The sequence below is a fragment of the Girardinichthys multiradiatus genome, chromosome 18 (assembly GCF_021462225.1).
Source record: "Girardinichthys multiradiatus isolate DD_20200921_A chromosome 18, DD_fGirMul_XY1, whole genome shotgun sequence".
NCBI classification, from domain to species: Eukaryota; Metazoa; Chordata; class Actinopteri; order Cyprinodontiformes; family Goodeidae; genus Girardinichthys; species Girardinichthys multiradiatus.
In genome coordinates, this window is record NC_061810.1 from 4,412,865 (window position 1) to 4,701,222 (window position 288,358).

Below are 288,358 nucleotides of genomic sequence, written 5' to 3' on the forward strand. Positions count from 1 at the left end.
TGAGCATGTAGCAACAGTAGACAGTCACTTGAATTGACTTTGCAGCAATCCCTCATACTGAGCATGCATGTGGCGACAGTGGAGAGGAAAACTCCTTTTTAACAGGAAGAAACCTCCAGCAGAACCAGAACCAGGCTTATTGTGCGTGGCATTTTCTGCCTCGACCAACTGGGGGTTTTAGAGAACAGAGCAGAGACAAAAAAAGAACACAGAAGCACTGATCCAGGAGTACTTTCTATGGAAAACAAAAGTAAAAAGTTAAATGCAGAAATAGATTTTTTAGTAGCTTCATCTAGGAGAGAAAGACAGCAAAGCAGATGAACTCTGAGCCAGTTTTCAAGTCTGGAGTATGAAAGAGAGCACATACAGTTAGTCACAGTAGAAGCTCAGCCAGTAGCTACGTCTAGATAAAAAAGAAGAAAACTTTTAATAATTTGAATAATAAACTGAACTTGACTGCATTGTGAAATAACTAGGATCAAATTGGAATACATGTACTTAACTTGTGTTACTGGACTGAATTCCATACATATTTTTGTGTATTGATTCAATGTTTCGTTGTGAATCAGCACCATATAAAAGACATGAATTGAACTGAATTTAATAAATGGGAAATATCAGGTGATACCTCAGCAGACTGATAACGTCGGCTGAACTCCGTTAATCATACTTCATGTCAGCAAATCCTGAATAAACCATAAGGGTTTTTCTCTCTCCTAATGGGCTTTTGAAAGGAAGCAAAGCCCACCTAGAGAGAAGGATTAGTGTTGAGTGTCAAATGACCATCAAAAAACAAAGATGGAAAGACAATTACTGACTTTACAGGCAATAATTTTCTGTTGGCACTAGTGTTTGGAGTTTTATCTGAAACTAATAAACTGAGTTTTCATTTGTCTTCTGTGTGATTTTTTATTTCAACAACGAAAAGAAATGTTGACTTAGTCATTAAGGAATATGTTGGTACATTTAATTAAGAATGTTGTTTTTTTACTATTCATAAAGGTTTTTCTTTATTAAGTCTTTCATCAACTGCCATGGCTCATTCTTCCCTCAAACATCTCATTCTCAATCTATACTTGATGTGTCTTCTACTGAGATTCACTCGTAAAGGTAACAGGTCCAGTAGGAAAAACCATGACATCCCTCTCTCTACTGACACTCTACTGATACCCTCCACTTCGTCAGAGGAGATATCAAGGTGTTTAAAGACCAAAAGTGCGGCGCAGCGCTGGTGGTGTAGTTAAGCGCACAACCATCTGCAGAGGCTATAGTCCAAGTTCCAAAAGTGATATATAGTCAACCCAGCAAATTTTGGGTCTGATCACCTCCCAGTGGAACATGCCCAGAAAATCTCCAAAAGCAGGACGCTGGGTCCTTTTAGGACCAAAGATAGGATTCACGAGACACCCTGATCACATTCTTGAACCTCCTTTCAATTTTTAGAATCAGCAGTTCTACTCTGAGTTTCCACCCATATAACAGAGCTCTTCACCTTGGCTCTAAAACAGAACCCCGCCACCCTACTGTTTGTATCTAGAAGCTTTAGGTCATGATCCATATTACTAGAGATAAGGGTTGGAACAGTTAAACAGAGTTTTTATTACCACTGACTGTAGCAATGGCCTCATTACTGCGAAAGGGGACCCCATGGGTCTATCTATCCCTTGTTCCATCCTGCCATCACTTATCTTTATCCAGAGGCTGACCCAGAGGCAGCATTCCACCCTGGCTTTTTATTTAGAAAAACTGATTCTGATCTGAGCTGCTTCACTGGGCAGCGAACATCTTCAGTAAAAGGCCATGAACAAAAGAAACTAAAGTAATCACATCATCTGCAAAATCAGACACCTAAATCAGGTTTCAAAACCAACCTCCTCTTCATGACTAAACATTTACGTTCTGTGCATAACAACACCCAGAAGAAGACCAATGAGAAGAAGTCAGACCCAGACTGAAAAAAGCTCCTGTTAGTGGCAGGAGTGTGGACATAACTCTTGGGTGGTGATGCAGAGAGCAGACAGCCAGTAAAAGCGACTCAGACACCTCATATGCCCACAGCCCATGCTAAAATTGCCTTAAGGGACATGATCAGAATCCACCCTGCTGTTTCATATTTTTCCTTCGTCCTGGTCACACGCTACTACCCTCAATGAGAGTGCCAAGTGCCACCATGGAAGATGCTCAGCCCCACAATACCTCTGATCTGCATATCATGCTTGCAAAAAATCTATGCCGGATGAATTATGAAATCCTTTTAAAATGTGTTCTGATCTCTGATCAAGGGGCTGCATGATGGCGCAGTTGGTAGCACTGTTGTCCTGCAGCAATAAGATCCTTGGTTCAAATCCCGGCCTGGGGTCTACTTGCACGGAGTCTGCATCTTCTCTCTGTGCATGCGTGGCTTCTCTCTGGGTACTCCAGCTTCCTCCTACATTCCAAAAGCATGACTGTTAGGTTTATTGATTTCTCCAAACTGCCCTTAGGCATGAGTGTGCATAATTGTCTATCCTGTGTATTCCTTTCTGCCCCTATGACCCTGCAAGGACAATCAGGCATAGATGGTGGATAGATGGATGGATCTAATCAGTAGAATTTACCTCACAACACTGAAGTGAACATCCTACACTAATACAGGCAGTTGTGAAAACTGTATCACTTTTTCCCTTTAATCAGAAAGACGCTGATAAAAGTTTGTTAGAGGACAACGAAGGCCTGTGTGCTTTTCCCTTTACTGTTGTGCTGTTCTGGTTTGTTCCACACATGCTTCAAACATATACTGTCATATGCAGGAAAACTGGCTGCAATTAATCCACTGTCACTTTGTGCCATCGGCCTCCAGCAGGTTTGATGAACCCTTCGTAAGTACCATGAAGGAAACTCTCAGAGAAAAGTGCATCTAAGTACCGTGGGCTGTCACTAAAAGGCAACATTTGTGTTACAATGAAACTTTAGACAAGAAAAAGAAACGTTAAAAATGGGGTGAACAGCTAAAAACACACATGCTTGTATAAAACACTCGAGAAAAGGTAGTTGGCACAGTCCATTTGGTCACTGATGAAAGCATCTTCGTGGCAAAGTCTTCTGCTCCTCTGACAATGTTGTGTAAAATCCTGCACTCTTGTGGTCTCATGTGGCACTGCACTGAGGAACATGTTTGGCAAACACACAGGTCTTCGTCTTCAGCTTTCCTCACAGGCTTTCCATAGGTGTAGCTCCAGATTCAGTAAAGAGCGGGACTGTAGGAAACTTGAGAAGAGCCAGAATGATGTGTGTATGTTTTCATGCACACACACTGTAAGACCGGGGGACTGAAGAATGTGTTCACAGTGTGATTAAACTCACTAGCATGCAGACAAATCCACATGTCTAAACAGAGACCATGGGCATTCCATGTGAAGGAACATGTAAACAGAACTCAAGAGCCAGGCGGCCTCAGCAACGCTCCTGCCCTGCTCCCAGGGCCTTTAGTGGGACCTCTGTAGACAGGTCTGGATGTGTGGAGGCCAAGAAAGTGTCTCTGTAACACATGGCTGCACATACACCCCCATTCCTCCCAGTTACCATATTTCTCCAAAGTTACTTGTTGTCCATCAGAGACTGGACCTTGTGTACCAGCTCACGTGCCATCCGTAAGACAAGTTGCACGTCGTGACGTTCGGCCATTTCTGCAAGTCAATCACAATGTTGAGAAACAAGAAGACACATGTAACTGTAAGCATTCTGTCCTGCAGACTCAAGCAACAGTAGTTTTTACAATAATCCTACTGCAGGGACTTCCAAATGTATTTATATCAGTGGAACTTTTCCAAATTTTGTCATGTAACAACCACAAACTTTAATGTATTTGATGTGACAGACCAACATAAAGTAGTCAGTACATGGTGTAAAAAATTGCTAGCAGATAAAAATCAGATAAATGTGGTGTGCATTTGTATTCAGCCCTATTAAGTCTGATACCCCCCCAAAAAATCTAGTGCAATCAATTGCACTAAGAAGTCATCCTATTAGTGAAAACTCACAGAGCTCAGTTCAGACCATCATCTGTTCATGGAAAACCTACCTAGACATGGCCATCCACTTAAACTAACAGTCTGGCAAAGAACAACATTAATCAGAGAAGCAGCCAAGAGACACAAGGTACATCTATCTGAATTTATATACCAACCTCTCAAAGCGCTTTGCACAAGAGCCACATTCACCCAATCACACTCAATAAGGCGCATACATTCATACACCCATATGCAGAGCGGTGGGCAAGTTGGGGTTAGTTCCTTGCTCAGGGTCACATCAATATATGATCAAATCCACAACCTTGTGATTGAAGATGACTACTCTACTCACTGAGCTACAGTCAGTGGTGACTCTGGAGGAGCTGCAGAGATCCACTGTTCAGGTGAGAGGATCTGACAACAGGAAAACTATTAGTTTTGTACTTAATCTGTCTATTATGGAAGAACGGCCAGAAGAAACCAACTGTTGAACGAAAGCCATAGGTAGTCCCATTTGAAATTTGCCACAAGCAGATGAGACAGAACTATGTGTTTCAGGAAAATATATACATCGCCCTGAACACCCCATTTGGTAGTGGCAACATAATGCTGTGGGGATGCATTTCTTCAGCACGGAAACAGAACATGGTCAGAGTTTGTGAGAAGATGGATGGAGCTAAATAAAGGCGTATGCAAAAAGAACTACCAGCAGGACAAAAACCTTAAACATACAGACATAGCTTCCCTAAAATGGTTTAAATCAAAGTTTGTCGATGTGTAAGAATGATTCAGTCAAAGTACAGCCCCAATCCAATCTGTGGCAAGACTTGAAATCTGCTCTCCATCCAATCTGGCTGAGTTTATATGATTTTGCAAAGGAAATTTGGTAAAACTTCAGTCTTTAGATGTACAGACATGGTAGAGTCATGCCCCCAAAAAAACGTGTAATTTTTGGTTCTACAAGGTGTTAACTTGTGCAGTTAATCACTCTGCTTCCACTTTACAATTACACACTACTTTGTTTTAAAATACCTTTGAAGTTTGCAGTTGTAATACAGCAAAATGTGAAAAAATTCAAGATGCTGTAGCTTATGATGAGCAATTTTACATTGTGCAAGACACTTTCTGCTATACCATAATACATAAACATGAATAGGAATGATTGCAGCCATGATAGAAACATGACTAATATGTAAATTACACAACACATATATGCTGTACCATTAAAGAACTTGATGATGTCGGTGAAGTCCATATTGTTGTCTATGATGATCTCACGGTAAACTGTAACCAGCGCTAGGGCCAGGAAGAGGACAAAGTGCCGAGAGGAGATCCTGGGAGCCACCCAGATCACCTCCCATACTGCAAACACATCCTCATACAGGAGCTCTACACACACACACACACACACACACACACACACACACACACACACACACACACACACACACACAATACATATTCATCAGTTTTTTGAACATAATTCTAAGGTGATGCTGATGTGTTCGATTCATATGCATACAAATGAAAGCAGATGTTTGCATGCAATGTATAAACAGACATTTCTATACTGTCAAACATCAAATCAGTAGTGTCATAAAATGTATTACTCTGGAAAATTGGATGTTTACCTTCAATAAGATCACTATGTCTTTAGGCAATTTTGAAAAGCCCAGACGGTGATGCCTTGGCTCTCTAAGCTTTTCATAAATTAATTGACAACATTTGAGTTAAATGTTGTTATATACCCACATGTGAAGACACACATGTGGGTATATATTAAGGCACACCTTGTGTGACATCATAGGGACACAAGTCATTCAGGAATAGAATACAGTCAAACAGAGAAGGTGATGCAGATTCACCTCTTTTAAAATCTAGCAGGAACCAGCGGTAACAGAAGTAGAAGTGAGTGTAATCTCCGTTCTGCTGCATCAGCTCAAACAGCTCAGAGTCCAGAATCTGACAGCAGGGAGAACAACACAGTTTAGAGACTGATTCCTACTCTGTGAACAGACACACACCCACACTTATCATCACCTGGATCAGTGACCTCATGTTGGCAAAGTGTGTGTCCATGGCTCCGCCATTAGGGAAGTTCTGACTCATCCTCTTCATTAGCTGAGTGAAGCAGCTGTACGCCAGGCTCTCTGAAACAGACAGAAAAAAACCACTAATGGAGTCTGCACAGAGCTGGAGACAGAGTTAGGCTGCTGCCTTGTCGCTCTGGAAAACACATCAGTCCTGAGGTACGAATACAGATGAAAGTGCAGATGAAGAACCTGTTGTACCCGGGACAACACTTGTGGACCTAAAAAATAAAATGTTAAAATACGATAGGATGCATCTTATGATCAGTAACACAACTCATACAGTGGGTCACGTCACATCTGTTTGTGTGGTCTGTTTACGCTGAGAGCAACCATAGAGAATCTTCAGGGAGTGTCCTCTCACCATCATCCAGGATGACCACGAGCGGTGCGAGCAGGTCACACATGCCCTGAACGTAGCCCATCTCTAAATGCTCCCACACGTAGCTGCAGGCAAGACACAGACAAACAGAAGCTTGAAACTCTTCAACTCAGCAGGTTTAATGTGAGCTGAATGTGTTCAGGTAGCAAAAGCATTCATACTTCTTAAACATTTCTATATTTTGTCATATTAAGACCCCAAACTTCAATGTGTTTTATTTAGATTTTTGTGATAGACAAACACAATGTAAGATTTGATTGTGAAGAGGAGGAAAACATCTCACGGAGCTCTGTTCAACCCATGCATTGAAAATGGGAAGGTACGACAGCTGTCCACCTAAACAGACAGACTTATGCCTACAGCCAGCTGTAAATGTAGCAAAAGCTACTTCACCAAAGTACTGATTCAGATGGGCTTTGTGGAACACAAGTCCACAGCAGACTTCTCAGATTTTTATTTCAAATCAATTTTTTAGTTTTCTTCCACTTCCCAATCTGTGTGTATCAAACCTCAGGTAAAATACACTGATGTTTGTGGTTGTAATGGGCTAAAATGTGGATAAGTTCAAGAGGTTTGAATACGTTTTGATGCCAATGTACAGTTTACCACACATCTACAGATTGTGAGGTAAACTGCAGGGTGATTATCATCTAGAATGCAGTGTCATAGTTTAGGCTCATCCCAACACTGCAACAGCTCTGTCAGAGTCCATTTATAGTGCAAAACATTCAGTATTTGTTCAATTCTGTTCCTAAAGTCAAAGACAATCACAAAATGACAACAAATTGTAACGTTTTAGCTGTGAATGCAATTTATTTAATGCAAATATCTTAAGATTGTTTGCAGAATATTGTGCTTCCAGCTGGAATTTATGAAAATACCTTTCATCTCTGAGCAGTGCAGAATGCCCTTTATTCTACCTACAGAATTCCAGCAGTTTGAGGTGAAACTATTCCTGTGAGTCAGATACTCCACACAGCTTTCTCTACCTGCACATGATGTTGCGTAGTTTCTCCAGGTTGGCTGTGGTGAAGTAATAATAGTTCCGGTCACAACGCTGCACATCTTTGTCTATTCTGTGGAGGTTGAGAGCAACTGTGTCCAGAAGCTCGATCTGCATGAAGAAACAAGAAGGGTCACCATCGCTAGGAATCCATGTTTCTGCTCCACATTCGGAATCCTGTTGGAATCAGCTGCAGCTGACCTGCGACTGTTTCACCTTTAAAGACTAGAGATGCACCAGCCAACTGGCTGGTGACCAGAGTCAGCGGATTTTCAGCTTGACCGGTCCTGACCTGTGACTGTCTAGTTGGGAAGCGAAAAATCTCAAACCTTTTCTGATCAATAACAGCACCATGCCTAAACGACATCAGGTTCTTGTAAGAACAACACTCTACAGTGTGGGTGCTGAGCACTGAGTACAGCAAATCCTCTACCGCATGTGGTACTGGTGTTTTTGTTCCTAATTAATGACTGTTCAGGACAAGAATGCTAGGAAATGCTTTTTGAATGCTGTCCTTATGTTCTAATATTATACTTCTAAAAGAGTAATCTTGATTGGCTAGGATCAGTATGGGCTGGTCAGAAATCTACAAAAAACACAGACTAAAAAGCAGCCGGCCCTTTTAAAGAGAAGCAGAATAAAATTAAAGCAGAACTGGAATGTGAAACATAAGATATTAATTCTAGTTCGGTGTTTCTTACATTTGCTCAGTCTGATTAAACAAACAGAAATGTCTACAAAACCTACGCACTGTGTAAGAGGAGAGAGAGGCTGACATCCCATCAGAATCAGCTCCACTTGTCACCAGTTTGTCCAGCTGATTGCACAGCCTGTCCTCAATAAGAGAGTCCTGACGCCCCCTTACTGGAGTCCTGCCTTCCTCCCTGCCCCCAACTTCCTCCTCAGTGCTCTGACCGTCGTCTATGCTGGACAGGATCTGAGAGTGAGCAGAAGTAACTGAGTAGTTCCTGGAGGAAGGGAGACCTGAGTCAGGGGAGTCAAACTCTACCAGAGGACGCTCCTCTGGGGGCACAGCAGCAGGCGGGGCCAGAATGGTCATGATAGGAGTGCTGTCTTCTCCATTAGGGGTCTCCTGACTCTCTGCATCTGGCTCGTCCACAGACATAAAGACCTGAGAAAGGAAGGATTAGAAGAGAAGGAGAGAATGTCATTGTTTCATGATACTGATTAACTACACACCTAAAAATGAACACAGCCAGGGTCTACAGGAAATATGAATGCTATCTGTTGTCGTTGTACACCACTGTTAATATACTGAATTTTTACTATAATAAAAATTATACATTGAATTTTTAATCATAAGACATTGTTACACCAGGACATTTGGGCCTGAAAACCCTGATGTTTCTTGAATAACCCAAATTATCTTTAAATCTTAAATAAACAGTACATTGTAATGTGAAAGTATTTAGCCCCTTGTTTACTAAAACCAGCCGCCACAAAGACCCCCCCAGGCTGTTTCTCTGATGAACATTCAATAGAGTACAGAACAACAGCATACAGATGTTGCAAATGCACCTTTTCTATTAGATATGTGTATATTGTACATTGTAAATTTGTATATTCTGTAATGCAAAAATAGAACAAAAAAGCAAAGTGTACCGGAGTCAAATTTCTTGTTTGTATGCACGAACGTGGCAATAAAGCTGATTCTGATTTCAGATTTCTTCTGTTTATGCTTTTGTGACGCACTTGAATGTTTCAGATGACCAAACAACTTTAATGTCAGACAAAGAAAACCTGAGTAAAAACAACATGCACTTTTCAAATGATTTATTAAGAGAGATAAACTATTCAAGCAGACCTGGCCCTCTGAAAAAGTCCTTATATCCATGTTAAGAGTCAGAAAAGGCACAACAGCATCTGATCTCAGAGTGGCTCCACTGAGTCAGCCAGGGGAACGCATCTGAATAACAATGATGGTGTGTGCTTGTTTAAAGCAGTATCAATGTTGTGAACACAAGGAGATGATGACAGAAAGTGTTAAGGATTTTTAACAGTTGACCTGAGACTGCTTCACCTTTAAAGACTAGAGATGCATCAGCTTGACCGGTCCTGACCTGTGACTGGCAAGTTGGGAGGCTAAAAATATCAACCTTTTGTGATCAATAACCGCACCATGCCTAAACGACATCAGGTTCTGGTAAGAACAACACTCTTCAGTGAGGGTGCTGAGTACTGAGTACAGCAAATCTTCTCTACCACATGTGGTACTGGTGTTTTTGTTCCTAATTAATGACTGCTCAACATTGATGAAGTATCAATGTTGTGAACACACAATGTTGTGATGATGGCAGAAAGTGTTAAGGTTTTTTAGCAGTTGACCTGAGACTGCTAAAAAAATCCTGAGTATTAGTTTCTATGGAGTCAATATAACTGGAAAATATTGAGTTTTTATTCATTTGTTAGATATATTCAACTTTTTATTTTACTTTTGCTTCTAAATACGCAAAGACTTCTGGAGAAGTTGCTTTTCTTTTATATTTCTAAGAAAAATGCTTAATTGTATGCTCCTAGTCCACATTCTGACAAAATACAAGAATAAGAAAATTAAAACAAATATGGGAAAATTAAAAGTAATTATAGGACAAGTAAAATTTATGAATTTAGAGATTTGTTTTTTTCCGTTTTTGCTTGATTAAAATAAAACCTGATCTACATTTTCACCAAGGTAATTTCCACTGTCTTACGAATGTGCTAATTCTGGTAATCTTACATGTTATACCATGTTTCTAATTTCTTACTTGTTTTTAGGGTTAAACCTTTTCTACACATATAATCTCATTGATCTTAATGACCCACAAAGCTTTTGGGAAAATATCGTGTGGACTGAAAAAAAGTGAATCTTTTTTAGGGTCTGAATCCTGAAACATTAGGTGTGAAATTGTTTCAGAAAAAGAACATTATGCCTACTATCAAACATGGTAGTAGTGTTATAGCCTGGGGCTGCTTTGGATCTTAAGGACCGGGACAACTTGATGCAATTGATGGAACTCTTAATTTGGCTTTTTAGCAGAAAACTCTGATGGAAAATATCAGACCATCAGTTTGCTAAATTAAAGTCAAGCACACTTATGTCATGCAGCAGGACAATGAGATAAAACAAACTAGCAAGTCCACCTCTAAATGGAAAAAATAAAGAAATACATATTTTGCAGTGGTCCATCTTTAATAAGGCTCAAGCAGTGAAAGCGCTGCAAGGCCTTTGGTAATTGCAATGTCTATTATTCTTCTTCCCCCAAATGAGTTGGCTTTTTGGAGGCCTAAACATATATAAAAACTTATTGAATTTTGCACAGGTGTAAGTCCTGGTGTAAAATTACGTATTTTAAGGGTTTCACAACATTCTCAATAAAAATAGCCCAACAGTGCCACCTAAACTGAGCTATGGCCTATTGGTATTTCGTAAAGAAATACCATACACAGGTAGATCCACCAGCATGGGCGATTAAAGGTTATCAAAATCATGAGTTTTTGAGCATGTAGAAGGGGCTCCTACAAGAAAAGTCGCAGAGAAACAAAACCTTCTGTGACTGATCCTCCTCTGGCCTCGAACAATCCTCAATGGTCAAACATTGACATCATCGAAGACCCTCCCCCTGAGAGTAGGAAGTGTTATGTTTTACTTTGAAAGGTAGTGATGTTTGGCGGGAGGGCAGAGCCGTGGCGGCATGTCAAAGTCTAACATCACACCATGGCTATACGCTTGCCTCTAATTTCTACATTTTACATCTAATTGGCACCAAATTCAATATGATTGATCTTAGTCCAAAAGATATTCAGTGAAATAATTTGTGGTCGTGGCGTAATTCTTCCACAGTGCCCTTAGATGATAAAAAAAAATTCCCAAGCCATGCTTTGACTGAGGATTATGAAATTTAGTACACATATGTATCTTCTCAGGGCCTACAAAAATATCTCATGGTCCAAACCCCACAGGAAGTTGGCCATTTTGTCTCATTGACACATGTCGTATCTGAGCAAACTCCTCCTACTGCTTTTGACTTACAGACTTCAAAATGACTCAGCGCGCTCTCAAGGCATTGGGGATCAAAAGTTATCAAAAGCTTTTAACTGCATCAAAGCGTGTGGGTGTGGCAGGGTGGTGAAATTCAATTTTGTGCAGTTTGCATATAGTTGGCTGTAAATAACACATGCATGGTCCAATTTACTCCAACCTAGATATGACTTTATCTAGTGAGATAACATAATTTTAGATGACATTTTCAAAGCACGACAGGATGTCTTCATTAATCATTCACCACTAAATAGGAAGTGAGCGCAGCTTTAATCAGGAAGGTCAGATTTCAGCCAAAATTGGAATGCTTCTCGCTGGAGCAGAACTTGTCATTACCGAAGGTCATATGAAAGCTTGCTCACAGTACCACTTAGTGGCAACGTGCGGGCGGAATCAGGCAACGGGCTTGTCAGTGCCGTGGATGTGACGATACAAAACTCCTGCGATCGCGACACAGGCCAAGCACCGCTAAGCCGTGAGGGCCCCCAATGCTGATTGCAGCTTTAATTTAAATTAAAATGCTGTGGCACTACCTTTAACCTCTTAAGCCCATAGGGGTTTTAGAAGCAATTTCACCTGAAATAAATAAAGTATAACTCTCCAGTTATACAGTCTAAATGCAAACTTTTGGTACCTGTATTAATGTAAGACATAAAAGAATATTTTTTCAGTAGAACCACTATTTTAACTGTTACTATGGTTGATTTATTTGTGATTAAACAAAGAAAAAATCTTTGTTTGAGCCTTGCCAATCATTTTCACTAAACACCAGGAAAATGCTTAGGAAAACTTAGGAGAAGCCTCAGATTGTATTCAGCAACATCTTGACTATAACTGCAGCAAATGTGGACTAAATCAGTTGGAGAATATTTGTTTTACAAAAGGTTTAGTAGGTGATGTGCCAGGCGGAGCTGGGATTTTGGCCCAATTTAGCTCAATTTGGCAAAACTCTGCCAAATGCGTTTTTCCCCTCATGAAAGAGGATCTAGTCAAATAAAAGTGCTGATTTCCATTGTAGGACTCCTTCTGCATATGACATAACCTTTGGTCATGACATTTACCTTGTGTATCATGAAAATGTTGCTACTGTGCACAGCATATAATCAAACAAATGCGCAAAAAGAATTATCAAAGGAAAACTATAGAAATAATGATAAATAATAGATGGGCTGCAGCCCCCAGACACCCCCTTCAGACACACCTGTATAGACTGCTCCTTGTCTCTTTTTTATCCCTCTAAAGTGTTTTTACATGTTGTGGTTGTGTAAACCTAAGTCCAATTCCTTGTTTGTGACACAAACTTGGCCAATAAAGTTGATACTGGCTCTGATTCTGAATCAAACTCAGAACAAACAAGCCTTGAATCAGTTCCACACAAATGGCCATGGGGGGATGATTGTTGTTTCGTTGTTTCCAGATGTGCTACATATAACATATGTCCTACATAACAGTAATTACAAATGTAAAATAAGTAAAACATTGTTGAAATAGCATACATATAATGTAAATCTGCAGGAAATAAGAAGAACCACAATGCACTCATGAAATAGCCCCCTACTCCCTTCTAAATCTAACCTTCATCATCGTCATCCTCATCCTAGTTGATGCAGCTGCTGATGTAAATGTCGTCCAAATTGGTATTTGTCCTTTTCTGTGCCATTAGAAGTGATTGATTATCCAGAAATAACACAACACTTGGAGCTAAAGGAGCAGAGCGCAAGCTAGCAGCTAGTAGTCTGTACTTAGCACACCAGAATGCACTCAGATCACATGAGCTACGCACACAAATTACATCACCTGAGAAGGGGCTAGAAAGATGAGATATGCCTTGTTAGAGGCGAGTCTCTCTAGTTTGTAATGATATGAGACATGGGGGGTTGCTTCAAAAAGAAAGGGGCTTTCTGTACCGTTTTGTTCACAGAGTTAGCCATGTCTGAGGAACCTTTAAATGTCATTGTGTTTGTTTAAGTTGCTGTAAAACTTAAAGTCAGTCAATCATTTTCTACCGCTTATTCCATAGTGGGTCGCGGGGAAGCTGGTGCCTATCTCCAGCAGTCTATGGTCGAGAGGCGGGGTACACCCTGGACAGCTCTCCAGTCCATTGCAGGGCAACACACAAACAAGCATGCACACACTCATTCACACACCTAAGGGCAATTTAGAGAGAACAATTAACCTAACAGGCATGTCTTTGGACTGTGGGAGGAAGCTGGAGTACCCGGTGAGAACTCACGCATGCACAGGGAGAACATGTAAAATCCATGCAGAAAGACACCCAAAACTAAAAGTATTTGTGCACAACTCATTTAGATAATTGTTTTGTGAACATTAAAGCCACCTTTTGTGGAGGACTTAAGAAAAAAAAAAAAAAAAACTGCCGGCATTTGATATAGTTTTAGAGAAACACTCCAATGTGGCTGAAAGAAACCCTTCTGCAAAGACGAAATTCCTCTGCAGGTGAGGAATTTGTAGGCAAGTTTTAGAAGCAACTAATTGCTCTTTGACACAAACTTGGCCAACTAGGCTGGTTTAGGAAGAGAAAAGAGAGAGAACATAAAGTTAAAAGCTGAGGAAACTGAGAAAAAGCAGCCAGAAATCTGTGGGAGGAACGGTTGCCCTCTAATGAGGGTTTGATTTATGTGTGAAATTATTTAAAACACTAAATAACAGTGTTTTAAATAATTAAATTCCATATTAAACATGTCATTTAAATCCCATATTAAACAGGTTTCTAGGATTTCCTTCTTTCACCTCCGGAACATTGCCAAAACTAGAAATATCCTATCCAGGAGTGACGCTGAAAAACTAGTCCATGCATTTATTACTTCAGACTGGACTTGTAATTCTTTATTATCAGGATGTCCACAAAATGCAGTAAAAAGCCTTCAGCTGATTCAAATGCTGCAGCAAGAGTTCTGATGAAAATTAAAAAGAGAGATCATATTTCCCCTACTTTAGCTTCCCTTCATTGGCTCCCTGTTAAATCCAGAATATAATTTAAAATTCTCCTCCTCCCATATAAAGCCCTTAATGATTTAGCTCCATCATACATCAGAGATCTGATTGTTCCATATGTTCCTAACAAAGCACTTCGTTCTCAAACTGCAGGTTTACTGGTGGTTCCTAGAGTCTCTAGAAGTAGAATGGGATGCAAATCTTTTAGCTATCAGGCTCCTCTCCTGTGGAACCAGCTCCCAGTTTTAGTCCGTGAGGCAGACACCCTGTCTACTTTTAAGGCGAGGCTTAAAACTTTCCTTTTTGGTAAAGCTTATAGTAAGAGTGGCTTAGGTTATCCTGAGCTATCTCTGTAGTTATGCTTCTATAGGCTTAGGCTGCTGGAGGACATAATGACCACTTTCGCTATTTTCGCTACATTCTCACACTACTCTCCAATTTTGCATTATTTGCTGTTATTTCAGCTTTTAACTTTATGTTCTCTCTCTTTTCTCTCCCTAGAAGCTACACCTGGCCTGACTCTGTGTCTACCTGTGACACTTTCATGGAGGGGGGCATCGTCCAAGCTTCTGCTGGCAACAACTTAATGCTCACCTTCTACTGATGATACACTTGGCCCTGTCTTTCAGTGTTTAACCCTGTCTTTCTCCTACTGACTGAGCTTTTACTGTGACTAACTCTATGTGCTCTCTTTCATACTCTAACCTTGAAAACTGGCTCAGAGTTTATCTGTTCTTTCTTCCTAGATGAAACGACTAAAGGAGCTACAGCCATTAACATTTACTTTTCCTTCCCATAGAAAGTACTCTTGGATCAGTGCTTCTGTGTTCTTTTTCCTTCTCTGCTCTGTTCTCTCAAACCCCCAGTCGGTCGTGGCAGATGGCCGCTCAAACTGAACCTGGTTCTGCTGGAGGTTTCTTCCTGTTAAAAGGGAGTTTTTCCTCTCCATTGTCGCTACATGCATGCTCAGTATGAGGGATTGCTGCAAAGCCAACGCCAATGACTGTCTACTGTCTCTACATGCTCATCCGGGAGTGACTGTTACAAGTCTCTGACTCGATGCAATCTGCTGGGTTTCCTTAGATAGAAAAACTTTTTATCCAATTTGAATAAATAACTGAATCTGACTGCACTGTTCAATGATTAGTTATTAATTGGAATGGATGTGAGTGACTTGAAATCTATATGATTCGATTGAATTGACCATTTTAAAGTTACCCACCTTTCACACTATGCAACAGGAAACAACACTCCAATTATTTTTACCTCTGCCTTCCTCCCTCCCTGTTGGTTGGAGTAAGGGGCAGTCAGGTTTAGCCTAAACCGGCTCAGTTATGGTTGTGGTGCAAACACCCTCCATTTCTGCTACCTGTATGACCCCTTCTCTTTTCCAATGGTTGTAATCAGTCTGACAGAGAGAGGTATCCCAATCCTTGTGGTTTTTAGTATAACAATGGCCACCAGTGGGCTCTACATGGACACACTTTATCAGTGTATTATTTATCTTAGTACCCCTACACATAGCCCATTCTAAAATGGCCAAACTCTAACACTTAGTAGTTTAATCTAACCTCCCCAACAACCCTATACCATTCCAAACCCTTTGTGAAGTGCCTTGAGATGACATGTGTTGTGAATTGGTGCTACATAAATAAAACTGAATTGAATTAAATAAATTCACACTGTATGGTATAAGTGCAGTCCATTTAATAATATAAGTTTCATTCACACCCAGGGCCCCAGTAAAATGATTTTTATTAGCTGTAGACTCAAACAGAAGGTATAATGATAACAATCACTTCACTGTTGTAATAAAACTGCACCACTGAGTGGGTTTCAGATTGCACTGAGCCTTTTCACCTCATTGCTGAGTGTGGAGTCTCTGTGGGCAAGCCTCAGGACGTGGCTGTCTATGCTACTGCCCGAGGAGAGCTTGGCAAAGATGGCTGACTGCATCTCCTTCTCCCTCTGCTTGACAATGACCTCACAAGCCTTCCACTCCCTCATCACCTGTTGGTAGCGTTCATTGATCTTCGCATCAATCTCCATGAGGAAATAAAAAAGAAAAATCAGATTATGATTTCCAGAATAAGGCTGGAATTAAGAATGTGTGTTTGCATGCAATACCTGACTCATGTCCTTTTTGCTCATGCCAAACTTGTAGTGTCCCAGCAGGAAGGGCCAAACCTCTTTCCTGATCTCATGCTGTACTCCTCCATAATAAACCAGCCTGAGCAGCTCCAGCTCCTTGTAGTTCTATACACACACACACACACACACAGAAAGGATTATAGGGATATACATGAACGAGAAAAGAAAGATGACAGGAAAGAAGAAGCCTACACGGAAGATACAAGGCATCAATAATTGAGGGAAAGGAAGAGCGATTGGAAAGCGTACAGAAGAAGACACAGATGAGTGCCAAAGATAAAGGACGCAGATATGAATAGAGTGTAAATTAGTAATGATGACTGTGTTGGAGCTGATGAATGATTACCGTTACTGCCTTAATAGCTCTGATTATATCAAACTGCACACTGTAATGAGACTCCAGTTTACTGAATCTCATTAAACTTTCATTAAGTTGGAAAAGAGTGGAGAAGGTGGAGATGGCAAGAGCAGTGCATGATCCCCCACCTACGATTAACATGACTGCATCAAAGCAGCGTATATGAGGTTGGATGGATAAGGAGAAATATGTTTAACTAAAGGGTGAGTGAAGCTCAATTAGAAAGTTGGAGAATGTTAGATAGTTATATAACACATTTGGCAGCTAGAGTCTGATTCCAAAGCAGCAAAAAAGAAAAAAATAACACAGGCTCAGAATATGAATAAGTGTTTTCACAGCACCCACTGCTTAAATCAGTGGTGTGAAGGGAACACACAGATACCGCTGTTCACGTTCAGCTTTGAGTTGCTTATGAGTTTCATCTTTTCTTAACTTCATGCATTTTAAATAATTTCACACATAAATCAAACCCTCATTAGAGGGCAACCTTTCCTCCCACAGATCTTTGGCTGTTCTATGAACTGCTGAAGCTTCAACCATCAGTGTCTAACTAAAGATGAGTCTGGGTTATAGCATCATTCTTACTGTCAAATTAATAAACAATATGCTCTCTGTCCTACTTCCTAGTGCTGGTTGCTGTCGGATCTGAAGGTTAATCTATTCAATAGTTTGACCAGCAACAACCTCACTTATTATTGTAGGAGTGTCTCTCTATAGCCATGAATATGAACTACACAGATCAGCTTATTCTCACTGACCTAATGTTAACTTGGCAGAGGTTTCAGTGTTTCATCCACCATCATTTGACTGTGAGAGGTGCAGAGGTGTTTGAATGCAGCACTTAGGAGATAGATTTACATTCCTGGAATGATGCTGAAGTCCCTGCAGTAGTTTGCAGGTTTACTGTCTACACTTACCTTGCAGTCCTTCTGGTACTTGCTCCAAACTTCTTTGCTGAGTCCCCCAGATGCCTCACAAGGTCTGTCTGGGGGTACGATGTTGTGGTTCACCAGAGCTGACAGGTGGGTCCTCACAGTAGACAGGTGTCGACAGTATGCAAGCCCTGATGGACAAGTGGGACACATGCGTAAGTGAACCGAGCTCAGATGAGGAGGTAGTAAATTGAAAGTAAATACATTTTACTTTCAAACCGTCCAAAGTAATGTATGAAAAAAGCCCATAGGCTAAAGGTGAAAATGTGAAAAACCAAATAATAAAAAAGTTAATCATAAATAAATCATATTAAATAAAAATATAAATGTAGTTGGACAAAAAGGGCAAAAACAAAAAAATGATGTTTTTAAATTAGACGTACACCAAGAAATCAGTTGGTGACCAGAATTGGATGATTTTAAGCCTGATAGATTAAAAACCAGCGAGAAACTAAAAAATGCAAGCTTTTCCTGACAAGTGAATGCCCCACATTAACTGCTACCAGGTTGTGCTAAAGCAACAGTGTGGGAACTGTTACTGAGTGAAGAAGACTCAAATTTTCCAATTTCAGCATTAGATGTTTAAAATTAATTGAGAATAAGCAGAGATGTCAGAAATTATATAAAAGAAAGCTGTATTTTCTGTATGTTGAGACATGCATGTTGTGCAGTTAAGCCAGACTACAAGAGAACTGCAGACTTTCAGCAGATAACAGGAAAGCTAAATTGAGTAAGAAAAATTGCAACACACCTAAATCAACATTTAACCTTTCACCCTCTGTCTGTTGCTAGTAGGGATGCAGAAAACTTTGGCAATTCCATTCAATTCTATTTAAAAATACTTCATTAATCCCAAAGCGAAATTAAATGTTGTTGTAGCTCATATCCCGCAGGTTTCTTCAAAGAGCTGTTAAAGATGCTGATGGCTGTGGGCAGGAAGGATCTCCTGTAGCAGTCTTACACCAGATCTGAAGAGGCCTCTGACTGAAGACATTATGTTGTTGTACAACAGTCTCATGAAGAGGATGCTCAGGGTTCTCCATAATGTTCTTAATTTTATGAAGAATCCGTCTTTCCACAATGATCTCCAGAGGTTCCAGAGGAGTCCCCAGAACAGAGCCAGCCTTCTTTATCAGCTTGTTGAGCTTTTTTAAGTCCCTGGCTCTGATGCTGCTTCCCCAGGAGATGATAGTAGAAGAGATCACACTTTCCACAACAAACTTATAGAAGATCGGCAGCATCTTGCTGCAAACACCAAAGGACCTAAACCTCCTCAAGACATACTGTCCCTTCTTGTAGACAGCTTCACTGTTGCATCTCCACTCCAGTCTGTTGTGCAGGTGAACACCGAGGTATTTATACTCCTCCACCACCTCCACCTCTTCTTCCATGGTGGAAATAGTGTTTGACTTATTCCTGTTTCTCTGAAAAAATCTACAATACTCTCCTTTGTTTTAGTCACATTCAAGATGAGATTATTGTTTCTACACCATGCCACAAAGCGGTCCACCAGCTCCCTGTACTCAGCTTCTTGTCCATCTCTGATTCACCCAACAACTGCAGAATCATCCGAGTATTTCTGCAGATGATAGGAGTCTGTCTTGTAATGGACGTCTGAGGTGTACAGAGTGAAGAGGAATGGTGAGAGTACAGTCCCCTGTGGTGCTCCTGTGCTGCTGACTACCTGGTTAGACTCATAACCCTTCAGTCTCACAAACTGTGGTCTGTTTGTCAGGTAGTCTTTGACCCAGGAGACTGTTGAGGCCTCCACCTGAGTCTTCTGGAGTTTCTGACAAAGCAAATCAGGTTGGATTGTGTTAAATGCACTGGAGAAACCAAAGAACATGATCCTCACAGTGCTGCTGGCTTTGTCCAGATGACAGTGGGTTTGTTGAAGCAGGTGTATGATGGCATCTTCAACTCCAACTCCACAGCGATAAGCAAACTGAAGGAGTTCCTGATGGTTTACTGTTTGCTTACTCAGGTGGGCCAACAGGAGTCTCTCTAGAACCTTCATGGTGTGGGATGCCAGGACAACAGGTCTATAGTCATTGAGGACTGATGGATGAGTTTTCTTTGGTACCAGAACAAGCCAGGAGGTCTTCCATAACACTGGAACCTTCTTCTGGGCTAGGCTAAGGTTGAGGAGGTGCTGCAGAATCCCACAGAGCTGCTCTGCACAGGCCTTCAGAACTCTAGGGCTGACATGATCTGGACCTGCAGCCTTGTTCCGGTTCAGTCTTTCCAGTTGTCTCTTCACTTGACTTCTTGAGACACAGGTGGAAGTGGGAGGCAAAGGGAGTATCAGCATCTTCTGATTTGGTTGAAGGCAAACATGTAGAAGCAGAAGGGTCTAGGGTTGAGGTGGAAGATAAAACATTTGAGGCGTGACAGAAAAGCTGTGGGTCAAAGGAGGGTGGGATGTCTGTTTGGCTGTGGGCAGGAGAGGTGGATGCTGAGCATGTTTCTGAACTGACCCTATTGAAGAATGTGTTTAGTTCATTGGCTCTGTCCAGACATTCATTGGTCTGATTGTCCTTCTGCTTAAAACCTGTGATCTTCTTCATCCCTGACCACACATCTCTGATATTGTTTTGCTGGAGTTTGCCCTCCAGCTTCTTCTTGTACACCTCCTTGCTGTCTTTTATCTTGACTTTAAGTTGCTTCTGTAAACTCCTCAATAATTCTCTGTCTCCCTCTCTGAAGGCTCTTTTTTCTTGTTAATCAGGTCCTTCAGGTCACTGGTGATCCAGGGTTTGTTATTGGGGAAGCATCTCACGGTTCTGTTGGGGATGATGTTATCCACACAGAAGTTTATATAGTCGGTTACACACTCAGTCATGGCATTGATGTCCTCTCCATGTGGCTGGCACAATGCGTCCCAGTCTGTAGCCTCAAAGAGGAGGTCTTGCATTGGAGATTGTTGGAGTCGTCAACTTTGGTCACACAGTTGAACATGCGCAGCTCAACAGACATCGCAGCTCTGATGTCACCCGGGTTTATAAAACCACGGGAAATCAACTTTCGTTGGCATTTCCAGCGTGTCTCACGGGACGACGCAACAGAGGCGCATAACTTGAGAGAGAAAAGCTCGCAGGCGAACTTTTGCTTCATACGGCCATTCCCGGAAGAGCTTGAAAGCTGGAATCTGTCTGATACAAGAAGGTCAGAAGATTCATATACCGATCGAAGACCACGCCGACACCCGGCGCAGGTGAAAAACCCACAGAGGTTTTATTTCCAAGGAGGCGAGTTTTCCTCATTGTGATTCAGTCGACTAACGGTTCTTAATATTTTCCCCTCCTGGACGGATGAGAAGTTTACAGTTTTTCTTTTGAGGTGATCATGGACGTGTGATCCCCCTCCCCTAGTTTTTCTTCAGACCTGACATCCTCAACCGGTGTAGAGAAGAAATCAACGTCAATTTTTTTTTTTTTCATATTAAATTGGATAGGTACATTTAGAAGTCTGGGCAGGATGAGGAATAGTTAAGGTGATCTAGAATCACCAGTAGTTAATTCAAGGTATCAATATTGATTCAAGTGTTTTATGCCGAGCTGTTTTTGATTTCCTGTGCAAGTGATGCTGAATCGTGCGTGTTCATGTTTTGTCCGGCTGAGCCAGCAGTTAGAAGTTGGACTTTTAAAGTTTTCATTCAAAGCAACTGCGGTCTGGGCCTCACCTGACCAGTTCTTTGTTCCAGTTTTATTACTGGAGTTTTTCCACTGGATTCCCGCCTCAGAGTTTTATGACTCTTTGTTCAAGATTTGGGGCAATCAGCTGCTAGTGGCTAAGAGCACACCCTACCGTCTACTAGCAGATCGCTGCAATCGAGACATCAGCACGCCAGGAGGACTTCTCTTTCCATTTAACCCAAATTACACATTTTGTCCATAAAACTGCTGGTTTGATCTTCATAGACACTCAATGCGCATATACAGTATTTTTCTTTTATTGTTATTGTTAGGTAGTCATTTTTATCCCCTTTGTGTAGAATGGTGCTTGTTAGTTAGGTTAAGGTTTTTGGAACAGAATAATGGTATATCAGAATTATTTGGCTTCAATAAATCTCCATATATATAATTAAGAGAAGCGTTTGTGTTTATTTCGTACAAGGGTGATTTATCCGTCAAAACAAGATCGAAGTTCCCCATCTTCGGTGGAGCAGTTGAATAAACAGTGACATTTAGTGGTTTTGGTTAATAATTTATCAATTATTAGTGATGAATAACTAACTGTAATTATTAAGAACTTTGAGGACATCTCTGATTTCCATTTGTAAGTAATGATTTTTGGTTAAGAAATTATCTCCCTGAATTATGATTTTTTTAATTATAATTTTTGATAAATATTTATTAATCAATAATTATAATCCTTGCAAGATGTAGGAGTCCTTGACATTTGCACAAAACAAATCCAACATTTTGTTTTCTCTGGTAGAGCAGCTGACAAACTGTTGAAACATTGGAAGTGTAGAAGGGAGTGAAGCATGGTTAAAATCACCAGATATTGCCACAAATCCTTTGGGGTGTCGTGTCTGTAGCTTAGCAACAACTGAGTTGATGACAACACATGCAGCATCAGCAACAGCTAAAGGTGGAACATATACTGTTGCCAAAACAACACTGGTGAACTCACTTGTTAAATAATGTGGACGAAAACTTGGTACTAACAGTTCAATATCTGGACTGCAGAGATGACACTGCACAGTAACATGTCCTGGATGACACCATCTGTTGTTTACAAGTAGTGCTAGTCCACCACCTTTGCGTTTGCCGCTCCTCCTTAAATCTCTGTCTGCTCATATGGTCAGAAAGCTGGGCAGAGAGACCCTGGAGTCAGGGATATGATGCTGCAGCCATGTCTCAGTGAAACACATAATTCTGCATTCCCGATACCCTGGCTGGTCCTTTGTAGGGCTTGGAGTTCATCCAACTTGTTTCCCAACGATCTCACATTGCCCATCAGAGATGGTGTGAACTTCCTCCTTCTCTCTCTTGTCCTTGCTCCTGCTCTGTACCACGGCATCTCCTTTTCAACTCATCAGGGATTTGGGGTTGTAGTTGAAGTATTATTTGAGCTTTTGACATACAGGTCCTTCTCAAAATATTAGCATATTGTGATAAAGTTCATTATTTTCCATAATGTCATGATGAAAATTTAACATTCATATATTTTAGATTCATTGCACACTAACTGAAATATTTCAGGTCTTTTTTTGTCTTAATACGGATGATTTTGGCATACAGCTCATGAAAACCCAAAATTCCTATCTCACAAAAGTAGCATATTTCATCCGACCAATAAAAGAAAAGTGTTTTTAATACAAAAAACGTCAACCTTCAAATAATCATGTACAATTATGCACTCAATACTTGATCGGGAATCCTTTTGCAGAAATGACTGCTTCAATGCGGCGTGGCATGGAGGCAATCAGCCTGTGGCACTGCTGAGGTCTTATGGAGGCCCAGGATGCTTCAATAGCGGCCTTTAGCTCATCCAGAGTGTTGGGTCTTGAGTCTCTCAACGTTCTCTTCACAATATCCCACAGATTCTCTATGGGGTTCAGGTCAGGAGAGTTGGCAGGCCAATTGAGCACAGTGATACCATGGTCAGTAAACCATTTACCAGTGGTTTTGGCACTGTGAGCAGGTGCCAGGTTGTGCTGAAAAAGGAAATCTTCATCTCCATAAAGCTTTTCAGCAGATGGAAGCATGAAGTGCTCCAAATCCTCCTGATAGCTAGCTGCATTGACCCTGCCCTTGATAAAACACAGTGGACCAACACCAGCAGCTGACACGGCACCCCAGACCATCACTGACTGTGGGTACTTGACACTGGACTTCTGGCATTTTGGCATTTCCTTCTCCGCAGTCTTCCTCCATAGTCTGGCACCTTGATTTCCGAATGACATGCAGAACTTGCTTTCATCCGAAAAAAGTACTTTGGACCACTGAGCAACAGTCCAGTGCTGCTTCTCTGTAGCCCAGGTCAGGCGCTTCTGTCGCTGTTTCTGGTTCAAAAGTGGCTTGACCTGGGGAATGCGGCACCTGTAGCCCATTTCCTGCACACGCCTGTGCACGGTGGCTCTGGATGTTTCTACTCCAGACTCAGTCCACTGCTTCCGCAGGTCCCCCAAGGTCTGGAATCGGCCCTTCTCCACAATCTTCCTCAGGGTCCGGTCACCTCTTCTCGTTGTGCAGCGTTTTCTGCCACACTTTTTCCTTCCCACAGACTTCCCACTGAGGTGCCTTGATACAGCACTCTGGGAACAGCCTATTCGTCCTGAAATTTCTTTCTGTGTCTTACCCTCTTGCTTGAGGGTGTCAATAGTGGCCTTCTGGACAGCAGTCAGGTCGGCAGTCTTACCCATGATTGGGGTTTTGAGTGATGAACCAGGCTGGGAGTTTTAAAGGCCTCAGGAATCTTTTGCAGGTGTTTAGAGTTAATTCGTTGATTCAGATGATTAGGTTCATAGCTCGTTTAGAGACCCTTTTAATGATATGCTAATTTTGTGAGATAGGAATTTTGGGTTTTTATGAGCTGTATGCCAAAATCATCTGTATTAAGACAATAAAAGACCTGAAATATTTCAGTTAGTGTGCAATGAATCTAAAATATATAAATGTTAAATTTTCATCATGACATTATGGAAAATAATGAACTTTATCACAATATGCTAATATTTTGAGAAGGACCTGTATTAATCAGTTGCTCCCGGTTGTAAAAAAAAAACACATTAATGCATCATAACAAATGTCCAAAAGTAGAAACGTATCAGCAAAAATCCTTCCAGCTGCACAGCATCCGATACAGGAGAGGATAATCGTCCCAAAAAAAAAAATCCTTTTTATCCACCACAACAGGTAGTTGAGTTCTTAAAAAGAATGAATCAGAATGACAAGTAACAGAGCTACTCCAAACTGCTGCTACTGAGCGGCGCAACTCTAGAAGGTATTGGTACCAGTCGATGTTAGTCATCTTTGAACATATTAGTATCCATTCTATAAGTATAACTGGGCCAATATTATCCACTTGTGTTATTTCCATGTTGCTGTTTATGTTTTTGTTTCTGGGTGGAGAGGGGTATTTTTCTGGTGATGTGACAGTGATAGTGATGCAGTGCAGGATTGTAGTGTGTTTAACTACACAAAGAAGCAATGTCAGTGGTGTGGTCTTTTTTTTTCAATGTGCTGAATTGGTAGGGAAATACATAGAATGTAAATTATAAGAGTAAATGTCAGTAAAATGTCATAACAGCAATATTAATATTAGATATCGGCCCAAATTCTTATATCGATGCATCCCTAGTTGCTAGATTTGTTTATGTTGGCAGCTTTGTCAAAATTTCAGAGTTATGTTAAACATCTACATAAACTCTGTAATCCCTGTGTCATTGTTTTAAAATATTAATAAAATCCTCGTTTTCAGTGACTGCTCTCAAACATCAACTTGCCTCAGCAATATAGATAATGAATGATCACTCACTTTTAGAAAGGCTAGGAGTAAATACTGTGATATTTAGGATTTGAAATCAGCCACAAAACTCTGATTGGTGCATCTCTACTGAAAATATAAATATAAGTATATATAGGTTTTTGAAAACAAAAATGAAGTGTAATAATGAAAAGGGCCTTCACTCATGTTGACAATGTTATGTTAACAGGAGGAGTTCATTCTGTAAGTGTTTAAAACATTCACCTTATTCAGATGCATACTTCATTATGATCTCCAAGGTTATTACTGTGCCAAAGAGCAGCTGCTCCACTATAAGATTGATTTAATTGACTTTTAAAATCAATTGTGCAGCTGCCTGGAAGTCAGTTATGCAGTGATGCCTTTAGTAGGCTCAACACAGAACAGGTGGAAGATTAGGCCCATGCAAACAAACAGTGTTGTGTCAAAGCCAATTACAGACATTAAATTCGTTTTTGTACAAGGTAATAGTCTATTTTGTTCAATATAGACAACTGTATAACATAAAGAGCACAGTACTGGATTAAAGTAAGTCATTTATTATTTGCTCTATAACTAGAAAAAAAAGAAAACATAATAGAAACTAAGCAACATCAGATGATTTGCTGAAATATCTATTTTCAGAACAGATAAAAACAGCATGCCGAGCTTTATTATATGGCTTGTGAAATGAGAATAAAGTTGGTTTAGGAAGGTTATCATTATGAATGATTCAGTAGAGCACACGAAACACTGCTGTGGGAAGAACAGGGAGAACTTACATCCATAGAAGGCTCTGGAAACGATCTGCCGCTTCATGTTCTGACAGAGCATCTTCAGTGGAATACTGATGGACAGAAATCAGATCATTTTCACCACCGTTAAATCTCTCACTTTATTCAAACAGCTGTGTCCACTGCAGCAAGTTTTGAAGTTGTCCCGTCACCAAAACTATATTGCCCTCTATTCCTCAAATTTTCACACATGCAGAGCGGACATAAAGACACAGCTGAGTATCACCTGAGAAATTTGCTAAAATAACATTGACTCCATTACTTTAGGCTGCATCTCAGAATCACAGATTTGTAGCTGATTCTCAGTAGAATCTCATCTGTTTTTAACAAGTCACATCTGGAGCTCATCTGGCCAAATAATTAAATTCCATTTTTTTAGTGTTCCTCAGCAAAGTCAATCCTGCAGTTTTGTGCTTGAGAGAAAGTTCGGGATATCTGGATGACATCTGTAAAGATACCAGAGTTTGATTTCTCCTAAGCCAAACCTGGAGCATTCCAGAGGGATTGAGTCGTTGGGTCTGACTGATAATAGTACTGCTAGGGATGTACCCCTACAGTAAATCAGAAACTGCCATTCCGCAGAGATCAGTGTCTTGTATGTTGTAGATATGTTTCTACTCCAACACACCTAAATCAAACAGTTAAAAAAGTTAAACTATCTCCTGAGCCTGATTCCAGTTCTGCAACAGCCTGCCAATGACCCAATCATCTAATTCAGCCATACCTCCTCAGCATGCCATGAAGCCGGGTCATTACTCATTTAAGTCAGGTGTGTGGCGGCAGATAAAACACCTAAAACACTGACCACCACATGCTGGACAGTGCGTCCTGAGCACCAGGGTTGAGGACCACTTGTCTAAAGTAAGTGTTTTTATTATAGTAAAAAAATGGTGACAGGGTGTTTGCAATGGCATCATAAAAATTGCCCACCAGCCATCTTGGAAAATAAATTCTGTAAGTAACCATGGCAACACATACAGTAATATTTGTAGAAACCCACTATTAAATATAGCTGTTAAATAAAAATTTTAAATTTTAGAGATGGACTAGGTCCATGCCAGATGCAGGAAAGCAAACATAATCAGACATGCATTTTATACAATCATCATCAATTGCTTGTTATTGTCAAACACATAACAAGGTTATGTCTAGTTGGCCTACACAAAGGAAAACACACATTTTCCTTCTTTTTTTATTTAACCATTGGGAACTGCTACCAGCACCTAGGTTTTAATTTGAACGCCTACATTGTCTCTGGAAGCCGCACTGCAGGAAGCCTATATTCAACATGTACCCAGCCTGACAGTTGCTAGTCGGATTTACTTTGCAAACTTATGTGCATGTACTAACACAGTATTTTCAAAGAGCTTTAGTTTTGAAAATAGATGCCCAGCTTACATCTGTAAAAGTATTATGGGTAGACTTAGATCTTACTTAGAGTAATCTAAGTGTATGTAAACTTCTGAATATAAACAAAGTAAAGAAAAAAATATTTTAAAATAAATCTCTCTCATTTATTTTTAATTTAGCAAATAGAAATGGTTTGGTAATACTAACCAGAATTAGAAAGTGGGGATAATGAAGAAACATGTATTTTTATACACTGTATGTGAATATCGCATATGAATCCGTTTAAAATAATTTAATATGGAAGCATCTTGTTTTTTGTTTTTATATTTTAAATGTTTGTTTGTGCGTCTGGGACAATTTCTGAAATAGTTCCATTGTCAGTAATACTGCATTTCTTTAGGTATAGTGCTGATTTGTTTTTAACACTGGCTGTTCCTCTTTTACTATCTTGCCTTAAATATGAAAATAATATCATCATGATACATTATTTTGCCATACGTATTTGCTAATCTATCGTCACAAAAAAATCAAACTTGAGTCAAACGATAGGGATCAATATGAGCCCAGTCTACCTTTTGCAGCCATATCAGCTATAATAGGAATGTGTTCCACTTGGTGTCTGAGGGGGATCTTAGACCAGAAGGCCTGACTCATAGTCTCTGATATAATTCATGCCAACGTTGTTCTGTCAGGTTGGGGTCGGAACTCTAGTCAAGTTCTTCAACACCATGCGTGGTTCTACACAGGGGCTGTTATATTACCACTAACAGTTAATTGTGGAATATTCAGCAGCAGTGTGGACCCTTTGCGACAGGACTTCTGGCACAGGTGATATCCTTTCTTGTTGCCATGCTGGAATTCAGTGAGCTCCCACCCATTCTTTTACAAAAAAGAAAGGTTTCATACACCACTGGCAATGAAAATGGTTGAAACACCTGAATTTAATTATCTGGATGGGGACCCAATACTTTAATATACTACATAGTGTATGTTTTAATCTTGACTTACTGCAGCACATTGACAACATGGACAGAAAGGGTTGAAGCTTTAGTTTCAGTGCATACGTGTGAATATCCGACGGCTGATGCAGGCAGGTACAGCCGGCTGTGTAATTGAATGATGTGTTGCTACCGGCTGTGGAGCAGGACTGGCACAGCAACTCGTGAGTGGTTACTTCGGTCTGTTGCCACGACGACGGGCTGCCTCCCAAACCTTGCATCTCCATCATCTCCCCATGGTCTACAAAGGAGAGAATGAAAGGGAAAAGACAAGGAGACATTTCAGTGCTTCAAGACAAAATGTTTGCTTGCGTTTTCCTGCATCCGCATCACTCTGGCTCTATTGTCATGCCTTACATATTATGACCTTGGTCCCTCAGCTCAACCACAAATACATCTTTCAATGTATTTTGTATTATTATGACAGTAAGAGATGAGCAGATGGATTTAAGTGGTGTAGAGAGGAAACCAAAAGTGGAAGGATGGTAAGCAGGAACGATGCTGTGGGAGAGACAGGCAGAGGGAGATGCAGAGATTCCATGCTGGTACACAGCAGCTCACTCAGAGAGGAAGGAGAGGAGACAGCAGAGCTCCAGGAGAACAGAAGAGGAGAAGAAGTGAGGGAGCTGACAGTGGGGAGAAAGGGTCGGGACGAGGCTCACAGTCAGACCATGCCGGATGCATTAAGCCAGAAAAAAAGACAAGACAACAAAGGATTCTCAACAGCAAACCAAAACAAATGGCACAAATAAAAGGCACACAAAGAGGAAGGCAAAACAAAAATCAGGAAAACTTTAACATCAAATTAATGCTCTTCACCTTAATTCTTCAGGTTGGAGCTGATGACCTGTCATAAATATGAAGATGTGTTTTGGTTGTTCAATTACTCCCCCCTCCCCCCCAAAAACAACAAAAAAAGCAAACATAAAATTTTTGGACAGAGACCACGTCTGGCCTCCCTCCACTACTTTAAAGCTAGAAGTGATTTACAGCTGAGCTCAGTTTTGCAACCCTGCTCACACGAGGACTCCATGTCTCTACTACTCCGGAACCCCACAGGACCAAACTTAGAGGGGATGGAGGAGGTGGAGGTAGGGGTGGAAGGGTGGGGTGCCGGGGTTAGTGAAGAATTACAGTGAACAGCATCGCAGCAGACAACTGCACAAACAAAGGAGAAACAAGCAAGGAGGTCAGAGGATTTAAGAGACAAATCAAAAACAAACAGAAGGGATGGGGGAATAACACTATCATCACAAACCTAAACAATACAGACTCTTTCTATGCCAAACAAAATAATCACTCCAATAAAGCAATTAACAAAATGATTTAGGTGCACATTTCCCATGCAACTGCCAAGCATGTAGCCAGCGAGAAATGAAATAACTTAAAGAAGGAAGAGAAGTTACTCCAAAAAAGAAAAAAAAAGTACAATTATACTTAGCCACAAAGGTGCAATCCCAACAGTGCTGAGTCATGCTCCAAGAACTTTCTCATTAATCAACTAAATTGAGGATGCAATATCTAAGAATAAGAAACTACCCAAAGAGACTTTGACCAGGAGATCTCTGAACAGGCAATGAAAGCATCTGACTTGCAATCACAACGTTCGGTAGAGTCACTTAAAACACAGGTTTGTTCTTCTAAGAAAGCCTGTTTGAAGTGCGTTTCACAAATATGCCTAAAGATGGCTGCCATCTGGATTGAACCGTTGTTGCTGAACAGTAAATAATAGGGAGGAAGTGCAGAGATAGTGCAGTTCAGCAGCTGTTGTTCTTTTAACAGTATGTCTGACAACAATTACAACAAAGCTGCCATTGTCAAGATTACAAAATGAGGAGGTAAAATGGTAAAATGTAATCATTTGTTGAATGAACACTATAGCAGGTGTGTCACAGTTGGGTCATTGTGAACAGTGGCTCTCAGGTGTAAATGATGCAGATCACTTTGACATGTGCACTCTGTGTCTTACTTTGGCTACTTATTACAGGAAATTAGACATAGTTCATAAAACTGACGAAATTACAACAGACATAGAGTGAATCTTGCCATAGAATACTACTGAAAAGCGGAAAATAATGTTCTGTGACTGTACTGACAGGTATGGCAAAAAATAAGTATATTCCATGATTCACTAGCTTGCACAACCACAAACTCTAGCTATTAAACTGATCACTTCACGTTTCATATTAAAATAATCACAGATGTTTAATATGACTACAGGTCTTCAGGTCCTGTTGCTGCAAAACAAGCCCAAATCAACAACTCTCCACCAAAGTGCTTGACAACTGAAATTAGGTCTTATTAGGCTGATATGGTGGTTAGATTAAGCCAAATATGGTTGTGTGCAGACTACATGGTGTGAGAATGAACAGTTGCCAGTAATGTTTACAACAACACAGCTCCAGAGATTGTTGAAGATCTAAGTGATGGGGTCAGTGGAGGCTGGCAGAATAGGGTTTATACCATCAAGACCTGAAGCTTTCCTGGTCTTCTGACGCTGAACGAGTCTATTTACATCTTCCTCAGAGATCCTAATCCAGTAATTAATATTATTTTTAGACCATTTTTAGCTGATATCTGGTCATATGCTGAGAAGATGCTTTTTAGCTTCTTGTTGTAGTTAGTATTAGCTGCCATGATCTCCTTGGTCAGTTTGTTCCTGGCCTGCTTATGCAGAGCCCGGTCCACACTGCTGTAAGCCTGTTCCTTGTTCCTACACAGTTTCTTCAGACGTAAAGGGAACCATGGTCTATTGTTGTGGTATGTGCAAAAGGTTCTGGTCTGCACACACACGTCTTCACAAAAACGTATGTTGGAAGTGACAGTGTCAGCAAGCTTATTCAGGTCAGTGGCTGAAGCTTCAAAAACACTCCAATCTGTGCAGTCAAAGGAGGCCTGTAGTTCTTGCTTTGACTGCTCCATCAACGTCCTAACAGTTCTGACCACAGGTTTAGAAGTTTTTAATTTTTGCCTATGGGTTGGGATGAGATGAAGCAGACAGTGATCAGAAACTACCAAAGTGGCCCTGGTGACTTTGAGAGCTTTGAAACACTGGTCCACTGTGTTTTACACTTAATATGCTGTCTGTATTTTGGTAGTTTATTAGGAAGGTCTATGCTGTTAAAATCTCCAAGGGCAACAATGAGAGAACCTAAGTGTTTTTCCTTTATGTCTATTATGAGCTCAGCTGGCTGTTTTTCAGCATTTGATGTGCAGGCTTGTGGTGGAACACCGGCCAGAACGAGCAAGGCGAACACCCCCAGTGAATAAAAGATTTATAGTACATAAAAAATGACTCCAGGTCAGGGCTACATGTCTTCTGTAATATCGTGACATCAGTACACCAACCTGCATTTATGTACAAGCTTATTCCACCTCCCGTCTTTTTCTCCGAGATCTTCGTCCAGGGTTTTAAAGTTGAGAAGTAGTTGTTCACCAATTTTGTTAGCCAGGGAGCGGACATTAGTCAGGTGGATTGAGGGCACGGTCATGTGGAGTCCAGGTGGCAGAAGCCTTATGAGCACACCTGCCCATTTACCTCATCAGCATCTCTGGTAAATCCCAGAAAGAGCTGCTATGCTTCCAACCAAGATCTCAATGAAGTTGGGGTTGATGAAAAATTGAGAAAAATATGCCTGGCACAACTCAGTAAATCTTTTGGTTAAGTTTTACTTTTAAGCCTGAGCCTTACGTTTGTCAAGTTAAGATTGAAGTGAGAGTCCTAACAGATATGAACAAAATCCCAGCCTGTCAAGTCTTTCATTTATTTTGGAAGTTGGAATTCAAATCTTTAACAGTATTCTGAACTTAACTTTGTTTAACTTACAAGTGAGAAAACCCAGTGGGATCTGCCAGCTGTTCTGCTTATCAATCTGGCTACAACTATTAGCAATACAGGCTAATGACAAGCTGCATTCAGTACATTTAAAAACTGTACATTACTATGTGCATGACTGAATTAATGAGATACAAAGCATTCAAAATACCTGGTCATTACTGTGGGTAACTCCAACTTTTACAAGCAGCTACCATATTAGATTTTGAAGTCAAGGTTCCTGAGAAACGTCTCAATTTTCCAAGTTGAAAAATTAAACTACTGGGAAAGTTTTAGTTGTTTATTGAATGCATGCATTACTTGCATGTCAAGACATCAACAAATAGCAGGCTCTTAGACTAAGGCTTAGTAAACTTCAGGCAGTGGTTACAAAGATAAACACCCGATAAAATCAATAATGAACACAATAAAATTTTTCGCAATTTAAATATTTCTAATGGGGCCCCTGTCATAAAATACAAACTATATGTTGGTAACAACCCAAGTAACCACACACACAAGGGAATCGGATCAAATTTGTTCCATAAATGAAGTTACGGGTCAAAAAACTGGAATGTGGTAATAATTACAGCTGCATTTCTAAACCTCAGAATGTTCCAGTGAGCGCCGCCGGAGCCATAATAGAAAAGTGCAAAGTACATAATTTCACCATAAACCATCGTAAGATTTCTGACAGTGTAGTCAAAATGATTAAGAGTTGACCAAGATCCAGTGAGCTTCAGAAAGATCTGGAAATAGCAGGTATAGTTTTTCCTATGGAAACAATAGTAATGCACTCGATTGTAATGGTCCATATGCGCACTTACTGCACGAGACTTCAATGCTGAAGAAAAAACATGTTGAAGCTTTTTTAAAGTCTGCTGCAGAAGACTTGGACTGGGACAATATAGTCTGGTGAACCCAAAGCTGAACTCTTTGAATATCCTTAAACACTCCATGTTCGGGGGCAGAATGGTTCTGCATATCACTCCACAATCACCATGAAGAAAGTGAAATTTGGCAGTGGGAACATCAGGGTGTGGGTTGTCTTACAGCATATGGTACTGGCATATCATTGTGTAATTTAAGGAAGGATGAATGGATAAATGTACTGGGACTTTATAAGACTTCTTTGTAAGCAATGTGTGTGCCTAATTGTGCGACACACAAGAGACATCTTGAAGTTGTCTTTACCAAAACAGGGGCTTCAACAAAGTATTAAATGTTCAATATTTATTTCTTTGTATGTGTGGATTACTTGAGTTGTTACTGACATCTAGTGTAAATTTTATTTTCGTGGCCCCTATTAAACTGAGAAACAATATTGACATGTGCAACACATATTTCACCCACTCTGATGTGATTGATAAACAGTAATAATCTTGAAATCCTTTGAATTTCAGTTCTACTACCTCTATGATGGAAGATCTTCTCTTCCATGGTCAATGTTTTTACATTTAATTGTTAAATTAAAATTGGTATAGGCCAGTAAATCCTTGATCTATGCAACTCCAATCTGCTTGAGTGCCATGCACTCCAAAGTACTTCACAGATAGTCAGTAAAAATATAGGTTTTTCTGACTGAATTGTGAGGTGCATTCCCATACATTTAGAGTCCCCTAAGATATATAGTAAACAGCAGGCATTTACAAAATTACTAAAGTGGGAATTAAGAAAATAAACCAGATGAATAAAAAGCCACTTTAAGATAAGTAGGTAAAAAGTAGATATGTTGAGCCATAAGGGCTTGATTGGCAAAAAGAAATCTTGATTACATTTATGAAAAGTTCTTAAAGAGAAAATAGAATTAGCTAAATTGGTAGCAGCAGTTCAGAGCTGGAGATCAGATATCAGCCAAAAAATCTCTGAGTAAAAATGTTTGCTGATCTTGGTGTTGATTACGGCAAGCTATACTCTTTTATTCATCTGTAACTATCTTGCATTACATACTTTGTGATGACAATTTATTTTCAACCAAACAATAGGCTAGGATTGGAATCCCATTTTGAATTCCCCATGTCCCTGATAGCTTGGTCAGGTCTAGCCTTCTCCTGACTGTTGGGCTCAGCTTTAGGCAACACACAGACAGGCAGGCAAAGCTGGGGGAGGAGAGGTTTGGCAAGGGTAGGAGAGAGGGCAAGAGCGGACACAGATAGGTGGGCGGAGGCAGAGGGAGGGAAGAGAGTCTGAAGCTGGGGTGAGGTCTAAGGGGTGGGGATGGGGCTGTGGAATTTGGTGGGTGTGTTAAGGTGATAAAAACCTTTCAGGACATTAGGGTCTGTGAGGTTCCGCGAGCAGATCATTGAGATCATAGCATGAAGTCTATCTTCCTCTTCCTCATCGTCATCCAGCGACGGTGCGCGGCTGCCCGTGGTGTGGTGGTAGTTTATGGTGACTGCTTGCACCAGCGAAACAACAGAGAGTGTAGTTAGAAAAGGATTGCCCTACAAACCTCGGAAAGAAACCACCTCACTTTACAACAGCAAGCTATATACCTCAAACAGAGATAAGTGTCAACAAGAGAAAGAAATGTTTTACTTCATGAGCATGTTTGCCCAGGTAATATTTTAAAGAATTGATTAATGGATGGTTACTTACTGGAATCATATCGGTATCCTGGGTAGACAATTCGAAAGACATAATCAGCAGCTGTCTGCTCCTCACTGTTCCTGTCCTGTTCCATGAGCCGGGCCGCACTGCTCCTCTTCCTCAATTTAGGGAACACTTTTCCCTGCAAGACAGAAGCAATCTTATATGTCAGATATAAACAATGGGATTTTCCTCACTGGCAACAAGTTAGTTTGGAAGAGGCTGGAAAATCCACGTAATTAGCTTGACTCTCTTGTGGGTTCAAGACGTTTATTCTTCCATGGTCAAATCCCAGGCTAAGTTCACGTGAATGTTGCAAACATTTAGCAAATTAGGGGTGTGTTAATATTTGTTGTTACCTTGCCTTTCTGGGACCAGAGGGGAGGTTCCAATTGACCTCGTGGTAGTAGTCCAGTTTCCAGACAGGAGAGGAAAGCCAGGAGGTGACCACCGGGAGGAAATTGCAGGGGTGGCCGCTGGATCCCATCTTGACTGACGAGTACCAGTGTCCCTCCACAATCCGCTAGATTATGCAAAAAAGGTTTATACAAGAAAAAGAACGGGGTAGTTATCATTGAATGGGTTGTGTAGTGGAGATTTTTTCTATTTTTCCAGTTTTCATGTGACATACAAATAGTTATTTACAGTGTAATTTAAAAGCGTAACATTTAGTCTGCATAGAACACAACATGTAAGGAAAACAAGAAGAGGTGAATAAGCGCTCTCCAAGTTGGATAATGATCATGTTTTGAAGCAGCAACCTGACCTGGAATAGCCATTAACTGCAATTTCCACCAGATCAAGGCCAGAGATCAAAGTCTGTTTAGGCAATAGCTTATAAAACACAATTATCTAATGCTACACTCCAAAAATGACTGATGTAGACTGTGTGTGTACAGCTGGGCAGCTCCAAAGTACTCACGGCGTTGGTGACAGTGGATGCAAACAATCTGGCGCAGAGGAACAGTCAGTGCATAGTCCCAATAAATACTAAAAGTGAGAAAAATGTTTTTGGGTTCAGCTTGAGGCAGTACTTTTAGTTCAGATCAGTTTACACATGTCACTAAATGCTGTTCTGATTTTTGGTTAGGCCAAACCTTTTCTCCAGGTCACAGTCTCCCAGAGTGCCGTTGATGAGCTGGTTAGGTGTCCACTTTAGTGTGAGGTTATCCCCAGCTTGATGGAGTGACAAGTAGCCCCTTAACACCTCCATGTCCTTCTTCTGCCATTTTCAAATGAAGGTAAAGCAGTATATAGGTAACAGTTTATATGAAGAAAATTTTGGGGTGATTTTTAAACGTGTTTTTTAAACATAAAATTCTGTGAAAAAGCATTGCCACCATTACAGATTTTGCCGTTTTTCTTTTTCTGTCACCATTAAATGTTTCAAATCATAAAAAAAATATATATCAGAGCAACTGTCGTCAAATGGCTCAGGACTGATGTAAGTAACATGAACATCAGAGAAAAAAGAATGTTGAGGGAATTCAGAGAAAAGGATCAGCTTATGTGATGAATAACCAATAACCTATAAAGGGCAGAATAGAGGAACTGGTTGGTTGTTTCCTTGCAAAAACCTACAAGCAAAATTGAAGACAGAGAAGAACACTGCGCATGGTTCAGAGTACCTGAGCCACAGACAAGCTGGGGGTCCAGCAATACAAAGATGTTCGACCCATGAGCCTTAAGAGACTATGGATTCAAATTAGGTATCTAATACCAGCAGCTGTTAATACCCAGACAACTGAGAGAACTTGGTCAGTGGACTCAAAACGCCTGGTTGTTCAGAGTCCAAAGCTTCTGGAGATCCTGGGTAAATCTCTCTTTCACCTTAAAGTTTTCTCTCAACACTTTGGACTGCAAGATCCTGATTATCAAGATCTGGAACATCAGAGCACATGCACTCAGAGGAAGGGAACTGTTGACTTCAGTTTGCCTTTCGTCCAAGAAATCAACTTGTTGCCCCCTTGAAAAATCCATCCTGATTGATGGTTTGAAAGACTCTCCATCCCTTATAATCGTCACTTTAAGTCCTTCAGTCTCAGCATTAGAGAAAGTTAGATTAATTGATTATTTTTATTACTTGATTACCCTGTGTTGCTTAATGGCAGCATGGTACAAATAAATGGAATGCATTATTGTTGAGGATGACATGACAGGCTGGGATTAGGTTGTATCTGGGCGCTCACTTTAATCTTAACTTGAAAGCGAAGGGCTCAGAAAAAAAAAAAAAATTTAAACTGAAACTTTTTCCTGAGTTGTGTCTGCCTGCATCCAAGATGGCCTAGGTACTAGGTACTTTGTTCTCTTGTATGTCACATGCTTTTGTGTGTTTATTCTGCTCTCTGCCTTCATTTCGACATCCACCTCTCATTTCTACTTCTGCCTTTCTGCCTGCTCAGACGTTTTTCTACTAAGCTCCCTGCTTGCTTGCATTCTTTTACTCCTACCTTTTGATCTCTTAGCCTAAATTACGGATATATGGGACTACTACTACTACTACTTCTTACCAGCGACTCCCAAGGATTATTATTATTATTTTTTTTTTCTAAAGGATTTTGATGTTTTTACAATCGAACTTGAAAGAAGGACAAGTTGACGCCAGCAAATCAGCACAAAATGCCTCCCTTCACCACAGAGGACTTCGACAAACCTTTACAGAAATTGGCTGTTTTGGAGATGAAAATCCATCGACTAGATCACTTCTAGGAGGTGAATATAGGGTACAGCGATGATTCAACTCTGCCTGTTATCCCAAACAGTGACAGCCAGCTCAACAACTCAGCCGACAATCAGAACACTGAGAATAAACCTACCAGCAGACCCCCCAGGCATGTTTTAGGCACATACCCAAAAAATCAAGGTGGACGACTCACTGGAAGATCTCAGCAATTAAATAAATTAGAATGGCCAGAATTACAGAGAAATTGCCCCGTTTCCCCTGGGAAAAGGAGACTTCGACAGCGAGCTGCTGTCACAACAACTGATAGGAATGAGACAGCTGGAAATAATGGAATTCCTCTCCAAAACAGATTTGCTCCACTACAGAATGAAAACCAGGAAAACTATCCATCTTCTGAGAACAATAAAAGGTTTGAGAACACCCTTCATTCTAAACAGTCTTCCCCTAAATTGCCAGAGAAAAAGCTCCCCACCGGACCAAGAACCCTAATAGTGGGCAACACAGCTGTGGATGGGATTAAAAACTTCTGCAACAAGAAAAACACAGAAGTTATGATTGGTACCAGTAACGTGGTCTCTGATATCTCAGAATATTCTTGCAATCACAGAAAAGCGCCCATCTCTAGAAACCCTTATTATTCACTGTGGAGCCATGGATGACGTGGCTAAGAAAAAATCAGAAAGACTAAAGGAGGATTTCTCTCGTCTTCTGAATATTGTTGGAGGTCTCAATATCAAGGTGTTTCTCAGTGGACCCTTTGCACCGATTTTCTGTGGAAATGAGGTTTTTTCCAGACTTCTGATGATTAATAAGTGGTTTAAAAAAAACATGTGCCACCATACCTGTGAACTTCATCGACAACTTCAATATTTTTTGGGAAAAAAGACAACTCTTTAAGCAAGATGGTTTCTGTTTGAACAAGCCGGGAGCCAGACGTCTCACATCTAATCTCTTTTATTCAGTAAATAATCCGCCAGCAGCTTCGACCTTCAGCAGAGAACATGGAGTATCAACAACAATGATAATGCTGCCTCCAACAGCTCCAGCAGAAACAATCAGCCAGTTGGCTGAGAGAGAGAGGTCATCACAAAAGGTCTCCCCGTCGAAATCCACAGGAGAAGTGGACCCCCCATTATACCCCCATCCCCCCAAACCCAGACCCAGACCAACACCCCCGGTAAACCCCCCTCACCCCAGACCCCAACCCAGACCGCACAGAACTCTCCCATCTCCCCACTGAGCCCGCTTTTTGCTTTACTGGATTCTGATAACATGATAGGATATATCAAACCCCCCCTTCATCAGAAAGATTATTGAAAAAGCTCTGTTTCAGCAGTTAAACAACTTCCTAACAATGACCAACCGCTTCGATGTCTTCCAGTCAGGCTTCCGTGCTCACCACAGTACAGAGACTGCTCTTGTCAAGGTGTTCAATGACATCTGTATAAATACAGACTGTGGAAGAACCACAGTGCTGGTATTATTGGACCTTAGTGCAGCATTCGACACTGTTGATCCCTCCATTTTATTAGAGCGCCTGGAAAACTGGGTCGGCCTTTTGGTACAGCACTCAATTGGTTTAAATCCTACTTGAAGGACAGGGACTTTTTGTGTCAGTAGGTAACTTTACATCAGAGACCACAAAAATCACATATGGCGTTCCCCAAGGGTCCATCTTAGGGCCCCTCCTATTCAATATCTACATGCTCCCCCAACTCAGATTTTAATAAACAACAATGTAAGTTATAACTATGCAGATGACACACAGCTATACATGACAATGTCACCAGGTTACTATGAACCTATTCAACACTGGGTAAATGCTTAGAAGAAATCAATGCATGGATGGGCCAACATTTTCTTCAGCTGAATCACAACAAAATTGAAGTAATAATCTTTGGACCAAAGGAAGAGCGTTTAAAAGTTAGCACACAGCTTCAGTTAATACAGCTAGAAACCACCAGTCAGGCTCGAAACCTGGATGTAGTGATGGACTCAGACCTGAACCTTCAGAGACACATAAAGACAGTAACAAGGTCGGCCTTCTATCACCTAAAGAACATCTCCAGGATAGAAAATAGTAACCCTTTGCTTTGATGACTGCTTTGCTCTCTTGGCATTCTCTCTATGAGCTTCATGAGGTGGTCACCTAAAATGGTTCAAAAGAGCCTTGAAAGAAATTCCTAGAGATTCATTGTGAGACGGCCAGAGGTTAATATTTCAGGCATCACAGCAAAGAGTGGCTACTTTAAGGAATCTAAAATATAAAACATATTTAAAGTTTTTTTTTTACAATTTTGTGTTCACTACATAATTGCATATGTGTTCATTCACCGTTTTGATGCCTTCATACAATGGAAATAGTCATAAACATAAAGAAAACCATTAAATCAGAAAGGCATTCTAAAACTTTTGACCAGTAGTGTATATAAATATATTTCACTGACCTTTTATTGTATTTAAAATAAAAGATTTCTAAAAGATTTTTAAAAATGATGGGGGTATGGATTGCTCTTTATTCACAACGTATGCTGCATTTATCAAGTTGAACAGGCATAGCGAAGTCAGTTTTTTGAGTAAAAGTCACTCAAAGTTTGTGGTCCTTTTTACTGTGAAATTAAAATGAAAGAAAAAAACAGTTAATAAAAGATGACTACTTAGTGTTGTACCTAACATTTACCATTTTAAAAAGATTTTAATGTTTCAGTAAAAATCTCACCTTGGACAAATTAAAAAATATATAATAATCTACATCAATTGCATATAGCAGCAGAGTTAAATCTTATCATTCTTGGACTGTGGTCCAAGGCCACTAAATAGGCCAACAAATGGCCTTCGACACCCCTGATCTGGAGAGATTTTGCAAAGAACAACGCTCTCTCTGTGCTGATACATAATGAAAACAGTTAATAGAGTAATCAAATCAGTAATTTTGTTAGAAAAAACCTTATTTTTAACTGAATAAATATACTCATGTTAAAGGCTGGAGTATTCCAAATTAAAGACATATTTATTCATTTATTATCTTTTTTTTAATTCAGTATCATTATTTCAATAAATATACAAAAATAAAGACAAAAACCATACCCTAGGACCAATAACACCATCTACAAGTAGCATTATTTCATATAGCAGAATTCCTGAAATTAAATTAAATTTGTCCATTCCGTTTCTTAGCTATCTGGTTCCAAAACTGTCAGTTGGGTCATTCTCTCCAATCACTCTAGCAATTGATATCTGTAGAAAAATATAGTCTATATAATTAAGTATTCAATTATTCATCCAAGGTTTGGAAGACTTTTTCCATTTCATAGCAATCAATTTTCCCACTGTAAGGTCTGCCAAAAATGTTAAAAGGGGGACAGATAGCTCTGATAGATCATTTAAAATGTAAAACAGATGCAGGTACAGAGACATTCAAAAAATAAAAGTAGCTCAGTCCCACAAGCCAATTAGAACTCTAGGGAGGTCATCCCAGCCAGGTGCTTAATAAATTGATTTTAAGACTTTTTAAACATGCCAGTAAATGTGGCTGGCACTATATATAACACTTGGTCACACAGTGTCATACCGGTTGCACCAGGACGTTGTTTTTTCCGTAAAGGAGGTGTGTTCTAGAATTTTGATGAAGAGACTCCACATACTCTCTCGCAGATGCTGCAAACCTATCTTCAGACATGCTCCCACTGGACTGCCTCTTCCGGATCTAGAAAAGGATTTTCACCCTTTAGTTTACAATACAAACTCTCACAAGACCAAAGCTCCTGAGATATGATAAACGAGTCTCCAGACTCACCCCCAAAGCAGGTCGACGGCCAGATGAGACATCCAGGCTCCGGTGGGCCCCGTGGATACGGTGGCGCTGAACCAGCTCATTGGCTGAGGGGTCTGTCCAGAAATGATCTGAAGTTTTCAGCTTAGTGTACTCCAATGCACAGGGCCCCACTGAAAGTACATCATACAAACTGAAACCCTGCTTAACAGTAATCTATTCAGTTTTAACCTTTCTCTAGACTTAAAATACATTTTTTACAGAATGTGAAAAGACATGCATCATGTCAGTCATTCCTAATCTAATAGAAATATTTATATAGCTGTGAATGTTCATTTGCATGTCTCCAGGAGCAAATAATCTAATAAATGAAACTCAGATTTGAGAAATAAATGAGGTTGTGTTTGACAGAAAAATACATTTCCACTTTAGATACAGTTTAATGTTTTTGACCTTGCAAATGAAACTGGTTTGCGTAAGCTTGGCCAAAAGAGTGGGGCAAACAAACACAAAGAAAAATCCGAGCAAGCAAGCCCTGTCGTTTTTTGAAAAGGTGACTTGCGTAGAAAATTCTAAACTCAACTGTCACACTCTCACAATAAGAGAGCAACAGGACCAGTGCACATGCACATTATCATTATTATTGTTATTATTAAAACGTATTAAAGTAGTTGTTTTGTGTTGACAAGTTTGTTTGCTTTTGTTTACACTCACATAATAGGTAACATTAAATACAGACCTGTGACCCAGAACTAAACTGAGGACTATGGGAGATAGGGCTTTCTGTATTGCTGCCCTGCGCCCGTGGAAGCCCTCCCTGATACCCTGAGGACACCACAATGTGTTGACTGTTTTAAAAGGGTCTTTAGCTAAATTTCTGGTTCTCTCACCTAGATGTCTATAAAAATATTTTTTTGCCCTTTGGAGCCCTTTGAGATTGTGAGATAAGAAGGGCACTATAAAAAGGCTAAATTGCATTTTTAATTATTATTATCATTCTGCCACAGCTGTTCCACATCTCCACTGATTAGCTCCTTAGGTTCCTTTGTCATTTTCCACCCCTGCCTCAGTATATAAGCTCACTGGTTTCTATTGTTCTTTGCTGGATTCTTCCGTTACGCTGTCTCTCTGTTATACCGCCCGTTACTTTCTCTGTAATTTGCCTGTGTTTCAAGACCTTTTCCTCCTTTGATTCCCCAATAAGGTCTTCTTATGTTTTATTATTAAGCTACACAAACAACAAACATGAGAAAGGCTTTCAGGAAAACCATGATTTTTGCACATGACAATGCCTTATTATTATTATTAGGCAAGTTGTATTATTAAATACAACTTGCCTAATAATTATGCATACCGTGTATGTTGAACGTCTCTAATTATTGTCAAAAACTCAGTGAAGGTGAAATAGAGAAACACAGTACACTATGAGTTTCCCATTGCCATCCATCATCGGGCACCGCTGTCTTCCATTACTGTCAGTGAAGGCTGTGCTTTTGGTTTTACACAGTAAAACCAAAAACAGTACATACAGTACACAGCATTTACGGCATGACATGTTTTTGTACTTAGGTTCTCTTCCCTGGAGGTTTTAGAAAATATCTGGGATTTTTAAGTGTTAGTTACTCACCAAGCAGGGCTGCTAAGATGGGCCCGAAGACTGGGTCATGCATTAGAGCTTCCCTTTCATAGAAATTACTGTAGAGATAAAATGAAATGAACAGCGTTAGTGAATGTTGGTTTGGAAGCAGGAAGTACCTTAAAAGTACAAAAATGATCCCCTCAACTGCTTTTTTTTAGAGACTTTGCTGTTGTTTGCAAGTGAGCAAACTTAGAAATCCAACAGCATCAACAACATATATTCATCACTGTAGTGTTCCATACCACATAGTCTTGTGTAATAATATTTACAATTAATATAAAATTCAGAGAGAAAAAGGTTAAAAAAACATTTAACAAAAAAGTCTATTTACTTACCACGTTATTATGCTTGAGCCATTTGTTTGTCCTCCTGACCGCTACTTTTAAAAACCTCTTCACATCCAACTATGTCTATGTCTTCTAATTAGGCATCTACTGCTTAATTAGAACTTCCTCTTTAAAGTCAGGCAAATCTTTATTTCATCTTGCTTCATCCTACTGACTATAGCTTTACTGAGGCTGCTCTTTGTTGGGAGGTCACAACCTGTAACAGTCATCTTCCAGTTGCTCTTTATTTCAGAGGGAGCGACATAGAAGCTGGCATTTAGTGTGGGTGTCTCATGTCAGATTAGATTAACTATCCTGCTGTTGTGTGAACATGATGTCAGATTCACTGGAGTTTCCACTCACTGGAGCATCAGGAATGCAGTATCAGACCAAAGAATTGTGTTTACACATTATGTTCCTCCATTATATAAAATGTGATCACATTGTTATGCCTGAACCATGTCAAAGACTTGATCAGAAAACAACTTTGTGCAGACAGCTTGTTGAATACTCTGGTTGTTATCCAGACACAGAGCAGATGAAAAGGAGTAAACTCTAAGCAGCAGATAACATGCAGTGGACTGCTCATTTCAGCAGCAACAGATCAGGAGAAAACAGCTAAGTCACTGCATTGCAAGGTAAGGAGAAAAACACAATATAAAACGAACATAGAAATTACCTGGAGTTGTCCACAATGTGCTGGATTATCTTATCCAAAACTTTCTCAAAGAGAGCCGTACGGACCCAGATGTGTTTGATGGCCTGGGCAGAGAGGGGCTGAGGGGGACGGCTGGTGGTGGAGGAGCCTCGTCTTCTCAGAGGTTCATGGCCAACGCTCTGGGCTCTCCTGTAGGGCACAGAGCGCAGCTGTTAACCAGACTGGGAGGAGAGGGCATGGAAGACACAATGCTGGATGACATTCACATACCCATCTGAGTTCTACACTTTTATTCTTTGCAGAGTCACATGTGGACTGGTTACAGTGGTCAAAAGTTGTGAGGTAGAGTACACCATGGGCAGGTCACCAGTTCATCGCAGAGACATCCCAGGACAAACAATCATGCTCATTTAAAGACAATGTAGAGTAGCCAACATGTATGTTTTTAACTGTGTGAGACGCCAGGGTACCCAGAGAGAACTCATATAAAATCATGTAAACTCCACACCTAGAAGCTGAGATTTAAAATGCCAACCTTTTTAGTTTGAAGTCATAGTACCAACCACAGGATTCCCCATGCAGCTTCACAACTGTCAGTTGGAAACAGCAAAATGGTAAGCTGTTTTAATGCTGAATAAAAACCCAAATCTATCTTTATAGAACCATTAATATGTTTTTACAAAGTGTACTCTATGTAAGCTGATGGCTACAACAAATATTATTATCACTTAAAAATGAAAGAAGAATGCTCCTAAGAAAGCACCCAAAAAGCACCACTATGATGATCTTACAGTAATGGTCTATCACAGGGGTCTCCAAACCCTGGACTTTGGTCCAAATCCGGACCCAGGGAGCGTTTTGTTAGAAAAGCATTTTCTCATTTACAATGTAGATATAGACATTTTATTCCTGCCGGCTGCTGTCTGACTTTTGAACAGGCGCGACGGACAGCTATGTGGGTTGGCGACATTCTGGTCCACATTCCAAGCCAGCTGGTGGCTGGCTTGGAATGTGGACCACATCACCACATCATTGTATGCCAACCACCAGAAAACAACAAAGAAGAAGAAGCAGGGTTCCCATACCTTGGTTACCATCAAATTCAAGGACCATTCAATGAGTTTCCAGGACCAATTTCCTTTAAATTCAAGAACCACACACGACAGCTTTTACCTACTACTACCACTGATAATGTTACCAATAAACAATTTTAATACAAGGCAAATTCAATAAAAAAAACTGAATGGCATAGAAGTTGTTGGATCAGAATCCATGAAAGAAAGTGTATGTGTAGCTTACATTCACGTTGATAATATTCATGGCCTACATTGATATGAGAAATAAAACTGCAAGCCAGATTTAATACAGAATTTGACACGCTTATGAGAAACAAAGGGCAGAAAACTGCCCTTTCCACTCGGTCTCTCTCTACTCCGTATGGTACCAGATGTGTTTCCACTGAATCACTTACAGCTGGAGCTATGGCGCTGAAGCCCCATCTCCAGCTGTCAGTGTAGTGCGCTGTGTTGCTATTAACATTGTTGTTAATAGCTGTTAAGTTACTAGTTTGGGAGCTCACGCTTACTCACAGTTCATTAACTTGGTGTTGCACAGTTGAGTGAGTAAAAGACTTTGTCAAAAATATATGAACTATGAAAATCCCACATTTAAAGATGAATAGACAGAAGCATAGACTTTCCTTTTAACTAAGGCCAGTCTGCCTTATATGTTCTGAATCAGTTGGATAAAGAGTGGAAATCTAAAGAGAGACATTATGAAACCAAACATAGGAACTTCAACCAAAGCTATCAGCTTTGGTCTGACAGTAGGACATGCAGAATAAATAAACTGAGGGGGCAGTATGAGCGAGTTACACGGCTGATAACACATCTCTTACAGCGAGCATAGAGTGTTCACTGTGAGTACAGTGGATTTAAGGAAAACACAAAAAGCCTTTCACTGACTGGGAAATGATCAAAGAGTGCATGGAAGCTGCGGCAGAAACACTTCAAGATGGAAAAGAAGGACAACAACTTAAGGAAAAGGTCAAGCAAATTGCCCTGTTTGCCACAAGCACAACAAGAACAGCAGAACTGTTATGCCAAGATGTACATACCCAGCTGGACTGTGCCATTCAAAGTGCATTTAATATTGGTTCTTAAATTGGATTGCACTTTTCTGTTCAGATGATTTCATGGGAATATGATTATTGATCAGTAGTTAAAAAAACAAAAACTGTAGTCAATTTAACTTTATGTTCTCTCTCTTTTCTCTTCCTAGAAGCTACACCTGGCCTGACTCTGTGTCTACCTGTGACACCTTTCTGGAGAGGGGCATTGTCCAAGCTTCTGCTGGCAACAACTTAATGTTTACCTTCTAAAGATGATCCACGTGGCCCTGTCATTCAGTGTTTAACTCTTTCTCTCTCCTAGACATAGCAATTGACTGAGCTTTTACTGTAACTAATTATTTGTGCTCTCTTTCAGACTCTATCCTTGAAAACTGGCTCAGAGTTTATCTGTTCTTTCTTTCTAGATGAAACGACTAGAGGAGCTACATCCACTAACATTTACTTTCCCTTCCCATAGAAAGTACTGGATCAGTGCTTTTGTATTCTTTGTGTGTCTCTGCTCTGTTCTCTCAAACGCCCAGTCAGTTGTGGCAGATGGCCGCTCCCACTGAGCCTGGTTCTGCTGGAGGTTTCTTCCTGTTTTTCCTCTCCAGTGTCACCACATGCATGCTGAGTATGAGGGATTGCTGCAAAGTCAACGCCAGTGACTGTCCACTGTCTCTACATGCTCATCCAGGAGGAGTAACTGCTACAAATCTCTGACTCGATGCAATCTGCTGGGTTTCCTTAGATAGAACAACTTTTTATCCAATTTGAATAAATAACTGAATCTGACTGCACTGTTTAATAGTTATGATTAATTGGAATGTATGTACCTGACTTTTGTGAAGTGCCTTGAGACGACATATGTTGTGAATTGGCGCTATATAAATAAACTGAAATTGAATTAGTGTTAATTAAATGCTAAATAAAAATGAAAGAAAATATTTTTGACAGTTGACTTTAAAGTGTTTGGATGACCTTCTATTCTTTTAGTTGGGGACCCCTGGTCAATCACATAAAATCCACACAAAGTACAAAAGTTCAAGAAAGGCAAAGCATGTTCAGCTATCTATGTCAAGGCAGAAAAAGAAGAGGGACATTTTATCCATGACCATCAGGGGGCAGTGTGCACCAATATAGCAGTCCATTACCCATTTGAATTTATCAGAAGTCATCAATATTTAAACCATTCAATCACTCATCGATTATTCAGGATCTGTCCCATGTCAGACAAAATGTCTCATGTCAAGCAGATGTCAGCTGGCAGAAGACAGGTATGGATTTGTAGGCAGATAACCTATGTCATGTGGATAGATGAAGTCTTTGATTCCCAACTGAGTTTGATCTGCCCTGCTCCAACACATACCAACTTCAACAAGTTAATGAGTCTGTGCCGAGGGGGGCTCAGCTGCGGCAGTCACGATGTTAGAAACTCTGCGTGTGCGCAAAAGCGTGCGTGTGTGCACGTGCATGCGTGTGCCTGCTCGTATGCAAGTGGGGCTTCAGCTAAGTCACGATTTTTACAGTCCCCTCACACAAGAAGTGTGTGCAAGTGTGTGTGTGTACTGTACTTCAGAGGATGGTGTGGAGGAAGATGTAGGATAGACAAAATGTTAAAAATTTGGACTTTTGCAGCGTGTAAGGAATCTAAGGTGGACTTTATGTGTGGATGAACTGGAATGTGAGGGCCTCCTTGTTCATTCTTGAACATTAGGGTTAAGCTTGGTGGAAGAAGAAGAGTTCTGTTGTAAACTGTAATAGCATAACAAAGTCCAACCAAGAAACTACATTAAAGGCGATAAAACAACCAAAAACTTTCTTCCCACTCTCTGTGGCGAGTTACACTGCAGATGTGACTTCCACCAGAGGACTCACTGCATCTTAACATTTTCTAGATTATAACTCAAGAGCAATCAGATAGAATAAGATTTAAAAGCTGTTAAACAAAAGCATAACCACAATTATTGCTAAATGTTTCACTTTCAAAGTTTATTCCCCTAAGATGCATTTTTGTTTTGTTTTAGAAACAATCATAAAGTAGTAAAATATAGCCCAGATTACCCCAAAAAGGTACACAATTTTTAAAGACATTTTAAGTTCTGAAGAAATTAAAAGTATTCGCACGTTGTGCTGGTGGATCATAACCAGGGTTCAACTCCTGGCTGGGGGTCTTTCTGCATGGAGTTTGCATGTTCTCCCCGTACATGCGTGGGTTCTCACCGGGTACTCCGGCTACCTGCCACAGTCCAAAGACATGCCTGTTAGGTTAATTGGTCACTCTAAATTGCCCTTAGGTGTGTGAATGAGTGTGTGCTTGGATGGATTTAATGTCATAATCCCTCGAACATTCACATCATCATGATGTCAGTCTTTTTTTTTACATTTATTGTAATAAATTGTAAATTGTAACAAACGTTGTCATTTATATAATACAAATATCTTCTTTTTGCAGATGCTGATGCCTGTGGGCACAAAAGATCTCCTCTAAGGGTCTTTGTTAAAGTGGATCTGAAGAAGTCTCTGACTATAAACACTTTGTTGTTGAATGACAGTCACACGAAGATAATGCTCTTGGTTGTCCAATATGTTCGTCATTATATGAAGCATGTTTTTTTGAACAATCATCTCCAGAGGTTCCAGAACTGTCCCCAGAACAGAAATACCCTTTTTTCATCAGCTTGTTCAGCTTTTATAAGTCACTGGCTCTGGTGCTCCTACCCCAGCAGATGATGGCAGTGCACTCTCCACAATAGACTTATAAAAGATATGCAGCATGTTGTTGCAAACACAGAAGGGCCTAGCCTAGTTAAGAAGTACAGTCTGCTTTGTCCCTTTTTGTAGACTGCCTCACCTTTGTGTCTCCAGTCCAGTCTGTTGTCTTGGTGAACACAGAATTTATTCTCATCCACCACCTCCACTTTTTCTCCCATGATAAAAATAGAGTTCGACCTCATCCTGTTCCTCCAGATATAGTAAATCGCCCTCTTTCTTTTGTTCACATCAATATTTGTCCACATCAATGTTTTTTTCTCATTATGATGTAGGAAGATCTAACAAACGTCTATAGTTGTTAGAAACTGATTGGTGGGTTTCTTAGGTACAATGTCTTCCATAGCACTTGAAGCTTATTATTGGTCAAGCCAAGGCTGAAGGGGAGCTGCATGATCCCACGTAGCTGGTCTGCATAGGCTAGGAGACTTGTTCCAGTTCGGTCTCTCATGCTGCTTCATTACCTGACATCTACAAACAGAAAGCCAGGGAGGTAATGGGAGCATCAGCATTTGATTTGGTTGAAGACAATGGTTTACAAAATCAGATGTCAGATCCTGTGTGTAGAATCTGTACATGAAGACATCTTTATGACAGCAAAGTTCCTACCAGCTTACTCCAAAACAAAAGCAGAGGGGTAACTCACTACTGAGTATGTTTTTTTAAACCTTTGGTCCTGATTTGTAGTTTTGGGGGGTTGAAGTATTAAACTTTAACCAGCTGATGACAGTCTGACTTGACTAGTACTTTTTGTGGGCTCGAAACCATACTGCTGCTCACAAATGCTCACTTTTGACTTCAGTCTAGCTTACACTCCTCTTTCCCTTAACTTCATTGTATGATTCATCTACTTCATTCTTATGTAGTTATTAACAACTCTGTACATCTTCCTTGTTCTTGAAAATTTGTACCCGCCCACCTCTGCTCCATTCCTCAGGCATCTTCTCGCTCTCTAAGATCTCACTGAACAGCCTAGTCAAAAACTCTACGGCTGTCTCCCCTAAACACTTCCATACCTCCGCCGGTATATCATCAGGAACAACTGCCGTTTTACTCTACATCCTTTTCAGGGCTTACCTTACTTCATCCTTACTGATCTTTTCTACTCCCTGATCCATTTCTTCTGCTCTTTGTTCTCGCCCATGTTCCTCATTCATCAACTCTTTAAATTACCCCTTCCATCTTCCTAACACACCTGTCAAGACATTTCCATCTTGATCCTTAATCACCCTAACCTGCTGAACATCCTTCCCATCTCTGTCCTTCGGCCTCACCAACCTGTATAAATCCTTCTCTTCCTCCTTACTGTCCAACCTATCATATAAGTCACTATATGGCCTTTGTATGGCTTTAGCTCCCCCTACCTTTACTTTACGCTGAGTCTCCCTGGACTCCTGATGACTCTCTTCAGTCCTTACAGTGTTCCACTTTTTCTTAACTGATATCTTTCTCCGTACACAAATCTGTACTTCCTCATTCCACCACGAAGTCTCTTAATCAACTGTCCTCGCAGAAATACAAAGTACTTGTTATGATTTGGGGGGTGTTTGGTTTGTTGGTTTTGGGTTTTTTCTCATTTTTGTTCTCACAGTTGAGTTCTGGAATCCCTTTCTGTTTATTGTTTTAGAGGTGGTGCTGTACTTGTTTAGGTTTGTTTTCTTGTGGTTTCCAGTTCATAGTACTTTTTGGTTTATGTTCTGTTACAGTTGTGTTTGATTATGTTCTTGAATTTCTGTTTTGTTTCCACTCCCTGCCTCTGTCAGCCAGTAATCAGCTTCATTCAGTCCACCTGCACCATGCAATCAGTCTCCTTGCTTCACCTGTACTACGCTCCATAAATACACTGCTATTCTGTTCATTCCTCGTGGAAACATTACAGTTTCAGTTCCTCTGTTCATGCCAAGCCTGTCTTGCCTGTGATCATACCAAGCCTGTTCATGCCTGTTTCTACCACTCCCTGCTGAAGTGACTTTTATTTATTAAATCTTTTTTCAACTCACCACGCCACGCTGGTTCCTGCCTGTCTGCATTTTGGGTTCCACCATAACACCATGTTCCTGACAGTACTAACCTATCTCCCTGATAGCATTAGCTGTAGTTGTCCAGTCATCTAGAAGCACCTGGCCACCCAGAGCCTCTCTCAACTCCTCCCTGAAAGACACAAAACTTTCTTTTTTTTTTAGCTTCCACCACTTTATCCTCTGCTCAGCCTTTGTCCTCTTCATCTTCCTTACCATCAGTCATTCTGCACACCACCATCTTGTGTTGTCTGGCAACACTTTCACCTACCACTACCTTTCAGTCACTGAGTTCCTTCAGATTACATCGTCTACACAAAATGTAATCCACCTATGTGCTCCATTTGTGCTCCTTTGTGTACCATCGCTCTTGTAAGTTACCCTGTGTTCGCACTTCTTCTGGAAGAACGTATTCACTACAGCCATTTCCATCCTCTTTGCAAGGTTTACCACCATCTGTCCTTCTGCATTCCTATTCTGGGTACTAAACTTGCCCAACACTTCCTTATCACCTTTGTTACCTGCTCCAACATGTCCATTAAGATCTGCGTCAATCATCCCTCTCTCACCCCTGGGGGTATTCTGCATCACTTCCTCTAACTTGCTCCAGAGTTTCTTCTTTTTCTCTAACTCACATCCTACATGTGGGGCATAACCACTAACAACACTGAACATCACACCTTCAATTTCAAGCTTCAGACTCATCACACTATCTGAAACTCATTCTCCTTCTGATAGCCTCCTCCTTCACAATTACTCATTCCATCCACACCCTGGCAGAACTGCTTGAACCCTGATCCTAAGCTTCTAGCCTTGCTACCTTTCCATCTGGTCTCCTGACCAAGAATGTATGTCCACCTTCCTCCTCTACAGCCAACTCTTTAGTTTTTCCTGTCATAGTTCCAAGTCCCGACTCTCAGTCTTAGACTCTTGCCTTTCCTCTTCTTTCTTTTCCTATGGACACGTACCCTGTCGGTCACCAGCACCAATGGCGGTCGATGTTAACCAGGGCCTCAACCGATCCAGTAAGGAGATCACCAATCTCCTGAGACGGCTGACGGGTACCGTGGGGCCAAGTGTGCCGCGGCCCGGGCTGTGGCAGAGGCAAAAACCCAAGCCTGGGAGGAGTTCGGTGAGGCCATGGAGAAGGATTACCTGTTGGCCCCCAAGCAATTCACTACTGACTCAGAGTAGAGCCACTACTCCTCCACATTGAGAGGAGCCAGTTGAGGTGGCTCGGGCATCTATACCGGATGCTTCCTGGACGCCTTCTTCGGGAGGTGTTCCAGGCACGTCCCACCGGGGGGAGGCACAGGGGACGGCCCAGGACACGCTGGAGGGACTATGTCTCTCGGCTGGCCTGGGAACACCTTGGGCTCCCCCCAGAGGAGCTGGAGGAGGTGTCTGGGGAGAGTGACATTTGGGCGTCTCTGCTGAGTCTGCTGCCCCCGCAACCCGGTCCCGGATAAAGCGGAAGACGACGAGTACGAGTACTTTAATATTTTATTAAATAATATTTTGGTCTGTTAAGGGTTGTACTGTGAATACCAGCCCAATAAGGCAGTGGTATTAGGACAAAATTAAAAGGGATGAGCCAAAATCTGGCATTAGTAAACAGCAAAACTCTGTGCACACACAGAATGAATTCACACAATTTCTTAAAATACAAGAATTTATTAACAAAAATAAATCAACTCAAAGTCAAACATATTTTAATCAACAAACTCTTTTCTATTCTAAAACAACCCAACTAAACTAAAAAGCAGAATGAAAGAATAAGGAAGACTAATGGGCTATGTACAATATAAACAAGTTGATCAAAGATGACCATGATAGAAAACCATGACCAAAAGAGTGATGCACTATTACCAGGCAATATTTATGTTTAAGAACCAAGGATTATCTTGAAGAATCTGGAAATGAAGTTACCTTAGTCTTGGAACTAACTATGCATTAAACCATTCACAATAGAAGATCAGATAGAACATTATTTTAATAAAATAATATTTCAAAGAATGATTTGCTGAATAAAACCAACCTTCTGGATGACCAATTCTCAACAGTGTTTAATTAGCTGCCTTTATTTATCAAAATAATACTTAAGGAAATATTATTTTGAATAAGAACCAACTCTTTCTGAATAAATGGGTCTTAATGGTGTTTACTGAGTTATCAAGTTTAGTAAAATAATATGTATGGAATTATTATTTCCTAGATTGAAAACTAACAACCTTTTTGGCTAAATGATCTTCAGCTAACTCATAGTAGGCAAGCCTGTGTTGTTAGCAGTTAGCGGTTAGAGCTAACAAAAGAAACTTATAGCTTATCATCAGACTCAAACACATACCTTTAAAATACCACTAATAAAAGGGTTGAAATGCATAAGCATGGACGGCGCATTATGGCCGATCTTCTGTGTTTAAAATCACCCTTTAAATAAAGTTTGTCTTAACTTTAAAAACACAAATACAGAACACATAAACTGAGCACATGTGCTTCACAGTTAATCTGCTAGCACTAAGATAGCTGAGTTTTCCACACAAACAAAACCAAATGTCATAAAACAAAAAATGTTTAGATTATTTCATTCTAAGCTAAACTCTACGCCCAAAACACTACCTCTTAGGTGAACCGTGCTGAGGAAAAGTTGTCCGGGGCGACAAAGTTGAGGAAAGCATCCACAGTGAACAAAGGGTTAACTGGCAGCTAACCTCCGTAGCTGTGAAGGGGGGACGACTCGTTCTGCCGGGCCGCTGAATGCATGTTACTGCTGTAGCCACGGGGATGCAGTCCCGTTGTCGTTCCTTCAGACCGGGAAAAATTGCTACACTCTGCATTGTAGAGACAGGGTCTCTTCTGGGAACTCTCTGGTACACAGTTTGCTTCTGTAGACCTCAAAGAGAAAAGTCGAGCCACGCTTGTACCTTAATTATCCTATTCATGAATGAATACCGGATACAGAAACAGCAATTCATTCTTACTTAACTTAGTGCATATGATCACGTTATCGTATGACACCCTTGGATCCAGTTTGAAGAAGAATGTTTGTTTTCCAGCAAAGAGACATTAGCGTGCTGCGTCCCTCCATCCAGTTCCGCTAGGGACCTGCGTGGAAGAGGTCTGTTTGTTGCAAAGCGGGGTTTTTATTTAACAGTGATGTCATGGGAAGTCCGCTGTTACTCCTGTTCCTGGCTATGCTGGAAGTAGGTTAATGCGATTTATTTTGAAAGTTCCAGAAAAGTTCTTACTGGCCTTTAAAGTTGTAACCCATAGCTGGGATCTCAACAAAAGCAGTAGCTCAAGACAGCTTGGGAAAAGAAACGGTCTCTGTAGTGGCTGTTTTTTGCAAATAGCGCTCTCTACTGCCAACCTCAAGGTAAAAGTCTAAACAGTTTGTGTCCAGTATGTGAGGTGTCTACAGAAACGTTAGCTGTCTATTTCCTGACCTTAGACCTGTACAATTTCTGAATAGAGGGAATGTCAACCCTGATGACCCTTCTTTGCAGACCTAATTGTTCATTGAAGTCTGGACCTGCCAAACCACACAGTGATGGATGTACATAAAACAGGCTGAATAATGGCAGTGTAGAAGATGGTTGTATTCCTTCAGTTGCTGCTGTGCCTTTTTCCAAACAGTGTCTATGTGTGAGGGCCAGCTCTGGTCCCAAGAAAGGGTGGTTTCTAAGAACTGTAAGTGATCCAGAGAAAACACATTGTTGTTGAGGATGGTGAGGGGAACCTGTTGTGGGTCAGTGTGGGTCAGTCAGTCAGCCAATGGTGTCCTCTGGAGGTCCAAGGTCACCTCCACAGTGCAGGTTAAGCTCCAGGTGGTCCTGACCACACTAGTAGACCAGCCAATCCACGTCTTGGCTGTATGCAGAGTAGTCATTGTCCTGATTAGACCAATGACTGGAAGCTTGTGATCCACTGACAGGTGGAGGCCGACACTGTGAGCTGGGTGAGCATCTGGTGGAAGATACCTGGGTTGGTGGTGTTGAAGGCCAGGCTGATGTCCACAAACAGGATCCTGGCGTACGTCCCTGTGAAGGTGCATATCTTGGAGACCAGCAATCACAGTCAAATACTTGAAGCAGGAGGGAACCCGAAATGGCTCCAGATACGTGCTGAAGATCTGACTGAAGGTGGGGGCAAATTGGTCAGCACAGGCTTTCAGGCAGAGGGTGAAATACCATCAGGTCCTGGACATTTCCTGATCTTCTGCCGCTGAAAGACTCTATTTAGATCTTCCTCAGTGATCTTTAGTAAAGGCTGGACTATTGTAATTCGTTACTATCAGGATGTCCAGAAAATGCAGTTAAAAGCCTTCAGCTGATTCAAATGCAGCAGCAAGAGTTCTGATGAAAATTAAAAAGAGAGATCATATTTCTCCTACTTTAGCTTCCCTTCATTGGCTCCCTTTTAAATCCAGAATGGAATTTAAAATTCTCCTCCTCACATATAAAGCCCTTAATGATCTAGCTCCATCATACATCAGAGATCTGATTGTTCCATATGTTCCTAACAGAGCACTACGTTCTCAGACTGCAGGTTTACTGGTGGTTCCTAGAGTCTCTAGAAGTAGAATGGGAGGCAGAACCTTTAGTTATCAGGCTCCTCTCCTGTGGAACCAGCTCCCAATTTTAGTCCGTGACGCAAACACCCTGTCTACTTTTAAGGCTAGGCTTAAAACTTTCCTTTTTGACAAAGCTTATAGTTAGAGTGGCTTATGTTATCCTGAGCTATCTTCCTTATTTTTTACCTCCGTCTTCTTCCCTCCCTGTTGGGTGGAGTAAGGGGGAGTCAGGTTTAGCCTAAACCGGCTCAGTTATGATTGAGGTGCAAACACACCCTCCATGCCAAAACAAATTCCTTGTATGTCCAAAAACGTACTTGGCAATAAAGCTTTTCTGATTCTGATTCTGATTTCTACTACCTGTATGACCCCCTCTCTTTTCCAATGGTTATAATCAATCTGACAGAGAGAGGTATCCCAATCGTTGTGGTTTTTAGTATAACAATGACCATCAGTGGGCTCTAGATGGACAAACGGTTCATAGTTAGAGTGGCTTAGGTTATCCTTAGCTATCTCTGTAGTTATGCTGCTATAGGCTTAGGCTGCTGGAGGACATAATGACCACTTTCGCTATCTTCGCTACATTCTCACATTACTCTCTAATTCTGCATTATTTGTTGTTATTTCAGTTTTAAAATTTATGTTCTCCCTCTTTTCTCTTCCTAGAAGCTACAACTGGCCTGACTCTGTGTCTACCTGTGACACCTTTCTGGAGAGGGGAATCGTCCAAGCTGGCAACAACTTAAGGCTCACCTTCTAAAGATGATCCACATGGCCCTGTCTTTCAGTGTTTAACCCTTTCTCTCTCCTAGACATGGCAATTGACTGAGCTTTTACTGTGACTAACTCTATGTACTCTCTTTCAGACTCTAACCTTCAAAACTGGCACAGGGTTTATCTGTTCATTCTTTCTAGGCGAAACAACTAAAGGAGCTACATCCATTAACATTTACTTTTCCATCCCATAGAAAGGACTCCTGTGCTTCTTTGTTCTCTTTGTGTCTATCCTCTGTTCTCTCAAACCCCCAGTTGGCCGTGGCAGATGGCCGCTCACACTGAGCCTGGTTCTGCTGGAGGTTTCTTCCTGTTAAAAGGGAGTTTTTCCTCTCCACTGTCGCTACATGCATGCTCAGTATGAGGGATTGCTGCAAAGTCAACGCCAGGGACTGTCCACTGTCTACATGCTCATCCAGGAGGAGGTTTATTTTTAATCAATAAACATGTATGATGTAGTTTTGATGTTTTTATTGGGCTTGTGTTGTGTATAATTGGTAGATTGAATTGGAAATACAAATCTCATAAAACACTGATTAATATAGATCAGGGATGGGCAATGTGTCCCTGCTCCAACACACCTAAATCAAATGGTTAGCAGGACTATGGAGAACTTGACTGCATACTGAAGAGGTTATCTTGAGTCAGGTTTGTTGGACCAGGGTCTCATCTAAACTTTTCAGGACACCAGCCCTCAATGACTGGAATTGCCTATCCCTGACATAGATACTGTATATCTAGATCCTGAAGATAACATGGGTTTAGTATATTAGAACAATGTACATTAAATATTGAAAACTATTTACCCCTTTACAGATTTATTCTGCTTTCTGCCCCACCTAAGTGCTTCAGATAATTAAATGTGGGTTTTTTTTCAGGCAAAGATAACCTGAGTAAACATAAAAAGCTACTTTAGAATTATCATTTCATTCAATAAATAAAAGGTTATGAAAACCAAACTGACTGCGACATATCATGAAGGTTGCTTCAAAGAGCCGTTGTAGATGCTGATGGCTGTGGGCAGGAAGGATCTCCTGTAGCGCTCTGTCTTACAGCAGATCTGAAGAAGCCTCTGATTGAAGACACTCTAGTGTTGTAGGACAATCTCATGAAGAGGCTGCTCAGGATTCTCAATAACGTTCTTCATTTTATGAAGAATCCGTCTTTCCACAATGATCTCCAGAAGTTCCAGAGGAGACCCCAGAACAGAACCAGTCTTCTTTATCAGCTTGTTGAGCTTTTTTAAGTCCCTGGCTCTGATGCTGCTTCCCCAGCAGATGATGGCAGAAGAGATCACACTCTCCACAACAGACTTATAGAAGATATGCAGCATCTTGCTACAAACACCAAAGGACCTAAGCTTCCTCAAGAAGTACAGTCTGCTCTGTCCCTTCTTGTAGATGGCTTCACAGTTGCATCTCCACTCTAGTCTGTTGTCCAGGTGAACACCGAGGTATTTATACTCCTCCACCACCTCCACTCCCATGATAGAAATAGTTTTTGACTTATTCCTGTTTCTCTTAAAATCTACAATCATCTCCTTTGTTTTAGTCACGTTCAAAATGAGATGATTTTTTCCACACCATGCCACAAAGCGGTCCACCACCTTCCTGTACTCAGCTTCTTGTCCATCTCTGATCCACCCCACGACTGCAGAATCATCCGAGTATTTCTGCAGATGACAGGAGTCTGTGTTGTACTGCAAGTCTGAGGTGTACAGAGTGAAAAGGAATGGTGAGAGTACAGTCCCCTGTGGTGCTCCTGTGCTGCTGTCTACCTGGTTAGACTCACAACCCTTCAGTCTCACAAACTGTGGTCTGTTTGTCAGGTAGTCTTTGATCCAGGAGATTGTTGAGGCCTCCACCTGAGTCTTCTGGAGTTTCTGACAAAGAAAATCAGGTTGGATTGTATTAAATGCACTGGAGAAATCAAAGAACATGATCCTCACAATGCTACTGGCTTTGTCCAAATGACAGTAGGTTTGTTGAAGCAGGTGTATGATGGCATCTTCAACTCCAACTCCACAGCGATAAGCAAACTGAAGGGGGTCCTGATGGTTTACTGTTTGCTTACTCAGGTGGGCCAACAGGAGTCTCTCTAGGACCTTCATAATGTGAGATGTCAGGGCAACAGGTCTATAGTCATTGAGGACTGATGGGTGAGTTTTCTTTGGTACCGGAACAAGACAGGAGGTCTTCCACAACACCGGAACCTTCTTCTGGGCCAGGCTAAGGTTGAAGAGGTGCTGCAGAATCCCACAAAGCTGCTCTGCACAGGCCTTCAGGACTCTAGGGCTGACATGATCTGGACCTGCAGCCTTATTCCTATTCAGTCTCTCCAGTTGTCTCATCACCTGACTTCTTGAGACACACAGGTGGAAGGGGGAAGCAAAGGAAGTATCAGCATCTTCTGATATGGTTGAAGGCAAACATGTAGAAGCAGAAGGGTCTAGGGCTGAGGTGGAAGATAAAAAATGTGAGGTGTTACTGGACAGCTGTGGGTCCTGTGGGTCAAAGGAAGGTGGAATGTCTGTTTGGCTGTGAGTAGGAGAGGAGGATGCGAAGCTTGTTTCTGAACTGAACCTATTGAAGAATGTGTTCAGTTCAGCTCTGTCCAGACCTCCATCGGTCTGATCATCCTTCTGCTTGAAGCCTGTGATCTTCTTCATCCCTGTCCACACATCTCTGATATTGTTTTGCTGGAGCTTGCTCTCCAGCTTCTTCTTGTACACCTCCTTGCTGTCTCTTATTTTGACTTGAAGTTGCTTCTGTATACTCCTCAATAATTCTCTGTCTCCCTTATCCACACAGAAGTTTATATAGTCGGTTACACACTCAGTCAAGGCATTGATGTCCTCTCCATGTGGCTGGCACAGTGCGTCCCAGTCTGTAGCCTCAAAGCAACCTTGCAGAGCTTCTTCAGCGTCCTGTGACCATTTTCTCACAGTCCTCTTTATTACAGGTTGCCTCTGAACAAGGGGCTTATATTTCGAGCAGAGAAAAACAAGATTGTGATCTGATTTGCCTAGAGGAGGTCTTGCTGTAGAGATGTATGAGTCCTTGACATTTGCATAAAACAAATCCAATGTTTTGTTTTCTCTGGTAGAGCAGTTGACAAACTGTTGAAACGTTGGAAGTGTAGCAGAGAGTGAAGCATGGTTAAAATCACCAGAAATTGCCACAAAAGCATTGGGGTTTTGTGTCTGTAGCTTAGCAACAACTGAGCTGATGGCATCACATGCAGTGTCGGCAACAGCAGAAGGTGGAACGTAAACTGTTGCCAAAATAACACTGGTGAACTCTCTGGGTGAATAATATGGACGAAAACTTACTGCCAACAGTTCAATATCTGGACTGCAGAGATGACACTTCACAGTAACTTGTCCTGGATTACACCATCTGTTGTTCACAAGTACTGCCAGTCCACCTCCTTTACATTTGCCGCTCCTCCTTAAATCTCTTTCTGCTTGTATGGTTAAAAAGCCCGGCAGAGAGACGCTGGAGTCGAGGATATGATCCTGCAGCCATGTCTCAGTAAAACACATGATACTGCATGCCCGGTACTCTGGCTGGGTCCTTTGTAGGGCTTGGAGTTCATCCAACTTGTTTCCCAACGATTTCACATTGCCCATCAAAATCGACGGAAGAGATGGTTTGAACTTCCTCCTTCTCTCTCTTCTCTTAGCTCCTGCTCTGCATCCTCGGCGTCTCCTTTTCAACTCATCAGGGATTTGGGGTTGTAGCTGAAGTATTATTTGAGCTTTTGAGATATTAATCAGCTGCTCCCGGTTGTAAGAAACAACCTCGTTGCCATGGCAATGCATGATAACAAATGTCCAAAAATAGAAAGTATTAAGAAAAATCCTCCAAGCTGCACAGCATCCAACACTGGAGTGGACAGTCATCCAAAAAAAATCAACTGTATCCACCACAAGAGGAATAGTTCCCAAAAAAGAATAAATCGGAATCAAAAGTAACAGAGCTACTCCAACCTGCTGCCACCTTGAGTGGCGCATTTCTAGAAAAGGAAGTGGTGCTAAACTGAATTGAATTGGAGGGGGTCAGAGGGTAGAGGGATGTGGGTGAATGGTTGTGAATGGCTGTTGTTGAAACTTGTATAAGAAGCTGCAACAAGTGCTGTGGAAGACACTGTATCCCCCAGTCGGGGGTTCATCACACTTTGGGGGGATCCTGTAGTTAGTGATGTTGTTCAGGGTCCTCTAAACTGCTGCTGGGTCATAAACTAAGGATCTGTTTCTTAGCTGTAGCTTCTCTTAGCTGCCCTGATCTCCTTGGTAAGTGCTTTTTTCGCCTGCTTATACAGGACTTGGTCCCCACTGCTGTCAGCTTTTTCCTTGGCCCAACACAGCTTCCTCAGATGTCAAGGGAACCTTGGTTTATTGTTGTATGTGTGAAAGATCTTGGTCTACAAACACGTCCTTACAAAAACTTACAAATGATGTCATAGTTTCAGCAAGCTCATTTAGGTCAGTGGCTGAAGCTTCAAAAACACAGTCCAGTCAAAGCAGGCCTGTAACATCTGCTTTGACTGCCCAGCTTACAGCCTGATTATGATCCATTAAGACTGTGAATATAAGTGTATTTAATACTCTGGTATACAAATGAGGTCATGATTGCCTGAGTACCCGTGGCTGCAAAATAAGCCCAAATGATCACCTTTCCCCACCATGCTTTGCAGTCGGTATGGGGTTTTATGCATAGTGTATTATGGTCAGACATCTCTGTTTTTTCTAATTATGTTGATATAAATTTAAATTTTGAATTTGCTAAATTTGAGATGCAACTGTTGTCATGGCAGAATCATGGGCAGTTGCTTCTTTAAGGTCATTGCTGATGTCTTTCCCCCTTCACATTATGCACCTTTATGCTCCATAGCAGACTGACCAAACCTCTGATTTAAATAAACTAGCAATGTAGATGTTATTCAAGCCTTCTTTGCTGTACATGTGAACAGAGAATTGTAGAGAAATGAGAAAAGAGGCTGTCTAGCTGCAGGGTGTCCCCCGACAAAAATTTTATTTGAGCCTCTTCACCCAAACGGCTCATAGCAACAAGTCCCTGTCCCAGACACACATAAACAAAATCACCTGCTCTTCCATGATTACATTCCCTTATTTTCTTCTGTTGATCTTTGCTCTTTATCCCATCAAACCCTTTGTTTTTTTTGCTTTTTTTTTTACTCCTCTTGTGCTGCTAATGGAGCACACCATGTTACCAAGGAAACCAGGGCAAATGGGAAATAGGGCCCTGAGGTAGAATGACAGGGAGATGGGAGTCAATATGACTGAGTGTGTGTCTGCACGTATGTGTGTGTGTGTGTCTATGTCTGTGTGTGTGTTTTTCTTCATGTTTAGCTAACCTTGTGTGGAACAACCTCTGATGTAAGACCAACACTGTGTGGACATTTACCCGTGTGTGCGTGTGTTTCTGGAGGAAGGGTGTGATTTGTGCAAAGCAGAGCTGCAGACATTAACAGGCTTTCATGTTGTGTGCAGTCCGCCTGAGGAAACAAAGGTCAACGAGATGTGACAGCTGTGATAGGGCACCTGCCGTGACTTAACTCCACTGATTTACATCACACGCATCTCACACTAAAATCTTCATCCATATTCTTCTTGTACTTTACTGTTTGAAATATTTGCTGGAGGTCCACGGCTGCAGCCACAGAGATGTGGGGCTGTTTGTGAGCTTGACACCCAAAGTAGTCTGTCCTCTATCTCATTACAGCCCTGGAGAGTTGTGGGAGCCATGTGGCACAAGCTAATGGACAATTAATGGGGTCCTACACAGCTCAGCTGGTAGCTAAGTGCCAGCAGATCAAGCAGTTTATCATATTCTTTGTGAGCACACACACAGCAAGTTACAATTATAGACGCCTCTCATGGACATGATAACCCAGAAACAGTAACCAGGCTTATCTCAGTGTGTACACAAATTGTTCAGCTTAAAAAACAGTCTGCTCAGTTGTCAGGTGAGTGTAGGTTCCATGGGGAAAATCTCATGGTGCATAAGGTATACCCAGAAAATTATGAATAAAACTGGCAGAAAGATTAGAACATATAGTCATAAATCACGGTTATACAACGCCTTGCTAAACTTAATTTAGACAAATAGAAATCTCCAAAGTGTGGCATGCATTTGTGTTCAGAGTTACCATAGGCCTAGTGATTGCTTCTCTTATTATTGCTCCCTGACAGTTTAGGTTCTCCACAATGGCTTCAAATAACTGTAAAAATGCTATAGAACTGAGCAGTGTGTTGATATATAAATAAGGGACATGAGCATAATAATAAAAATACAAATGAACGCAACATCAAATAATCCAATCATGACGTGTGTTTACATGCATCTAGCTTTATTCAGATTAGAATCACTTTAACATGTGCAGAGTTGTCAAATTTCCCCAAAATAACCGGATTGTACTGGATTGGAATAAACCACCGATCTTATTTGAAATACAATGTCTTTCCGATTGAGATCAATCCAATCAGAATATTTCAAGTGGCGGGTTTACATGACGCATTTTATTCCAATCGTCCCTTTATTTAGAATGCTTATTTCCATGTAAACATGCCTACTGTCAGCTGTGAAGTAGATTTACTACATAACTACTGGCTGTTATGTCAGGTGTAGTCTACCTACCAACTGTAGCTCAGTGGGAAAAATAGTTGTCTTGCAATTGAAATGTTTTAGGTTTGAATTCAGCTTCCTCCACTACCACATATCCATAAGCCCCGGGCTAAGCCAATCTGTGCGAATGTGTGATTACAGCTTGGTGAAATACAGTCTGTTTACCATTTAAATAAAGCATGATGATGTGAAATCAAAAGTGGATCCTAAATATAGTTTTGTGATCAATCTGTCACCACTGGAACAGACACAAGCATGAAAGGGAAGGGGTTAGGGGAAAGGCATCTGTGCGACCAACCTGGTGAGATCAGCCTGCTGCTGGAGCTGCTCCTGTACTTTCCGACACACCTCACCAGCGGTGTCATACACTTTGCCAACCTTAGTGAAGAGGGCGGCTATCTTGTCACTGCGGAGAAAGCCGGCTGCACGTCTCTTTAGGAGGTGACTCAGACAGGCCTCAATGGCAGCTGCAGACATAGGACGTGTGTTATTTATAGCAACAAAAGGGAAAAGACACAAACATATAAAATTTTCAACAGAATGATGTCACTAGTATCAACTTGTCATTTATTGTTGCTAGTTAGGTAGCTAGTTAGGCATTTATCACAGGGTTCTTCTAATGCAGTCTTCCCATATTTAAATGAGGCATTATATATACATGTAGGGAAAGCCCATACTTTTTGTATATTTGTGTAAAATTTAGCCACACCAAATAACGAAAATGGTTTGTGTAATGTAGACTGCAAGAAAAGATTATGTATTTTGAAAGCTAGTTGTTATGTTGGCGAAGGAGAAGAAAAAGAGAAAATGTCACATTTTGTGCTGATGGCATTACAAAAAATTGTCAAGGGATGTCACAAAAGGTAGAATTTATTCACTCTAGTGAGGTACGCCTCGTATTTAAAAAAAATAATGTAATTATTCTAACGCAGCTTTTTAAAAACACAGAGTATAAACCTTATGCGTGTAGAACATTCCATTAAAACCAGAACCAGTCTGAAAGCTTGAAACTTGTGAGGCTAAAAGATCTGAAAAAGCAACACAGCATGCCTTGATCTAAATAAAGATCAGGAACAGAGTCAAAGACACTGAAAGTCTGAAAAAGTTATAAAGGCATTTAAAGGACGTTCAGACTCAAGTGAACCACAGTGAGAATCATTATCACCTAATACATTAACATAGAACCTTCCCATGATTGGCAGGCCTAATTTCCTGAAATACCAAGTTGATGTTTCAAATCACAAAAGGACCCAGAAAATCTAGAGCTCGGCAGACCTCACTTGCCTCGGTGAAGTAAAGTCAACAATAAGCAAGAGACTAGGCAAAAATTGCAGCCATGAAAGAGGTTAGAAGCGAAAGCCACTACTCTCATTGGTCACTGTAAGAGCAGTGGCTCGTGATCTTACATCCTGAGTTATTTACAGTAGGTTGTACACTGGATGAATGGATGGATGGATTCTTCCTGTCTTTGCTCTGGGTTTGACACAAACATTTCACACCAAAACACAACCATCTCTTGGACAGAGAACCTGTCTTTGTTCTGAACAGTATGATGGCTGGACATTCCCATGCTTGTATCCTTTCATATGATTGTTTGAACAGTTTAATGTGGCACGTTCAGGCATCTGAAAACTGTACCCAAAGATGAACAAAACGTGTTGTGGTCCACATTCATTTTTCTGATATCTTGGCTGATAAGATTTTTCTATGATTTCTTGCAAGGAAGCAGTGTGTTGGAGGTTTTGCCTTTAAACACATCCATAGGTGTGCCTCTAATTCAGGAAAACAAAGCCAATTAACCTAACAGAACCTTACAAAGCTATGGCATCACAACTTGGCCTTTCCCAATTAGGGAATTATAATTATCTTAATGTATGGAAATCTCTGACAAGAAAAAGATACACTGAGAAAGTTTTCTCCTTCATTATTCTGACATTTAGCAAATACACATAATTTTGGTAATCCTAAATGACCTGAAAGAGGATGTCTTTAGTCTGAATTATTTTCAGATAGTGAAAGAAAATGTTGTGAAATAGGCCTGTTTGTGAAGAAAAGTATGCCTAATATAATAACATAATATATAATAAACATAATATATAATATAGAAATACAAAAAAACTTTACTTTTTCTTCCTAATTGTCCTTCCACCAGGTGGTCCAGAACCCCCCACCCCATTTCTAATCACACAAAATGGTTTGTCTACAACGTTTTACTTTGAGGTCACTGCTTTCCAGTTTTCCAGTAAAATATACAGTAGGAGAATGTGCAGCTTCAAGCTGTCCCTTTGCTCTGGGTCATCCAGCTGCTCCATCACTTTGACGTGGAGAAACGGTACCGTGTCTTTCACCTAAGGAACACACCTCAAACCAAAGGAAAAGCCTGCATTAGGTTCTCCCTCTGGCTCCACTGTCACATAGAGACTATAGACACTTCTTTCATCTCTGTGTTCTCTGCTCTAAAGGCGCAAACAAACTCAGCAGTTTTTGTCAGGGACTTGTGTATTTTTACTTAAGGAAGTTATAATTAGAACAGGTCCAAAAGGTAACATTTTGAGGCTAGTAAACATGAATGGCTGCGCTGTTTCATAACTTGCTCTAGATTGATGTTACTATCACGCCCATCCTCACCGCTGCACATAAGATCCTAGCTGGAGGTGTCACACAAGCAGTGCCCTCAGCAGTAGCCACGCAGTATAAGCAGTAGCCTGAAATATGAATATAAATTTGAGATGCATGTATCAGATAAATGTAATTAAATAAATAATGTAAGAACTATGATTATTGATTAATTAATATTTATCAAAAAGTATGGTTAAAAATCATAATTCCGAAAATTTGTTTTTTTACCAAAAATCATTGCTTATGAATATAAATCAGAGATGCACTCTGGTGTTGTGATTATGGGCTCAAAGCTCTTAATAATTACACTTAGTTAATTATCATTATTAAGTGATAATTATTAACCAAAAACACGCTAAATGTCCCTGTTTAATCAGTTGCTCCACCGGTGAGGGGAACGTTGACCTTATTTTGACAGATAAATCACTCTTGCACAAAATAAACACAAGGTCTTCTCTTTATATATATGTGAACATTTATTGAAACCATATAGCAATACAATTACTATTCTAGTCCAAAAACCTCATGCACTATTCTACAAAAAGAGTAAAATGACTATGTAAACTAATAATAAAAGAAACATGCAAATTGAGTCTCTAAGAAGATCAAACCAGCAGTTTTATGGACAAAATGTGCAATGTTGGTTTACGTCGAAAGTGAAGCCCTCCTGGTGTGCTGATATCTCGATTGGGTTGATCAGCTTGTAGACGGTGGGCTGTGCCCTTTGCCACAAACGGCTGATTGCCCCAAATCTCGAACAAAGAGTCATAAAACTCTGAGGCGGGAACTCAGTGGAAAAACTCCAGTAATAAAACTGGGACAAAGGAGTGGTCAGACGAGGCCCAGACCACAGCTGCAGTCTGCTTCAAATGAAAAACTTCTAAAAAGTCCCACTTTAACTCTTGGCTGATTTGGGATCAGCTGGACAAAACATACACGTAGCCGCAAGTCACGGTTTACAGCACTCACACAGCAAATCAAAGCAGCTCAGCATAAAACACTTCAATCAATATTGCATGCAACAAGTTAATACCTTAGATTAACTACTGGTGATTCTAACTCACCTATATACAGGTCCTTCTCAAAAAATTAGCATATTGTGATAAAGTTAATTATTTTCTATAATGTAATGATGAAAATTTAACATTCATATATTTTAGATTCATTGCACACTAACTGAAATATTTCAGGTCTTTTATTGTCTTAATACGGATGATTTTGGCATACAGCTCATGAAAACCCAAAATTCCTATCTCACAAAATTAGCATATTTCATCCGACCAATAAAAAAAAAGTGTTTTTAATACAAAAAACGTCAACCTTCAAATAATCATGTACAGTTATGCACTCAATACTTGGTCGGGAATCTTTTTGCAGAAATGACTGCTTCAATGCGGCGTGGCATGGAGGCAATCAGCCTGTGGCACTGCTGAGGTCTTATGGAGGCCCAGGATGCTTCGATAGCGGCCTTTAGCTCATCCAGAGTGTTGGGTCTTGAGTCTCTCAACGTTCTCTTCACAATATCGCACAGATTCTCTATGGGGTTCAGGTCAGGAGAGTTGGCAGGCCAATTGAGCACAGTGATACCATGGTCAGTAAACCATTTACCAGTGGTTTTGGCACTGTGAGCAGGTGCCAGGTCGTGCTGAAAAATGAAATCTTCATCTCCATAAAGCTTTTCAGCAGATGGAAGCATGAAGTGCTCCAAAATCTCCTGATAGCTAGCTGCATTGACCCTGCCCTTGATAAAACACAGTGGACCAACACCAGCAGCTGACACGGCACCCCAGACCATCACTGACTGTGGGTACTTGATACTGGACTTCTAGCATTTTGGCATTTCCTTCTCCCCAGTCTTCCTCCAGACTCTGGCACCTTGATTTCCGAATGACATGCAGAATTTGCTTTCATCCGAAAAAAGTACTTTGGACCACTGAGCAACAGTCCAGTGCTGCTTCTCTGTAGCCCAGGTCTGGGGAATGCGGCACCTGTAGCCCATTTCCTGCACACGCCTGTGCACGGTGGCTCTGGATGTTTCTACTCCAGACTCAGTCCACTGCTTCCGCAGGTCCCCCATGGTCTGGAATCGGCCCTTCTCCACAATCTTCCTCAGGGTCCGGTCACCTCTTCTCGTTGTGCAGCGTTTTCTGCCACACTTTTTCCTTCCCACAGACTTCCTACTGAGGTGCCTTGATACAGCACTCTGGGAACAGCCTATTCGTTCAGAAATTTCTTTCTGTGTCTTACCCTCTTGCTTGAGGGTGTCAATAGTGGCCTTCTGGACAGCAGTCAGGTCGGCAGTCTTACCCATGATTGGGGTTTTGAGTGATGAACCAGGCTGGGAGTTTTAAAGGCCTCAGGAATCTTTTGCAGGTGTTTAGAGTTAACTCGTTGATTCAGATGATTAGGTTCATAGCTCGTTTAGAGACCCTTTTAATGATATGCTAATTTTGTGAGATAGGAATTTTGGGTTTTCATGAGCTGTATGCCAAAATCATCCGTATTAAGACAATAAAAGACCTGAAATATTTCAGTTAGTGTGCAATGAATCTAAAATATATGAATGTTAAATTTTCATCATTACATTATGGAAAATAATGAACTTTATCACAATATGCTAATATTTTGAGAAGGACCTGTATTTACAATCAAATTCAAATTATTACATATAATAAAAAACACAAATAATTTAATAATTATTAACGGGTAAGCTCAACGAACAACTTCCATCCTCGTCATCATCCAGTTTAATATGAATCACAGAATAACCAGAGAGAATGGTTTATTTTTAATGAGTTTGGCATGTGTGGGCTGTACAAGAAAACTGGGTGGAGGAATCACTCTCTGCAGTGTATTTAAGTGGAATTTGTTTTCCAAAGCTCCTGGACACTCCTGTTTTTTACATCAGTTTGACCCTTACTGTGACAGTCAACAAAGATGCTGGACCTGCAAATTAAGGAGGCTGGACATTTTTCTGTCTGGTTTCTCTGCCTTCTAAACTGTAATGTAACACAGCTAAATGAAATGCATAGCTTTGAAGAGAGGAGAAAGTCGATTTGTGTGCCGTCAAAGGGGTTTGCTTCATGTGCAAGTGCAAAAGCTTTCAGTTTGTGTCGTTTTAGACATAAGATGTGTGCTGATACTACTCAAATCAGCTTATTTCATGCTGACTTCACTTCTTTCACATTGCATCTGTTACATAACAGCTTCCTAAAACATGTTGGTAATAATGAGAAATTGTGCAATAACTCCTACTCAGTAATTGTGATTTTACAGATATATCACAGATATATCTGTAAAATCACAGCAGCCTGGATGATTAGGAAACTGAGGCCCCGTTACAACCAGGGGAGATCTGCTGTTGCACAGTTTAAGTCCAAGTATTGACTGATGTCACTGGCATTACAAGGCATTTCTGCAGATCAAGAAGACTTTAGAGTATTATGTGTGGCACAGAAAGAGCTCTGAGAATGACTGTGACTCATATGTAGAAAACGTTTAGTGGGTACCCATCCATTAGCTGTCTCCCTTGTTCGGTAATTGCTGCAGTAATGCTCAGGCATAATGAGTCTTTGGGGGGCTGAATGTGAAAGCAACTTTGTGTTTTATCAAGCAAACACAAAATGGTCTGGCTGCATGCTCATTTCAGCACAGGTTTTCAGATTCATTATAATGAACAAGCTTCAATAATGTTTTGAAATACTGATTAACTCAATATAATTAAAAGCTTTCAGCAACAACATGTTTTGATTGTTTCACAGAAGTGAAGTGTATTTGCATGGACACACATATCAGATTGAAGCTTTTCACCTGTCTGCTTGTTTTGCTTCTGGGAGGTTACCAGGCGATACCACAGTAAAATACAATACTCCATGGAAATCCTTTGTGTGATATTGAAATAAAGAGGGCTTTTTTGATGTAATTGCTCACTGTTATTACATCTTGCTCTATCGTGCTGCAAATATTGCTACATTCGTAAGGAAAATCTGATGGTTAAGCTACAGAGTATGAGCATATGGGATGCGACCATGAAAAACTGCGAAATCCTCTTTGCTAATGATAAAAAGCTTTCGATCAAATCAAAATAAATATTATCTCAAGGTACTTTACAAAAAAGTCAAACCAATCATACAGAGAGAATAAAAGTCAATTACATCCATCCCAAGTTATCCTAATTATCAAACAATGCAGTCAAGTTCAGTTTATTATTCAAATTGGTTAAAAGGTTTTCTATCTAAGGAAAACGAGCAGACCGCATTGAGTCATTGTTGGAGGCAATCTCAATGCAGAAAGATATTGAGATGAGTATCTACAACCAGTGCTTATCCTAGATCTCTACAGTATATGACAGATCTCTGTCCTCCAATATGTCAATGCCAGCCCACACAGAGCAGGCTTTATCACTGACTACCTGCAGAATTTCAGATTGCAGCGGATGGAATAGACTGCCTGAAATCCAGACCTCAACCCCATAGAGCAATTGTTTGATCAGCTTTTGATCAGCTGTTCATACCAGAGTGAACACCACAACCACATTGGCTGACTTGCGACAGATGTTGGTTGAGGAATGGAGTGCCATCCCACAGCAGTGTGTGATCAGTCTAGTGCCCGGCATCAGGGAGAGGGGCCAAGGCTGTTGTGGTGGTGTATGGTTATCCCATAAACTGCTAAGGCTGCTGTTTGTTAAATGAATGAATAACAGTCAATAACAGAACAAGCTCTTTGGAAATCACAGAGCAGATTTGTCCAATTTTTCAGGAGTGCAACCCACGTACTCACCTACAAATGCATTTTTTTTTACATGTGGAATTATTTTGAAGCAAAATAAAAAAGATTAATAGCTTTTGCACAGTACTGTACAACAAATAAATGCACGTATATCTATACACATATGCATAAACATATAGAAGAATATTTAACAATGTCAATACTGATGCCTTTTCTTCCTGACATTATGTTAAAATACACATATAAGCTCCAGACCAGCAGACTACAAAAAGGTTTGCTTTTCTAACGGTGATTAAATGTGCTGGTGATCAAATGTTCAATTCCAAACTGGTGTGCATGTCACATAAATAAGGCAACAGCACAAGAATGGAGCATTTATAATAGATGAACTTTGGTGCAAAGGAAATGAAATAAAATGAAAAATTTTAAAATGGAATATAAACAGACTTGTACTAGTTTAAGTTCTGAAGACAATCTTTATCCTCATCACTTCTGCTTCTATGTTCTGTTTTTCCATCTAAATGTGCCCCTTGTTTGCATGTGTGTGTGTGTGTGTGTGTAAAGTCTTACTTTAACTATCAGAAAGGAATCAGTGATTAGCACTGTAAAATGTAAGTTGAAGAGGAGGGTTAGATCAAACATTAGGTCACCAGAATGAAGCAGAATGTAAGCAGCTCTCCCAAGACAGAAGCTCCACCCACTCCTCTAATTCTTCTGCTCTCTTTTTTCTTCTCTCGGCTGTCTCACTAATTCATGTTTTGGGTGCTTGTAGCTCTGATGAATCATCAGATCCTATCTAATATGCACATAATTGGCTTCATTCTAAGAAAGAAGAAGAAAGCATGAACAACTAGATGCCTTAATGTTGACATAACTGGGACCAGCAGAGTGGAAGGGATGGCTTATTGCAGCATTGGTACATTTCCCAGCAAGAATTCCTGCAGATTTATTGAGTTCTTTGCAATCTCTTCCCTTTCTTGCGGAATAATGCTGAAATATATATATGTGTTATAAATATGTGTGCGGAGATATAGAATTAAACAAAAAAACTAGAATCAACCAAAAACATGCACTCTATTATTTCAGTAAATATATTACAGTAAAAAACAGACACAAAGCCATAAAAGTCCCATTTTGTGAATCATCCATAATTGTGTTTTGAAGCACTGGGGCTACACATCCATGAGCTAGTGGCAGTTTGTTCTGTAGCTCTCCAATGAGATCATTAACTGATCTAATAAAAACTAAGGTAATTGGGCAGCAAAGCTTGTCTCCCGTTCTGTTGATATGTCAAGAAAGCTCAATGTGGATTCCCGGTCTGTGTCTTCTGTTTGGACTACGTTTTCTGTGGATCTACTTTCCCAGATACCTAAACATTTGTGGAGGATATTACATTGCATTTTTGTCACATATATGTCCTAAACCATCATTAAACTCTTAAGAAGTCCTCTGATTAAATAAGGAAAACAAAATTAGAAGAAAAAGTTTTCTTCTAAAATCTATTTAAGAAGAAATGCATATTTTACAAATATGTAAAATGGTACTATATTGTATATCTGACAATAGCCTGATAATGTGAAGCCCAGCCTTAATGCATCTGTTTTGTTTGCCAACAAATGTGGCAAGAAATTAGCTGTCTGATAATCAGGATCACCTTTAACAAATTTTTGTTTGGTAATTTCAGTTGTTTATAATTTCAGTTATAGTATGTATAAAACTCTCTAATGTACATTTGAATTAAAATATTTACATAGACACATAACTTATTTTCCACTGTTTGAGAATAAATCATACTGAAGGTTTCCTGTTTCAGGTCAATAAGGATTACCAACATTATTTCTATTTGCTAAATGCCAAAATAATGAGTATGAGAATTTGATCCGAAAGATTTGTATTACGTTCTTCAAATTAGGAAGTGAACGCTGCTGCCTTGAATCGAGGAGGTGCTGGGTTCAGTCCCGGACTGGGATCGTTCTGCATGGAGTTTGTATGTTCTCTGTACTTTTAAAGAAAGTAAAAAAAATAATAATAAACACAAAACGTTTTCTGCCATTTGGCAAATCTAAAACTTTTTGGCAGTTTCAATTGACCTAAAACAGGAAACTTTGGATTTTATGTCAGACAGTGAAAGAAAGGTTTACAGTGTTTCATGTTGTATTATTATTGTATTGTAAATATATATACAGGGGTTGGACAATGTAACTGAAACACCTGTCATTTTAGTGTGGGAGGTTTCATGGCTAAATTGGACCAGCCTGGTAGCTAGTCTTCATTGATTGCACATTGCACCAGTAAGAGCAGAGTGTGAAGGTTCAAATAGCAGGGTAAGAGCACAGTTTTGCTCAAAATATTGAAATGCACACAACATTATGGGTGACATACCAGAGTTCAAAAGAGGACAAATTGTTGGTGCACGTTTTGCTGGTGTCCAACAGGATTAACTGTGGACGCAAGACGAAGCTGTCTGAAAGGGATGTTCGGGTGCTAACCCGGATTGTATCCAAAAAAAATAAAACCACCGCTGCCCAAATCACGGCAGAATTAAATGTGCACCTCAACTCTCCTGTTTCCACCAGAACTGTCCGTCGGGAGCTCCACAGGGTCAATATACACGGCCGGGCTGCTTTAGCCAAACCTTTGGTCACTCATGCCAATGCCAAACGTAGGTTTCAATGGTGCAAGGAGCGCAAATCTTGGGGTGTGGACAATGTGAAACATGTATTGTTCTCTGATGAGTCCACCTTTACTGTTTTCCCCACATCCGGGAGAGTTACAGTGTGGAGAAGCCCCAAAGAGCCATACCACCCAGACTGTCGCGTGCCCAGAGTGAAGCATGGGGGTGGATAAAGTATTTTTGAATTGAATTGAATTGAATTGAATTGGATCAGTGATGGTTTGGGCTGCCATATCATGGCATTCCCGTGGCCCGATACTTGTGCTAGATGGGTGCGTCACTGCCAAGGACTACCAAACCATTCTTGAGGACCATGTGTATCCAATGGTTCAAACATTGTATCCTGAAGGCGTTGTTGTGTATCAGGATGACAATGCACCAATACACACAGCAAGACTGGTGAAAGATTGGTTTGATGAACATGAAAGTGAAGTTGAACATCTCCCATGGCCTGTACAGTCACCAGATCTAAATATTATTGAGCCACTTTGGGGTGTTTTGGAGGAGCGAGTCAGGAAACGTTTTCCTCCACCAGTATCACGTAGTGACCTGGCCACTATCCTGCAAGAAGAATGGCTTAAAATCCCTCTGACCACTGTGCAGGACTTGTTTATGTCATTCCCAAGATGAATTGACGCTGTATTGGCCGCAAAAGGAGGCCCTACACCATACTAATAAATTATTGTGGTCTAAAACCAGGTGTTTCAGTTTCATTGTCCTGTATATATATTATGCTTATATGGTTAAAAAAGTGATAATATAAAAACAATCGTTTTCACTCATCGAATACCTACATTTTAAAGACCATTCAGAAATTCAAAAATCAATGACCATACTTATTCTATAACATGCATATATTATATGGTATTATTTAATCATTTACTATATTTAACAATGCAGCTATTATTTTCCAATCAAAACTTTCTTAAACAATTCCTAAATCATGTATCTGTTTGTTGAGTCTTGCCTCTGTAACATCTTTCTGGTTACAACAAAGCAGTAGCTCACTCATTATTCAAAGCCTTTATAGTTACTTTGGGCTGTTGCTCATAAACAGATTAGACAGGAATCTGTGTTTGTACAGTAAGAGGAAAAAATAATCTACTGTAATTCAACATCATAATATTATCCATGTGAATCAATGTTTGAGCTGTGATTGATGACTGTAATAATGTTGCAACCGTAGGCCTTGACAGCTGACAGGCAGGGGAATATCTGCGTCTCTACAGAATCTGTATTTGTTGAGTTGTGTCGGTATGTAAGTATTTACATGTACAACCATTTATTACTGTGCTGAAGGCAGCTATATCTGGTGGTGGATAATCTAATGGTGAATGTGTAGCTGCTGCTGTTTTATGCCCTCAAGGTGAAGAACTCCTCACATCCATCAACATGGCTAAAATACAACTCACAGCTTTATCTTTAGCTTGAGCTCTACAATTTTATTACAGACCACATATTCTAGTACACCAGTAAAATATGTAAATCTATAAAAATGAACATATGTGCCTTGGTCACAGGATGTATTCTTAAAAGAAGGGTCTGGAAGTAGTAATGGCTCAGTTTCCCCACTGAAGGGTAAAATCTCTTCAACTTGTGTAACTAGTTGATTTAGACTTAGAACAGCTGAACAACGACAGATTGTACTTTAATGAATATGGTTGTGCCAGCAGCACCTACGTACAACAATTGAAGTTAAACATGCCAAACTTAAAATGATAGAAATCGTTATGCCTTCCTTTTTTCAATTACCTTGGGCAGACAGTGATGTAGTTTGTCACAGGAATTGAGATTCCTGACTGTTGTCAGAAATTAACTAATCAGAGTCTGTGTTTGCTACGGAGTTCAGCTGGTTTAAATGTACCATGTGGTTGTTTAGGAAGGCGTGGTAAGGCGTATTCGTCACTTCCTGTTTTCACTGTTGTACTCGGTGGATTGTTTGGTGTGTGAAGGCTCTCTCCTTTGATCTGATTTCTCTCTATTGTGATATCTCTTACTTGTTCTAATACATAAGCAAGTTAAAACACATACTTTCTGTTGCTGCATTTAACGTTTGGGCACTCTTTGGACTTAACATGTGGGATTTGTGTCTTACACGATTTTTCAAGTAGTGGTAAGGGGTCGCTAGCTTAGCGTAGCTTTGACTCCACCATGGCTACCCGTTCTGCTGTTTCTCTCTCTGAGTCTCCTCCTCTTTCCTGCTCTCTGTGTCAGATGTTCAGTTACTCCTCTGCCTCCTTTAGTGATAATGGTACGTGTATGTAGCATTTTGTAGCTTTGGAGGCGAGGGTGTCGGAATTGGAGGCCCGGCTCCGCGCTGTTGAAAAACCAGCAGGTAGCCAAGGCCCCTTAGCCACCGAGGGTAGCTCCCCGTAGCAGTCCTTCAGCAGAGCCCGCACAGCCGGGGCCTCCGGTCTGCTGGGTGACAGTACGTAGAAAGCATAGTCCTAGATCCCAGCCCACAGGTCACCACCAACCAGTCTTCGTTTCTAACAGATTTTCTCTGCTCAGCGACACAACCACTGAGAAGCCAACTCTGGTAATTGGCAGCTCCATAGTCAGAAACGTGACACTAGAGACACTAGCCACCATAGTCAAATGTTTGCCAGGGGCCAGACCTGGCAATATCAAATCCTACCTGAAACTGCTGGCTAAGGATAAGCGTAAATACAATAAGATTGTTATTCATGCTGGTGGTAATGACACCTGGTTACGCCAATTGGGGGTCACCAAAGTTAGTGTTGCTTCGGTGTGTAAGTTTGCCAAAACAATGTTGAAATCCATAATTTTCTCTGGTCCCCTCCCCTATCTGACCAGTGACGACATGTTTAGCCGCATGCTGTCATTCAACCGCTGGCTGTCTAGGTGGTGTCCAGAAAACGATGTGGGCTACATTGATAATTGGCGAACATTTTGGGGAAAACCTGGTCTGATCTGGAGAGACGGCATCCATCCCACTTTGGATGGTGCAGCTCTTCTTTCTAGGAATCCGGCCGAATTTATTAGTTATCCAAAACTCTGACAACCCAGGGTTCAGAACAGGAAGCAGGGTCATAGTTTAACATTCCTCTCTGCAGCTTCTGTACTGCTACCCACCCATTACCCTATTAAGACAGTGTCTCGCCCTCGGCCAAAATTGAATAGATTAAAAAATGATCTAAAAGGAGGAAATCAGGAAAATCTCATAAGAATAAAAACACAACTCAGACCGAAAAGAAAAATAAAACAATTAAATGTGGCTTACTGAACATAGGATCTCTCTCTTCCAAGACTTTGCTAGTTAGTGACCTGATTTGTGACAATCAGATTGATTTATTTTGCCTCACAGAAACCTGGCTGCAGCAAGAGCATTATGTTACTATAAATGAGTCAACTCCTACTAATTATTTAAATTTTCACATTTCTCGAAATACTGGGCAAGGAGGAGTAGCAACCATCATTCAGTCCGATTTATTGATAAGTCCCAGACCAATCAATAGCTACAACTCTTTTGAATATTTAATCCTTAGTTTTCCTCATCCAAATTGCAAAGCACTAAAACCACTTGTTTGTTGTTTTGTACCATCCACCAGGCCCATACTCAATTTTTAGATCAGATTTCAGACCTTTTATCTGATTTAGTGTTAAATACAGATAAGGTTATTATAGTGGGGGATTTTAACATTCATTATGACACTGAAAGCCTTCAATGCTATCTTAGACTAAATTGGCTTTGCTCAAAACATTAACAAACCTACCGACCTTTGTCTTCATGCTCTGGACCTTCTACTTACATATGGCAAAGAGTGTAAAGACATAACAATATTTTCTCATAACCCTGTCTTGTCTGACCATTTTTTAATAACCTTTGAGTTTAATTTAACCAAGTACTCCACACGTGAAAGAAAATTTCATTATAGTAGATCATTATCAGACAATGCTGTAACAACCTTTAAATAATCTATTCCACTTTTAGTTTCCTCATTATCACAGAAAAGTACAGTGGAGGGCAATAATTTTGTTTCTTTCCATTCACAAATTGATTCTCTTATTCATTCTAGAATTGCACAGCTCAAGATGGCAGCAGGTTGGAGTAGCTGTGTTACTTTCATTCTGATTGTTTTGAAGAACTGAAATTCCTCTTGTGCAAGGGCAGCGCCTGTGAGTGGGCAGCAAAGCCTTGGTGACCCGTCCCCCCCTTGTCTTGTGTCATGATGTCTGTTTGGATGGGTTCTACTGGAATTCTAATTTCCCCTCGGGGATCAATAAAGTCTCTTTGAATTGAATTGAATTGTTCATAGTGTTACTTCATCATTGCGGGGTGCATTAGACAATGCAGCCCCCTTGAAAAAGAAGGTAATTATTCATAGGAGGCTGGCTCCCTGGTTTAATTCAGAGCTGCGTACTTTAAAGCACAATGTTAGAAAATTGGAGAGAAAATGGCGCTCTATACACCTAGAGGATTCCTGCTTAATCTGGAAAAATAGCCTACTGTTGTATAAGAAAGACACTTCGCCAAACCAGAACAGCTTATTTCTCATCATTAATAGAACAGAACAAGAATAATCCTAGGTTTCTGTTTAGTACAGTTGCTAAACTTATACAGAGTCATAGCTCTGTTGAACCATCCACTCCCTTAGCTCTCAGCAGTCATGACTTTATGGTACTCTTCTTAAATAAAATTTATTCTATTAAAAATAAAATCTTTGACATACTCCCAAAGATGATTACTTCATCCTCAGCAAGTGAGACAACATTGGAAGTAACTGTAGAACTTGATCTTTGTTTGGACTGTTTTGATCTTCTGAGTTATCAGAAATATTAGCTTCATCTAAACTTTCAACTTGTATGTTAGACCCAATCCCAACCAAATTATTTAAGGAAGTGTTCCTTCTGATTACCAGCCCCATTTTAGGTATGATTAACCTATCCTTAGTAAATGGATCTGTACCACAGGCTTTTAAGGTAGCTGTAATTAAACCTTTACTTAAGAAGCCTTCGCTTGATCGAGATGACTTAAAAAATTACATACCTATATCCAATCTTCCGTTCTTATCTAAAATTCTTGAGAAAATAGTTGCTAATCAAATGTGTGAGCATTTACACAGTAATGACCTGTTTGAAGAGTTTCAATCAGGCTTCAGAGCTCATCATAGCACTGAAACAGCTCTGCTGAAAGTCACTAATGATATTCTTATGGCCTCAGATAACGGACTTGTGTCTGTACTTGTCTTGTTAGATCTCAGTGCTGCATTTGATACAGTCAATCACAATATTCTCTTAGAAAGACTGGAATACGCTGTAGAGATCAGTGGAACAGCACTAGGCTGGTTTAAATCTTATCTGTCTGACAGATTCTAGTTTGTTCATGTAAATGATAAATCATTGTTGTAAATATGAATTTGAGAATATTATTTAATATTTAATATGAATATTTTAATATGAATATTTTAATATTTTATCAAATAATATTTTGGTGTGTTAAGGATTGTCCTGTGAATACCAGCCCCATTAAGGCGATGGTATTAGGACAGAATAGAAAGGTGTGAGACGAGCTCTGGCATTATTGAACAGCATAAACTCTGCACATATATGGAATGAATTCACACAATTTCTTAAAATACAAGAATTTATTAACAAAAATAAGTCAACTCAAAGTCAAACATATTTCAATCAACAAACTCTTTACTATGCTAAAACAATCCAACTAAACTACCAAGCAGAATTAAAGAATAATCAAGACTAATGGGCTATGTACAATATAAACAAGTTGATTAAAGATGGTTAAAACCATGACCAAAAGAGTGATGCAACATTACCATGCAATGTTTATGTTTGAGAAACAAGGATTATCTTGAAGAATCTGGAAGTGAAGTTAAGTTAGTCTTGGAACTAACTTAGGAAATAATCAGCAAACGTTTAGACAACCCTTCACAATGCAAGATCAGGTAAAATATTATTTTAATAAAATAATGTTTTAAATAATGATCTGCCGAATAAAACCAACCTCCTGGATGACTAATTCTCAACGGTGTCTAATTAACTGCGTTTATTTATTGAAATAATATTTGAAGAAATATTACTGAGTATTTTGGAAAAGAGCCAAATCTTTCTGGAGAAATGGGGCTTAATGGTGTTTACTTAGTTATCAACTCTAGTAAATGATGTTCAGGGACTATTATTCACTAGCTTGAAAACCAACAACCTTTCTGTTGACTAGCCTTAATGCTAGCACACACGTGTTCTTACCGTTAGCAGTTAAGCTAGCAAGAAGCGGATAGCTTAGCACCTGAATCTACACATACCTTTAAAATACCAGGGTTAATAAAAGGGTTAAAATGCATAAGCGCGGACGGCGCGTTATGAGCGATCTTCTGTTTAAAATCACCCTTTAAATAAAGCTTATCTTAACTTTACAACATACAAAGAAGACAGAACCGGCACGTGCCGTAGCTAGCATATTAGCGCTAAAGATAGCCAAGTTCCACAAAACAAAACTTCATAACATGAAAACGTTTAGATCATTTCATCCTAAACTTATCTGTTAATCTGCCCAAACCTAACCTCTGACCATGGTGAGTAAACGTTGTCCAAGGGCGATGAAGTTCGAATAAACGTCCACAGTCAACAAGCGGTTGGCTTTCAGCTAACCTCTGCATTCGCTCTGTGAACAATAGCGTTAGCTCCGGAGAACTGGGCGGCTGTTCGTTACCGTAACACGGTGGTGCAAGCCGTAGTCCGTCTTTCAGACTCGGCTTGTAGAAACAGCTTCTCTGCCGGGGATCTCTTTGACACAGTTTTGCTTCTGCGGAGCTTCGGAAAGAAAATGTAAGCAACTCTTACACCTTAATTTCCCCCCCCCTTGAATGAAAATACCGGATTCACAGACAGTATTTCATTCTACTTAACTTTGCATATGATCGGTGATCGTATGGCTTTGAATCCAGTTGAATTTATGTCTTTTTGCCAACAAAAGACATCAGCGCGCTTTCCTCTCCTATCCGGTCCCTCTGCAAGGCCGCGTGGAAGAGAACGATATATGGGAAGGGTGGGGGTCTTATACGGGCAGTGGCATCACTGGGACGTCCTCTGCTACCCCCCTTCCCCCTTCGGAGTTGTGCTTTATTTTGGGTAATGGCGCCACAGGAAGTCCGCAGTTATCCCCTTTCCTGGCTGTGCTGGAAGAAGGTTAATGCACTTTATTTTGAAAAGTTCCAGAAAAGTCTGTACCGGAGTTTTAATGTGGAAATCCATGGCTGTAGGTCCCAACAATCATCTTTAAACTCCAGGGTTACTTGTGGAGTACCACAAGGTTCAGTACTTGGGCCAACTCTCTTTACTATATCTATGCTTCCAGTGGGTAAAATTATCAGGCAGCATAGGATACATTTTCACTGTTACGCTGATGATACTCAGTTTTACTTATCCATAAATCCTGATGAGCCCAACCAGTTAGATAGACTACAAGCATGTCTTGAAGACATTTTTGGACCGGAGTCTTTAAAAAAGAAACTACTTAGTCAATCACTTAACCTGGATGGCATTAAATTGACCTCCGGTAATAAAGTAAAAAACCTTGGTGTTATTTTTGACCAGGACATGTCAATTAAATCCCATATTAAGCAGGTTTCTAGGATTTCCTTTTTTCGCCTCCGGAACATTGCCAAAATTAGAAATATCCTATCCAGGAGTGACGCTGAAAAACTAGTCCATGCATTTGTTACTTTAAGACTGGACTATTGTAATTCTTTACTATCAGGATGTCCATAAAAATGCAGTTTAAAGCCTTCAGCTGATTCAAAATGTGCAGCAAGAGTTCTGATGAAAATGAAAAAGAGAGATCATATTTCTCCTATTTTAGCTTCCCTTCATTGGCTCCCTGTTAAATCAAAATAGAATTTAAAATTCTCCTCCTCACATATAAAGCCTTTAATGATCTAGCTCCATCATACATCAGAGATCTGATTGTTCCATATAGTCCTAATAGAGCACTTCGTTCTCAGATTGCAGGTTTACTGGTGGTTCCTAGAGTCTCTGAAAGTAGAATGGGAGGCAGATCCTTTAGTTATCAGGCTCCTCTCCTGTGGAACCAGCTCCTGGTTTTAGCCCGTGAGACAGACACCCTGTCTACTTTTAAGGCTAGGCTTAAAACTTTCCTTTTTGATAAAGCTTATAGTTAGAGTGGCTTAGGTTATCCTGAGCTATCTCTGTAGTTATGCTGCTATAGGCTTAGGCTGCTGGAGGACACAATGACCACTTTCACCCTCTTTGCTACATTCTCACACTACTCTCCAATTTTGCATGATTTGCTGTTATTTCAGTTTTTAACTTTATGTTCTCTCTCTTTTCTCTCCCTAGAAGCTACACCTGGCCTGACTCTGTGTCTACCTGTGACACTTTACTGAAGAAGGGCATCGTCCAAGCTTCTGCTGGCAACAACTTAATGCTCACCTTCTAAAGATGATCCACATGGCCCTGTCTTTCAGTGTTTAACCCTTTCTCCCTCCTAGACATAGCAATTGACTGAGCTTTTACTGTAACTAATTATATGTGCTCTCTTTCAGACTAACCTTGAAAACTGGCTCAGAGTTTATCTGTTCTTTCTTTCTAGATGAAACCACTAAAGGAGCTACATCCATTAACATTTACTTTTCCTTCCTATTGAAAGTACTCTGGATCAGTGCTTCTGAGTTCTTTTTGTGTCTCTACTCTGTTCTCTCGAACCCCCAGTCGGTCGTGGCAGATGGCCGCTCACACTGAGCCCGGTTCTGCTGGAGGTTTCTTCCTGTTAAAAGGGAGTTTTCCTCTCCACTGTCGTTACATGCATGCTCAGTATGAGGGATTGCTGCAAAGTCAACGCCAGTGACTGTCCACTGTTGCTACATGCTCATCCAGGAGGAGAGACTGCTACAAATCTCTGACTCGATGCAATCTGCTGGGTTTCCTTAGATAGAAAAACTTTTTATCCAATTTGAATAAATAACTGAATCTGACTGTGCTGTTCAATGATTAGGATTAATTGGAATGTATGTACCTGACTGTTGTGAAGTGCCTTGAGAAAACGTGTTGGGAATTGGTTCTATATAAATAAACTGAATTGTCCCTTTTCGGCAGGTCAATAATTCTGTTTAGGGAATATTCAGATAAACTTTAGAACAGGCAACAAATGCTTGGAATAGATTCTTCCTGTGAGCTATTTTTATCCATAAGAAGCTTTATACCTGTCTGCCTTTATGAATCATAATGCTGATTCTGAGGCAGGTGCAGCAGGAAAGAGAAACAGAGACATTCTGAGGCAATGACCAAACACTGAACACTGTCCCGAGAGAGATGGAAGTTATTACAAAGCAAAATGTAACATGATGGTGCAGAAATATGCTAAAATAACAGCTGAGTCTGAATTCGTTAAAACAACCACTTCTTAATTCTACTACCTGCCTACCGTGCCCAAAGTAAATCAGTCGGATGATGTGGGGCAGCATCTTCCTCATTGGAATAACATGACTAATCAATATTAGTGACAATCCCAAGGCAGATATACATATCAATATGAGATTCTGTAACCATTGACAATCCTATATCTCTATTCTATCCTCCAAGAGGAAAATGCTCGCTGCACAGAGCCACGTACGTATGTACGGAGAGAGAGAGAGAGAGAGAGATAGATGTTTAGTGAAGTCAGGGAGAGCTGCTCTCAGGTCAAGATAAAATCTCAAACCTTTCCATAAGGTTAACACCACTGATGAATGAATTTATTTGAGAGCTTTTATGCACAGCACTGGTTGTAGAGAAGTTTGAATCACTGTTAGGTTAGAAATCAATATCCCAGCTTTGAAGATCTTACAGAAGTCTGTTTAGTTTATTGTCTGAAAATGATTTAAGCATAGCACAACTAAAACCATACTGAGATATTGCATTCCACCTAAAGTCAGAAGCTGGGAAAGGACAGCATTAATATGAGAAGCAGCGAAGACATCCATGTTAACTCTGGAGAAGCTACATATTTAAAACCTCTTCCATCTAGAGCAGGCCAAAGAGTCAGTTTATAGCAGCTATTAATTAAATGGACTGAGTTATAATAAGAGCTGCTCCAGGCTACTTTCATGAAAAAAACTCAAGATAAATTTCTTCGGTCATCCCTCTAACACTGCCAGTAGATCTGAAAGAAGATCTTTCTGCAAATGGAGATTATTTAAAATTAAGTTGGTGTGTCATTGATTTCCTGTATATGAAGCCAATAAATAAATGGAAATGCACATTAAGCTAAGAAAGCCTGGGTGGTTTCAAATATTTGATAGTTGCCATCTGAAGATAAATGACAGCAGAAAAGAACATAAATCATGTGTGTATATAGTAAAGGACTAGGACTGCTCTTTGGTTTCTGCTTCCCAAAGGTGTGGATGAGGCGATAAAACCTGACAACAGGATGATGGGTTTCTTAATAGGCTTGAGGAAATACAGTGTAAATTACCTCAGTCTCGACCGGTTTTTATTCTTGTACCCCATTCTGCTCTCCTGTGTGGGATGGGAGGGAGCTAAATTCTTCTGATGCCCTTCCATCCCACAGGAGGAGTGGTTGGATGAAGGGAGCGAGCAGAGATGGTCATGGGGTCAGGTGGGTTGGCATGGCGACCACTCTCTGCATCTGCTTTTTGTTGCCATTGGATATGGACTGCTACAGCAGTGTCTTTGTGCAGAGCTTTCTTCATAACAGAACAGATTTAGCCTCGCTGTTCAGCACCTCGCTGTGTTGCAACCTTGGCTCCGAAAGTAGGAGAATCATGAAAGCTTTCCAGAGAAAAAGATGTCGTTTCTGCTTTGACTAAGACTGCCATTGCTGAAATGGAGCTGAACGTTATAATGGATGTATGTTGGAACTGGTTGGTTCTGGACACGGCTTAGCAAAATGCAATTATGAGTAGGATGAGTCAGAGTGGAAATAAGGGTATTAGGAGCAGAGAGTATGAGAATAAACACGGAAGATGTGATTGAAGGGAAAGCAGAGGCCAGCAGTCCAGACTGCAGATGTGCTACACCTTCACCTGATGTGCTGATCTTTGGGATAACACAGAATTTAATCAGGTTAGTTTTGCTGCAAGACTTCATTATAACAGATCAGGACATACACAGGACGAGTAACAAAACTACAGTAAAATAAATGTTATTGTGTTTTGAGAGAATCGTTGTATCCTCTTATATTAATCAGTTTTTAATGAACATTCCCTGTTTTCACAGGCGATATAAACAGCTTATCATCCAGCCTTTAATATCTCTCTATTATGTGTTATATTCAAACATTATCACCTCATGATTCACACCTAGTCTTTATACCTCTTCCTCCACACTCTAATACAGTGTTCCTCTATTCATCTTGTAACATTCAACACCTCCTCTCTGTCTGTTCCTCCTCTTTCCTCTGTTTTTTTTATCACATTTATTAATTGTTTGTTAGGGTTTGAAAACTTTTGTATTGTTTATCGCTCATGTCTGCTCTAAGTGCTTTTCCCTCCTTACATGCCACAGAAAGGGAGATAGGTCAGAAGAGTGAGTTATGCTTTTATCAGTAACATCTAGGGACTGGTACGAGTCCTCTCTCTCTCTCTCTCTCTTTCTGCTTAAGATCAAGACACATGAACCCTAACCTTCCCCATACACACACACCCACACACACACACACACACACACACACCCTGAATGTTTGTTGAAACTGTGTGTGAACCAGCATGTATAAATAAAGAGAGAGGGGTGCTAATACTTCGTAGTCTGTACTGCAGAGCTACCCTTGCAAGTAAATTGACTGTATCGTTCTTGCCTCTGAGTTGACTAAATAATACCTAACATTGTTGCTTTTTCATTTCTGACAAAAATGCCAGAATGCAGGAAATTCGGGAATTAAATTACAGTTTAATAGCTTGAAGAACTGCCTGAAATCTTTACCAATGGAGGCTAAACTGCACATCGAGTCATATTATTGTTGAAACACAAATCATTCATAAAACACTTCCTTCATACAGCTGTAAATATCCGGCACATGTGAACTCTTAAGACTTAACGGCGTCACAGAATCAAAGGGGACGTGAGCCGGCGATCAGCTGGGTTGATATAGTGTTACACCCAAAATGAACATCAAACAGCTTTTATTTTAAAGGGTTAAACATACCAGTGGTGTATGAAGCTTTATTTGTCTTGTGCCTTTCTCAAGACTCACTGGTAGTAAAGTAATTATCAATGGCTGAACTCCAGAGATCTGTTTCATCTCTGCATACCTCACTGCAGCCCATAAAGTGTGTTAATGGCAGAAATGATGTGCGTCAACAAATCGTACTGCACTGCAATGACCCCAGATTGTTTCTAGCTTTAATTCTTCAGGTCGCTCAGATAATCAGTCATCGCGGCATCGCATGCCCAAGCCACAATATCAGTTAATCCTTATGAACACTTAAAATTAGAAATTTACATACACTATATACAAAGACACATTTTGTCATTTTTTATCAGACCATACTTTTCCTGATATAGGTCAGTTAAGAAAATTATTTCTATATGCTATACAGCTGTATAATTAGAGAGACATTTTGCTATTACTTTCTTCAAATTTAAAAGTTTACATACATTATTAAGATTATCAAGCCTTCAAACATTTTAGGAAAAGCCCAGATTATGATGTCATGGTTTGTTAAGCTTCTAATCTGCAACCCAAAAGCACACCTTTGGATGTATTTTATGGCAATTCCTCAAACAGAACTTCCTTGTGTGCCATAATGAAATAAATCAAAAGAAATCAGGAAAGATATCAAAAAGACAAACGTTTAGTTCGTGTAGCACCGGGGTGGCAGCGTCGTGTTGCGTGAGTGATTTGCCACAGGAGGGACTGGTGCACTTCACAAAATAAATGCCATCATGAGGAAAAAACAATATGTGGCAAGGAAAAAGTTGAATCAAAAAGCAAAGCTCTCAGTTTACTAGTCTGTTTGTGTATGTACGAGCCCTCACCTATGATTATGAGATATAAACAAATTACCAAAGAACAATATAAAGGAAAGCCGAAATACATTTTCTCTCTATAGAGTGCCTGGGCCTTAGAGATTAGCTGAGGAGCTTCACTATCCAGGGGGAGGCTCAACGTAGAGCTGCTGCTTCTCCACATTGAAAGGAGTCAGTTGAGGTGGTTCTAGATGTTATCAGGATGCCTCCTGGCAATCCTCCTCTATAGGAGACCCAGAAGAGACCAAGAACATTGTTGAAGGACTACAGTCATATTGAATAAATTAGAAAATGCATTTCGATAAGGTTCATCAGATTAAAAGAACCTTTTGTAAATACCAATGTTTATTAAACATACTTTTGATTGAGTCCACATGTCTTTATTAAATTTCCTTTATGGGTCTGATGTAAAATTCTAATCTTAAATGTTAACTGCCATAATTAACAGAAACAAAAGCTTGAAAACATCAGTCTGTGTGTGAATAATCTATATTATGTGTTTCACTTAGTGAAATGAGTTACTGAAACAGATAATCCTTTCAATAGCATTCCTATTTATTGAAGAAGACTGTGGTGGCCTAGTGGTTTGAGAGCACAGCATTTGCATCCTGGACAGGCCACAAGTACCCTGGTTCGAATCCTGCAGCCTGCCACTCTGGGTCCCTGAACAAGACCCTTGGCCCCTGAATGCTCCCCGGGTGCCGCACATCAGTCAGTCATTTTCTATACCGCTTCTTCCATAGTGAGTCGCGGGGAAGATGGTGCCTATCTCCAGCAGTCTATGGGTGGGAGGCAGGGTACATCCTGGACAGGTCGCCGGTCTATCTCAGGGTAACACACAAACAACCATGCACACACCTAAGGCCAATTTAGAGAGACCAATTAACCTAACAGGCATGTCTTTGGACTGTGGGAGGAAACCAGAGTACCCGGTGAGAACCCACGTATGCACAGGGAAACATGCACAAAGACCCCCGGCCGGGAGTCGAACCCAGGACCTTCTTGCTGCAAGGCAACAGTGTTACAGAATGTTGCTGGGAATAGGGATATCTGGATCTCCCTCCTGGACCTGTTACCCTCACAACCAAATGTCAGCTAAGTGGAAGCCAATGGACATCTTGCTCAAGGACAATTCAACATCTGGTGCTAGGAAGCTAAAAATAAAATTTGCAAACTAGTCTTGCAAGTATGTCTTGCAGCAACTGCTCTCTCTATACAGGGGTGGGACAACTCCTCTAAGAAGGGTCAAAGTAACAAAAATAAACAAGAAATGGTGTGAAATACTGAACATGGTAAATTTGAGTCCCGTAAATACCAACATGTGATTAATTTAAACTGTAACAATTAGAATCGGATGTCATTAAAATGAAAATATAGTAAATTTAAATGTTATAAATTTTAAGGTTATCAAATTAACGTTGCCTGTTTTCATTCACTGCCTTGATTTTAGTGCCTCCATTTTTACCACTTCAGTTTTATCATTCATCGCGTTCACAGTGTAATTTTTGTTACTTCCGGTAGATCAAAATATGGCAGCAGCCCCAGCGCAACAGAGAAGTTTTGTAGTCCGTGTCCCACAATTTCCCATAATTCATTGTGAATCGAATCGGATTGGTCGAGCTTGGGCAGCAATGGCAGAAGATGGTGGCAAAAATTGTGAATAAAAATCAAAATAATACGCTTTCTGTGACCCCAAATAAACTTTTACGATGTTTTTAGGCAAAAATTTAGGTTTGTTTAACTCAAATATCTTCTGGATTTATCAAGATTTCGCTTAATTTAAAAAAAGAGGTTCGGCGTTGCTCGGTGCCAGCTCGCCAGTGTTCCCTCTTCCAGAAAGGGCACCTGATTCTCGGCTCATCGTGTTAAAGAGAGACTGAAGTAGAGAGTCTGGAGACTCAACCTGGGAACCCTTCGCTTGTGACTCCCCGCGGCTCCACCCCGTGGCCAACAATATCACTCCCGTTCTATTGAAAATACAGGGGTTGGACAATGAAACTGAAACACCTGTCATTTTAGTGTGGGAGGTTTCATGGCTAAATTGGACCAGCCTGGTAGCCAGTCTTCATTGATTGCACATTGCACCAGTAAGAGCAGAGTGTGAAGGTTCAATTAGCAGGGTAAGAGCACAGTTTTGCTCAAAATATTGAAATGCACACAACATTATGGGTGACATACCAGAGTTCAAAAGAGGACAAATTGTTGGTGCACGTCTTGCTGGCGCATCTGTGACCAAGACAGCAAGTATTTGTGATGTATCAAGAGCCACGGTATCCAGGGTAATGTCAGCATACCACCAAGAAGGACGAACCACATCCAACAGGATTAACTGTGGACGCAAGAGGAAGCTGTCTGAAAGGGATGTTCAGGTGATAACCCGGATTGTATCCAAAAAAAATAAAACCACGGCTGCCCAAATCACGGCAGAATTAAATGTGCACCTCAACTCTCCTGTTTCCATCAGAACTGTCTGTCGGGAGCTCCACAGGGTCAATATACACGGCCGGGCTGCTATAGCCAAACCTTTGGTCACTCATGGCAATGCCAAACGTCGGTTTCAATAGTGCAAGGAGCGCAAATCTTGGGCTGTGGACAATGTAAAACATGTATTGTTCTCTGATGATTCCACCTTTACTGTTTTCCTCACATCCGGGAGAGTTACGGTGTGGAGAATCCCCAAAGAAGCGTACCACCCAGACTGTTGCATGCCCAGAGTGAAGCATGGGAGTGGATCAGTGATTGTTTGGGCTGCCATATCATGGCATTCCCTTGGCCAAATACTTGTGCTAGATGGGCCAAGGACTACCGAACCATTCTTGAGGACCATGTGCATCCAATGGTTCAAACATTGTATCCTGAAGGCGGTGCCGTGTATCAGGATGACAATGCACCAATACACACACCAAGACTGGTGAAAGATTGGTTTGATGAACATGAAAGTGAAGTTGAACATCTCCAATGGCCTGCACAGTCACCAGATCTAAATATTATTGAGCCAATTTGGGGTGTTTTGGAGGAGCGAGTCAGGAAACGTTTTCCTCCACCAGTATCACGTAGTGACCTGGCCACTATCCTGCAAGAAGAATGGCTTAAAATCCCTCTGACCACTGTGCAGGACTTGTATATGTCATTCCCAAGACAAATTGACGCTGTATTGGCCGCAAAAGGAGGCCCTACACCATACTAATAAATTATTGTGGTCTAAAACCAGGTGTTTCAGTTTCATTGTCCAACCATTGTAGGTACAACAAAGACTGGGAAACGTTTTATAGCTGGGTGAGGCCAGTGAAAGGTAATCTCTGATGGATTTTTGTGAAGTTTTCCACAAAGGTATTTTTCAATTTCACACAAAGGGGAGCACGATGTGAAGCGACACTGTAAAAGTGAGTTGCAGAAGAAATGCACAGCTGAAAAGCCGCCTGCTGATCTATGGACCCATTTTTACTCAGACCCAGAGATGAATGTCAGACAGACAACAGCAGCTGAGATTACCAGTGTTATAAAAGCTTGTAAAGGTTTTTTCAAACTTGTTCTAATTCATTGCTGTGCACTATCAGACAAAGCAGAGATTGATGAATGTATTGTGAGATCTTTGTTAAATTCATATTTATGTTGGTAATGTGCCCCATAATGTCCCTCATAAGCATCCTTGTTGTCCTGCATTTGGTGTTTTGATATCTGGTCACCCTAGTTGTGCACAGTTGGGAGAATACAATATAATAACATCAGTGTCTATTGGCTGTATTATTAAAACTACATGCAGGCACTATCTAAAAATTTGAATATTTTGTAAAAGTGCAATATTTTTTGAGAGTCGTTTCAAAAAGTGAAACGGTTATTTTACAGAGATTCATTCAACATATAGTAAAATATTTCAAGCTTTAATTTCTTGTCATTTTGATGATTATGGCTGACAGGTAAAGCAAACCCAAAATTCTGTGTCTAAGAAAATTAGAATATCACATTAGACCGATCAAAAAAGGATGTTGTAAGCACAAATGTCAGGCTCCAGAGAAATTTGTCCATTTCTATGCACTTAATACTTGGTTGGGCATGCATAAATTACTGCATCAATGCATCAAGGTATAGAGGCGATCAGCCAGTGGTTCTGCGTTGGTGTAATGGAAGCCTAGATTGCTTTCATAGCTGCCTCAAGGTCATCTGCCTTGTTGGGTCTGGTGTCTCTCATCTTCCTCTTGACAACATCCCATAGATTTTCTATTGGGTTCAGGTCAGGGGAGTTTGCTGGCCAATTAAGAACAGTAACACCATGGTCATTTAACCAACTTTTGGTACCTTTGGCAGTGTGGGCAGGTACAAAGTCCTGCTGGAAAATAAAATCAACATCTTCATAAAGCTTGTCAGCAGACGGAAGCATGAAGTGCTCTATAATTTCCTGGAATATGGCTGCAATGACTGTGGACTTTAGAAAATCCAGTGGACCAACTCCAGCAGAAGACATGGCACCACAAATCATCACTGACTGTGGAAACTTACACTGGACTTCAAGCAACGTGGATTATATGCCTCTCAACTCTTCCTCCAGACCCTGGGACCTTAATTTCCAAATTACATGCAAACTTTACTTTCATTTGAAAACAGGACTTTGGACCATTGAGCACTAGACTCGTTCCTTTTCTGCTTAGACCAAGTAAAACGTCTCTGATTTATCTCTGGTTCAGAAGTGACTTGACACGAGTAATTTGTAGCCCATGGCTCGTATTCGTCAGTGTGTGGTGGCTTTTGATGCACCGACGTCAGCCTCAGTCCACTCCTTGTGAAGCTCCCCTATATTTTTGAATGGATTTTGCTTGACATTCTTCTCAAGGCGGCGGTTCTCCCTGTTGCACCTTTTCCTATCACACTTCTTCCTTCCAATTTTCTGTTAGTATGCTTGGATACAGAACTCTGTGAACAACCAGCTTCTTCAGCAATGACCTTTTGTGGCTTCCCCTCCTTGTGAAGGGTGTCTATGACTGTCTTCCAGACATCTGTCAAGTCAGCAGTCTTCCTCGTGAATGTGTTGCCTTTGACCCAGAGTGAGCGACTGTTTAAAGGCTCAGGAAACCTTTGCAGGTGTTTTCAGTTAATTAGCTGATTAGGGTGTGACACCTTGAGTTTCCAATAATGAACTTTTTCACAGTATTCAAATTTTCTGAGACTCTGAATTTTGGTGTTTTTATACCTGTAAGCCTAATCTTCAAAATTACAAGAAACAGAAGCTTGGAATATATCATTCTATGCGTAATGATTCAGAATCAGAATCAGAATCAGAATCAGCTTTATTGCCAAGTTCGTGCATGCAAACAAGGAATTTGACTCCGGTACACTTTGCTCTTTTGTTCTGTTTTTGCATTACAGAATATACAAATTCACAATTTACAATGTACAATATACAATGTACAATGCAATATTCTGCATTACAGAATATACAATTTTACAATTTACAATGTACAATATACACATATCTAATAGAAAAGGTGCATTTGCAACATCTGTATGCTGTTGTTCTGTACTCTATTGAATGTTCATCAGAGAAACAGCCTGGGGGAAGAAACTGTCTTTGTGGCGGCTGGTTTTAGTAAACAGTGCTCTGTAGCGACGGCCTGAAGGTAAAACTCTAAACCGTTTATGTGCAGGGTGTGTGGGGTCTGCAGAGATTTTGGCAGCTCTTTTCTTGACCCTAGACCTGTATAAGTCCTGGATGGAGGGAAGGTCAGCTCTGATTATTCTCTCTGCAGTCCTGATTATTCGTTGCAGTCTGGACCTGTCCTGTTTTGTGGATGAGCCGAACCACACTGAGATGGATGAAGACAGGACAGACTGAATGATGGCAGTGTAGAAGATGACCAACAGCTCCTGTGGAAGGTTGAAGTTCTTGAGTTGCCTCAGAAAGTACAATCTCTGCTGGGCCTTCTTTCGAACAGTGTCTATGTGCAAAGACCATCTCAGGTCCTCAGAGATGGTGGTTCCTAAGAACCTGAAGTGGTCCACGGCCGATACAGTGTTGTTGAGGATGGTGAGTGGGGTGTATGGGGGATGTGTTCTCCGAAAGTCCACCACCATTTCCACAGTCTTGAGTGGGTTCAGTTCAAGGTAGTTCTGACCGCACCAGTGTACCAGCCGATCCACCTGCTGTCTGTATGCAGACTCATCACCGTCCTGGATCAGTGCAATGACAGTGATGTCGTCTGCAAACTTAAGGAGTTTCACGGACGAGTCCGATGAGGTGCAGTCATTTGTGTACAGAGAGAAGAGGAGTGGGGATAGAACACACCCCTGGGGGGCACCAGTACTTATTGATCTGGATCGGGAGAAGATGCTCCCCAGTCTCACCTGCTGCTGTCGGTCTGTCAGGAAGCTGTTGATCCACTGACAGGTGGAGGCTGGGACGTTGAGCTGGGTGAGCTTCTGGTGGAGGATGTCTGGTATGATGGTGTTGAAGGCCGAGCTGAAGTCTACAAACAGGATCCTGGCGTACGTCCCTGGGTGGTCGAGGTGTTGCAGGATGAAGTGTAGACCTAAGTTAACAGCATCATCTGCCGACCTGTTTGCTCGGTAAGCAAATTGCAGGGGGTCCAAAAGGGGGCCTGTGATGTCTTTCAGGTGCTTCAGCACCAGCCGCTCAAAGGATTTCATGACCACAGACGTCAGGGCTACAGGCCTGTAGTCATATAATCCTATGATGGTGGGTTTCTTGGGAACCGGGATGATGGTGGATTGTTTGAGGCAGGAGGGGACCTCACATTTCTCCAGTGACTTGTTGAAGATCCTTATGAAGATCGGAGCAAGTTGATGTGCGCAGGCTTTCAGACATGATGGGGAGACGTTATCAGGTCCTCCAGCTTTCTTTGTTTTCATGCGCTGAAAGAGCCTATTTACATCTTCCTCGGAGATCTTTAGTGCAGACAGAGGATCTGATGGTGGGGGGTTGGTTGCTTTATGGGAGGAATTTGTTCCTGAATGGGATGTAGAGGGGATGATTTGAGGTGTGAATGGCTTCTTGTCATATCTGCAGTAGAAGCCATTCAGACGGTTGGCCAGGAGACGACTCTGTTCAGGATGGGTACGGGGGCTCCTATAGGCAGTCAGGTTTCTCAGACCAGTCCATACAGCCGAAGCATCACCAGTAGAAAGGCTGTTCTCAAGCTTCTCACTATAGCTTCTCTTAGCTGCTTTGATCTCTTTTGTTAGTTTGTTCCTGGCCTACCTGTACCGCGCCCAATCTCCACTGCTGTGAGCTTCTTCCTTTTCCCTGCGCAGATTCCTGAGGTGTGGAGTAAACCATGGCTTATTGTTCCCAAAGGTGGAGAAGGTCTTGGTCGGCACACACGTGTCCTCACAGAAACTGATGTATGATGTCACCACATCAGTTAGTTGGTTTAAGTCAGTGGCTGAGGTTTCAAAAACAGTCCAGTCTGTGCATTCAAAGCAGGCCTGTAGCATCTGCTTTGATTCCTCAGTCCACTTCTTAACAGTGTGAACCTTGGGTTTGGAAGCTCTTAGTCTCTGTCTGTAGGTTGGGATGAGGTGGATTAGATAATGATCCGAAAAACCCAGAGCAGCCCTGGTAACAGCATGATATGAGTCCTTTAAAGCTGTGTAACAATGGTCTAGTGTGTTTTTGTCTCTGATGGGACACTTAATATGCTGTCTGTATTTGGGGAGTTCATTTGAGAGGTTTGCTCTGTTAAAATCTCCCAGTATTATGATGAAAGAGTCCGTGTATTTTTTCTCCAGGTCTGTAATCAGCTCAGCAAAATGTTTTTCCGCGGCAGAAGTGCAGTCATGCGGTGGAAAATATGAGCCGATTATTATAAACGAGGAAAACTCTCTCGGTGAATAAAACGGCTTACAAATTATGGAAAATGACTCCAGATCCGGGCTACATGTTTTTCCCAGCGCTTTTATGTCTCTGCACCAACTTTCATTTATATAAAAGCAGATTCCGCCACCTCGCTTCTTCCCCGATAGCTCCGCGCTGCGATCCGCTCTGAACAGCAGGAAGTCCGACAACAGCAGTCTCACTTTATGAGACGAGTGGCAAGAAATATTTCATGTTTACGCAATATTCAAATTTTTTTAGATGTACCTGGATACTATACATTACACATAAAAAGGAAGAAGCAACACTATCGCTTCTAGTACGCTATCGCTGTACTAGAAGGCCGAAGAGATAATCCTTTATTTAGCCAAGCCTTTTTATGTCACCTATACCAAACTTAAACCTGTAAGCACTTAAGCTGTGAATAGCGAGGTCAGACAGCTCTCCTGCTGGTCAGGAACACAAACTGGAGCTTCAATCACCTTCACTTCCTTAAGCAGTTACTGTGTTTGACTGCTAAAAGTTACATAACAGATTAAGGTGAACATGTTTAAAATATGCCTCTGAAGCCTCAATACTCCGTCAGCTGTCAAAAAAAGCTTCATTCAGTATGAGGAGCCAATGGTTTCCATATGTGCCACAACAGCAGAAAGCTCGAGACTTTTAGAGCGCTCCAGCTCCTAACTGCCATCATATTGCATTGTCACATTACACAGAATGGATGCTTTCCGTGTGAGAAGACAGATGTGCTCATTATGGTTGGAGAGGGGAACTAATCATGGTGAGTGTCAGAGAGAGCTGGAGCTGATTAAACGCTTGATCATATGGAGGCTGACATTCCGGTGTGCACAGCAGGGAATGCAGCATAAAGTAACTAGGAAAACCAAGCACATAAAAATCAGCTTTCTGATCAGGATGCTTCGTATTCAGCCATAACTTTTGCCACATTGCAGTGTTCATGATGTTAAAGATGTGATGCCAGAGGCTGTAAATGGAGCTCGATGTAGCGCTGCTATTCATGGAAGCAGCTTGGTGCAGTCAAATCAGAACAATTTTTACCTTAATATCAGCTTTACTGTATCTCATGAAGGACAAATAAATGTATTTATTTTATGAATACTTTATGAATACTTGAAAAACAGTTATAAATAAACAAACTCAGGACAAGTAAACACACAGCTTCTAAAGGATATTTATTCAGTTGTTTCATATTGTAGAAAAAAGAAAAATCTAAACATTTTACAACCCAGTCCTCCTCATATAAAACCTGAAACTGTTTTTATAAGGGGAATTAGTTTGATTGCCAGCTACAAATGGGCCCTGCACTTTGAATCTTGGGCTGATCGTAGAGATTTACAGAATTCAATGAGTTTAACCAGTTTTATATCTCACCATGTTGTTGGCCAGAAAAAGAATGACTTTTACTATAAATAGGGTAACTCGTTTACTTCATAGCTGCTACCCCCACCCCCAAAACACCAACCACCCCCCACCCCCACCTGAATACATTGTAGGATGACGTTTTAGCTAAGTTATAGATGCAAGTCTTTTAGAGCATGTTTCGACTTGCTAGAGACTAAACTGAGTGAAGAACAACAATAAACAATTTTTAATTCGTGCCACAGATTCTCTATTGGACTTGAGTCCAGCCTTTGACTGAGCCATTCTAACATGTTCATACTTTGATCTAAAACATTTCATTGTAGCTTTGGCAATATGTTTAAGGTCATTATAATACTGAAAGAATCTCCTCCGTAGTCTCAAGTCGTTTGCACCCACAAACAGGTTGTCTTCCTGTTTTTAGCTCCATCCAACTTTCAGTCAACTCTGACCAGCTTCCTTGTCCCTGCTGAGCATTCCCACAGCATAATGCTGCCACCACCCTGTGTCACAGAGGTGATGTGCACTGTTAGTTCTTTCCACACATAGATACAGCGAGTGGGCCAAAAAGTTCTGTTTTAATTTCATCTGACCAGAGTATGTTTGCTATGTCCTTTAGACAACATGTAGGTCATATAAAACTGCAAATACATACACTTTAATATCTAGATTCATATGCACAGATTCAGATTCAGTAACAAATTCAATCCACTTTAAAATACAGTGCCATCAAATTCAGTTTATGCTGCCAGTTTTTTGGTAAAACAAAATTCTTCCAAAAACTACACCTGAAAAAAAAAATGTTTAAACCATGTATTATATTCGTTCCACAACTATGCTGTACTTTATGTTGGACGATCTCATAAAATTGTAATGAATACAGGGCACTGTATGTTATGCAACTCGTTTGTATTGTCTTACATTTATTAGCAGATGTAACAGAAACAAAAACCACAAGAACAAATCCAACCCAGCAACTTGCGAGACATGAAATACTCTATAGTGATTGGTGAGTATAAATCTCATTATTTCAAACGTTTTTTTTCCTCAAATGGAGATCCTTTCGAAAACCTCCAGCCTTGTGAATTCCCGATTCTCATTTAATAGCATCAATAACATAAAGTTCTGAATGCTATTGATATACATGCATCCTCCTTAGCCTAACATGAAACACTGCTGTTTGATCATGCTATCTCTCTATAGGGATTCCTTTGTTTAAAATCCAAGTATGAAATGGAGTTATCATCCATCTGGAAATGTGTTTGCTGGGTTACTTATACATTAAACACACACAGTGAAAACTAGATGATTTTATTTTCTAGATATTTCAGCCCTTGAATCTTTTCTCATTTGTTGTTTTTACTCTAGTGCAAACCCATGTTTACGTAGGAGTGAGAAAGGTTGCCACTGGCTGCCAGAACTGGGAGAGATGGTAGAAGAAAGAAAAAGTAGGGATGAGGGGATTAAAACAAGAGAGAGAGAGAGGTCAAAGTACACACTGGCTCTCACAACCTCTTCCTGTCTTTGATGTCCGCAGGCCCTCTCCTGATACCCGCTGCAGTGCATCAGGCTCCTGATGCCGCAGCCAAACAATGCCAGACCTTTATGAACATACAAATGCACCTGCTCTTAGTAAAAACATGACATGTCCATTTCAAACAGCCAATCACAGATAAGTCAATAAAGATGATACATGTCAGTTACACAAGCATGACCATACAGTGCCTTAAACCTTTTAACATGTCACATTGTCACTTCGATGTAAAAATGATACATGGTTTTGACATTTTCTTTACGAACATAAAACAAAAACAGTGATCTGCATTTTTTATTATTTCCCTTACTTTGATAATCCTTTTCATTCATTCATCTTCTATATCGCTTCTTCCATAGTGGGTCACGGGGTGGCTGGTGCCTATCTCCAGCAGTCTATGTGCAAGAGGCAGGGTACACCCTGGATAGGTTGCCAATCCATCGCAGGGCAACACAGAAACATACAGGACAAACAACCATGCACACACTCATTCACACCTAAGGGCAATTTAGAGAGACCAATTAACCTAATAGGCATGTCTTTGGACTGTGGGAGGAAGCCGGAGTACACGGTGAGAACCCACGCGTGCACGGGGAGAGAATGCAAACTCCATGCAGAAAGACTCCAGGACGAGAGTCGAACCCAGGACCTTCTTGCTGCAAGGCAACAGTGCTACCAACTGCATCACCATGCAGCCCTTACCATAATCCATTGAACACAATTAGAGTCACACATCTGTCTATTTGATTAGACTGATTTGATAATACATCTCTGAGTATGAATTGGATCTGTTTACATTGTGAAATGCCTTGAGGGAACATTTGTTGTGAATGGATGCTTAATTATCTGAATTTATTAAGCCCCCCTTACTATGATGCTCCTAAATAAAACCCGGTGTAACCAATTACCTTATGAAATCACCTTATTAGTAAATAGAGTCCAGCTGTGTGTGTTTTAATATCAGTATAAATCCTGCTGTTGTGTAAAGGTCTCAGAGGTTTGTAAGAAAACATGACAAAGACCAAGAAACACAGCAGACAGGTCAGAGATAAAGTTGTAAAGATGAAAGCAGGTTTAGGTTGCTTTCTGTATCTGTCTCAGGTCCAGGAGGGCAGGTCTGTGACTCCTCAGACTCGCTGTTGCATATTTTTATGGAGAAGCCTTATATACAGAAGCATGTTCACACTTACACCCACAGGTGTTCGGATTCAGGTGTTGACACATACACAGAAGTTCTATATTGGGCCTCAGTTACCACTAAATACATCTTTGTACCGTGCATGTTATATATGCGTTTCTGCAGGTGTAGAAGCAGTCTTCTAGGGTGTTATCTTGTATTCTCTTCATCCTTTCTCTCTATTATTTTCTCTTTCTCTTCCTTTGTCCTTTTTTCCCCACCTTTCTCTCTTTCTTGCTTCTTTTCCTTTTCATTTCTGTCTTTGTGTCCATTGCAATTGAGATAATCCCAAAGCAGTTTCTAATAAAGCTTTTTATATATATATCAAGCAGAGCATCATAGCGTTGGCCGTAATGCTTTACTTGTGAAAGTAAATCTGTTCTTGGCACTCAGACAACAATTATGAGTGCTACTCTGCCGGACAGGACACATAAAAAAAGAAAGCAGGTTTAGGTTGTAAAACAATATTCCAGTCTTTGGAGAGGAAGAGAACAAAATCATTATTGAAGGAAAAAAACACAAGAAGACCCATTTGCAGTGTTCAACAAGCCAGGAAGGGGACTGAGTCCCTCAAACAGGATAGTATCATAAACTGTAACCATCCTAAAGAGATAATTCCGATTTTTTATGTGGGTTGTGTTGTCAAGTCAATATTTACAGGGGTTGGACAATGAAACTGAAACACCTGTCATTTTAGTGTGGGAGGTTTCATGGCTAAATTGGACCAGCCTGGTAGCCAGTCTTCATTCATTGCACATTGCACCAGTATGGAGTGTGAAGGTTCAATTAGCAGGGTAAGAGCACAGTTTTGCTCAAAATATTGAAATGCACACAACATTATGGGTAACATACCAGAGTTAAAAAGAGGACAAATTGTTGGTGCACGTCTTGCTGGCGCATCTGTGAACAAGACAGCAAGTCTTTGTGATGTATCAAGAGCCACGGTATCCAGGGTAATGTCAGCATACCACCAAGAAGGACGAACCACATCCAACAGGATTAACTGTGGACGCAAGAGGAAGCTGTCTGAAAGGGATGTTCCGGCTGCTAACCCGGATTATATCCAAAAAAAATAAAACCACGGCTGCCCAAATCACGGCAGAATTAAATGTGCACCTCAACTCTCCTGTTTCCATCAGAACTGTCTGTCGGGAGCTCCACAGGGTCAATATACAAGGCCGGGCTTCAATAGCCAAACCTTTGGTCACTCATGCCAATGCCAAACGTCGGTTTCAATGGTGCAAGGAGTGCAAATCTTGGGCTGTGGACAATGTGAAACATGTATTGTTCTCTGATGAGTCCACCTTTACTGTTTTCCCCACATCCGGGAGAGTTACGGTGTGGAGAAGCCCCAAAGAAGCGTACCACCCAGACTGTTGCATGCCCAGAGTGAAGCATGGGGGTGGATCAGTGATGGTTTGGGCTGCCATATCATGGCATTCCCTTGGCCCAATACTTGTGCTAGATGGGCGCGTCACTGCCAAGGACTACCGAACCATTCTTGAGGACCATGTGCATCCAATGGTTCAAACATTGTATCCTGAAGGCGGTGCCGTGTATCAGGATGACAATGCGCCAATACACACACCAAGGCTGGTGAAAGATTGGTTTGATGAACATGAAAGTGAAGTTGAACATCTCCAATGGCCTGCACAGTCACCAGATCTAAATATTATTGAGCCAATTTGGGGTGTTTTGGAGGAGCGAGTCAGGAAACGTTTTCCTCCACCAGTATCACGTAGTGACCTGGCCACTATCCTGCTACAAGAATGGCTTAAAATCCCTCTAACCACTGTGCAGGACTTGTATATGTCATTCCCAAGATGAATTGATGCTGTATTGGCCGCAAAAGGAGGTCCTACACCATACTAATAAACTATTGTGGTCTAAAACCAGCTGTTTCAGTTTCATTGTCCAACCCCTGTAGCTTCAATGGCTTACTGTCATTGTCTTCAATCTGATGAAACTAGAATATGAATTAGAACTAAACTAACTAAACTAGAACAGTATGAAGTGATCTTATAAAAACGCGTCACTATGAGAATCAATACAGTAGTGTTCACTTGAACTGCTATCATTTTTTGTTCGTTTTTTACACTGCATGTCTTTTGTAGCAGACAGTTATTGGGTTAGATAAGCCTAACACCTTCTGTTTAGCAGGACATGTTTTAATTGGTGAGGTTATTGGTATGGACCTTTAAGTGCCTGTGACATCGAATTTTCATGATAAATCCAAATACTTTTATGGAAACGGAACACTGATAAAATATTATAAAAAGTAAATTTATGCCACTGAAATGAACAGTTGTTGAGATATTTGGTATAAAAAGGCATTTCCAGACTACTCCTTTGCAATTCTGTTGAGCTCTTTTATGACCTCAGAGGGGAACCCCAGCATGTAAACTGACTGCTGCTACAATGGCCAGCTACACAGACAGTAGCAAAGAATTGGATATTTATTTCGATATATTTCGGTCAATATCACTGAGACGTAGCAGAGTCAGGACAAGAAAGTCAGCTTTCACCAGAGTGCAGAGCACAAGTGCTGCAACATGCGGACCATCTAATTCCACCAGAGTCTATTGTTGCTGGAAACCGGAGCACGGCCGGAGTCAATATGCATGAATTATACCACACCACCAGGAAACAGAACGAGCAAAACATCCATTTTCAAAATAATTCACTAAAGACAGACTAGATCGATCTCTCTATATTTATAAATACACACATATATTTATATCTACACAGGTGTATCTATTAGCAGTTGTTAACAGTAGATCAATTAGATCAGTTACCGGTTAACTAAGGTATTATAAACCAAGCAGTTAAAAGACTAAATGCACCAAACTAAGCAACAAATATAGCTTCTCTGCACTCAGTGTACTCAACCGTTGTAGAACAAAAACACATGAAAATATCTGGATGCATAAAACAAAAAATGAAGCAGTTTAACTGGTTTAACTTCCACAGAATGAGTTGTTTGGACTTGATACCACATTTATCACTGGCTTTTATTGCGCAATCTGCCTATGGTTCAGGGGACCGGACTGGAGCAGATTACAGTGTAAATTCAGGGTTACGGTAAATACAGCACGGAATGAAACAACCGGAGGCGAAGCAGCAGCAGCATGGAGCAGCAGCAGCAGACACAAGGGATGATTAAAGATCTGAAGACTACCTGGTGTCATTTTTTTTTTACTTTATATTAGAATCTTTAGAAAAACATTTGTTTAAATATATCATATGCTTGTGTAACTTATCTTATTTTAATAATAATAACAATAATAATACTTTTGGATTATTATTATTAATAATAAAATAATAATTTTGGATTTTTTATTATTAATTATTAACAATAATTGCCAATATTTAAATATACTTTTGTGACACAAAAGTGTTCTTACCTGCTGAGCCTCGATCCGTTTAGCAACAGCAACAACAACCTTTTCTTTGGCAACCATTTCCCATCAGATGCTCTAAACAGCATGGCTATAGACTCTTCTTCAACATTCTCCTTCATCTGTCAGATATCCTGACCTTTGACATCATTTCTCTTGTGAATTCAAAGTTTTCGTGTTCGAAGCAGTTTGCTGAGAAGTCCTCCGATCACAACTAGCTGTGCTTAGTGGGATCAGTCCCTCGTCAGTTTTCCATCTCTGATCCAGGCAGCTCTGATCCTCTTCACTTCAGGAAAATAGTGCAGACTAACAGCTGCTGTCGTAGTATTGCTGCCACCACCAGCAATGCACCGATTCACCAACGCTGTTTTAACGTAACTTGGCTTCTACCTGAACTGTTTATCATTGACGCTCACACAATGAATGACCAGAGACTTCCCCTTTGATGGCATTTTTGGGCGACTCTGGTCTTGCAAAAATTAACATCGAAATATACCTATTTTGTGTCACAATTGTCTTTTATTGAGTCTTTAATCCTAATGTCATGTCAATTTCTTTCTTTCAATTTCTGGATTTGTGGGAAAAGCGTGTCATAGGCACTTTAACCTGCCACAGTCTTTGTTGTAAATAACACACTTCTATGTAAATACTCATCCAATGCAAACATAATGTGTTTTAAAGGTTTATAAAGTAGTACATGCATTAACTGGTTTGCAAGTTTTGAGATTGGAGTGATTTTAAAGTGGTAGAAATCCCCTTTTGTCTTGCTACCACCCCAACTAGCTTAGAAAAATGACGGCTATCCAGTTAAGTCCTTGGAAAGTGAGATGACAGCCCTGGATTCGTGTGCCTCTTCCACCAGGAAGTAGTTGCTACCAAGCAGCTAAAGATGTTCCTGGAAGCAAATGGCTCTGTGTTAATTACCTACTTAGCCAATTTGAACACCTGATTCACATGTTGCCTAATCTACATATTGCGTGTCAGTAAGTAGGTGACAGCCGGCTACCAGTATCAAGGTATATATAAAACGGGTATTTTTACTCAGGCTTATCGTACGGTGAAAATCTCATCTTGACTTTGTTTTAAAGAATTATGGAGATTAATAATGACAAAATACTCATATCTCACCTATAATTTATTTCAAAAGTTTAAGTTCAGTTTTTAATTTTGCATTGCGCTTTTCTAAAGATTTTATATAACACCATATTTGGGCCAGTTATGGTTCTAGTGTGTTTTCTTTTTGTTTTGTTGCTTTTTGCAGTATTTCCTGTATGGTCATGTACAAACAATCCATTCATTTTCTATACCTGCTTAATCCTTATAGTTATTTTAGGAGAGGCAGGGTCCAGTACATCACAAGGGAACACAGACACACAGAAGAGACAACCATCCACATACCCTAAGGGCAATACCAAATACCCCTTAGTGATACCAGATTATCTAACATCCAAGCTTTTGCACTGTGGGAGGAGGCTGGGGTGCCCAGAGAACCCATGCACAGGGAAAACATGGCAAGTTTATGCAGAAAAGCTGCGACTAGGATTTAAACCGACCATCACAACAATCCTAACTACTGCACAATTATGAATGCAATGTAATGAATTAGGAGGATAAATATTCATGAAAATGCTAAAACTTTATGTAGGATTTAGTTCAAAAGTGTTGATTTCATGTTTTAAACTTTTTCTGAAAATTTTTTTGTTTGTACGTAATTCCGCTATCATTTGCAGATTGGTAATGTAAAAATAACTCATAATTAAATGGCACAAAACATTAAATTATTTTTAAATTCTTTGCTTCCATAAAGCATTAACACACAAACTGTGCTAAAATATGCATGTATTTGTGTTGTTAAGACTTGCAACAACAAGGTGAAGCTCTCATTAAGATGAGCTGCATGATCAGAGGACCTCCAATACTGATTTTATCTGGAAAAGAAAAACATAAATCAGCACTGTTCTTCGTATTTCCTACCCTCATACTGGATCTGAATCAATATTTAAACACCATGCATACAGTGCTGACCACAGAACAGAGGGAGTGGGGTTGGATTATAAGAGAAACTCTGTTCTTCTGACACTGAAAATCATGGGATATTACAAAACCGAATTTAAAACTTTTTGTTAGTCTCCTCATAATCTTTCTACAGCCTTTAAAAGTCTAAATCCTGCTGATTACTTCTCTGAAGTTTTCTTTCTGGTAACAAACCTTACAAATGAGACTGTGATGCATTAAATAAAAGATTCATAAAACCCAAGCAATCATGCAAAATTTGCAAAGAGCTTTTCATTATGTTTATATTAAATACAAGCCTTACAGTCACGATTCTTACAGTAGTAAAGTTTTTTCTTCCTTTTTAATCATTCAAGTGTTCCTCAATGCATCTTAAATGTTAGTCAGCTAGAGAGAAATTGTATACCATTCAACAGGATCAAATGCTCCCACGCATTGTACTTAATTAACTGCAAGGTGGAACAAAGTTTATACTTTGACTATAAAAAAATTGATGAAAATATTATCCAAACCCACCTTTCTCAAACTGTGGTCCCTCACCTACATTCCATAGCATCCATTCTCTACAACCTTGAGGTGCTGTGAATTCTGAAGCACCCCTGTAAGATCAAACCCAAACAGCACAAGTGAAGTTTCTTGAAATGAAGAAAATAACACAAACTTTAACTCCATGAGGACCGATACTGGATGTCAGAAAATCGAATTGGATTTAACCACATTTAGATTTTTAATTGGATCCTTGTATGTTTAAAGATCCTTTACCCATTACATTTCAAAGATTGTCACATATTAGCACATTGTTTTGGGTAAAAATTTCAAGAAAGAGAAAGAAATGCTTTTTGGTCATAAGAATTTAATTAACTATAAAGCTGTATGCTAAAGCTGCCTAATTGGTTCCTTTGGAAGTGAAACAGGAAGAGAGAAAAAAAAGTTTGTGTAGGCTTTGTGAAGAACTTTTACTGGAATGAACATCCTTAATCTTGAAACATGAAAGCAAGCTCTCATAATTTTAATTGCAACACATTCATGAGCTCTGTGAAAGCATAATTCAACAGTTTCAAAGTCAGTCTGTGTGCTGACGTGAACAAGAACTGTGTTCAGCAGCACATACAGGTGCCATCTGACACCTTCATCAGAAATGTACCAATATATATGAGACTGGTTCTAATGTGCACTGTCATAGATAAAGCCTCTCATTCTAAAAAACAAAGAGTTTGATGGCTTTGAATATCTGACTGATAATGCTGTACTGGCACATACTGTTTACCTGTGAAACAGTACAGTGACTCATAGCTTTGATGATCAGCAGAATATGCTGATTGTAAACTTTGCTTTGTGGAAGAAATGAGCTTCAGAACATTGTGCTTTTGACTAAAAAAAAACAGTCCTTACTGCAGAATCTTGGAGCAAAAGATTCAAACTGGGCATAAAGATGCTATGTTTAGTTTGTTTCCATAGATAGTAGACAGCCATCCATCTGACAGCAGGTCAGTCCAGCCTGAGGTCTGACACATGGCAGGTGTTTAAACTTGAAATAAATCAGAAATATAGGAACACAGACATTATCCCTGAGGCCACTGCAAGTCCCATCACAGCTGCATCCCTACGGTCACTGGTGCTGCAGCAAAAATGTCTCCTCGAATCAACATCAACATAACCACAAGCAGAAGCAACACATTACAGTCATACAGTGAATGCATGTGTGAAATTTCTTCCCTATATTTCTTTGAAATGTTAACAACTGTCTCTTGATGGGGAGGTGGTAAAGACACTGGGTTCTTTTCTTCAAAAAGAGTTTGGTGGCTGATTTCCAATCTTCACTTTCTGTAAAGTTTTGAGTTGCAGATACCGATTTCATCAGATTCAAAAACTTTATGAACAACTATAATTAAAATGTTTACATTAGAACCAAATTCCTAAGCACTTCCAGTAATCAGTAGCACTGCGGACAGATGATAAAACTGCTTCTTACCAATCAGGAAACTCCAGTAAAACCAACACCTCAAACCACAAGGAAATATATATTTTTAATTAATTTATCAATTAAATGTTTTTCAGTTAAAGGTGGCATTATGAAAACTGCATTTTATATGAACTAACAATAGGCTCTGTAGCATTTAGAAGAATGTATCCAAACCTGTCTTGGATACATTACGTCAGCTGAGAAGAACATACAGATAACAAATCAATTATGCTTCAGTTTCATACTTTATTAAATTAGATGATTTTGAACTTTGTTTTTAGGCTTGATATTAAATATTTTTGACTTCTTTTCTAAACACAATCACTCTGCTCTGATTAATACTGGAATAAACAGATGTTCTCTGAGTGTACACTTTACTATTCTGATAATAGTATATTTTCAATGGGTTGACTTAAGCCTTTAATTGTTTTCACTAGTTAGGAACAGTCCCCTTTCTTTCTTCTTGCTGCCTTCTTTTATCTCTTTCCTACATTTTTCCTTTCTATTTCTGTCTGTTCCTCTGTCTGCAGTGTATAGCACCCCAGATATCCATTGGCTGGCAGGTCATTACATGATCATGAGTTTGCTAATGAGCCCATTAGTTGCTTCAGGCCAACCATTTCTCTTTATCTCACCAATTTCCTTCTGCTTGACTCCTCCAAACTTTCCCATTTTTTCCAATTAGGTACTTTTTCAAACCCTATTACTAATTATCTCATTTTAATCTGACTGTATGCATTTTTGCAGTACTAAATGACATAAAGAAAGTAACAGAAGGGTCTTCTATGAGTATAGTTTTCCAGTAGTTTTGGGTATGCTTGTCATTTCGAGGCATCACGATGCATCCAGCACGAGACAATGCAGAATGTTGAGTTCAGCAGAACAAGAAAAGATGAGATCACCTTCATTTGATGGAAAATTAAGAATCCCCCTTTTTACACAAAAAGAATAAAGGTTTTACAGAGGGACAACTGTGTTTTAAAGAATGTGTAATCAGTACATAATAATTTTGTCTTGGCTTCCCATCATAAAGTTGTTATGCTTGTTTATTTGTAAGTTGGTCCTAATGCAAGAAAAGCACTAAAAATGTTTCCTTTGATGTTTTAAATAATAATAATAAAAAAATAATAAGAAATGTCAAATTTCAGTGCATGCCCTTGATGCGGCCGTCCAGGTTTCGGGTCCCAACCCAGGTGACATTTGCAGCATGTCTCCTCTGCCCACTTTGAAGAAAAATATTGTAATAATCAAGGCCACTAGTGCAGCAAAAAAAAAAAAAAGAAATCCTAAAAAAAAAAGGTTTTCGTGGTACCAGTGTATTGTCGAGAAAGTTAACCAAACAGGAATTGAACTTCTATTTGTTTTTGGCAAAAATGAAAAAGAGATTTTGGACAAGCAGCACAGAAATAGAAAGCATGGGGCTCAGCCAGATATTGTTGAGTATATGAGGACTGGCATACACACATTTTATGCATATTGGTCAGTTGAATGCTGCAAAGTCATATCCCATGCCCCTTTGATTCTTAGGTCCCAGCTGCATGTTCAGAAAAATCCCATCTTAAAATTCTTGCCGGACCTTGTATGATGGGAAAAACCAAATGATCTGGAAGAGAAGGGTTTGTGGTTGCTTTTGAGTGTTCTGATTCTGAGTTAATTCTGAGTACACTGGCATCAGCTGCATGTTGTCTCCTATTTCCATTTTAATACCTTAGCATGGATGTAGAAAAACGTTTATCAACGAACACTTGAAAAACTACCTTTTCTGCAATCTCTGCATTTATAATAAGAAAGTAACGTTCGTCTTTTCTTTTAAATTTAATTATTTTAATAAATGATTTATTCAATTATTAATTTCCCTTTTCCACATTTTTATTAATCTTTACCAAGTGGCTGGTAGAATAATACCCTTGCATCTAGTTCTATAATAATTGGTATTCCACAGTTCCATAATTGGTAACCAGTAATGCTTAATAAACAGCCAAGAAGTTACAACATGCATCCTTGCCTTCTGCTGTGAGGCTGATGAAGAGGATTTATTTGATCAGTTTGAATGTTGAGGAAAGGTTTTGGACTCCTACATACTGACACAGTTACACAACAGTTAAAACCAACACTGCACAGAAACTAACCCAAAAACCTCCTGCAGCCTATCTATAGCTTTTCCAAGAGGTATACCTGCTCCCACTGCATTTGACTTGGTCAGTCAAGCTGAGTGCCTCGACATTATGAATCCAAGTGCAGGGAAAGCAGGTACACCAAGAAGAAATTGCTGAATGAAGACAGACGCAAGCCCCAGCAAAAAACAAAAAACAAACCTCCTTTCCCCCAGACACCACCCACCTCTCCACTATTTCCACTTAGCACAGACTCCTCTCTCCTGGATTTCACTGACAACATGAAAAACCTTGTCTAGATCGGAATACAACGTACTCCACACATAAATCACATATTTTCTCCACACAACCCACATCATCAACCCCTCGAAGGCCTTTGTAACTGATGTTCCCCATTCTGATCACTTCATCTTATCTTTGATAACGTCTTTTCCATTGACACAATTAGCCAAACAGATGCTATAAGAATTTTTTTTTTAAGGATAGTACAACTGAAATATTTAACCAAGTTTACTCTTCCACTTCCATTTTGTCCTGTAACTCAGGATGAGCTGGTAGATAACGTCCATTCTAAAATTTCAGGCATCATTGATGACATTGCTCCCATAAAAGTTGTCTTTGGTTAGAAAAAATATTAAGGGAGAAATGTTCCACCAGTAAGAAGTAAAAAAAGGGAGTACTGAAAAGCCAAGTAGAGGTGCCGAAAGACTGGACTCCAGGTTCACTATGACATCTATAAATGGCTTGCAATTTCAATAAAAATAAATGTCAAAAGCTTGTCAGCAGAGGGAAGCATGAAGTGCTCTAGAATTTCCTGGTATATGGCTGCACTGACTGTGGACTTTAGAAAACCCAGTGGACCAACTCCAGCAGATTTTATGGCACCCCAAATCATCTCTGACTGTGAAAACTTCACACTGGAGTTCAAGCAACATGGATTGTGTGCTTCTCCACTCTTTCTCCAGACTCTGGGACCTTGAACTCCAAATGAAATGCAAACTTTACTTCCATCTGAAAAGAGAACTTTGGACCACTGAGTAACAATCCAGTCATATTTTTCCTTAGCATGATTTGTTTGTAGCACCATGTGTAGGATATGTCTGTGCACAATGGATCTTGATGTGCTGACCCCAGCCACAGTCCACTCCTTGTGAAGCTCCCCCAAATTCTTAAATGGATTTTACTTGACAATCCTCTCAAGGCTCCAGTTTTCTACCACACTTTTTCCATCCACTCACTTTTCTATAAATATGCTTGGATACAACACTCTGTGAACAACCAGCTTCTTTAGCAATGGCCGTTTGTGGGTTATCCTTTTTATGGAGGGTGTCAGTGACTGTGTTCTGGACTTCTGCCCAATCAGCAATCTTCACCATGGTTATGTCGCCTACTGACCCAGACTGAGAGACCATAGAGGATCAGGAAACCTTTCCAGGTGTTTGAGTTAATTAGCTGATTAGGGTGTGATGCTATGAGTGTCCGATATTTAATGTTTCACAAAATTCTAATTGTGAACTATGAGACACTGAATTGTGGGTTTTCATTAGGTGTAAGCCATAATAATAAAAATGAAAGGAAATCAAGGCTTGCGCTGTTTTACTATATGTGTTATGAATTCATATAATGTATGAATTTCACTTTCTGAAACAAGTGACAAAAAGATATTGGAATTTTATCAAGATTTTTGAGATGCAGGCTACCTATATACTTAAAACATATTTAAGTCTGAGTGCAGAGAAGCTCATTTAGTCTGAAAACTGCAACCAATATAATGAAGGTCAGCTTATGTTGTAATCTGATGTTGAAAATGTCAGACCTTCATTTCAGAGAGAGTGATGGAGTATCATGGTCAATGCTGCTTTGTAGCCTGTTTTCACAATTCATGTTCCCAAGCAGCTCAGTGTTTTCAGGGCTGTTTAGTGTAAATCTTTTGCACTTTTTCCCCCTAAAAGGTTTTTGTCTGCAAAGGTTTATCTGTACTGAAAACAAAAACAACAGCAACAAAAAATATTATGTATACCTCATAAAAGCTTATACATGAGAATATAGATCTTCTCAAATTGGCTCTACTATCATCCTAAAATATCATGACTCTTAACCATTGAAAGACTCTGCTTAATGTGCTATAGCATTTGGGACTGAGTAAAGATGAGGCCGAATGAGTCATTTCTACTCTGACATCATTGCTCATTATTATCAAATGACCTTTTACCTTTCATATTTCTGCAAAGCCTTCAGGCTCTAAAGGGTAATAATTCGCTCGCATTGAACTGATGCCACAGTAGAGCTGATTTGCGAGGTTCTGCTAAAGGACTAATGAGAACATGCTCTGATCACATGCACAGTGATGTAAATGAAGTATTAGACAGGCTTCCAGCATAAACGTACAATTTAAGCCCATGCCACAGCATCAGCATAAGATCTAAATCTTGACATTGACTAGGCCACTTTAAAACCAATTGGATTTTTTGGCCAGTCAGAGGTGGACTTGCTAGGGTGATTCCAAACATTGTCCTGATACTCACTCAAGTGCAGTTAGGGTTAAGGCCCCAATAAGATGGCCAGATATTTTCCTTCATGATTTTCTGGTAGAGAGCCAACTTTATGGTTCCATCAATTACAGCAGGTCATTTAAGTCCTGGAGCACTAAAACAGCCCTAGACCATTACACTACATTCACAATGTTAAACTGGAGGTTTGATGTTGTTTTTCTGAAACGCTTTACGTTACATGTAACATGACACACACCTGCCTCTTCAGTCTTCAGTAAATTTTCCCAAAGGTCTTGGAGATCATAAGGATATTTTTTGCCAAATGTGAGACTGGCTTTGTGTTCTTTTAAGTCAACAATGGTTTTCAACTTTGAACTCATAAATGTTAGTGACTTTGTAAATCCTCTGCTCCTAAATATATTTAGAATGGGGTATGATGTATTCTTTTCTAAGATCTTTTAGCCTCCTTCATGTTTTCAGTCAGGTACTATTTAGGGCATTTAATAATACTACAGGTCTCTGAGTAATCTGGTCTGGGTGTGGCTTGGAAAACTGAACCAAAATATGTGGTAAGTCACAGACAACTCATGATTTAAGAAGGAAGGTATTCATATTTTTACATATGGTTGGTTTAGATACATTCTTTTTGCATAATAAACAAAATCATAATTTGAAAGCTGCTAATTGTTTTAACTCAGACTTAGCTTTGTATTTTCTGCTTTGTATAAAAACAGGAGAAATCTTTAATTGGACAAATACTTCTTCAAGTCACTGAGATTAGCCTAACATTTGGGTGCTTAGCTTCATACCGTTAGTGGCTTGTAACATCTATTTATTTTCCAAACCAACTTAAACATGGTCAGGGTTTTGGGCTAGTGCCTTTCAACAGTGATCAACAGGGTATGCCCTGTACAGATGACTAGTTTATCACAGGGCCCAGAGGAAGGCACATGGAATGTAAAAGATCCATTTGACTTTATAAGCATGGTTTTGGACCATGGGAGGAAACTAGAGTACCCAAAGAAAACCTATATATGAACAAAGGAAAAAATACAAACTCCCTCCTAATGTGAGAATGAAATCTCAATATTCTTAAAATTTCTATTTCACAGGGTAAGTAATTAAAATAAACGATTCAATCCTTTCGATGTTAAGTAGCAATTTTATACTAGATAGACAAATGAAGCAGCCTCCTGATTAGTGTTCCAGTTAGTGGATCACTGGCGTGGTTTCCTCTTATTTGGCAAATCAAAGGTAATGTGCTAACTCTGACTCTAATTAGTGGAGACGTTCCATCTTTTGAGCTTCAGCATGCAGTCCTGTCTACAATTCAGATAAACACAAAGAGAAGCAGCTGACTGAGAATCAGCTGAGCTGAACCAGGAGTAGAAGGTGATAGCAGGATGATGACAGAAATCATGGGTGGCTGCATTCAACACACTCCTTTTACACAGCTCAATTGGCTTAGTTGTAAGAAGAGCACAAACTGAAGGTTCAAGAAGGCCATGTTGTAATTTCTTTGAAGAGGTCATGTGGGCATCAAGCAGAATTTATGCAATGACTCAGAGCTATCTGTCTCATGAAAGCCAGCCAACACAAATATCAGAAAGGAAACAGAAACGTCTACTACAAAGGCTAGAATTAGACAAGCTTTAGGATTTAGCTTGTGGATTATAGGTGCTCCACAAGGCATTGATCGATTTATGATTTCCTCTATTGTTTTATAATGGAATAATTTTCTCAGTCATCAAGCTGTTCATGAAGTGATGCTAGCAAGAGCTTCCAGTGGAATTTAAATTAAATCCCCTATACCTTCAGGATATCCATAATTAATGAATCACTGAGCAGAAGATTTCTGTGTGCAGCAAAGAACAGAAGCCTTGCACCATATCAATCTGCAGACTAAAAGCTGGTTTCTCATCCTCTTGCTCCATTTGTTTACTTCATATTTTGCTACTCCTCCCGTTTAACCAGCATACATCTATCCAAACAGATCATTCGAAAAATGTTTATTACACCCAAATGAGTTAACTTTAACTAGCCAAAGGTAAAAAAAAGTATTTTATGTTTAATTTTAGTCAGTCAGTCATTTTCTACCGCTTATTCCATAGTGGGTCGCGGGGGAGCTGGTGTCTATCTCCAGCAGTCTACAGGTCGCCGGTCCATTGCAGAGCAACACACAAACAACCATGCACACACTCATTCACACACCTAAGGGCAATTTAGAGTCACCAATTAACCTAACAGGCATGTCTTTGGACTGTGGGAGGAAGACAGAGTACCCGGTGAGAACCCACGCATGCACGGGGAGAACATGCAAACTCCATGCAGAAAGACCCCCGGCTGGGAATTGAACCCAGGACCTTCTTGCTGCAAGGGAACAGTGCTACCAACTGCGCCACCGTGCAGCCTAGTTTAATTTTAGTTTATATGATAATCACTAATGTTACAACGAGTGTTCTGTGGTTGAGGTCAGTTTCTATTATAGTCATTGTGAGTCAAGATTGTGCCTCAGTTCACTCAAGGTTAATGTCTACCCTTTCAATAGGTACCTAAAATATAACACTTAGTGAATTATTTTTCCTGTTAACTAATTAACGGGAAAAATAATTCCTGTTAATTAGTTAACTTTAACATCGGTCTGTGCATTAAACATTGGGCGGTTCCACAGTTTTACAGCATGTATGATTATACACAGAAGAGCTAAAGATAAACTCACACAGAAAAGCAAATGTATTTCCAACATAAATACTCAGATATGCCTAATGTCAAAACATAAACCTGCATAAACTGTATGGAAACGGGTAGCTAACATAAAGAGGGTTAAAGACATAAGAGGCCCTCATCGCGCCTTAAGTGCTGCTAGCTTCAGTTTGACACCACATTGGCTCTAAAGGATTTCTCTAAGGCATGGAGCTTTATCCATCCATCCATCCATCCATCCATCCAATCCATAGAGCATCACCCAAAGTAAACTATCCATTTATAAACTAGATTAAACATGAAGATCTAATGCCATAGAACTGAGCACAGGTTTGCATTGTGTGTTGCAGGGGCATCTCAAAGCTGAAGATCATCAGGCTAATCAAGGAAGAGCTTTAAAGCAGCAGGAACCCAGCAGGAAGCAGGAGGCATCAGATTGTTATCTCACCAAGAGTGGTAATCAGACCTGCAGACGACCTCTGTTGTTTCTTTCCTTTTTCTGATCGTGTCTCTGACCTGTGATTTTGTCCTTCTCTCTCCCAGAGTGGAAATTGTCTGTGGATCCAGACCTGGAGGTCCACTTTTTTTGAGCTTGAAAGAAGTGCTTCACTGTGCTCACCCGATCGTAAGCTGTTTCCAGCGTCCTGGAACCCGTGTAAAAGGAAAAGCTCTTACCTTCTCATCAGTTAAACCGCCTGATACTTCCCTGTCTGTCCACCCTCCCGTCCCAAACGTCCAACATCTTAATGAGGAACAGAGAGAACCTCAGTCCCTGCACCATCGCCTGTCTCCTGTCAACCTCAGTACATGGGCAATGACTCATCATCTCTCCGGCAGACATCAACCTCACAAAACAGTAAGGAGAATCCTTCTTCCGTCCATATCGATTCTTCTTCTGCTACCAGTCATACTCACGTATCTCTCTCCCTCAGTGAGCCTCCTTGCAATACCCGGGCCCCACAACAACTTCTCAGTGAATTCCAGTTTTTCAATATACCTGTAAAATCTGAATTCTGCCTCTGTAATTGTTGCCTGCTCTATAGTCTCCTGGTTAATCGTAATGACAGAACAATCTGACCAGTCACACTCTGTGGCGCAATTATTGATGGCCCTCACTCAGCAGGGCATTCTACTCGGGCAGCGTGATAGCTCATTTCATTCTTTACACCAACAACAAACAACAACAGCGCACACATTGGCTGACATCTACCGTCAAATCACGGCCCTCAATGCCAGACTTCCTCCTGAAATCACTAACCCCCCTGTTTTTAGTTCTGCTGGTTTTGTGCCTACAGCTCCTATGCCAACTGCAGCAACTCCCTCATGTCTGGTGGAGCCTTTTTTCAGGAGAACTGGAAACTTACAGTGTGCGTTAGTTTTTCAATGATCCCCTCCTGCATTCACTGACGACGCCAGTCGGATTGCCTACGTTATCGGATTACTACGCGGTGTAAGAATTATGATTATTGATTAATTAATATTTATCAAGAATTATAATTTAAAATCATAATTTGAAAAAAAATGTATTTCTAAACCAAAAATCATTACTTACAAATAGAAATCAGAGATATCCTCTGGTGTTGTGATTATGGGCTCAAAGCTCTTTAATAATTACAATTAGCTATTCATCATTAATAATTGATAAATTATTAACCAAAACCACAAAATATCACCGTTTATTCAACCGCTCCACCGAAGGTTGGGGACCTTCGACCTTGTTTTGACAGATAAATCACTCTTGCACGAAATAAACACAAACGCTTCTCTTAATTATATTTAAGATTTATTGAAGCCAAATAATCCTGATATACCATTATTCTGGTCCAAAAACCTTCACCTAACTAACAAGCACTATTCTACACAAAGGGGATAAAAATGACTACCTAACAATAATGATAAAAGAAACATATATGTGCATTGAGTGTCTATGAAGATCAAACCAGCAGTTTTATGGACAAAATGTGCAATTTGGGTTAAATGGAAAGAGAAGTCCTCCTGGTGTGCTGATGTGTCAATTGCAGCGATCAGCTGTTAAAACGGTGGGTCCACGCCCCTTTAGCCTCTAGCAGCTGATTGCCCCAAATCTCGAACAAAGAGTCATAAAACTCTGAGGCAGGAACTCAGTGGAAAAACTCCAGTAATAAAACTGGAACAAAGAACTGGTCAGGCAAGGCCCAGACCGCAGTTGCTTTGACTGAAAACTTTAAAAGTCCAGCTTCTAACTCCTGGCTGATTTGGGATCAGCTGGACAAAACATGAACACGCATGATTCAGCAGCGCTTGCTCAGCAAATCAAAAACAGCTCAGCATAAAACACTTCAATCAGTATTGCATGCAACAAGTTGATACCTTGGATCAACTACTGGTGATTCTAAATCACCTTAACTATGCCTCATCCTGCCCAGACTTCTAAATGTACCTCTCGAATTTAATATGAAAAGAACAAAATTACGCTGACGTTGATTTATTCTCTACACCGGTTGAGGATGGGTCAGGTCTGAAGAAAAACGACAGAGGGGGATCACGCGTAAGTGATCAACTCAAGAAAAAAAACGGTAAACTTCTCATCCGTCCAGGAGGGAAAAATATGAAGAACCGTTTAGTCGACTGAATTAACAAGGAGGAAACTCATCTCCTTGAAAATAAAACCGCTGTGGGTTTTTCATCTGCGCCGGGTATCAGCGTGGTCTTTGATCGGCATATGAATCTTCTGATCTTCTTGTATCAAACAGATTTCCAGCTTTCAAGCTCTTCCGGGAATGATCTTGTGGAGCAAAAGTTCGCCTGCGAGCTTTTGTCTCTCCAGATATGCGCCTCCATTGCATCGTCCCGTGAGACATGCCGGAAATGGCAACGAAACTTTATTATCTGCGGGTTTTACAATCCCGGGTGACGTCAGAGCTGCGATGTCTGTTAAGCTGCGCATGTTCAACTGTGCGACCAAAATGGATGACTCCAACAGCGGACAAGTGTTAAGGTGGCCAGAATCCATAGTGGATGAAACCACCATTCGATTCTATACTTTTGATTGATTTATTGAACATTTTAAACAAACTTTTTCCTGAAGCAAACGGCTGACATCTGGGTGATGCCTTTATTGTGGTGAGCCCGGCCGCTTCCGCCTACAGTGTCCTGTGCGACCAACAGACCCAGCCTGTCAGTAGTCCCAGGGGTAGTGGCGGGCACACTTTATCACCACAATTACCCCGCTTCCAGCTTCCATAATTTGCATAAACCATAAACAACATCCTGTATTAGCCCTGATCAACTCCGGTTCTGAACAAAATCTCATCAATCATGATCTTGTTCAGATGTTTCAGATACCCGTCCATAATGTCCCTACTCCTGTCTGTGTTTCTGCCCTTGATGGTAGTGCACTCCTGACCACGCATCAGAAAACCACTCCTCTTCATCTTATCACGTCTGGTAACCACCATGAATTTGTCTCTTTTTTGTATTTCTTAGTAAGGAGGCCCATGTCATTCTGGGACATCCTTGGCTTAAGACCCGTAATCCACAAATAAACTGGACTGATTCCCACATTGAAGCATGGAGCTCTAATTGCCATAATTCATCCTCCGCTCAGCTGTCCCTTTGAGATATCAAGACAACCATAACCCTGAAACACCTCCCGACCTGTCTCATGTTACCCCTGACTACCACAGCCTTCAAAAGGTTTTTAGCAAAAATTCTCTCTCTTTCTCTCTCTCCTTCATTGGCCTTACGATTGCAGCCTTTATCTCTTCCTTGGTGCCCCGCTGCCCTCAGGCCATTTCTACAACATTTCTGATTCAGAACAAGAAACTATGGAACAGTATATTCACGACTCCCTCAGAGCAGGTATAATGCGCCCATCCTCCTCTCCAGTTGGTGCGGGGTTTTTCATTGTTGAAAAAAAAGATAAAACCTTAAGACCCTGCGTTAATTACAGAGGACTTAATCAGATCATGATCAAAAATAAATATTCTCTCCCCTTTTTGGCCTCTCCTTTTGAGTCAGTCCTGGTGCTCCTATTTTCACCAAATTAGATCTCTGCAAAGCTTATCACCTTCCGCATCCAAGAAGGTGATGAATGGAAAACTGCATTTAAAATCCCCTATCGGCCACTATGAGTATCTGGCCATGGCCTTACCAATGCCCCTGTTGTCTTTCAGGCTCTCATTAATGACGCTCTAAGGGATTTCATTAACATCTTTGTTTTTGTTTACCTGGACGACATCCTCATCTTTTCAAACAATCTCCAAGATCTAAAGAAACACGCCAGGCTGGTTCTTCAACGTCTCTTAGAAAATCGGCTTTGTTAAAGCAGAGAGTTCTGAATTTCACATAAGCTCAATAACCTTTCTTGGTTTCATTTTTGAGGGTGGACAGGTGAAGTCAGGTCCCAGCAAGATTGAAGCCGTCCTCGAATGGCCTATTCCTATCACCATGAGGACACTTCAAAGTTTTGCTATCTTTTACCTTTGGTTCATCCGGGACTACAGCAGGACCACCACTCTCACGTCCACTAAAAAGACTTCCATCTGGACACCTGAAGCTGAATTAGCCTTCTTAGAACTTATGAAAAAATTCACAGCACCCACTCTCATTCATCCTTATTCCAAGAACCAGTTTGTCCTGGAGGTGGGTGCATCTCACACCAGGGTTGAAGCTGTACTGTCTCAGAAGTCCCCTCCCAATGGTAACCTCCACCCTTGTGCTTATTTCTCCAAAGGTTTTTCTCCCACTGAAAGGAATTTGGTGACAGGGAGCTTCTCGCTATAAAACTTGCTAAGGAAGAATGGTGACAGTGGGTGGAGGGCACGATGCACCCCCTCATAATCTGGACTGATCACAAGAATCTTTCCTATCTTCAGTCAGCTAAGCGCCTCAATTCTCGTCAGTCCCTCTGGTCATTATTCTTCTCTCGATCAAATTTTACCATTACTTATCGCCCAGGCTCCAAGAATATCAAGCCTGATGCACTATCACATCAGTTTTCTCCAGAGGAGGATTCCCAGGAACCTGAATTCATCATCCCGCAATCCTGCATCATTGGAGCTCTCTCCTGGAACCTGGAGGATCATATCCACAGAGCTTAACAACAGGAACCAGATCCAGGTGGAGGACCTCCAAACTGACTCTACGTTCCATCCAGCATCAGGTCACAGACTATCCCATGGGCACATTCCTCAAAGATCTCAGGCCACTCTGGATCCAGTCGTACCATTGCCTCCGGCATTGTTATTTCCGGTGGCCATCTCTCAGTAAAGACACATTGCCCTTGATTTTGTTACAGGCTTACCTACTTCTAACAACAACACAGTCATTCTTTCCATCATTGACCATTTTTCTGAGGCCTGTCACCTGGTTGCCCTTTCCAGACTCCCATCTGCGGCTGTTACAGCCAAATTATTGATTCATCATGTGTTCAGAATCTTCCCATTGAGATAGTTTCCGATAGGGGGCCCATCTGTGAAAATTATTTTCCTGAAGACAGGTGCTAAAACAACCCCACCGAGCCCAACGTACAACACAGATGCTAACATGGCTAGCACAGCCGAAGTATTAGAGCCCTGTCCCAATACTCGCACTTCCACCCTTGTGTCCCTGAATTGCGCGTTCCCGTTGATGGGTTCGAGTGCGTAGTGTGTCCCAATTCTCCAGAGTGGTCCTTAGCCCCGCCCCTTTGTGCCCTCAATCCACACTTCGACAAAGCCCGCATCTAAGCGGACTTTGCCGAAGTATATTACCCACAATTCACTGCTGCACATGAGCAAAAACCAATCACAACCATCAACGTAATCAGCCATCGAATCAGAATAATAAGAACTGCGTAAACTGGCTCCTCTCGATGTGGAGGAGCAGGGGCTCTACTCCGAGCCCCTTCCGGATGGCCAAGCTCCTCACCCTATCTCTAAGGGAGTGCCCGGCCACCCTACGGAGGAAGCTCATTTCAGCCGCTTGTATCCGGGATCTCGTTCTTTCGGTCACGACCCAAAGTTCATGGCCATAGGTGAGGGTAGGAACGTAGACCGACCGGTAAATTGAGAGCTTTGCTTTTTGGCTCAGCTCTCTCTTCACCACAACGGACCTGCACAGTGCCCCCATTACTGTGGCAGCCGCACCGATCCATCTGTCGATCTCCCGCTCCATTCTTCCCTCACTTGTGAACAAGACCCCGATACTTAAACTCCTCCACTTGAGGCAGGAACTCCCCTCCAACCTGAAGAGGACCCTTTTCCGGTCGAGTAACATGGCCTCGGACTTGGAGGAGCTGATCCTCATCCCAGCCGCTTCACACTCGGCTGCGAACCGCCACAGCGCATGCTGTAGGTCTTGGCTAGAGGGGGCCAGCAGGACCACCTCATCCGCAAAAAGAAGAGACGAAATCCACTGGTCCCCAAACCAGACCCCCTCCGGCCCTTGGCTGCATCTAGAAATCCTGTCCATAAAAGTTATGTAAACTCCTGCTCCGCTCGTACAGGGACCGGATGGCCCCTAATAAAGGGCCCCCGATTCCATACTCCTGGAGCACCCCCCACAGGGCATTACGAGGGACACAGTCGAATGCCTTCTCCAGGTCCACAAAACACATGTGAACCGGTTGGGCAAACTCTCATGAACCCTCGAGCACCCTGTAGAGGGTATAGAGCTGGTCCAGTGTTCCACGGCCGGGACAAAAACCACACTGCTCCTCCTGAAGCCGAGGTTCAACTATCGGCCGGACTCTCCTCTCCAATACCCTGGCGTAGACCTTATCAGGGAGGCTGAGGAGTGTGATCCCCCTGTAGTTGCAACACACCCTCCGGGGGGACCACCACCCCAGTCTGCCAGTCCAGAGGCACTGTCCCCAACCGCCACGCAATGTTGAAGAGGCGTGTCAACCATGACAGCCCTACAACATCCAGAGACTTGAGGTACTCAGGGCGGATCTCATCCAACCCCGAAGCCTTGCCACCGCGGAGCTTTTTAACCACCGCGGTGACTTCAGCCTGGGTGATGAAAGAGTCCAACCCCGAGTCCCCAGCCTCTGTTTCCACCACGGAATGCGTGATGGCAGGATTGAGGAGATCCTCGAAGTACTCCTTCCACCGCCCGATAATGTCCTCAGTCGAGGTCAGCAGTCTCCCTCCCCCACTGTAAACAGTGTTGGCGAAGCACTGCTTCCCCCTCCTGAGGCGCCGGACGGTTTGCCAGAATCGCTTCGAGGCCAACCGGTAGTCCTTCTCCATGGCCTCACCGAACTCCTCCCAGGCCCGAGTTTTTGCCTCTGCCACAGCCCGGGCCACAGCACGCTTGGCCTCTCGGTACCCGTCAGCCGCCTCAGGAGTCCCACAAGCCAACCACAGCCGATAGGACTCCTTCTTCAGCTTGACAGCATCCCTTACTTCCGGTGTCCACCACCGGGTTCTGGGATTGCTGCCGCGACAGGCACCGCAGACCTTACGGCCGCAGCTACGGGCAGCAGCATCGACAATAGATGTGGAGAACATGGTCCACTCGGACTCTATGTCTCCAACATCCCCCGGGATCTGGTCGAAGCTCTCCCGGAGGTGGGAGTTGAATACATCCCTGCCCAAGGGTTCCACCAGGCATTCCCAGCAGACCCTCACTATGCGCTTGGGCCTGCCAAGTCTGTCCGGCTTTCACCTCCTCCTGCGGATCCAACTCACCACCAGGTGGTGATCGGTGGACAGCTCAGCCCCTCTCTTCACCCGAGTGTCCAAAACATGCGGCGAATGTCTGATGATACGACAACAAAGTCGATCATCGACCTCCTGCCTAGGGTGTCCTGGTGCCAAGTCCACTGATGGACACCCTTAAGTTTGAACATGGTGTTCGTTATGGACAATCCGTGACTAGCACAGAAGTCCAATAACAAAACACCACTCGGATTCAGATCGGGGAGGCCATTCCTCCCGATCACGCCTCTCCAGGTGTCACTGTCGTTCCCCACGTGGGTGTTGAAGTCTCCCAGCAGAATAATGGAGTCCCCGGGAGGGGCACTATCCAGCACCCCCGACAGGGACGCCAAGAAGGCCGGGTACTCTGCACTACCACTGGGCCCGTAGGCTGAAATGATAGTCAGAGACCTCTCCCCAACCCGAAGGCGCAGGGATACAACCCTCTCATCCACTGGGGTAAACCCCAACACGAGACGGCTGAGCTGGGGGGCAACAAGCAAACCCACACCAGCCCGCCGCCTCTCCGCGTGGGCCACTCCAGAGTAGAAGAGAGTCCAACCCCTGTCAAGGAGATGGGTTCCAGAGCTCACGCTGTGCGTGGAGGCGAGCCCGACTATTTCTAGTCGATATCTCTCGACCTCCCGCACAAGCTCAGGCTCCTTCCCCCCCAGCGAGGTGACATTCCACGTCCCTAGAGCCAGCCTAAGCATCCAGGGATCGGGCTGCTGAGGTCTCCACCTTTGTCCGCCACCCAATCCTCTGTGCACCGGTCCCTCATAGTTCCCCCTGCAGGTGGTGGGCCCACTGGGGAATGGCCTCGCGTCTCTCGTTCGGGCTTGGCCCGGCCGGGTCCCGCGAGGAGCAACCCGGCCACCAGGTGCTCTCCGACGAGTCCCGACCCCAGGCCTGGCTCCAGGGTGGGACCCCGGCTCCGCCGTACCGGGCGACATCACGTGCCTCGATATTTTGGTCCTCATGAGGGATTCTTGAACCACTCTTTGTCTGACCCATCACCTAGAGCCTGTTTGCCATGGGAGACCCTACCAGGGGCATTTAGGCCCCAGACAACATAGCCTCTAGGATCATTTGAGCACTCAAACCCCTCCACCACGTTAAGGTGGCGGTTCAAGGAGGGGTATGATAAATTACACATGCATGGTCCGATTCACTCCAAAATGAATATGCTTCATCTTTGTCAGACCCCAAACAGCTCTATTGGATTACATTTCAATTTGGATCAACAGCGCCCCCTAGGACACTTCAAGGGCTATATCTCCCTCATACATCATCGGATCCACTTGAAAGTTAGTATACATGATCCTGAGTTAATGATGGACATTTTGACACAGTTAATTGATGATGTTGTTTTAGCCCCGCCCACAAACAAACAAGCAACTGCAGCGTCCTTCTGGAAGATCCGATTTACTCCAAATTTTCAATGCTTTTTGCCAGACCGAAACTCTGCATGACCGAAGATCATATGACATGTTGCTCAAAGTGCCACCTACTGGCGACGTGTTGAAGTGACGCGGTGTCATCGTATGTGGCGTGTGAGGCCAGGCTCCTGCGGTCGCTCAACAGCCCGAGTTGCGCTGAGGGGTGCGAGGGCCTTCAAAGCTGCTTGCAGGTTTCTAGTTATTATTATTATTATAACATGCTAGCTAAAGTTAGCATCAGGTAAAGTACATAAACTACACTTGTGTAATTGTCGTCTGACTTTATATTTAACCTACTGGAACCACTGTAATTCAATTGAATTGAGAGTGCCAGAATGTCGAATTTAGCTGTAGGCATCATGTAATAAGTTGTTCTGTGATGCATCCATGTCTACTAACTACCTAGCAGCGATGCTAAAGCTGAAAAACTCTATAATGCTGGGGCACGGTGTGTCATTGGAACCACGTTAATTTACACCTGAGATGCTGAAGTGAGTGTCATAACAAATTATCTTTCTTTCTCAACCACATAATCAATGCAGTGAAATATGTAAGTCATAACTACATATATTTTCTTCCCAATGCAGAATGGAAAACCAAAATGGCAGATCCTGGGCTGAGTTAAGATTTTGACACAATTTTTGTCATTTTTATCAATGTTTATGCATACATGAATGAAATAGTCTATCAGTTTGTTTTATGCTTTTTGCTATGTGATTAAATATTACAGCACTTTCTGGCATTACTCAACAGAACAGTTCCTAAAGCTCCTAGAGAGGGACAGAACTCATGGCCGGAGAAACCTACAAAGCTAAAGTTGGCTTTTGATTTGGGAATTTTTCTCTACCTTGAACATATTTAATTTGCTCTAGTTTAAAAACTGTAATACCTTGACTCTTGAAACCTGGAATAGATTTGACACTAATAGCAGACTCTTTTAAACCCAGTTTGTGATTTGTGAAAGCTTTATTTAATTTGTGCAAGTTCAATAAGGGGCCATGTTAGTGCTTTCTTTGCTTCTGGACCACATTAGATTTGGTCTAGGTCAAAAACGTCAATAGTTAAACTTTCCAAACTTGAATTAGGTTGTTCTATACTAATAGCACACACAGAGCAGAAATTAAAGAAAAACTCAAAAATAGGCCAAAACCTTTGTGTAGGTTAGGGGTCTCTACAGAAAAATAGGCCCTAGTGTATAAAATGTATAGCTTTTTCTTGTATTAAACATTTTTATTAATATGGTGGTACTTTGTTTAACAGATTTTGTTGTATTTCATAGATGTGCCCTCTCTCAATTTCTGCTCTCAGTTGCATTAGAAGCTCCTCTGTCACTGGAAACAAAGACATTCATCTATAAATTAGTCTGAATTATTATTTTTTCTATCTTTACATGATTATGATGCTCCTATGTTCTTACCTCTCCTCAATCTGGCTATTCCCAATTGCCCCTTTTCCACTGGCTCGATTTGGGCCCTACTCAACTTTGCGAGCGTTTCCATAACTGTTTTTTTCGTGCCGGTGCCTACTTTTTTGGTCCCTGTGCAGGTCAGACCAGGGCTGAGTAGGGACTACATGTGACATGAACAGACTGCTGTTCACTGGTTGTCCGTGGTAGGGGGAGAAGTGAGAAGGTTTCCTTTGAGACAGTGCAGGGAAAACTTAATAAAACTCAAGGGAAACTACAATAATATTAAAGACCACAGTGGCTGGAGCAGGTCATACATGTAATTTTACCATTTACAGATCATAAACCATGTCTTAAGGCTGACAGAAAAGAAAAAGGACAAATCATCTGATCTGGTTACCGTATATATATATATATATATATATATATATATATATATATATATTCCAGGAATACATCTGCAGTGTAATGGTCATCTGGATGCTTTCACCCTCATGCTGCTGAAACCTCCACCATCTGGTCAACAGAGAGTGCCCAAACACACTCACTAACCCTGGCTTGTGTACAGGCCATCTCTGGCATCAGTTTCCATTAGCTTCTCAGTCATGAGGAGTTCAACAAGTGCGTGTGTCAGGCTAAAAGGAAGAGAGGCAGACAATGTGTGTGTGTGTGTGTCTGACCACTGACAAATACAGGAGTGTACTTACTGCAGAGAGCGATGATGTGGCTGCTGTCTTCATGCACAAATTTCCTAGTTACTGCTTCTTCCATAATCTGTTTCACCTGCACAAAGAAAGACAGAGCTGTTCATCTCAAAAAATGATGGAAATATTGCTTGCTGAGAAACAATTAGAAGACAGTAACCATTTCAAAGTCAATACAATCATAATCAGTTTAATATCAGACAAAGAAAAAAAAGGACCAAAACATGAGGTGATGAAACCAAAAAATGCTTCAAACTTAATATTTGCTCCACTTTACGGTTTAAAGACAAAACAATAAAAAGTTACAGAGAAGCAGAAAAACCTTAAGGATTTAGAGAGTTCCTGTAAACAAGAGTGGACCAAAATCCCTTCTGATGAAACCTGGTGACTAGCTTTCATAACTATCTTACAAGTATGATTTCTAACAAAGGTTCCTCTTCTGAACACTAAGCTGCGTTTTGCTTAGGGATGAAACACTTGTTTCACTGAACAACATGCACATATTTCCTTTCTTTTATGTAATCCATATTGGTATTGGAGTTTGATATTCTGTCTCTAATAAAAATGAAACTATCATAAACATAAGGGACAGCTGATTTCTTTGTAAGTGAGCAACCCTTATAAAATTTGAAATTCAGATCAAATTCAAATGAAACTGTATGTGTACAGCCAACACTCAACAAGATGACATTTGGTTATATCATACAGTACAATAAGCAAAGGTAAAAACTACAAGCAGAAGGCACTAAAAGAGGCACCTGATAAGCACAAAGAGGCTCCAGAATTTGATCATGTTGGATCCTGATCCTTTATTTGTTGTCAAAAATGGTCATATTTGCAACTTATACACTTTACTGCAGAAAAGACTGGAAGGAAGACTCATGGAAGGAAACTGTTAAACTGCCAAAAGCATTTATGTGGCAAGAGTTCGATATTTTTACTCTTCAACACCATTTTGTTAAGAAAGCAGCTCAAAGGATGTCATTCTCCATTTACATAAACCACAACTACCTTAACTATCTTGATCTCCCATATCATTCACAAGAGGTTTCAAATATGATGCCTGTCACAGCATTTAACAAGCTTTTGTTTTTTGTTACAAGGGGCTATACAAAATGCTGAATTGTGAAAATACCTTTAAATTGTTTGTTTGGCTGTACTAGCATGGCCTCTGAGAATCTAGAAATGTTATTGTAACTAGAAATATTCTCCATCAATAAGAAGTTGTCAAAACAGAGCTGTATTTTCTCAGGACAGAAAATCTAAGTTATTTCGTGATGGTACACACTCGGTGTCACTGTTGCACCTGTCATGGATACATTTAAAGGAACTCTACAACTGCATCTTGGTCTAACTGCAGAAATTAATGTGTCAGCAAGGTTTAGTCTTTTAATCATAAACATCATTTTACAGTTAGTACAAACTATAGAAATAATTTTTAAGTACTTCCTGCCAAACCTTACCAAAAGAAAACCCAACAATAAATAACATCAAAATATCAGTTTTTGTTTCTTAAAAAATAAACTTGCACACAACTTGAAACAACAAACATTTATGGTATACTAAAACTATGACTTCCCCAAAAACATCCCATAGTTACAGCATCGTCATGTGTCGAGTGTTTGGAGTAGGACCCAGGGGCAGACAGGAACATTGGATGATATACATAATATAATAACATTGGATGCCGGTGTGTAATCAGAGGATGATATAGAGCAGCTGAGGCAGAAGGTATGGAGGCAAGCTAAAGAAAGGAGAGTAATAACATGAACAGAGCTGAACAGACAACGTAGGAAACACTATAGCGGAAAAGACAAACACTAGCCTTATGGCCCTCTTACGCAGTGTAATTTATTAAACTTTGGTACGACGACAGGTTTGATCTGTGCACATTGTACGATGACCGTTTACCACTAAATCAACAACATGCAACAATAAGCAATGTCATCAGCATGTGCTGCATAACCATATGCCATCCATCTGTGCTGCCAGAGACAACCACAACAAATACACAATGAAAAAGAGGAGAATGTGGATACAGTACTGGCTAGGGAAAACAGGTCATCTTGGAATGCCGGTTAAACAACGGACCACTGCGTCATTTCCTGCTGCAATTCTATTGGTGGATTAGTAGACATAGGTTGTAGCAGCTGTCACACTCTGAGATAGTCATTCTAAATGTCAGATACTGTCAAGATATATATCACAAGGTATCTTTGGTTGCAAGACGCTAACAACGGCCATCCTTAAACCTATCTGACAGTGCTACATAACACACCTGAGTTCAGCCACAACTAAAGATTTCTCCACAATTTTTTCACAATCCTTGTCATTTGCCTGCAGCGGCCAAAAATAAGACAGTGTTTGCCGACCATAAGGGGAATAAACTAGAATACAAAGGGACTGAAAAACAGGAATAAACCAAGAAACTAAGCTCAAAACTATGGATTAGCTAATATGGCAAGAACTAACTGACACCATAGTACACAGAAATGAACAGAATACGGCGAGAATATAGAACATAATGAACAACAAGGAAATTATGAAAACAAACATATTTGAGAACCATATCCTAACACCCAAAGAACATAACAGCTGTCTGTCTCTGCATCACTGAAAATATAATAATCTAGTAAAATCCTTCAGGTCAAGGGACAGAGGTATCAATAAATAAACCTCTAATAAAAGGAACTGTAGTATTTCTCCTTTGCAAAACAGATTATAGCTCAGTAATATTTTATATGCACCTCAAAATGTAGACGCATACAACTTTTTTCTACAGGATCAATTTAAAGTTAAAATAAATAAGAGAGATCCAGCTTAAAAGAAATGTAAAAAACCGTGATTTACATTTATGTATGTGTTAGATTTCTTTAATCCTTGATTAATTTACTGTAACTATAAAGAAGCTCTCAGGAAACTCTGTCCTGAACAATCATTAATTTACATAGGGGCAGAGGAATGTCATATTGTGTTAGAGGGAGAGCTGTCAATGTTACACAGCTCTGGGGTTAAACAGGATCTACAACAAAAGCAGATAAAATGAGAAGCAGAGAGGAAAGATGCCACTGTCTGGACTGGAAATGCTGCAGAGTTTGCTTGAAGAAGTTACAATTTTGGGCTTCATGAGGAATTTGTTTGTCTCAGTCATGGCAATAAAGAGGATAAGGACTTTAAAGCGCCAAAACCACAAACTTCTAAACGCTGTGAAGCTAGTTTTAGGTTGGATATTGGACATTCGTGCTCAGTGTATTGAAGGGTATCCTTCTCCTATTTGATCCAATATAGGCAGTCTGATACAAGCAGCTTCTCTCTGCCTGCTCCCTCCTCCTGCATACACGGGTTCGCTTAAGGACCATCAATACATTTCCGAACCAAACAGGCTGTTTTATAGTAGTATTGTTTTGTGTGTTTTAGGGGAAATGTTTGTGCATCTGAACAGCTGATTTTATGTGCAATCAGCTGATTTAGGATGTTGATAAATACAGCGTCCCCTACCTGCGTGTAATTCAGAAAGCGGATGTTTCCTTTTTCTTTCAGTCTTCAGGCATGGTTTATGATTTGTAAATAGTTAAATTCTATTTTGGTTTGACCTGCTCCAGTAAATGCGGTCCTTTAAATTATTGTAGTCCCTGCAAAGTTTTGTAGTATGTGACCCACAATTTCGCATGATGCATTGCGGGTCGAAGCGGATTGGTCGAGCTCGGGCAGCAGAAATTGTGAATAAAAATTTAAATAATACGCTTTCTGTGACCCCAAATAAACTTTTAAGATGTTTTTAGGCAAGAATGTAGGTTTGTTGAACTCAAATGCAGTATGTATTCGGTTTATTAAGATTCCGCTTAATTTAAAAAAAGAGGTTCGGTGCTTCTCTGCGCCAGCTCGTTTCAGCAGCTGTCAGCCCACCGAGCAATTTTCCTTCCCTCTTCCGGAAAAGATGCCAGATTCCAGTGTTGAACCTACCGCTTGGGTTTAACCACTGGGTGGAACGGTGGAACCCAGATTTGTCATCGTCTTTTTTCTTGAAATAAACCTTTGAAAATATATATTTTGTTTGTATATTGGACTCTTTTGAATCCTAGGCTACGGAGTTGGAAAATATTTATTCTATGCTTATAGGATTGGTATGGCTATGCTTAAGTATGTTTAATAATGTGTGAAATAAAATGTATTGTGTAATTTAGAGGAGGTCTGCTAACAGGCTCCTGTGTGTTTGACTTAGATAACTTCTGCCCAGTGATAAGATATTTCTGTATGTAAGACTTACTTCTGCCCAGTGACAACAGATATTTTTATATTTCTACATATGTAAATAAAGGTCAAAAGTAGAAAAACGGGAAGTGTCGAAAAGTCAGCTGAATGGGTGTCAGACAGCTCCAGATATGAAATCAGACAGTCGATTAAAATGTATGTTTTTTCATGTACAAGTATACGCCTGGCTTTTGAATAAAGACTGCTGTTCTTGGGGAAGTAATCAGACGTTTCGGAAGTTTCAGAAGGATTCGGACGATCTTCTCCCTGTACAGGCATCTAAAGACTGCAGTCTCGGTGTTTCTTTTATGACTTTGTTTTTTATTAATAACAGTATAGGAGGTCTTAGCTTTACCAAACAAACGAGCATGCAGGAGTTTAGGGATAACTCCAACATTTTTGGTGATCCCGACGTGATTTGGGAAAAGCGAGGACTTTCGGCTAAATCAGAACTTCACCAAAAGACTCTGACACCTCGGTACCCCCGCACTTCTTGCGAGGTAAGCAGAAACCTGTTTAAAGAAACTCTGCACTTTTGGCATTGTCGATAGGCCTAAATTCTTGGTGTCAGATGTCTGAGTAAGTGAAATGTTCTGCTAAATTTAACACGTGTAAAGTAATGCATTACGGTACTGTAAAAGAGGATACGAAAAGCAAACTGAGAAGTGTTTTTGTGAAAAAAGGGTTAGAGGCCCAAAGGGTTAGAGGCCCAAAGGGTTAGAGGCCCAAAGGGTTAGAGGCCCTTCTGAGTAAGGGTTCGAGGCCCGTGTGCGTGTGTGTTTCCTGAGTTTGGCAACTCCACATGTTTTCTGACGAGAATTCATGATTTTGCTGGGTTGAAGGCCCGGAGTGTAAACAGTTTTCTTAAGGTTTGTTGTTCATTGTATTCTGGAGTCAGAAAGCTAAGACCGGGCAAAAAACACAAAGGTTTGAATGCTGTGTTTTATTTGAGTTCTGTCTCAATAAAACCAGATTACAGATGCGGCAAAACTTAAAAACACATAGTCAAACGTCCCGTGAAGCTATGAGCAGGCTGTGAGCCTGTGAGATCAGTAACAGTCAGAGTGTGAGTGTGAGTTATAAATAACATTTGTAACAAGACCAGCATGATAACCTATGAGCTGAATAGGATAATTCAGGAAGACTAGTTAGAAACTGGAGCGCATTTAGTGCACTCCAATAACAGATAGAAGTTGCATAAAACATAAACACATTTTCCTTGGTAAAACAAACCTTTAAAATGAGAATGGAAAAAATTGGGTTATTTTGGAGGTAAGAAAGATTCTGATTGGACGGTGGTACCACACAAAAATTAAACTAATCTCATGTTTCCTAAAAGACTGCATAGAAAAGGCCTTCAGAAGTGTGGAGTTATTTTCCACCACAGTACCTAATTTTTTAAGCATGCTTTTTCTTTATTTTAAAACAGATCTGTGTTTTTTGTTTGTTTTTGGCTTTTTAGCATAATGATGTCTGAAGCTTCTTATGAACTGGGTTAGGAGCAAATATGATCTGAGGTAAATTAGGAGCTGTGAACTAGAAGGTGACACGGGAGTGGATTTTCTCTCCTGTCCCATCCCGCTCCCACAGAAAAATGTCTTGTCCCGTCCCAATCCCAGGCCAGCATAACGAAAAAAATCCTGTCCCATCCCACTCCTGGTAAATTGATTCCCACTCCCACCCCGCTCCCATTCAGAACGACTCCCACTCCTGTGCCACTCCCATTTTTGTTTTCTTCATTTAGTCTTTTGGCAATTTCTTTGTTTGAAGGACCAGTTAGGTCCCTGTTTTTAGCTGTAGTAAAGGCCAGTTAAAGTAAAAAGAATAATAATGAAGAAATAATAAAATATCAAACAAGGAAACAGACCATGTCTATCTTAGTTGAAAAAACAAAAATGTACCTAGTTGTATTTTACTTATTTATTAAGTGATTGTTTCCTTTGAACAATGACATTACTTTTATGTTTCAAGTTGCTGAAACGAAAGAAAAATGCACCTAGTAAGAGAACTGTACTTGTTGAACAGAAGGCCAAAAAGGCATTACCTTCATAATTTAGAAACTGTACCTCAATGGTTCACAGCCCTGGTCCTCAGGGACCCCTTCCCTGCAAGCTTTAGATGTGTGTCTGCTCCAGAACACCTGATTTAAATTCTGACATGACCTCCTATACAGGCATCAAGAATGGAGGGTCAAACTGGACAAAATTAATACAATAAAATCATCATTAAATAAATAAATGTTGTGAATGTCCCATAAGTGAAGTAAATGTAACATGAAAGAAATGTAACATTAAATGTGCCATTAAATTAAAGGTACCATTTATTTATTTAATACATCATTAGAAACAATAAATGTACCATTATATCATGAAATGGACTATTATACAATTAAATGTGCCACTGTATAATTTTAAAGACGACATGACGTAATTAGTGGTACACTTAATGATGTATTAAATAAATTGTACATTTAATGGTACATTCAATTTTTTTCTATTTCACAACATATTTATTTAATATCTTCCCTTGATGAAGCCTTTCTATACGGAGCCCGCGAGGGGACATGGGGGAATTGTTTTCTTTTGCATTCTCACGCAATAGTCTTTGCGTTATTTCGCAATACTTTGTGGGATAGTTTCCAAACCAGATAACTGCAAAAATGAAACAAACACTACACCCGTTTTGAGATTTATTGAGTTTTATTTTGAAATCAGCATTAAATAAAATGATCTTCAATCAGACTAAAAGACAGTTTTTATCCACAAGCTGTCAAACAAACTACTGAACAATAATACTGCATGAAAGCACATCTGTGACACTTTATTTCCTTATTACTGCTGCATGATGTGTACTTTTTTTTGTACGCCATTAGTGTTTTTGTTTTTATCGTGATTTGAACGGTTCTTCTTATCCTAAGCATTTCATCACATTGTTTACTGCGTGTTAACCTGCATATGACAAATAAACCATATCAATGACATATCAGTGCTGTTTGTTTTATGAGCAGTTTGTCATCTGTGCTGCTGTTCCAAAATGCCGAACGCAAAAATATTGCGTGGGGACGCAAAATAAATAAATTTCCCCATGTCCCCTCACGGGCTTCCGTACCTTACCTCTTAAATCTTTAGTGCACATGCAGCAGTTTTGTTGGTCAGATGAGACTTGACACATGTTGGTACTTTTGGTTTGATGAATGAAGAGATGCAGGGTTGATTTAATCCAGAATCTGCCTTACAAGTGTTCCTTAATCACTGGTGTCCTTGATTACGACTAAACACGTTTTACAAGCAGCAGACTGCGTGTTAAAACCGCTACATTCAACTCTCCTGAAGTTCGGTCATATTTGCGACTTTCCTGTCAGCTCTATGAGTTTAATAGATAAGTCCTTATTTCTGCCTTTACGTTACAAATCCAATTTTACCACGTCCAATTCTCCACCTGCGTTTGCTCCCTCCATTCTGAACGCAGGTGGAAAACATCGATCAGAAGCACTGTTGGCTTGTGGGTCCTGTAGTTCGTTTGACTCGCATTATAGTATAGGCTTCTTGGAAAAAAACTACACAATGGCGGCGACGATTCAAGTTTTTTTTTCTTAAAGTTTATAACAAAGTCTCAGTTTTACATTTCCAAGGACAATTGATCCTAGTTTATTTTCCCTCCTATTAGTTAGCTCCCGCTCCCGTCTGCTCCCGTTCATTTTTTATCTTGTACCGTCCCAATCACGGGATCTTTACTGATGCTGTCTCCCGTCCCGCGGGATTCCCATGGGAATCCCGTGACCCGTGGGACTCCCGAAAAAATGTCAGCCTCTACTGTGAACTAGTGATTTTAAATCTGATTATTGTCTAAGCAGAAATAATACACCAACAGGTCTGGGGATATTCAGCCAATCCTTCAAGAGAGCTAACATCATTGTTCAATGCAGTAGTACTCAACCTGTGGTTCCTGGACTCCTGAAGCCCGCAAGCCATAGATTTTTGGTCCATAAAATTATAATATTTAATTAAAGGTAGACCGATTACCTATTAAAATAGATCTAAGCCAATGAGGGTTTTCCAGTCATTTGGTGGTTTTGAAATACAATAATACTCAAAATTTCTACTCTGGGGAACACAGATTGGGGTTGAAGAGTTTTGTTTTGGAACCAAGGTTAGGATTTTTATAACGGAATAAAGATAAGTAAAATCCTTCATTTTAGGAAAAGAACAGAAATAAAGGCTCTCTCAATACTAAAGAGGATGGTCGGCTCAAACTCCAGTCTCCTTGTTTGATTTCTTAGGGTTTAAAGATTGAAAGAATACATAGGAGTACAAAGGTACACAGGGTAATTTCAGATTACTAAATCATAAAATATTGGAACATTTATCAGCATTTGGATTATTAAAGAGGGGTTCTAGTAATAATTTTCTCCCCAACTCTCAAAATTTAAATAGCCAAATTAAGAAAAATTATGTGTCTTCCCTTTGAAACACTATGTGGAAAAAGTCCAGTTTGGAGTCAAGCTTCTTATTTTAATTTCTGATTAAGTCAAACACTGCAGTTTTTGTTTTGTTTGGGTATAACATAAAAAAAAATGTCAACGCCGGCTTAAAATACTTCTTTGCATTTAACCTGAGCAGAGAAATTCTTGAATGCCACTGCAATCAAATTGAGCAAAACAAAAAGAGAATTATAACAATAACTCTCAGGATTGTAGTTATTATTATTACAGAGTTACAGTACAAAGAATTGGCAAAATGTTTCAGCATCAGTGAACTTGGATTCATTTAAGAGAAAACTGTTGCTGTGCTTCTAAATATTTTGAGATCTCTTTGGACTATGTGCACTCATCTTAAAAAGGATCCCGAAGATTGTCATAACAAAATTGATCAATTACAGCATTAAAAGATATGGCTGAGAAAACATATTCTGAAAAGAGATTGTTAAAAATTTCTTTGAATTCTTGAAGTTTCAAATTTGGCCATTTGTCTGCCTTTGATGTTTTGTGTTTGTTTTGTTGGAATGAATGTTTGTTTATATGTTGCATGACACAATAATTCCATATTTGGCTCAGATTGTGTGCATTCTTGATTTTTTTTCTTTCAGAGAAGTTAAATTTCAGCTCTGTGAAACGACCTTGACACAGAGATGCAGCTGCCTGAAAACAAAGATAACACTTCTGCAAACAGCAGAAGCATGTCTCTGCTGAGAGATGAAGATTGTAACTCTACCCTGCATGTGTCAAACTCAAGGTCCGCGGGCCAAAACCGGCCCCCAGAAGTTTAGTGATTCTCTAGAAGTAGAACCTTCGATATGGTGATTGTGTGCTTGAATGTTATTTTGTCAATCAATAAGCAGTTTTGTCTACATTCTGCCACAATCTGTCTTTTTGAAAATGTTTTGAATCTTGCTCTTTATGTAAAAAAAAAGAGAAATTGGCTAAAGTCTGCAGACACGAAATTAACCTGGATTGAAGCTCTAACTATGTTTATTTAATCTGAGACCCTCTCCAAATGCAACAGTATATGTCAGTCTACATGAGATACTAACAACTTCACCTACTGATATAATATAAAGATCTGATTGAATATGTGAAACAAACAATGATGAAAATTTTTCAACAGGTGATGCTCATCCAGGAGGAAGACAGTGTTCCTAGGAAATGCAGCTCATTCATTAACAATCAATTTTTCTCCTATAGGTGGACGTTTTGCTGACTAATCATAGGCTGGATCTATGAAACATTATGTGCACAGAGGTTCTGACTGACTTATGAACCTCACTGACCTGACAATGATAACATGACACCCAACAGACAACGCCTTTAAGGTGGACCCCACTAAGACCACCTTATTGATTCTTGGTGAATCAAAAAAAAAGAATTTAAGCATCCAAAACAGACCTAGTGGAAACAAAAGGGGTTATGAGGAAACCATGTGCATTTTAAGAATAATAGAAGTCAAATTATGTTCAAATTTTTGCAAATAAAATTACTCTGACAGAGAAATAAGTAAGTAGTGTGTGAATGTGTGTGAATGGGAATGACTGATTTCATTGTAATGCATCTTTGAGGGACTTTAAAAGTGCTAATAAAGGTCTGATGTTCTGATGATCATTGCCAAACTTATATCTTAATAAGGTTTCCAAAATCTTTTCTGAAAAATCATGTAAAGATAGCAAAGGTTCTACCTGTATTGAAAATACTGATAACCATAAGAAAGTTCATAGACCCGTCTTCAATTTTTCACAATTCTTTTACAAACAGAGTATTTAAACCTTCATGTGGCCAAATGTCTGTGTTTGACTTTCAGTTTTTGTGAAATAAATGTCTGTTTCATGTTATGTAAAAATTAGAGTCCTCAACATTACCATAATAATATTAGGTCAGTTTTCTATAGTAAAACAGACGTTTAGACTTTTTCCTGTCAGGTTCAAAATGATCGAATTAGACTCAAACTTAACACAAGATGAAATGAACCTTAACAGAATTACTGGACTGGACTGAAAGAGAGAAAACTTGAGTTAATTGAAACAAACTTTAGTTACTTGAAGTAAATACAAAGCTGACTGAAACTGTACGGTGTATCTATAAAACTGGGTAAGACAAACTAAGATATAATAGGCCCTTCATTTTTTGTGTTCATCAGTGAGTGAGCTTTTATTTTTTAATAAGAACTAAACCAAGCACTATTTAAATTAATAGCAGCTACCAAAAATAGTGATCTCCTTTTTAAATGTAATAAGGACTTACTTTAAAAAAAATAAAAATAAAGTCCCCGATAAAATAAAATATGATAAAAAAGAATAATAAGAATTCGGAAAAACAGAGGCTTAAAACCTCTGCAGGAACAGCACTGACACTGTTGAAAGTAGAGGAAATAACTTTGCATATGTTTCCGCAAAAGGCTGCATCTAAACTTCCCCTCACACTGAACATGTCAGATCTGTTATTTATAGATGCGGACGTGCTGAAAGACTCACACTGACAGCAGCAACAGAAGTTAAAACTTGGCTGAACAGTGGACCTGTTAAACAGAATACCGTATTTTCCGCACTATAAGGCGCACCGGATTATAAGGCGCACCTTCAATGAATGGCCTATTTTAGAACTTTTTTCATATATAGGGCGCACCGGATTATAAGGCGCATAGAATAGAAGCTACTGCAGTCAAACGTTTGACTGGGGTTGCGTTATGCATCCACTAGATGGAGCTGTGCTAAAGAGAATGTCAACAAAACAGATAAGTCAGTCAAACTTTATTAATACACTACAAACCAGCGTTCTGATAACTCCATTCACTCTCATGGTAAGGTCTCCTCTACATAGAATTCTATTGAATAGAGCCAACCGCACGTTAGGAATGCATTGGAGTCTATGAAGTTGAAGTTGAAATCAAACGTTAGTTAAAACGTGAAAGGGAACTTTTCCCTGATTCAGTAAACACGTAAAAGAAACAGTTTGATGCACTAAATCAAACGTTAGTACTGTTAACCTTTCCTGTTTCTGTCCCCTGACCGTAGTCTGATGACACAGGGGAGACGCTTTCTCCAGGGCCGAAGTTACTAGTTTCCTCGGGGTTAACTCCCTCACTCATACGTTGCTGAGTTGAGCATGAAGAAACAGCATCAAAACAATGAGTTGTTGACGAGATTCGGGGTTCTTTTTAATGACTTTGCAGCACGTAAAAACACAGGGCTTACAGACTCATACACCGCTGCTCCGGTCGCCGTCTCTACCCACCCCACACACACAATAATACCGACGTCACTCCTTCACTCTTGATTCTCAGCTACGGCAGCACACAGCGCCACCTCTGTCCGGAGGAGTAATGTCAACATCTTCCATACACACACACGAAACATACACCCCACACACTGAGCTTCTAATCACATATACAGGTCCTTCTCAAAATATTGGCATATTGTGATGAAGTTAATTATTTTCCATAATGTAATGATGAAAATTTAACATTCATATATTTTAGATTCATTGCACACTAACTGAAATATTTCAGGTCTTTTATTGTCTTAATATGGATGACTTTGGCATACAGCTCATGAAAACCCAAAATTCCTATCTCACAAAATTAGCATATCATTAAAAGGGTCTCTAAACGAGCTATGAACCTAATCATCTGAATCAACGAGTTAACTCTAAACACCTGCAAAAGATTCCTGAGGCCTTTAAAACTCCCAGCCTGGTTCATCACTCAAAATCCCAATCATGGGTAAGACTGCCGACCTGACTTCTGTCCAGAAGGCCACTATTGACACCCTCAAACAAGAGGGTAAGACACAGAAAGAAATTTCTGAACGAATAGGCTGTTCCCAGAGTGCTGTATCAAGGCACCTCAGTGGGAAGTCTGTGGGAAGGAAAAAGTGTGGCAGAAAACGCTGCACAACGAGAAGAAGTGACCGGACCCTGAGGAAGATTGTGGAGAAGGGCCGATTCCAGACCTTGGGGGACCTGCAGAAGCAGTGGACTGAGTCTGGAGTAGAAACATCCAGAGCCACCGTGCACAGGCGTGTGCAGGAAATGGGCTACAGGTGTCGCATTCCCCAGGTCAAGCCACTTTTGAACCAGAAACAGCGGCAGAAGCGCCTGACCTGGGCTACAGAGAAGCAGCACTGGACTGTTGCTCAGTGGTCCAAAGTACTTTTTTCGGATGAAAGCAAATTTTGCATGTCATTCGGAAATCAAGGTGCCAGAGTCTGGAGGAAGACTGGGGAGAAGGAAATGCCAAAATGCCAGAAGTCCAGTGTCAAGTACCCACAGTCAGTGATGGTCTGGGTTGCCGTGTCAGCTGCTGGTGTTGGTCCACTGTGTTTTATCAAGGGCAGGGTCAATGCAGCTAGCTATCAGGAGATTTTGGAGCACTTCATGCTTCCATCTGCTGAAAAGCTTTATGGAGATGAAGATTTCATTTTTCAGCACGACCTGGCACCTGCTCACAGTGCCAAAACCACTGGTAAATGGTTTACTGACCATGGTATCACTGTGCTCAATTGGCCTGCCAACTCTCCTGACCTGAACCCCATAGAGAATCTGTGGGATATTGTGAAGAGAACGTTGAGAGACTCAAGACCCAACTCTCTGGATGAGCTAAAGGCCGCTATCGAAGCATCCTGGGCCTCCATAAGACCTCAGCAGTGCCACAGGCTGATTGCCTCCATGCCACACCACATTGAAGCAGTCATTTCTGCAAAAGGATTCCCGACCAAGTTTTGAGTGCATAACTGTACATGATTATTTGAAGGTTGACGTTTTTTTGTATCAAAAACACTTTTCTTTTATTGGTCGGATGAAATATGCTAATTTTGTGAGATAGGAATTTTGGGTTTTCATGAGCTGTATGCCAAAATCATCCGTATTAAGACAATAAAAGACCTGAAATATTTCAGTTAGTGTGCAATGAATCTAAAATATATGAATGTTAAATTTTCATCATTAACTTATGGAAAATAATGAACTTTATCACAATATGCTAATATTTTGAGAAGGACCTGTAGTTCAGACAATTCCTGCAACAGTACATTCAAACGTTATACACACACAAGTGGTGTTGGACTAGGAGTAAGCACAGTACAGGTGTTTACCGCTATTACTTCGGCGACGCCCCTGACTACGGTAGCCGTAATGCTGCAAGCGGTGCAGCTTTGTAGTTTACCAGTCGTACTGAAACATTTTGACAGAGCGCCGTGTACAACCAGTATGGATCAACCAATTAACCAATTGATCCATATATAAGGCGCTCCGGATTACAAGGCGCACTGTCATTTTTTGAGAAAATTAAAGGTTTTTAAGTGCGCCTTATAGTGCGGAAAATACGGTATCTATCATTTAGAAGGAAAACCTGAATCTCTCCACAGTTTGGTTGCAGCCTTCTCAAAACAGGTTCCAGAGAAACCAAACGAGGGACCCCTGCCAACCACGTCTGACGCTGAGTGGGTCCTGCTGAAGGTGATCAAAAGGAAGTGGTCAGAACCCAGGTGGACCGGTCCATTCCAGGTCACAGAAAGAACCTTACATGCGGTGAGACTCAAGGGTAAAGGCGACACCTGGTACCACTGGAGTCAGTGTACAGCGACAGACGCTCCGCAGAGATCCCTCGCTGAGGTCCAGGAAAACCTGAGAGAAAACACGACAACAGAAGAGCCACCTTCTCACCCTACAGAAGGAGCAGAATAATCCCCTAGGGGTGAGGAGAAGTCATCATACCCATAGGTTAGTCTACACCTTGGGTTCAACGATCTGCAAAAGTATTCATACCCACATAGGGGCAGAATAATCCCCTGGTATGAATCCCAGGCTCCAGGTCAGTCTACACCTGTGAGTTGAAGACTAGGACAGCATACAGCAGAAGAGGCGGTAGTGATTGAGCTTCCCTCTCACAGGGTGGTTGTAGCTGCTCTCCCACCCAGAACAGAACTGAACTAAAAAACTTTCTATTTTTCTATTTACAGGGTTTGTTCGCTCATTGTATATTCCAGGACGTAGTAAGTGTTTTGATGAAAGTATGAGCCAAAAGGCAAAAACCCTACCCCATAGGGGTTGGATTTTGGTAGGTTCATGCATTATTTCCTTTTTTATTGTTACATTGATTTTAAAAATAACCTGTGGGGCATTTTAGGGTGAAGTCATTATTAAGACTTCAAAAAGGGGAAATTGTTGGAAAATATTCATGCTATGCTTATAGGATTGGTATGGCTATGCTTAAGTATGTTTAATAATGTGTGAAATAAAATGTATTGTGTAATTTAGAGGAGGTCTGCTAACAGGCTCCTGCGTGTGTTTGACTTAGATAACTTCTGCCCAGTGATAAGATATTTCTGTATGTAAGACTTACTTTTGCCCAGTGACAACAAGATATTTTTATATGCAAGACTTCTGCCCAGTGACAACAGATATTTTTATATTTCTACATATGTAAATAAAGGTCAAAAGTTGAAAAACAGGAAGTGTCGAAAAGTCAGCTGAATGGATGTCAGACAGCTCCAGATATGAAATCAGACATTCGATTAAAATGTATGTTTTTTCATGTACAAGTATACGCCTAGCTTTTGAATAAAGACTGCTGTTCTTGGGGAAGTAATCAGAAGTTTCGGAAGTTTCAGAAGGATTCGGACGATCTTCTCCCTGTACAGGCATCTAAAGACTGCAGTCTCGGTGTTTTTCTTTTATTACTTTGTTTTTTATGAATAACAGTATAGGAGGTCTTAGCTTTACCAAACAAATGAGCATGCAGAAGTTTAGGGATAACTCCAACAACTGCCTAAACCACAAACCCATGTTGCACATCAGTGATTATTTAAGTTAAGTCCTTAGTTTGGTAGATTTGTTTCCTTTGACAAATAGTCACCACACATAGCCCAAAAATAATTCTATGGCATCCCATTGGTGCTGGCAATTTTTGAGAGCACTCTATGCCGAGTTCTGGACCGACCCTAAATAACTTCCAGCAAATCACTGCTGTATGGAAAATGCTTGCGAATGGCTATGGACTACCGGGCCCTGTCCCAATACCCGCACTTCCACCCTTGTGTCCCTGAATTGCGCGTTCCCGTTGAGAGGTTCGAGTGCGTAGTGTGTCGCAATTCTCCAGAGTGGTCCTTAGCCCCGCCCCCTTTGTGCCCCACATCCGCCCTTCGGCGAAGTCCGCTTCGATGCGGACTTCGCCGAAGTACATTACCCACAATTCACTGCTGCAGATGACGTTCTGAGCAAAAACCAATCACAACCGTCAATGTAACCAGCCATCAAATCAGAATAATAAGAACTGCGTAAACTTTAGACAGCAAGCCAACAAATATATTTTTTTACTGGTTTTCCAGGCTCAACATTGTAAGATACCACTGGGTTCAGAGTGAGTCTGGGCAGTCAGTAGGTCATGACACTGAAGTTACCTTTCAAACAAACACTGGCGCGGCGAGAGTCTGGTGTATAAGCCTCCTTCGCTTCCTGCACTTTCTTCTCCTCAAAACAATTGCTTGTTGCAGTTTTAAATAGTTTTTTTAGCAGCAAGATTGTGAAAACAGCGCTGTGTCCCGCCCTTTTTGACGTTGCAGTTATGTAGCAGAGGTGCAAGTCGATGACGTAACCCCTACTGTCCCAATTCTCCAATTTTGCACACTTGTAACCTGCGCACTTCAACCTCTACATGCATTTGTACAAAGTACACACTTCATAGAGGGGCGTAGGGTGTAGTGTGGGTATTGGGACAGGGCCCAAGTACTCCACTGTCGCGCCAGGGCTGCTGCCGTATTCCGATCTAACAGAAGTAACAAAAATTACACTGAACATGAAGAATGATAAAACTGAAGTGGTAAAAATGGAGGCGCTAAAATCAAAGCAGTGAATGAAAACAGGCAACGTTAAATTTGATATCCTTAAAATTTATAACTTTAATATTTACCATCTTATCATTTTAATGACCTTCAAATTCACAGATTCTAATTTTCAGAGGCGATATTTTACAGCACTGAATTTTACCATGTTCAGTATTTCACACCTTCAATTCATTTCAAGTTAATTTTTGTTACTTTGACCCCTCATAGAAAACTGTTCCCTTTCTGCAAGATTCTTACAGCATTTGTGATTCCTTTGTCTTTTTCTGAACCCCTCACTGATAATAAAAATAGCTAACTTAGTTCTTTCTCTGCAGTAACAACTACCATGCAGAAAACGTGCTGTGAGCTTGACCTGTTGGCATTCAAGTCAGGTATAATACATTTGTGGATTTTTCCAATGAGCTGATCACTGATTAATGCTGGTCAAACATAAAATTGGTCAAATTCCGTCTGCAGACAATTTTTCAATGCATCTCTACTTACACCTTCAAACTTGGCATCATCTAAGAAGTCTGTTGTAATTTTACAAGTGTTCAAGTCTTACTGACAACTTCCTTGCAGTAACACCATTGGAAATCTCTGTGATCTTTGGCACCTCACTGAAGAATGTAACTGAGGAAGTAAATGAGCTTCAAACTTTCTGCTAAATCTGTAGCGACAGAATCTCGATCCAAAAAGTGGATTGCATCAACAAAGGTGTTCATCTTATATAAACACTGTCGATGTGGTACAGTTCTCATCTCTTGGAGATATGATGTACAATGAAAATGTAGGTACCAGAAGAGGAATCACAAAACATTTGATTCTGAAGCAGGAACTGCTGTCAATCAAAAAGGGATGTTTAGCAAACATAAAAAACATTTTTTTTGTTCCAATACCATCTAATGCTAATTTGCAATTTCTTTCTGCATCGCAGCCTGAACTCTAGGTAACGCAACATGCTTTTATTAAACTACAAGAAATGTGAGGAAAGCTAATTAGAACAATGCAATTGTATCTAGTAAAAACAATCAGCTCATCAGAGATTTAAAAATGGCCTGCAAATGTCTGAGCTGAAGTTCTACTGCAATATTCATGGCAAACTGCCTAACATCGAAGCTTTGACGGATTGTTTCAATGAATTTCCAGCCCTGTTGTCACTATTTGTACTACAGCTATATGTTGCACTCACGCAAAGTGTTTCTACAAGTGCTTGAAGGGAATTTTTTAGTCTGTTTTTCTTGCCATTTGCCTGTAAAACAGGAATGGTTAAATACATCATCCAGGAAGGTGAAATGATTTATTATCAACAGCCATAGCACCTAATGTTGCCATGAATACTGTGATGTAAGAGTATCAATCACCTTATTATAAATATGGAAATGTACGAGTTATGCAGTCTCCTAATATTTTGTCACCTCCTAACAACAAAATAATGAACTTCCGCACCACTTATTTCCAATTAATATCTTGGCGTCCTGAAAACATTAATTTGTGTTTCAACTGTTATCTGTAGAGTCTTTGGGGAAGAGAGCTTTATAGAGTTCAACAGACCTGTCTGCTGTCTAGGTTTTCTCTCTCTCCACAGAATTAAATGGCTTCAGTATTTAATTTGCAGCCTGTCTGACATCTCTGCCTTGCTTGGGTCTAATTCATTAACAGGAGGAATTTATTAACTTGTTAGTCTGATAATAAAGCTTCAGACCACATCACTCTGTTCTTTGACTGAAACTGTTTCTCTGTCTGTGCTGTGGCACTGTGCCCACTGATTCTTATCAGAATTTAGTTTCAACTGTTTCCCCACACATTTTACCTTTTAATTTCTGTATTTCAGCACAGAAAATATTCATTGAATACATGGTGTTGGGCCAGCCATGGGATGGAACAACCACTCAACTACACAGACACAGATAACAAAAGACTGGTAAAAACTCTGAATCCCTGGATGCACAGTTTTAACCCATTCTCATGTACAGCTCCCAGGAAGGAGGAGTCACACCTGAATCCCAGTGACGTCATAGATCTACAAAAAACTTGCAAATGCAGTACTTTTCTTTCTATTTAATGATTAGTAAGCCTCAGAATCATCCTTTTTTGCCATTACTTTTGTCAGCTGCAGAGCAGCCATTAGAACGCGTGGTTTTAAAAGCTGTCAGGCTGTCTGCTGTGTGGTCTGAGACTTTTTGAGCTGTAAAACAATCTAAAAAAGCCACAAGAGCATGCAACATTATTATACTGTAGCCGTGTGAATAGCCTACCTGCAGTGAACTGTCATAAATATTTAATGAGCAGCGACGACATCGTGTGTGTAGCTACTTGGGAGACAGAGAGAAGTAACAGCAAACAGCTCAAAAAAATGATAGTTTAGTATTTTAATGAAAGTCAAAACATATGATGGCGACATTTTTTTAAGTGTTGTTTCAACAAATTGTACTAGCAATTAGCACCATTAGCATCGGTAACTAACAGCAGCATTTCTGTTAATTATCTGCATGGTAGATATTTGAAACAACAGTATGCCAGCATTTCCAAATATTTTTGATTTTGAAATAGCAAAAGAATAAATTAAAGCAACAGTCTGTATCACAGTTAGCCTTCTTGTTGCTGCTGAAGCTCCTTGTAGCTCGACTATAGAGCTCCAAAGTTATTATAACAGCCTTACAACTTTCACTGCTCTAAGTGTTTGGACAAACAAATTAACATTTATCTTGTATTGTATTTTCCACTCTACCGATGATACACTTGGCCCTGTCTTTCAGTGTTTAACCCTATTTTTCTACTAGACATAGTTACTGACTAAGCTTCTACTGCGACTCACTGTATGTGCTCTCTCTCATACTCTAACCTTGAAAACTGGCTCAGAGTTTATCTGTTCTTTCTTTCAAGATGAACTAGAACTACATCCATTAACATTTACTTTTCCTTCCCGTAGAAAGTACTCTGGATCAGCACGTCGGTGTTCTCTTTGTGTCTCTGCTCTGTTCTCTCAAACCCCCAGTCGGTCGGAGCAGATGGCCGCTCACACTGAGCCTGGTTCTGCTGGAGGTTTCTTCCTGTTAAAAGGGAGTTTGTCCTCTCCACTGTCGCTACATGCATGCTCAGTATGAGGGATTGCTGCAAAGTCAACGACAGTGACTATCCACTGTCGCTACATGCTCATCCGGGAGGAGTGAATGCTGCAAGTTACTGACTGGATGCAATCTGCTGGGTTTCCTTAGATAGAAAAACATTTTAACCAATTTGAATAAATAACTGAATCTGACTGCACTGTTTAATAGTTATGATTAATTGGAATGTATGTACCTCACTTGAAATCTGTATGATTCGATTGAATTCACTCTGTGAAGTTCCTTGAGACAACATGTGTTGTGAATTGGTGCTATATAAATAAAACTGAATTGAATTGGATCAAATTGAGTTGATGATGAGGTAGCACGGGAAATCCATCATTTGTAGCGTGAACAGAATTAGTCAAATGCAGAAAGGCTGGTTGGAGAGCACTTCACAATGATTATAGACAACATACATTGGGAAGAAACTGGGATGTCTAGAAAAGGTGTGGCAACAAGAGTCTAGTGACTGTTTTACAGGCAGTTGCAGGAGCATCTTATGCTGTGTGAAAACAGAGGGTGAAGGTCAGCAGACACAAAAGTTGCCTAAAGTGTCAGAGGCAGCTAGCAAAAGTGTCAGCTCTATGCAAATCCAATCAGTTACATCCCATCACTGGTTCTCAAACATTGGCTAGCAGGATTTCAAATTTATAAAGAAAGCTTTTTGCTGAAAATAGAAACCAAATGTGAATCTTCGAAGTTTGTGAGATAAGAAATCATGACCTGGTTTAAAAGAAACAAACCAGTTTAACAGATGTACAAGTCCATTTCCACTACAGGACATTTCCCCCAGGGACAGGAAACTCTAAAGCAAGAAACTCACTCCTACAGAAGAAGTCTAGAATTATCTGGAGGTTTAAAACAATAAAACTTTAGCTGGATATGAAAGTTTTTAAAGGAGCAGTCAAGTCTTCATTTTTCTTGTAGGTATAAACAATATTTTGAGGAACTCAAACCTATTAACAAAATGACACTAGTTATTTTACACTGGCCGGCTGAGGCATTTCTGCTGTATTGTTCCAATGTTCTCCCTGTTTTCAGATGAAAAACTTTGCAATCCCATTATTCCATGTTCCTGCTTGGTTGACTACTACCTCCAAAACAACTGCATGCAAGCCTGCAGGTCTCTCTTCTGTGTGTTAGTTCTGTGCAATTAGCTAAGACTGGTCCAAAATGTACCCTGCATGGATTTCCAAGATTTAGCCTTTGCTCTTCACAACAGCAAAAATTATGGACAATACACTTACATATTTAGTTCCTAAGTAGTGCCTCGGAGGTGGGTAATGTCAAGAGGAGCACTAAAACCTAAACATAGAGCGGCACAAATGCACAAAGATGGGTGATCATATGTGGATCTGCATATATTTCTATAGTGGTAAATAGCTGTTATCTGTCTGCTGCATACAATGAAAAGAACACAGTGAGACATTTAAATGTATATATTTTAATTGAAAAACATATTAATTCTTTTCCTTTCAGCTGAGCAGTTAACTTCTTTTAGAAGTAACACATCATCTCTATCTGCTAAGTTAATGGTTTCTATGGCTCATTAGCCAACCATCAGTTACAAAGGACACATTAACTTTTCCCATTGACTCATATTCAGGAAAAGGCAAACGATGGCATCAGCAGTTAGTCTCCTGTGGGTTCTGATAACACGCATTCCCTTCAGTGCAAAGAAAAGCCAGTGAAACTACTGTTCAACACAATGATCACTACTTCAAGATGTCGTCTAGGCTGCCAATCCCGGCAAGTTTGTAAAAATGAGATTACACTCAGAGTAGAAAATTGGTCTGGCACAGTTGAGTGAGGGGAATGAATTTCTCCAAAACCATTCAAAGAAAGTCAAAAAGATTTTGAACAATATTACATACTTAGTAGTTCTGCTTGAAACTCTCACCTAACACAGTCCTGGTCCGATGTGTTATATATACACCAGGAGGAATGTTGTATTCATTATGACCCTCTAATTATTCATTGGAACAGTGCCAACAGTTATGAAGTGGATGTCATATTGATCATCTCAATTTAAAAGAGTGACCTGGCCTTTGAAACTCATGAAGCAATGGCTATATAATAGGAATACTGCAGAAAGTGATTCCTATGACCTGATGGAGGTGCCTGTCTGAGGAAGAAGATATGAGCTATAAAGATCTTAGGTTAACTGAGCAGACTGTGGGTCACTGTGATTTTTATCTTAAATCTTGTGTAAAAAAGATCAGTGTATTCACACCAGCTGTGAGTATCATCATGGAGTATGTTTTTTAAGTACACAAAAGGTTATGGGTGAGATTTTTCCATCCCTGTCCTTTGCATCCTCCTCTGTCACCTTATTAATCCGCACATCCTCCTTTAATACATCCATAAAACCTCTCTGTGGTCTTCCTCTTTTCCTCCTGCCTAGCAGATGCTTATTCAGTATTCTTTGTCCAATATATCAACTATCCATTCTCTGCACATCTCAAAACCACCCTTGCCTTTCTAACTTTGTCTCCAAACAGGTCAAACTGAGGTGTCCTCATCAGGGTTCGTACACCTTTCCAACAGTAAAGTTCAAGCACTTTTCAAGCATTTTCAAGGTAAACTGTCAAACCTTTCCAGCACCATACTATGGACATAAAAAATAGATTAAAACTGATGAAAACAGTTTCAATTCACTACCATATAGTATTAATAGACATCTGAGGCACAGCACATCTGAGGCCCAGCAGGCATGACACAACATTGCCAAGCTACAGCAACGTTTTGCATAATTAAACCTAGCTAACCATCCTTACCAGCATTTTCACTACAAATGTTTTGTTGTTGCACATTTTAAAGCTCAGCAGGTGACATAAAGCCCTAGCTTGATCCATTCTTCATACAATCAACTTGCAATTTACCTGCAAAGTTGTAAGCTAGCTTAAATTTAAGACTCCCTCCAACTACTATGGCTTATCTGTTGCATGGCTCGAGAGCGCCAACTCTCCCATAGCGAGAAGATGCAGGTCCTTCTTGCGTATGTTGCAGGAAGCTACTTGAGGATTTGGTTGCTTTAACACTTTAAACAGAGCACATTTAACATTCCACCTCTGTTTAGTCTTCCTGTTATCTGCTTAGGTCAGCCAGGGTCAATTTCATTACAGATTTTACTAAACATCCCCAATCATTTTTCATACTCAGAAGTCAAACAACCAAAAGTGCACAAATATGAAATGTCGTTATATTGGACAACAACCCCCTCCACCCTCTCTATATGGTCAATAATTATTTAAAATTGATTTTGTAATAACGTAAATCACAACACAAGTAATTTAAAGTTACCTTTCTTATATAAAACAGTTCTGTACAGGTCCTTCTCAAAATATTAGCATATTGTGATAAAGTTTATTATTTTCCATAATGTCATGATGACAATTTAACATTCATATATTTTAGATTCATTGCACGCTAACTGAAATATTTCAGGTCTTTTATTGTCTTAATATGGATGATTTTGGCATACAGCTCATGAAAACCCAAAATTCCTATCACACAAAATTAGCATATTTCATCCGACCAATAAAAGAAAAGTGTTTTTAATACAAAAAACGTCAACCTTCAAATAATCATGTACAATTATTCACTGAATACTCGGTCGGGAATCCTTTTGCAGAAATGACTGCTTCAATGCGGCGTGGCATGGAGGCAATCAGCCTGTGGCACTGCTGCGGTCTTATGCAGGCCCAGGATGCTTCAATAGCGGCCTTTAGCTCATCCAGAGTGTTGGGTCTTGAGTCTCTCAACGTTCTCTTCACAATATCCCACAGATTCTCTATGGGGTTCAGGTCAGGAGAGTTGGCAGGCCAATTGAGCACAGTGATACCATGGTCAGTAAACCATTTACCAGTGGTTTTGGCACTGTGAGCAGGTGCCAGGTCGTGCTGAAAAATGAAATCTTCATCTCCATAAAGCTTTTCAGCAGATGGAAGCATGAAGTGCTCCAAAATCTCCTGATAGCTAGCTGCATTGACCCTGCCCTTGATAAAACACAGTGGACCAACACCAGCAGCTGACACGGCACCCCAGACCATCACTGACTGTGGGTACTTGACACTGGACTTCTGGCATTTTGGCATTTCCTTCTCCCCAGTCTTCCTCCAGAAACTGGCACCTTGATTTCCAAATGACATGCAGAATTTGCTTTCATCCAAAAAAAGTACTTTGGACCACTGAGCAACAGTCCAGTGCTGCTTCTCTGTAGCCCAGGTCAGGCGCTTCTGCCGCTGTTTCTGGTTCAAAAGTGGCTTGACCTGGGGAATGCGGCACCTGTAGCCCATTTTCTGCACACGCCTGTGCACAGTGCCTCTGGATGTTTCTACTCCAGACTCAGTCCACTGCTTCCGCAGGTCCCCCAAGGTCTGGAATCGGCCCTTCTCCACAATCTTCCTCAGGGTCCGGTCACCTCTTCTCGTTGTGCAGCGTTTTCTGCCACACTTTTTCCTTCCCACAGACTTCCCACTGAGGTGCCTTGATACAGCACTCTGGGAACAGCCTATTTGTTCAGAAATTTCTTTCTGTGTCTTACCCTCTTGCTTGAGGGTGTCAATAGTGGCCTTCTGGACAGCAGTCAGGTCGGCAGTCTTACCCATGATTGGGGTTTTGAGTGATGAACCAGGCTGGGAGTTTTAAAGGCCTCAGGAATCTTTTGCAGGTGTTTAGAGTTAACTCGTTGATTCAGATGATTAGGTTCATAGCTTGTTTAGAGACCCTTTTAATGATATGCTAATTTTGTGAGATAGGAATTTTGGGTTTTCATGAGCTGTATGCCAAAATGATCCGTATTAAGACAATAAAAGACCTGAAATATTTCAGTTAGTGTGCAATGAATCTAAAATATATGAATGTTAAATTTTCATCATGACATTATGGAAAATATTGAACTTTATCACAATATGCTAATATTTTGAGAAGGACCTGTATATTGTCCTTTTATGAAACAAACAACATGTGCAGCGTGTGTGTGAGCACAGGTGAACACACATTTTCACCAATAGACACAGCTGACCAAAGCACCTGCAAAATATCCGCACATCCTCCTTTAATAGCAAAAATTGACGCATCACCCGGTGTTGAACCATCTTGGCTGTCAGAGAGGAATATTCCACCTGGCTGTACAAGACATATCTTAGTAAGTAAGTATGTACAGATAAAGCTAGAGATGGAGAGAAACAGTTAAAGATAGAAAGAGAGCTATGTATGGAGTCCTTGAGGCAGTCGTCACTGGTACAAGTCCCAGTCCGTCAAACATTGCTGCATGTCTCTCCTCTCTTTCCATTGTCGGTCAACTTACAAAATAAAGGCCACTAGTCCCACAAAATAAAAAAAAGAAGATAGTGACAAAAAAACAGATATAAATACATAAATAAAGATGTATAAAGATAATGTTATTAGGAATAATACTATTTTTAGAGCAATGATCTGTCAGAAATTTTGAAATTGATTAAATCAATTTGTTATATTGCTGTTGTTAAAAGAAACTAATAAAAATCATGTCTTTGTATCAATTAGGGGAGCCCCCTCCCCCCCAAGACAATACTCCTACACTGAATAGCTAAGGAATGAGGCAGCCTATATGAACAGTCCACATGCCTCCATAAAAAACAAAGTTTCCTTCAAGATAGCTTACACAAATAAAATGCTTGAAAACAGACTATTTTAAATCTCATTTCCACAGTAACAGCCTCCCCACCAAAGAGTGTTTCTGCTGCTACAATTTAATAGTACTTTCGTATGAAACGCATGATAAACTGACTGAAACACATCAGATTTTGAGTATGCGGGTGGCCAGTCTCTGGTCAGGGTCAATCAAGTTGAAAATCGTCTGAAACCATATTTTCTGTCCTTTTATTCAGCATCAGCCAACCTAAGACTTTTACACAAAGCAAGTCCAGTTAGAAAACTCAATTGTAACTGATCCCCAGTATTAAGATTCTTATCTGCACAGTCATCTTCGCTGCACATTTTTCTCCCAAATGACAAAGTAAGAGTAATTTGCAGGCACTGCTATACTTCTGCATCCTGGCTTTTACTTAAATGTTCTGACCAATCCGCAGAATCAAAGTGCTCCATCCAGTCTTGCAAACTCAGTTAAAATCAAATTCTTTATAGACTTTTGGGTAGATATCATGAAAAACAGAGTAGTTCGGTGGAAGAAAATAGGTTCTTTAACAGCGACAGCATATACACTTTACAGTACACAAATGAATAAAACAGAAGATCACAGAAATCACATGGCTTTTCATTGTCGCTGTCTGCAGATAAAAATCTAAATATCTCAGTATTCTTTGAGGAGAAGGATTTTTTCAGTTACAAAGTACCAAGAGAAGCTTTAACTCCTGAACAAAGAGATGCAGTAAATCCTTGATCCAGGGAAGATCTACAGTGCCTTGCGAAAGTACTCGGCCCCCTTGAACTGGTTAACCTCTTGCCACATTTCAGGCTTCAAACGTAAAGATATAAAATTCTAATTGTTTGTGAAGAATCAACAACAAGTGGGACACAATCGTGAAGTGGAATGACATTTATTGGATGTGTCAAACCTTTTTAACAAATAAAAAACTGAAAAGTGGGGCGTGCAATATTATTTGGCCCCTTTACTTTCAGTGCAGGAAACTCACTCCAGAAGTTCAGTGAGGATCTCTGAATGATCCAATATTGTCCCAAATGACTGATGATGATAAATAGAATACACCTGTGTGTAATCAAGTCTCCGTATAAATGCACCTGCTCTGTGATAGTCTCAGGGTTCTGTTCAAAGTGCAGAGAGCATCATGAAGACCAAGGAACACACCAGGCAGGTCCGAGATACTGTTGTGGAGACGTTTAAAGCCGGATTTGGATACAAAAAGATTTCCCAAGATTTAAACATCCCAAGGAGCACTGTGCAAGCAATCATATTGAAATGGAAGGAGTATCAGACCACTGCAAATCTACCAAGACCTGGCCGTCCCTCTAAACTTTCATCTCGAACAAGGAGAAGACTTTTCAGAGATGCAGCCAAGAGGCCCATGATCACTCTGGATGAACTGCAGAGATCTACAGCTGAGTTGGGAGAGTCTGTCCATAGGACAACAATCAGTCGTACACTGCACAAATCTGGCCTTTATGGAAGAGTGGCAAGAAGAAAGCCATTTCTCAAGGATATCCATAAAAGGTCTCGTTTAAAGTTTGTCACAAGCCACCTGGGAGACACACCAAACATGTGGAAGAAGGTGCTCTGGTCAGATGAAACCAAAATCGAACTGTTTGGCCACAATGCAAAACAATATGTTTGACGTAAAAGCAACACAGCTCATCACCCTGAACACACCATCCCCACTGTCAAACATGGTGGTGGCAGCATCATGGTTTGGGCCTGCTTTTCATCAACAAGGACAGGGAAGATGGTCAAAATTGATGGGAAGATGGATGTGGCCAAATACAGGACCATTCTGGAAGACAACCTGTTGGAGTCTTCAAGAGACCTGAGACTGGGATGGAGATTTATCTTCCAACAAGACAATGATCCAAAACATAAAGCCAAATCTACAATGGAATGGTTCACAAATAAATGTATCCAGGTGTTGTAATGGCCAAGTCAAAGTCCAGACCTGAATTCAACCGAGAATCTGTGGAAAGCACTGAAGACTGCTGTTCACGAACGCTCTCCATCCAACCTCACTGAGCTGGAGCTGTTTTGCAAGGTAGAATGGGAAAGAATTTCAGTCTCTCGATGTACAAAACTGATAGAGACATACACCAAGCGACTTGCAGGTGTAATTGCAGCAAATGGTGGCCCTACAAAGTATTTACGCAAGGGGGCCAAATAACAAGGGGTCCCAAGAAGCCAAGGACCACAGGGCTTAATGACTTCAGAACCGTCGCCCTGACCTCTGTGGTTATGAAGTCCTTTGAGCGCCTTGTGCTTTCACACCTAAAAGACATCACCGACCCCCTCCTGGACCCCCTGCAGTTTGCCTACAGAGCCAACAGGTCTGTAGATGATGCAATCAACCTAGCCCTTCACTTCATCCTCCGGCACCTGGACTCCACAGGAACCTAGGCCAGGATCCTGTTTGTGGATTTCAGCTCTGCCTTCAACACCATTGTCCCAGCTCTGCTCCAGGAGAAGCTCTCCCAGCTGAGTGTGCCCGACTCCACCTGCAGGTGGATCACTGTCTTCCTGTCTGACAGGAAGCAGCGCGTGAGGCTGGGGAAGCACGTCTCTGACTCCCTGACCATCAGCACCGGTTCCCCCCAAGGCTGTGTTCTCTCTCCTCTGCTCTTCTCCCTGTACACCAACAGCTGCACCTCCAGTCACCGGTCTGTCAAGCTTCTGAAGTTTGCGGACGACACCACTCTGATCGGACTGATCTCTGATGGTGACGAGTCCGCGTACAGATGGGAGGTGGACCATCTGTTGGACTGGTGCAGCCAGAACCACCTTGAACTCAACGCTCTAAAGACAGTGGAGATGGTTGTGGATTTCAGGCAGAACCCAGCCCCACCTGCCCCCATCACCCTCTGTGACTCCACAATTGACACCGTGGAATCTTTCCGCTCCCTGGGAACCAACATCTCCCGGGATCTCAAGTGGGAGCCAAACATCAGCTCCCTCATCAAGAAAGCCCAGCAGAGGATGTTCTTCCTGCGGCAGCTGAAGAAATTCAACCTGCCAAAGACTATGATGGTGCACTTCTACACAGCCATCATTGAGTCCATCCTCACCTCCTCCATCACCTTCTGGTAGGCTGCTGCTACAGCCAAGGATAAGGGCAGGCTGCAGCGTGTCATTCGGTCTGCTGAAAAGGTGATTGGCTGCAGTCTACTGTCGCTCCAGGAACTGTACACCTCCAGGACCCTGAAGCGGGCACGGAAGATTCTGGCTGATCCCTCCCACCCCGGTCACAGACTCTTTGAAACTCTCCCCTCTGGCAGGAGGCTGCGGTCCATCCGGACCAAAACCTCACGCCACAAGAACAGTTTTTTCCCATCTGCCACCAGCCTTGTTAACAAAGCCCGGAAACCGCCCTGACACTCTCCCTTTCCCCCACACCCCCCTTTTATTTTGCTGACAGGACACCTGTAACCTGCAACTCTATGCCTTACATTAATGCTCAGCTTGGACTCCTGCTTTACTCGCACTGCCATACTTGCACACTGATCACCTGCACTGTTGTACCGCTCTGGCATCCTATACTGCTCTACATTTACTCTCACTCACTTAAAACTGTGCACATATATTTATATTATATTGTAGATATGTTTATACTGTTTAATTTGTATTGTATTGCACCGACCACGCCAAAACAAATTTCTTGTATGTCCAAAAACGTACTTGGCAATAAAGCTTTTCTGATTCTGATTCTGATATTGCACGCCCCACATTTCAGTTTTTTGTTTATTAAAAAAGTTTGACAGATCCAATGCATTTCGTTCCACTTCACGATTGTATCCACTTGTTGATTCTTCACAAACAATTAGAATTTTATATCTTTATGTTTGAAGCCTGAAATGTGGCGAGAGGTTGACCAGTTCAAGGGGGCCTACTTTCGCAAGGCACTGTATATTTTGGACATGCAAGGCATTTTAAGAGGTTTTGTTCTCACTAAATGCAGAAGGAAACGACACAAGTAGTGCTTTGCCTCTAGCAACCTAGGAGCTAATGCTTTGTAAAGCAACTTTTTGGCCTTTAGAATGGTCTGGTGTGCCTGTTTAATATGTTACCAGAAAGACTAAATGTACATCCTTCAATCAAACGAGGTGTGAAAATTTTGGCAGGTGGGCGGGACTTCCGGTGGCTGGGACATCCTAGGGCGGGACTTCCGGTGGTGGGCCTTCCGGTGACGTAACCGGATATCGTCATTAACCGGATGTTGTCATTAGCCGGATATCGTCATTAACCGGATGTTGTCATTAGCCGGATGTTGTCATTACAAGGAAGCAAATCTTTCTAATTGTATGTTTTTAGATGTTTTTTACATCTAAAAACAAAACATGTAGTTTATCCACTTTAAAAGGTCACTCGGGTTAATGCAGGCACATCACACAAAATTCTGATAAAAAGAGAACCTGACAGAATTGTAAATTCATTTTGTTTTAACACAGGGGTTATTTAGATGGATGTTTTTACATCTAAAAAACAAGGAGACAAAAAGTAGATACAGAACCTTTCTTCCTCTGCTCAAATATTTTAGTAATCTAATCTGCACCAGTAACTTGGAATTATCGAAAATTTTATGAGTGCTCAGTATGCTGTTTCAAAATTAGAAATGTATTCCACAGCTAAAAGACCTTGTTTGGAATCATGAGAGACTCCATTTGGTAAAATGGATGATAATGTTAGTTACCTTAAGCTTTTCTTTTTTCATCTTAGAGCAATAGTTATTGAGGATTTAGAGAAAACAGTTTTCTCCTCATCCCACGTGGGAGCCAGAGGTTGTAACCTGTATGTCTATGTAAAACGTCACAAGAAACTGAAAAAATAAAAAATAAAGGTTATAAAGTCCTCAGACATGTCACTGTTTATTGAATTAAGGCAGACATCCACAGCTGTTTCTTGTGTATTGTCTCAGACAAAGTTTTCACACTGACCGTGCTCTTTTCCTGGCCCAAAGTCTCGACCATTGTCTCAGTCAATACACATCCACTGTTTATTGAATCAAGGCAGACATCCGCAGCTGTTTCTTGCGTATTGTCTCAGACAGTCTTCACACCAACTGTAGTCAAAGTAATTAAGAGGACTGTGCTCTTTTCCTGGCCATAAGTCTCGAGCATTGCCTCTGACAATTCCCATCCCCTGTTTATTGAATTAACACGTCTGTGCTGTTGCTGAGGTGTCTCGGGGGTTGTGGCCAAGGGGCGTAACTATGCACGCTGATAGGATTTCGTCATTATGGGGCGAATCTAGAATCAATGAATTAAAAAAACAGAGGGGCGTTCTTCAGTGTTTGTTTTAAATACCAGCGGAAAACGCAACAATTTACCTGCAGCATTCGCTGGAAAAGAACACTCGTTGAACAATGGTTAGAGTTAAGAGAGTTTTTCATCAAACCGGGGAGAAAAGCAAGGTGTGCCAAAATGACGAGCAACCATCTACATCATCTATTTCCTCGTCTGAGATACCTATCGGAATTCCTATCGTAACATACTCTGCAGATGATGATCCAACTTCACCAACAACAATGGATGAAAAACAAGCCTCAGGTCAGCTAAGATGTACGTCTCTTCTGTGTGAAACCCCAGTAACCGTCTACAGGCATACGCGCCGTGAATTGTATGCCCCGAAGAAATCAACAGATTACTATGCAAGGTACAAAGGCCTCCGTTCGACACTCTGCAGGAAGAGTGGTCTTTGGAACCATATGGCCTGAGTGGTAGCTGGGGGTATATTTTTATGTACGAAATTGGAGAGCTCTGCCTGTATCAATTGGATCAAGACGAGTTATTTAATGGATCATTGGCTCTGTGTACTCTCACCCACAACGACGTCAAACTCACCCGCTGTTCTTCTTTCACACCTTGCTTGAGTAGAGTCAGATACCTCTGCAAAAGTGCATTGTATTTCTTGATTTTTTCATAAGAAGTCAAACCGGTCTCGTTTAATATTGCTCTCATTTCAGCATCCCAATTCTCCTCCGCCGTCTGTCTGATGGACGGGTCTGATTGGGTCAGACGCCTGAACTGATGAGTGGAAATGAGAAGCATCTTCTGCGATGTTCTTAGAGACATTATCTCCTGATTATACCACCCACTAGATCACCGATCAAGGGAGCAAGAGCCGTTAAGATGGGGAGAATAAAACCACCTCCTTGACTTTTGAGAGTCAGCTGTTTCCGCTTGATACCAGTTCTTTTATCAGCCAACAATCTGATGATTTTTCTTTGCTTCTTCAATTTCCGGTGTTGAGAGGGTGATAGTTTAATGTTACCTTTTAAAATATTCAGAGCAATCTCACACAGAGCCTGAAGAAAGTCGGGAGAGCAGTGTGCGAGAATATCTTTACGTTTCTGTGGACTGGCTTGGTACAAAGCTCTGAATAATGGGACATTCCTTTTTATACGTGCAAACATGATGACTTACTTTGTTCTGGGCACGTACACAGCAGGCCACTGGTAAGGAAGTATGCCTGTTCTCAGTCTGAAATGTTCTGGGCAGGTAGGCGTGAAATCGATGATTAAATAACCATGAGCTTCGCTCGTTGCGTCTTCAAAACTCTCCAGGAAGACACCCTTTTGTGATGGAAACATTTGGCGCGCTAGTATATTCAACTACAGCTTATCTCTCGGGTTTTTAAACAACACCATATAGTTACAGTTCAAACTAATAGTGCGACTGAACTTTCCCTGGTGAATAACATTCTGAGTCAACATCATGACGCTCATATTACGATGGTGACGAAAATGGGTAAAGACCTTCATCACGTTTTCATCATCTGAGGCTTGAGCAATAACATCGTCTACAATGATCAGACGATTCTGATCAGGAGGAAACAGGTTTTCATCTTCAAAAGAATGAGGCAATCCTTCCACAAATTTTATATTTTTATTCATCTTCTGCAATTCAGCATACATCGGCTGAAAAGATGTGTAAATCCACACAATATTTTCTGGAACAACATCCATGACATGGTTACAGTTCTACAAAGCACTTTTTACAAAAAAGGTTTTTCCACAACCGCTGGGTCCTATTATCATACATGAGAAAGGCGCTAAATCTAGGATCAAAATCAACCTCCTATAAATCGGCAGAATGCAACATTTTTATTTTTTTATTGTATCTTTCTTCTTGTTCTTATGCTCTAATAACCAAAAGGCAGAGTTGTCCCATCAGAAAAAAGGCATCTCTTGTCATACACCAACCGAAACCTTTTGACAAATGTAGCATTTCTTAAGAGGAATCTCTTTTTATCCCTCCTGATCGTGTGCTGAGGAATTTCAATGACACCCTCGACCAGCCCTTTGATGCTGTCCAAATTGACCCTCTCGCTGCATTCAGCGATACCTTTAGCACGTATCACTAGCTTTTTCTGGTTTTTGGTTTGATATGCATAACTCTTGGGTCCTGTTGATGCAAACTCCGAAATGCTGTCTCCCGCGAGCTCGTCAGTAAGATCACCCAGATAATTTCCAAGCTCCAAAGGAGTTTCACCACTTTTGGTCACATAAATCAAACTGTCCGTGTCAATATAAATCAATCTGTCCTGCAATTGCTCCATGCTGCTGAGAAGTTTTAAACGTGCATAAGCGGTGGTGAATGCAGCAATAAACACATTGTTTACCTTGCTTGGGGGAGAGATGACACGTTTGCTGTAGTTCCACTGCACTACACACATTTCAGGGTTGAAGAAATGGAAGTAGTTAACCCTGTATTTATTCGAGAACATGAAGCTGAAAAACTCATCAGGGTTAGGGATGACTGTGGTCTGAGACAGATCACTTCGCTGTGCAAACTTTCCCCAAAAGCTGTTTAAGCACAGTTTTGCTACCTGTCTTTTAGCAGGGTTCACCTCGATTTTGTCTGCGTCTAATTGGATACCCTGGTGGAGTTTGTAGTCTGCTACATACTTTGACCTGCTCTCCTCATCCACCGCTTCAGAGGGGTAGCCTGAAGCCTCCTGCTTACCCTTTAAAAAGCAATGAATGTAACCTTTAAAGATTGTGTCACTGGTCTTCTCAAAATGCCAAACTTCAGTGATTTTGGCGAGGCGATAACCACACTGCAACACTTTACAAAACTCTACACTCACCCACACACCTGTCAGAGCTCTGTCCTCATCATTATGCCTGCAGGGACCTGACTGGTTATTTATTTCAGCACATGTGCAGCAGAGAGTAAACACCAGTTTACCTTGGGATGTTTTGTAAGGCAAAACAGGGAAAAAGAGAGCTCGTGGGGGGTAGACCACAGCTCTGACGAGGCCAAAGTAGCTGTTGGGGTCATCAAAATGTTTGTAAATGATGGTGGGGTGCCCGAGGGGAAAGACGCAGCTAGCATTTACATAAGGGTACAGAGATGTGTAATCCACATAGTGTACAGTTTCACCTGGCCCCGCTGTATACCTCAACCTCATAGGGCAGGTGCGTCCACCATACAGAGTATCCCGGGGTGATAGCGGTTCGGGTGCATTAACTTTCTCAAGAAAGCTGATCACCCCGGGTTTTTCATTTCAGTCCACTCATGCTCCCAGATGACGTCGATACGAAGGCCGTACACAGTTTGGAGTACCTTGCTTCTCTCAACAGTAAAACTGTTCAAATGCTACCCCTCTCAACGGACATTTGTCATGAGGCATGTAACACTTTTTACAACCGTGGAAAAAACAGCCGTAAAATTCAACGCAACTTTGACACCGTTAATCTCTGCATACCCATCCACAGAATATGGACCAATTGTCTTTTCCCCTTTGTTTAATGCATGTTCGATGTCAATTTTTCTGCTGTCTGAAATCCAGCCAAGCCATTGAATGGACGTGCTGGAAAATGTCTTACTACTACGCCTGTAGTCCAGAGGTGAGGGGATGGCCAAGGTTTTAGGAGGAAGGAAATTGGTTACAAAAACCTTCATGCAGGCTGAGGCTATTGTGACGCATTTAAGCAGATCCATACATGTCTCCTTAAAGAACTCATCCCTGAATTTAACACAACCTTGAAATAGAATGTCCACATAATTTTTACAATAACGAAGAGCTTCCTTCTCAAAGTCAAAGACCCCTTTGCTCGCTTCTCTGTACCAGCTGTTAAACACCTGTTGTTCTTGAAGGCTCATGCGTTCTACAGCGTAGGAGGATGGAGGAGGAAAAGACCCCACATACTGGAGATGTTGTTCAGAGGAGAATAGGTGGGGGAAAAAACCTTTGGTCTGATCACTAAAACCTAATGCTTTCGGCATCGCACTAAGCTTCATGCACATGAAGGACAGGCTATCAATGTATTTTAACCTGTAATCAGGGTCGGTTAAACAGAGAACTTTACTTCCCTGCATGATGAGATGAGGTTTAATGCTTAACTGCAGCATAGCTGTGAGAATCAGGTAGCTGTCATACCCACGCGCGTTATGAGCTATTAAGGTAAAGCCTCTGTACATCGGTCTCCTGAAATGGAGAAGTAATTTTTGGGTACAATTCAATCCGTAAGCATGCCATTCCACTCCTTTCAGCGTTTTAACACAGACCAGATAGGGGATGTGCATACCGTTCTCGTCGATGAAGCATTCAAAATCATAAAAAAAGAGTTTATCATCTAACTGATTACAGGCTTGGGCGGTTTGAATGTAACACAGATGACCATCGCACGTCACATCTAAATCAGGAGGTATATTCTCACCGCAAATACGGCATTTTACATTACACACGTGTGGTTTATCCTGCTTGCTGATTGGAATAACGTATATCCTTTTGCACACCTTGCATAGTTTTACCAACTCACAGTCACTCATAGGCCTGTCAGCACTAGATCTTTTGCGGGGTTCCCTGTGTCTGCTGAAACATGAAGAGTTACGACAGATTCTGTGACAACCTGCACAGGCGACAGGTTCGTTAATTTCACGCATACACTGGTATGAGTGACACACCGGACAATAGCCTTCACAATGGTGTGTATCTGGCTTTTCATAGCTCCCGTAACAATATGCACAGATGTATCTCGATCCTATAAAACCCTTGAGATTTTTTATCCCATAGTAGTGACCTTGAAATAACAGCAGAAAGAGAGGGTTTGATCGATCAGGGAAACTGGTCTCAAATTTACACAGAGCTGCGGAGCCTGTAACGGTTGTGTGAAACACTACAATTTTTCTCTTTAGAATGTTTTCAAATTTACCAATGTCACTGAAAGTTACTGCTGTCTGATCATCTAAACCAGCCCTGTGTTGCCACTCCCTCCCCAGCTCTAAAGCCTGATTATCAGTAAGGTTAGAGTCAGAGACGTGTGCGAGACTTATGGCAAAGCATAACTGATTACCGGTATTATCTACAATATACAGGTGACGCTTTTTCTTATTAATCAGTTCAGAGTCTAACGTTCCTTTAACCTTACGTTTTGACCCTCCTGCAGGGTCATTAACTACCTGTAGAACAAATTCCAGGTTATTATCTGCAGGCATTTCAGCGTTGGACTGTACTAACTCATCTAAAAAATCCTCAAAAGCAGGCAGAATCATATTCCCATCTTCGTTAATGGTAAACGTGACGTTACGGTTCAGATTTTCCCCGACTAATTCTAGGTGCACAACATCGTTACGTCTGGCTAAAGATCTTGCAGTATCGGCTAATTCAGTGAGAATACGCATAATGTTTATATAGACTGCAGTGAGATCAGGGACATTACCAGGGCAGGGAGGTGGGATAGTAAAAGGTCTCCTTATTTCAATGTTATTAAAACGTTCACGTTCAACAGTCACAGGAGGATCTCCCTCAATCTGATCAGGGTTGACTGCAACCTCTGGATTGAAATTACCGCCATGCTGCCCAGTATGATCAGCGGCGTGTGACATTGAAGGAATTTGTAAGTCAGCTGATTCATTTTGCTGAATGCTGGGTGGATACGGTGTTCTATTTAAATCTTCAACAGCCTGTTCTAATAAGCGTAAAAGGTCACCGTGCAGATTTTGATTTATTACATTTTCACTGTTAGCAGGAGATGCATTTAACCCGATGTTATCTGCTACTTCTGCATTAACAGGAATTTCATTAAGTTGAGCAACAACATTCCTTATCTCATTCAGCGCATGTGTGATCTGGCTATCCATATTAACATGAGTATCAGAAGAAGAAGAAGAAGAATAAGAATAAGACCCAGGGATCAGTTTAAATTACCTTGATATCAGCGCAATGTTTCACTAACAATGTCTGACATGCAGCCAGAAGCGTTAAACATGATGCTTTATTACAACGGTCACGTAAGGATAGGGGAACTCTCTGTCTGCGCTGTTGCTGTCCAGGTCTCGATGAAATCTGCTCCACCATCAATGTTGCCTCTGGAAAGATAAAGAAAAAAATCAATTAATGAAATATGCGAATTAATTCAGTAGGTAAATGAGTATAAGAAGAATTAAACTTACCATTCAATAAACCTCTAACAAGCCTCGCCCTGGTATACAGAGCAGAGTCGCCGTCTTTTCCTCAATTTAAGATATTCTGCAAAACAAAATAAAGTTACCTTACAATGCAGGTCTTTTGAAAAGAAAAAATCAAAAATCTGGTTTCTGTGAAGATTTGGATAGAACAGTATTTGAAATACTATAACTTACTCCGTACACGGGGTATTTGAACGGTTCCGGGCGGTTCCAACTCTTCCTGCACTGAACTGGTTATCCAGGCTTGGGTTCTGGTTTTTTTTTTTTTTTTACTTACTCTCCTCTCCTGGAGATGTTAATTTTTCCGGCGCACGGTCAGGGGACTGTGGCGCGTGAATGGCTTCACCCTCTATTTCATGTTTAGCTGGGATCGGATTGTCTTTTTTAAAGACAAGTTTCTGTCTCAACTTTGATTTTTTCGGAGGCAAACGGTTACAAACGCTGACCTCTCCAACGTTCAGGAATACGTCTCTTGTTAAATCTGTAAGTAGAATTTATTTAATTAAATTTTTAAATCACAAAATAGCATTCACCAGTTGACTAAACTAGATGTTGTTGCAGTTAATAATTACCATAGCTGGACTGTGTAAAAACGATACCATCCAGCTCGTCACTCGTGGGCTCTAAAGAATATAAGTTAAACATTATTATTATCCAACGAGCATTCACAAGCACGTAAAGAATTCTTAAAGATGATTACTTACTACTGAAGATTGCGTTGTATCTCTCGGTAGAAGCAGAATGTTCACCACCTTCTCCGTTTCCTGAAATATGTTCCGACATTTTTTTTTGCTTCTCCTTACAAGTATTCTAAACATATTTCAGTGTAATTGGTTAAAAATAAACTTTTGGCTACCAGATTTGAACCCGATCTCCCAGTAAAGATTGCGTTGTGTCTCTCGATAGAACCAGGTTGACTGACTACGCCGCCTTCTCTGTTTCTAATGACGAAATCCTATCAGTGTGCATAGTTACGCCCCTTGGCCACACCCCCCCGAGACACCTCAGCAACAGCACAGACGTGTTAATTCAATAAACAGGGGATGGGAATTGTCAGAGGCAATGCTCGAGACTTATGGCCGGGAAAAGAGCACAGTCCTCTTAATTACTTAAACAGTGACATGTCTGAGGACTTTATAACCTTTATTTTTTATTTTTTCAGTTTCTTGCGACGATTTACATAGACATACAGGTTACAACCTCTGGCTCCCACGTGGGATGAGGAGAAAACTGTTTTCTCTAAATCCTCAATAACTATTGCTGTAAGATGAAAAAAGAAAAGCTTAAGGTAACTAACATTATCATCCATTTTACCAAATGGAGTCTCTCATGATTCCAAACAAGGTCTTTTAGCTATAGAATACATTTCTAATTTGGAAACAGCATACTGAGCACTCATAAAATTTTAGATAATTCCATGTTTGGCTTACTTTAAAAAAAAAAATTTTCAGTTCATTTGTTTCTCTGTTTTTTAGATCATCTCTACAAGTTACTGGTGCAGATTAGATTACTCAAAAATTTTGAGCAGAGGAAGAAAGGTTCTGTATCTACTTATTGTCTCCTTGTTTTTTAGATGTAAAAACATCCATCTAAATAACCCCTGTGTTAAAACAAAATGAATTTACAATTCTGTCAAGTTCTCTTTTTATCAGAATTTTGTGTGATGTGCCTGCATTAACCTGAGTGACCTTTTAAAGTGGATAAACAACATGTTTTGTTTTTAGATGTAAAAAACATCTAAAAACATACAATTAGAAAGATTCGCTTCCTTGTAATGACAACATCCGACTAATGACAACATCCGGTTAATGACAACTTCCGGTTAATGACGATATCCGGTTACGTCACCGGAAGGCCCACCACCAGAAGTCCCGCCCTAGGATGTCCCAGCCACTGGAAGTCCCGCCCACCTGTCAACATTTTCACACCTCGTTTGATTGAAAGATGTACATTTAGTCTTTGTTACCAATATGTATTATCAGCAGGACAGCCAGAATAATAATACCTGGCTTTTTATTATTATGCAGCTCAGTGTCTGTCTAGGGTTATATGTGCCAATCCGGCAGAGGAACCAGACTAAAGTATAGATATATGCCACTGTCAACTTTAAAATGGAGTTAAGCCTAAAATTTAGATTTAACATTTTTTAATTCAACCAAGAGGTTTATTTTTGATAGGAAATGGGACAGCTATGGTAAATGGCCTGCACTTGTATTGCACTTTATCAAGTTCCCAGAGACCCCAAAGTGCTGTACACCTCAACCAGTCATCCACTCATTCATACACACAGTTACACACTGACAGTGGTAAGTTACAATGTAACCACAGCTGCCCTGGGGCAGACTGACAGAAGTGAGGCTGCCATACAATCGGCACCACCGAGCCCTCTGACCACCATCAGCAGGCAAGGAGGGTGAAGTGTCTTGCCCAAGGACACAACCACTGAGACAGACAGAGCAGGGATTCGAACTGGCAACCCACCAGTTACAGGACAAACCTCTACCACCGTCGCCCCCTTTTATCTTTCAAAAGATAATAAAACAATTTAAAATAGTATCCATTACAAAAAAATCTTTTTTTTAATGACATTTTAGCAAAAATAACATTTTGAAAATTATTTTGACCTTTCTCAATAAACAGTGGAAAAATCTTTATTGGCATTACCGTAATCAAACCTTTGCTATAATTGCTGACCAGCGTATTGCAGATTTCCACTGATATTTTAATGATTTTATTTTTGCTGATGAGCTCCAAGTCTTTGAAGTTTGAAGGTCTTTATATCAACCTAATCTATAGTATCCTCCACAGATCTTTTGTCAGGACTCTAGCTAGGCTGGTTCCAGTCAGCAATAAATGTTGGTCAAATAAAAGATTACAAAAATAAAAATAACATTTAAAAAAATTACTTTGAACCTAAATCTGACAAGAGTGTGAATAGTTTTGGGGCTAATCTATATATCTTAAAGCTAATTAAAGTAGCTCATAGTATATATGTCACTTATGAAAACACAACAGTCTCAATGCTGGGTGTTTTGTAAGTTGGTCCATGACATCATAGGAAAAAGCGAGGAGGCAGAATCTGCTTTAATATAAACAAAGATTGGTGCCGAGATATCGAAGTGTTGAAGCCATGTAGTAATGACCTGGAGTCATTTCTCATAAACTGTAAACCATTTTACTCACCGAGGGAGTTCTCCTAGTTTGTATTGGTTGGTGCTTATATACCTCCTCAATTCTACACTTCAGATGCGGGAAAAACAACTGGCTGAGCTGGTAATACCATTGTTCTTGGGGATTTTAAGTGCAAACCTCTCCAATAAACTTCCCAAATACAGACAGCACATTAGGTGTCCCACCAAGGACAAAAACACTGTGGACCACTGCTACACAACTTTAAAGGGTGCATATCATGCTGTCACCAGGGCTACTGTGGGACTTTCTGACCACTCTCTGGTCCAGCTCATCCCAAACTAAAGGCAGAAATTAAAATCTTCCAAGCCTGTGGTTTGGCCTGTAATGGTGCGTTCACACCGAACGTGGATTCTGCGATAGGAGCAGCTGATTTACATGTGTAGAGGCGCGTTCAGGAGCGGAGAGGCGCGAGGCGGTGCGAAGGAGACGAAGGACCCGCTGCGAAAGGTGCACAGAGCGAAGCGAGAGTGGTGGACGAGTTGAAAAATCTGAACTTTTTTCTAAATTTGCATCGCTTCAACCAATCAGGGACTGGATGTGGCTGTGATGTAGGGTGAAGGACCGCAGTGGAGAAGAAGCTGTTTTCAGTGTGCGGCAAGCCTGAGTTGTATGACTCAACTAACTAGCTGAGATGTATTTACTCACCGAAGACAGATGGACAGGTGTTCAGCAGCGGGGATATAGCGCCAGTAGTTGGTGTCCCGGAGGCCAATTCGTCTCCCAACGCAGGACGCAGATCTTCGAACTGGGTCCTCGATAGACGGAAGGACCGCTGAAATCGACTGTCATCCAGATGCAGCTCCTGGAGTAGGAGGTGGTACTCTCCGAACTGTTTCCGTCCCTGAAGAATCTGGTGAACCCAGAGACGTAGACGTCGGCGGCGTTTTTTGGCTCTCCACAGGTAAAACATCGTGATTATCCGTGAAATCCATGTCCGCCATGGTCAGTTGAAACCAGCAAGCAGCAGATGGAAGCTCCTCCTACTTGATGACGCGGCGAAGCATTGCCGTTTGTTGACATTTGGTAACGCGGACTTCACGTGGAATGTCAAGCAAGCAGCAGCACACAAATGACGCGAAATATTCACAGAATCTGCGTTCGGTGTGAACGCACCATAAGAAGTGGACTAATGAATCAAAGCAGATGTTACAGGCCTGCTTTGACTGAACAGATTGAACTGTTTTTGAAACTTCAACCACTGGTTTAAACCAGCTTACTGAGGTGGTGACACCATGCCTCTGTTTCTGTGAGGACATGTGCAGACCAAGACTTTCTGCACAAACAATAACAATAAACCTTGGTTCACTTCTCATCTGAGGCAGGTACGCATGGATAAGGAAGAGGCTCACAGCAGTGGGGACCGGGCCCTGTATAAGCAGGCCAGGAACAAACTAACAAAGGAGATTCAGCTAAAAGAATCTACAGTGAGAAGCTAAAGAAAAGTTTATCACATGGAGATGATTCTGCTGTTTGGAATTGTTTGAAAAACCTGACTGCCTGCAGGAGCCATACCCCCAACCCTGAGCAGAATCCTCAGTTGTCAAATCAGTTAAATGGCTTCTAAAGCAGGTATGAAAAGCAGCAGTTCACACCTCAACCCAACTCCTCCACATCCCCTTCAGACACAGAAATTCTTGCCATATATCAAACATGATGCCTCTCTATCATGCCTGAGAGTCTGGCACCCATCCTAGTGAGATCTTCAACAAGTCACTGGAGCTGTATGAGGTTCCCACCTGCTTCAAGTACTTCACCATCATCGCAGTACCCAAGAAACCCTCCATCACAGGATTAAATTACTACATGCCTGTTGCCCTGACTTCTGTGGTCATGAAATCCTTTAAGTGACTGGTGTTAAAGCACTTGAAGGACATCACAGGCCCCCTGCTGGACCCCCTGGAGTTTGCTTACCAGGCAAGCAGATGATGCAGTTAACTTGGTACTACACTTCATCCTGCACCACCTTGACCACCCAGGGATGTACACCAGGATCCTGTTTATGGACTTCAGCTCGGCCTTCAACACTATCAGCCAAGACATCTTCCACCAGAAGCTCACCCAGCTCAAAGTCCACCTGTCAGTGGATCACCAGGTTCCTAAAGGACCGGCAGCAGCAGGTGAGGGTAGGGAGCATCTTCTCCAGCACAAGAACAGTCAAGCACCGGCGCCCCCCGAGGGGTGTTCTCCTCCCACTCATCTTCTCCCCCTCACCATCCTCAACAACACTGTATCTACTGTGGACCACTTCCGGTTCCTAAGAACCACCTTTTCTCAAGATCTGAGATGGTCCTCATACATAGACAATGTTCAGTAAAAGGCCCAGCAGAGACTGTACTTCCTCAGGGAACTCAAGAAGTTCAACCTTCCACAGGAGCTGCTGGTCATCTTCTACACTGCCATAATTCAGTCTGTCCTGTCTTCACCCATCTCAGTGTGGTTTGGCTCATCCAAAAAACAGGACATGTCCAGACTGCAACGATCAATCGGGGCTGCAGAGAGAATCATCAGGGCTAACCTTCCCTCCATCCAGGACTTATACAGGTCTAGGGTCAGGAAAAGTGCAGCTAAAATCTCTGCAGGCCCCACACACCCTGTACATGAACTGTTTAGGCTTTTACCTTCAGGTGGCGCTACAGAGCGCTGTTTACTAAAACCAGCCGTCACAAAGACACTTTCTTCCCCCAGGCTGTTTCTCTGATGAACACTTGACAGTGAGAGTTCCAGAGCAACACCATGCATACCTGGACTGATCTGACATTATATTCTATTGTAAATGTCAATTGTGTATATATGTACATTTAAAAAGATATCCTTTATTTCCACTGTTATATATACAAAAAATAAATAAAAAGTCCTCACTGAGAGCAAAGTTTACTGGAGTCAAATTCCTTGTTTGGCTGTACAAACTTGGCAATAAAGCTGATTCTGATTATTATGCTGCAGGCTTTGTCTTTACACTTTAACTTTAGGCTGTAATAACACTTCTGGCAAATTTTCTACACATTTCAACAAAACCATGATAATTTTGATAACCACGCGTAATTTGCAAACAATAACCATGACACAGAATGTCCATATCATTGAATCCCTAGTACCAACACATAATTAAAAATGATTTTACCTTGGCTGCAGGTAGCAGGATGGATATTCTATTAGCTGGGATCTAAGATTTGGCAGATGAAATAATATTTATGTTCTAAGGAAGAATTTTATGTGTTAATTAACTTCTGTTTCCTCTTTCAGCTACTCTTGAAGTTCAACAATTTTCCTGTTAATTTTTCTGATCTTCAGAAGCAAAAAAAAAGAACACCATAGGCAAATTAATTTATTTCACATGCAGCATTCTTTGAGGTGAAGAAGTATCTGTAGAATAAACAGGAGACAGTGTGTAATACTCCGTGTTATCACCCTGGAGATCTTTATTTAGCAGTCGCAGATTTATCCACAACATAAAAACTGGAACTACTTTCAGCTTTACAGAAGTGACTCGATTATTAAAGGCCCATACTTGTTGGAGGTCTACAAGGCTTTTATTTGGAGACAATAACAATTCAATCGCCTGCTTGCCAGTTCTCATTTGACGTTTAGTACAAAAACTTGTAGGTGCATATGTAGGAAACCTGCAGAATAATTTAATAAGTGAAAACTCAGGCATGTAAAAAAAATGTCCAAGATACTAAGCACTGGTAAAACACTTTCACAACATAAAACTTTTACCACTACATTGGTTTCACTTGCTGGCGTGCCCTGGCATATAAATCTGATCTTATTCATGGAATCCTGATTTAATGAAGAGATCTGTGGGGTTAAAGCAAGTTAATAATTACTAATTTGAAAGAAACAGAAAGCTTTCTAAGTCACACAACATGAGGAGGAAGGGATGAAATCTACCCCACCACCTATTTGATCAATCAGGTTGATGTGTCCTCCTTGTTTTACAGATCGGAGCCTTAGGTTGACTTTTAGTGAGAGAGCCTCACCTACTTTAACGACTGCCCATCTGCATTTTGGTTGCAGGCAACGTTTCCACTTGTTGCACTCAGCTTTTACAGCATTAGGATTACAGTGGGAGTGTGTGGAGGTGAAAGGACTAATGATTTATTCCCTGCTGGACATGTGAGGCATTCATCATCAGCATCATATAGCCTGGAGTTTTGTTTTAGCTGTGGATGTTCGCTGTTGGTAAACACAAACAGCAGGATGAGCTGTACTGACCATGCCTTTCTCTAATGTGTCTGATGTCTCACCTCAACCTCATACCCACTGGGCTACGCTAGTTAATCTATGTTTGGCCGCTATAAATAGTAAAGGTGCACTAATCCTTATTTTTGGCTGATTTGAAATTACTATCTGATTTTTTTTAGCTTTGACCTGCTGATAACAGTTTTAACGGATTCAGATTCCAGTTTAAGGACTATGAGATAACAGGACATGCATTGAAAATATTTTTTTCTAGTCTTCCTTTTGTGAGCGGTCATTAATTATTTGCTTTAGGAGCTGAGTTGATGTTATGGTACAGCAGCCAGAGAGCATTTGCGATAAAAGAAAGACAAAATGGTGATAGACATGATTTTTTTAAACAATCTGTAGCATCCTATATAAGCAAATAACGAAGTCACTGTTAGCAACAAAATTAGTCTCTGTAAGGGAATCACCCAGGTATTGGATCTCAATCTCGATAGGCTTTAATGCTTAGAGAAATTTACAACATTTAATTTCCTTTTGTGATTAACAAAGTATGTTTGATTTGACTTGACTTGCATACACAGACAGCTCTCTTTACAGCACACAATGCTGCGATTAGCATAGCTTAAGAATCATTCATAATTTTTTACAAGTTAAACAGCATAGAACTACGTTTATGAAGCAGGAAGATACTTTTCCTGGACCGAGATATGTCACAAACCCACAGATGAACAAGTCCATAAAACAGAGGAAAGTGCTCCAGGTTTTAACATTGAGGTAACATTTTAACAGGAGCAGGGTGTGGGTTTACTAAAGACTACAGCTGCATGTTGAGCGTTATAAAGGACACATCATCAGAAGGTTATAGTAGCTTTCCTAACCAGATTAGCTCGTTTTAGCAGGATATTGAGACTGACCTACAGAAATTTTGTCTCAGATCAAATATCTGTTGCTGTCAAGAACCACGGAGAAGAGAGACTGCAGCATCCAGGATGCCACTGATTAATGAGTAAGTTCCGTACTGATGAAATGTGGCTTGTTATTTCACTACACCGTAAAGCCACCAAGTTTGATTTTAATACTTTTATTAATCAATTGGACCAGAGCTCAGTATCTTAAATAACTCGGATTGTGGACAGAAAATCCTGAGCAGATATCTCTAGACTCTATGGGTATTCCCCAGAAGATAAAGTCCAGGGGTCTCAAACTCCAGTCTTTGAGGAAAGGTGTCCTGCAACTTCTAGATGTGTCTTGGCTTGACCACACCTGTATAAAAGTAGGTAAGAGTTTTGCCTGTCGCGATCTGTAAAAAATCTATTAACCACATGAATTAAATTAATCTCATGCTAATTTAAAATGAGCCAGATAATTTCCGTTTGCATGCTTGTTTGTTTTCCTTGTGCCTCCCTTTCTTTCTACCAAAAAGACTGGATGACAAAATATTTCACTCCGGTGCATCAGTCTCGGCTCACCCCTCCTCTTTTCATTTCCTGTGTAGGGAGGAGTGAACTCTTGCGTCAGGTACTTGCCAGGTGCATGGTCTCGTTAAGTACCTCAGAGTGTAGAATGAGAGCCCCATGAGAAGTAGTGAGCCAGAAAAACGCTAGTTGAGAATTGGAAAACCAGAGATGGAATTGGTTTCAAAACCAAACGAGACGGCTGCAGTGCGGGAGCACTTTGTATTCCTAATGATTAATATTTTTTGAAGGGCAATTTTTCATAATCCATTTTATTTATTGTTTTGTTGTTTATTTTTTGGGATATTTAAAATGTCTCCAAGTTACTAGGTTAAATTTTCTTTAGAAATTAAAGTTTATTGATCGTTGAGAGGTTGCTAAATGACAATATTGTTGTTTATCGCAATAATTTCTAGAACAGTTTATCATCCAGCAATTTATCGTGCCAGGCCAAGTAAGAGTATATAAACAGGTCATTAGCAGGAAACTGACTCCTCAACGAGGAGGTCATTCAGCCATTTGATCCAGGTGCTTGGACCTGGTTTGCATCTAAAAGTTGCAGGACGCTGGCCCTCTAGGACTGCACTAAAACCACTGATTTGGCTCTTAGACTTAATTTGAGATTTCCAAGTGGCTGCCAACATTTCCGAATCCAGCATGTTGCGCTTATGTGTGAAGCAATCACTGACTCATACAAGACTGGATTTTCGAGTTTCTGACCAGACAATGGTCAGGGTAAATCAAGCTAAAAGTAGGCAGAGTTAATTTCTCAGTGCATCATTAACTCCTTTAAGATTATGGTTCCACAACAAACAAGCGCGCCCCATTACGGATCCCTTTGTCCTGTCATGTCATAAAAGCGAATCCAAAGAGATCAAGGGCCCTGTGTGCTTTCTATGCATGCAGCTAGGATTGCAGAGCCAAAGGTTTCAGCTTTACAACTTGCATCATTCACCTGAGCAATTTGTGAATGTGTTGGAGATTTCCCCTATATCTGCCTGAGCACTGTGCTGTGGTCCTCATGCAGGCTGTCTGAATTGCATTCATTGCTTTACATACAATCAAAGTTGTGTGGCATCCTCAACATCTCATTATTTGCATCAGATTTTACGGATCAACGTATTTCAGAGGTCAGAGACCACAGGAAGATAATGTGATGGTTCGGCTCTGTGCAAAGCTTGAACTTAATACTGCTGCACTATATTATATTACTACATCTCACTCGTTCCACAATCGCATAGTACCCCTTACGATTCTTACCAGTTACGGGTTTATTGCTACCTCGAGACATGGATGTGTAATATTAGTGGACAGACTTCAACCTCCCATTCTGTATCAGGAATTTTGAATTTATTGCAAGAAGTTATAAACATCTGCAGATCACGAAACAAAAGTATGATTTGAAAGATGGCGGTGTGAGACATAAGAAATTACAACAGGTCCCTGGCATTTATGCATCAAGAAAATCAATATATAAACTCAAGAAAATCTCAAAACAGGTATGGAATAGGAAGAAGAAGCAGGAATAGGATTTTAGGAAGACTTTGACAAATGAGACAGAGCGAGATAAAGCTGCAAGTGAGTCTAAGTTTGAAAAAGGGAGGGGTGCCTGAACATTTTCCCTTGGGCCCTACATATATCTATATCCGCCTCTGTTTAGGAAAACTTGCATAATTGGCAAACATCTCGCAATACTCCTGTATGTCAGCGTAATTATTTATAGGTGTAATAAAAGTGACGGTTTACTTTATAATTTCCCAAAATAAATTGGGGAAATATTTCTATAATAAATCTAACGGAACAAAAATTAATAGGGTACAGTTTAGCCCAATTTACTTCAGTTTAATAACTTAAACATACATTATGAGACCTACAGTACAGTACACATACTTTAAAAGTAAACTAAGAATTGACGCAACAAGGCCGATATTTCTGCTTCAATTTTAAAGCGAATAATGATATAAAATATGAATGTAAAATTGTATATGTCTCTCTAAAGGCCGGCCAGCAACAGCAGCACCGCCTACCTCCCGCTTGACGTTCCATAATAATTTCTCCTTGTGTTCTTCCTCCGTGCAGCCCTCCATGTCCGTCAGTCTGTCTGCGGTGCGTTCAACAACGGCTTAGTCACACTGACGCTCCGCTTGGATCCGTTCTCCCTGGCCGTCCAGAACCTCTTTCCTTTTTATTACCTGTTTCCTTCTTTCCTTGCTCAGCTGCACTCTGACGCAGCCGAGCTGCTTGACGGCGACGGCAGAGGACCCGCCTTCCTCACCAAACTGATCAATGGAGGCAGAGAAAGGAAGAACTCTGAGAGCCTCCCAGCGTTCAGCTCCGCCCCAACCTGCAGCCTCTCAGCATCCAACGCAGCAACCTGTAGATCCTCTGAGTTATTTTTAGCAGCTTCTCCCTCCTTTCTTCCTTCCCTCCTTCTTCATCGGCAAAGCAGGAGATGCTCATGTACCGTGAAAGGCGTGAAAATGCTGAAAAACATACGTGTCTTGCTTTGCTGTTTCATTCAGCAATAAGATTTTTATAGCTCGTCACTACACTGCTATGGGATGTAAGCAGGGGGAAATGGAAGAGTTCTTACACGCAGTGAGATTCCCAGAACAAGGTTGTGTGTGTGAAACCATTTTCCCTTACGCACATTGATCTGATCTGGGGTCTGCTCTGAAGCTGGGCTTGTTCGCTTCAAAATAGGTGACGTCACAGCTCCGCGATGAAGAAAAATCTCCTCCGTTGGAGTCACCAGACCTGCTGCTTGTGCCTCCATGTGGGCCGATTGTGCACCTGCACCCAACAATGGTCTTTTATTTTAGGTGCAGTATTTAGAAATGACTGGAAATAGAAGGATGGACAGACCTGGGCCTACATACCACAGGAAGGTTATGGATGGTGTAACATCATGTTTTCTACATTGTGATGAGGAATGAAATCGCTCTGAGTACTCTGTGTGCAAAACTCATCTGGTTCACTAAAAGATCCCAAAGTTTTAAATAATTTAAATAATGGACCACAATATAGCTACATCCCAGTAGCTCAAGAAATGTAGTCAACTGGAACTTTCAGCGCAAGACATCATAACAAGGCCACCCTCAGGACAACAGTAAAACTGAATCAGCTGTGAAGACACCACTCTTATGCTCAAAGTCAGAGCTGCAGGACAAGATCCATGTCCTGCACTTTTGGGCCACCACAACACAGCACTACAAGTTCTGGAAACCAGTCCAACACAGAGGCTAAACAGCAGACATACACAAACACTTTTTCTTACATAATGCTATAAAGTTCAACAGAAAAACAAAACAATTCTTATTGAGAAAAATGTAAAAGATTAAAATCTATAGTAGCCTGGTTACATAAGTGCCCACCCTTAAACAAATACTTTGTTGAAACAACTTTTAGTTCAAGTTTAGCATTCACTCTTCTTGTGTTCAAACCTGCCATCAGTTAGAGAATTGGAAAGAAAGTCCCAGTAGAACGTTAGCTAAATTCCTAATCTAATTTTACAAAGGTATCAGTCAGGAGAAAAAACTCTACAGCATTATATGTCTTAGAGAAAGTATGAGACACTCATTTACAAGAACTGATAAAAAGCGAGATTGAAGCTGGTCAGGGAGGGGTCCAAGATGTTGTCAGCAGCACTGACTTACAGTAATATCAAATAAGTACCTGCATTGTTCTACAAGGAGAAGCGATTTCCTGTATTCTCCGTAATGTCTGGACAAAAGTATGGTTATAAGATACCCCAAAACCTTGTAGGAGAATATGTTGTGGTGGGATGACACCAAAGTTAAACCTTTGGACACAATTCCAAGAGGGTGTCCACACTTTCCTGACAAGACAATGTAGCAGTATTTTATTTCTCACAATTACATTAACCACACATTCTCTCAACATGCTTTCTGGAATATTACATCACGTTTTTGGTTTTGAGTAACTAAAAAAAACAGACAATTTAATAATTGTATAATACAGTTTTTCAGAAAAAGAACTGAAGTTCTGTGATGTAGGATGAGCTAACTAATAGGTTTTACAGGAAATATCTGACCAAAAAACTCAAAATAACAAGTACCATTAGGAGCTCTGTGAAAGAATTGATCTCTTAGGAGCTCAGTGAATTCCAGGGTGATATCAAGATAGGTCCAATCATGAAATGTCCTCGCTACTAAACATTCCATAGTCAAATGTTGGTGGTATTACACCAGTGGAACTCTGCCATGAAGTGGAACAGCTGTGTAAAAACTATGGAGCGGGGTCAGGGATGCTGAAGCACTAAGTGCACAGAGGTCTCCAGTTGTATGCACACCTCTCGTAATGTTAGGTGGCCTTTAGATTAGCTCAAAAACAGTGTGTAGAGAGCTTCATGGAAAGGGTTTCCATGGTTGAGGAGCCACATCTTTAGTCAAATTGATTAATGCAACAGCGTCTTGACAGGTCTGCCTAAAGAAAATCAACCAGACACCTTCAGCTGATCCAGATTTCTGCTGCCTGCATCCTCACTAAAACTAAGAAAGTAGAGCACATCACCCCAGTTCTAAACTCCTTACCCTGGCTCCCTGTACCTCAGAGAATAGACTTTAAATACTTCTGTTAGTTTATAAATCTCTGAATGGCTGAGCACCAGAAATATTTTAAAGATTTATTATTGCTGTATGAATATTCCAGACCACTCAGATCTTTTGATTCAAGTCCACTCTACATCCTAAGAATCAGAACCAAACATCGAGAACTGGATTCAGTTCTTATGCTCCACTACTGTGGAACAAACTTCCAGAAAACTGCAAAAATGCTGAATCCCTGAGTTCTTTTAAATCAACGTTAAAAAACCTATTTCGAGTTGCTTTTGATTGTTCTATTAAAATTATAAACTAAAACATCATTAGTCTCAGTCTGTAGTCCACCTTTCCTCTCCTTTATTATGCCACTGCTATGTACGTTTTTCTGAGTTTTCTTTGAATCATCTTGCTGCTAAAATGTTCTATACAAATAAACTTGCCTTGCATCAACAAGTGAAATGTAAAGCGTCAGATGCACTGAGGTAAAGCACCACCATTGGACCCAAATGAATCATGCTTCCCTGTCTGGTAACCCTAACTTTGCCGGTTGTCAGGACAACAGAACAGTACTTAACTGACTGCACTGCGTAGGGCGTAAAGCTTGGTACAGAGGGGATTGTGTTGAGGACTGTTCTTCAGGAATTGACCTGAGGTCCAGTAAAAGACACTCTTAATGCTTCAACACACCATAATATTTTGGACACTTTTCTGCTCCCATCTTTGTTGGGTGGCTTCTTCCTGTTCTGATCAGACTGTACATCAGTAAACAAAGTAAAGACATGGATGAGCGAATTTGGTGTGGAAGAACCTGGCTGACCTGCACAAAAACCCGATCTCTCTGACAGGACACTCCTTAACCTTGTAGACAGCGTTCCCAGAGGTAGCTGAAGCTAAGATAACTGCAAAGGATGGGTCATCATCATCTGAAAGCCTTTGTAAAAATAATGGGATGTCAATAAAGATTATGTGTGTGTAAACTCAAGTGGCTCAATCCTGTTTGTAATATAGAACGAAGTACGTGCATACATGGAAGTTTATTTGGGACTAAAACAAAAAAATGTTTTTACTGCATATTTACTTTTCTAACTAGAAATAGGTTATGTCAAGGCTTTTAAAACAACTCAAACTGAATTACTTGGAGCCACCAGTTCTATAAAAACAAAGAAAAACGAGACTGGATACTATAGAAATGATACATAAACAGCAATAACTGAGCAAAATGTAGCAGATATTAATCAGACAACAGTTAATATGTTAACGACTCCTGAGGAATCACTGATAGAGCAGTGGATGAACCACAAACAGAAGGGGAGAGCCCTTCCAGTAAGAACCAACAGCTGGAGGACCCGTTGGAAATGTGGAACTACAGATTCTCAGTTTTATTTCTAACCATATAAAGCCTTTGAATTCCCTTCTATTCATTTTAGTAAACCCATCTGTGCCCATCTCCAACTATCACCAGTATATTCATAAGTCTGACCTAAACTCCCCACACACCACAGCTCAAACCCTAAAATAACCCTAACAATATGAGTCCGCCACATTAGGATCAGGTTTCGGACCCCATAAAGCCCATCTGTCTTCAGTAGGTAAGTGATTATAGCAAACAAGGTCATAAATAAGCTAAACAAGTAGAAACACTTTAGTTCTGTCACCCAGTTGATCAGCAGCTCATCCCACACACTCTGAAGAAATGATATCTACTGTGATAAAGGAAACACTAAAGGTAAAAAATATTCTAGAATTTCATCAATCCCAACAGAACCTCCAGATTTCTGGCATCTGACACAGGAACTGAAAATTTGAACTGTTTAACAAAAGCTAAATGTAAAACCGTATGTAACTGTTGGTCCTACAGTTGTGTAATGATTTTTCTGTATTAAATGTAGGAGACACTTGGGGAGATATAAAAGTACTTTAATATTCACAACTGGCATAAGGCAGTATGATAAGCAGCATTATAATGTATCAGAGGCACAGCTGCAACATGTACATGTTTATCAACTGTGTAACTGTGTTTGAAAAAATACATTCCTTAGGAAATATGCTTTCCAGCTGATGTAACTGATGAGGCCAACAATGATACATATCAGTGACATTTTTCATTCTTTACATAAAATATAGGCCACAGTTAGTATTGCTGTGGAGTCTTTGATAAAGAAGGACTGACAGTGCAGTTGTTCACATGGAGAAACACAATAACACTGAGCTCACATCCTGGACCTCCTGTAGATTTTCATAGAGAAAGTAAGGAAAGACTGTTGTGCTGAAATGAAAGTAGGGTTGAGCTCAGTCCAAGGTGCACCATAGGTTTCAGTCTTAGTGTCCCAGCGGGCGATCATCGTATGTGCTGTACCTCTTAACGTGAATTCTTCGGACGCGCTCACGCGGCTCAGGTCCTCCGGGCCCCTCCTCTTCCTCGCTCAGAGAACCACAGTTGTTGTAGCTTCGCCGTGTGGCCTCCAGCAAGGAGTTGTCTGGCAGCGGCATGGTCTCATAGAGCAATGTGTTGAGAGTTTCCTCATAGATGCGAGCTTCAGGGAACTCCACCTTTCACAGAATAATTGAAAACTGAATTAACAAAGCAGTCTAGTCTCTTATGCTACTACTTCAAACTATGTACTTTTAAAACATTCTACCCAGTAAGCACTGAAACATAACAACTAGGGAGCTCCCAATCAGGACTATTTTGTTCCAACTACTAATCACTGACTGACTGCAGGATAACACGCTGTGTTCTGTCAGGATTTATTGTGACCGTGTTAAACCTTAACTCACCCAGAAATGACTTTAACCTCTTGAGCCCAACAGGCCTGCCAGCGGGCCCAAAACAGAGACGTTTTTCAGTCTCTAAAAGTTGGTCTAAATCCCTCACAAGAGGAGTCTGTAATGTTTGTAAAACAAGTCGCCAATTTAGGTTTTTACAAATACTTTTGATTTTGTATCAATGTAAACACACAAGATGCCATTTAAAAAGGTCCACTAGACATTGCTAACTCAACTGGAAAAATGCTACAGGAAACAGGAAAAAGGAGACATTGTCCGGTGACACAATTACCGTGCGTATCTTAGGTCATAAAACTTGCATTCACAGTTGCTTTACACAGTCCGTTTTACGCACTGCTCCAGACACAGTGAGCGAGCTGTTTTTCACGTATCTTTTCAGTGGTTTTTTTCCCCCTGCAACATCAATATGGTGGTGCAGAATGACCGTTTTCGAAGCCTTAGAACAACTTTTGCGCACCAGTGATGTTGAAGTCATCGGACAGCAGCGAGAATTTTGAAGTGGAGGAAGAAGAGGAATTTCTTCTTATGACCCAGTTCACGAGCAAGTTATACTGTTACTTTATAATAAATAATCATGCATTATAAAATAATAAATTATGAGACAATTTATTATCTTGTAATTGGAAAACTTTGCAATGAACTGCACCACCATCCCAAAATGAACAACCTATTTCTGTATTTTTACAGCCAGGAGGAAGCAGGACCATCTGGCACTGAAAGGACCCAGCCTCCCACCACTTCGGTTGAGCCTTTATCTTCTTCGAGGTGAGACGTCTATTCTGCAAACCATTGTGGTTACAAAATAAGCCTGATGTGTCATTACAGTGTTAGCATTGTATTCCTAAGCTTAATGCAAGTCCGAGTCAGAGGCAACTTCCTATTAGCATGTCATTTGGAAAAACTGAGTCAAATAGTCTTCAGCATTTATCTCTGTTTCTCCAGTGATGATGGTGCAGAGGAAGAAGATGAGGAATATAAGCCACCTGCCCGTCAGTTACGTAGTACCTTAAGAACTATGAAACACAAGATAGCTTCTGCCCCAAGACAAAGGAGCAGCTTATTCCGGCCAACAAAGAGAGGGAAACAAGACTCAAGGTGGCAAGTCAGGATACACCTCTGCCTGGTGATGACGAGGACATGTAGCACATTCCAGGTGAGCCTGATACTGAGCCACAAGCACCTAGATGAGTGCATGGTGGCAAGCAAGGCCAGGATAGGATTCAGTCAGTTTATGAAAGACAAGCTCACCAAGTTTGGTTACAAACCTTTTGTTTGGCGGATTCATGTTTCTTTATTTTGTGGCTACTTGTACATACTTTTTGGTATTTTATTTACAATGTTTATTATTGGTAAACTTTTTTTTAACATTTGTTTGCACAGTTTTTCATACATAATTGTTTTTGCACATTTGTTCACTTTGTTTTTCATTGATCATTTTTTTTTTCAATAAAATTCCGCAATTTGGAGACATAAGTATAGAATTCAGCTTATTTTCTCTTCATTTTATTGATTTTATGCTGTTCACAATGGTACATTTTGATGATACACAGAATAAATGTCATTACCAAAGGCTGTCATATGCAGACGGAGTCCTAGAATGGAAATCAGCACTTTTATTTGACCAGATTCCCTTTTGTAAAAGGGGAAAAACACAAATCCTAGCTTTGCCTGGCACATTGCCCACAAAAGCATTGTGGAACAAATATGTTTCAACCAATTCAGTCCAGATTTGCTGCTATTATAGTCCAGATGATGCTGAATATAATCTGAGGCTTCTGCTAGGCTTTCAAATGGATTTTCATTGTGTTTTACATTGTTTATATGGGAAAAAAAGGTTTGGCGAGGATAAAAAAAAAAAAAAGTTTAATCACAAATAAATCACACGTTAACAGTTACAATATGGGTTCCACAAAAAATATATTCTTTTATGTCTTTACACAGGTACCAAATGTTTGCATTTACACCTTATAAATGTGGAACTATACTTGATTTAGTATGTGGTGTATTTTTAGGCAGAAAGAAAACTTTTAGGGTAAGGAAGCTGCCATTTTCGTGGCATGAAGACATATTTTGATATTTTCTTCTTACTCTGAGCTGGAGAAATTGGAATATTTTTTAAATCCACATTAAAAGCTTTTTTATCAATTCTAACTAAAGATATTTAAATTTAAGTTCTAAATTACAATATAATGAACAAGACAAAGTGTGATGAGTAAATTAATTATAATTAAACATTTGAATGAACAGAAAAGGAAGGGCTTTTATTTAGATATTTTTAGTTGGAAGTGTCATTGTAATGTAGCAGCTAGCTTAGAAGCAAAACAAAATCAGAGGTAAGTTACGTTTATACTGTTCCCCAAATGATCCAAAGTAATTTAATACAGTGTTGACTTGAAGAGACAAATGAGGAGTCTCAGACTTCTGTAGGAATCTCTGCTCTCTGCTGTGATATGACTCGTTGATAATTCTGCATCTCACATATTCCAGTGCAGTTTTATATCGCCGTATCTGTGACCTGCAAGTTGCTCAGTGTAGAGCAACACGTAGACAAGAACAAATGTACTGCACCTCCTGCTTCCGATATGAAAATAGCTCTATTCAGCTCAATGTTTCTCTTTTTAGAAAATAGCAGTTTAAATATTGCACAGGTTTACCTTGGTCTGCTTCTTCTCTGTGGCATAGACGATGGAGGTGCAGCAGACCTCAGCCAGCTTGCGGCCCTGACCGTAGAAAGACCAGCAACAGATCTCATCTCCGATCACATCTTTAAAGAAGAGGACGCGGCTGTTAAAGCTGAGGGACAGCCGGTCAAACAGCTCAATGTTCTTCAACAGGTTGTCATCTGAGTTACTAAGGAGACAGAAGCAAACCCAAACAAACGATGAGTGTAACGTTGTTTGCTTTGCTATCCAAGCCCAGTTTGTTAAAGTTAACTCAACAAACACATATACTACAACCCCAATTCCTGTGAAGTTGGGATGCTGTGCAAATCAATAAAAAACAGAATAGTGATTTTCAAATAATGTTACACCTAAATGCAACTGAATAAACTACAAAGACAAGATATTTAATGTTAAAATTGATAAACTTTATTGTTCATTGCAAATATTCACTCATTTCGAAATAGATACTTGCAACATGTTCAAAAAAGCTGGGACAGGGGCATATTTACCACTGTGTTGCATCACCTTTCCTTTTACCAAACCCAATAAGCGTTTGGGCACTGAGGACACATAGAGTCCGAGTGGACCATGTTCTCCACATCTATTGTTGATGCTGCTGCCCGTAGCTGTGGCCGTAAGGTCTGCGGTGCCTGTCGCGGCGGCAATCCCAGAACCCGGTGGTGGACACCGGCAGTAAGGGATGCTGTCAAGCTGAAGAAGGAGTCCTATCGGCTGTGGTTGGCTTGTGGGACTCCTGAGGCAGCTTACGGGTACCGTGAGGCCAAGCGTGCTGCGGCCCGGGCTGTGGCAGAGGCAAAAACTCGGGCCTGGGAGGAGTTCGGTGAGGCCATGGAGAAGGACTACCGGTTGGCCTCGAAGCGATTCTGGCAAACCGTCCGGCGCCTCAGGAGGGGGAAGCAGTGCTTCGCCAACACTGTTTATAGTGGGGGTGGGAGACTGCTGACCTCGACTGAGGACATTATCGGGCGGTGGAAGGAGTACTTCGAGGATCTCCTCAATCCTGCCATCACGCATTCCGTGGTGGAAACAGAGGCTGGGGACTCGGGGTTGGACTCTTTCATCACCCAGGCTGAAGTCACCAAGGTGGTTAAAAAGCTCCGCGGTGGCAAGGCTTCGGGGGTGGATGAGATCCGCCCTGAGTACCTCAAGTGTCTGGATGTTGTAGGGCTGTCATGGTTGACACGCCTCTTCAACACTGCGTGGCAGTCGGGGACAGTGCCTCTGGACTGGCAGACTGGGGGGGTGCTCCAGGAGTATGGAATCGGGGACCCTTTATTAGGGGCCATCCGGTCCCTGTACGAGCGGAGCAGGAGTTTGGTCCACATTGCCGGCACTAAGTCGGACCTGTTCCCGGTGCATGTTGGACTCCGGCAGGGCTGCCCTTTGTCACCGGTCCTGTTCATAACTTTTATGGACAGGATTTCTAGACGCAGTCAAAGGCCAGAGGGGGTCTGGTTTGGGGACCAGTGGATTTCGTCTCTTCTTTTTGCAGATGACGTGGTCCTGCTGGCCCCCTCTAGCCAAGACCTACAGCAGGCGCTGTGGCGGTTCGCAGCCGAGTGTGAAGCGGCTGGGATGAGGATCAGCTCCTCCAAGTCCGAGGCCATGGTACTCGACCGGAAAAGGGTGGCTTGTCCTCTTCAGGTTGGAGGGGAGTTCCTGCCTCAAGTGGAGGAGTTTAAGTATCTCGGGGTCTTGTTCACGAGTGAGGGAAGAATGGAGCGGGAGATCGACAGACGGATCAGTGTGGCTGCCACAGTAATGGGGGCGCTGTGCCGGTCCGTTGTGGTGAAGAGAGAGCTGAGCCGAAAAGCAAAGCTCTCAATTTACTGGTCGGTCTACGTTCCTACCCTCACCTATGGCCATGAACTTTGGGTCATGACCGAAAGAACGAGATCCCGGATAAAAACGGCTGAAATGAGCTTCCTCCGTAGGGTGGCCGGGCACTCCCTTAGAGATAGGGTGAGGAGCTCGGCCATCTGGGAGGAGCTCGGAGTAGAGCCGCTGCTCCTCCACATTGAGAGGAGCCAGTTGAGGTGGCTCGGACATCTATACCGGATGCCTCCTGGACGCCTTCCTCGGGAGGTGTTCCAGGCACGTCCCACCGGGAGGAGGCCCAGGGGACGGCCCAGGACACGCTGGAGGGACTATGTCTCCCGGCTGGCCTGGGCTGACCTTGGGCTCCCCCTGGAGGAGCTGGAGGAGGTGTCTGGAGAGAGGGACGTCTGGACATCTCTGCTGAGTCTGCTGCCCCCGCGACCCGGTCCCGGATAAGCGGAAGACGACGAGTACGAGTACGAGCACTGAGGACACTAAATGTTGAAGCTTTGTAGGTGGAATTCTTTCCCATTCTTGCTTGATGCACAACTTTAGTTACTCAACAGTTCAGGGTCTCCATTGTCATATTTTGCTCTTCATAATGTGCCACACTTTTAATGGTAGACAGATCTAGGCTGCAGGCAGGCCAGTCTAGTACCCGCACTCTTTTACTTGAAGCCACGCTGTTGGGAATAAGCAGGGACGTTCCTTTTAGATTAATGGCGCCTTCACAGATGTGCAAGTTACCCATGACATGGACACTAACACACCGCCATACCATCATAGATGCTGGCTTTGAACTTTGCAGTGATAACAATCCTTCTCCTCTTTTGTCCGTGATTTCCAAAAACAAATTGAAATGTGGACTCGTTAGACCACAGCACACTATTCCACTGAGTCAGTCCATCTCAGATGAGCTTGGGCCCAGAGAAGTGGCGCTGTCTCTGGGTGGTGTTGATATGTGCCTTTGATTTGCATGTCAGCTTCGAAGGGTGGGTATGTCATGATATGACACCGTCATATCATGACAGGCCTGCAGAAGAAAATCTTTTCTCGTTTCCAGCCTTCCCGCTTATTTGCAGAGATTTCTCCAGATCCCTGAACAGGATTTACAAACCATGGTATTCTGTTTTTATTAAAATTTTGCACAACATTCCAACTTCATTGAAATATTGGGGTTGTATATATCCCTTATGTCACAGTAAAGTCTGAAGGAAGGAATCCAGTACATGGCCGTTATAAAAGAAGTGATCTACTTCAGAAAGTGTTCTCACCTGGTGTAGGAGTATTTGTTGTTGCTTCTGTTGTACAACAGCTTCACCACAGGCTAACAGGCAGGGAAAATCATGGATTATTGATGCTGCTTTAATATGTCAATGTATCAGTTCCACAATTATCTCAAACCACTTTCATCAGAATGGAATTAATGTGGGTATATCATTAAGCTTTTTATAAGCAAGAAAACATAAGTAACTAGAAAGGACAAAGAATGAAAATAAATGTATATAAATATTATTTAAAACCATTTAGTGGGACTTTATTTGTGAGCACACAGAATGTTTCTTTCAAATGTTAAAAAGAACTTGTTTACCTTGGAGGATGACTGGATGAGCTGCTCCTCTTCTTTACAGGAAGTAATCACAGGTATGACACACATCGATTGCTCTTTATTGTCCTGTCAAGCAGAAGCAGACATGAAGTTCCTGTTTTGTTAGATTACTGAGCCACAGATCACTCACACCAAAGCTAGATATTAACTACTTTATGGCACTGCTAAGGAAGTAACTGTCAGTAAAACTTTCCTTTTTTTCTGCGGAAGCTATTCTTTTGTTAACTGTATACTTGCACTCACTTGAACCCGAAAAATGAAATCCTACTTCATCTTCAGTTTTCTAGCCGACACCTGAAAGCTCTGGGTTAAGCTGGCTGGTATCTGGAACTGTTCATAACTTCACCCACCTTGACAAAAACCTCAGAAGTACCCCCAGAGCATGATGCAACCACTATCATGTTTCTGTGAGAACTAGGGGCAAGAGATAAAAATCTGTTTTTGATGCACTGAAATGCAGACTTGGACAATTCTGAATAGTTTGATGTCAAACCTTGATTATCTAAATATTAATGTATGACCTTATTTTGACAGGTTTTGCAGAAGATAAAGTTCTGAAGTGTGTATGTGTAGCACCTGCACAGGGGTGCCCAGCTCCATACCTCGATAGCCATCACTTTTAGATGCATCCCTGCTTCAACACACGTGAATTACATGGCTGAATTTCCTCATCAGTATTCAGTCATTCAGCTCTGCAGGGGCCTGGTAAGGAGCCATTTGATTCAGGTGCGTTGAGAAAGAAATGCGTGAACCATTGTGAACACCATAACTCCCTTGACTAGTTTATCTTTCATCAGTTTTATGGAACGATTTTGATTTTTTGTAATGTCATTGTCCCATATTGTCTCCAGTTATTGATGACTTTCTTTAATGTCCAATGCTGTATGTGCAACAATGTGGCTGATTCCTTTTCGACAGTGGGTTTAACCCCGCATCTAACCATGGCTTTAGCTAAAGGATGCAGACAGACAATGATCAGGAAAAAGTCAAACTGACCTGCAGGGTATGTTGACACAGCTCTACAAGGCCCTGGATACGGTAGTACTTTGCCTCAGCCAGCAGCTCCTGGACAGCCTGACGACCTTTGGGTAAGGTGACGGTACCTTCACGCAAGTAATTCAGGATACTGTTGAAGTGTTTCCCACTCCGGTCGATCAGGATCCAACCTGAGCAGAAACAACAGATTGTGCTAACAAATCATATTCCATATTCTTAATCTGCTAGGGGAGGGGGGACTGTAAATGCTGGCCTGCTAAAAGTAAATTATGAATAAAAAGACTGTTCAACAGTGAGATTCAGTCTCTAACCTTCCTTATCAGTGAAGACTTCTTTCTTTCCACTGAACATGGCTTTCAGCAGGGAGTTCTGTCTGGTTAGCACCTGCAGCGGGGTGAAAAAGAGCATTCCTCCAACGTTGAGTCGGACATACTTGTTGCCCAGACTCATGGCTTCTCGATAACCACAAGGTTTGGTCTTGGGACAAACCACAAGGGGATGGGGAAAGGTGGGATCATCCTGGATGTGATGCTGTGGTAGGCAGCGGTCCCCAGACATGTCCCTTTGGAGGTAGATGACCACCCTGCAAACGGAGGTTCTGAGGTCCCCCGCCGTGTTGACAGCTACAGATGAGGCTGCCACAACCTCTCACTGCTCCAGACCATTCCTAAAAAACAACACAACGGAAACAGGAGCAGAAATTATTAACCGACATAAACCAAAGACTCCTAACCCAACTATCATAACTTAATGATTATAACGAGCTGTGTCTGCACATGCCTCTCTGTTGGCGAGCCTGCTGCAGGCAGGGAGCATATTCTGTCACTTTCGACTTTATCCTCTGTGCAACATAGCAGTAAGGTTAGCCAAAATAACATTACAAATGTTATATTTAGTTAAGGCGAGTGGGGGTTCTGTCAGCTGAAGTGCTTAAAAAGAATCAGAAACAACACCATCTTCATTGTGATTTAAAAGCTGACCGTCAAAAACAACCTTAAACTCAACTTTGTAACAAACAAGGCATGAAAATATGTGGATGAGAGCAAAGAGAATGAAATATATGTTAATTTGCTGGCAGAAAGAAAATTATGTAAGATATGTGCTTATGTATCATGACGTAATCAAACCATTTTACTTTCAGACCTGACTTTAGGTAAAGCTGTTGACTGACTGACACCATAGTGTGTTGAGCTGCTTTTTTCAGTAACTGAACTCCATGCAAACAGAAACCATTTAGCACAAAATTGCAAAGAGTTTGCCGAAAACTGTTGTGAACTGTGTCACTGTGCTAAATTCACATCATCGAAAAATGTTGCCACTAAAGTGTTTTTCCTCCCTTCCGTCTACACTTTTCTCGGCGTTTTGCTAACATTAGCTTCTCATGTTAGAAGCTACACTGCTAGGGCAGGAGAACACATCCGAATATCTGGAAATGTAATAAAATACCTGGATCTGTTGGTACTGAACACACCCCGAATCAACGGAAGCTACACTAAACTACACTTTTGCACATATTGTTTCGTGAAAAAAAGTTAAAGAACTCCTTAAAGGAGAACGTGTCTAGTCGTTAGCATGTCCAGCAGCAAATAACAGTTTACCTTAAACACATAGTCTCCCGGTACTTTCGGTCCACTCTCGTTTTTTTTTTTTTTTTTTTACGATTTTCAGATTATGTTTCAGGCGTCAAAAGTCCGCAAACGTCATTATGTGCTAACTTTTTAAGGCGGTTTCTTCTTCTGTTGTTGTTTTGGTGGCGGCATAGGTTCGTTACCGTCACCTACTGGACTGGGGTGTAGGAAACATTAAAAAACAAAACTGCTCTTCATGGGATTTTCCAAATTACGTTTAAAATGCAATATTGTGCTATACTGCTTTTTTGGTTTAAGTTTATTTAAAAATTTACATTACAGAATTAAATCTGATGATGTTACATAACCTCTTTGCATTACAGTTGTGACATTCATGAACAAATTAAATCTTTAACATGAATGATAAGAACCAAGCCATTTTCGGGGTTTCTTTTGCGCACCAAAGCTCCTCCTTTGCTAATTCTAGTTGGCACAGAGAACAGGCACAAGGGAAGAAGTGCAGGAGCTGTGCTTATTATAATGCATTATTTTTATGCAAATATCACATAATGGTACCAAGTTGTCCATGATGTCTTCACAATGGCTTGCTAGGCAGGGGTCACTTAATTTGAAGTTAGTGGCTGGTGACTCAGAAAAATTGATATTTAGGCTGAGCCAAAGAAGATGCACCAGCATCAGGATTCATCTTTCGGATGACAAAAATGGTGAAGTACAGTGTTATATTTGCTGGAAAAATATGTCATTCAAGTCCAGGTTTACAAAAAAATTAAAAAAGAAATAATACAAAAGATCAGCCATTAAAACCTAGTCCATAGATGTGAAATAAAGCTGCAATCAACGTTTCAGAAACATTCAAACAAATAGAACATATATGGGTGGGTTTTTAAGTTTGATTCTGATCCAGATCTTAGCCCACTGTTTATCCCAGTTATTATTTCTCAAATAAAATGAGTTAATCCAGACTGACCCCTTCAAAACAAATACATATAGAAATTAACCAGGTCTTTGAACAGCTCTTTGACAGGAGCAGATTCAAAAGATTTGTCTCACTTAAAAGAAACATAAATGCTGCTAGCTCCAGTTTGCGCTTCAACTTCTTTTTTCTTCTCATGAACTGAAATTCTGCAAATTAAAATGCTGTCCCCAGCTGTCAGCTTGAATCTTTGCAATTAGTTTCCATCCTATGGGTTCATTTCTTTTATTACTGCTCCTCCCACAAACCTTTATATTGTTTCCTTTTTTTCATATTCTTTAGAAATGTATTTAAATCTGTTTATTTATATAGTGCCAATTCTTAACAAACGTCACCTTGACTCACTTTACAAGATAAACAAATAATTAAGAAATGAACAATTCAATTAATCCAAACCCATGCAATAATATACACACATTTGAATTTAATTATACATTCCAATTTGATTCTTGTTCTAATACAATACAAACTCAATTAAAAACAGCAGTTGGTTAAAGTTGTCTATAAGGAAGCCCAGTCTATTTTGCCAAGTCATTCTTTTAATAGGAATAAACCTGCAGCAGAAGCATCTGTTTTGCCAAACTCTGTGGCCTTCCAATTTTGTGACTCCAGAGGAGATTGGTAGGGAGCTAGACCGGTTATGTAGACAATCACATATTTTGATGGCTATTATGTAGAGGTATTGGTGCTTGAATAAAACTTGAATAATGATGCTGTAATACAGGTGGTTCTGATAAAAGCTGCCAGAATATGTGACTATCTGTATCTCAGTCCAGCGGCCTAATTAAGTTCTGCTTTTTTAAAATCTTTAAAAAATTTTAAAGTCCAGATTGTCAAAAACACCCGGTAATTTTGTTAACCTTAGGAGCAAACAGGGAGTATCAGAGACATTCGTAAATGTCGCCGGGTCCGGGACTCGAACCCAGGACAGCCGCTATTCGAGGACTGTAGCCTCTGTATATGGTCGCGCGCTTTCGCACCTACACCACCAGCGCCGCCAGTATCATTGCATTTGGGCCCCCTCACCCCACTTCCGGTCCCCCAGAGTTTGGTTTCCTAGACAGCGCTAGGAGGAGGAGCTTATCTGCTGGATCACTTGCTCTGCCACATCACAACACACAGAAACCGCTCTCTCGCAGCAATAACTGCACAAACAGGTAAAATACGTCAAATTACGTCCATCCAACTGGTAGTTAGAGACTAATTTAGCTAAAGTACTGAATGGAGTCAAAGATGCTTTAATTTGAAAAAGGCTGTGATTTGAAATTGTACTCCATCGCGCGTCCTGTCAGTTATTGTACACGGTTAGCTTAATGTAGCTAACTAGTGAACTTGAATCAACTAGCTAAGAAGTTTTAGCAGATAAGGGAACAAGAACTGTGAAAGCTTGGTCAGAGACAACAGTTTCTAAATATGAATACATTTCGGTGTTGGTCTTGGTCAAGGAAAGGACACGAAGTAACGCTGTTATCTACAAGCCGAATTTAGTGAAACATTATTCGGGAAAACTGTGGAAGAATCGCTGCACGTTTTATTGATAATCACCGGAATATTCAGTCTTGTGGATCATCTAGTCAACTAATTCCTGGCCCTGTTCATTATGTTTACCTTTGGAAACTGACGCCGTCACAGGGTGTCTTATTAGCAGGATACAAGTTCAGTAGATTGTATTAAACTAGTACTAAGACGCTAGTTAGCACCTGATTAAGAGCTTGTTCGCTGCTTTTAGGGGATGTTTTACTACCCTTGATCAGCTACAGCTCAAAAACTAAAATACTAAGAATGATCATTCAAGAACTGAGTTATTCTACACTGCTGACGTTTTGTTTAAAAAAAACTTGTTATGAATAATTTATTTTGAAAAAAAGAAAAGACGAATTCATAAAGAAAAAGAAGGAAGCTTAAAGCTTTTTTACCAGGTACTTGGACCACCTTAGGTGCATCCTGATTGAATACTGTAATTCTTACACTGGTCAAACCTGAAGTAAATTATTCAACAGTTCTTAATTATTATTTTAAACACAACCTATGATGTGTGTAACATCCATCCATCCGAATTAAACCTAAACTGGCAGGGAGTTTAGGTTGACCTTGTTAGAAACTCTAAAGTAGTTTAAATGCTAAAAAGCAATATTACTATTTGTGTGTGTGTTCTTTTAGAAGAACCAGTAATTCGTGTGTAAACACTGTTTCTGTTCTTCACTCATTCTGGCTGTATCATGTGTGACAGGCCCAGTGGCCATGGCAAAAGACCCTTTAGCCGAGGCAGGCTTTTATTTTGATGAACTCAACAAGCTGCGGGTGCTCGAGCCTGAGGTCAGCCAGAAGACTTCGGAGTTGAAGGAGGAGTGCAAAGAGTTTGTGGACAGTAAGCGTGTGATATTTTTTTCTGATACGAAGTCTGTGTTGATTCTGTGCAGGTTTTTCTCTGCTAAACATAAACAGCTAACAAAGTGTCCAAATGTGTGCAGAAATTGGCCAGTTTCAGAAGATTGTCGGTGGTCTAATCGAGATGGTCGATGAACTGGCAAAAGAAGCAGAAATGGAAAAAATGAAGGTGAGGACATGGAAAGCAGCATTCTGTTAAATGCAAAAGATTTGCAACGCGTGGGAATCTCTCAGAACTGCACTTACAGAATGTTTTTATAAGTATTCCTACATTAGAGCCACAAACTTATTGGCATTTTAAACATAAAGTAATGCATAATTGTGAAGTGGGAGCATACATGGTTTTACAAATTAATTTGAGAAGTGGTGTGCATAGACATAGTTTCCTTTTCTTTGATACCCCTGAATGAAATGCAGCACGACCAACCGCCTACAGAAGTCACCAAATATAAGTTGTAATGTCCAGCTCAGTCAGCTTCAGCGTGTCTGTGAACATAAGTCTCCAAGTCACTATGTGTGGCTTTCTTTCAGCAATAGTTTTCTTGTCAGTTTTCTATGAAGGTCAGTTTGGAGTTCATGACAAATATTTGTCCTGTCATCTCATTCTCCCACCTGAGCTGTGAATCCTTGCAGCTCCTCCTCCAGAATTACCATGGGCATCAGTTTAGGTGGACGTTCATGTCTTGGTAGGTTTTCAGTTGTGCCATCCTCTTTCCATGCTCAGATGATGGACTTATCATAGCCCAGGGATGTTGTTTAATGTATGTTTAATGTAACTGCACCACAACTTCCTCCCTGACCTGCCTGCTGTGTTCCTTGGTCTTCATGATGCTCTTTGTTTGTCAATGTGCTCTGACAAGCCTCCCAGACCTTCACAGAACAGTTGGATTGTCACTACGATAAAATTACACTCAGGTGGACTCTATTTACTAATTAGCTGACTTCGTAAACCAATTGGTTGCACAGAATCTTATTTAGGGGTTTCAGATCAAGGGGCTGTAGAATTTTCGAACACCATGCATCATTTTCCTGCCACCGCAGTAATCTGCTGCTTTGTGTTGGTCTGTCAAATAAAATCCCAACCACATAATCAGACATTTGTGGTTTTAATGTGAAAAACTGTAGAAACATTCGAAGGCGATGAATATTTTTGCAAGGAACTGTGGGTCCCTGTCCGGTATACGTTACTAAATGATTCAGTACTTGATGAGAATAAAACATTTTTTCCCATCCTAATTGACTGTGCTTCAGGCAATCGGAGCCAGAAACTTGCTGAAGTCGGTGGCAAAACAAAGAGAGGCCCAGCAGCAGCAGCTTCAGGCACTAATAGCAGAGAAGAAAATGCAGCTTGAGAGGTAAGAGAGAGGAGATGCTGTAAGCTTCAGGGAAATGGTCTAAAAGAAAGCAAATTATGGTTAGTCATAATGTTAAAAATGGTTTTTAGCTGATCATCACACTGCTGTGAAAAAGCAGTTATTCTGGTTTAGTTTTTTATCACACTTGAACGAATCAAGGAGTGACAAAATAGCAAAACTAAAATGAAGTGATGTTTTAAAGAAAAAGGCTGACAGTTCCTTAGGTTGATGCAACTTTCACTGTAGTCTGTTTTTAAGTGAGTCATTTTCACGTTTCAGGTATCGTATTGAGTACGAAGCCCTGTCCAAAGTGGAATCTGAGCAGAACGAGTTTATTGACCAGTTTATTCTGCAGAAGTGATGAAACGGCTGAACAACAAACACGTTTCCAGAGTGCCTGTTCAGAGTAACCTCCTCGAGTCCCTGCTGCTGCTGCAACGTCTCTTCTGAAGCAGTCAAAAAGCTCCAGTTTTGACTGGAAACATATACACCACCTGTTTACACCACTTATCTCAGACGTGTGTGTGTGTGTGTGTGTGTGTGTGTGTGTGTGAAACAGACAGCTGCTGACTGAAACAACTGCTGCAACCAGGGGATTTACAGAACCAGGAGTCCTTGAATACCTTCAGAACATTCAGTTCACATCAAGCAGCTCAACATCCATCACCACTATAATGGAGGCTATTTATATAAAGAAAAAATATTTATGATAAACATTATTTATACCAAAAGATTGCTATGTATATCTAGTTTTATTACCTTTTCTATCATCTAATGTATACAGTATTTGCCTGCATTTGTAAATAGGTTTAATTTAAAACAAGCACATCAGGATGCATTCTACTGTTCTGGTAAAACACCAGGCAGTCACGTTCGTCTTGTAGCTAGATAGGCTCCAGCCTCCCGCGGTCCTGCAAGGACAGTTGGGTAGAGACGATACTTCAATGTTGTTCATAGCAGAAATAAAACATAAGTAATGTTTCATATCCAGAATAAAGCTTTTTGAAACGTCCACACTTCACCATGTTGTTTTTCACCAACAAGCCATGAAAATGTTCTTGTAAGGCGGTGTCTTCAAGCCTTCTGCCATTTTCTCAAGCTGCTTCACTTTGCATTAGTAACAAAATAACAGAGAAAGTACTCGTGTGTATGCTGTCCTCGCCAGTCGGTCATGGCAGATGGCCGCTGGTTCTGCTAGAGGTTTCTTCCTGTTAGAGGGAAGTTTTCCTTTCTGCTGTTGTGCATGCTCGTCCAGGAGGAGTTAATGCTAATAACATATTACGGAAGTGGAAGGCAAATGATGCATATTGGGCACCTTTTCAATCTGATCCGATGCAACCAACTGCTGCCAGAAGAGAACCTCGTCAGTAAACATAGCCCACGTGTGTAACTCAATCTGAGTATAAATGGAGCAGCACTGGACAAGAAAGACGTTTATAAGAAAAGACATCATGAAAACCAAGGAGCCCAGTAGATAGGTCAGGGAGAAGGTTCTGGAGAAGTTTAAAGCAGGGTGAGGTTCTAAAGCAATACCCCAAGCTGTGGACACCTCACAGAGCCATCACCTGAACACAGAAAGCAGATAGCACATCTGCAAATTTACCGAGACGTCCACATAAACTGGCAGGCCAGACAAGGACAGCATCACTAAGAGAAGCAGCCATGGTAACTCTGGAGAAGCTTCAAAGATCCACAGCTCAGGTTGGAGAATCTGTTGACCGAGAACTAGTCATGCCTCCACAAATCTGGCCTTCCTGGTAGAATGGTAACACTATTCAAGGATGAAGCCAAACGTGCTGTTTCTGTCGTGGAGGGGACCCACCGAACAGGAAGAGACAGGTTCTGACATTCTGAGCCATCTCTTTAAATGAATTATTGGTTGTGAAAAAAATACCACCCAGAACACTTAGTAAAACATGTTAAACCATCTGTTATTTTCCTTCCAATGCACAACATTGCTGCTTTGTGTTGGCCAGTCACATTCAGTTCATTGGGGGTTGGAATTGTAGTATGACGAATATCTGAGATGAAAAACGTTAACATTGTGCACTAGAAGACCTCGAACACCTGAATGCCACACAGCAGCAGCTGCCTTGAAATAACAAAACAACCTACTTCATAATTTGAAAATTTATTGGAAACATTAGCAGAATATTTACATAATGTCGTATGTCCTCATGTCCAATGGAGACTGCTACTTCTTTGTATACTGTAAATAAATAGATAAGAATTTAAAATGGCAACGATGCATGTAACAAAACAGGAATGTTTGCTCTGCTACTCTTACTTGATGTAAAATCCATTCTGCATCTTTGATGGCTCTCTGGATGATCATCTGGATCCTCTCTGGGTCGTCTTCATCTGAGTGGCTATTGTAACCCTTGAAATAAACAGCAGAGGAACAGGTATTAAATCCAGCTGCTCGACAAAGTTTGTGTTTGCAATTAAGAGAAGGTTTTACTGACACATAATGACTCAGTTCTTGGTTTTATGTACACTGTAAACGCTGATTTCAACACAAAGCCTTGCAACTTGGAAGAGTAGGTTGAAGTGCTAAACAGGGACCGATTGGATTTGGACCCCTATGTGCCATCTCACTGATGATATGGAGGAGATCCAGTGAATTAACACAGATTGCAGACTGTCAGTGAGGAAGTCCAGGACCCATTTGCACAGGGGGAAGCCCAGTCCAAGAGTAGAGAGTTTACAGACCAGGGTCTGTGGGATTATGGTGTTGATAATATGGTGGTCATAATTGTGAAGTGAAAGGAAATCTATCCATTACAAATGCATATCTGGAAAATGTGGCATGCATTTGTATTCAGTCATTCTGAGTCAACTCTATGGACTTCAGGTAAGTTTCACATCTCAGGTTTTCACATCTAGCAACCAAAAAAGCTTAAAATCAGTCAGATGGGATGGAGAGCATCTGGGAACATGAATTTTCAAGTCTTGCCACAAATTGTTAATTTAGGTCTAAATTTAGACTGGGCCTATATAACAAGTATATACTCTGATCTAAACCATTCTATTGTCACCCTGGCTATTTAGGTTCACTGTCCTGCTGGAACAGGATCCACTTCCACAGTTTCAAGGCTTTTTCAGCCTTTAGCTCATATTTTTCCAGGATTCTCCTGTATTCAGGATGCTGTTCATTCACTCATGTTCTCCAACAAACCTGATGCCTTCACAGAACAGCTGCATTTGTACTAGGATTAAATTACACACAGCTGGACCAATTAGCTGACTTAAGGCAATTAGTTGTACTGAATTTCATTTAGACGTATCAGCTTCTACAAATCAGAAGACTTTTGGATATAACTGGTTTTACTGGATTCCATTCCATTTATAGCTAACGGAGTAAAGACAATATGATCCGCAAATGATCGGACCAATCAGAACACGTCAAAGGCTCACCTGTCGTATGGCATGCCGATAATGCTGCTGCATGGCTGAGGACGGTAACTGCCTGCAGCATCTCAGCAGGTATCGATAGAGCTGCACAGGTGTCTGGATCAGCTCCACTCCAACTAAAGGCGCCATTTCTTCTACCTTAACAGGACGTTAATGCAGGTACAGTGAACATAATTCATCAGTTTGATTTAGCATGACAAAAATGTATTGAGGGCTAAATTAACCACAGCAGAGATACAGAAAACTAAATTGTGACATGATGTGTAACCCTCACATGATCAACAGTTATAGAAATGTGTTTGTTTTTTCCAGCCAGTTATCTTACTGTGTTTAAATAAAGTTCCAGCATCATCTCTTTGACAAATGCAAATTCTGGATTCATCACTCAGTCCCTTTTACTTCTGTTCAGTCCGCAGGAACCTTGCTTTCTTCTGTTTAGCTGTAAGTGCTGGTATCTTTGGCTCTTCTGGAAGCTAAACCCATTTTTTTCAGACCATTCCCGACAGTTTGCTGACAAACAGTCTATTGTTTTGACCCATTTTGTTTTTGTTGTGTATTTTCCATTTTAAAGTCAGATTGCTTTGAGCTTTCTGTCCTGATGATTTGATCTCTTCTTTGGTCTATCTGGATGTCCCCCATGAACAATCGTCTTGTTTTGTCGTCACTGGCTGTGAATTTTTAATCCAGCTGACTAGAAACAACGAACATCTTCTGCCCCACTTCAAGTTGTTTTAAGGGGTTTTCTAATGTTTTAGCTGACAGCTATCTTTAAGGTCTGCACTTTGTAAATGACTTCCAATCTTAATTTTAGGAACACTTATTAAAACAGGTCAAGGATTTGCCCACACATTATATGTCAGGTTCAGAGTCCTCCGCCCAGCTTTGCTTTCCAAACTCTGAGCTTTCGATGGGTACAGCTTTTGTACATCAAATCAGGACCGCAATCACCGGCCAGCATCTGATGTTTAAATCTACAAGTCTGGATCTTTAGTCGTTCAGAAGAGCCCACAAACCTGATGTTCTCTGGCTGAGGTAAAAAATCTAAAATATTTCATTTCTTTATAACTGAGTAATAGGCATTAGGTGGTGACACTTTCTTAGTATGATACTCTGTTCACATCAAGATGTTAAACAATAATATAAAACATGATCAAACTGCTTTTATTTTAAACAGCAATTATTAGTTATTCCACAACTACAATAGCTGAACATATTGATTATTATAGTTACAATAATGTTATCTAGAACATTTATTTATGGTTATTTTAAATACTTTCTAGATTTGATAGTATTGCACCAGATCCTGACCATCTGATACTGTGATTCTAAAGGGTGCTGCTAAGCAGCTGAGCTAAAATGGATTTGGTCACATAGTTAATCAGAAAACAGAACCATACTGAAATTCAGAGGAAACACTTTGGACCTCAAACCAAACTATTACGTCATATATACAGTACAGACCAAAGGTTTGGACACACCTTCTCATTCAAAGAGTTGTCTTTATTTTCATGACTATGAATATTGTAGCTTCACACTGAAGGCATCAAAACTATGAATGAACACATGTGGAATTATATACTGAACAAAAAAGTGTGAAACAACTGAAAATATGTCTTATATTCTAGGTTCTTCAAAGTAGCCAACTTTTGCTTTGATTACTGCTCCGCACACTCTTGGCATTCTGTTGATGAGCTTCAAGAGGTAATCTCCTGAAATGGTTTTCCAACAGTCTTGAAGGAGTTCCCAGAGATGCTTAGCACTTGTTGGCCCTTTTGCCTTCACTCTGCGGTCCAGCTCACCCCAAACCATCTCGATTGGGTTCAGGTCCGGTGACTGTGGAGGCCAGGTCATCTGGCGCAGCACCCCATCACTCTCCTTCTTGGTCAAATAGCCCTTACACAGCCTGGAGATGTGTTTGGGGTCATTGTCCTGTTGTTGATGGTCCAACTAAACGCAAGCCGGATGGAATAGCATGCCGCTGCAAGATGGTGTGGTAGCCATGTTGGTTCAGTATGTCTTCAATTTTGAATAAATCCCCAACAGTGTCACCAGCAAAGCACCCCCACACCATCACACCTCCTCCTCCATGCTTCACGGTGGGAACCAGGCATGTAGAGTCCATCCGTTCACCTCTTCTGCGCCGCACAAAGACACGGTGGTTGGAACCAAAGATCTCAAACTTGGACTCATCAGACAAAAGCACAGATTTCCACTGGTCTAATGTCCATTCCTTGTGTTCTTTAGCCCAAACAAGTCTCTTCTGCTTGTTGCCTGTCCTCAGCAGTGGTTTCCTAGCAGCTATTTTATCATGAAGGTCTGATTCACACAGTCTCCTCTTAACAGTTGTTCTAGAGATGTGTCTGCTGCTAGAACTCTGTGTGGCATTGACCTGTTCTCTAATCTGAGCTGCTGTTAACCTGCGTTTTCTGAGGCTGGTGACTCGGATGAACTTATCGTCCGCAGCAGATGTGCCTCTTGGTCTTCCTTTCCTGGGGCGGTCCTCATGTGAGCCAGTTTCTTTGTAGCGCTTGATGGTTTTTGCGACTGCACTTGGGGACACTTTCAAAGTTTTCCCAATTGTTCAGACTGACTTTCATTTCTTAAAGTAATGATGGCCACTCGTTTTTCTTTACTTAGCTGCTTTTTTCTTCCCATAAAACAAATTCTAACAGTCTATTCAGTAGGACTATCAGCTGTGTACTGTATTCACCTCCTGAACAACACAACTGATGGTCCTAACCCCATTTATAAGGCTTGAAATCCCACTTATTAAACCTGGCAGGGCACACCTGTGAAGTGAAAACCATTTCAGGTGACTACCTCTTGAAGCTCATCAACAAAATGCCAAGAGTGTGCGGAGCAGTAATCAAAGCAAAAGGTGGCTACTTTGAAGAACCTAGAATATAAGACTTGACCGTTTCAGTTGTTTCACACTTTTTTGTTCAGTATATAATTCCACATGTGTTAATACATAGTTTTGATGCCTTCATTGTGAAGCTACAATATTCATAGTCATGAAAATAAAGAAAACTCTTTGAATGAGGTATGTCCAAACTTTTGGTCTGTACTGAAACTTCACTCTCTCTACTGTATATGCATGTTTCACCGGCCAACGTTACATATTCTGCTAAAGTCTAACAGAACATCTGTAGTCCTTCAGTCCAACGGCCCGCCGATAGCGCCCTCTGGTGTCAATTCCTAACCCTTACTTTATATGTTAAGGTCAAGATATAGAGAATTACTTTTGTTTCCATTACTTCCATGTTTTAACTGAGGGCTCGTTAGTTCAAATACACAAAATATTGAAGTAGCAATAACAAAGTTTTCCTGTAGTGTTTGTGTTTCAATATTAATTCCCTGACAGGCAAGCAAAACTACACTTTCTTTAGTTGATATAGGTTGAACAACAAATAAACTGTATTAATTATCTGTTATTATAAAGACCGTAGTGCAATCAACGCCAGATTTCCTTTTTCTTAAACACAAACCACGGCCAGTGTAAGCCATGGAAGGAGCGCAGTTTTAATGTCTCTCAGACACTATAGTCAGTCTGAAATGTACCGTCTTGACAGTATGCTTACGTATAGTTAAGTACCGTATTTAAATACGCTGGTATTGTGTTTACATGTGCATGCAGGAGCAATTTACACAACACTTAAAGTTACACTGAGATTACATTCCGAGCACGAACAGAACCAAGCTGAGCTTACTGTGTTCTGGACGGCAGACTGTCAGCAGATATCCAGCATCCTCATTAACTCCCCGAAGTCACACTGTAACGCTTTAAAACAAGATGCTAGGTTCAGGATTAGACTTCAGAGAGCATGTTTCTTCTTCTTGTGTTATGTGGCGGTTGGCACCAGCGTCAGGCAGCATTACCGCATCCTACTGGACTGGAGTCTCGGACGGTGGATGGACAAAACAAAAAACAATTTCTCATCTAGTCATATTCAGTAGATGAGGCTTGTTTGACAGATTAAAATGATTATATATTAAAAAAAAAACCAAAAAAAAAAAACCCTTTAGGCAGGTATTAAACTTAATTTTAATTAACTCCACATTTCTGTATTAAAAGTTTTTTTTTATTGGTCTGATGTAATATTCTAAACTTAAATGTTGTGTTTACATTAGCTGTAAGCAGAAAATCATCATAATTACCAGAAATAAAGGCTTAAAAACACCAGTCTGTGTGTTATTAATCTAAATGTGTTTGATTTAGGGAACTGAGTTACTGAAATAAATTAACTTTTAATTTATTGAATATGTATGAGGTGGGTAGAGGAGCTAGAAATTTAACTCAAGTAAGAGTAGCTTTGTTCATTCATTTTGAATTCTTCAGATTATCCAGAACCAGGTCGTGGGGCAGAAGCTTCAACAAAGTTGCCCAAACTTCCCATTCCTCAGACACCTCCTCCAGTTCCTCTGGGTGAAGCCCGAGGCACTCCCAGGCCAGCTGAGAGGCATAGTCCTTCCAGCTTGTCCTAGGACTTCCCTGGCTTTCCTCTCAGTGGGACGTGACAGAAACACCCCCTGGAACACAGCTGACTCCTCTCGATGTGGAGGAGCAGCAGCTCTACTTCAAGCTCCTCCCAGATGGCCGAGTTCTTCTCCCTATCCCTAAGGGAGTGCCCAGCCACCCTGTGGAGAAGGCTAATTTCAGCCGCTTGTATCCGGGATCTCATGACCCAAAGTTTATGACCACATGTTAGAGTAGACAAACCAGTAAATAGAGAGTCTCATCTTTCAGCTAAGCTTTCTGTCCACCAAAACAGACTGGCGCCGGTCTGCATTACTGCGGCAGCCCTGCCGGAGTTCAACATGTACCTGGAACAGATCCTACTTAAAGCCAGCAATGTGAACCACACTCTGACTGGATGGCCCATAGAAAAGGCGCTGGATTCTGTACTCCTGGAGCATGGAATTTGTAAAATTCCTTCAAAATAATATTACTCAAGTAAAAAAAAAAATATGGAGAATTACAACTAATTTTAGAAGTACATTGATTTTCAAAAAGGTTTCTTAGGTACATGTGCATCTAAAAAAAAAAATTGACATTGTGAAAAAGTTAAAAATTTTTGTCACTCATTTCATCAAGAGCCACGGCGTGCAGACAAATCCCACACATGGTGGGATTTACCTGGGCTAAGGAGAAAAAGAACTGGACTGTTGCTAAGTGGTTCAAAGTCCTCTTTTCAGATGAAAGTAACATTTACATGTCATTTGATTCCAGAGTCTAGAGGAAGAGTGGAGAGGGACAGAATCCACGTTGCTTGAAGTCCTGTGTGAAGTTTCCACAGTCACTGATGATTTGGGGTGTTATGTCATCTGCTGGTGTTGGTCCACTGGGTTCTCTGAAGTCAACAGTCAAGAGCAAACTGGCCAGAGCTGAACCACATAGTGAAACTATGGAGTATTGTCAGGAGGAAGATGAGAGATGCCAGACCCACCAATGTTGATGACCTGAAGCCCGCTATAAAAGCAAACTGGGCTTTCATTTCACCTTAGCAGAACCACAGGCTGATTGCCTCCAAGCAACGCCACAGTGATGCAGAGATTCATATTAAAGGAGGACCAACCAAGTATTGAGTGCATAGAAATGAACATACTTTTTAGAAGCCTGACATGACAGAGTCTTGAGGCTGCTGGAAGAGGTCTGGGGGCTATACTTCTACCACTTTTACCGGGTCACAGAGTCCTGTTTTATTGGTCCGGGACAGATTACCATATCAGGTAATGATACAAAACAACAAAACCGACACAATAAAAAAGTGTAACTATTTCAGATGAAACATTACAAACTTTCAATTTCCTTAAAAACTACAGCCGGTGTTGGACTTTCTTTTGTTGTGGCAGCAAAATATGACTAAAAGGACACAGCATTATCAAGAACAACTCCCAAGTACTTAGAACTATCCACTAGTTAAATGTCAGTACTATTACTATTGTTAGTGCAGGATGGGGGACTTCATAAAGTCAGTTAAGGGTTTGATCTTTAAAAATGACTCATAAAACCAAGGAATAAACTTAAAATAAATATTAAGTTAACAAATATTTAATGAAATACCTGTTAGCCAGCGTACTACCACAGTCATTGGGAAATAAAATATATATTCAATATTTCGGCCCTGGTTTTAGTCAATATGAAAAGATTTTCCACCCTCTTTTCAACAGACAGCCCTGGCTGAATGATAGTCAGATCTAAAATCTTTTTACAGTCTCCCTGATAGAGTCCAGTCATGTCTGTATTGTCTGCCCGGCCAATTTTTAAGTTCTTACTACCTAACTTAGCCTTAACCTTACCTGTATTTATTTTAGTTGTATATGTTTTATACATCAAACAGTTGGTTGTTTTTGCTGCTTAAGCTTATGAACTCAATGAGATTTACCAGTTTAAATAAAGGTGAGATAAAAAAAAAAGCAATTTAAAATGTCTTCTGAGTAATTGCACCACAGATGGAGAACGTCTGTTGTCTCTACATCTTTCCATTTCACTTTTATGCCATCCTTGGTGGCATCAACTAAACAAACCTTCATGCATCATCCAAGCGTCCTTGATCTCAAGGCTGCAAACTAATTCTCCTTGAAGTTTGTCTGGTAGAAAGTAGAATTTATCGTTTCATTAATCAAGTCATACAGCTCAAGAAGCAGCAACTCACTGTGGTTCCATGAGGTCCCAGAACCTTAGAAATTGCTTTGTAACTCTTTCAGACCGATAGATGTCAATGGCTTTGTTTCTCATCTGTTCCTGAATTTCTTTAAATTGGTGCCTGATGTGTTGCTTTTTGAGACCTTTTGGCCGACTTCATGTTGTCAAGCAGGTTGGCTATAAGTGGTTCCTTGTACGTGTCTCGCTGGCTAGTGAAATTGCTCATAGTTTTCCAAAAATAGGTTTGAATGGTTTAACAAGGGGAGGGTGGGGGCAATACTTTTTTACATGGGCCACCTCAGTTTTGGAGAGCTTGTTTCCCATAATAAATATTTATTTTTTTTGCATTTTGTTTTTAAGTTTACCTTTGATTTTAAGCTTTTTTTGATGATTTGAAACATTTTAGTGGGACCCAAAGACAAACACAAGAAAGCTGTAAAGGGGACATATTACTGCTGTGAAAATATCACTGTATGTATAAAATGACTTCCTACACCATTTGCATTTTAATTCTAAAACATTGCAGGATAGTAAACAGTTTGGAAATAGAGCACATGCATTTGTTCAGATCTTGAAATGAAGGCTCTTTGAGTAATGTACTTCTAACACATGTCTATGAAAAGATGATTTTGCATTAAAATAAAGCAAAAACTCAATGCATTTGTCAGCTTGGTGTTTATTTAAATATCCGCCCGTTTTTAAATCTACAGTACTTTTACTGGTCAAGTTGTTGGGATGTTTAAACCTATCACGATTTAAAGGTCAAGTGTTTAGGATACAGTGACATCTAGTGGAAGATTTACAGATTATCACCAAAGCTACAACAGAATTCTTCACCCCTATCTTCAAGGCAATATGAGAAATTAAAACCATACTTAGAACTGTACTGTCAGGATTCCATTTTTTATTTCAGTAAAAATGGTGTGTTTCATGTTTTCCTCTGCAAAAGTACATATTGAATTCAACCAAAAAAAAAAAAAAAAAAAAACTCAGTTCTTTCAGAACACAACAAATACAAATGACAAACTTTCACTAACTGTAAATAAAATATGAACAATCTTCCATTTACATTTAATTATCTTTGGCCTGTCTATAGTATTTAATGTCCTTTAAAATGTGCAGTCTAGAGGCCTAAAATGTATTACATAAAATTTCACATTAAACATGATAGCAGATAGCACCAAACATGATTATCAGCATGTTGTGTTTTTGAGGCACTGCAGGACGTACACAGACAACAGCAAATTAAAAAAATACTATTGACTAAATCATATTGAACATTTCGGAAAACAGGAAAAAAAAAATTTCTTCAGCACGCACATTATATTTCTTATTGATATTGTAACAGTAAGCTAAATTATGACATAGGCAATTATGCTATGAGGCTAACAATATGTCATAGTGTAAGAAAACAGCTAAGGCTAAATAATGGTTTTTGAAAGTAAATGTTGGTAGAAATCATCTCATCTTGGAAATAATATATAAATGCACATTTTAACTATCAGTATGTATGAAAACAATTTATATTTGAATTTTGTTTCTTTGCCAGAGGAATATGTATTACAAATACATTGTCAATCAAGGATAATTATAAGATCAGATATGTTATATAAATTTAGCACAAAAAGTAAAAAAGTTTGTGCTTGGTTGATTTTTTTCTTGTAAGATTGCTTCTTGGCAATAAATCTTATACCTTTGGAAAGCCATTTAGCCTGTTTCCTCTAAATGGTGTTACATTTATAAAGAAAACGCACTTGTAGGTTGAGTGCAGGTATATCTCAGTAAATTAGAATATGTGTTCTGTTGAGGCTCGTCTGTCAAATTGAAAGTACAGGTACAGGCAGCTATTAAACATAATTTTCATTAGGCCCACATTTCTGAATTAAATGGGTTTTTTCTGGCCCAACGTAATATTTCAATCTTAAATGTGTTTTCAGTAGCTGTAAGGTGAAAATCATCATAGTTAACTGAAATAAAGGCTTCGAAACATCAGTCTGTGTGTAATTAATCTATATAATGTATTTCACTTAGTGAATGGAGTTACTTAAATAAATTAACTTTTTAATAATTTTACATATAATTTTATTGAAATTAATCTGAATGTGGGTTGAACCAATAAGAAAATAAACCAAATCGCATTTTCTGCTTATGTCTCTTATTTTATGTTTCTGGAACCTGACCTGCAGACAAGTTTGTCAGGGCTTGGATTGGCCCAGTCTATACTCCCTGGGATTAGCTTGGGCATGCTGTTCATGCCAGAGTGACCAACTCAACCACATTGATTGACTTGCAACAAGTGCCATTCCACAGCGGTGTGTATCCCAAATGGGTCAGCATTGAGATGCTAGGCTATTAGGGCTATATGCAGTTCTTCCACATACTAATGAGACTCCGTTTGTCACATGGATAAATGCTACATTGCTGATATGTCTTCATCCAGTCTAAGAAACATTAAACTAGAGTCACTAGCAGTATAAAATCTTTGGTAATAGCAGAGAAGATATGGCAAGTTTTCCTTACATAGGGAACCATTACAGCACCGATTCATAAAGTTATTTTTTTAGCTGTATAAGAATCGTTTAACCAAACACACATCATTTTGCATTTTGAAACATTACAAAATAAATGTATGTGAATAATGAGGGGAATGCGTGAGAAGGTGAAGCCGTTGAGTAAAGGTGCAAAAAGATGATGAGTTGAAGTATTTTGGGTCAATCATCCAAAGTACCATGTAAAATACTAGGGAGTTGAAGACAGGTGCAGGCAGGGTGGAGTGGATGGAGATGAGTATGAGGGTGGTTTGTAACACAAAAAGTGTGGCTGGAAAAAAGGTAATTTTTCCCAGTGAATGTTCACAGACTTAGTGAAGGAGGGAGATTATGCACTGTTGTGTCTCTTAAAGACAGCTGCTGTAAGAACAAGTCCAGTCTAATACTGAATTGCCCTAAAAAATTGCTCCCATAAGTATACTTTCTAATCACTGAATGGCTAAGGAAAGAAAGCAAACTTCAGTATGACATTCTATTCTCTGTGCACAAGAACGAGTCAAATGAAGAGGATATGAAAACCTATATCTCAGACTTGACCTTGTAGCGTAGGACGAGGTAGGTGGTCAGTCGAAGGATGACAAAGAAGATACCCAAGACAATGAAATCAATGTGGAGCTTTGCATCTTCCACATCTAATAGCTGCAGAACCTCTTCAGGCTGTTGGAACTTACACACCTTCCCAGGACACTCCAGCTCTGAGCGGTTCATCCCATAGATAGACAGTAGCACACCTTCAAAGCTGTACCTGTAAGAGGGATACAGACACTGAGGACTTAACCTGTTAAACCCGAGCAGTATGGTGTGTTTGATTTTGTTTTGTTAATCACAAATAAATCAGTCATAGTAACAGATGAAAGTGTGCTTCCACTTGAAAAATATTCTTCTACGTCTTACCTTTGCACAAGTACCAAAAGTTTGTATGTAGACTTTATAACTGTAGAGCTATACTTGATTTATTTCAAGTAAGTAAGTAATTTCAGACGGAAATTGCTTCTGGTCTCATAACATGCAATCACTGGTCGATGTGACATATTCTTATATTGTCTTTTAGAGGAACATGTTTATACCAACAAGGTGTGTTAAAATATGTCCTAATAACAAACAAGGAACTGCCTCTGGTCTACATTCGGCCCGAAAACATTTTAATCTTGAAATTTTAAAAGCAAAACAAAATTACAAACTAGAACTGAAGAGGCAAATGACAACAAACAAACTTGGTTCAGAATGAGGTAGTATGAAAACTCTTGCAGGCCTTCACAATACACAAAGCTGCACCTCATTTTAGATGGTTTTATTTCTGACTCTTTTCTGTCTAATTCCTTCCATCCTTCCATCCATTTTCTATACCCGCTTCTTCCGTACAGGGTCACGGGGGAGCTGGTGGCTATCTGTGGGTTCCCTCACAAACTCATTAGTTTATTGCTTCCTTTTTCTCATTAGATCTACAGTATTAGTGCTGTGAGCGTAGCCAGTTATGCCAACTCCTGTTCAGATTTTCCTTTTATAAGCAGAAACTCAATGTTTACTGTAGATGCATCAGTCCACCCATGACTGGTCTCTGTGAAAAGTATTGCTGATTACTAGACACAGTGTTTGTGGTATTGACTAAAAAACCTTCAGTCAGTTCTTGTGCTGTTTATAATGTGAAAACTCATTGATGGGTTTTTTGTGTGTTAATTCAAGGGTTTCTGTAGCGAAGCAAATATTTATACCAGCATGTTTTTAGCCATGCATGTTGAAGCTATGGCAATATCTAATGAAAAGTGACTTATTCGAATAGCTTTAGGTGTCACTAGAGATAAGATTAGGTACACTAAGAATAAGACCTTTTGAAAACACATATATGTTGTGTATTGGCTCAAAATAATAAAAATAAATAATTTATTTAAATTAATGTACTAAGAACATCAACATATTTATATAGAACCAACAAGAGAAAGAACAAAATAAAACAAAATAAAGATAAACAGTTTAGCCATATAGTGTGATCATCTAAGCCTTTGTGAAATTAAACTTTGATTATGATAACCGTGATATCACCCAGAATTACACACCTGACATAGGACACGTAGGAGCTCCACTGCAGATAATTAGGGATGGTGTCGAAATTCACAAAGAACCCGGAGAAAAGCAGCACTGGAATCGCTGTGACAGGTCCAATAAATGTTGCTACCTGTGGAACCATGCAGAGGAGAGAATATGTTTTATAGGCACGCGGTGAGCCAAGAAGTCCCACATTTTCCTGAGCACAAGAAATCATGGCACCTGAAGAGAGGTGGAAGCAGCACCAACCAGCAGGCCTAAGGACTGGGCCACCAGGGCAGTACAGACGGAAAGGGCTATGAAGAGCAGGTAGCGGGTGGCCTCAGGAGGCTGCTCTGTCATCCAGTAAACAATGCTGCAGTACATGATGGGGCAGATTACCTACAACAAAGAGGAAATCTTGATGTGGTTAGAAGAAATCTTTGTTTATAATCAACTTCAATTTTTTATGTTAAGATTCTACAGGATATCGGAACAGTTCCTCCCAGGTTTAGCAAAATCAGAAGAGACATTCACTCCTTGAATCTGGAGATCTATCACTTACTGAAGATTTTAATGCTGTTCTAATGTAAAACCTCACTGATACAGAAAATAGCTACCTTCTTCCCACAATCACAACTTTCGCAACAAAGAGCATCATTGAAGTGTGTCTGGTTCGCTGCAGTTAGTGATTGTAGAGGAGATTTAACCTTTGAGTTTCTGACTGACCGCTCATTAGTCCAGCCAGCAGATAATTTTTCCAAGTGCATCTCACAACATACAGTCATATGAAAAAATTGCCTCACAAAAAAGACTGTAGGTACATATTTGGACATATGAATATTCAGTATACATTTTAACAATGCTGAAAAATATAAGAAATATAAATGAATGATAGAAATGACTGAATGACTGAAGTTGTTTTAACCATAGAGGGTAGCATTTGCTCTCAGTAGTTAAGGTGTTTTAACTTTTGCCTATTGTTGATATCTTTTGTATAGTGACAAAAACAAGATTAATTGTTGGTGTGTTCGTGTAATAAATCACTTTGCTTTACAGTGAATAAAGAGATATTTAAAAAAAACAACTAGATAAGACATTGATATATGGACATTTCTAGTGAAAAAACTGAATATTTAACAGGGTGTTCCAACTTTTTCATAACTGTATCTGTTCCCCCCATTTGTTGTTCAGCATTCCTACATAAAAACCCAAGCCTTATCAGTTTGTATAATGTATCCATGATTAAAAAGGGTTGATGATCCTATTCAAAGTCTAATTGGGGATGATGGAGAAGTGTGATGGGAAAACATTCCAACACAGACCAGCAGCAGCAGCCAGGGCTGTTGACACGGGGCAGGTTGGTTGATTGGATGATTAGGGTGCATAACAGAACCAAGTGAGCTTATACAGTGACCTGTAATTACTGACAGCAGCAGAAACTAAAGAGAAAGTAATTAGCTGAAACTGCTAACTTCACCAACACTGGAGGTAACATAAAGGGGAAGCAACTGCAAGATAAAATACAAAGGGAGCACATCAATGCCCTCGACTAAGACCACAGTGCAGTGTTAAAGTTTATGCTGTGTAGCAGGCATTGAACCAGTGTACATATATCAAAGTGGCCAGCTCACCTGGAATGGGATATCAGCCATGGTTTTGGCCAGGTAGTAAGCCTTCAGGCTGTACCAGTAGTTAAGATGCTCCCGTAGGAACACAGACATCTCCAGAGGAACTGTTGGGTGGATTGTTACAACGTCACACACATACATCTACAGAGACTACATAAATGATGGATTACTGACAATACTGACTTTGGATGGCAACAAAAGAACCTTACATCCTCCTAATAATACTCACATGTCAGCACTGTTGGCATGAGTGCTCCAAACATGAGGAACAGCATAGAGAAGAAGAGAAATCCAGTGTTGTTAAACACTTTGCTGGCATCATTGCCAATGTTCAAATAAAGCAAACCTATTATTACACCAATGGTGATGTGGGAGATCAGTCTGAGATGTGTCAGAACCTGAGAACAGAACAATGGGAGATATCTCTTCCAGTCTCATGTCACTTACAGTAACAACCTGATTGTTTCAGATAAGACAATGAATTTTATTAATGAGGTAAGGCAGTAATACCATCACATACCTGATCTCGACATATAGTTATTAAGGTTCTCTTGAAGAGGATGCAGAACTGTGTGAGTGTGCTTGTGGCAAAAGTATGGCTTTCTATGTGTCCAATATTCTGGAAAACACAGAAAGATCACTTCATCATCAGCATCACATCAACATTGCACAAATTCAACACCACATTTGAAGGAAATCAATCAATGACTTGAACAAATGCATAATCAGTCAGGCAATTCATTGTTGGATAAAGACCATTTAACCTATGTAATTAATGTCTCCTAATTTGAAAATTAGAACATAGATTTTCCCAAGGTTTTGACAAGCTTTGAGCTATTCTTCCTGGCTGAAACACAGGTAATTGTTTTATTTAATGATGCATATTACCACCAGTCAATGTACCATTAAAGGGGACATATCATGAAAAATCCACCTTTTTAGCTCTTCAATACGTTTTGTCGTCTATTAGAGTCTGTAGGACTCTAGTGCAGAAAAGATTAATTTAGTTTCTCCAGGTGATGTGTATGTATCTGTATATCTCATATTCTGTGTGTATCATATTTTTCAATCAGTTCAGTTTCTCTATCAGTATCAGTATCCCTATTATCTGTAAGGTTTTTCCAACTGTTATGTCACAGTATTTGCTACAGAACAGCTAAACAAGGTCATGGACTTCCTGATAACCATTTTCGCGAATCTGCCACTTTCATTTTTCGCTGTGATTTTGTAATCTAAGCTCTAGTGTGCTGAAGCTGCAAGTCTAAATGTTCGGTTGTAGGGTATGTCAACCCACACCCTGCCCCCAGCATCAGAACCTCTTCAAAGTTCCTGGTTAAATTAAAATTTTTATGGAAATGTTCCCACATCAGTGGGGAAATTCCTATCCATCTGCCTGAAGCATTTCAAGGATGAGTTCTTCAGCAACCTCTGCCAGCATCAAGAAGAATTTGATGAAAGACTTCATCTGATTAAGGGGTCAGTTTCTTCTGTCTATAGAAATGATGGACACAGCAAAGCCGTAAGCTGAAAATAATGCTAAAATGACAACAATCTTTATTTTAAACATGAATTTATTGTGTGTTGATATGACATCCTGACCATTGTTCCGATAGCAGTAGCATCGTGCCTTCTGCTTCTGTTAGTGCTGTTTGCTCCTTGAGAACATAACCATACTGCATGTTTTAAGTAGCATTATTACATAAACAGTTTGGTGTTGTTTTTGCTAGCGGGGTGTGAAGTGCCTCAACAGCACTTAAAGAAACTGCACCAAAGTGAGTTGCTCTCAGATGCACCTCAGAACAGGGGTAAAAGAGGGGCTTGTGAAGTTACAATAACAAAGAATTCAGACCAAATCATTGCAGTTCAACTTTATATAGACTACAAATGAATGATTTAAATGTGAAAAGGAAGGATTTAAAAGCATGATATGTCCCAATTAACATTAGACAGCAGATAATCAAACCTTGTTTATGCAAAAGCTGGACATTATCTGCTACCTACCATGGAACTGCTTGCTGCACAAACCAATGTCAAATTGGTTTCACAAGTGTTCTTCTTGTGTTCTAAGGCACACATTCCACCTTGAACTGCCTCAAAGAGCACGGGGTTCAGGTCCCCATACTCTCCTGAGGCCACCTCAATAACTGAATCAAAAGAGACCAAGATAGAAACAAAGTTATTGAATTAACTGAAACAAGTTCAACTGGTACAAAAATTGGTACAAATGTGAACCCACTAAAGTCAGCAGGGTTGTGATAGGTTGGGCAGTAGAGACCCAGCGTCTTCATGTAAGGAATAAGGAATGGCACTGACCCTTTGTAGATGCACTGACCCTGACTGAGGATGTAAAGCTGAGAAACAAAGATAGATTAATGCAAACAAGAAAAAAAACTGACGGAAGCAGTTTGTCTTGAAATGTTGACGTGAATGCGTTAAGCATTGCCATGCTGACTGGCCTCTCAGTTTCTCATGAAATCACTGAAAGTGTACAGATACACACCATGTCAAACATCTCAAACAATTTGGCACTTGGCTGGTGAATGGTGCAGATAATAGTACGTCCTCCGAGAGCCAGGGAGCGCATTAAGGACACCACTTGGTAGCAGGACACACTGTCTAAACCACTGAAACAACAAATACAAAATCCACGAGTACCTCAGAAGGAAAACCTTATTTGACAGTAAACCTGCTTAGTCACTTTGGTGAAGAAACTAATTGTAACATATACTATATCGGAAAGGCATTTTTAAATTTCTCACACCGTCTATTTTCACAGGAGATAGAAGTTAAAGGTCAGTGGACAGAAATATGGCTAAATGAATGTTTGAACATGTAGACAAGTAGATTACTTTATTTAGGGTTACAGCTGTGATACCCAAGTTGTTACTTATTAAAAAAAGACTGCGGAAGAAATACAAAGTATTCACATTTTGTGGTGGTTGTGCAGGTTGCTTCAGAATGCAAAAGAAAAAAAAACTGAGACAAAACAAAAAGAGTAGGCAAATTATTGAAAAATGTATTTAAACTCAACAGGCTTTTAGCACTTTTTTATAGTTACATCGTTGTTTCAATGGAGAATTGTTTCAGATTATTGGTCAGAAATGTTGCTCTGCTTTGATGGTTCATAAACAGTTACTTAAAGCTGTGTTTAGAAGTTATACCAATGCTATTAGGACATATGTTTTCATGTATAATAAGAATAATAAGGCTTAACTTCTACCACACAGTCTGCTCTATTGTCTGCTTGAACGCAAAGCCTGTATGATATCAATTTAGTATTCTGTACAGTGAAACGGTGGTGTACATTTTTGTACCTGGTGGGTTCGTCGAAGAACATGACTGGAGGGTTGTTGACCAGTTCTAATGCAATTGCCAGACGTTTACACTGACCACCAGAGAGGGAGCTAGTACGAGTGTGGGCACAGTCAAGGAGCCCCAAGGCAGTTAGAATCTCATTCACCTGTGTGGGGAACATGACCATGAAAAAACAAGGAACAATAGAGGAAAAAACTTCACATAAGCAAAATCAATTTTTGTATTGTTTTTGAGGGTGATGAAGAAAAACATGAAAATGGCAGCACTATGATCCACAACAGAGTATGCAGAAGGGAACAGCTTTTGGGTAATTTCTTCTTCTGTTTGTTAATTTGGCATCTCTGGTTGTTCCCCCCTACTTGCAAAACAACAAGCAGTTATTGCCTGGTTATATTTTTCTGATAAAATATAGGATTGTAGGACTGTGTTTGCTATGAATCAGAAAAAGGCGGACCCAAGATTCAGCCAGACACAGTACTGAAAGTTTAAAAGGTTTATTCAGCCACAGGAAAACGTCACACAGGTAACACTCCTCACAGCTTTCAGGAATCACTGAGGCAGAAAGAGGGATTAGTGACTTGTAGTCTCTCCAGATTTTGCAGGGATCAGAAAAGTCACTAACCTGCTTTTGTCTTGAGTGGAACTTGAAACCCAGAGGGGAAACCTCAGTGGGCGGCAGGCGGTGATCTCCACAGCACAGGTAAGAAGTGACTCCAGGCTGAATAATCCGAGGGCTAGGCTGGCTCAATAATCCAAGGACAGAAACAGGGTCAACGATCGGAACAAGAGGCGTCAGGCAAGGGGCAGGCAGAGGCATAAACCAGATGCAGGAAAGAAGGTCGACAACAAGAATCCAAATAGTCCGGCAGGGAGCAGGCAGAGGCATAAATCCAAAAAGCAAGGCAAGGTCAAGAACGATGATCAGACAGGAAGGAACGCTGGATATCTACTCACACAATGGCTTTCAAAAATCTGGCACCGTCTGCTTGTCAGAGTCAGTATATATCAGGGAAGACACAGGTGCTTGGCATTCCACAGATTGCACTACACTGCAGCAGCCACCAGGTGCATCTAATCTGCTGATTGCAGCCAGGGAGACAGGGTAGAGCAGACGTGCCAGAATCATAACACTGTTATTATCTAACCTTTGTGACTGTCACATATTTGGACAGGTATGGGCTGAACCTGTTTCTTGTTTATTTAAAGGTGTACACCCCCTGTTTTTCTTTCTTTGTACAAAGAAGACATTCAAGATAGACTTGACAAAGGAATCTTCGAATGAAATGTGATTTATCTGTAAAAAACACTTGATACTGTATATAGTGATGTCAGGGTTCACCATGTCCACAGCAGCTTTCCCTGAGCCATTCACGCCAGCTGCAGCCTCGGTTGAACTTTGCACGTCTGCACCGGGTTTGACTGAGTTCTCCGCAGGGTTTGGCTCCCGCCAAGGAACACACCATTTCCGAAGGGTAGTCCCTTCCAAGCAGGTTCGGATGGGCGCCTCCTACTCCTCTACGGAGGGCCGGTCCGCCATGGCCTGCTCGCGGATGCCTCCCCCTGAGTTGGTGAACTGTCACCCAGTGCCCTCTGGTGGTCATCAGCCTTCAGTTAGGCCTCCAACTCCGGCATGGGTTCTGACAGGACTGGAGTGCATGAAGTCACATTGCTGCGAGTTTGTGCTCATTTAATGGATCATCCACAAGATTTGGATTTGGTGCATTCAGTTCTGCAGGCTGAGTTTCTTGCAGAGGGATGGCTCGACGCTCCAGCTCCAGTCTCCGCTGGAGGCTCCTTCGACCCTCTTCTTGTGGCCGTTGGAGCAGCGCAGAACTCCAAGTATCCTGTTTCAGAGCCTCAGGAGCTACAGCATCCAACCAAGGCTTCAGAGTTTCCTGAGGGGTCGGAGGATGGACCGCCTCAGATCCAAGTGTTCAGAGAGGGATTCAAGGATGAACCGCCTCTCATCCAAGTTCCAGTGTTTAGAGAGGGGTTCAAGGATGAAGCGCCTCTCATCCATGTTCTAGAGTTTCGAGAGGGGTTCAAGGATGAACCGCCTCTCATCCAGGTTCCAGAGTTTTGAGAGGGGTTCGAGGCCGAACCGCCTCTAATCCATGCTCCAGAGTTTCGAGAGGGGTTCGAGGCCGAACCGCCTCTGATCCATGTTCCGGAGTTTCGAGAGGGGTTCGAGGCCGAACCGCCTCTAATCCATGTACCAGAGGGGTTCGAGGCCGAACCGCATCTACTTCCTGTGCCAGAGGGGTCCGTGGGTGGACTTCCTGTGCCAGAGGGCAGTGGGTGGACTACCTCTGATTCTAGCTCCAGGGTCCAATGACTGTGTTTCTGGCCTGCCTGACTGTGTATCTGACCTGACTGACTGCGATACAGGACTGACCGACGTTTTGCCAGAGGCGCCAGACTCACAGCCAGACTCTACGTTTGACTATGTGATACCAGACTCACAGCCTGACTCCACGACTGACTATGAGGCGCCAGACTATGAGGTGCCAGACTAAGGGGCACCAGACTATGGGGCGCCAGACTATGGGGCGCCAGACTATAGGGCGCCTGACTCTAAGCTCCAAGGTTCCTCTACTCGGCGCGGCCGACCTCTAGACCTCCTGCTCCGAGGGTCCTCTACTTGTTGCCTCCGACCTCCTGACCGAGGGTCACCAACACCTACGCCGGAGAATGACTGAGCACTGCCTTCTACGTCGCAGACCTCCTAGACACCGGCTCCGTCATCGCAAACCTCCTGATCGTCTGCTGCTTTGTCGCTGGCTCCTTCGCTGCATGCCTCCTGACCGTCAGTTCCTTCACCGCTGGCTCCTTTGTTGCCGACCTCCTGATCATCAGATCCTTCGTCGTTTGCTCTTTTGCAGCAGGCCTCCTGATCATCAGCTCCTTTGTCGCTGGCTCCTTCGCAGCCGGTCTCCAGGACCGTCATCTTCTTCGCCGCCGGCCTCCTGCACTTTTGTTTCGTTCTAATTGTGGATTATGGATTCTGGTTGTCTCCCCTATGGGTAATTTTTGTTTTTTGGACTCTTATAGCTTTGTTCTCTCTCCTGCCTCCTAGTGTTTGTTGCTTTCTTTCCCCTCGCTCTTAGTTCCTTTAGTGGTTGGTTTCTTATTACTTTGTATGGTTTTCTTATGATTATGATTATGATTATTATTATAGTTCTCTTTATATTTATCTTTGTCCATAGTTTTGCTTAGATTTGTTTCCCTGAGTTTTGTTATTCATTCCTTTACTCATAGTTTTGTTTTGTAGTCAGTTTTCCCTTTGGTTATGTTATAGTCTACCTCCTCTTATGTTCCCTTTGTCTTCCAGTCTGGTCACCATAGCAACCACTCATATTCCCTCAGTTCTCTACAGCCCGGGCCACAGCTGATTCTTGTCTCCTCTGATTTCCTGCCTCCCTGTCTCATTGGTCCATACTCCACTTCCCTTCTGTTTATAAGCTCTCTGGTTTTCATTGTTCCTCACTGGTTCCTCCCGTTCACTACACCTGATTAAGTTCAGTTCGTGCTACGCTCCTGCTCTATGAATTCATGTAAGTTCTGGGCTCAACTCATGTCAATTCCTGCAGTGACTTATGCTACGTTTTTGGGAAACCTTGAATAAAGATGAAGCCTTCCTTTAACATGCTGCTTCTCAGCTCTTATCTGCATATTGGTCCACTTAAGCCGCAGAATGTGACAAGTGAAATGTTTCATGAAACAACCCAGATGCAGAACAACCGTGTGACCACACAGAACCTCTTCAAGAAGGCTGGGTTTCAGATTCAGATTTCAAGGGGAAATACTTTTGTTGTGTACTTTAAATCGATTTATATCCTGACTTTTACTCACCAGCTCTTTTTTCACTTCCAGGGTTTCATCCAGCTTTAAGTTGGCTGAAACCTGCAGCAAATAGTAAAAATATGCCTTCATCTTACATTTAATACTTCCTGAGTAGGGATGGCTAGCTCTGTATGTACTGCGCTTATATGAAAGGGTTTAATTTCAAATGCTATTACTAAGATGTTCCATCACAGCTTACCATCATAGCCTCCCTGGGAGTGAGGTGTGGCAGCAAAATGTCCTCCTGCATGATGTAGCAGGACATTTTCCTAAATGTCCTCAGGTCTCTGGGTTTCCCATTTACCAGGATCTGACCCTTCATCCCTGTTTCCCTGAGCAGCGTGAATGACACACACCAGCCAGCTCAACAGGGTACACAAACTGAACATATAGCATGATACACAACAGGAAATAAATTACACAGAACTGCATGCCATTTTCACACAGGACTAAGAGCATGCAAAAGAACAATCAAATTACTTATACCCAAAGAATGTTGAATGATTTTAATTTCTCCACTGGAACTAAAACAGGTGGTGAGGACACAGAAACCTCTGTATAAACAACTATACAGGCAAATTCCTGGATTCTGATAAGGCTTTGAAGACAACCTAAAGTGCAGATATGATACATGTGTTATGTCATGTATCATTAGTAATCTTCTAGTGCATTACTGCTACCTTATTTAGTCTATCCATTATGCTAGTGCTTCACTGTGTTTTGACATGCTGTGATTGTAGGGATATGTGGAAGCATTACTGTAAAACAGTGCTGCTGACCTTTAGAACATGGCGATGGTGAAGGGGAGCTTCTAAGGGATACGGATAACATCATTGAAATATATACTTGGTGAACACAAAGAGGATGGTAAAATCAGGATTGTCCTCCACTAAAGATTTTCCAAATTTTCTGCAATAGAGCTGCATTCGAATAGGTTGTAGAGAATTCAGCATGGTCTTAATCCTGTTGGAAGGGCATCTTAGCTTCACCCTACTTTATAAAAAAGCAACAAAAAAAACACCTTGTCCTCTTACCTGTATCCAGCCAGAATGTTCATTAAAGTGGACTTTCCGGCCCCAGAGGGCCCCATGATACCTATCAGCTCTCTACTGCCGAACCTCCCAGAAAGTGACTTCAATAAAACTTTGAAACCTGGAAAAATCAGATCAAGCTTTTAAGACAATTATTAAAGACCATCTGAATTTTAATGCAAAGTACCGCCACTGCAACAACAGCCCATGGAGAAACATTAACCAGCTCAGCTCCACCATCACCGCTCAGCCGATTCAAATTACCCCACATCCAAAAAGAGGACACAACCCCCCCACCTAACGTGCTGCAAACCCTCCATGCCACCCTCCAGCCTGCCACCACGATCCCCCTTCCAGACACGACAGCCAGCGGAGCAGCACACCCCCAAGCCCTCCAACAGCAGCCCCAGCCCGCCGGTCCATGAGAGAGAAACATGCGCTAGCCAGGTAATCCAGCACAGCCGAGCACAACGTTGTAATTGAAAGTGTTTAAATTGTACAGTACAATTGAGGCCCAGGCTGCCATGGGACCATGGAGATGGAAAATCCCCACGGGACACCAATGACAAACCTGCACCCTAAGGCCCTACATGAGTGGTAGTGTGATGGAGCGGGTAGAGGGAGGTGTCCGGGATGGAGAGGGAAGAACTGGGGGACAAAATGCTCTCCCAGGGACCCGGCTTACCCCGATAGGCACCCCCGTTCGCCGAATTCCAACAAAGGAGGGAGGCAAAGGCACATCCACCGGGCCCAAGGCTAGGGACAGGCCCCAGGCCCTGAAAACCGACCGAAAACTGGGACCAACACATCCAGCTTCATCCTCCACCCCTCCGGAACCGCCCAAACCCCATTCTCCAGCCCGGACACCCAGTCCCTTGGCCATAGAAGCCACGACCCCCAACGAAGACGAGCCAGCCAGAAGTGCACAGCAACGACCAAGATTGTGGCCCCACTCCAAAAAAAAGAGCAGACCAGCTGGCCCAGCGCAACAAGAACACGCCAGACAAAGGAGGCAGAGCAAGCAGAGCGCCCAGGCCCCGATGTCCCCCAGCTTCGCACTGGACCGCAGCCACTACCAGGCCAGCGGGGCAACAAAACACACCCCAGGCGGCTGCCAATAAGCCACACCCAACCGAAAACGGCAGGCCCACCCAAATAGTAAGGCACCTTTTTTATAAAAATGCTCCAATGGCATTTACCTGTTTGTCCTCAATAAAATATCCCCGAAAATACTTCATAAATAATATTAAGTAAAATATAGAAATTACCTGTTCTCCTCCAACATGGTCCTTCTCGGATGGTGTAGGAGACATCAATGAACTCCAGATCCACGGATGAGCGTTTGGGTATGTGGGGAAAGCACTGCCCATCTGTAATCTGGTTCTCTACCTTGCTCAGATGGGCTGATATAGGTGGCTCCAGCTGCAGCTGAGACTGAGCTAAAGGTTGGCTGCCTCCGTTACACACTACAGTCTCCTCCATGGGGATACTCACAGAATCAGATTCCAGTGCCTTATTGTCCATATCAGCTCTTTGGCTATGGGAGAGGTGTTAAGATTAAAAACACAGGTAATTAATTCTTCATTATCTACAGACATGTTGCAATTTACACATGTGCCTGGGGATTTGGGGCTGGGCTTGTAGGTCTAAAGTTGAGATGAGGCTGAGCCGACCTAATATTGCCATCGGGCTTAACACTGCTGTCATTCTTGGATTGTGGCCCAGATCTATCCACCAATTCAAAACCAACAGTCCTATGTTGCTAAGAGTCATATTTGGACAGATTTAACTCTGGAAGTTTAGGTCTACAGCTCAGAAATTAGTGCACATGCAAATATAGCACAAACATACCACCAGGTAGACCTTGTTCAGAGCTTTCTTTGAAGATGCGGCTTCCAGGAGCTGCAGCATGGAGATCACTGGTACTTGTCATGGTGATCACTGTTAGTGGACACCAACATTAATGGAAGTCATTAAGCCAATGAAGGAGGGAGGGCTTTAGGGCTTTTGTGGTTGCGGAGGCAGAAAATAAAACATCAAGGGATTTGGAGGAGCTATGCAGAACGACTTTTTGTTGGCCTTGAAGCTGTTCAACAGCTCAGAAAAGGAAAGCAGGGCCCATGTGCGCCCAAGACAATGCTTTCTCATTCCAACTGGCTCATTTTGCACCAGACCTTGTGTCTTTCATCCTAGCCATGGAACAGTAGGTCAGAATTTTACCCTAGTGAAATTACTTAAAAGAGGAACTAAACCACAAATCAAAGTTTTTTGCAGATAAACTATATAAACTGGGTCTTAAGTGAGCTATCTTTATGTTAATAATTATTTTGTTTCAACTGATAAATAATAGTAGATGATGACCAGTCTTAGAGTAATACAGTTGATTAAAGTGAGACGTAACCCAAAACCAACTGCAAATAAATTGTATGAATTGTGCATTTTTTTTAACTTGTATAATTCTGCAATATTTGTCCTAAAACCATCTTAGTGCTGCCCTCTTTGGGTTGAATGGTGGTTACTGCAGTTGAATTTTTCTATTGAAAATGGTACAGCTAGTTACATGCTTACGTCACAGCCTCGTGTTCGGGTAAAGGAGGAAAAGATAAGCTACCAGCGTAGCTCTGCTCAGTCTCCATGTTTCAATATGTGAAATTAAGCTAGCTGCCACTTTCCCTCATCCTCCTGACCACACCCCATTTAACCCTCTCCGCTCATCCTCACACTTGGTCATGACCCTCAGTGTCTCAGGCCCCGCCCATTTTGGTGGCATTTTTCAAACTTTGTCTGCGTGCGGGGTTATGCTTTTACATCGGCTTTAGTTTCACTTTAAGGGGTCACAGGAGTTTGGTTGACGAGTCTATATGTGTTTTGTGGATCTGTAAAAGGCTTAAAATTTTTCCCTGAGGCATTTTATGGGTGTGCTACTGGACTGAGGTTATTAACCTCATAGTCCAAGAACCGTTTCCACATTTTTGGAACCAACTCAGAGCTTGCTCCCAAATGCCTGTTCCATTCCTCCAGCACTGCCTCTTGTTTAAATCCAGTTTGTGGTGTTCATGAACAAGATCTTGAGGTGTAGTCATGTAGTTGAACCTGTCTAGTTTGGAAACCTTATATTTAATGTTGGCAAATGATGTGTTTCTGTTGGCATATTCAGGCAATGACCTTCAGTATGCTCTGGAGTGGTTCCCAGGCAATGTGTAAAAGGCCAGAATGTCACTCGGCTATTCTAAATCTAAGGACATATCTCTGTACTGGAAATATGTGAACTCCACCCTCTGGGTTGGGGGTCAGTCTTTGTCTTAAGTGAAGATGTATGTGTATAGTGCATTTTTTTTGGTTACAAGTGGTGGCAGGATGAAGTGGGAGATAAATAAATGCATTACTTGCCACATCAGCATTGCTCAGGCCTACTATGGATTTCCCTTGATTTGTCAGTCTGTCTATGTTCCACCTCCTACCTGTGTCCATTAGATATGGATTATGACTAAAAGAACATGATAGCAGAGAAGTGGCTGAAATGAGCTTCCTCGATAGGGTGGCTAGGCTAACTCTTGAATATAGGATGTAAAGCTCCATCATCCAGGAGAAGCTCACAGTAGGACTGCTGCTCCTCCAATTTAAATGGAGTCCGCTGAGATGCTTACAGGCATCTGATTGGGGTGCATCCTTTAGAGGATTCCTAGGCATATTAGACATGCAGGGATGTGCCTGATTAGTAGAATCCGCAGCTCCTTTTAACAAATGTGAGTCACCAGATGCCATAGTATTGTAAGGATTATGATTATTGATTAATTAATATGCATCAAGAATTATAATTTGTTGGACCACTTGTTGCTGAATATTGGACTACTTGCACAGACACCAGGCCTCCTGATGCTTTCGGCCATTTTGTATCCAGGACAGTCCGCTCCTCCATATCCCATCAAGCATCACGACTGATATAACGGGGCGTCCCAAGTCTGACGTCACAAGACGCTATATAGGTAGGCGGACATTTTCGAAACTCGCTTTCAGCTGGGAATCTTGACACGGTTACCACGCAACTGGGGCATCCTCTGGAGAAGAAGAGTCTTCATTTATTTCTTTCTCTCTCGTTGGCCAACGAACAATTCATAACTGAGGTTTCTGGACTAGGAAGGCCAGAAATTTCACTTTGCCGATCGAATACGTGAGTTTAACACGTAACTAAAAACACGGAGTTCGAGGAAACGAACCGCCATCGTGTTTCATCCCTTGTCGACTGCTGATGATAAGATCCTATTTTTTCCTTTTCGTCAAGAAGACCAAAGGACGGGACTGACCGCTCTCTTGGAGTGTAACTGCAGACGCGCACAACGCTTCAACCCCCCCCCGTTTTCCCTCTCACTCGCTGACCCAGAAGGAAACTTCAACAAGTAAAACCCATCTTTTATTCAATCTTTTATTTCTTTATTAGAAGGCCTGGGCAGGGTCAGAAGTGTAGAGCGATCAGAATCGCTGGTTAGGATCTCATGTGTTCTGGATGATATGTGCATGTAACCTGGCTTATTGAAACCTTGATGTGTTGTGTTGATATCTGGAGCCTCCGCGTTCCTAGTTCTGTTTGTGTTTTTACTATCTGGGAGTCAACGCGGTTGCGTTGTAAGACTGGACTGTTAAAACAACCTCATGGTAAAAATCTCCATTTCCCTTTTGTCTTCCACCTCACTGTTTGCTAGCTTGCCGCCAAACGTTTTATAAGTCTTTGTCTGCTCAAGAGTTGGGGGGAAGTTTTATGAGCCCTGAGTACAGTCGAAGTGGCGCCTCGCCCCCCCACTCTCCACTCACCACCACACCCTTTCATCATATTCTCAATTGTGCCACAAATGCTGGTTGATTCAACACCCACTGCTGTTTTCTTTATTTTTGCTTAGTTAGATGTGTTACCCTTGTTATGTAGAATTTTGCATGTTGAGTAGGTGAAGATTAATAAATGTTCACATAGATAAAGAGAGAGCGTTTTGTGTTCATTGTGTGCGAAAGTGATTCGTCAGTCAAAATAAGGTTAACGTTCCACACGTTTCGGCAGAAACGGTCGATTAAACAGTGACATCTCCGGCAATAGTTATTAATTATTACGGAGTATTTAACGGTTGTAATTGTCAAAGGCGTTGAGCCACAATTACAACACCAGAAACATCTCTGGTCTCGATTCATAAATGAGGATTTTGGTTAAGAAGTTGATTTTGTCAGATTATGATTTGTAATTATAATTATTGATCAAGATTAATCAATCAATAATCATAACCCCCAACAAATTTAAAATCTTAATTTGAATTTTTTTTATTTCTTAACCAAAAATCATTACTTACGAATAGAAATCAGAGATATCCTCTGGTGTTGTGATTATGGGCTCAAAGCTCTTTAATAATTACAAATTAGTAACCAAAACCACCAACTGTCAACGTTTATTCAACCACTTCACCGAAGGTGGGGGAACTTCGACCTTGTTTTGACAGATAAATCACTCTTGCACAAAATAAACACAAACTTTTCTCTCAATTATATATATATGACGATTTATTGAAGCCAAATAATACTGATATACCATTATTTTGGTCCAAAAACCTTCACCTAACTAACAAGCACCATTCTACACAAAGGGATTAAAAAACACTACCTAACAACAATAATAATAAAGAAAAATAATAATAATAAGAAAAATTATAAATAATAAGAAAAACATATATGCGCATTTAGTGTCTATGAAGATCAAACCAGTAGTTTTATGGACAAAATGTGTAATTTGGGTTAAATGGAAAGAAATCCTCCTGTCGTGCTGATGTCTCGATCGCAGCGATCAGCTGATAAAACGGTGGGGCCACGCCCCTTTAGCCACTATCAGCTGAACGCCCCAAATCTTGACAAAGAGTAATAAATTCTGAAGCGGGAACTCAGTGGAAAATCTCCAGCAATAAAACTGGAACAAAGAGTGGTCGGGCGAGGCCCAGACCGCAGTTGCTTTGGATGAAAACTTTTAAAAGTCCAACTTCTAACTCCTGGCTGATTTGAGATCAGCCGAACAAAACATTAACCACGCACAATTCAGCAGCGCTTACGCACCAAATCAAAACACAGCTCAGCATAACATACTTCAATCGGTATTGCATGCAACAAGTTAATACGTTAGATTAACTACTGGTGATTCTAAATCACCTTAACTGCCTCATCCTGCCCAGACCTAAATCTAAATGCACCTATCCGGTTTAATATGAAAAGAACGAAATTACTTTGAGGTTGATTTCTGCTCTCCACTGGTCGAGGAGGGATCAAGTCTGAAGAAAAAGGAGGGGAGGGGGACCACGCGTGATCAAATCGAGAAAAAAACCGGTAATTTCTCATCCGTCCAAAAGGGGAAAAGATAAACCGTTAGTCAACTGCATTACACAAGGAGGAAAACTCATCTCCTTGGACATAGAACCTCTGTGAGTTTCCACCTGCGTCGGGTGTTGGCGTGGTCTTCGATTGGTGAATAAATCCTCTGATCTTCTCGTGTCAGACAGATTTCCAGCTTTCAAGCTGTTCCGGGAATGGCCTTGTGGAGCAAAAGTTCGCCTGCGAGCATTTGTCGCTCCAGATATGCGCCTCCGTTGCACTGTCCTGTGAGACAGGTGGGAAATGGCAACAAATCTCTGCATCTCAGCCGGTTTATACTTCCAGTGACGTCAGAGCTGCAATGTCTGTTGAGCTGTGTGTCAAAATGTGCGACCAAAATGGATGGCCCCAACAACTAGGTTCGAAGGGTGTGATTAATCGCAGTCTTTGAAGCTACTGGGTCCATCCATCATAGGAGCTGAGACTCAATGATCCATGATCCATGAAGAAGCAAAAGAAATAAAGAAAAAACAAAAATACTGTCCCTGTGTTCCTCTTAGCAGGAACGTGAGTTCACAGTTCAGTTTGTTTCTCAAAGGCCTATGACTGGGCAGGACAAATTTTGCCTGGGCAGGACTAAACTCTGACTAACTCATACCTGTCTGTCATTCATTGAGAAAAATACAAAACAATACATTCACATCATCATCACATTCTTTTTGGTCATCAGCTTTGGTAACTGTTGAGAATTAAAATCATGTACTTTCATGCTATTAGTTTAGTTTGCATGTGGGAACATTAAACTGAGATTTAACATGAGTGAGCCTTGAGGAGAGATCACAGCAGGAGTCAGGATGGAGCAGGGGTGAAACAGAGGTTGGGAGGTTCTCGGCAGCTGCAAGCAGTAAAAGCTGGCTGTAGGGACAATAAAGCAATAAATGTCAACTTTTGGGCCTGGTACAGATACCACAAGGGAGCTTGGCTGATTTACAACACCAGACTGCAAAAGGGGAAGGCACAGTGAGTAAGCTTTGAAGTCAATGGTATAAATATGTTCTGGAACTTGTAATGGGAGAGACATCTGAGTAAAGACAGCCATGCTTTGCTGAAAACCTGCGATCTCTCCGTAAGGCCTTATGTAAATTTTCTTTCTTTGTGTTATTCTGTATGTATTCATTTTGCATTAGAAATCATTGGACTTATTATCTTCCAAATTAAACGTGTGTTAATCTTAATTTCCTGCTCTTCATCTGTTCTTCCTCACGACATCCGGACTGGGAGAGGTTGAGGCCGCAAGGATATCAGTGATAGAATTATTATTACCTCAACATAACCCTGAGACAAAGTGAAACAACAATAAAAGAAAGAAAAAAACAAGATAACCAAATAATGGGGTCATAGCTTAGTCGTCCAATTCCAGTCAGGCACGGGAATCAGCCTGTGGCATTGGCAAAGGTAGCGCTATGAACCATGGGTCAATAAATGTGAAGGAATCAATCCTGGTTTGTAACCAACTATGCAGTGTGTTATCTTAACATAATCCAATGTTTAACATGGGTTTAGGTTTAAACAAATTAGCTCTTTCAAATGATGATCGGAGTTAACATAACTCCTGTTTCTGAGACATTTTAGATCGGAAAAAGGAGAGGAAAGAAAAGTAATATAATAATAATGGAACTGCACTACTTAGGCTATTGGCCAGGTGTGTTTATGGAGGTTGCAAGTTGTCTGCTGTGGTGGACTTTGGGATTTTCTCTCCTAAATGCAGCAGAACTCGGCAAGTAGGTATCCGTGCTTTGGTGAGACCGCCTACAGTAAACCAACCTCTCTTAATAAGACTTTGCATGAAATCTCTGGCAGCATGTGTGTCCATTAAATCATTCTTAATCACTTCTGTGAGGGTCTGCAATGCATGCAGAGGGTTAATGGAAAAATAGCGTGCAACTTGCAGTTTAACACTGTATATACCTGAAAGGTATTTTTAACAGTTCCTGTTGAAGAAAGTTGTTAGTGGTTAGTGCATGTTAGTGGGAGTTTTGAAACATGCACCTCTTTAAACTGGTCATACGCACTGGTCTCTCCTTTCCTGGACATGGAGACAAGCTCTGTTCTTGGGGAGGAGACTTTGATGTAGAACTTCATCTGGTTCAGCAAAAGAGCAGCAGCTGGGATGACGGTGTCATTTGGTGCTGACTGAATGAAGCTGCATGTCACAGTTAGGAGGAATTTGTTACCTCCTGCTAATGTTGGAGCTGGTTCGACCCAGTTGGTCTGAAGGTGGAACCAAGGTAATGTAACCCCCCATCGCTGAAGCGGAGGTTGACCGATTGGCTGGGATGGTTGAAACTGGCAGCAGGTTAAGCATCCTTGGATGTAGACCTGAGTGTCGTGAGACGTTGGAGGCCAGTACGACATCTGTTGGAGGGTGTGGAGTGTGGCTTTGTAGCTCCTATGGCCCCCTGCAGGAGAGTAATGGGCGTAGGCTAATGTGACCCCACTTTAACTCAGTTAAAAGGGGATCTTCATGGCACACGTGGTCATACAGTTCTCTACCAGTTGATAACTGCCCTAGCCAGAAAGCTAGAAGCACTTCTGGTATGAACATGGTTTCCAGGTGTACACCTTCCACCACTTTGGGGTTGTAAGTTTTCAAACCTGGGTTCTTTAAAGAGCAAAGAAATGATGCATGACTGCGTCTGGGAGGAGTTTTCTGGGTGGCTGGGTGCAGCTGTGTCCCAGAGGTGCCCATGTCTGGCACCGACGAGGACCTGAGAGGTTCTCCGGGCTTCTCTAAGCTGGCAACCTGGTTTGTCACCATGGATGGTTTGCTGCTGACACCCTGTGGTGTTTGCACCTCCGCCTGGACCCAGAGTTGTTCCTGATGGCAGTCAATGAGTGGGGCCAGCCTGTCCAGCAGGTCCTGGCCACCAAGGAAAAGCTCTGTGTTCAATGTGCACATATAGAAGGGGTGCACCAGAGTCATGTCTTTGAGTGTGATGTCCATCTCCACCCAGCTGGTGATGCTTACGTCACAAGCTTCAGCCTGAAATAGTTTAATGAGGGAGAGCATGGCTCTATTCACCTCCTCGAACAAGACTGGGCCAATCAGGTTGATATCTGATCCTGTTTTAAAATGGAAACTCAGTTTGACAGGTCCTCCTATACTGGTTAGATAGTATAGTAACCAGTATGTTCATTTTGGTTCAGTTTACTTAAGAACCGTGGAAAAGTGGTTTGTTGTGTTTCTCCTGGAGAGGTCCTAAAGGGTTCTTGGAGATTCCCAGGATTGTCTCCCCATCCGTGCAGGTAGACTCCGATGGCTGTGGAGACTGGGTCCACGCCTAGTTGTGCTGGCGGGGGTTTTGGATCCGGTTTCACCGGATGGTCAGCTGCCTCTAATGATGGTGGAGGTTGGGCACGTGTCTGGCGCACTGCTTCTATCAGAATCTTGCAGAAGGCCTCCTTCATCTTTCTCCTCAAGTTCCATCCTGCATGTTGACTCCAACCTTTACCATCAGGCTTACCTTTGGGCCTCACGTGATGGTCAAGTCGTCTGTTTGACCGGAAGTGGTCCGGTAACTTTGACTGTGGCTGGTACTCAGTACCCCCCCTACCGGTCCAGCTGACCAAACATACGTTGTTCCCTTAACCTGTTCTTAACATGGGTTCTGTTTGAAGGCATTTCTCTGCCTTCTAACGCAAGACTGTCATCTTCTGTGTGCACCTGTAAAACTCTAACCTCACCTTCTGATCCATTAATGGGGCATGCACGTGTTTCCCACACCATCTGAGCATATTTACGGATCTCTTGCATGGTGAGGGGTTTTGTTCTACATTACATAGTAACGTCGTATCGCACACTTTCATGAAGGTTGTGGAGGAATAATGATTTAAAAGCATGTTCCGCCTTTGTGCAGGAGCATTACCACCTTGGAAGTAAACGGCTCTCAGGCGCTTGTAATACTCTCTGGGTGCTTCGCTTTTCTTTTGCTGGATAGCCAAAGCACCAAGTGTTGTGGAGGCCCGGTCCGTGTACACAGAATATTCTTCCCTTAAAGCTTCACAAAGGGTTGAATAATGGCCTCGGACTGCAGGGGGCAGGCCATGAAAATATGGATACTCCTGGACGTTGTCTTCCAGATGAGCTTCAGCTTTTCCTGTGCTGATGGGCAGCACAGGTCTAAAAGGCAGCGTCCGACTTCCTTAAGATAATCATCGATGTTTGATTCCTCATTATTAGGGTCAAAACGCTCTATGCCTTGGGCAAGAGACTCAAGTTGGCGTGTGCACGATCCACTCTCAGGGATTGGTGCTGGCCCATCTGAGTCATCATCTGAAGGTTCACTCCTGCTGCATCCCTTGTGTGTCAGGGCATCACGCTTCACCCTTGGGGGAGGCACTGGAGGCTGCTCTTGGTACAATGGTGGGCCCTGTGCTCCATGGAATCGGGTCCTGGGCAGCGGTTGAGGGCGGTATGAACCACCTGACTCTCCGAGACGGCTCTCCTGTCGCCTTGGCGGAGATGAGGGATTGTAGAGCAGGGTCCTGCAAGTCAAGTGTGAAGACTGAACCATTTACTTCTAGTGAGTCCAGCGCCAGGTATTGTTCATGGCTGTCTCCTACAGTGGGGTGGGACACCGCACCACTGAATCTAATCTGCCTACTCATACCTTTTCTGGACTCTGTGGATGTGTGGGCAAAACCACAAGCATGGGAAGGTTGTCTCTGGAGAGCAGCTTCTATGTTTTCCAGCTCTGAGTGGAAGGTTCTCTCAGGGTGTTGCAGTGTGGCTCACCTTCAGAGGTTTCAACCTGTGAGACAGGATTTATCTCCACCCCGCAGTCCTCCGGGGATGGGGGTGTGTCCTGGCTACGCTCAGCTACCTCCAACCTTCTGGCTGTTTCCAACCTCTCTTCTACTTCTAACAGTTCACACTTAGTTGCCTCTGCTGTCTGCAAAGTATTATTCAGCATAAACTGTAGTTTAAAATGCTGGTCAACTTCCAACCTGACCCTTCGCTGATATAAAAGAGCGAGCTGTCCTAACACATCGGCCACCTGTGTGTCTTTTGGTGGGTTCTTAATGACCAGGAGCAACTTCTGAATCCTTGCTTCACAATCCTCAATGCTATAATCATTAAGAGCTTTACGCTCCTCTGATGACAATAAAATCAAAGCTACAATTACTTCCTGTGCCTGCATATCTGTGGGGCCCTCCTGACTCACATCTCCAGCTACAGTCTGAGATGTTTTCTCCATCTTTGGCCAAAATGCACAACAACAAACAAAGCTGTTCAGCTATGAATGACCACTAAAATTACCAGTAGTAACAATTAGCATTAACACAAACAGACTAAGCTGTCTAGTTTTGAATGATCGCTAAAATCAGACTAAGACTCAGACTAAGCAATCAGCTAGCTGTATGATTCATATATATATCTTGCAGATTAATGGGTTTTGCTTAAAATGGGCACACAGGTTTGACCGTTCAAACTGTGGCTTACCCAAGTCTATACTTTAATGGAATTAAAAAGCAAAACACACACACAAAAAAAAAATTTGAAACAAATCCCAAATTTAAAAATAAAATTTTTAAATTGGGATAAATACACTAAAACATTCCAGCGCTATTCTTAGTTTCAAACGGATGTTAGTGATTCATACTATGGGTTATTTACTTTCTTGTAGGGCCAACCTAGTTAGACAACTAAAGTTAGTTATGCGAGTCTGGTTAAAACATGCTACACACACAAGAAAAACCCAGACAAATGCATAAATTTCAGAGCAGAAGTGGCAATGAATAATCAATAACTTGATTTTAGCTCAAGCTATGTCCTTTGATCATTGGTGATGGGATTATCTGCCTGTGTTAATAAACTAATCAAATTAGTTAAATTCTGTGGCAGCAACTGTAATTCTCACTAGTGACAACAAGGTGGCACTAAATGCCTGTCTGCAGCGGAGAAAATCCTGTTGCAACTGCAATTCACTCAATGGCCATCAGACCGAAGTGTTGCTTCCTCCCTGACTGGGAGAGGATGGCTCCTACTGTGCCAGGAATTTGTGGTTGCTACGGCAACAGGCTGACTACAGGTCTAAGCCAGCAGGGGTTGCTTTGACAAGCTGGCAATTTACGTTGAATTTCACCATAAACTACACAAAACGTCCAAATCATTACTTACGAATAGAAATCAGAGATATCCTCTGGTGATGTGATTATGGGCTCAAGGCTCTGTAATAATTACAAATTATTAACCAAAACCACCAACTGTCACTGTTTATTCAACCACTTCACCGAAGGTGGAGGAACTTCGACCTTGTTTTGACAGATAAATCACTCTTGCATGAAATGGCTTTGAGATCACATAGAATGACCTGAACAATGTTGGAAAGGCTATCCATGTTTAGTAAAAAAAAAAAAAACAGTTTTCAAATGGTTTGCTTGTGTGCTTCTGATTCATATCCTGCTGTGTTGCTGAGTGCCCTTGATCTTAAAGTCTCTAACTGATGACAATACATTCTCTGGTAGAAAATTTATGGTTCCATCAATTAGTGGTCCAGGTAGTAAAAAACAGAAAAGTAGCTCAAAATGTCACACTACCACCACCATGTTTGACCGTCGGGATGATGTTCTTCTTCTGATATAGCAGATGTAAAAAAATGCATACCTCTCTCATCAGCTCAAATAATCTCTTCTCACAAGTCTTGGGTGCCATCAAGTTGCTATTTGATGGGTCTTCATATTCTTTCTGGTCAGCAGTGTTTTTTACTTAGGAAGTCTCCCATGGATGCCACTTTTGCTCAGTCTCTGTCTTAACTTGGAATCATGAACACTGACCTTAAATGAGGAAAGTGAAGCATGCAGTGCTTTCGATATTGTTATGGGTTCTTTTGTGACCCCTTGGATGTTGTTGATGTGCTCTTGGAGTAATTTTGGTAGGCTGAGAGGGTTCATCACTATTCCATGTTTTCTCCATTTATGGATAATGATTCTCACTGTGGTCGGCTGGAATCCCAAAACCTTAGAAATTGCTTTGTAATCCTTACCAGACTTAAAGATGTAAATAAATGAGTTTTTTTTTTTGTTTTTATTTAATTCTTTAGATTAAGGCAGGTTCTGTTGATTTTTGATCTTTAGCCTACTTCATGTTGTCAGACTGGTTGAATTTAAGTGATTCTTTGATTTTACAGGTCTGCCATTAGGGTGGGGTGTTTACTTCTATTTTCTTTATAGGGCCAGGTTGATTTAGATAATTCTTTACCTTAAAGAATAGAATCCTTGTTTGAAAACAATTTTGTATTTATTCAGGTTTTCTTTTTCTGTTATTAAATTTATTCTAATGATCTGAAAAATTCAACTGTGACAAACAGGCCAAGACAGAAGAAATTTGTAAGGGCTCTAATACTTTTTTACACATTCAATACTTGCAAATCTGTTCAAAATGACAACAACTAATTTGATGCAAATGGAGAATTTGTAATAGCAACATGCAGAGCTTACCTCTAAAATAGCAGATACTGTTTTTCCTTACTGCCTGTGTTTTCAAATCTTTAACTTTATAATTGTAACCCAATAATATATTGATCTCCTTTGTTCTCCTTCACAGTATCTCCCAAACATAAGAAGCAACTACCAAGTTTAGAATGCAAAACACTGTAAAATACAAGTTCAAATAAATCCTAAGAGAGACATCTAAGGTAATCTATAGCAAGTGCAATCCGTGCCACAAAAAAACTCTATTTCCATGATGTTGGAAGGATACTAAACATCAGAAATATGCAGCCTCTCCTGTGATCGTGATCACTCAAATGTTTATGTGTTTAATCTACATTCTTCTGCAAAGGCCACTGTAAAAATGGTTCCCAAGTCTTTGGTGGTACAGTTATTTGTTCTTTTTGAGACAGAAGTCTCATTTAATAACTCGTGAAGTTGTTAATCCCCCAAGAGATTAAAATCAACTTTTTTTTACCCATAATCTGCTCAGAGAAGGGTCGGTGGGCTGAAATGGTCAGCTTGGGAAAAACTCTGCACTCTCAGGTACACCACCAAGCACCAAGCCAAGCTAATTTATGTGAAATGACTGCTCTTACACTTGAACCCCATACCACTCTGCCATATACAGGTCCTTCTCAAAATATTAGCATATTGTGATAAAGTTCATTATTTTCCATAATGTCATGATGAAAATTTAACATTCATATATTTTAGATTCATTGTACACTAACTGAAATATTTCAGGTCTTTTATTGTCTTAATACGGATGATTTTGGCATACAGCTCATGAAAACCCAAAATTCCTATCTCACAAAATTAGCATATCATTAAAAGGGTCTCTAAACGAGCTATGAACCTAATCATCTGAATCAACGAGTTAACTCTAAACACCTGCAAAAGATTCCCGAGGCCTTTAAAACTCCCAGCCTGGTTCATCACTCAAAACCCCAATCATGGGTAAGACTGCCGACCTGACTGCTGTCCAGAAGGCCACTATTGACACCCTCAAGCAAGAGGGTAAGACACAGAAAGAAATTTCTGAACGAATAGGCTGTTCCCAGAGCGCTGTATCAAGGCACCTCAGTGGGAAGTCTGTGGGAAGGAAAAAGTGTGGCAGAAAACGCTGCACAACGAGAAGAGGTGACCGGACCCTGAGGAAGATTCTGGAGAAGGGCCGATTCCAGACCTTGGGGGACCTGCGGAAGCAGTGGACTGAGTCTGGAGTAGAAACATCCAGAGCCACCGTGCACAGGCGTGTGCAGAAAATGGGCTACAGGTGCCGCATTCCCCAGGTCAAGCCACTTTTGAACCAGAAACAGCGGCAGAAGCGCCTGACCTGGGCTACAGAGAAGCAGCACTGGACTGTTGCTCAGTGGTCCAAAGTACTTTTTCGGATGAAAGCAAATTCTGCATGTCATTCGGAAATCAAGGTGCCAGAGTCTGGAGGAAGACTGGGGAGAAGGAAATGCCAAAATGCCAGAAGTCCAGTGTCAAGAACCCACAGTCAGTGATGGTCTGGGGTGCCGTGTCAGCTGCTGGTGTTGGTCCACTGTGTTTTATCAAGGGCAGGGTCAATGCAGCTAGCTATCAGGAGATTTTGGAGCACTTCATGCTTCCATCTGCTGAAAAGCTTTATGGAGATGAAGATTTCATTTTTCAGCACGACCTGGTACCTGCTCACAGTGCCAAAACCACTGGTAAATGGTTTACTGACCATGGTATCACTGTGCTCAATTGGCCTGCCAACTCTCCTGACCTGAACCCCATAGAGAATCTGTGGGATATTGTGAAGAGAACGTTGAGAGACTCAAGACCCAACACTCTGGATGAGCTAAAGGCCGCTATCGAAGCATCCTGGGCCTCCATAAGACCTCAGCAGTGCCACAGGCTGATTGCCTCCATGCCACGCCGCATTGAAGCAGTTATTTCTGCAAAAGGATTCCCGACCAAGTATTGAGTGCATAACTGTACATGATTATTTGAAGGTTGACGTTTTTTGTATTAAAAACACTTTTCTTTTATTGGTTGGATGAAATATGCTAATTTTGTGAGATAGGAATTTTGGGTTTTCATGAGCTGTATGCCAAAATCATCCGTATTAAGACAATAAAAGACCTGAAATATTTCAGTTAGTGTACAATGAATCTAAAATATATGAATGTTAAATTTTCATCATGACATTATGGAAAATAATGAACTTTATCACAATATGCTAATATTTTGAGAAGGACCTGTACAGGTCCTTCTCAAAAAATTAGCATATTGTGATAAAGTTCATTATTTTCTATAATGTAAAGACGAAAATTTAATATTCATATATTTTAGATTCATTGCACACTAACTGAAATATTTCAGGTCTTTTATTGTCTTAATACGGATGATTTTGGCATACAGCTCATGAAAACCCAAAATTCCTATCTCACAAAATTAGCATATTTCATCCGACCAATAAAAGAAAAGTGTTTTTAATACAAAAAACGTCAACCTTCAAATAATCATGTACAGTTATGCACTCCATACTTGGTCGGGAATCCTTTTGCAGAAATGACTGCTTCAATGCGGCGTGGCATGGAGGCAATCAGCCTGTGGCACTGCTGAGGTCTTATGGAGGCCCAGGATGCTTCGATAGCGGCCTTTACCTCATCCAGAGTGTTGGGTCTTGAGTCTCTCAACGTTCTCTTCACAATATCCCACAGATTCTCTATGGGGTTCAGGTCAGGAGAGTTGGCAGGCTAATTGAGCACAGTGATACCATGGTCAGTAAACCATTTACCAGTGGTTTTGGCACTGTGAGCAGGTGCCAGGTCGTGCTGAAAAATGAAATCTTCATCTCCATAAAGCTTTTCAGCAGATGGAAGCATGAAGTGCTCCAAAATCTCCTGATAGCTAGCTGCATTGACCCTGCCCTTGATAAAACACAGTGGGCCAACACCAGCAGCTGACACGGCACCCCAGACCATCACTGACTGTGGGTACTTGACACTGGACTTCTGGCATTTTGGCATTTCCTTCTCCCCAGTCTTCCTCCAGACTCTGGCACCTTGATTTCCAAATGACATGCAGAATTTGCTTTCATCCGAAAAAAGTACTTTGGACCACAGAGCAACAGTCCAGTGCTGCTTTTCTGTAGCCCAGGTCTGGGGAATGCGGCACCTGTAGCCCATTTCCTGCACACGCCTGTGCACGGTGGCTCTGGATGTTTCTACTCCAGACTCAGTCCACTGCTTCCGCAGGTCCCCCAAGGTCTGGAATCGGCCCTTCTCCACAATCTTCCTCAGGGTCCTGTCATCTCTTCTCGTTGTGCAGCGTTTTCTGCCACACGTTTTCCTTCCCACAGACTTCCCACTGAGGTACCCTGATAGAGCACTCTGGGAACAGCCTATGCGTTCAGAAATGTCTTTCTGTGTCTTACCCTCTTGCTTGAGGGTGTCAATAGTGGCCTTCTGGACAGCAGTCAGGTCGGCAGTCTTACCCATGATTGGGGTTTTGAGTGATGAACCAGGCTGGGAGTTTTAAAGGCCTCAGGAATCTTTTGCAGGTGTTTAGAGTTAACTCGTTGATTCAGATGATTAGGTTCATAGCTCGTTTAGAGACCCTTTTAATGATATGCTAATTTTGTGAGATAGGAATTTTGGGTTTTCATGAGCTGTATGCCAAAATCATCCGTATTAAGACAATAAAAGACCTGAAATATTTCAGTTAGTGTGCAATGAATCTAAAATATATGAATGTTAAATTTTCATCATGACATTATGGAAAATAATGAACTTTATCACAATATGCTAATATTTTGAGAAGGACCTGTACACCGATATGCAGATAGCTAGGGCCTTGCCCAGGAGCACATGGGTATGTGACAGCAGGAAGCCAGAATCAAACCAGCACCTTTTGGATCGCAAGGCGGCTAGTCAATTGAAGCTTCTATCTGTGTGTTTAGGGTCATTGTCTTGCTTGAAGATAGAGCTCTGCCTCAGTCTGAAAAATCTTGTGCTGTCTCATACAAGTTTTCTTCTAGTATTTCTCTAGATTTAGCTTCATCCCTCATCTCTGTTGATAGGCAGTGTTTGTTTTCCACCACACATAGCATTTTTCATGTAGGCCAAAAGCATTTAGGCTTTCTGCTTGCCACTAAAGACAGTTGAGAGCAAGAAAATATGGCTTGATGTTGTGGTTACACAGATACTCTGGAAGGATTTAACGGTGTTCAGATCATATGTATGTTCATAAATCCTGTGTAATATTATGTCTTTGGTTCACTAGATAGTTCCTCTATAAGGGAATGGCACAAGGTTTTACCTGCAAGCTAAAAGAGAAACAAACCAAAGTTTACTTGTTTGGGGAATTATTTGGCTTAGAGTGCTTTGGACTGGTTGTTGTGTTATTAACTATTTCTTTATAAATTCTGTATGTTTATTTGCTTTTAGGCTCAAGCCATTTTAACATTCTAGACTAAAATACTATAGAATCCACCCTAAAACCATGCCTAACAAAGCTGTCCTTTGTGGTTTAATCCTACACGTTATTATTATTATTATCTGTTGCTGGGTTTAGCTCATACTTCTATCACAATTCTTTGGACTTTGGCTTTGATTTCTGAATCTATATATATATATATACATATATATATATATATATATATATATATATATATGTGTGTGTGTGCTGTAGATATTTGACATGAGTTTACCAGATAATAAAAGAAAATCAAGATGTTTGTAGTTATTGTAAATGAATCACGTACTTGTAAAGCAACAACTCTGGCCAGATGCAGGTTGGTAAAAAAAAAAAATTTAAAATAATGGTTTAACTTTTCCCACTTATGGATCCAGTGCAACTTAAGGAATAATGAAAATAATTTATTTCTGAATAAATTTAGACAGGGCCTGCCTCTTGGTGCGTGCTTCTTGGACCAGAGCCACACTGGCTGAGTTAGGCTTAGCTCGCATCAGGTCTGAGGGTAGAAGGCAAAGATATCCACCTAGACCTGTTCTTGTTTCACCTGTAATGCCATTGATTTACAATGGCGTTCCATGCCTCCTTGCATTGCTATGGCATGTCCCAATAAATATACTACATAATGAGTCCAGTTTAGAGGTGGATAGTAATATGTGCCTTCATGCAATTGCATTGGAGGCAGTGAAGCAATTCCATTCAATGCTCTCCCTTTATTGCTATGGCAGGCCCCAACTGATGAATGTGGAGGCTTTTATTTTGTAAATATCAGTAAATTTTATTGTAAGGATAAAGTAGACCCATTTCCATCACTGAGTCCCAGTAATAGTGTTAAGACCAATGCTACAATTATTGCAGTTTGAAATATGAAGCCTTTTATTTTATAGAATATGTGTAGGTCTTATTTTGAAAGTCCAGCATAGTTGTCCTTTCAGGTCTGGATTACTTCCATTAAGTATATAGAACCTGCTTGCTATTCTAAAATCTTTGTGTATGCTATTATCAACTTTAAAAATCAATAGTACCTATGGACGATTGAGCCTCTTATTTTGAAAGTTTCAGTGAGCCTTATTTTAAAGGGCCAACATAGTCCCATTTCCAACACTGGTAAGCTCCAACGTTAATGTGAAGGCCAATACAGCAGTAATATATAGTTTAAAATGTAAAGGCTTTTATTTTGTAGAGCATGTTTTGTCTTATTTTGAACACATAGCATAGTTGTGCTTTCTGGTCTTGGGTTAGTTATGTAGGACCTGCTTCCTATGCTAAATTCCCAGTGTACTATTTTATCAGCTTTAAATATAGATAGTACGTATTGCAAGTTAAAGCTTTTATTTTGAAAGTCCTAATGACTGAACCTGCGGTGCTCTGTTGTAGACCCACTTGGAAGAGTTTATATATTCAGTATTTGACAAGTATATGACAATGGCTCTGATTTTAAACTGCACTTGGTACGCTTAGATTGAAAGCATGACTCATAAGGGCAATCCCAGGGCAGCGCCTGTGAGTGGAAGGGCAGCGCCTGTGAGTGGGCAGCAAAGCCTCGGTGACCCGTCCCCCCCTTGGATGGGTTGTACTGGAATTCTAATTTCCCCTCGGGGATCAATAAAGTATCTTTGAATTTAATTGAATTGAATAAATCCTGTTTTCACTGCTGCTTTGAGCTGCTTAGGTATTTAGGATCATTATGAATCCTCCTTTTGCTGTAATGAGGCCTAAAACTCTAGGAGTATGTTAATCTGTACAGTATCTGTCAGTTTGACCTTGAAGAGCCAAGCTGAGGCCTTCTCCTCTGTCAGCAGAGACAGAATTTTGTTACTATGGCGATGGCTCCCAGGCTGTCAGCACGTGTGTGTCTGTGTGTGAGAGAACAGCTGCATTTGATTGTCTCCCCCTGACTCTGCATTAAAGGGTGACACGGGAGTGGATTTTCTCTCCTGTCCCATCCCGCTCCCACAGAAAAATGTTTTGTCCCATCCCAATCCCAGGCCAGCATAAACAAAAAATCCTGTCCCATCCCACTCCTGGTAACTTGACTCCCACTCCCATCCCGCTCCCATTTAGAACGACCCCCACCCCTGTGCCACTCCCATTTTTGTTTTCTTCATTTAGTCTTTTGGCAATTTCTTTGAAGGAATAATGAAGAAATAATAAAATATCAAACAAGGAAACAGACCATGCCTATCTTAGTTGAATAAACAAATTGTACATAGTTGTATTTTACTCATTTATTAAGTGATTGTTTCCTTTGAACAATGACATTACTTTTATGTTTCAAATTGCTGAAACGAAAGAAAAATGCACCTAGTAAGAGAACTGTACTTGTTGAACAAAAGTGCAAAAAGGCATTACCTTCACCATTTAGAAACTGTACCTCAATGGTTCACAGCCCTGGTCCTTCCCTGCAGGTTTTAGATGTGTGTCTGCTCCAGCACACCTGATTCAAATTCTGACATGACCTCCTATACAGGCATCAAGAATGGAGGGTCAAACTGGACAAAATTAATACAATAAAATCAATACATTTTGTGAATGTCCCATAAGTGAAGTAAATGTAACATGAAAGAAATGTAACATTAAATGTGCCATTAAATTAAAGGTACCATTTATTTATTTAATACATCATTAGAAACAATAAATATACCATTATATCATGAAATTGACTATTATGCAGTTAAAGGTGCCAATGAATAATTAAGTATAATTTTAAAGACGACATGACATAATTAGTGGTACCCTTAATATTTAATGATTTATTAAATAAATTGTACATTTAATGGTACATTACATTTGTTTTCTATTTCACAACGTATATATCTTCCTTTGATGAAGCCTTTCCCCTCTACTGTGGCAAAGGCTCTTAAATCTTGGCTGCACATGCGAGCAATTTTGTTGGTCAGATGAGACTTGACAGGTGATGGTACTTTTTGTTTGACGAATGAATTCAATCCAGAATTTGCCTTACAAGTTTCCCTTAATCACTGGTGTACTTGATTATGACTAAACATGTTTTACGCAGCATACTGCATGTTAACACCGCTACATTCAACTCTCCTGAACTTTGGTAATATTTGCGACTTTCCTGTCAGCTCTATGAGTTTAATAGATAAGTCCTTACTTCTGACTTTACGTTGCAAATCCAATTTTACCACGTCCAGTTCTCCACCTGCGTTTGCTCCTTCCATTCTGAACGCAGGTGGAAAACATCGATCAGAAGCACTTGTGGGTCGTGTAGTTTGTTTGACTCGCATTATAGTATATGCTTCTTGCAAAAAAACTACACAATGGCGGCGTTGATCAAAGTTTTTTTTTCTTAAAGTTTATAACAAAGTCTCAGTTTTACATTTCTAAAGACAATTGATCCTAGTTTGTTTTCCCTCCGATTGGTTAGCTCCAGTCTGCTCCCATTCATTTTTTACCGTCCCAATCACGTGATCTTGACTAATGCTGTCTCCCATCCCGCGGGATTCCCATGGGAATCCCATGACCCGTGGGATTCCCGAAAAAATGTCAGCCATTAGTCTGCATACCTTTGAATCAGAAAAAAGGGTCCGAACAAAGTGGACCTGTACAAAAACCGTACATAGTATTTGCAAAATTTTCGAACCGTGAGACAGCTGTCCCTCATCCCCGATTGTTGAGATTTTCATAGCTCTACTTCATTCACAGTATAAGATAAGACAATGGAAAGAAATGTTAGTCATGGAATCCTGTTTAAACTGTTATTAAAAATACATGAGAAAAGGGCCACAGAATTTTTTGACTCCTGGCAATCAGGAGAAGTTTGATGGAAAACCGTGAGACCCAGAGCAATTACAAAGAGATTGTGTGAAAGCAGAGGCCCGGACCTACAAACTGACTTAAAATGGTGACTTTAGAGCGAAATGTGTGGCTGTCAGGGGGAGTTTAAAATAATTTCCCCTGGAAACAAAACCTTGCTTCTTACACTCTAGTTAACTGCCATCTCCACTGTAGGAATGGGATTTTCTTGCAAACTTTGTGGCGCTTGAAGTCTAAATTAAGAGAAACCGTAGCAGTTATAACCAAACCGGTTCCACTTTTTGAAAAACAGCGTATTTCTCTACAAACTGAAATTTAAACTGTGTTTCTAGGTGAAAAAACTGTTAATTTTGATGATTCCTTGCTCCCCTTACTCCATTCATTCCAATGAAGTTTTTGGGGCATAGTTTTTCATTAATTACGTCGCCATGGTAACTCGAAAAGCCAGTATAGGTAATAGCACACATCTCTTTTTTTCATTTGCAGCATTTGTGGCCTTTATTTTTCATTTTTCGACAGTAGGTGGGTAGGTCACCAGGTCTTGGACTTGAACCTGGGACAATGTGACATATTGAAACATGGAGAGTGAGCAGGGCGACACTGGTAGTTTTTGCCACAGACAGGTCTTTTCAAGTGGAGGATTTTTCACCCCCCTCATCTCCGATGGTAGAAGAAGGCTTTATGGAGCCCAGCGGGTTTGAGCCTTATCAGTGTGAGCTGCTGGCTCAAGGCGCTGAGGAGACAGTGGAGGACAGATTTCTGTCCAATTTCTGAGTGGTAAAGTGATGTTAGCAGCATCACTGCTAACATGGGCTAACAAAGCAGTAAAAAACTCACAAACTTTACATTTACGTGAAAGTTTTATATAATCTCAAGTAGAGCATATAATAGAAGCTATAAAGTATAAAATACTATGATCAATGCTCACAATTCCAACTCCTGACTCACTACGGGGGTGTGGTAAGATGGTTTTATACCCGAACCCCGTGCTGTGACGTAGACATTTACCAAGCTGCACCATTTGAAACAATAGGAAAATTCATCTACAATAGCCACCGTTCAACTCAATGTGGGCAGCACTAAGACGGTTTTAGGACAAATATTGCAGAATTAAACAAGATTAAATGAAAATGTAAAGAAAAAATCACAATTTATACAAATTTATTAGATTTATTATTATCAATTGATTTTGGGTTTTGTTCCACTTTAATTAACTGTATAACTCTAAGGTTGGTCATCATCTACTATTATTTATCAGTTGAAACAAAAAGAACGATTTATTAGCTAGAGGCCTTTTAAAGGGATTAAAGGAGTACTGCCATGCACTGGACTGAAAGTGTATTGCAGTTTTCTCCACAACTCCCCATACTTCAATAGGCTGATTTAAATAAATGGTTCCTGGTCTTTTTCAGCAATGGAAACCGAGGGCATGCAAATCCCCAGGATTCCTTTTCCCTGGTAAATCAAAACCTGGGGCTTTAAATCCCAGGGCTTTCAGTAGAAAAGGGGCCATTGTTTGGAAGACCCGTTGAGCCCCCTCTATTTTATTTTCTTGTTAAACATGCTGAACAAGACCACATTTTTGTGTGTCTTTTCAAGCAGTAGTGTTATATGTGCATCTGCCCAAATTTCGAGGAGGCACAGTGTCTCCTCGTGTCTCCAGGTCTGTCCACGGCTCATTGTACATGGCATCCATGTAATAGTAGCGTTAGCAACACTGAAGGGCTAATCTGTCCCATAATGCCCTGCTTGTTAAGTCCAAAAAAGCATATATTTCCTGGATTGGGTCATAGTGAGGCCTGTTCGTATTCACACCAGAAGCAAACCGCACCAGAATCTGTTTTGGAGGGGACCAGAACCACTTAAAAAAATAGGTCTATAGGTGAATGCACCCTAAGTAATTCTCGTGTTATGTTGAGCTGACTGGTTACAGTAGAGTTTTCAGGTTTTTGTGCATCGATTCTGTGTTTGTCAGCCTTAACTTCTCCATGTTCTAGAGCTTTTTTGTTTTTGTTGATTTCAATTTTGGACTTCTTAAAAAAAAAAAATTTGGGACTTATTTGCATTAAACTTCAGCTTTCTTCAAACCTTTTGGCCTCTATTCCTCCATTTTTTGGTTTTCTTTACAGCCAAAACATGACCATGTCTGAGAAATGTTATTTTCAGTGCCTTTATGAAACACAGTGCCATCCCGAATCCCACTGTAAACCCAGAAGAACGTGTACATTGGTTTCCATAAACATTTAAAACTTTCCCTCTGTCTCCGTAATTGTTGTCAGCGCAAAAGTCTTATTCTTAACAAACATAACAGAGACTCATTCTGGTAAATCGAAAATATAAGTCTGGACAATGCACAAGCTCCGAACAGCTAATAGGGTCACAAAATGTCTATATTACAGAGTAATTTGAACATCAAGTGTTAAACAAACACAAAGAGACACAAATGAAACTATAATTGGTGTCATTCTGTTTTCTGAAGTAGAATGAACTGAACATTTAACTTCTTTCCCGAATGCACCATCAGGTTGCTGGGATAAAGTCACATAATGACGCCCCTCAAGAAATCCACAGGATGCTGAAATGCTCTAAAATCTGTGCTTCTCAAAAACCAATCTAAATTAAAAAAAAATATAATTACCAAAGCTGTGAGGTAAATGTTGTGGAGAAAACTGGTACAGTGTCTGGTTTTGCAAAGAAGTCTCCTCTATGTATCTGGTCAAAAAGCCTCAAAGGTTCCTCTCCAGGTTTTTTTTTTCTGCAGGGTCTGGCAGCATTATACAGCCTGTTCTTACATAACATGAGAAGACTGAACAGAAGGATATTAAGATCAGACCCTAGAAACTCAGTTAACACTGCTGGTGTCTCATGACTTTGTAGGAATGGGAGCTAATTCACTGAACAGGCTTTATCAGAACAATGCTCACATAGAAGTAGACAGAATACAAAGGGGGGGAATCTCTTAGAAAAGGGTCAAATCATATCAAAATAAACAGTCTGTGGTAATGATCTAAACTCTAGATCTACACAAATTGAGTTTTCTATTAATTTTACAGTAAAACGATCAACGACACAATGACTGTCAAGGGGCAAGCAGGAGTACCTGGAGAGAACACGTTCATGTTGTGAGCATGCAAATCCACGCAGAAAGAACCCTGGTTGGGATTTGAACCAATTACCGTCTTGCTGCAAGGAAACAGTGCTAGCAACTGTGCCACTGTAGAGCCCACTGTAATTTTCTGTTAATATTTTGATACTACATTGCAGTCAATAAATTCCAGAGCAAATATGAGTATCGAAAGAAAAAAATTACAACATTTGCATCCTCCACAGTGCATCGGTGCTGAAGAGCTTGTAATTGGAGCAGCATAAATAAAAAACTGTTGTATTTAAAGATAATAGCAACAGTCTGGATGAATAAATGTTGGTGCTTTTAAGTAAATTTTGGCACTTGACTCTCTAAGTAGGGGTGAGCAGGTTTAAATGTGAGGTTAACTGTTCCAAAGACTTTTTACATGGCTGCAGAGGGCTGAGCAGTTTGTAGCTACTTACTGTCACTTTTGCCTGATGAAAATCTGCAAACTGTCAGACTGTTCCTGTTTTAATTTCACAGAAATACAGTGCAACAAGTGTTTCAGTATGGTGAACAAAAAAATGGACTAATATAAATATCTGTCCTACCGGCTAAAAACTACCACAGGCTTTAAAGATGTAACTGTGCAAAATCAAGTGCTAAATTTGATTGATTAATTTAATCAAATTTGATTAATTAATTTAATCATTAATAAGAGTTTAAAAGTGTTATTATATTTATTAAACAGTTATTGTGTACAATAACCTATCCCCTCTTGAATTGTATTTATTTAAGGCAAATAAAAAAAAAACATGAAAAATAAAATAGCTAAGGGTTTGATTCAATAAATGAATTACCCAGATATAATTACAAACACTTCCGATACTGAAAGCAACTGATCCGTAGACATGTATAATATCCATCCCTACTGCTGTCAAATGAGACATGTTAAATAGAAGATAGATGGGTTATCAGAAATTCAAACAAGGTCTAAATTGGATTTACTGTATGTTGAATAATTTGCACACAAAAAAAAAAAAACTCAGTTAAGCCTCCATTGTGGCTTTTTTCACAGATTTTATGGCTTAATGAAAATAAAACTAATTTGGAAGTTCATTTGAGGCTAAACCATGAATCATTGCAGTCAGTTATACACCTGCTGCTCTCAAACAATTGTTTTGTTTATTTGTTTTGTCCTTAGAGGAAAATCTGCTCATCACTTTGGCTTTAACAGAAGCCAAAGTGTAAATGCTTGATGAAAATTCAGGAATGCTTTGTTAAATGCTAACCTTAAAAATCAAGTGCTTTACAAAATTAATCCCTTTTCCCTGTTTCCCTAATCGTTAAGAAATGAGACCAATATGTTTTTACTGCTGGTATAGGTTCTAAGGTGGTTCATCTTCAACAAGCCTCAATAACACACATAAGATTTAATAATCAGTAGCAGATGGAACACAGAGTAAGCAGCATGATAAAGAGCTTACATGAACTATTGTCCAGTTAAAGTGTAGCTGTCTTCCCTTCTAAAGTCTCGCAGGATCCTGCTGTCCTCCCCAGCTGCTGCATTCACACCGTACCGTTCTATGTGGAGTCTTTTACATCTACAGCGTTTCTGCTCCCTGAGAGTGGAGCACGGAGGGCGGATCAACACAGGAGAAGGGAGGGGTAGAGAGGGGCTAGATGGAGTTTAGAAGAAACTCTTAAATCCTTTAGGGGTCCTACTATGAGCTACAATCCTCTGACAGACAGGTGAAGTAAAGGAAAGAACAGGTGTCTGTTTTGTGCTGGTGTACTTATTTATCTCACTTATAGCTGATGTCAGTTTCATGTGATTGGTACCAACTCACAGTGGATTGGTAAATGTTTTAACAGTCGGGAAACAGCAGATGCTTTCACAGGATCTGGCCTATATAGTTTGTTAAGGTCAAAGGGGAAGGAACATTGAGAGAAACATCAAAATAGCACCCCAACTTGAAGAAATGTTATTGTGATTTAATGGAGAGTGTGACATATGTCAAAATAAGGTGAGATCTTTCCATGTAATCCATGTAACATTCATTAACTGCTACACTTAAATCCATAAAAACTACAATATCCTTTTGTGTAATCCATGCAATAATTATTAAAATACACAGTTGAAGCAGTAGAGAGTGAAACAAGCATATTCTCATATTCTAGAACTGAGAGACTGGAGAGGCCTGTGTGTCGTCACATATTAACAGTCTTATCTTTTGCAGAAGTATAACCAAGAAGTGTAACCAAAGGAATAATGTATGATGATTTTCCATTTTCTACAAGTATTAAATGAAATTAGTAATCTTTGATTATCAAGTTAAACAAGTATTAAATTAAACAAGTGATCTTTGAAGTTAAAACACATATGATTGAAATATGATTGAGAACTGATAATTATTAAGGTTTAGAAATTCTCAATCAGCTATTGTCGGGGTCTGGGAGTTTGTCTGTTTTTGCTTGCTGCTAACTTTATTCATCCAGCAGAGGGTGTCGGAGCTACAGGAGGAATCTGGACAGGTGTTTTCTATCTTCTGATTGCTGGGAACGCTACTTAAGCCGTGGCTGCCAGCAACTCTTCGCCTGAGTGTTGAGCCTACGTGGTATCTGTTCCAGTGTGTGTGACAATCCTCCGATCATTCGTCTAGCGCTTGGAGCTTTATGATTCCCTGTCTGGATTCTGCGTGCTCTCCAGGACCAAATAATTTTCAGTCTTTCACTGGACCTAAACAACTAACTGACAAGCTTTCTCCTCCTGCAAACTTGTCTACCCTCCAACGCAATTTCAGCTCCGTCTTCCTCTCACTCCTCACGGAAAGTACGAGTGCTGTGAACTCTGCTTCCAGTTTCCTTAACTCTGTCTCCCCTGGCGTCTCCCTTCTAGTAAGAACAATAACCATTATTTATGAGTGTATTTATTGCCGTCACTGTTTCTTACCTGCCCTTTTCCCTCACACAGTTTGAGAGACCCGAATCCTGTTACATCCCTGTAGGATTTAAGGAGAAAATAAACTTCTTTTTCACCGTGAGATTTCTCTGCTGCGAATTCTTTCTGTATGTGGGTCAGATCAGTGTCAAAAATGATGTCAGAACACTCAGGCCAAACAGACCCAGCAGAAAGTCTCAGTAGAACTTTGTCTGAACATTCTCACCAGATTCACTCACACAATTCAGCTCTTCGCTCACTTTCTGAACAAATCCAATAGAATAATCAGCAACTAAGTCATATTGCTTCTTTGCTTCAGTATTCTTTAAATCTTCAGACCTCCGAGTCCACTGAGGGCGCTGTAGCAGCTCCTGATTCTCAACGTCTTCCACACTCCCATGACATCACTTCCCCTATTCCGGATAAATTCTCCGGTGACGTAGATCACTGTAAGGGTTTTTTGTTGCAATGTACACTCGTCTTTAATCGTTCTCCTGATAGTTTTTCCCATGGTGATGCTAAGATTTCTTATATACTTGGGTTACTTACTGGAAAGGCCTTACGTTGGGCAGAGGCTCGTTTTTCTAATTGTAACCAGTTTTGTCTTTTGAAGACTTCCTCCTTGAGTTTAAGCTGACTTTCTCCTCTGAGACTGACCAGACTAGCGTCTCTCGCCAGTTATGGGCTTTGAACCAGAGGAACAGACCTTTCTCTGAATTAGCCTTAGAGTTTCATACTCTTGCAGCTGCCTCTGGCTGGAATGATAGTTCCCTTAGAACAGCATTTTTTCAGTCCTTAGATGAGCCTCTGAAGGATGAATCAGCCTTGAGCCTAAGACCCTTAATGGGCTTATTATGTTAGCTACACGGATTGACAGTCGCATGCGTGAGAGAAGGAGAGTTTGTTCTGAGCGTTTCATGGCTCGTCGTTGGCTCTGGAGGAGTGGCGTCACTTGCTTGAGAGAGCCTGTTTTCCTGTCATTGTGTGGACTGATCATAAAAATCTAGCCTACTTACAATCTGCTAAGAGACTAAATCCCCGCCAGTCCCGCTGGTCCTTATTCTTCTCTCGCTTCAATCTGGCCATTTCCAATCGCCCCGGTTCTAAGAATACTAAACCTGACACTCTGTCCCGTCAGTTTTCTGCTGATGAAGCTGAACAGAAACCTGTCTCCATTCTGCCTCCTAGTTGGACGGTGGGTTCTCTTAGGTGGGAGATTGAGGACTTTGTTACCCGCGCTCAGCGGGAAGAACCAGATCCAGGCACAGGTCCATGAGACAAGATTTTTGTTCCCACCATTGCTCATTCTCGTGTTATTCATTGGCACCATTCTGCTAAATCTTCTGCCCATCCTGGTACTAGTAGAACTGTGGCTCTTATTTCTAGAAGATTCTGGTGGCCTACTGTCCACAAGGACGTGAAGGAATACATTTATGCCTGTATTGTCTGCGCTCAAAGTAAACATAGTAACCAACCAAAAGCTGGTCTTTTACAGCCCCCAAGCATCCCTGGTTGTCCTTGGTCTCATCTTGCGTTAGACTTTGTTACTGGCTTCCCTACCTCTCAAGGAATGAGCACCATTTTGACTACTGTGGACCGATTCTTCAAAGCCTGCCATCTGATCCCACTGAAGAAATTGCCTACTGCTTTTCAGACCGCCCAGCTGTTGATCAAACAAGTCTTCCGGCTCCATGGCATTCCTCAGGACATTCTGTCCGATTGAGGTCCTCAGTTCACTTCCCCAGTTTGGAAACAGTTTGCCTTAGCCCTTGGAGCTAAGGTTTCCTTGACTTCTGGATTTCATCCCCAGTCCAATGGCCAGGTGGAACGAATGAACCAACAACTCGAATCCACTCTCCGTTGCCTTTCGTCCTCCAACCCTGCTGACTGGTGTAAACACTTACCTTGGGTTGAGTATGCTATTAATGGTCACAAGTCCTCTGCTACTGGCTTTTCTCCTTTTGAGGTTTCAGTTTGCTACCAGCCTCCCATTGTTCCTGCTGACCAAAGTGAAGTTTCTGTCTCCTCTGTTTGACATAATTGACGCCGTTGCAAGACCATTTGGAATTCCACTGTCCAGGCTCTTCAGCGGACTGCTGAGCTCAACAAACGGTTTGCTGACCGAAGACGCCGGCCGGCCCCTGTTCACCGCCCTGGGCAACGAGTCTGGTTATCCTCCCGAGACATTCCTCTTAAATCTATTTCTAAGAAACTTTCTCCTCGTTTTATTGGACCCTATGTGATTGACTCCATTGTCAGTCCCACTGCAGTCCGTCTTCGGCTGCCTTCTAGTCTTCGCATCCACCCCACTTTTCATGTCTCCCAGGTTAAGCCAGTGTTCACCAGTGCTTTGTGCCCTTCAGCCGAACCCCCACCACCCGCCCGGGATCACTTGGGCAGCCCGATCTATCAGGTTAGATGCATCCTGGACTCCCGTCGACGAGGTCGTGGTTGGCAGTACCTCGTCGACTGGGAGGGTTACGGTCCTGAGGATCGCACTTGGTTGCCTCGATCCTTCCTTTGTGATCCTTCTCTTATTTCAGATTTTCGGGATTCCTTGCCTTCAACTTCCTCTGGACCGCCAGTTGGCGGTCATTGAGGGGGGTTGATGTCGGGATCTGGGACCTACGTTCCGGCCTCGGTACGGTCCAGATTGATCTGCTGGTTCCATACAGCCAAGTTCTCTGCCCATCCAGGAATCAGTAGGACCATCGCTGCAGTTTTCAGGCGTTATTGGTGGCTGTCCATGTATAAAGACATCAGGGAGTACGTCAACGCCTGCGCTACTTGCGCCAGAAGCAAAACCTACAATCAACCCCCCGCGGGCCTGCTCCAGGATTTTGTTACAGGCCTGCCGAACTCTCATGGAATGACTGTAATAATGACTATAGTTGGTTGATTCTCCAAGGTCTGCCACCTGGTCCCACTCAGGAAGCTGCTGTCAGCACTCCAGACAGCAAAGTTGGTGGTCAAACATGTATTCTGCCTGCACAGCATCCCCAGTTGTCTGTTGTCCGACTGGGGCCCTCAGTTCACTTCCCGGGTCTGGAGACATTTCTGTGACACTTTGGGGGCAAAGGTGGCACTGACTTCGGACCATCACCCCCAGTCGAATGGCCAAGTTGAGCGTCTCAACCAAGAATTGGAGGTGGTGCTACGGTGCATAACATCAACCAGCCCCACTGAATGGAGTGCCCACTTGGGGTGGATCGAGTATGCCAACAACTTGCACGTCTCCTCTGCCACCGGCTACCCACCTTTTGAGGCCTCCCTGGGGTACCAACCGCCGCTGTTCCTGTTGGAGGAGACAGACATCGCAGTTCCTACGGTGCGACACCACATCCGGAGATATAAGTGGGTTTGGGACGCCACCACCCGAGCACTTCACCGTACAGCGGTCCAAAACAAGCGCTACGCAGACTGTCAACGTCTGCTCGCTCCCAGTTACCGCCCTGGTCAGAAGGTTTGCCTCGCCGCACGGGACATCCAACTTAAGTCCCAGTCCTGAAAGCTCTGTCCCAGGTTCATTGGGCCATACATAATTGACTCACTTGTGTGCCCTGCCTCTGTTCATCTTCGTCTGCCTCCCAGTCTCCGCGTACACCCTGTCTTTCACGTTTCTCAGTTGAAGCCTGTCCAGACCAGCACATTCTGCCCTCCAGCCGTGCCCCTTCTGCCCGCACGGGACTTCCAGGGTCACCCTGTCTACTCTGTTCGTTGCATTGTGGCCTCCCGGCGACGGGGACGTGGATGGTAATACCTCGTCGATTGGGAGGGGTACGGTCCGAAGGACCGCTCCTGGGTTCCTGGGTCCTTCATTCTCGAATGCTTCCTGGGTCCTTCATTCAAACTGCTTCTTCTGGGCTGTCTTCAGGTGTGGCTCATTTGGTTCATCAGCTGGGAAGCATAAAGAGGATGGATTGCCAGCATTTCGTTGCCTGAGTGCTTTGCCATCCGTGATAATCTTTCTGGCCAGCTCTGAAACCTGATTTTTTGCAAGTTTGGTGGAAAGAGATTGTAAAGCTTTTTCTGAACTAGAAAAGAAAACACTAACTTCTTCCTGTTACCCATTCCAGGTGTAACCTGTTGCTGATCAGACCTCGAACCAGACCTCTGTTGTCTTTTGCGGATCCCTCCTGGACTAGAACTGAACCTGGTAGACTGAGTTCCTCTCCTGACTCTGTGCCTCTCCCTGGCAGATTCCACATTCCCCCCACCAGTAAGAAACGTTGTCTCTTAGGTCTTATTCTGAGGTTCAGTCTCTAACCGTCTTTTTCCCCCTTGTTTCATTTAGTGACGGGGATTAGGTACACCACTCTCATAACTGCCTTGCTGAGTTTTCAATAAACTTCAACTAAACCGTTCTTGTTTTGTGAGTGTCTCTGCATGTGGGTTAAGTCGGCAATAAGAAACATGACACCGCTGTCTGCTTCCACGACCGTCAACCACAAGCTTCCTCCACCAGGACCATCCAGAACTGAATAAGAGATCAGTCCACCCAGCTTCACCTGAGAACAAAGTGCTCTGCCTTACCAACACCCCTTCAAGCTCTGATTCCGTTAGACTAAAAGTAAGATCCACTCCTAAATATCTCACCAGCCTTCTGAATCATTCTATCTCCATTCCCCTTTCCTTTCCCCAGTGGCTTGCTCTCTTGAAAATCTGAGACTGCTCCTGAATTTAACATCGTTTAAATACCTGCCTCCAATAAAACTGGTAAAACATTCTGTGGTCTCCTGGGATTATCAGCATGTGGATCAGAAAGCTGCCTCATACTATGACAGAACACTCAGGCCAAACTGACCCGGTGGAGACTTTCAGGAGCGCTCTGGCAGAACAAACCACTTAAATCAATATCCACGAAGCAGTGCTCAGATCGTTCATTGAACAGCAGAGCGATACAAACTGAAGCCTGGAACAGCTTGCCTCAGTTTTTACAAACTAATCCTACCTCAACGTCTCCTGCCACTGCTACGTCTGTAGTAAACTCGCATTCACCTCAGCCTCAGTCAATCCCCCATGATGTCACCATTCCTACTTCAGAGTTCATTTTTAGTGAGTTAGGTCACTGTGGGGGAGTTCTATTACAGTGCACCTTGGTTTTTAATTGCTTGCCTTACTCTTTTCCCAATGATGATACGAAGATTTGAGATATGATCCATGGGAAGGCCCTTAAATGGGCGGAAACTAAATTCAGAAACAATCCCCACTTTGATTGCTCTCTCTCCGAATTTATTCTGGAGTTAACACTGACCTTCAATTTCAGCTTTAGTGACTCTGAATTATCTAGAAAGTTGTGGAAAAAATACAGGGTCAACAGTCGGGAGTTTTCTATCGAGTTTCGCACTCTTGCTGCAGCTTCTGGGTGGAACACTAGCACCCTCAAGGGGCATTTCTTCATACGCTCAATGACAGTATTAAAGATGAGTTGTCCTTAAGGGATGAGTCTAGCTACCTAGATGATCTCATTAATCTGGCCATGAGATTAGTCAACCGGCTGAGGGAAAGGCACAGGGAGGTAACCAAAAGAAACCCTCCTGCTAACCTAACCACAACTACACCCAACCAGTTCTCATCTAAATCTTCCAAAAATCCATTTTCTTCCTCTCCCCCGGCTGAATGGATGGAAGCTGAACCCATGTAGATTGGCAATACAAAACTTACCCCAGAAGAAAGACAGCGAAGATTTAAGGCTGAAGAATGCCTTTGTTGGGGCTCTCCAGGACATCATAGTAACAGTTGCAATAATGGTCTTACCTTTATGCAGGTACCAAATATTTGCATTAAGTAAAACTGGGCCAATATTAGTAACCGAAATTTATTACCATTTTGTTGGAGTTTGTGTATGTGTTCCTGGAGAGGGAGGGGAGGGGGTTGGCCATGTAGTATTTGTTTGGGCATGTGACAGGTAAAGTGATGCAGTGCAGGACTGTGGTGTACGAACTACTGCACCCTGTTGGCGGTTAGACGCCTCGGAACCCCTCCGGATCTTCCCCAGAAGCGTCATCTCTGCTTACAATCACTTTCTCTTAAAAGGAATGACTCTCAAACTATTCTATACTCTCATGACTTTTATTCTAAATAAGACAGAGGAATGGTTACAAAGATCAGAGCTGATGGCTCCCGTCCTTAATCTCGGTGATCGCAGTGATGAAACAGCCCCAAAAGAAGGTCACACATGGTTTTTATGTCTGGTACTCCCTGCAAGGTATATACTCTCCCTCAGTGTTTATCAGTAGACTATGTGTCACCATTCTGGTGACTATCTGATAGTGTGTGTAATAGCAAGTGTCCAACTCTGAATCTAAGTGTGGCTGCAGCAGTCTAGTCACCCCAGTTACAGAGCATTCCAAAATCAAACCCAATGCTCTAAACATTATGTCCTTCTGACGGGCATCAGTGAGGATTCTTATCCTATCCTCACAAAAGTGAAAACATTAGCATTTATACTTTATTGTTATAGTTTGTGTGTAAAAGCTCATCATAGTAAGCAAAGTTATTCCTAACAGTGGGGTGTTTTGTTTTTGTTAATCGTGTCCTGTCCGGTAGAGTAGCACTCAGAATTGTTGTCTGAGTGCCAAGAAGAACAACATATTTACTTTTACAAGTGGAGCATTACATCTAAAATGATCCACTTGATATTTATAAAAGAAATCTTTATTAAAAACTGCTTTGGGATTATTTCAACTGCAATGGACACAGAGACGGAAATGAAAAGGAAACAAAAAAGAAGCAAGAAAGAGAGAATGTGAGGGTGCTGGGAAGCATCCCCTCACTAAGTGAAGCAGACACAAACACTAATAGCAAGTTGGCATTGTTATGTTTTATTTGGATGATTAACTTATTTTTCTTTGAGGTCCACTTCCTGTGGGCTAGCTTCATGGAGTGCAGACATGATGGCAGTCTAATGACTTGTTGGGACCCACAGCCATGGATTTCAACATTAAACTCCGGTACGAACTCTTCTGGAACTTTTCAAAATAAATTGCATTAACGTACTTCCGGCACAACTTAGGTATCGGGGGTAACAGCGGACTTCCCATGATGCCTCTGCTCTGTCTGAATAAGAGCACCCCCTCTCCAACAAGCCGATCTCTTTCCACATGGCCTCTAGTAGGACAGGTCAGGGGAGGCCCAGCGCGCTGATGTCTCTTTGCTGGCAAACAGACATAAACTCTTCAACTGGATCCAAGGCTGGAGGTTAGCGGGAAGCTAACCCTTTTGTTCACAGAACGAGCGCACCTTCTGATCGGGAGAAGTTGAGGTTAGTGGGAAGCTAACCCTTTGTTCACTGTGGATACCTTCTTCAAACTTCATCGTCTTTTAGACAACATTCCTCACCATGGTTCATGAGGTTAGGTGTTTTGGGCAGAGACAGATTTAGAATGAAATGATCTAAACGTTTTTCATTTTATGAAGTTTTGTTTGTGTTGAACTCAGCTATCTTGGTGCTAGCAGGCTATCTGCAGCACACGTGTTCAGTTTGTGTTCTTTGTGTGTTTTTAAAGTTAAGACAAACTTTACTTAAGGGTGATTTTGAACAGAACATTGATCATAACGCGCCGTCCGTGCTTATGCATTTTAACCCTTTTATTAACGGTATTTTAAAGGTATGTGTTGATTCTGGTGCTAAGCTATTAGCTTCTTTTGTTAGCTCAAATGCTAACCGGTAAGAACACATGCTTTCTACTAAAGAGTATTTAACAGAAAGGTTGTTAGTTTTCAAGCTAGTGAATAATAGTCCCTGAAGATCATTTACTAGATTTGATAACTAAGTAAACACCATTAAGCCCCATTTCTCCAGAAAGATTTGACTCTTTTCCAAAATACTCTCTTAATAATATTTCTTCAAATATTATTTCAATAAATAAAGGCAGCCAATTAGACACTGTTGAGAAATGGTCATTGTCGAAGCCGTCTCTGCTTCCCCGGGTCTGTTGATTTGGGCACAGGTTTCAAAAGAGTGAAATAAACACAAAGTACAATCAGCTTATGTTCGCCTCTGCGCAGAGTGAGAGAAAGATGCCCCAGCCAAAACCTGTGAGCAACAACTCTGCTCTCTCTCTGCTTCCAGCTCGTTTTATTCAGTCTCAAGGGTGTGTTCAACATATACATATATCATGTCACTCATGTATAGCGTAACAGTTCCTTAGGTCCAAATAAGGAGTGCTTCTGGTTATTTTCTTCTAGCAAGCTTGTCTTGTCTTGTCTCTGGCCTTCCCTGTCCTCCACCCATTTACGACCTTGCACTCTCTCTATCCTTTACTCCCTTGTCATTCACCAATTTATGACCTTGCACTCTCTATGCTTCACTCCCTATACTTTTACTCCCCTCTCCTCTATCTGCACATTCCAGTTACACACATAGATAGTTTATATTCTACAATCCCCCTTTTGAACCCTCATAAAAGAGTTCACAATGTAAAATGTCCTTCTAAGAATAAGTAGAAATAAGTAAAAATATTACTGTACCACCTGTAAAACAAGAAAATCATTAAGAAAGCATGCATCCATCTTATTATGCGTCCATGAATTCACACTCTGAGTCCTCATCCTGGTTATGGTCAATTTGCGACAGTGGCATCGTTATCTTTGGATCCCTCTGCTCAATTGCGGAGGTGATGAGGCACACCATCAGAGAACGAATGCATGGCACACAACAACATCCACAGGTCACCATTATAGCTACAAATACTGCAATAGAAATCATCAAAGACATTATCAAATATAAAATGTTCGCTGAACAGTGCCTTCTGGAGTGGGAGGGAAACTCTACCACTCCTAGTGAGAGGGAAACTTGATCACTTCTGCCTCTTCTTCTGCTGTTCTTCTTCTGTCTTCAGCTCTCAAGGCAGACTGACCCTGGGCTAATTTCTCTCACCCGGGGATTATTCTGCCCCTTCTTGGGTGAGAGAAGTGAGATTGTCTTTTCCTGTGTTTTCACTCAGATCCTCCTGAACCTGAGAAAGGGATCGTTGAGGTGGTTCTGCTCCTGCACACTGGCTCCAGTGATGCCAAGTAGCGCCTGTTCCCTTCAGCCTGACTGCATGGGTTGTCCTCTCTGTGACCTGAAATGGACCGGTCCACCTTGGCTCTGACCACTTTCTTTTGATGACTTTCAGGAGGACCCACTTGGTTTCCGAGGTGGTGGTTCCGACCCTGGTCTCTGGTTCTGCTGGGATCTGTTTGGAGAAAGCTGTAACAAGACTATGGAGAGATCTGTAATAATCACGATGAGACATAGATTGTTCACACTCAGTGAGAAACGGTAACCTTCTTTGGGGGCCTGGAAATGGCCTCCCTGTTTGCAGCTCATGTGGGGTCAAACCATGTATCTGATTTATAGAACTCCGTACAGACATCAGAGCTAATGGTAAGGCAGTTACCCAAGTCATTTTGGTCTGTGTACAGATTGTAGCCAATTTAGATTTAAGGGTTTGATTCATTCTTTCAACCTTCCCCTGTGACTGTGGATGGTACACAATGCCAAATGAGTGTTTCAGTCCCAGGAATTTTTCCACTTCCTTGAGTTCCTCATTTTTGAAATGTGTTCCGTTGTCAGACCTTATTTTAGCTGGAAAACCGTGTCTAGGGATATAATGAGTTATCAAACACTTCACCACAGATTTGCTGTCTTCCTGTTTTGTAGGCCATTCCTCCGGCCATCCAGTAAATGCATCCACACACACCAACAGATATCTGAACCAATTTACTCTCTCAGTCATGTCTGTATAATCAATGATAACCTCTTTTCCTGCTATTGGGTCTACTGGGAACTTTCCAGGTGCTGGCTTCAAGGTTGGTCTAACATTGAACTGCCTGCACATCTCACATGAATTAATCCAATGCACTGCCATTGGTTTCAAAAAAGGGTGCCACCAGTGTTCAAGATTTTTTAACATTTGCGTTGTTCCCACATGTCCTACTCCGTGTGCTTCTTTTAGGGCTACTTTAGTAAGACCTGGTGGCAAGATGGGACGTCCGTCTGGGCTTCTCCAGAGACCACTCTGATCCTCTGAGCCCCCTCGGGCCTTCCAAACTGATTTTTCCTCAGGAGAGGCCCCCTTTTGTAATTTCATTACTTCTTCCAGGGTGGGTTCTGGTGTCCACCCTGCTTCTGAACACAGCATTATGTGCCTGGGCTGATATCCTGCACACTGTTTAGCTGCCTGGTCAGCTGCCTGATTCCCTTGTGCTACTCTGGTGTTACATCTCCTCTGCATTTAACGACGGCTACTTCTTGAGGGAGCAACAAAGCATCAGCCAACTTTCTCATTTCCTGTTCATGTTTAATGGTTTTCTGTCCTGCAGTTCTGAATCCTGTCCTCAGCCACTGTTTGAGTTCTACATGTACTGCTCCTGTAGCGTATGTGGAGTCTGTGTAAATGTTTAATCTTCTGTCCTGCTCCTAGTTCCAGAGCAGCTATTACTGCCAAAACTTCTGCTCTCTGTGCTGATTGTGCGTCTGTCAGTTCCTCTGCCTGTACTGTGACAAAATCTGTCCCTGTGTCTTCCACCACCGCGTATGCTGCCTTAAGTCCTTCTGTGTCATGTCTGAAGCAGCACCCATCTGTGTACAGGTTTCGGGCGTCTGTTAGGGATGTACTTTGTAAATCTGGTCTGATTTTTTCATTGAACTCAACTTTTTCTGCGCAGAAATGTGGTGTACCGGTAGTTATTCTATCTGCCATGTTTATTCCTTCATGTGTGTATGTGATGTTTGGGGCCTCCAGCACCTTACTCAGCCTCTGTTGTCTCAGTGGTGAGAGTGTGAAAGCCTGAGAGTTCACAAAGGCCACCACAACATGTGATGTCAATATGTTTGGCCACCCCTACCATGGGAATGGTAGGGGTGGCCAAAGCTGCATTTATGGCCCGTAAATCATGTGCCATGCGCCATTTACCTGTCCCTTTTATCTCCACTGGCAAAATGGGTGTATTCCATGAAGAGGAATGTGCGGACTCTAAAACATCTGAGTTCCAGAGGCCTTCCACTGTATCTTTAATGCCTAATTCTGCTGCTGGTTTGTGAGGGTATTGGGGCTTCCATATTGGTTGGTTGGTGGTTAACTGAAAGGTAATGGGGGAACATTGAATCAGGCCTACATCTGTGGACCCCTCTGCCCAGAGGGTGGAAGGCATTTTTTCTACAATAGCAGCTGCCAGCGGATGGTCTGTTTTTTCCCTACCATGGTGTCTGTCTAACTGAACATGCTCCAGTGTGCCCACATCCGTGGAGTGGTTGAATATGCGATAAGTGTTACCTGAGGGCGAGTAAAAAAGGTCAGGGGTTGCCAAAGGCTGCCAATCCTGTAGGTTCAGGGAGCGTTTTAATACACCTCCAAGTTCACGTGCTTCATGACCTGGGTGCAGAGCCAAAGAGACATGAAGCACGCCATCAGACCACATCCTAAACCACACTTCCTGCTCTTCAGTCAAGTGGACCTCGGCCACCACTCCTTCTGGTGCTACATAAATGTCTGTGGTGACAATGTCTCAGTGTGTACCCTCTAACTCGTCAGCAAAGCTTTCCTGGTAACATTCACAATTATTTCTATCATAAAACAAGGTGACATGCGGGGGTCAGGAGGAGGTACATGGGGCGCCAGAGTGGAGACCCAGGATTTCCACCGATGGAAAGCCGAAAGAATGCCTCTGTGCGCTGTGGTTTCAGGTTGCAGCAAAACCCAGTATATATCAGCCATTGAGTCCTGCAGTGGCTGGAGGAGGTACTGTCCATGTGAAAAAGAAGTGGTATTGCCACAAAATAACTGGATGCCATTGGGCAGGTGAACCTGCAGTCCATCAGTCCAGCATAAAATGGTTGCTCCCAGTTTTATTAACATGTCTCTACCCAGTAAATTTACTGGTGTGTCAGTGGAGACTAGATAACTGTGATTCAGTGTCTGTCCACCAATTTCCGTCTTTAAAGGCTTGGTATATGGCAGGACCTGTTTTGCCCCCGAGAACCCCATGACAGTTGTAGTCCTGGTGGAGAGTGTGTTTGGAGGAGCCTGTTTGATGGTTGAACATGTGGCCCCAGTGTCCACCAGAAAAGGAAGGCTATTTCCAGACACGGTCACAGACAGCAGGGGGTCCGCAGTCCTGCTGTCTTCTGGGGTTAGTGGGGACCTTCAGTGGTGCTCTGGCCAGAGACTAGGCTCGTCCCAGGCCGGTAATTGGAGTTGTGGTCCGTGTGCACCACGTACTGTGCCACCTCTGCCTCTGTATGGACGGGCCGGAGGAGCCATGGCGGGACCATAACACCCATACCCTCCGGGTGGATCATTCTTATGGGGGCGATCTCGGGACCAATGTCCAGGCTCATTGCAGTAATAACACACATCAGCATTACCCAGTCTCCTCTGTGGTCCTCTCTGGAATCCCCTTGCTCTAGGCCCTGCCCGTCCCCCAAAACGACCTGCATGTCCCTGATATGGGACCGGTGCCTGATGCCACTGTCGTGCTGTTTCTCGATTTCCAGGAAATGGAGGAGCCTGAGGGGACTGAGACACTGCACCTTCATACTTAATTTTAAATGTTTTACCCTCCTTTTTCTTTTCCCCGACCTTCTGTTTAGCTTCTGCTAATTGCATTTTCAGGAGCTGAGTTTGTAAAGTTTTTAATTCACTCTCATCATTTTGTTTTACTTCTTTGAGTTTAGATAAATGATGCATCAGATGGCGATCCCATACTCCAGTCTCTGGTCCAGGGAGGTCGGGATTATCCTCCATACTAGTTTTAACCTGCAACGGTAACCCTCTGGGGACCAGCTCTGTCTGGATTAGTTCCTGACTGTGTTTGCCACATGGATTTGCACTGATCTAAATATTCTCTAGGATTTGTGTTTGCGTTCCAGTCAAATTTTGGAATGGTACGTCCTCTGGTTACTGGATACATTTGTCTAAGAGCTAAGCCTATGAGAGTGGAATAGAAAGTAAATGGGTCCCCATCTGGTATTGTTGTTGTACCCGCAACAAGCTCTATGTCCCTACAGCTGTGTGGCTTCATGCATCGTCCAGCAATGGCCCTGTAATCACCTAGAGCTAACGTGGTGCCTGCTGTCAGGGAGTCTAGTGTCTGTAACCATATAGAGGCACCTTCTGTGATCGGGGGCAATTTATCACACAAAGTGGTGATAAATCACCAGTGTGAATGGCTTGTATCTGTTTCCTCCAAATTGTTGTTGGAACAGTGGACCCATATAAGAAGGTTTGGGCTGGGTTCGGGGTCTCATGTTATAGCCATGTCCAGCAGGGGGAGGAGTAGCCTCAGGTACTAGTGGCATTGGGTTTGAGGGGGATGACATAACATCCTCATTTTCAATTGGTGACTGATTCTCTACTGTAATAGGTGGTGCCTGCATAGCAGCGTCATAATAAGTTACCGCAGTCAGTGGTTCTTCTTTTACCCATTTCCCTGACACTGACATATTAACTGAGCCCTTAGTTACATCTGATTTCAGAGGTGTGACCAATTCCATATCACTAGGTGAATGGGAAATATACGGGGTGGAACACCTTTTTGGGCCAGAAGCTGGATGCAATTTGTCCCGTAATACCTGGTCAGCAAATGGGTCAGTTAGTGGAGCCTGTGAAATGAATGAACCTCCACAAGACAGCTCAGAAGCAGCACTGGAATGTAAGCTGAGAGAGGCGGGGGCGGAGAAGGAGGAGGGGTCAGGCGGTGATGGGTCAGGAGGAGGCTGGGCAGTTACTGGCGGGAGATCACACACGCTCACGTGTCCCCCAGTAACTTGCAGCGTGGGGTATAAGCCAGTAAGAGGAGAAGTGGGGGCTGTGGTGTGTGATAAAGTGGGCTGATGTATGAGAAGTTCATATGATGGTGGCATTTCAACTGTACTGCTATCTTTAATCTGTCTGCTTTTCCTGTCAGTCATCGCATGATCGCTACTCTGCCATAGCAAACCCATTTGTGATCAAAATTTTTCATCTTTTTCTGCTTTGTCTCTAAGTTCCTTCCATTTTCCTCTTCCCAACCACCTGCTGTCTCTACACTGTTTATCAGCCAAGTCTCTTTCCTGTTTTGACTTTTTCACCTTCAACCAAGACCACTTGCCAACATTCTCTCTATCTGTCTTGCTCTTTCCATCTTTTGACAATTCTTCATTTATTTTAGAATCCATCCGTTTAACCAACTTCTGTCCTTCTCTTTATTCAAGTGATTTCTTAATAGCAGCTTTCATTACTAGCAGCTGGTTCTCTATGCTCTTCCATGGATCATTCTGTTTCTCTCCACTATTATCAAATGTACCTTCCATTCTTATGACAACTACTATCCTTTTTTCTAAAAGATATATTTTTAATACGTTATCTCAGTCACTCACTCATTCAGTTCTGACCGACCTTCAAGACACCACAACACATTCACCCCCCTGGAGCCTGTTTTCAGTGGCCAGTCCTTGTTATCACCGTCAGGTTACCAGACTGAACACGCAGGTCCCCCGGGCCTTTCACACCGTTTTTTTAACCCGCAATGGGAGCCGCTCGCTGCGTTGGCGTTCTTCCCCACTCACAACAGCTTTCATTCACTCGTGTGTTCCTAATTAGTCTGGTCTTTGCTGGAGTGTGTGTGTCTCCAGCTCACAGCACATTCACTTTTTAACCCTAACAAGTCTGTTGTCAGTTATTTATCCAACTCACAGCTCATTCACTTTTTAACCCTAACAAGTCTGTTGTCAGTTATTTCTCCAACTCACAGCTCATTAATGTTTTAACTTTTATTTCTGTCTGATCTTGTTGGTTTTACCCAACTCAAAGCTCATTGCCGGTCTTAAAGTTATAATAATTTCTGTTCACGGCTCTTAAGAAAAACATCTCGAACTCATAGGACGGTGTCATTTTCCACCGCTTATATTGTTCCTTCTGTGTTTATGCAGACGTCTGTAATCTGAGTTTTCACAGAGAAATGTCTCCATTACTCATCAGCATTCACACACAGTGTATTTTGCCTAGTCTTGTTCTCAGTTATATGTAGAATTCAGGGTTTCTCAATTCCTCCTGGCTTCTAACCCAGCTAACAGTAGTCCTCCGTCGAGGACTACTCTGAACTGCCATGTTCGAGAAATTACTATATTTTTCCACACAACACCACCACTAAGTCTTGTAATTCTCTTAAAACAACATCCTATTCACCAGTTTAAATCCTAGTCAACATTTATGACACTCTTTTTCTTACGTTTTGGTAGACTTCAGACTTACTTAGACATCGGACACAATATTAATTTAGCCTATCGCAAATCCAAAAGCAGACTTTGATAAAACAGGTTCTGCTTACCTTTTCTGTAGTTTTTGGCTAGCCTGTGTCTGATGTCTGTTGGTCCTTGTCAGATGACCTGACCATCATGTGAGGCCCAAATTTGTTTTCCAAATTCCGGACAATGCCCCCAAATTGTCGAAGCCGTCTTTGCTTCCCCGAGTCCGTTGATTTGGGCACAGGTTTCAAAAGAGTGAAATAAACACAAAGTACAATCAGCTTATGTTCGCCTCTGCGCAGAGTGAGAGAAAGATGCCCCAGCCAAAACCTGTGAGCAACAACTCTGCTCTCTCTCTGCTTCCAGCTTGTTTTATTCAGTCTCAAGGGTGTGTTCAACATATACATATATCATGTCACTCATGTATAGCGTAACAGTTCCTTAGGTCCAAATAAGGAGTGCTTCTGGTTATTTTCTTCTAGCAAGCTTGTCTTGTCATGTCTCCGGTCTTCCCTGTCCTCCACCCATTTACGACTTTGCACTCTCTCTATCCTTTACTCTCTTGTCATTCACCAATTTATGACCTTGCACTCTCTATGCTTCACTCCCTATGCTTTTACTCCCCTCTCCTCTATCTGCACATTCCAGTTACACACATAGATAGTTTATATTCTACATCATCCAGAAGGTTGGTTTTATTCAGCAGATCATTATTTAAAACATTATTTTATTTAAATAATATTTTATCTGATCTTGCATTGTGAAGGGTTGTCTAAACGTTTGCTGATTATTGCCTAAGTTAGTTCCAAGGCTGACTTAACTTTGTCACGTTGTGGTTTTGGATCGGACCAAAGTGCAGACAAGAGCTCGGCAGGATCATTTTTGTAGTTCAACGATTTATTTACAAAGTCAAAAAACGTAGCAAAATCACTGCAGGTTTCCCAAGGTAAGACATGGCAAAAAATAAAACATAATCATGGACGAGAACGAAGTGTGATGAACACAAGGAACCAGCAACGAACAAAGACACAAAACCAACTTATATACTGTGAGATAACAAAGGCAGATAATCAACAGAACAGGGAACAGGTGTGACAAGGAGGCAGGGAAGCAGAAGGAACAGGTGAAACAAATACAAAGGCTGAGGATGGGCAAAGTAACTAATAAACAATAAGCAGAAACACAGACCAAACAAACCAATAGACAAAGATAAATAATCAAATGGGGAATAAGAAAACTAGAATAATTATGACTAAAGTAAACAGTGAAATTAGAGGGAACATATGAACAACAATAACAACCTAAGAACAAACAAAGAACCCATAAAGAAAATCTGAATACAAATGTAAACAAACCTAACCACACTGACTGAATTAACTGGAAAGGAAACAGAAAATAAACTAGTAAACAAGAAGAGTGCCAAGGACCAAATAAAACACAATTAACCACAAAGATACTAAAGAGAAATAAAACTAGATAATCCAGGGAAGACCAAGAACTATAATAATAATAATAATAATAATAATAAACCATACAAAGTAATAAGAAAACAACCATAAAAGAACTTGAGTAGTAAACACTAGGAGGCAGAAGAGGGAGAAAAGAAAAACATGATACAAAAACCAAAATAGAAAAATCTGAGCAAAAGGTAAACAAACACAAAGCCACAAACAGAGTCCAAAAATGTCACTCCGTGACAAACGTCATTTCCAGATTCTTCAAGATAATCCTTGGTTCTCAGACATAAACATTGCATGGTAATGTTGCATCACTCTTTTGGTCATAATTTCCAATCATCTTTAATCAACTTGTTTATATTGTACATAGCCTATTAGTTGTCCCTATTCTTTAATTCTGCTTGGTAGTTTAGTTGGATTGTTTTAGCATAGTAAAGAGTTTGTTGATTGAAATATGTTTGACTTGAGTTGACTTATTTTTGTTAATAAATTCTTGTATTTTAAGAAATTGTGTGAATTCATTCCATTTATGTGCAGAGATTATGCTGTTCAATAATGTCAGAGCTCGTCTCACACTTTTCTATTTTGTCCTAATACCATCGCCTTACTGGGCTGGTATTCACAGGACAACCCTTAACAGACCGAAATATTATTTGATAAAATATTAATATTAAATATTAAATAATATTCTCAGATTCATAATTCCAACAGACTTCACCTGGAGGGACTTCCCTAATCATCTATCTCATTGGGGCAGACCACTGGGTGAAGATGAGGGTTGAAATGGACTGAAGCTTTTGTTTGCTATTTGCTCTTTTTTTGTTGACTTACAGGTCCTTCTCAAAATATTAGCATATTGTGATGAAGTTCATTATTTTCCATAATGTAATGATGAAAATTTAACAATCATATATTTTAGATTCATTGCACACTAACTGAAATATTTCAGGTCTTTTATTGTCTTAATACGGATGATTTTGGCATACAGCTCATAAAAACCCAAAATTCCTATCTCACAAAATTAGCATATCATTAAAAGGGTCTCTAAACGAGCTATGAACCTAATCATCTGAATCAACAAGTTAACTCTAAACACCTGCAAAAGATTCCTGAGGCCTTTAAAACTCCCAGCCTGGTTCATCACTCAAAACCCCAATCATGGGTAAGACTGCCGACCTGACTGCTGTCCAGAAGGCCACTATTGACACCCTCAAGCAAGAGGGTAAGACACAGAAAGACATTTCTGAACGAATAGGCTGTTCCCAGAGTGCTGTATCAAGGCACCTCAGTGGGAAGTCTGTGGGAAGGAAAAAGTGTGGCAGAAAACGCTGCACAACGAGAAGAGGTGACCGGACCCTGAGGAAGATTGTGGAGAAGGGCCGATTCCAGACCTTAGGGGACCTGCGGAAGCAGTGGACTGAGTCTGGAGTAGAAACATCCAGAGCCACCGTGCACAGGCGTGTGCAGGAAATGGGCTACAGGTGCTGCATTCCCCAGGTAAAGCCACTTTTGAACCAGAAACAGCAGCAGAAGCACCTGACCTGGGCTACAGAGAAGCAGCACTGGACTGTTGCTCAGTGGTCCAAAGTACCTTTTTCGGATGAAAGCAAATTCTGCATGTCATTTGGAAATCAAGGTGCCAGAGTCTGGAGGAAGACTGGGGAGAAGGAAATGCCAAAATTCCAGAAGTCCAGTGTCAAGTACCCACAGTCAGTGATGGTCTGGGGTGCCGTGTCAGCTGCTGGTGTTGGTCCACTGTGTTTTATCAAGGGCAGGGTCAATGCAGCTAGCTATCAGGAGATTTTGGAGCACTTCATGCTTCCATCTGCTGAAAAGCTTTATGGAGATGAAGATTTCATTTTTCAGCACGACCTGGCACCTGCTCACAGTGCCAAAACCACTAGTAAATGGTTTACTGACCATGGTATCACTGTGCTCAATTGGCTTGCCAACTCTCCCGACCTGAACCCCATAGAGAATCTGTGGGATATTGTGAAGAGAACGTTGAGAGACTCAAGACCCAACACTCTGGATGAGCTAAAGGCCGCTATCGAAGCATCCTGGGCCTCCATAAGACCTCAGCAGTGCCACAGGCTGATTGCCTCCATGCCACACCGCATTGAAGCAGTCATTTCTGCAAAAGGATTCCCGACCAAGTATTGAGTGCATAACTGTACATGATTATTTGAAGGTTGACGTTTTTTGTATTAAAAACACTTTTGTTTTATTGGTCGGATGAAATATGCTAATTTTGTGAGATAGGAATTTTGGGTTTTCATGAGCTGTATGCCACAATCATCCGTATTAAGACAATAAAAGATCTGAAATATTTCAGTTAGTGTGCAATGAATCTAAAATATATGAATGTTAAATTTTCATCATGACATTATGGAAAATAATGAACTTTATCACAATATGCTAATATTTTGAGAAGGACCTGTATATATTTAAATAAGTTGTGTTGTAAAGTCAAGTGTGTGTATGTGTTTAAAATGACTTCTGAGCAATTTTGATAGCTTATGTAGCTGTTTTGCTTAAGGGAAATCCCCCTTTAATTTGAAAAGTAGTAGCATCCCTATATATTTAAGCAGGATTGCAGAGTAGGAGTGGTGTTTTTTTTTGTTTTGTTTGTTGAGATGGGTTGTGCCAAAGTTATTTTTCTGCCTTACCTGTGATGCAAGAGAGCTGTACCAGAATCTGCACTGGTGAGCTGATGGTGCACATTTTAATGTGAAAGAAATTAAATGAAAAAACACAGAGCTCTGAAAAACTGATGAAGCCTGTTGTTGCCTTTTTTTTTCATATTATGGTCCTCCTCCTAACTGCTGGGTCTGTCATCCTGTCTGAGGGTTCTACAATGCAAAAGGGCCCCCACAGACAGGTTGGGCAAAAATGAAAAAGGGAAAGAAGGAGAAAAGAATAGAGGAGAGAAAGAAGGGTGAAGAGAATACAGGATAACACCCTAGATGACTGCTTCTACATGTGCATATATAACAACAGCAATGTTACCGAAAGGCGCACAGTACAAATGAACGCAAGATGCATTTAGTGGTATTTGCGGCTCAGTATCTGTGTATCTATTAACACCTGAATTCAAACACCTGTGGGTGTAAGTGTGTATTTAAAGTTTCTCCATAAAAATATGCAATAGCGAGTGTGAGGAGCCACAGACCTGCCCCCCAGGAGATCTGAGCCAGGAACCCCAGGGGACCATCGCCAGGACTACCCCAACCCCTCCAAAGAAGAGCAAGGGAGAGCCCCAGGGGAACCACCTAGCAGCCACAGTGCAGAAGCCTCAGGGAGCTGCAGCGACAAGCCCACAGGCCCAGCCGGCAACTGTCTACGCCGGAGCAGATCCAGTCATGGACCCAGAGATTTGAGGTCCCGGGGCACACCACATCCCAAGCGGAGGCCACTTCCAGTCGATCAGATGACAAGACCATCATGTGAGGCCCAAAGGTAAGCCTGATGGTAAAGGTTGGAGTCAACAGGCAGGATGGAACCTGAAGACAGAGATGGAGGATCCCTTCTGCAAGATTCTGACAGAAGAAGTACGCCAGGCATGCACCCAACCTCCACCATCATTAGAGGCAGCTGACCATCCGGTGAAACTGGATCCAAAACCCCTGTCAGCACACCAAGGTGTGGAGCCAGTTTCCAAAGCTACCAGAGTCTACCTGATTGGACGGGGAGACACACCTGGGAAACTCCAAGAACCCCTTGGGACCTCGCCAGGAGAAACTCCACGAACCTTTGCTCTAAGGTTCTTAGGTAAACAGAACCCAAAGGAACATACACGTCACCTATCCTGTCTCACCATTATAGGAGGACATGTCAAACTGAGTTCCCATTTTAAAACACGATCAGATATCAGCCTGATGTGCTCAATCTTGTTTGAGAAAGTGAGTAGAGCCATGCTCTCCCTCAGTAAACCATTCAGGCCAAGACTTGTGATATAAGCATCATCAGCCACACACAAGACAGATTGTGCATCTGGTTGGGTGGGGCTGGACATCACACTCCAAGACATGACTCTGGTGCACCCCATCTACCAGTGCACATTAGCCACAGAGCCTTTTCCCGGTGGCCAGAACCTGCTGGACATGCTGGTCCCGCTCATTGACTGCCATCAGGACCCACTCTGGGTCCAGGTGGAGGTGCCAAAACCACTGGGTGCAAGCAGCAAACCATCCTTTGTGACCATCCTTTGTGCTGGCTCAGAGGAGCCAAAAGAAACTCTCAGGCCCTCGTCAGAGCCAGACATGGGCACCTCTGGTACACAGCTGCACCCAGCCACCCACAAAACTCCTCCACGCAGTCGTGCATCATCTTAAAGAAGCCAGGTGTGAAAACGTGCAACCCCAAATTGGCGGAATGTGTGCACCTAGAAACCATATTCATATCAGAAGTGCTTCTAGGATTCTGGATAGAAAAATCATCAACCAATAGAGTGCTGTATGACCACTTGTGCCAAGAAAATCCCCTTTGGGATGGGCTTCACCCTCTCCTTAAGACAGCCAGAGTGTGCACCTCTAGTGTGCACATTGGCATAAAACAGCTCTCCCATGCTTTCAACATTGTTCCAACAGACCAAAGGGTGGTCACATTAGCCTACGCCCATTACTCTCTTGTAGAGGCCATAGGAGCTACAAAGCCACACCCTCCAGCAAATGGCGTACTGGCCTCCAATGTCTCACGACACTCAGGTCTACATCCAAAGATGCTTAACCTGCTGCCAGTTTCAGCCATCCCAGCCACTCAGTCAACCTCCGCTTCAGCGAAGGGGGGTTACATTACTTTGGCTCCACCTTTAGACCAACTGGATGGAACCAGCTCCAAAATTAGCAGGAGGTAACAAATTCCTCCTAACTGTGACATGCAGCTTTATTAAGTGGGTTGGGTGCTTGTCAGCATCAGATGATACCACCATCCCAGCTGCTGCTCGTTTGCTAAACCAGATGAAGTTCTACATCAAACTCCTCTCCAGGAACAGTGCTTGTCTTCCATGTCCAGGAAAGGAGAGACCAGTGCATAGGACCAGTTTAGATAAGTGCATGTGTCAGCATTCACACTAAAATGGACTAACCACTAACAACTGACTAGCAACAGAAACTGTTAAAAATAAAACTACGTTCCAGGACCCAGTGTCTAACTGTAAGTTTGCACGCTACCTTTCCATTAACACTCTGCATGCACTGCAGACCCTCACAGATGTGATTAAGAGTGATTTACTGGACAAACACGTTACCAGAGATTTCATGCAAAATCTTATTAGAGAGGTTGGTTCATCTGTAGACAGTCCCACCGAGGCACGGATACCTACTTGCCTAGTTCTGCTGGATTTAGTAGGAAAAAATCCTAGAGTCCACCACAGCAGACACCTTGCAACCTACACAAACACACCTGCCTTAAACCAAAACCCATCTGAAAAGTTGTTTTTTGTTAAGATAACACACTGCATAGACGTTACAAACCAGGATGGACTCCCTCACATTTATTTTCCCATGGTTCATAGCACCACCTATGTCAATGACACAGGCTGATTCCCATGCCTGACTGGAATTGGATGACTAAGCTATGACCCCATTATTTGGTTATGGTGTTGTTGGACCATTTGTGACACGCCACGGGAAAACCAGGAACAAGTCGGCAGAGCACAAACGGAGAAAATGAGGAAAAACCGTCAATTTCTGAGAAAATAGTGATTATCGTTTTATTGCAAAATGTGCAAGTTGAAATTATGAAGTATCCACTCAGTACTTTAAATGACAGTTTCTGAGGTTTTAAAATGGTACATTTGTTGTTTAAACTCAGCTTGTTTTCAGCTTAAAACTCAGCCAGCCATTTACATTTTGGGGAGGGGAAAAGCCTCAGCTCATTTCTGTAGCGGCTTTGTTTAGCTCCGCGCTGGCTTTTTTTCTGTTTGTCGACCAATAACCAGAGTGCTTCAGGAAACTTCGCGGCTACTTGACCGCTCCTATGAAAAATATTTTGTTTCTTCACGATGGACCAAGCTCAACGTGTTGCAAACGAACTGAATTGCGGCTTTTACAGCGCTTTGCTGTGGGAGTACTTGTTTAGCAGTACCGTCGCCGCCCCCGGACTCTCTTCAGATTCTGAATTAGAAGTGGATGAAGCGGAAGATGATAGCGACTGCATTACTTTGGAGAACATTCCTAGTTTGCAGCTGTCTTCAACCCAAGACGAGGATGACGAAGAATGCTTTGGACTGGCGGCTGAGGAGCAAGAACGTAAGATATCAGAAGCTATTGCTATCACTATATTTGAAGAAAACAGAGATAGTGAAATGGAGAAGATACGTAACTTTGACTGTAAATTCTACGGAAGAAGAAAGGAGAATTCTTCACTTTGGACACAGTCCAGTTTCTCCAGAGCTCATGTTTCTTTTATTTTCTTGCTCTCGGTGGAGGTGGATGCTTTTTCTCTGTCTCCCGCACCGCTCCCATATCTGCCCTGCTTCAGCTCTGTGTCTTGTCTTTTTTGGAGCCTCTTTTTGCACATCTTCCAAATTCTTCCAAAATATGGATTTGGTCAGCTGGTCTCTCAATGCAATTGATCAAATTTTCTCGACGAGAAGACAGGGGTCGGGAGAGCCCACTTGCCCGGACGGGACATTTTTCTCCGTATACACAATGGACTCCTGGCAGAAGTGGAGGATTGTGTGTCTGTCAATAATGTCAATCGAGGATGCGGAAGATGTGTATATAATTGGATGTTTGATATCAGGATTTCTGCTTTTTGGAGTCAGCGGTTATCTGGCATATCGAGAAATTCGGAGAATGTCAGCAGCTGTTCTGGCCATTGTAAAGCTCCCTGGCATGTGTGATGGGATCTTCAGAGCAATCAACACTCAGACTGAGATGTTATGGGAGCTGAATCGCAGACTGGATGTGATCCTTACACAGGATCGCAGGCAGGTTGCGGTTCCTGGACTCAGGTGTGAAATGGAATAAATCTTGGAGAAAGTTGTTCGCTCAGATCTGGCAGAAAGACCAGGAATTTGGCTGTTTGGATTCGCCTTTGAGAAGCACCAACGAGACTCTCAAGGCTGACGGAAAATTAAGAGTCAGCCTAACCCAAATAATTATTGTTTTTCTGAATCTGGCTCCCCAGAAGATAGCCATCAAGGCTGGCTATCTTCAACTTCTCCTGGAAGTTATGTAAACATGACGCTCTGCTCCCTACCTTCCCTGAGGACATCTGTGGACCTGCTCAGAACTTGGCCGGTTGATGTACATTCCAACAAACCATCAAGGACAATGGCCTCTGTGACAGTGCTTCATGGTCTTACTTGCACACACACACATGCTCAAGATAAACATATGCACCCCTCCCACCACCTTCACCGTTCCCGGCATGATGTTGTTTTGTCAACTTGTTGCTTCTTTGTGCTGAGGTTTTTTGCAATCTCAAACTGTATCCTGCTAAGGATAAAGTGTGAAATATGATTTTTTTCCCTCTACTTACCTAATGTGGCCTCTTTTCTCATCTAGCAAGGGCAGCGCCTGTGAGTGGGCAGCAAAGCCTCGGTGACCCGTCCCCCCCTTGTCTTGTGTCATGATGTATGTTTGGATGGGTTGTACTGGAATTCTAATTTCCCCTCGGGGATCAATAAAGTATCTTTGAATTGAATTGAATGTACAACATACAGATGGATTCTTTAGCAGTAGAAAGGGAGTGGCAGGACATGAGAATAATTGGACATCTTGAAGCAAACTGGTGTACGCTAGAAAGTTCAGCAATGACCACATCCACCAAGAAGGCGCCAAGGAAAAGAAAACATGCCAGGACAATTTATTCCATCTGAGGCATTGAAGTCTGCCGGAATACCTTTCAGTTTCTCATGGGGTGAGTTTGATAACTTTTTTAAAAATTATTATAATGCATCACATTGTAAATTAATCATGAACTGAAGCAGACAAATCACATAAACCTGACCAGTCAAATATTAAAAACGACTTGAGTGGGGTTTGTGTCTGAATTTTTTAATTTAAGCTTGAGGTTGTATTTCTTTTCTTTCCCCTGCGCTGAGTGATCGGTGGTCGCAACAACAGTTTTTTGGCTAGCGTAGATACACGAGGTTAGCAGGCAATCACTGTATCCCATGTGAAAATTGACTTGAGTGGGGCGAGGGGGGTTGTATTTTTAATCTAAGCTTGAGGTTGTGTTTTTTTTCTTCCCCCTGCGCTAGGTGATAAGTGGTCACAACAAGAGTTTTTTGGGGTCCAGAGCGGGGTGGATCCGGAAACTGGGCGGGAGACAGAGGTGAACTGTGGTAGGGCTAATAACATATTATCTCATAAGGACCAATGAATCTAGGAGAAAGTTTCCTGGAGAGAGACTTAAGTGGGATGTCCCGGGAGGATAACCAGACCTTTTGACCAGGTTGATACAGAAGCGTTGGCCAGCACCGTTTATCAGCATACTGTTTGTTTTGGAGTGCAGTTCTTTGAAGGGCCTGAACAGTGGAATCCCACACCCGCTTACAGCGGCGAATGTGATGTTTTACAGAAGGGACTGCTATTTCTTTCTGGTCATCGGGGAACAATGTTGGTTGATAGCCCAACGAGACCTCCAACGGAGAACGACCAGTAGCAGATGAGATGTGGGCGTTATGGGAGTATTCCACCCAAGGTACATAATTACTTCAATCTATGAGGTTAGTGGAGGTCAAACATCAAGCTCCTGATTCATACGTTCGGTTTGACTGAGGGTGGTAAATAAATGGTAAATGGACTGAACTTATATAGCGCTTTTCCAGTCATACAGACCACTCAAAGCGCTTTACACTAGAGCCACATTCACCCAATCGCATTCACTAACACTCACACATTCATACACCGATACGCAGATCGGTAGGCAACTTGAGGTTAAGTGCCTTGTCCAGGGGCACATCAACTTATGGCAGGAGGAAGCTGGAATCGAACCCACACCCTTCTGATTGCAAGACGACTACTCTTCCTACTGAGCCACAGTCGCCTCTGGTACCCTGAAGTCAGGGAAATCTTGGCTTCTGAAGCCGAACAAAACTGTCTCCACACTTGGGAGGTAATTGGGGACCACGGTAAGAAAGAATTTCAAGTGGCATCCCATGAAGCCAAAAAACATGTTTCACCAGTAAATTGGCTGTTTGGAAAGCAGTTTCTTAAGGGAAATGAGGTGACAGACCTTGGAAAAACGGTCAATGATCGTGAGGATTGTGGTCATGCTGTGAGAATTAGGCAGTCCGGTAACAAAATCAAGGGCAATGTGAGACCAAGGGCGTGCTGAGATACTAAGGGGCTGAAGCAAACCTACCGGAGCCTGTGGCACAAGCTTTGACATACTCGGTGACATCCTTGTGTAACGATGGCCACCAGAATCTCCTGGAGATTAAACCCACCGTCCGACTGACACCTGGGTGAGCAGAGAACTTGGTCGAATGAAACCAGTGGATGAGTCATGCTCTGACAGAGGCGGGAACATAAGTACGGTTAGGGGGCCCAGTCTTAGGATCAGGTTCAAGAAGTAAAGTTTGATGAACTAAATTTTCAACTTCCCAGGTTAATGAGTCCACTACGCAGCTAGGGGGTAAGATGGGAGCTGGTTGCTTCTCAGAGTCGTCGGAAGAAAACTGACGGGAAAGGGCATCTGGTTTTTGATTCTTAGAGCCTGGTCTGTAAGAGATGCAGAGGTTAAACCGGAAAAAGAAAAGGGACCAATGTGACTGGCGAGAATTTAGCTGTTTAACTGATTGCAGGTAAGTCCATACCAAAATTGGATGCTCAGCACCCTCCAGCCAATGTCGCCACTCCTCCAGCGCTAGCTTGATGGCTATCAGCTCTCTGTCCCCCACATCATAGTTTCGTTCCGCGTTAGTTAATCTGCGGAAAAAAAAGGCACAAGGATGAAGCCGGTCATCAAGGTCAGAGTTTTGTGGGAGTACAGGCCCAACTCCCATGTCTGTGGCATCAACCTCCAACATGAATTGTTTAGCTGGGTTAGGATGGACCAAGATGGGTACTTGAGAGAACTTTCGTTTTAACAGGTGAAAAGCTCGATCTGCTTCCGGATTCCACTTAAACTGGATCTTAGTAGAAGTTAGTGCAGTTAGGGGAGCAGCAGTTTGGCTGTAGTTGCGAATAAACCTCCGATAGAAATGTGCAAATCCAAGGAATCTCTCGAGCTGTTTGCGTGAATCAGGAAGTGGCCAGTCTAAGATGGCTTTGATCTTGTCCGGGTCGGAGCAAACCTGTCCACCCTCTAGAATAAATCCCAGGAATGTGACTGAATCTTTATGGAACTCGCACTTCTCTGCTTTAATGAAAAGTCGGTTCTCCAGAAGACGTAGAACATGGCGGCGATGTTCAGTGATGTCCTTAGAATAAATGAGAATGTCATCTTAATACACAAACACAAAAATGTTCAAAAAATCTCTCAAAACGTCATTTACTTGCGCCTTAAACACTGCTGGTGCATTGCTGAGTCCAAAAGGCATAACTAGATACTCAAAGTGCCCTAAAGGTGTCTTAAATGCAGTCTTCCACTCGTCACCCTTGCAAATTCGGACGGGGTGGTAACCATTGCGTAAGTCCAATTTGGTGAACACAGTGGAACCATGTACCAGTTCAAAGGCAGAAGAGAGTAATGGTAATGAATATTTATTTTTAACAGTGATTTCATTAAGTCAACGGTAATCAATACTAGGACATAATGATCCATCCTTCTTCCCGACAAAGAAAAAGACAACACCAACGGGAGAGGATGATGGACGGATGATACCAGCTGCCAGGGACTCAGAAATATATTTTTCCATGGTGGCTTGTTCAGGATTAGAAATATTGTACAGGCGACTTGAAGGTAGAGGTGCTCCAGGGAGAAAATCAATTGCGCAGTCATAGGGCCGGTGAGGAGGCAGAGATAGGGCCTTTGATTTGCTGAACACCATTTTAAGGTCATGATATTCGGTGGGGACTTGAGTGAGATCAGAAGGTTCCTCCTCCTTATGGTCCAAAACTGGGATGTTAGGTGAAACAGCCAACTGTAAACAAAAATATAAACATTTAGAAGACCAGAATTTAACACGGACGTCAGTCCAATTAAGAAGCGGATTATGAATCTGCAGCCACGGAAGGCCTAGAACCACAGAACTTTGTGAAATGGGAAAAACAAGAAGCGTGATGAATTCTCTGTGATTACCTAATAACACCAATTCGAGCGGTTTGGTCTGATGAGTAATGGAATGGAGGGAACTACCATCCAGAGCCTGGACTTGTGGCATGACACAGGGATAATTTTGGTCTCAATCTGGTATTTGCTGACCAGAGCCTGATCAATTAAATTCTGAACGCTACCAGAATTTATTATTTACAGTTTATTATTATACAACAAAGTGGCAGGCAAGGTGAATCTAGGGGTCTTGGAGCTACAATGTTGGTCCGCTGGCTCCCCCTTTACAGTCGATGGACTCCCCCTTTTGGCCGAAGTGGGCATGAGTAGGCAAAATGATCAGGTGAACCACATTAAAAGCATTGCCTTGCTTCCCTTCGATGCTGTTGCTCATCTGGAGTAAGATTGGTCCTACCTAATTGCATGGGTTCGGGTTCTGATGGACTGAACGGCTGAGGTGCTGCGGAAGTGGATCTAGATCTAGAGAGTAATTGTGACTTATTCACTAATCGCCCAGAGCGGATTCTTCTCCTTTCTCTCATACGTGAATTGATTCGTATTGCCAAGGCAAAAAAGTTATTTAATTCTTTTGGTACGTCTATCAGGGCTAACTCATCTTTTTACAGCCTCATCCAGTGACTGAAAAAATGCGTCTTTAAGTGCCTGCTGGTCCCAGCCTTAAGCTGCTGCCAATGTGCGGAATTCTATAGAAAACTCAGTTAGAGGTTTGTCTTGTTGTTGTAGCGCCCACAAGCAGCATGCAATATGTGTCTGATGAGTCTCCTGAGCAAATATTTGTTTGAATTCCTTAATAAATTCATCATAGGTGCAACCAAACTGATTACAGTCCGTAAACCTGGATTCAGCACATCGAAGAGCCTTTCTTGTTAATAATCCTAATACATAAGAAATCTTGACATCATCAAGAGGGAATGATTGAGGTGACCGGTTGAACACCAGCATACACTGCAGCAGAAATCCTCCACAGTCTCTGATCTCCCCAGAAAACTTCTCCGGGTTAGGGGAAATTACGTCATGTCCGGAAGGTACCTGTTGAGACAGCGGGGGTTCAGTAGCGCCACCAGGCGAAGGGGAGTCCTTGGTACTGAGAATATGCTGTAAGAGAGAGGAAATCTGTTCAAGCTGTTGGTTAGTTTGTCTTTGTTGTTCATGGAGAGAGCGGAGAGATGAACCTTGAGCCTTAATTTGGTGACTATGTTCAGATAGAGTTCTTTTTAGTGTTTCTGCTGGGTCGGCTTGGCCTGAGCGGTCTGTCATGTTGTTTGTAGCCAATCTGACCCACATGCAGAAAACACTCAGAGGGATTATGAAGTTTAAAGTGTTTATTTTATCACAGGACCGATGAAGGCGGGATCTGGGACTGGAGCCTCTTGCCTGCATGGAAGGGACACAGGTAAGTAGAGGATGGGGACAATTAGGATTTGCAGTGATTGGTATCTTACAGTTTGTAGGTGAAGCTGGTTCGCCGGAGGAATGTGATTCCGGGTCTGGTAAGCTTGGTTGGCCTGGTTACTTTGATTAACTGATCCTTCCCATGGATCAGAACTTTGATTCAGTGTTTCCTTAAAGACGGAGTCCAGAGGTGTCGCTCGCTGGGGGGTGGACAGGTTTCGCTCGGGGAAGCTGAGAGTATGGAGTCCAATGGCTTCCAGCAAAGCCTAACTGGAAATCTTGGCTAAGAAGGCAAAGTCAGGTAGGTACTTTCAAAGGAGCTTGAACCGGGTCCAAAGCTGAACCTGGAAATAAGCAAGGACAAGACTGATAAGTCGAAGCTAAGCAAAACATGAATGTCTTAAACTTGGCCGGTTGAATGTTACCACAGAGGCAAAACACTCGGGCGTCGAAGTGCTGGCATTTCCCATTTTTGTCAGCGCTGAGGATCACACCATCATGCTGCCTGGTCGACATCCTGGCCACAGGGATTGGCATGTGAAGCTACTGCTGACACATGTGTCAAAAGCCTCAGTGTGGCGTCTCTATATGAAGTCTGCTAAGGAGCTTGGTTTGTGTAAAAATATATTTTTATAGAACAGTAAAATTCTTCTAATGACCAGTGATGTAACACTTCATCAAAAATTCATAATATTTTTCTTTCAGGTGAGCGTGCAATTTGCAAATCAAGCTTCAAGGCACTTTGGCACCAGCTACTCCCACACATAAGAAGCTGTAGGCCCAGCACCGACCTCTGCTGGCGGTGCCAACAGAATAATGACCAGCTTATAAGAAGTGCAAACCTTCCAGAGGAGAAGACTGCTGCAATCAAGAAGCAACAGAATCATCTTCAGCTTGTTCAAAAAGAGAGGGCCGTCTACAACGAGGTGACTACTGCCTGCAAAAAGATCTGCGATGACTATCAATTGTCCATTGGCCCTTCCCCACCTTCAAGTAAGAAGATCAGGATGCACAACAGCTTTGACGTTGCACAGCAGGCATTTGTTCCACATTGCACTTTTTGTCTTATAAAGTATAAACATAAGACTGTTTTAACGATACACAGCTTTTGTTTAATCTAATCCTTGTTTTTTTTGTCCTCTATCTTCATCAGATGCACTTCCCCTCGAACCCACTGCAGCCTGGGCTAATGTACTTCCTGACACCACGGAAATGTGGACTTTTTGGTGTCTCTTGTGATGGCCTCCAGAAACAGGTGAATTTCCTGATTGATGAAGGCATGTCATCAGGGAAGGGGAGCAATGTAGTGGTGCATGTAGCATCAGCTACATGCACCACTTCTTCACTCATTTCGGAGTTGGAGAAACTGATGTGGATCTTCATTGTGACAACTGCACTGGGGAAAACAAAAACTCTTTTATGCTGTGGTATGGCACTTGGCGGGTTGCACACAAGCTTCACTCCACACTAAACATCCACTTCCTGATTGCTGGGCACACCAAATTTGCGACTGTGGCTTTGGGCTTATCAAACAAGCATACAAGAGGACCAGGGTCAGCACATTGGCAGATATCGGCAAAGTAAGTCTATTCCATCTGATAGAAAATTGAAGAAGAAAGTCAGTCATATGCATGAAAACTAATATGCTTATTTCTGTTATGGTCCTTCTGTGTACAGTGTCAAATTAAGGTGAGATCTTTCCATGTAATCCATGCAATATTTAGTAACTGCTCACAATTAACTCCATAAAAGTTACAATAAATATCCTTATATCCTTATGTGTAATCCATGCAATAATTAGTAAAACACACAGTTGAAGCAGTGAGGAGTGAAACAAGCATGTTGTCATATTCTGGAGCTGAGAGACTGGAGAGGCCTGTGTGGAGCCACATATTATCTGCCACATATTATCTGTCTTATCTTTTGCAAAAATATAAACAAGTATATCCAAAGAAATGATGTATGATGATTTTATATTCTTTCACATGTATTGAATAGAATTAGTAGTCTTTGATTAACAAGTCAAAAGATGTATGATTGAAATGTGGTTAAGACCTGAGAATTAGAGGAAAAAACATTAAGGTTTGACATTCTCAATCAGCTATATATGAAAGAAATATAACATTAATCATTTGTAAAGCATGAATAAAAGCAATGAAGTGATGGTTTTGCAACGATGTTTTAAAGTGAATGCTGAAAGCTGAAGAAGGAAATGTGTAATACTGTGTAAAGTTTAAAACTGAGCAGATTAGGGAAATAACTGGAGGATGACAAGGAGTGACGAGAGCCGGCTGCATGCTGACAGCTGCATGCTGACAGCAAACGGGAGGATGCGACTGTTCACCGTATTGTTGGTTTTTCATTGGTGGTAAAAAGTCTTGTTGCCTGGTTCTCAGATATTTTAGGAGGTTTTTATAGGTGGCCTTAGTCAAGTTTGTTAAAACAGCACCCGTGGGGCTCATGCTGAGCTACTAAAACTAACCTAGCCCATATTCCAAGAGCCAGTTGTAAATTAGGGAATGAGCAGCCGTGAACAAAAGTGACTGTCGAAGGTGTGGATGACTGCGAGAGGCTACTCGGTCGCCCGGACCTCCAGTTGGCGAGACTTTTGGATGAAGGCTGTCAGAGGCTAGGCGAGTCATTTCCCGACACCAGCTTAAACAGAACTTTCAGTAAACCCGCTTAGTAAGACCTTTCAGGTTTAGGGAAGTCCGGACCCGTTGGATGGAGAGCTGGATTGAGCAATCCCTTTAGACATGGGGAAGTAGGAGGGAGGGGTTAGCTCATCGGACAACGAAAACAGGTAGTGGAAAACAGGTCTCCTGAAAGTCACCTCAACATTCCACAGCTGGTCGGACTGGAAGATGGCACGGTGTTAGTCAACACATTTGATTGGCAGGCACACCTGAGTCCCTACATCCGAAAACTCCCACATATCAAGAGTTATCAGCACTTCAAGTATCTATTATGCAGACTTCCACAGTCTGTATTAGTCAATAACAAAGAGACATGGAATATTTTAATTGTCTTTTGTGTGTTTTTATTAACAGCTTTGATGCCAACAGACCTGGTGTGGTCCTAGCTAGAACTCACAACGATGCATAGCCTGTTAGCTTTCAGCTGCCGTGTGACCATGAAGTTCTACCCCCTGTCGTCTGTGTTCCTGCCCTGCCTGCACCTGGACAGTCCACGGACAGGCAGACTTATCTTTATTCAAAGATTGGGCCTTTGTGATCTGATGAAGCGAAGGACATTACATGCCCAGCACCACAAAGCACAACACAGAATAGGACAAAGAAGAGGACAATGGTGTGACACTGTGACATTGGCATTTTCACAATTTCTAATGTGTATAGAGTTGTAAATAAAAATCACATTTGTGACATGATCAAAGTCAAGTTATTGCCCATTTCTCTTCTTGGATCCATTAAAGTCAAGAGGTTTACAGACATTGATGGGTACAGATTAACTAGCTGCAGCACCAGTCTCTTCTAGATTAACACGTATTCAAAAGGTGTAAGCTATTGGCCCAAAGCTCTATTCATACCTGCACACATAAAATGAAGACTGATAAATAATATTTCTGCATGCTACAATAATCTTGGGACATTTCATATTACATATTAAGAAGAACACATCCATATTACCCTGATATTTTGCTAATTGCTGTGACATAGGATTTCAAACTCTGCCTGATGCAGAACATTTAATAGACTTGAACTTTCAGTGAGACTTATCTAAAAACAAGAGGAAACCAAACCAATCACCAGGATGCAGACATTAGGTTGCAGTCATGATGCAATTTGCAGACATAAATAATATAAATAATAAATTGTAATGCAGTGCTGTAAATTATCTTTACATAAAAAAATACTGCTATGAGTTCAGTGACAGAAGTCTGTTGCAGTCAGTTGGAGGTTCTGTTGACAAACAGTTGGGGGAGGTGGGCTATTCAAAGATATTCAAATTAGCAGCTTTTGTCACCGCCCTACTTTCAGGGAGAGAAAACAAGGAATCTTTCAGGGCTGATTTCTCAGAAAAGTAGTCTGGCAAGTGCAGACATTCAGATGGTCATATCTTCTTCAATTCTTTTTTGATTTCCACAAGTTTGACATCATTGGAAAGCTTAGACCTCCCTCTTTCAGGATCTGTAAATAACTCAAAACGACCCTGGGTAGACTTGTTCCTGGTTTTGCCACGGCCAGTCACACTTGTTTGCTTCCATACCTCCCAGTGTTGTCTGCTACTACACCTTCCAGCATGTATTGCAGCTAACAGGAAGGGGCGTCGCAGCTCTGATGACACAGTGGGGTATTTAAGAACACGGGAGACGCTCCACCATTGCTTTTTGAAACCAGGACGCGGTTACCACACAACAGAAACACGCATTATTCTGGAGAAGAAACTCACACTTGGGTTTCATTAATTCTCCTCACTGGCCAAACTGATGAGAAGCTCACCGAGCTGAAAAGCTTGCGGGGATAAGAAGACCAGCAAGTTTTACCTTACCGATCGAAGGCGTGGGTTTTGACCCAAGAAAACCCACGGAGGGTTTCCCAAGGAGACAAAAATTTTCCTCTTTGTTTTTGCTCCAGTTGACTGCTGACTGTCCGTCATATGATTCCAAAGGAGGAGAAGCCGACCGTTTTTGAGTTTGGTATTGACACGAAACAAATCTCCCCCCACTCTCTCCTGCTCTAGAGAATATGACACATTTGACTGTTTTATTTCTATTAGAAATAGCTTGGGCAGGATATAGTGGGAGTTTGGGGCGATTTAGAATCGCCACTTATTGTAGTCCAATGTGTTCTAAGTTGTATGTGCATGCATTGTTGTATTTTGACTGCTGTTGGACTTTGAAAGCCAATGTGCTTTGAAGCAGTGTGTGTCTCAATGTGTTTTGAACACCTGAGCGCAGACTTAGGTGAACTTAAAAGTTGGACTGCTAGAATCTCATGGTGGAACACTCACTGTTCCATTATATTTACTTTTTGTGTTTTTCCACTGGTTGCCACCTAAAAGTTTTAGGACCCTTTGTGTTTCATTAAGCTCCAACTTTGGAGGTTTTATAACTGCATTCTGGTGGAGGCCTCTCCCAAAGCTTTACCCCAGTACACATTTTTGCCATAAAGTACTGGTTTGACTTTCATAGACACTTAATGTCTGTTTTTGGTTAGTTATTGTACCACTTTTGTGTCCTGCCCAGTCATAGGTCTTTAAGAAGCCAACTGAATTGTGAACTCCCGTTCCTGCCAAGAGGAACACAGGGACATTATTTTTGTTTTTTATTTTTGCTTCTTCACGGATCATGGATCATTGAGTTTCAGATGCAATGATGGGTGGACGGTAGCTTCAAACACTGTGATTAATCACACCCTTCGAACCTTGGGGGGATGTTGGATTCATCCATTTTTTTCGCAGAGTCGAACATGCGCAGCTCAGCAGACCTCGCAGCTCTGACGTCACCTGGGATTATAAAACCCACGGAAAATAAACTTTCGTTGCCATTTCCAGCGTGTCTCATGGGACGAGGCAACGGAGGCACATATCTAGAGAGAGAAAAGCTCACCGGCGAACTTTTGCTCCACACGGCCATTCCCAAAAGAGCATGAAAGCTGGAAATCTGTCTGATACAAGATGGTCAGAAGATTAATTTACCAATCGAAGACCGTGCCGACACCTGGCGCCAGGAGGCGCAGATGAGGGACAGATGAGTTTCCTCCTTGTTGATTCAGTCAACTAACTGTTCTTCATATTTTCCCCACTTGGACGGATAAGAAGTTTACCAGTTTTTGTTTGGTTGATCCCAAATCAGCCAGGAGTTAGAAGTTGGACTTTAAAAGTTGTTTCCTTTCAAAGCAGCTGCGGTCTGGGCCTAGCCTGACCACTCCTTTGTCACAGTTTTATTACTGGAGTTTTTCCACTGAGTTCCCGCCTCAGAGTTTTATGACTCTTTGTTCGAGATTCGGAGCAATCAGCTGCTAGTGGCTAAGAGCACAGCTCACCGTCTACCAGCTGATTACTGCAATCGAGATATCAGCACATCAGGAGGTCTTCTCTTTCCAAGTTAACCCAAATTGCACATTTTGCCCATAAAACTGCTGGTTTGATCTTCATAGATACTCAATGCGCATATATTTTCTTTATTATTATTGCTATGTAGTCATTTTTATCCCCTTTGTGAAGAATAGTGCTTGTTAGTTAGGTGAAGGTTTTTGGACCAGAATGGTGGTATATCAGAATTTTTATGGCTTCAATAAATCTTCATATATATATTTAAGAGAAGCATTTGTGTTTATTTTGTGCAAGAGTGATTTATCCGTCAAAACAAGGTCTAGTTCTCCCACCTTTGGTGAAGCGGTTAAATAAACAGTTACATTATTAATTATTAATGAATAAATAACTAATTGTAACTATTAAGAGCTTTGAGCCCATAATTACAACACCAGAGGACATCTCTGATTTAATATAAATTCATCAATAATCATAATCCTTACATTAATAATTATCAATTTTTAATGATAATTATTAACAAATTGTAATTATTAGGTGCTTTGAGCTCATGATCACAACACCAGAGGAAATCTCTGACCTCTATTCGTAACCACTGATTTTTGGTAAAGAAAAATATATTTCTGGATTATGATTTTTAATGATAATGTTTGATAAATATTCATTAATCAATATTAATAATCCTTACAGGTGAGACGATGCGAGGGACTTCATAAGGTTGGAGTTGCTGGTCATGGACGTGGATATTTTCTTTGTTCCCAGACATAACTTCAAATCACATGCACATATTTGCCCAACAAGCAAACTGAGGGGGGGAAGGTGTCCTGGATGTAGTTTTGTATTAAGAGAATTGTGAATTGTGGAAAAAACAATAAATTTGAAGAACTGTAGATTTTAACTAATTCATAGAATAATCTGAAAATCTTCAGAAAGATTTTATGTACAATATTCATGCATGGGCTGCATGGTGGCGCAGTTGGTAGCACTGTTGCCTTGCAGCAAGAAGGTCCTGGGTTCAAATCCAAGCCAGGGGCCTTTCTGCATGGAGTTTGCATGTTCTCCCTGTTCATGTGTGTGTGTGTGTGGGTACTCTGGCTTCCTCCCACAGTCCAAAGACATGCCTGTTAGGTTAATTGGTCACTTTAAATTGCCCTTATGGGGAATGAATGAGTGTGTGCATGGTTGTTTGTGTGTTGCCTTGTGATGGACAGGCAACCTGTCCAGGGTGTACTCCACCTCTCACCCATAGACTGCTGGAGATAGGAACCATGACCCACTATGGAATAAGTGCTAGAAAATGACTGACTATTCATGCATTTTATGCCTTTAATATCTTTAGTTTGCCTAACTGCTGTTGCTAGTGGTTCAATAAAAACAGCAACTAATGAGGGGGAGAGTGGGGATCCCTGGCTGGTGCCCCTCTGAAGATAGAAGCTGAAAGATGTTTGGTTATTTGTACCAATACATGCTGCTGGGTAACTGTGTAAAACGTTTGACCAGTTTAAGAGTTTCCAAAACCAAATTTATTCAAGGTTGCAAACAAGAATTTCCAGTTAACTCTATCAAATGCTTTTTTTGCATCTAGAGATAATATATTAGTGTTAGGTTTAAACCCCAACACTCATTACAACATCTGCACAAAGAAAGACACAGAGAAGTTAGTTTGTTTTAACTTGCAAGGAGAGTGTCCCGGAGACTGTCTCAGTTACAGTCCTCCAAACACACTCTGAAGACAGTCTCCGCTCTTCATGCTTTTATTGGATAAGGAACGCCCTAGTTACATGAGGTTTCAACTGCTGAGGGAGTTTAATCTTAATGTGAAAACAGACTGTTCTCACATCCTGTGCTCATGTTGCAACATCATATTCCTCTATGCATATAAGGAGATAACCATTCTCAATCAGTAATATAAACAGCACATCTAGATAGTAAATAAGTAATGTAGAATGAAAACTGAATAATGTATGTACATTTATCTAACAATTAGTCTCAGTGTTTTCACTGTAGGGATCAGCTATTAAAGTAAGTAATCTGCGTGAATTTGTGGATGAAAACTTCTTTTATTTTATAAAACCAGTTTGGTCAGGATGTATTATGAGGGGAGTTGTCTTTTCTAGTCTTTTTGCGAGGGCTTTACAGATTATTTTAAGATCAACTTTAATAAGGGATATGGGACTATAGTTGGTAGGAAGTACTGGGTCTTCACTTTGTTTTAACAAGAGAGTAATGTTGGCAGAATTTATATCTGGCGGCAGTCTTCCATTTTCCTCGGTTTTCTTCAACATTCAGTGGAATGTTGGAGCCAAAATATTGCAGAATAGGCATTCTTTTGAGGGCTCCCGGGATTTCTGATGGCTGATGTCATCTTTTGACTATCTGATAATTTAGTAAGTGTTACTTTATCCAGAAATTGATCAATGTTGTTATCTGACTGGTCTATCTGTGGTGAGTATAAAGCTTTGTAAAAATCTCTGAAAGTGCTGTTTATTTTTTCAGGATCATAAACTGTGTTCCCTGTCGAGTCTTTAACAGCAAATATAGTTGTCTTTTCTTTATTTATTTTAGCTGGTTAGCTGAAAAGCAACCTGATTTATTGTCATGTTCATAGTTTTCTATTCAAAGTCTTGGTACTAAGAATTGGGTTTTGTCAATAATTTCATTTAATTCTAGCTTTGTTTTACATAGTTTGCTTAGCATTTCCTCTTTCTGGGAAGCTTCTAACAATTTAATGGTTTCTTTTAATTCCTGAATACGTTTGTTTTCTTTTTTCTTCTTAAGTGATGAGAATGAGATTATTTTACCTCTCACTACTTTCCCTGCCTCTCAGAGAACAGATATTGATGTCCTAGGGAGGTCAATAAACTCCAAATATGAAGTTCTATCTTTTTTTAAATATTTGATAAAATCTTCATCCTTAAGCAATAATGTATTGAACCTCCAGCTTTTACTTTGTGGAGTTTCTTTCTTATTTACTAGAGTGAAAGAGACAGGAGTATGATCACTGACAACTAAAGTGTCTGAGATGTCAGTCAACAATGAGCTGCTGACTAAGAAATAATCCAGATGAGAGTAAGAGTGATGGACATGTGAAGAGAAAGTATATTCTCTGTGGTTAGGGTGAAGAGATCGCCATGCAAGTCCGTAATACTCATGTACTGTTTAACTACATTTATTGGTTGCCAACTGCGCTGAGTTCCTGTTATACTCAACCTGTCTATTTCTTCATTTAGACCAAAGTTGAGATAACCCCCAAGAAGACGTGAGCGTTCAGACAGTGCAGAAAAAAACGTATAGAAGAATGGGGAGTCAATATTTGGGGCATATATACTGACAATACATAACTTTCGGTTATGAATAGATATTTTTATTATTATAAATCTATACCCTCTGGATCTGTAACTGTGTCTAATTCTAAAAGGTTAATGTTTTTGTGAATTAAAATTGCTATAGCTGTAAAGTTGCCTGTAATTGTGGAATGATGGGAGGTTTGGCACAGCTCAAAGAAGTGGGAGGAAGCAATTTCTTCAGATTGTACTGATCTGCTGGTACATGGCTTATTGCTGGTATAGATTGCCCAGGACAGTTATTTTGGAACTCTGCAGGGAGCTAGCCTCAGCATTACAGAAGGAAATCGGGCGTCGCTGGTGCCAGTTCCAGTTCTCACTACGCTCCGGTCGATTCAGCCAGCACTCCTCAGAGGGAGCTGACTGACAAGTTGGGTATCTAACAGTCATCCCTGAGCCGGGCCATGCCAGCCATATAGGATGGCCTCATCTGTATGTTTTTCCTATATATAAAGTTCCCCTAAACTGTGGATCTCATTTCCAGTGTGGAGCTGATTTCCAAATGTAATCAGAGCTATGGACTGGATTCATTTTGCTATAAGGGCCCCATGGATTTGTGAAGAAAAAGCATTTCCATTCAATATATGTGCAACCTCTTTGTAATGTGCAAATTTGGCTCGCAAATGAAATGACACCTTCATGATTCCTTTATAGTATAAAAATATTTATAATTATTCTAATTGTGTTGGGAACAGACTTCAAGCAGGCTCGGTGCGCGTTGAATGGCTTCTAGGTAATTTTTTATGTTTTTATGTGCCGTCCTGAATGGTTTTATTGAAGTATATTACTTCACATAGTGTGTGTGGCTTCCTAATAGAAATGTATTAGGCGTATCTACATCATTACAATGATCAGTATTGCGCTATGATTCAGCTCAATGCAGCAACTAGACATTGACGTTTAGATTTGATGCAGACATTGTAGAAATAAATGGGTACGTGCCGACAAACCTTTTATTTTCAGTCAGTTTGAGTCCCTGATGACATTCATAATGTTGTTGGTTTGCTGTAATTCATAAAAATACCTCGTGTTGTGTAGGTCTCTCTGTGACTGTCACTGCACCATTGCTATGGTTATTTGGACATGTGGTGGGTGCTATCCAGCTATTTATACTAGTTTACATATGTATTTATGGGCAGGGACCAGGCAGTTCAAGCTCCATGTGAAGCTGTGCCCAATCCACTGCAAATTGGGATTTATGAAGGCTACGTGTTTTGATGACATGTACATTTTTTTGTGTGCTGCAAGAATTTTGCCTACCGCCGAGTTTTAGTAGGAAAGCTGCACACTCATTTGTACATAAGGCTCCTGCTTTTCTGGACTGTTACAGTTTGTTAACTTCTGTAGTTGCTGTTCCCCTCTGTTCATTTGTGCTGGGCAATTCTGAGTGGGTGCTTGTGCATGCAGAAGTTTGAAGTTGTTCTGCTAGCAGATGCTTTATGTTTGTGGTCTGGATGGACCCAGTGACTCAAAGACTACATCCTGCTTCGCCTTTAATCAAAATAGTGGATTACAGGCCATTGCGCTGGAGGGTAGAGCTGTGTGCCATCGGTGCGCACAAAGGGCAGCTGGTGCCTGGGCTGACAACACCGCAAGAGCGTGCACAGCTTGTTAACTGTGAAGCTCGACGTAACTCACAATGGTTGCAGCTTAAAAATTGGCCAATCAATATTAAATAAATATTAAATTTATTAGAGGTTTGCTCTCTTGAACTTTTGATTCTTTTCGGAGACTCATTGTGTCATGCAAAGAATATAAATTGAACATTTATGTAGATAAAAATAAATAATTTACTATTAATTGTACTGAATTTGTCTTGTCTGTTTTGCCAATATTTTTATGATTGACTGTTTAAATTTTTGTTTAGTGACACAAAATCATGTGTAAGGGTTTATGATTATTGATAATAAATATTTATTAAAAATTATATTTAAAATCATAATTTTGAAGAAGTAAGTTCTTACCAAACATAATTTCTTATGAATAAAGATCAGAGATACACTCTGGTGGTGTAATTATGGGGCTCACAGCACTTAAAAATTACAATTAGTTAATTCTCATTAATAATATTTAATAATTATTAAACAAAACCACGCCAGATGTCACTGTGTTACCATCCGCTTCACCAAATGGTGGAGTTCTAACCTCATCTTGACAGATAATCATTCTTATGCAAAATAAACACAAACGCTGTCTCTTTATCTATGTGAAAATTTATTAAACCAATAGTCCCGGTTACAACCAAACTATTCTGGTCCAACAACATTCACCTTTAAGCATGCACTATTCTACAGAAAGGCGTATACTAATAATCAAAAATATTGCGTTGGAGATTAGATGTAACTCAAACCAGCAAAACAGGCGATGGCACTCAACAGGTTCCACATGGGCAGCGTCATTTGGCTGCGACTTATCTCATCAGCATACAGTCATAAAACCCCCCAAAGTGGGAACTCAAAGGGCCATAAACTGTAACACAATGAGCTAAACACAAGGCTCAGTTCTTAGCCTCAGTCTGCTTTAAGAATTTACCTTAACCTTAACTGAGTCAGCCCTTAGTTGTTTAAAACACAGTAAACACTTCTGGGTTCAGCAGTGTTAAACAGAAATCAGAGCGGTCCGCAGAACTTCAATAAAGCATTGCATGCAACATACAACTTAAAGCACATTGAGTTCAATAAATGGTGATTCTAAAATCACCCCAACTATCCTACTTTATCCTGCCCACCCAATTTCTATAGTACCAACGAAAAGGAAGGGGATTACTTGTTGTCATCTTCTCTGAGCAGCAAGTAGAATTGGGACTTCATTTGTCACGCATCTGTGACAAACTCAGGAATGGTCAACTTCTCCAATTTTGGGGAAAAAAAAGGGAAAAAATAATGGACCGTGCACAGTCGACTGGAACAAAACAGAGGAAAATTCGTCTCCTTTGGAAAACCTTTGTGGATTTTCTTAATTTGCGCGTTACAGACACGCCTTCGATCGGTAAAGTAAATCTCCTGGTCTCCTTTTCCTAGTGAGATTTCTTGCTCTGTTTAGCTTCTCATGAAGTTAGCCAGTGATGGAGAATGGAAATTAAGCCTGCCTGCGAGCTTTTGATACTCGAGAGATTGCCTCCTCACGTAGTCTCGTGAACCACATCTGGAAATGGCGCTTAAAAGTTTATTTCCTCAGCTTTCATAGCTCCGATGACGTCAGCTTCGATGTCCATTGCAGCAACGAATGCCAAGCTGCGCATGTCAAACTGCACAGCCCAGTCGGTTCATCCGACTAAAATGGATGACCCAACATCGAAACAAAATAACGAGATAACAAAATAAAAGGATCATACCTTAGTCACTCAATTCCAGTGAGGCATGGGAATCAGCCTGTGTCATTGGCATAGGTGGTCCTATAAACCGTGGAAAGATAAATGTGAGGGAGTCAATCCTAACTTGCAACTGCTTAACCTGCCTGTTTGCAGTGTGTACCATTACCGCTGTCATAAACCATCCAAGGGCAAGGAGAACTACAGTCATGGTCATCGTGCGGGTTTCGTTCCACTCTGTTCTCTTGGGAAATTGAGGAAGAAGGGTCGAACTCAATTATGCAGGAATAAGACTGAACTTGATTAATTTGGTGCCCTCTATTAAAAGTTGTTCCACAATGCTAGCCTCAATGCTGAAATTATAACCTTTGAAGGCATCCATGATCTCAATTTCTGTATCATATGTGTCGAGGTTAAGGTGATAAAGGATTATGTCTCCAAGGTGGAGTAATGCATTTTGGGGTACTGAGATAAGCATTGTTTGGTTGGGTAGATTTATCCCGATGACTGTGTTGTGCTGATCATAAGATAGTAAAGCTTCCATCACTGGCGTGCCCCCAAGCCGCTGATTACTGGCATGTTCAACCTTGATTTCTATTCCTACTTATTTTAGAGTTACTTTGGCCTGACAGTTTTGTTCAGGGGATCCCTTCCTTAAGCCACACCGGTAATTGGTCACATCTCTAATAAAAGGGTTAATTGGGCAGACTCAGTAAAGGCCTTTGGTTTCGGTACATAGATCTAAATTGGGATTTAGATCAATTTCATTGTCAACATCATAGTAGGCTAATAGTGATGGGGTTTTTCGGTGTATGTTTGTGTTTTCCTTCCAAAACCCGACATTTAACACTGACTTAAGTCTATACACATTTGTTCCTTCCATGATAGGGAGGTTGAGCATGAATCCTATCTATAGGTTATCTGGATTGACAAATATTGTAATTGAACTTTAGGATTTTCTCTACTAACTCTAGCGGAACTAGGTAAGTTTGTATCCATCCCTCGGTAAGGGTGTCTACAGATGAACTAACTTCTCTGATGAGGTCGTGCATTAAATCTCTGACAACCTGTATGTACATCAAATCATTCTTAACCACTTCTATGAGGGTTTGCAGTGCATGCAGAGTATTGTCAATAATATGGCAGTGTAAATTTAGTGATAACTGTGCCCTGGAGGATCTTAGTTTGTGCTTCCAATAGTCTCTGTTGTAGGAGAAGTCTCTGTTGGATGTCTGGCATTTCTTCGTATAATTCCTGTGCGTGTCTCTGTATAGTTTTAAGGCTAACCGAATTTGCTGCTGAAAGGCCAATGGAAAACAACGGTCCCAGCGCTGCCAGTGCTGTCAGTCCACCTAGGAATATCTTCAGGCGTTTGCTGCCGCTGAGGTCGTCTTCGGTGACCATGAATTTCTGCAGTCATTTGAGTATGCAGATTCTAGTTTGTTTGGCATGGTCTATGGTGTCGTGGGTTTGAGTCCCCTGTGGTCTTTCTTCGGCGATCAGCTGAGGAAGGCAAATATGTATCTGATACACATCCGTGTGTTTCTGATAGACATGGGTATAGCTGTACGAAAACTCTCTGAGTATGAAGTCTACAGTGTGTAATGAGGAGCCCAGGGGTGTCTTGTAGGACTGGTCTGGTTGGGGGTCCTATCTCTACTACACTGGTTGGTAGGGTGAGTGATGAGCCAACAAGAATGCCAATGATCCAGATGGCTTCCATCCTGCAACATAGAAATCCTGATTATAAAAGGGAGTTTTATGGGTCGAGTAGTCAGTGATTAGTGCATTTTAGTGTGGGTTTTGATACATGAATCTATCTGAACCGGCTCTACGCACTGATCTCTCCTTCTTCCTGTCTGGAGAGAGAACCTGTTTCCGGGAGGAAGAGCTTGGTGTAGGGCCTTACCTCACTGGCACGGACCCATTTGTAGGTCCTCATTTCTACCTCCAAGCATGGGTCAGCCAGCGAGGTATGTTTATGTTATATATAATTTCAGATCTGTATTTTCTATTTCTCTATCTCATTGAAGTTCATGTTGTGTTTTAGTTCGACGGTGACATAATATCGTGATAAAGATTATGCTGTAATCATACCAACTTCGAGACTGTACGATCCACATTAAAGCCAAATTCATGTCATCAGTAAAAATAACTCTTTATTGACTTAACGACGAGGTGGAAGTGATACTGATTTTATTAATTAAGGGGAAAAGCTAACCACACCAGTAGCAGAAAATATAGCAGCCTCCCTGTTGAATCATGCTTAACTGAGATTACCCATATTTTTTGGTCAATTTCATAATCCACACCCTGATTACTTTCAGATGTGTAGAATCAAGACATTACTTAAACAGAACCTCTATGACAATATGAAGTAGACTAAAGGATATCAAAACGCTACACATCATGTCCAGATTTAAAGAAATCTAAGACAAGATGAGCAACAAGGTAATATACATCTATCAGTCTGGAAAGGGTTACAATGTCATTTCTGAGGCTTTGTGACTCCAGTGAACCTTAGTGAGAACCGTTAGCCATTATATGTTCTAGCAGGTTTCTCTTGCAAATGTGAACTTGTGTCTCAATGAGACTACCTGTATAAATGAAGATTTAATAAAAAATAAAAGAAATCCATAAACAAAAAAACAAAAACAAAGAACCTTCTCATAAGTGGTTGGCCTATCAAATTACTTCAAGGTCAGTGTCAGAATTAGACACACTGATAAACTCAGAGGAGGTATGCAATGAAGACACAAGCGAGTCAAAGTTATCTTTGGCTGGCCAGGGAGAGACAGTCCATTATCTCAGAGGAGCTGCCCTGTGTCACAGTCTTTTATTAAGGAAAGGAAAAAAAAAACACTTATGTTACAGCATCGTGGGTGTGGCCACACAGACAATACAAGTCCTACTGAATAAAATTGGTTCTTGTCCAGATACTGATATAGCACATACGTCCACATATGGCATTCAAGGACACAATGCTTGGCTGGGGTGCGAACAGTATTCTTCCCAGAACTCCTCTGCAAACACAAGTTCCTGCTCAGCCTGCATAGCAACCACCCAAATGCAACTCTAAGAATAAATGTGAAAAGTAGTCAAACCACTTCTATCAAAGTTCACCCAACTAAATAAATGAAAATATCTTTTAATGGTAAATCATAAGGATAAAAAACCTTTTTAAACTAAGCAATGATAATTTATGTACAAATCTTCCAACAATTCCCTCCTGTTTATTATTGATTAGTTTAATACAAGTTATCCATGTCTACACTTCCTTTCGGCTTTATGCACACATTACATTTATTAGTTGTGTCGTCATCAGGATATGGATCCTCTCTTTCCAACAGCTGGTAATCCTGGGACAGCATTGTTCCAACTATGTCTGCAATCGTCTTGGAAATCATTACTCTGATGCAAGGAATGACACACATGGTGAAAAGGCAGAACAGCGTTAATATTATAAGAAAAGGAGTTATGACTTTCAATAGCAGTTGCCACCACGGTCCAGAGGTAAGCCATGAGAGCAGCCCTCCTTGTTCTGGGTGTGCATCCTGCTGCATAGCTTTCCTTATATCTTTGAGCTGAGCTAGCGCTTCACTCACAGCATGACCATCTCCAGTTTCATCAGGGATGTAGGTGCAACAGGTCTCATCTTAGAAGAGCGTAAACTCCCCCTGACGGTATCACGTTCTTGGTTTGGATCGGACCAATGTGCAGATAAGAGCTTGGCAGCCGCATGATGAGAGGAAGACTTTTCTTTAATTAAAGGTCTCCAAAACGTAACATAATCCAACAAGTACAAACATGAGTCGAGCCAAAAACTTACATGTGTACATAGTTCTGTAACGTAGCAAAACTGAGCATAAACAGGGGTAGTGAACGAGGAATAGTGACGGAGGAACCAGCGGGGA

At 41.3% G+C, this 288,358-nt stretch overlaps 5 protein-coding genes across 9 annotated transcripts; 1 reads left to right on the forward strand and 4 right to left on the reverse strand.

The window, feature by feature from the left end:
- Positions 1-359: 359 nt before the first annotated feature.
- sgsm2 (small G protein signaling modulator 2) lies at positions 360-171,872 on the reverse strand. Of its 4 annotated transcripts, XM_047392686.1 has the most exons (25): positions 171,271-171,872; positions 123,673-123,748; positions 63,173-63,341; positions 43,999-44,166; positions 42,982-43,049; positions 41,379-41,527; positions 41,154-41,288; positions 35,997-36,121; positions 35,822-35,889; positions 35,259-35,422; positions 34,909-35,041; positions 34,571-34,708; positions 28,563-28,737; positions 26,137-26,201; positions 17,885-18,030; positions 16,586-16,714; positions 16,319-16,501; positions 8,474-8,596; positions 8,216-8,401; positions 7,451-7,575; positions 6,444-6,526; positions 6,030-6,139; positions 5,855-5,951; positions 5,211-5,378; positions 360-3,665 (listed from the first exon to the last, which is right to left on the reverse strand). In XM_047392686.1, the coding sequence occupies exons 1-25, from the start codon at positions 171,328-171,330 to the stop codon at positions 3,577-3,579; spliced, it is 3,132 nt and encodes a 1,043-aa protein (XP_047248642.1). In that variant the 5' UTR covers positions 171,331-171,872; the 3' UTR covers positions 360-3,576. The 4 variants fall into 4 exon arrangements, with proteins under 4 accessions (XP_047248642.1, XP_047248641.1, XP_047248640.1 ...); XM_047392685.1 differs by having other exon boundaries at positions 8,216-8,596; positions 34,571-34,705; XM_047392684.1 differs by having other exon boundaries at positions 8,216-8,596.
- A 3,834-nt stretch (positions 171,873-175,706) lies between these two features.
- On the reverse strand, positions 175,707-185,454 carry tnfaip1 (tumor necrosis factor, alpha-induced protein 1 (endothelial)). 2 transcript variants are annotated; one of them, XM_047391626.1, is made up of 7 exons: positions 185,298-185,454; positions 184,011-184,366; positions 183,700-183,869; positions 182,686-182,769; positions 182,369-182,421; positions 179,247-179,442; positions 175,707-176,355 (listed from the first exon to the last, which is right to left on the reverse strand). In XM_047391626.1, exons 2-7 carry the CDS (start codon positions 184,255-184,257, stop codon positions 176,125-176,127), a joined length of 981 nt encoding a protein of 326 aa, XP_047247582.1. In that variant the 5' UTR covers positions 184,258-184,366; positions 185,298-185,454; the 3' UTR covers positions 175,707-176,124. The 2 variants fall into 2 exon arrangements, with proteins under 2 accessions (XP_047247582.1, XP_047247583.1); XM_047391627.1 differs by lacking the exon at positions 185,298-185,454 and adding an exon at positions 185,146-185,280.
- Positions 185,455-186,747: 1,293 nt separating this feature from the next.
- ift20 (intraflagellar transport 20 homolog (Chlamydomonas)) lies at positions 186,748-191,016 on the forward strand. Its single transcript, XM_047391628.1, has 5 exons — positions 186,748-187,418; positions 188,492-188,629; positions 188,733-188,818; positions 189,901-190,004; positions 190,284-191,016. The coding sequence occupies exons 2-5, from the start codon at positions 188,503-188,505 to the stop codon at positions 190,363-190,365; spliced, it is 399 nt and encodes a 132-aa protein (XP_047247584.1). The 5' UTR covers positions 186,748-187,418; positions 188,492-188,502; the 3' UTR covers positions 190,366-191,016.
- Positions 191,017-192,171: 1,155 nt separating this feature from the next.
- lyrm9 (LYR motif containing 9) lies at positions 192,172-197,301 on the reverse strand. Its single transcript, XM_047391629.1, has 4 exons — positions 197,129-197,301; positions 193,422-193,556; positions 192,292-192,384; positions 192,172-192,213 (listed from the first exon to the last, which is right to left on the reverse strand). Exons 2-4 carry the CDS (start codon positions 193,545-193,547, stop codon positions 192,199-192,201), a joined length of 234 nt encoding a protein of 77 aa, XP_047247585.1. The 5' UTR covers positions 193,548-193,556; positions 197,129-197,301; the 3' UTR covers positions 192,172-192,198.
- Positions 197,302-200,720: 3,419 nt separating this feature from the next.
- LOC124884323 (ATP-binding cassette sub-family G member 4-like) lies at positions 200,721-216,096 on the reverse strand. The gene is made up of 14 exons (XM_047392190.1): positions 215,724-216,096; positions 214,459-214,576; positions 213,624-213,756; positions 213,434-213,484; positions 209,581-209,726; positions 208,767-208,890; positions 208,503-208,617; positions 208,268-208,410; positions 206,787-206,885; positions 206,496-206,664; positions 206,270-206,370; positions 204,879-205,037; positions 204,668-204,786; positions 200,721-203,358 (listed from the first exon to the last, which is right to left on the reverse strand). Exons 1-14 carry the CDS (start codon positions 215,977-215,979, stop codon positions 203,133-203,135), a joined length of 1,959 nt encoding a protein of 652 aa, XP_047248146.1. The 5' UTR covers positions 215,980-216,096; the 3' UTR covers positions 200,721-203,132.
- Between the last annotated feature and the right edge of the window lie 72,262 nt (positions 216,097-288,358).

Excerpts from the sequence above, each read along its gene's own strand:
- sgsm2 (XM_047392684.1), bottom strand. The coding sequence starts at position 171,330 with ATGGAGGGCTGCACGGAGGAAGAACACAAGGAGAAATTATTATGGAAC. Across the intron at positions 44,167-63,172 it reads CAGCAGGCTGATCTCACCAG|GAGAGCCCAGAGCGTTGGCC; the intron begins GTTGGTCGCACA and ends TGTGCCCTACAG. Across the intron at positions 36,122-41,153 it reads ACAACGTCCTGGTGCAACCG|AAGAAGGACATGGAGGTGTT; the intron begins GTATGACACTGT and ends TGAAAATGGCAG.
- tnfaip1 (XM_047391626.1), bottom strand. The coding sequence starts at position 184,257 with ATGTCTGGGGACCGCTGCCTACCACAGCATCACATCCAGGATGATCCC. Across the intron at positions 182,422-182,685 it reads TCATCCAGTCATCCTCCAAG|CCTGTGGTGAAGCTGTTGTA; the intron begins GTAAACAAGTTC and ends CCTGCCTGTTAG. Across the intron at positions 176,356-179,246 it reads CAGAGAAGAAGCAGACCAAG|GTGGAGTTCCCTGAAGCTCG; the intron begins GTAAACCTGTGC and ends ATTCTGTGAAAG.
- ift20 (XM_047391628.1), top strand. The coding sequence starts at position 188,503 with ATGGCAAAAGACCCTTTAGCCGAGGCAGGCTTTTATTTTGATGAACTC. Across the intron at positions 188,630-188,732 it reads GTGCAAAGAGTTTGTGGACA|AAATTGGCCAGTTTCAGAAG; the intron begins GTAAGCGTGTGA and ends AAATGTGTGCAG. Across the intron at positions 190,005-190,283 it reads AAGAAAATGCAGCTTGAGAG|GTATCGTATTGAGTACGAAG; the intron begins GTAAGAGAGAGG and ends TTCACGTTTCAG.
- lyrm9 (XM_047391629.1), bottom strand. The coding sequence starts at position 193,547 with ATGGCGCCTTTAGTTGGAGTGGAGCTGATCCAGACACCTGTGCAGCTC. Across the intron at positions 192,385-193,421 it reads ATCGGCATGCCATACGACAG|GGTTACAATAGCCACTCAGA; the intron begins GTGAGCCTTTGA and ends GTTTATTTCAAG.
- LOC124884323 (XM_047392190.1), bottom strand. The coding sequence starts at position 215,979 with ATGGACAATAAGGCACTGGAATCTGATTCTGTGAGTATCCCCATGGAG. Across the intron at positions 205,038-206,269 it reads TGGCTGATATCCCATTCCAG|GTAATCTGCCCCATCATGTA; the intron begins GTGAGCTGGCCA and ends TCTTTGTTGTAG. Across the intron at positions 203,359-204,667 it reads TCCTACGTGTCCTATGTCAG|GTACAGCTTTGAAGGTGTGC; the intron begins GTGTGTAATTCT and ends TCCCTCTTACAG.